General features: G+C 44.8%; 1 protein-coding gene across 2 annotated transcripts; it reads right to left on the bottom strand.

Moving 5' to 3' along the window:
* Positions 1 to 13,380: 13,380 nt before the first annotated feature.
* tmcc3 (transmembrane and coiled-coil domain family 3) lies at positions 13,381 to 157,199 on the bottom strand. Of its 2 annotated transcripts, none has more exons than XM_078235236.1 (4): positions 157,109 to 157,199; positions 30,255 to 31,153; positions 24,932 to 25,067; positions 13,381 to 16,287 (listed from the first exon to the last, which is right to left on the bottom strand). In XM_078235236.1, exons 1-4 carry the CDS (start codon positions 157,178 to 157,180, stop codon positions 15,994 to 15,996), a joined length of 1,401 nt encoding a protein of 466 aa, XP_078091362.1. In that variant the 5' UTR covers positions 157,181 to 157,199; the 3' UTR covers positions 13,381 to 15,993. The 2 variants fall into 2 exon arrangements, with proteins under 2 accessions (XP_078091362.1, XP_078091363.1); XM_078235237.1 differs by lacking the exon at positions 157,109 to 157,199 and adding an exon at positions 41,502 to 41,545.
* Positions 157,200 to 208,006: the final 50,807 nt, after the last annotated feature.

Genomic DNA, 208,006 nt, shown 5'->3' with positions numbered 1-208,006 from the left:
ATTACAGGGCACAGAACACAGCTGACCACCTCCACCTCTGATGTACATCCTGGGGTACAACCAGACATAGCGGTAGGCCTCATAAGATTAAGAAGTTGTAGGGTAACTAAGAGGGGGCAGGTGAAGGACTGCATTAGTTAGGTTTAGGCAAATAGGCACTGTTCAGAATTGCGCACAGCTGTTTTATTGTACTGTTGAATATCACCACGTAATATTGCGCTGTTAGTTTCACCAATACATGTTATTACACCCCACAGCTGTGACTAATCTGTATGTGATTGAGTCGCAGAGCGTCATGCTGTTCGATAGAGGCCCTTTGGCCCATCGAGCATGCGCTCTCCAGTTCCCAGCAACTGTGCCAGACCCCTGCCTGCCTAGGAACTCCAAGCACACATCCCAAGCAGTCCCAGTAGTTAGGCCTCTGTTGGACCACAATGACAGGTGGCTTGCTCTGGCATCCGTGGCATCCACCCGAACCTGGGATGACTCTCTCCCCCCCCCCCCCCTCCACCAAACCCCCAGATCCTCCTTCATCGCTATGCCCCCAAGGCATTGCACTGTACAGTGGTGTCCTCAACCCTCACTCAGAGGTGGTCCCCAGTGCCAGTGTGCAGTCAGAGAATAGGTAGGAGTTAGACTTGTGTTGCACCAAGGCTGCATCACAGTGTGCTGCACAACAAGTCCCCATCAACCTCCTGCCTGGACCAGTAACTTGTTAACACGGCCAACCTAGGCCCATCACCCTGGTGTGATGTCAATTGGACTCATGGAGTGGTGGTGTGGACAAAGGAGTTGGGGGAAGAGGAGAGAGAATAGGGGGTTTGCGTGGGGGGGTTACAACTCCCAGGGAGTGGTGGGCAGGTGAGGGGGGGAAATCATAGTTGCCGGACCGGATGCCAGCTGTTGAATAAACCTTGCTGCAATGAGAGCCTCCCTCGCTGCCCTGCCCTGCCAGACCCTTGCCAGCGCTGCCGGTCCTCCATCCTCCGCTCCTCCTTGATGTCTCCCTCCATATCCTCTTGGACCCACTTCTCCCTCTCCATTTTATGCTGGGAAGATGCCAAATCACTTGGCGCCGGGCGCGAATATGATTTTTTGGCTCTCACCCTATTTTCTGCCTTGCCATGCTAATTGACCAGCACAGAGTTCATGCCCAATTTGTGTATAACAAAGTTTGATGCCTGGTGTAATTTTGTAACTTGGTAAAGTGCAATAAAAGAGATTTGTTGCATAATAATTCAAGAATTTGAGTGTCTTTGTCCACGGCATCAGTTGACACAAGTTCAAGGGCAATATAAGAATCTACTATATTGCTAACACTTGTGAGTAATGTTTCATAGAATCTCTACAGTGCAGAAGGAGGCCCATCAAGTCTGCATTGACTCTCTGAAAGAGCACTCTAGTTCAGCCTACTCCCCCACCCTATCCCCTCACACATTGATCATGGCCAATTCACCTAAACTGCACATCTTTTGAACTATGGGAGGAAACCGGAGCATCCAAAGGAAACCCACACAAACGCGAGGAGAACTTGCAACTCATGTTTTTAAAAAAACTCAATTTATTGATTTAATTGATCCCTTGTAATAAACACTCTTTGTATAGATCAGAGAATCAATCTATAGTTACAGCACAGAAAGAGGTCATTTGGCTAGCTGTGTTCGTGCCAACTCTCTAAAAGAGCAATTAGCTAGTCACATTCCCCTAACTTTTCCCCATAGCTGTGCAAGTCTTTTCTGTTCCGTTTATCCAATTCTCTTTGAAAGCCACAATTGAATCTGCCTAAACCACACTCCCAGGTAGTTCCTTCCAGATCCATACCACTTGTACGTGAAAAATGTTTTCCTCATGTTGCTGTTGGTTCTTTTGCTAATCATCTCAAATCAGTGTCTTCTGGTTCTGGACGCTCCCACCAATGCAAACATTCTCTTTCTATCAACTCTGTTTAATAACTTCATGAATTTGCATCTTCTATTAAATCTCCTCTCAAGCTTTTCCAAGGAGAACAACAGCTTCTTCCAACACCAGCTTCTCCATAACTATTAATGTGACAAAGTCCCTCATCTCCGATACTATATTTCTGCACCTTCACACCTTCACGTTCTTGCAAAGGTGCAGTGCCCAGAATTGTACATAATACTCCAGTTGATGTCGAACTGGAGTTTAATAAAGATACATCATAACTTCCTTGTTTTTGTTGTCACGAACCATGCTGATGTTATCTGTGAGGGTGTTCCAACTTGAAACACCAGTTTGTGGTGGTGTATAGTTTTATTTTTAAAATGGTGTGAAGAGTCACGTGAACCCCAGTGAGAAGAACCAGTCAAGCCATCATCGTATAACTATTATTAAAGACTATGTATTAAATTAAACAAAAGACAAATATACACATGAACAAGACAACAATATTCTTAAGACAAATAAGTGTATGAATCAGTAAACACATGCAGTTTACGTAGAAATTGTCCCATTGTTCCAAATTATATCTACAATTCCTGAATTTAAGACTTCCCCCTTCCCAAACAACATCCAAATTAAATCAATCTATAAGTCAAATCCATCTTATTGTTATCACACAATACAAGGCTTAGAATCAAGCCTGGGAAATGTCTCTTCCTGGTCTAGCGAACTGCCTTTACGAAGGTTTCTGCACTGTGCTTCCTGGTTATGAGTTGTGGACTGGCCTTTCAATTGTTAGAAGTAAACTGCTCTGCCTGCTTCTGGCAATCATATAATTTCTCCTCTTTGATACTTCATTATGTGTATTTCGCTGTGTGCATCTTTCAAATTCTGTGACTCTAGAAATTAGCATGTGTATACTTCTACTGACCTCCGTCATCCAGATAAACTGTTTCCTACAAATGGAGCAATTTGCACTTGGGTCAGTCTAGATGCCTGCAAATCTTGTTACTGGGAATACCACATCTTTTGAATTCTGGCCACTGCTATTGCTAGGCAGATTTCTATCTGTTGCTGTGCAGATCGCATGCTATCACATCTTGTTAAATTGTTGTTACTGCAGTTACTAAGCAGATCCATGACATTGTATTCTCTAACTCTATTATAAAGCCCAGGATTCCAGCTATCTGTTTAACCACTTCCTCGACCTGCACTACAACCTTCAACAATTTGTTCAGGTATACCTCCAGACTTGAGTTCCTGTGACCCCTTTAGAATTGTGTCATTTATACTGCCTCTCCTCCTTCCTCCTACCAAAATGTTTATTTTGCACTTCTCTGCATTACAATTCATCTGACATACATGACTGCTCTTTCTGTCAGTCTTAAAGTCTATTACTACCCATTTCACGGTTCACAGTAATTCCAAGTTTTGTGTCATCTGCAAGTTTTGAAATTGTGCTTGCTATACCCAAGTCTAGGTCATTAATATATATCAAGAAAACAATGGTCCTAGGACTGACCCCTGGAGAACCCGACTGCAAAACTTCCTCCAGTCTAAAAAAACCATTCACCATTACTTTCTCTTTCCTGTCACTCAACCAACTTCATAACAATGCTGCTACTATCCCTTTTATTCTATGGGCTTCAGCTTTGCTGGCAAGTCTATTATATGACTTTTGTCTCGGATTATCATTTCTAAAATTTCCCCACTACTGAGGTTAAGCTGACTAGCCTGTCGTTGTTGGGTTTATTGTTACACTCATTTTGAAAAAGGGTACAACATTTGCAATTCTCCAATCCTCTGGCAACACCCCTCTATGTAAGGAGGATTGAAAGTTGATAGTAATAGTCTAAAATAGTAATATTATTACAGTACCTCTCCAATTTCCACCCTAACTTTCTTCAGCATTCTTGGATGTACCCATATGATCTTGATTACTTTGCAATTTAAGGATAGCTAGCCTTCCTAATATTTCTGTTTCATCAGCTTTTAGCTCACCCAGTCTTTCAACTACCTCATCTTTCACTGCCTCTTTCACTATGATTTTGGCAGCATCTTCTTCCTTGGTAAAGACAGATGCAATGTTTCCATTTTAGTAACTTAATTCTGTCTGTCTCCATGCGTAGATCCCTTTTCTCATTTTTAATTGGCCCCACGCCTCTTACTATCATTTTACTATTCATATAGTTAAAGCAGACATTTGGATTCCCTTCTTTGCTAGTTATCAGTCTCTTCTCATACTCTCTTTTTCTCTCCATTTCATTTTTCATTCCTTTCTGTGCTTTCTATATTCAGCCTTGTATTACATGTCTGTCACGAACCCACTTTTTCTACTTCATCTCTTTCTCTATTTCTTTTGTTATCCAGCCTTTGGTTCCTGAAGGAGGGAATGAACGAACTGAGTCTTCCAAGATTGTGTAGAACTTCAACAAAAATGGCTTTATTCAACATGCGTGAGGGAGAGCAGAACTCGTGGCTGTAACTACAGCTTTCTTCCGAGTTACTCTGATGGCTCTTGGTCACACCCAAGGAAGCCAGTAAAAGGTACCAGTTTGTGTCTGTGTAATCATTTATAATTAGGACTCTTCCTTGTGGATATCCAGTCCCTCCAGATGCTCTCCTTCCTTCTGGTTATTCTTGAGGACATGGTACCAAATCTTCCAGATGGCCAGCCCTTGAGATCAAGGAATGTGTCCTAAACCACCCTACTATCAGCCGCTACCTTCTCCCTCTCGTGTGCGTTGAGGGATGCCGTTGGGATATCCCAAGGGGCGGTCAAAGTCTTTCTCACTTTTTGTTGCTGACAACACATAACCGTCACCCATACCAGCATTATACCCATGCCAATGGTCATCCCTATTCTAATAACCTCCCACCTGTCTGTTAATAGGTTGCCTGCTGATCCTGGAATGAATATATCCCACCAAGGTGTGTCCTGGAGAGTCCCACCCGTGTGGCGGTCTGGATTGCTAGGTTCACCTGGATCCTCCCCTTGCTTGTCTGTACCTTGGGAAGAGGAATAACTCCTGAGTGAGTTCCATTGCTCTCTTCATGGCCTGTCAGATTATTTTGCCTGGTGTTTCATCAATGTACAGGGAATCATCCCACCAGGCTCCAGATAGGTAACCTGACATTCTACCTGGGAAGTGGAACTCTCCCACTGTTAATGAGTCTGTCACCTGCAGGTGAGTCCATCATATTCTCGCACAACTCTATGCCCCAGCGCGTGGTACTCCCCCTGTGATTTTATTCAAGCCCATCCGGTCAAACGCTTCCTCCATATAGTTCTTTGGTACCGCAACTTACAGCCAGCCAACAACTAGTGTGGAATTGCTCCCCAAACTATGGGGGGATAAATTAAATGCACCCAACCAAATTGGAGCCACATAGTCACTGGTCATCCGGTACGGTACCCTGCTCCACAGTGCCAATTGTAGGAGGGAATGAATGAACTGAGTCTTCCGAGACCGTATGGAACTTCAACAAAAACTGCTTTATTCAACATGCATGAGGGAGAGCAGAACTCTTGGCTGTAACTACAGCTTGCTTCTGAGTTACTCTACTGATCGTTGGGTCTTACACATTCTTATACCCCTTTATTTACATTACAACATGTTACATTTTGATTAGGTCATCCGATTGTTACTTTGAATTGGTTACAATTCTGTTCTTGATTACATTATATGGTTCCATTGTCTTGGGTGCTTCAGCTTTAATCACTTTGTGGACATCTGCCAACCTGTTTACAATATCAAAGTGTCATGTTTGTCAAACTGATTTCGATGGGGTGTTAATTGTCCCATCTCCTGGATATTTGATTAAGTTTTCAGAGGCACAATGGTTCCTCTAGACCTTTTGGAGCCTAGGTAATTGATATAAATTCTCTTATGGTTGTTGTAACCCTGGAGCAATACCACCTGGGTCGTGACTGTTTTAGTGCCGTTTGAGATATAGTTACTTGTATTTTGTCCTGTCTGCCTGCAGTGAGTGTGAATGCAACAGTGCTGTCTGTTTAACCCTTTCCAAACATTCCTCTCCTGCTGCAGCCTGCAGTCCTTGGGTTTTGCCCTTTAACAGTTCCCCCGCCTTTCCCCTTTGTGGGATGTACCTTAACTACCCAAACTGCCTCCTGTTAAAGGCTGCCCATTGTTCCGTTACAGTTTTGCCAGCCAATCTTTGACTCTAATTTGCCTGGGACGGATCTGTTCTCATAATGCTGAAATGGAACCTCCTCAAATAAGGTACTTTTACTCTAGATTGCTCCTTGCCCTACTTGATGGCTAGCCTAAACTTTATGATGCCATGATCACGGTTCCCTTAATGTTCCCAGACTAACATTTGATCCACCTCATTCCCCAAATCTAGCAATATTTCCTTCCTCATTGGGCTGGGATCATATTGATCAAGAAACTTCTCCTGAACATATTTCAGAAATTATTTTCCATCTCTTTACACTATTATTATCCAATTTGATATTAGGATGGTTGAACTCCACCATTATCACTACTCCATAGTTTTTGAATCGCTCTGTTATTTCCTTGCAAATTTGAACCAAATATATTTCCAACTATTTGCTAGCTTATAACATACACCAAACAGTGTAATGGTTCCTCTATTGCTTCTTAACTCTAACTAAATAGGTTTTGTCCTTGATCCCTCCAGGATATCCTCTCCCGCATTGTAATATTCTCCGTAATCATTATAGCTAGCCTTCCTCATTTTAAAGAAAATGAATGAGGACACCAAATATGATCTGGTTTCAATGAAAGATTGATACCTTGCATGTCAATGATTATCAGTTTTGAGAGTGGTAAAAGAAAAGAGCTTTATGAGCTATGTTAGTTTATAGAACCATAGAATCCTTACAGTGCCATCAAGTCTGCACCAACAGCAATCCCACCCAGGCCCTATCCCCGCAACCCTATATATTTACCCTGTTAATGCCCCTGACGTTAAGGTGCAATTTAGCATAGCCAATCAACCTAACCTACACATCTTTAGGCTGTGGGAGGAAACCAGAACAAGGAGCCAGAGAAGAAAAAAGTCTGAACATTTCAATGTACTTAATTTAGTTGTGTCTCTTTTTTAATGAAGAAATTGCCACTTCAGTTTTTCATTTCCTTTCCTGAATAACCTATTTCTCTTGGGAGTTGGTCCTGTCAGCGTCCAGTGCCTCACCCTTAAGGTTGGATTTTCTAAGGGCCCTGGAACTGAGACACAGCGCAGGCAGGATTTAAAAATCACAGTCCTAGAGGTCATCTCTGCATCCCAATGCTCCCAGGCCAGATTTGAATTTTTAAAGGACCGGGCACCTACCTTGCATTAAGTTCATCTTTCTCTACACCCTAGCTACGACTGTAATACTACATTCTGCACTCTCTCATTTCCTTCTCTATGAATGGTATGCTTTGTATAGCACGCAAGAAACAATAATTTTCACTGTATGCTAATACATGTGAGAATAATAAATCAAATCAATCAAAGAAATCTGCTCATTGCCAGTTAGTGACTCATTAAGCTCCTTAATGAACTTCTTCGGGGGCCTGTACATTCTTTAATTTGGTGAGCCCAAACTGTCTGGTGCAAGTTAATTTACAGCTGTAGGGTCATCCAAAACTTTCTGTTCATTTAAGGCTGACCTTTTCTGATGGCTTCACACCAGTTCTAGCACTATTATAATCTACCCCTTCACTATGGACATTTCTGGCCCTGGAAGAAACTGTCTGCTCTCTTTGGCAAGGCAGCAGCAGCCCCAACGTGGCTCCCATCTTCCAACCAGAGTGATCAACTGTATTGTATTTTGAGGGACTGTCTCTTATTTTGACTGTTTATCTTGTGTCCCTTAAGGAGTGCCTTTTGTCCTATATTTCTAGGACAGCCTGTGGAAGACTGACCACGGGAGTCTCAGTTGAGTGATTTTAGTGAGACTGAAGGTTCCTGGAGTTGGCCAGCAGAAGCATGATAATATTCTGACTCCATAAGTTCTGACGTTTGGTTGTTTTAAACCTCTGCTGCCCCTCAATGGTCACCAACAAACTTTCTACCCTATCCTCCACCCCCTCCTCCTCCCACACTCAAAATCTCTCTTACTTTTGTGCATAATGAGTTGATCCCCCGCTTCTCTTTCCTACAGGTGCTCGGTAGCACTAATTGTGCACTGAGCTCACCTGCTGCCCAATTGGAGCATTTACATTTGAAAATAGCATCGCGAGAGCCGCAAGGTGTTTGCACCCAGAATTCATCTGGGTGTTGGATTCCGGGCCCTGCATTGAAAATCAGGACTTTCTGTCTGAACCTACACTGTATGTGTGGTCAGCATGAGGAACCCAATTCTGTCTTTATCCCACATCAATTTCTTCCAGAAGTTGTCAGGAACAGGATTTTTCTGTTCCTACTGCAAGATTCTGGAAGCCAACCGCAATGTACTTACTGAAACTCCAGCTGATGTCTGTCAACTAAACACAGATCAAGGATTAAATTTTATTTATTAGTGTCACAAATAGGCTTGCATTAACACTGCAATGAATTTACCATGAAAATCCCCTAGTCACCACACACAGGTTGTCCGTTTGGGTACACTGAGGGAGAATTTAGCGTGGCCAATGCACCTACTCAGCACGTCTTTCGGAGTGTGTTGGTTAGGCTGCACTTGGAATATAGTGTTCAATTCTGGTCGCCACACTACCAGAAAGATGTGGAGGCTTTGGAGAGGGTACAGAAAAAATTTACCAGGATGTTGCCTGGTATGGAGGGCATTAGCTATGAGGAGAGGTTGGAGAAACTTGGTTTGTTCTCACTGGAACGATGGAGGTTGACGGGCGACCTGAAAGAAGTCTACAAGATTATGAGGGGCATGGACAGAGTGGATAGTCAGAAGCTTTTTCCCAGGGTGGAAGAGTCTCCACACAAGGGGGCATAGGTTTAAGGTGCGAGGGACAAGGTTTAAAGGAGATGTACGAGGCAAGTTTTTTACACAGAGGGTGGTGCCTGGAACTCGCTGCTGAGGGAGATAGTGGAAGCAGATATGATAGTGAGTTTTAAGGACGTCTGGAATGAATAGGATGGGAATAGAGGGATATGATCCCCGGAAGGGTAGGGGGTTTTAGTTCAGTTGGGCAGCATGGTTGGTGCAGGGCCTGTTCCTGTGCTGTAATTTTCTTTGTTTTTTGTTCTTTGAACCCAGAGCACCCGGAGAAACCCAGGCGGACACGGGGAGAGCATGCAAACTCCAAAAAGACAGTGACCCAAGCCGGAAATCGAACCTGGGTCCCTGGCGCTGTGAGGCAGCAGTGCTAACCACTGTGCTACCGTGCCGCCCTGAATGGGAGGTCTTGTTAAGCTAAAGGCTGTGTTTACTAACCAAGACATTTGGAGAACTGCATCTGTATTTACTGGCTATGTTTGCTGTTAGTGTTGGGTGACATTGTAGTATGTGTATTTTTCACATCCCACTGTAGCTCTGAATTGTTGAAGGTTCAATCTTTCAGATAAAGACATTTAACCGATGTCCACCACCTTAAACAAATGTTGTTTGTTGGAGCTAATTTGTGTAAATTGGCTGCTGTGTTCCCCACATTAATTACACTTAGAAGTGCTTCATTGGCTGTAAAACACTTTGGGAAGTCCTGAGGTTATAAAAGGTGCTATATAAATGCAAGTATTTCTTTCTTCTTTCTGTACTCTTCAAGTTCTCTCCACACATTGGCAGTATTTAATGGAGCCAAACCCTGCATCAGGAAGGCCCACAACTTAAGTGCCAATTGGGCAGTTGCAGCCTTCCTCAGGATCAAGAACTCCAGGAGCAGAAATCCTGCTTGCCTAGAGCTGCTAGCCAATCGGAGGTCAGTATCTCTTCAATACTCAGCAGCACCACAAGGAAGGTGGTTGTTGTCGCCACCTGAGGCCTAGGACCCAGAGCATATTGAGTGATGGGGGGAGGGGGGTTAGTGTGAACAGCAAGGATAGGGAGTTGGCTCTCTGCAGCACCCCTACTTCACCCCACACCATCCTGATGTGGGGTCCCTTGATCAGGCACTGAGTGCCTTTGAATGAGGCCCTCCAATCAGGGAGCCTGCGAACAATGGTGCCAGGGTTTGCTGTTCAGGCTGTCCACATAGCAAGTCCCCTGCCCACTGCTGGGTAAATATGGAATGAGATATCTTATTGGGCATTAATTGCACCCTTAGGATCCAAGTTGGTAGTGGGGTAGGAAGGCCATTTACGGACCCTGTTATTCTTCAGGCAATTGTGATCCATTTAAAGGTGAAGTAATCAGTGATCTGTTCAGTAAGCAGTTTGTATGTATAGGCAAAAACAAGCAAAATTCTATGGAAAGGTAAGTTAGGCAGAAATAATGGAACAGAAAGATTATACTTCATGGAATGTACTTTATATATATTCATAAGTTAAAAATCATACACTGTACAATGAGTTTTAAAATTGGTTTGTCAGAGTTGTGCCTTACAAATAATCTAAAACACAATTTCACCAAATCCATTTGTGTGATGATTCTGCTTTACAACATCCAGTCAAATCAAAAAAAGTTTCATTTCTGAATCCCTGACATTGCTAGAAAGGGAACCTGTTACTTTCCTTATTAGACATATTTGAGTGTGTCACAGTTAACTAACCATCCAACACTTAAAGCAGTCTCTTAGCACCATGGTATTCCAAAACAGTCAATATAAACGTTTTACATGGACTTCACCAGGACCCATAGAAAAATAGCAAATCAATACAGGTCAAAGTAACAAACAAGAAAAATTTGTGAAATCAAATTAGCATAAACTCAATAGACAAACTGCAAACTTTCTATGATTTTTTTTTCTCTCTGTAGTCAGTCTTTTTGGTATTCATAAAATTATTTTTGCTAGCGATGTTTACATTTGAACAAAATACCTACCCTGGTCCCACAGATGGATAGTTACAGATGGATTTCGTTGGTGAATACGGAAAAGGAAAAAGATTGTGTAACATTGTTTTATAGGAAAACAAGCCACTTTGCAGGCATACATGGTGGTTACAGTGTGTTACAGTTCACTCAGGAAGTCTGAGTTACTGTGGCAATGTGCACTTTTACATACATGTTGTAGTCTAGAGCTATGGATTGTGATGGTAGAGACTCCAACTTCCTTTCCCATCACATGGCTGATCAAGGATCTATCCCACTCTTAACATCTGCCATTGGCATGCATTGGAAAGATTTGCAGGATTATAATCAACCTGTTTGACTGCATTTATGAACACATCTTCCTTGGACATCAAGTCCTATGGTAGGACTTAAACCTGGAGTTTCTGATCAGGATGTGGAGATGCCGGCGTTGGACTGGGGTAAGCACAGTAAGAAGTCTCACAACACCAGGTTAAAGTCCAACAGGTTTATTTGGTAGCAAATACCATAAGCTTTCGGAGCGCTGCCCCTTCGTCAGATGGAGGGAAAATCTGTTCTCCAACAGTGCACAGAGACACAACATCAAGTTACAGAATACTAATTAGAATGCAAATCTCTACAGCCAGCCAGGTCTTAAAGATAAAGTGGGTGGAGGGAACATTAAACACAGGTTAAAGAGATGTGTATTGTCTCCAGACAGAACGGCTAGTAAGATTCTGCAAGATCAGGAGGCAAGCTGTGGGGGTTACTCATAATGTGACATAATGTGACACATTATGACACAATATGTGACACATTATGTCACATTATCAGTAACCCCCACAGCTTGCCTCCTGATCTTGCAGAATCTTACTAGCCGTTCTGTCTGGAGACAATACACATCTCTTTAACCTGTGTTTAATGTTCCCTCCACCCACTTTATCTTTAAGACCTGGCTGGCTGTAGAGATTTGCATTCTAATTAGTATTCCGTAACTTGATGTTGTGTCTCTGCGCACTGTTGGAGAACAGATTTTCACTCCATCTGATGAAGGGGCAGCGCTCCGAAAGCTTATGGTATTTGCTACCAAATAAACCTGTTGGACTTTAACCTGGTGTTGTGAGACTTCTTACTGTTTCTGATCAGAGGCAGGAATGCTATCCATTGTACCACAAGAGGTGGCATAGTGGACAGTGAAGAAGGTTATCTATAATTGCAACAGGATCTTGATCAGTTGGGCCAATGGGCTGATGAATGGCAGATGGAGTTTAATTTAGATAAGTGCGAGGTGATGCATTTTGGTAGATCAAACTAGGCAGGAGTTACTCAGTTAATGGTAGGGCGTTGGAGAGAGTTATAGAACAAAGAGATCTAAGGGTACAGGTTCATAATTCCTTGAAAGTGAAGTCACAGGTGGACAGGGTGGTGAAGAAGGTATTTGACATGCTTGGTTTCATTGGTCAGAACATTGAATACAGGAGTTGGAACATATTGTTGAAGTTGGACAAGACATTGGTAAGGCCACATTTGGAATATTGTGTACAGTTCTGGTCACCCTATTATAGAAAGGACATTATTAAACTGGAAAGTGTGCAGAAAAGATTTACTAGAAGGCTACCAGGACTTGATGGTTTGAATTATAAGGAGAGGCTGGATAGATTGGGACTTTTTTCCCTGGATCGTAGGAGGCTGAGGGGTGATCCTATAGAGGTCTATAAAATAATGAGGAGCATAGATAAGGTAGATAGTCAACATCTTTTCTCAAAGGTAGGGGAGTCTAAAACTAGAGGGCATAGGTTTAAGGTGAGAGAGGAGAGATACAAAAGGATCCAGTGACAATTCTTTCACACACAGGGTGGTGAGTGTCTGGAATGAGCTGCCAGAGATAGTAGTAGAGACGGGTACAATTTTGTCTTTTAAAAAGCATTTAGACAGTTTCATGGGTAAGATTGGTATAGAGGAATATGGGCCATATGCAGGCAATTGGGATTAGCTTAATGGTAAAAACTGGGCAGCGTGGACAAGTTGAGCCAAAGGCCCTGTTTCAATACTGTAAACCTCTGACTCTAAGATTTCTTAACAGGTGTACATTGTCAATGGCAAACTATAATGCAAGTTCCTCGATCACATACCCACTGGCATTCACAGAGAGCATGGATTAGAGAATTGCATTACAAGTGCTCAATCAATAAACTTACATTTCCATTGAGCCCCTACATTTCCTATCTTATTCATACGTACACATCTCACAACGCTACCCAAGTTTGAGGTTGAAACATCAAACCAAACTACCAGAAGATAGCATCTGATAAACAGTCCCATAATAAAATGACAGATTTTTGCTTCCAGTTGTTCCATGAGGCTGAAGGTATTGCTAATGATTAACTAGAGGCAGGCTCATTAACAGATGTGGATGGGTGTACATGTCACTGGGATTTGGTATGCTCCTCCAAGTAACTCTTCAAGCCAAGCCAATGCCTTAACGGATAGGTTGTCATTGGCTGGACAAGCAGCAGAAAACTTACCAGTGATTAGTTCTGGTAGCTGCACAAGTTTTAGCCAGTTAAACAAATGGAATATAGCTGTCCACACTGTCTTTACATCTTGGCTCTTACCTACTGTCAGTGCGTTGTCCCAACAGGAAATGTTGGTGCACACCATATCAGACAAACAGAAACTCAATTTGTGGGAAATTCAGAATCACTTGGTTTGGTGATTCTTAAACATTCCCACACTTATTGGACACCCAGCTAAGTAAAACAAAACTTAAAGCCCTAAAAACGCTTCAATAAACTAAATTTAGTTCTGAGTTAATCATCTAATTCGGCATCTAATTAATAAATGATTAACATCTGCATTTTAAAAGCAAATTCCGGAAAAAAACATAAAGCCCCTTCAAATGCAATTTTCAGAAAATTATCTTTTAATTTTGAGTCTTTCACCTGTAAGTCATCAATAGATTTTACTTATGCAGCACAGAGGCACTACTTTATGAATGTAATCCAGATCACATTACAATCATAAATTAAAAGGGCGGCATGGTGGCACAGTGGTTAGCACTGCTGCCTCACAGTGCCAGGGACCCGGGTTCAATTCCAGCTTTGGGTCACTGTCTGTGTGGAGATTGTATTCTCCCCGTGTCTGCGTGGGTTTCCTCCCACAGTCCAAAGATGTGTGGGTTAGGTTGATTGGCCATGATAAATTGACCCTAGTGTCAGGCAATTAGCAGGGTAAATATGTGGGGTTACGGGAATAGGGCCAGGGTGGGATTGTGGTCGGTGCAGACTCGATGGGCCAAATGGCCTCCTTCTGTACTGTAGGAATTCTATGATTTAATGATTAATGGGATTATTTTGTGTGGTCTAGCTCTTAGTGTGAATTTCACAAGGTGGGTCACAAAATCAGTGCTTTGTTCAACCCTGCTTCTTGCTGCATTGTGATAGGTATGTACCTTTATGGAAGCATTTCATAAACTGCTGTCCATCACAGCGCACCATGAGACAGGAAATGACGTATAATCCAATTACTGTAGACAGAATACACAGCAGTCATGCAGGTCAAACATGTCTACATAACTTCACTTGTTACTATTATTTGTATATAGTACTACCTTCAAATAACGAATCCACATTATTGTTTTACCAATCCTTGTTATGTGATTGATATGTTTGTGATTAACAGAAGAATGTAACACTTCTGTTTAGCCAGGCCCTGCGCTGAGAGCAAAGCCTTGCAAGATTGCCCCTTAAAGGTATAAAGGAGGACTCTTCATTAACAGTTCTACCTGGGCAATGTCAAAGCCTTCTGTGTTTAAATGTGATCTAATTTTACTTCCATTGGAGATGCTTACAGTTGAACAAATAACCAGCCCTGGTTCTATGGGGTTCTAGTTAGATGGAGTGTACTGGATCATTTACAACTGTGAAAAATACAATACACGTGCCTTATTGTAAGGTATAGTAAATGACTATACTACAGTGTATCTAGAATAGATCTCTTCAAAACATTTTTTTGTTCGCACGTGGGATGTGGGCATTGCTGACAGGCCAGTATTTATTGCCCATCCCTAATTGCCCTTGAACTGAGTGGCTTGTTAAGTTGTTTCAGAAGGTATTTTTGAGAGTCAGCTACATTGCTGGAGTCACCTGTAGGCCAGACCAGGTAAGGACAGCAGATTACCTGCCCCATAGGACATTAATGAACCAGATGGTGTTTTTACAACAGATTTCCTTCCCTACAGGATATAGTAAAACAGATGGATAGTAAAACAGATGGATTTTACAACAATTGGCAATGAGTTCATGGTCATCATAAGACCTTTAATTCCAGATTTTGATTTAATTCAAATTTCAAGATCTGCAGTGGTGGGATTCAAACCTGGACATTACCCTGGGTCTCTGGATTACTAGTCCAGTGATAATATCATTATGCTATTGCCTGCCCATAAACAAGTGTAATTAGATCTGACAACCCTCCACCTGCCCCAAAGAAATTGCTTGCACCCAGATGTATTTTCATTTACTTTCTCCTGTTGAGGCAGGTGTGCAGTTCAAAGTTGGAATACAAATACTGATTCAACACAATTAACTCTGTTCTGGTACCAAATGTCCATTTTTCACAATAGGCTTGACAAATAGTTTATAATGCCCCAATTGACAGAAACCTCCATGACCTGATAGGTTGAATGAAATAATCAGTTACACTTGTTGCTGGGCACAAGTCAGTCTTTGCCTGATCTTCCTGTAGTTCACAAATTCAGCTTCGCCCATTCATTCAACAGTGAAACTCAGAAAAACATAATCCTAGTATTGGAAACTACAACAACCTCTCTGCCCCATCCTGCTCTCCTTTCACCAGTTGATCCATAAAGTAGCAAGTGGTCAGAAACCACTGATCCCTCCATATTTATATTGATCACTGTTTTGACCTAAAGATCAGTTCAGATCTAAGAAGTTGCACACAAGGTCAAAGGGTAGCACAGAAGACGATGATCGGGGGATGGTAAGAGATGTTGGAGCTGATCTCACCACAAAATAACTTATTGGACACGTTAAATAAAGTGCTTTGCAAAAGCCTTTCAGTGTTGGTAGTACTCTAATGTCGAGGTAATTGTACAAATGTTTCCTGTCCTTAATTGTATATATTTTCCTTTGTTCAAATGTTTTATTACAGAATAGTATAATTCGTCACAACCTCAAGAAGCATTCCAAATCACAGTGAATTCATAAAATATGGTCCACGAGACACTGAATCTGATCCCATTTTCTCCAAAAGATGAAAACGAGGAAGATTGCGGAAATCGTACATACGACGTGTAAACGGCTCTTCATGAGAGGGATACTGAACTTGGCAATGGTAGAGACACAAACGAGGATGACAGTCATGATAGCCAGAAGGATGTTGATACATTTTCCGAGCAGCACCTTGGCATTGGCATTTTCAATCTGTACCACTTGCTGTTGCTGTTGATGTAACTCCAAGGTGGCGAGTCGTGTCTGGCATGATCCCAAGGCTTCCTATACAAGGACACGGAAACAGAGGACACTTCAGTGGCTAAAATAGGTCACACAAGGTACGATTTGGGATGAATATTAGAACTAAAAATAGCTCTATTAAACAAAATGAACAAATGTGGGATAAGAACAGAAAATGCTGGAAAACACTCATTAAGTCCAGGATCAATGGAGAGTGGAACAGAGTAATGGGCCTGATTTTAACTTTGGGTAAGTAGGTGGTGTAATAGCATGGCACACTTCTGCCGTCGTCAAAACACTTCAGGCTTAATTTGCAGCAAAGGTATTTATTGATAAACAGAAACTATGTACAGGGGTTTGCAGCTCTAGGCTGCCCTGGAGCAGCTTCCCTGGCTGCTCTAGTCCTGCTCTAGTCCAACGCCGGCATCTCCACATCATGCTCTAGTCCTTACATGCTTACTACATGACTTCACCCTTTGGGGTAATCACTCACTCTTGGTTCCCATTGTTCTCACAAACCAGGTAACCCTCTTCTGCTGTGCATTCTTAAAGAGACAGACCCCACAATCACTACAATGGGTTAAACTCGGGCCTCTTATAATGTTTCAGGTCAACACCCTTTGCATAGGAACCTTCACAGGTGTGGGAAAATAAGCGAAAGATATGGGTTGGCTTTGACCAATATTGTAAAACCTACTTAACTTTAAGATCCTGGTCTACAGGTGAATAATCGAATCAAAGAATCCCTACAGTGCAGAAGGAGGCCATTTGGCCCATGAATGCATGACTTTGCTTCCCCTGAGCTCAGCAATTGTCTCGTGATCCTTTACTTTCCTGTTCCATCCACACTGTGTGTCTCCCTCTCACTACACCCCAGCTTCAGCAGCAAGCATATCGGCTGACCCTGTGCTATGAAATGCCCAAGCAAACCACCCCCCTCTGCCTTTCTCCGCACCTCACCCAAAATATAAATTACTGTTGGTAACTTGAGTTGAAGTTTCCTTTCAGTCGAAGGTGCATTTTCCACAGACTGCGTTTGTTGTTCGGAATCAATGAGGTTCAGCCAGGCCAGTGCAATGTTCCAGTGAAGCTCAACGCAAACTGGAGGAACTGCATCTCATCTTCTGGCTAGGCACTTTACAGCCTTCTGGTCGCAACATAGAATTCAACAACTTCAGATAATTAGCTCTACTCCCACCTCGACCCCTTTGTTTTCATTTCATTTTATTTTTAACTGTTCCCTACCTTTTACTTCTTTATTATCTTTCTCTATTTTTCTTCCTCCCCACTCTTTCCCCCTATTTTGTCCCCCCTTTCCTTATCTTATCTCCCCTTTCCTTCCCCTTTCCCCCTTTTTCTCAATTTTACTTCTCTCCCACCTATTCCTCCCACCCCCCGCCCCCAACATCTTCATCTGTCACAGCTTCTCCTCTGATTTCAGCTTCTCTGCCATTTGGCCATTCCGCCTTTTATTCTCTCTATGGACTGCCATTAGCAGCCTTTCCCCTTGTTTTTGTGGCTATGATTCATCTTTCATTCCCTCACCCTGCAGTATAAATATCTCCCACTTTCTATGCCTTTTAGCTTTGACAGAGGGTCATCTGGACTCGAAATGTCAGCTCTTTTCTCTCCTTACAGATGCTGCCAGACCTGTTGAGATTTTCCAGCATTTTCTCTTTTGGTTTCAGATTCCAACATCTGCAGTAATTTGCTTTTTTCTAGGGCTGGGAATTTCCTGTTCTGCTATTGTAATTTGACCAGCGTTGTGGCAGAAACCCAACTGCTGCATAAGAGTGCTTGTTACCATCGAACCAGAAGTTGTTACAGCAACAGAGTGGAATTCACAGACAATGAGAGTTGATCCAGAGTTTGTCATGCTGTATAAAACAGGTGACAGTGAGTTGACATCCATAGAAATAAAAATTCAGGGCAGATATAAAACATGCTACCAACATGCCACTGACATGCTATCACTCATTTTAATGTATTATACAAAGTCAAGATCCAGTCCCATGTCACCTAAGATCAATGTCGAGATTGGAAGATTAATTGGTGAATTTCATGGACTCCTAATAACGGATCCATCCCATGGCATCAAAAAACTCTAAAAATAAAGTGTGTACAATGTCCACTCATTTTGTAAAATAAGGGTTTGCATTTATGCAGTCCCAAAGCACTTCACACTAAATGACTGACTTTCACTTTTCTGCAAGTACGGTCAAATTTTGCTACGCAGCCAAAAATGTGGCAGCCAGTTCATGCACAGCAAGATCCCACATGAAATGAAGGAGGCGGATGAGCACCTTTGAAGAAGCCACGCAGGCGATATTAGGCGGGAATCCCAGAGCTTAGTGCCAAGCAACTGAAGGCATGGACGGCAATTGTTCCACAGGAGCAGGCTGAGGGTAAGGGAGCTTGTGTGTGCACTAATTTATTTAATTATTTTTCAGTTAAATTAGTGAAAAAAATCAGAGGTTTTTTTTCTAAACAGGAAATAGGCCCAGCAGCATCCTGGGAAGGTTTTGGAGGGTTTAAAAGTAGGCCGCACCTTTGAGCGGGCAGCGTCGTTAGCGGGCAGCGGAGTGAGCAGGGGACAGAGTGAGAGCTAAAAGGGCTTTGGCTCACAGGGCTTCGGCAAAGGCGAGGAAGGTTGTTTGTTTGTTTCTCTTCGGTTACACCCCCTTTTTGTTTTATCCCAAAAACTAAAAAGGACATGGCTGGTATGAGTGGGAGGCCAGTATACTGCATTCGGTGTGGGATGTGGGAGTTCCTGGAGACAACTTGCCTCCCGGAAGTCCATATCTGTGCCAGATGTGTGGAACTGCATCTCCTGAAGGATCGTGTAAGGGAGCTGGAGCTGAGGCTCGATGAACTCAGTTTAGTTAGGGAAAATGAGAGAGTAATAGATAAAAGTTATAGTCAGGTAGTGACTCCAGGGTCTCGGAAGGAAAACACGTGGGTCACGGTTAGGAGGGGTAATAGTCAGAAGGGTGATGTGCCAGAAAGTACCCCAGTGGCAGTCTCCCATAAAAGAAAGGAATGGGCAACAGATGGGAGAAGGGAAGGGAGTGAGCAGTCTGTGGAGGGATCCCCTGTGGTTGTCCCCCTCCAAAATAGGTATCTTGTTTTGGATTCTGTGGAGGGGGATGACCCTCCAGGGGTAAGCCACGAGGACCAGATCGCCTCCACGGAGACAGGCTCAGGGGTCCGGAAGGGAAAGAAGGGGTTTAGGAGAGCGATAGTTGTGGGGGACACAATGGTTAGAGGCACGGACAGGCGCTTCTGTGGGACTGAACGAGAATCCAGGATGGTAGTCTGCCTCCCTGGTGCCGGGGTACTGGATGTCTCCGAGAGGGTAGGAAGCATATTTAAAAAGGAAGGTAGTCAAACGGATGTGATTGTACACATTGGTGGAAATGATGTAGGTAGGAAGAGCAGGGGGGTCATACGAGAGAAATTCAGGGAGTTGGGTGCTAGGCTAAAAAGTAAGACCTCCAGGGTAGCAATATCTGGACTGCTCCCAGTGCCTAGTGCAAGTGAGGCTCGGAACAGGGAGATTCTACAGTTGAACGCGTGGCTAAAGGACTGGTGCAAGAGGGAGGGTTTTAAATTCATAGATAACTGGGAAATCTTCAAGTCAGGATGGCAACTGTACAGAAAGGATGGGTTACACCTTAACTGGAAGGGAGCAAATATCCTGGCTGGGAGTTTTGCAAGAGTGTTTCGGCAGGATTTAAACTAGTGTGGCAGGGGGGTGGGGAACAAAACAGGAGGTCAGTAAATACTGAGGCTGGGGTCGAGCTGGGGGCCAGGGCAAGGCTAGCTAAGAAGAGGAACACTCTGGAAGAGGAGGACCTGACTGGGCCTAGAGGTCTGGAGTGCATCTGCTTCAATGCGAAGAGTGTAACGGGTAAAACAGACGAACTTAGGGCCTTAATGCTTGTGCGGAATTTGGATGTGGTTGCGGTGACGGAAACGTGGTTAAAAGAAGGACAGGACTGGCAGCTGAATATTCCGGGGTATAAGTGTTTTAGGCGAGACAGAGGAGGGGCTAAAAAAGGTGGGGGAGTAGCGATATTAGTTAAGGAGCATATTACCGCGGTGCAGAGGGTAGACAACTTAGAGGGGTCATGTACTGAGTCGCTGTGGGTGGAACTCAGAAACAGGAAGGGTGCAGTCACTATGCTGGGGGTGTACTACAGACCACCCAACAGCCCACGGGAAGTGGAGGAAAGGATATGTCAGGAGATTCTGGATAGGTGCAGAAAAAATAGGGTTGTTGTAGTGGGGGACTTTAATTTCCCTGGCACAGACTGGAAAGTGCTTAGAGCTGGGGGACCAGACGGGGAGGAATTTGTAAAATGCGTACTGGAAGGTTCTTTGGAACAGTATGTCGATAGCCCGACTAGAGAGGGGGCTATACTGGACCTAGTTCTGGGAAATGAGCCTGGTCAGGTCGTCAAAGTTTCGGTAGGGGAACATGTGGCAAATAGTGACCACAACTCTGTTAACTTTAGGATAGTAATGGACAAGGATGAGTGCTGTCCTACGGGCAGGGTGCTAAATTGGGGGAAGGCTGACTATAGCCGGATTAGGCAGGAATTGGTGGATGTTGATTGGGAGAGGATGTTCGAGGGTAAGTCCGCGTCTGGCATGTGGGACTCTTTTAAGGAACTATTGATAAGGCTGCAGGATAGGCATGTGCCTGTAAAAAGGAAAGGTAGGATTCGAGAGCCGTGGATAACCAGGGAAATTGAGGATCTGATTAAAACGAAAAGGGAGGCGTACGTTAAGTCCAGGCAACTGAAAACAGATGGAGCTCTGGAGGAATACAGAGAGAGTAGGAAAGATCTCAAACGGGGATTTAGAAGGGCAAAAAGAGGTCACGAGATGTTCTTGGCAGGCAGGATTAAGGAGAATCCTAAGGCATTCTATTCATACGTTAGGAACAAAAGAGTTGTCAGGGAGAAAATCGGACCTCTCAGGGACAAAGGAGGGGAATTATGCTTAGAACCCAAGGGAATAGGGGAGATCCTAAATGAATACTTTGCATCAGTATTCACGAAGGAGAGGGGCGTGTTAACCGGGAGTGTCTCGGAGGGAGGTGTTGACCCGTTAGAGAAAATCTCCATTACAAGAGAGGAAGTGTTAGGTTTTTTAGGGAACATTAAAACTGACAAAGCCCCAGGGCCTAATGGCATCTATCCTCGACTGCTCAGGGAGACGAGAGGTGAAATTGCTGGGCCTCTGACGGAAATCTTTGTCGCGTCTTTGGACACGGGTGAGGTCCCTGAGGATTGGAGGATAGCGAATGTGGTCCCGTTGTTTAAGAAGGGTAGCAGGGATAACCCAGGAAATTATAGGTTGGTGAGCTTGACGTCCGTGGTAGGGAAGTTGGTGGAGAGGATTCTTAGAGACAGGATGTATGTGCATTTAGAACGGAACAATCTCATTAGTGACAGACAGCATGGTTTTGTAAGAGGGAGGTCGTGCCTTACAAATTTGGTGGAGTTTTTTGAGGAAGTGACAAAAACGGTTGATGAAGGAAGGGCCGTGGATGTCGTCTATATGGATTTCAGTAAGGCATTTGACAAAGTCCCACATGGCAGGTTGGTTAAGAAGGTTAAGGCTCATGGGATACAAGGAGAAGTGGCTAGATGGGTGGAGAACTGGCTTGGCCATAGGAGACAGAGGGTAGTGGTCGAAGGGTCTTTTTCCGGCTGGAGGTCTGTGACCAGTGGTGTTCCGCAGGGCTCTGTACTGGGACCTCTGCTATTTGTGATATATATAAATGATTTGGAAGAAGGTGTAACTGGTGTAATCAGCAAGTTTGCGGATGACACGAAGATGGCTGGAATTGCGGATAGCGAAGAGCATTGTCGGGCAATACAGCAGGATATAGATAGGCTGGAAAATTGGGTGGAGAGGTGGCAGATGGAGTTTAATCCGGATAAATGCGAAGTGATGCATTTTGGAAGGAATAATGTAGGGAGGAGTTATACAATAAATGGCAGAGTCATCAGGAGTATAGAAACACAGAGGGACCTAGGTGTGCAAGTCCACAAATCCTTGAAGGTGGCAACACAGGTGGAGAAGGTGGTGAAGAAGGCATATGGTATGCTTGCCTTTATAGGACGGGGTATAGAGTATAAAAGCTGGAGTCTGATGATGCAGCTGTATAGAACGCTGGTTAGGCCACATTTGGAGTACTGCGTCCAGTTCTGGTCGCCGCACTACCAGAAGGACTTGGAGGCATTGGAGAGAGTGCAGAGAAGGTTTACCAGGATGTTGCCTGGTATGGAGGGTCTTAGCTATGAGGAGAGATTGGGTAGACTGGGGTTGTTCTCCTTGGAAAGACGGAGAATGAGGGGAGATCTAATAGAGGTATACAAGATTATGAAGGGTATAGATAGGGTAAACAGTGGGAAGCTTTTTCCCAGGTCGGAGGTGACGATCACGAGGGGTCACGGGCTCAAGCTGAGAGGGGCGAAGTATAACTCAGACATCAGAGGGACGTTTTTTACACAGAGGGTGGTGGGGGCCTGGAATGCGCTGCCAAGTAGGGTGGTGGAGGCAGGCACGCTGACATCGTTTAAGACTTACCTGGATAGTCACATGAGCAGCCTGGGAATGGAGGGATACAAACGATTGGTCTAGTTGGACCAAGGAGCGGCACAGGCTTGGAGGGCCGAAGGGCCTGTTTCCTGTGCTGTACTGTTCTTTGTTCTTTGTTCAATGGAACAAAGGAAGTGGGGAATGGGCAGGAGGCCAGTATTGGATGTCCAGCGTGAGCTCAGTGCGTTGTGGGACTAGAGGAGGTTACAGAGATATGGAGGAATGAGGCTCTGGAGGGATTTGAAAACAAGGACAATAATTTTAAAACTGAGACATTGCCGAACTAGGAACTAGGCCAGTGAGTGCAGGGGTGATGAATGAACAGGTGTTGATATCAATTAAGATACAGGCACATTCCACAGCACAGCTCCGAAGCATCAGACTAGAATCATGACTCAAAAGTGAGAGAGCAAGCAATACAGCCAAACTGAGAGTCTACATTTTTTAAAAAGTCTGTCATTTCTTTGATCCCTTCTTGGTTGATAAGAAGTTCTATTTATAATCAATCATATGGCCTAATGACCTTTACTCCTCAGTTCATTTGAAATTGAGTTTTTGTTTCTGTTTCAAATTTGCTTATTTCTTCCTTTCAAATCCTCTTTCTTTTGGTATCTCGCAGCGCTCCTGTAGTGAGAGCATGGAGCGCCAACAGGAAAACAGCAGAGGTCAGCTCGAGAGGGAAGTGAAACAGAAAGCAGCTTCACAGACATAACTCCATTTTAATCTGTCCCTTTGCTGTCTTTGCTATATCATGCCTGTAAGCATGATATTGGGCGCGACTAACTGCACTGAGAGAATGTTTTAAGATAATCATCAAGCTTTAAGAGAGTAGGAAATGCTTCATAGAATTTAACTAGTTCAACAATCTTCGATTTTTTTTAAAACAGGAAGATAGGCCCAACACTCTGATAAGATGTCATAGCATCTGAAATTCTGAAAATCATTATCAAGAACAGTAAATGACAGATACAGTGTGTCGGTCAGCATCTGTGAGGAGCACAAGGAAGATTAGATTCTGGATATGAAAACCCTCTTCATAACCAAGAAATGAGAGACTGAACGGCACAGTAGCCCTATCGGAAAACAAACCAGGGGAATCTTATCTGTTTCGGAGATCCAACATCTGCAGAATGTTGCTTTTTCCTATGATAACTGATAGTATGTTAGGAATGAACTGTGCACGTCACATCTAACTGAAATTATAGGTCAGTGATAAACTATTTTCTGTTCCAGATAGGAGCTTTTCATTAAAACAATCACATTTAATGCTGAGCGGAGATCTTGTGGCGCAGTCAATAGCGTCCTTCCTCTGAGCCAAAAGCTCTGGGTTCAAATCCCACCCCAGGACCTGATGGCCTAATTGGTTGAGTATCGACCTGCCAATCCTTCCAAACACAGAGTGGGAGAGACTCCTGGTCAGTCACGCTTGATGTGGAGTTATAACAGACTAGCTAGTTCTGGGAATTACTAGCTACAAAAACAGATGAAAGTCTGCCTTAGTGCACCACTAGATGCAGGAAGAGAATTGGAATCTAATGTTGAAGATAGTTGCAAATCATCAGATAGAAGTAGTCTAAACAACAACAACTTACGTTTATATACCGCTTTTAATGGAGTAAAATGTTCCAAGGCCCTTCACAGCACCATCATTGAACAAAACTTGACAACAGGTCACACAGAAGATATTAGGACAGGTAACCAAAAGCTTTGTCATAGGGGTAGGATTTAAAGAGCATCTTAGCAGAGAGAAGTGGAGAGTGTTGGGGAGAGAATTCCAGAGCTTAGGACCCAGATAGCTGAAAGCATGGCCACCAAGGAATTAGTGAATGCTCAAGAGGCCAGAATCGGAGGAGAGCAGAGACCTATGAGGGTTGTCAGACCGGAGAAGGTTACAGAGATGAGTTGGGCTGGATTGAGACAATGGAGGGATTTGAACAGGAGGATCAGAATTTTTAAATTGAGGCTCTGCTTAACCTGACCAGTGTAGGCTGGCAAGCCCAGGGTGATGCAGTTACATTGAGAATATATAGCATCACAGCACTCTTACAGTTCATTACAGAAAGCTGCATACCTGCATGTCACGAGCTCGCTCATAGGACTGATAGGCAACCTTTTCCTCAATGCTCGCCAGCTCTTGTTTAAGATCAATCGTCTCATGCTGATGGAGTTCAGTGAGATCATTCAGCTGATCTTCCAGACGCGCTGACCTAAAAACAAAACCAATCAGAACCAATCTTCTGGTTTGCATTTGAAGTGACCATCTTATTATAAAAGAAAGACTTGCATTTTTATAGTATTGTGATCAGGTAACCTTTTTGACTGATATTGGTTAAAAGATAAAAATAGCTTCTCCCCTGTTGCCAACAGACATTTGAATGGACCTACCTCGCACTAAGTTGATGTTTCTCTATACCTTAACTATGACTGTATCACTACATTCAGCACCTACACCCGTAATACTACATCTCTCCTTTCCTTCTCTATGAACGCTATGCTTTGTCTATATAGCGTGCAAGAAACAATACTTTTCACTGTATACTAAAGACACGTGACAATAATAAATCAAATCAAATCAAGATAAATATTGGCCAGGACACCAAGGAAAACTCCCATTGCTGTGAAATATTTTATGTTTCTGAAAGGACAGATGTTTTAAGTGTCATAGGAAAGATAGCTGCTAATTTAGCATGATTGATGCCCAGGACTTAAGAGCTGGGCTTGAACCCATTCAGAAGTAATGCTAACATCTCAGTATGTTCACTTCACTGTGCACAGTGCAATTTGAAATCACTCAATTATTCTCTGAGAAAATGTATGTTCCAGAACCCCTGAAGAATCTGAACACTTTTAATCACATCAGCAGAGTGCCCTGTGTTTCACACTATGATACAGCTCCATCGGGATTACATGCTCAGAAATAGCCCGACAAAAGAGAGAGCCACCTTAATTAGAGAGGAACTCTCCTCACAACAGACAAAAGGTTAGGGTTAGACAGAGAGAGAGGACATGTCCCCTTTTCCTCTTGCTCTGCAACTTTTTGTTCAGCTCACATTCAACCCTTGTTGCCCCTTGTGATGCCTTGCCCTTACATTGTGGCTTGTTGTATTCTTGTCCCCTGGAGCTTTTCCATTTTTATTCATGTTAGTCTTTTTTTGTCTGGAGTGGTAGATGAGGGTGTATTTGTGTACTTGTGTGGGGGAAAAAGAAGAAAAGGAGGGGAGTCTTTTATTTGTGGGTACATGGGGGAAGGAGAAACTTGAGGTAAAGAGGGGGGCCTAAGGGAGGGAGGCTTGTGTGGACAAAAGGTTAGGGTTAGGGTGAAATGACTTAGAAACATTGAAACAGGAGGGGGCTGCCTGACATTACCACTGTGCCCCTTTGTTCTGGGTGCCTCCACCAGAATTTCTTTTCTCTCTATCTACCCTATTAAATCCTTCAATCATCTTAAAATCCATGAATAGAGCTTCCCTTAATCTCCGAAACATGGTGAACGTGCCATGTTTATGTGACCTGTATTCCATATACCAAGCTTCCAAAATTCCATTGCCCTGTTCCAGGTCGTGAGGGTGCTGATGAGTTGAAAGTAAACAAGATTCAGAGTCATTGCAGCACATAAGGTGGCTATTTGGCCCATTGGATCCATGTTGGTCAATGTAGGGAGTACTTCATAAAATATTCACCCACCTAAGCCATTTTAAAAAAAAACATGTTTGTTGAGACACTGGGAAAGATTTCCTTCCAACCTTTTGCAATGGTAATATTTTCTGAAAGGACAGATGTTTTAAGAATGTCATTGGAAAGATAGCTGCTAATTCAGTGATGCATTGATGCTCAGGACTTGGGAGCTGGTCTTGAACCCATTCAGAAGTAATGCTAACATCTCAGTATGTTCACTTCATTGTGCACAGTGCAATTTGAAATCACTCAATTATTCTCTGATGATGTTCTAGAACACTAGTGCATCTCCTATATTTAAACCTTCAGTGAGGCTGAGCAGCCTATCCATCAAACTAAATATATGTGCACATGGCAGGATTTAAATTTGTTAGGCCTTTGGAGACCAGGAGCCAGTGTAGGTCAGCAAGAACAGCGGTGAAGTGGACTTTGTGCAAGTTAAGATATGACATGATAGTTTTGGGCATGGTTTATTGAGGTTCAGTAGGAGTGTGCAGTGGGATACGGTGTTCTAGTGCACGAGTCACAAAAGGTTAGTATACAGGTGAAACAAGTTATTAATGGAATGCTATCCTTTATTACGAGAGAAATTGAACATAAAAGTAAGGATATTATGCTTCAGTTATACAAGGCATTTGGAGATCTTGAATATTATGTGCAGTATTGTTCTCCTTATTTAAGGAAGGATGTAAATACATTTGAGACGGTTCAAAGGAGATTTAGAAGAATAAAGAAAAGAGCAAAGAAAATTACAGCACAGGAATGGACCCTTCGGCCCTCCAAGCCTGCCCGACTGAACTAAAACCCCCTACTTTTCCGGGGACCATATCCCTCTATTCCCATCCTCTTCATGTATTTGTCCAGACACCCCTTAAAACTCACTATCGCATCTGCTTCCACTACCTCCACCGGCAGCGAGTTCCAGGCACCCACCACCCTCTGTGTAAAAAAACTTGTCTCGCACACTCCTTTAAACTTTGCCCCTCGCGCCTCAAACCTATGCCCCTAGTAATTGACTCTTCCACCCTGGGAAAAAGCTTCTGACTATCCATTCTGTCCATACCCCTCATAATCTTGTAGACTTCTATCAGGTCGCCCCTCAACCTCCGTTGTCCCAGTGAGAACAAACCAAGTTTCTCCAACCTCTCCTCATAGCTAATGCCCTCCACACCAGGCAACATCCTAGTAAATCTTTTCTGTACCCTCTCCAAAGTCTCCACATCCTTCTGGTAGTGTGGCAACTAGAATTGAACACGATATTCCAAGTGCGGCCTAACTAAGATTCTATAAAGCTGCAACATGACTTGCCAATTTTTAAACTCAATGCCCTGGTCGATGAAGGCAAGTGTGCCGTATGCCTTCTTGACTACCTTCTCCACCTGCATTGCCACTTTCAGTGACCTGTGTACCTGTACACTCAGATCCCTCTGCCTATCAATACTCTTAAGGGTTCTGCCATTTAGTGTATATTTCCGATCTTTATTAGACCTTCCAAATTGCATTACCTCACATTTGTCCAGATTAAACTCCATCTGCCATCTCTCCGCCCAAGCCTCCAACCTATCTATATCTGCTGTATCCTCTGATGGTCCTCATCGCTATCCGCAAATCCACCAACCTTTGTGTCATCCGCAAACTTACTAATCAAACCAGTTACATTTTCCTCCAAATCATTTATATGTATTATGAACAGCAAAGGTCCCAGCACTGATCCCTGAGGAACGCTACTTGTCACAGCCCTCCATTCAGAAACACATCCTTCCACTGCTACCCTCTGTTTCTATGACTGAGCCAGTTCTGTATCCACCATGCCAGCTCACCTCTGATCCCATGCGACTTCACTTTCTGCACCAGTCTGCCATGAGAGTCCTTGTCAAAAGCCTTACTGAAGTCCATGTAGACAACGTCCACTGCCCTACCCTCATCAATCATCTTCGCCACTTCCTTTATTAGATTGATACTTGAAATGAGTGGGCTGTCTTATGAGGAAATGTTAGATAGACTGGATTTGTTTCCACTGGAGTTTAGAAGATTGAGGAGTGACTTGATGAAGTATATAAGATCCTGAATGGTCTTGATAGGTGGACATTGAACTGATGTTTCCGCTTGTGGGTGAATCCAAAACTAGGGGACACTGTTTTAAAATTGGGGATCACCCTTTTAGAACAGAGAAGAGGAGATTTTTTTTCTCTCAGGATTATATGACTTTGGAACTCTGTCTCAGAAGGTGGTGGAAGTGGGGTCATTGAATATTTTTAAGGTGGAGGTAGATAGATTCTTGTTAGGCACGGGAATCAAAAGTTATTGGGGGTAGGTAGGAATGTAGAACTTGAGACACAAACAGATCAGCCATAATCTTGTGGAGCAGGCTCAGGGGGCCAAATGGCCTACGTCTGCTCCTATCTTATATGTTCATATGTGAGCAGACCCATATAACAACAACTTCTGGGTATTTACCTGTCTGATTCAGTTCTCCTGGGCATATCATGGGCACATGTAATCTGAGCAACAGACATTGCCTTGGTGCATCTCCTATATTTAAACCTTCAGTGATGCAGAGCAGCACAGGCTGAGCAGCCTATCCACCAAACTAAACATACGGTGGGGTGTGGGCACGGAGGGATTCAAATTTGTTAGGCCTTTGGAGATCAGGAGCCAGTATAGGTCAGCAAGAACAGAGGTGAACTGGACTTCGCGCAAGTTAGGACATGACGTGATAGTTTTGGGCAAGATCAAGTTTATGGAGGGTGGAAGATTGGAGGTCGACCAGCAGAGTGTTGGAATTGTCAAGTCTAAAGGTGATAAAAGCACGGATGAGGGTTCCAGCAGTAGATGATCTGAGGTTGGGGCAGAGCCTGCCAACATTAGGGTGTTGTAAATCGTTATACTTGGTGATGGAACAGATGGGAAATGGAAAGCTCTTCTCTCAGTCATATAGTACATCGTGGTTGTGAACAGTCTAGTTTACCTTAGAGCAGTGGTAGGAAAACTGCAACCCCAAGGCCAAATGTGGCCCATCAGGGTTTTGAGCGTAGCCCACAAGGCATTTTATTGATGGTTGCCCATGCGCAGGGTTGCCACATTCCGCTGATATCCATCTGCACAGTTTTTTTCCTACTGGTATGACTGAAGTGATAAGCAAGGGCAAGTGTGCTGATTGCTTACAATATTGGCTGTGGGAGCTGTGTGCTCCCTCTGCATCCAACATTTATCCAAATATTTATTTTGTTTTTATCATTTGAAGTTGATGACAGTTCTATTAATATATAAATTATTAAGCATTTACTATAACTTGTTATGAAATATTCAGTATGTATTAGATAAATTTAATCTTATTCAAGGGTCATGGTTAGTGAACAAGCCTAATTTCAATCTGGTGGCCCACTGAGATGAAGGAGGGCCATTCATGCAGCTCACTCACTAGCCTAAGTTGCCCATCACACTGCCTTAGAGGGTCAGCAAGGGTCAGGGAGGGGAAAGGAGTTTGTGATGGGGACTGAAGGTGAATCCTTTGGTCAGGAGGAAATTGGGGCAGAACCTATACTGGATATTGACCAAGCAGTCAAACAACACAGCTCACTTTAGCATCACAATGGTGCCCTAGACAAAAGGAATGCAGAAATAGTAATATTGCAGGCAAAGGATACCGTGTGAATCACTCAGATCCTATCGCACAATCCTAGAATGTAGCAAAATAAAACTCTTCAAAAAATGATTACCTGTAGTGCTCCTCTTGTAACGTTTGAGTGATGATGCGAAAGTCATTCTTAAATTGAGCTTTAAAATTTTCAATTTCATCTGACAGCTGTGATTGCGTTTCCTTCATTTCTCGGAGCTCATCCAAGATGGCAGTCAGTTTGTTCTGCTCTCTTTCCAGTGAGTTGGACTTTGGGCTTGCTGCAAAATCAGAGATACCATTGCTATCTCCAGAGACACTCCCACTGGAGCACTCATCATCACTCATGTACTTTATCTTAGACACCAGTGTGGCACTCCCACTGAAGGCCCTGGGCCCACCTTCCCGCCGGAAATCTTCCATCGAGTTCTTCAGGTGTGCAATATTGTCAGCGCTGCCAAACTTGTTGCGGATCAGGTTGGCGATTTCCCGCGGTTTGTTGAAGACGAAGGACGGGGGCGTCAGGGTCACCCCTGGGAGGCCCTTTCCACCTTCCAGGCTTGAGCCTCCCACAGTCTCATTTGCAGGCCTCGCATTGATGCCACTCCCCTCTCGCAACCTCTCCTTGGAATTCCGCGACCCGTTTTGCTCCACATCCTTCAACTTCCGGTGGTAGTGGTCAAATTTCTTCTGCAGCCCCGCAATGTTCTGGGCAGATTTCTGGTTCTTCTTCTCAAAGACCTGCTTGATGCGCCGTGACTGCTGCTTGTCTGCGTTGTTTACCAGCTTGAGGTACTCGGCCACGTTCTCGTCCCGGAGCTCTTGCTCAATGCGCAACTGCTCAGTGATCTTTAGAATCTTCTGTTTCAGCTGATCCACTGTCAGTCGGTCGCGTTGAAAATCCAGCAGCCCATCTGTCACGCTAAGATTCAGGTTGGTGTCCGAACCCCCTCGACGCATGTTTCCTGGCAAACTGAGCCTGCTCATCTCTGTCTGATCAGCCTGAAAGATCAATGACCAGATGGGTAATTATCAGAACTGCTATTCATCCTCAAAGCCATTAAACCTTATGATTCCACAGTCAGCGCTCCCTCAGATCTGGATTCAAGTTCCACTCCTGACACTTGAGCTTATAATCCAAGTGGACACTCCAGTGCAGTGATGAGGGAGTGCTGCACTGTCAGATGTGTCATCATTTGGATGAGATATTAAATCAAGGCCGCATCTGCCTTCTAAGGTGGATGTAATTGATCTGTGAGAGACCAAGACCTCACCCTGTATATTTTTTGAATAGAATATATGGAGATATGCTCATTGCTAGCTCAAAAAAACTCAAACTGAGCGAAGACCTAAAGTGGCTGAATCTATGTCTGTCTGTGACCCCGAATAAAAGGAAATCCTGGCCGTATCAAAGAAATGCGAACCTTATTATCTCTGTAGAGTCACTAACGGCCTCCATGGACCAAATTCAAAGAGAACTTACAAAGGCCATCTGCATTTCATAACCCAGGCTGGTCAACAGGAATCTGCTTGTCTGCTAAGACAAAGGACCTCTTTGTTTCAATTCTTAATGGTTGAGACATTTAACAATCTCTGGCACCCAGTTGAGGCATACCCATTCCATATCAAAGACAGTGTGGAAAGGTAGGAGTCATGTAGCATGGATCTCTGGCTGGAAAAACAAGTAATACTGCCTTGCTAAACTGCAAAGTCTCGGTCTGCCACTTTGCCATCGAAGTAGCAGCCTCCCGGACAAGGAGCTCTGGCCTAGGTTGGATAGCTGACTTGGTCTACACTGCTTCGACTGAAAATTCTGTACCATCACCTACAAGACCTTCCCTCCCACCCTACTCTCCCCTCATCTTCCTGTCTTCGTGCCCCTCAAACTGCTCTCTCCCATTACTCAACAAATAGATTATTTGGTCATCATCACATTCCTGTTTGTGTGAGTTTGCTGTGTGCAGATTAGCTGTTGTGTTTCCTGCATTACCTGAATTTAAATCCCTCTAGTTTGAGAACTCAAATTCAATTTGGAAATGTCTCGTAATGAAATGCTAATTTCAACAAAAGGTAACAATCAAGCTGTCAAGTTCTGATTAAAAACCCAACTGATTCACTAATAAATCCAAGAAAGAATTCAGGAGGAATGACTTTACTCCAGGGAATGGTGAGACTGCGGAACTCATTGCCAAAAGAAGTGGTTGGGCTGAATTGCATTGATGGATTGGAAAGGAAAGAGATAAACACAGAAAGGTGGCAGATATTGAAGGATATGCTGGCTGGGGCACGGTGAGGTAGAGTTGGAGGAGGTTGGTGTCAACACTAGTATGGTTCTGAATGGCCTATTTCTGTGGTGTATATACTTTCCCCTTTAGGGGAGAAAATTTGCCATCTTACCCAGTCTGGCCTATATGTGACCCTTAACTCACACCAACATGGTTCACTCTGACCTCCACTCTGGTGGTCTAGCTCAGTTGCTGGGAGTGTGCAATAAATGCAAGTGCCGATGGCAACCACCTGCCAAGAATGGATTAAACTCCCTACCATATACAGTTTTCTGTTTCTCAGTGTTCTCCATCTCTCTCCTGATGGGGAAACACTATGTGAATACCAGCTCCTCTCTAAACACTCACTCACAAGGCTAATGTTCATCTGTGCATCTGGACATGAGAGCTGTCAGTAGCAACTCTCCCAAGGGGAGGGGAGGGATCATAACTTTTCATCTGCTGACCTTCTCTTCTCCCAACATGCCCCAACACCCACTTTCCAGCTGGGACCTAGGGGTGGGGTGACCTGGCTGATTTCTCTCTCATCTCCGACTCAGGGGTGTGAGAGCTGCCCATTTGCAGCGATCTCTTTGCTGCTGAGAATTCAGTCTACATCCTGGACTTCCACACATGTGGAGATGCCGGCGTTGGACTGGGGTAAGCGCAGTAAGAAGTCTCACAACATCTGTGGAGATGCCGGCGTTGTGAGACTTCTTACTGTGCTTCCACATTGAGACAGCAGAGGGAGTGTGTGTGTGTAGCATTTACAATGAAACACTCCTCCCACAACGCAGAGTCATCGAGATTATACAGCACGCAAACAGGCCCATTGACCCAATTCGTCCATGCCGATCAGGGGAGTTTCACAGTAACTTCATTGCAGTATTAATGTAAGCCTTACTTGTGACTAACAAATAAACTTTAACTTTAACTTTTTCCTAAACTGAATTAGACTCATTTGTCTGTGTTTGGCCCTTACCCCTCTAAACCATTCCCACCCATGTACCTGTCCAAATGTCTTTTACATATTGTAATTGTAGCCGCCTCTACCACCTCCTCTGGTGCTCTTACTATATATATGCACCACCCTCCGTGTGGAAAAAGTTGCCCCTCAGGTCCCTTTTAAATTTTTCTATTTTCACCTTAAACCTATGTCCTCTAGTTTTGGACTCTGCTACCCTGGGGAAAAGATCTTGGCTATTCACCTTATCTCTGCACATCATGATGGGCGGTAAGGTGGCACATTGGTTAGCACTTTTGTCTCACAGTGCCAGTGACCCGGGTTTGATTCCTGGCTTGGGTTAATGTCTGTGTGGAGTTTGCATGTTTTCCCCGTGTCTGCGTAGGTTTTCTCCGGGTGCTTCGGTTTCCTCCCATAGTCCAAAGATATGCGGGTTAGGTGGATTAGTCGTGCTAAATTGTCCATTAGTGTCAGGGGATTAGCAGGGTAAATATGTGGAGTAACGGGAATAGGGCCTGGGTGGGATCGTTGTCGGTGCAGGCACAATGGGCCAAATGGCCTCCTTCTGTACTGTAGGGATTCTATGATTTTATAAACCTCTATAAGGTCACCCCTCATCCTCCTATGCTCCAGGGAAAAAAGTCTCAGCCTATCCAGCCTCTCCTCATAATTCAAATCTTCCAGTCCCAGAAACATTCTTCTAAATCTTTTTTGCGCCCTTTCTAGTTTAGTAACTCCTTCCTATAGCAGGGTGAACAGAATTGTACACAGTACTCCAAATGTGACCTTACTAATGTCTTGTACAGTTGTGACATAACATCTCAACTCCTATACTCAATGCTCTGATCGATGATGGCAAGTGTGCCAAATGCTGCCTTCACCACCCTGTCTACCTGTGACGCCACTTTCAAATATCTATGTACCTACTCTCTCTGTTCAGCAACACTCCCCAGGGCCCTACCATTAACTATGTAACTCGTGCCCTGATTCGTCTTAATAAAATGCAACACCTCGCATTTATCTGAATTAAACTCCACCTGCCATTCCTCAACCCACTGGCCCGGTTGATCAAGATCCCGTTGTAGTCTTAGATAACCTTCTTCACTGTCCACTACACCACAAATTTGGTGTCATCTGCAAACTTACTAATCATGGCTCCTATATTCTCATCCAATTTTTTAATATAAATGACAAGCAACGGTGGACCCAGCACCGATCCCTGTGGCACACCGCTGGTCACAGGCCTCCAGTCTGAAAAACAAACCTCTACCACACCACCTTCTGTCTTCCACCGGCAATCCAATTGGCTAGTTCTTCCTGGATCCCATGTGATCTGACCTTACTGACCAATCTACCATGCAGTATCTTGTCAAAGGCCTTGCTAAAGTCCATGCCAACAACGTCTGCCACATTGCCCTCATCTATTTTATTTTTTACCCCTTCAAAAAACTCTTATCAAATTTGTAAGACACGATTTCCCAAGCACAAATCCACGCTGACTATCCCTAATCAGTCCTTGCCTTTCCAAATGCATGTAGATCCTGTCTCTCAGAATCCACTCCAATAACTTACTCACCACTGATGTTAGGCTCACCAGTCTGCAGTTCCCTGGCTGTTCCCTGCCACCTTTCTTAAATAACGCCACAACATTTGCTTCCTTCCAGTCTTCTGGCACCTCACCTGTGGCTGTCGACGATACAAATATATCCGCTATGGGCCCCGCAATTTCTTCCCTAGCTTCCCACAATGTCCTAGAATAGACTTGATCAGGTCCCAGGGATTTATCTACCTTTATGTGTTTTAAGACCTCCAGCACCTCCTCTTCTGTAATGTGGACTCTTTTCAAGATCACTATTTACTTCCCTGAGTTCCCTAGCTTCCATGTCTATCTCCACGGTAAATACTGACGAGACATATTCAATTAGGATCTCACCCAGTGGACCATGGAGAGTAATTGAGAATCATCAAATCATAAATTGGTACAATACAGAGGATACAATTCAGTTCATCATATCTGCTGGTTCTCTGAAAGAATAATTCACCTGGTGTCATTCCATTTCCACGAAACCCTGCAATTTTTTAGCCTCTTTGGATAATAATCCAACACACTCTCAGACAGTACATTCCAGATCTTAACCACTCACTGTGTGAATCTGTCTCCACCACACTTTCAGACAGTAAGTACATTCCAGATCCTAACCACTTGCTGTGTAAAGAATACTCTCTACTTACGTGGATGAGTGCAGGTCCAACAACATTCAAGAAGCTCAACACCATCCAGGACAAAGCAGCCCACTTGATTGCTACTCATTTCACAAACATCCACTCCCTCCACTACTGACGCACAGTGACAGCCATGTGCACCATCTACATGATGCACTGCTGGAACTCCCCAAGGCTCCTTCAACAGTACTTTCCAAACACACGACCACTACTATCAGAAGGACAAGAGCAGCAATACATGGGAACTCCACCACCTGGAGATTCCCTTCCAAATCACACACCATCCTGACTTGGAAATATATCATGTTCACTGTTGCTAAGTGAAAATCCTCCCTCCCTAACAGCACTGTGCGTGTATCTAGACCTCAGGAACTGCAGTGTTTCATGAAGGCAACTCACCACCTTCTTGAGGGCAACTAAGGATGGACAATAAATGGTGAACTAGTCAATTACACCCACATCCCGTAAAATAAATGTTTTTAAAAATCTGTTCTTACATCTGGCAGTTTCCAGCCCCCTGATTACCATTTGTGATCAGAATTGGAAGATTTCAAATATTACAGCCCCATTCAAAAATTAGGAGGAATAAACTCAATAGCTGCAGGGCAGTCAGCGTAAAATCAATGGTGGGATTTGATTTGATTTGATTTATTGTCACATGTATTAACATACAGTAAAAAGTATTGTTTCTTGCGTGCTATACGGACAAAGCATACCGTTCATAGAAAAGGAAATGCGAGAGTGCAGAATGTAGTATTACAGTCATAGCTAGGGTGTAGAGAAAGATCAACTTAATGCAAGGTAGGTCCATTCAAAAGTCTGACAGCAGCAGGGAAGAAGCTGTTCTTGAGTCGGTTGGTACGTGACCTCAGACTTTTGTATCTTTTTCCCGATGGAAGAAGGTGGAAGAGAGAATGTCTGGGGGTGCGTGAGGTCCTTAATTATGCTGGCTGCTCTGCCGAGGCAGCAGGAAGTGTAGACAGAGTCAATGGATAGGAGGCTGGTTTGCGTGATGGACTGGGCTACATTCACGACCTTTTGTAGTTTCTTGCGGTCTTGGGCAGAGCAGGAACCATACCAAGCTGTGATACAACCAGAAAGACTGCTTTCTATGGTGCATCTGTAAAAGTTGGAGAGAGTCGTAGCTGACATGCCAAATTTCCTCAGTCTTCTGAGAAAATAGAGGCATTGGTGGGCTTTTTTAACTATAGTGTCAGCATGGGGAGACCAGGACAGGTTGTTGGAAAACATTTAGCGACAATACTCTGGGGGAAAAAATCATTTCCACTTGGAAAAGCATGGGTTAATAAATGAAAGTCAGATTGGATTTGTTAAAGGAAAAGTGTGTTTGTCTAACTTGATACAGAAATGGATAGGCTTGAAGAGAGGAGTGTAGTTGAGGCTGTGCATGTTGACATTCAAAATGTCGATAAAATACCACGTAATTAACGTGTCAGCAAAATTAAAGCCAAAAGGATTAAAGGGACAGTAACAGCATGCACACAACATTGGCCAAGTGACAGGAAGCAGAGGGTAGTGGTGAATGGTTGCTTTTCAGACTGGAGGGAGATGTACAATGGAGTTTGCCAGGATCACTGCGTCTTTTGATTCATATTAATGACCCGCACTTGGGCTTAATGGGTATAATTACCGACCGTTGAGTCTAACCTCAGTGGTTGGTAAGTTGATGGAGAGGATCCTGAGAGACAGGATTTATGATCATCTAGAGAAGTTTAGTATGATCAAAAGTAGTCAGCACGGCTTTGTCAAGGGCAGGTCGTGCCTTACGAGCCTGGTTGAGTTCTTTGAAAATGTGACCAAACACATTGACGAAGGAAGAGCGGTGGATGTGGTCTATATGGACTTCAGCAAGGCGTTCGATAAGGTCCCCCATGCAAGACTTCTTGAGAAAGTGAGAGGGCATGGGATCCAAGGGGCTGTTGCCTTGTGGATCCAGAACTGGCTTGCCTGCAGAAGGCAGAGAGTGGCTGTGGAGGGGTCTTTCTCTGCATGGAGGTCAGTGACCAGTGGAGTGCCCCAGGGATCTGTTCTGGGACCCTTGCTGTTTGTCATTTTCATAAATGACCTGGATGAGGAAGTGGAGGGATGGGTTGGTAAGTTTGCTGACGACACCAAGGTAGGTGGTGTTGTGGATAGTTTGGAGGGATGTCAGAAGTTGCAGCGAGACATAGATAGAATGCAAGACTGGGCGGAGAAGTGGCAGATGGAATTCAACCCGGATAAGTGTGTGGTGATCCATTTTGGCAGATCCAATGGGATGAAGCAGCAGTATAATATGAAGGGTACCATTCTTAGCAGTGTAGAGGATCAGAAGGACCTTGGGGTCCGGGTCCATAGGACTCTTAAATCGGCCTCGCAGGTGGAGGATGCAGTCAAGAAGGCGTACTGGCCTTCATTAATCGAGGGATTGAGTTTAGGAGTCGGGAGATAATGCTGCAGCTTTATAGGACCCTGGTTAGACCCCACTTGGAGTACTGCGCGCAGTTCTGGTCATCTCATTACAGGAAAGATGTTGAAGCCATTGAAAGGGTGCAGAGGAGATTTACAAGGATGTTGCCTGGATTGGGGGGCATGCCTTATGAGGATAGGTTGAGGGAGCTTGGTCTCTTCTCCCTGGAGAGACGAAGGATGAGAGGTGACCTGATAGAGGTTTACAAGATGTTGAGAGGCCTGGATAGGGTAGACTCTCAGAGGCTATTTCCAAGGGCTGAAATGGTTGCTACGAGAGGACACAGGTTTAAGGTGCTGGGGGGTAGGTACAGAGGAGATGTCAGGGGTAAGTTTTTCACTCAGAGGGTGGTGGGTGAGTGGAATCGGCTGGCGTCGGTGGTGGTGGAGGCAAACTCGTTGGGGTCTTTTAAGAGACTTCTGGATGAGTACATGGGATTTAATGGGATTGAGGGCTATAGATAGGCCTAGAGGTGGGGATGTGATCGGCGCAACTTGTGGGCCGAAGGGCCTGTTTGTGCTGTGGCTTTCTATGTTCTATAATCTCATAGTTTGACACTGCCACAGAACTCAGAAATGTAGCAAACGATATGGAAGCAAGTAAAAGACTTCAGGAGGACATAGATAGAGAGGGGAAATGGGCAGATACATGGCAGATGAGATTTAATGCCGAGAAATAGGAAGAACAGGAGAGACAATATAAAATAAATGATGCAATTTTAAAAGGGACAGAGGGACATGTTCACAAATTATTGAAGGTAGAAGGAAATGTTGAGAAGACTGTTAAAAATGTTTACAGTCTCTTTGCTTTAATAGTAGAGGCATGAGTGCAGAGGTAAGAAAGCCACACTAAACCCATATAAAGCACTGGTTAGGCTCAGTTGGTGTATGGTGTTCAATTCTGGACATAAGGCTTCAGAAAAGATGTCGACTATGGGGAAGGCTCAGAGGGGATTTATTTGATTTGATTTATTATTGTCACATGTATTAGTATACAGTGAAAAGTATTGTTTCTTGCACGCTATATAGACATACAGAAGGAGAGAGTGCAAATGTAGTGTTGCAGTCATAGCTAGGGTGCAGAGAAAGATCAACTTAGTGTGAGATAGATCCATTCAAATGATTGATGGCAGCAGTAAAGAAGCTGGTCTTGAGTCGATTGGTACATGACCTTAGACTTTTGTATCTTTTTTCCAACAGAAGAACGTGGAAGAGAGTGGGCGGGATTTTATGACCTCGCTTGGGCGAGGCTCGTAAAATCCCGCCCGAGGCCAATGGAGAATTCTGTTCTGCGAGTCTCGCCTGCCCCGGGATTGGGGTGGACGAGGTGATAAAATTTTGGCCAGTATGTCTGGGGTGCGTGAGGTCCTTAGTTCTGCTGGCTGCTTTTCCAAGGCAGCGGGAAGTTTTGGACAGAGTCACTGGGTGGGAGGCTGGTTTGTGTGATGATTGGGTTACATTCACAACCTTTTGTAGTTTCTTGCGGTCTTGGGCAGAGCAGGAGCCATACCAAGCTGTGATACAACCAGAAAGAATGCTTTCTACGTGCATCTGTGCAAGTTGGTGAGAGTTATGGCTGACATGCCAAATTTCCTTAGTCTCCTGAGAAAGTAGAGGCTTTGGGGGGCTTATTTAATAGGATGGAACAAGCGATGAGGGACTTTGGGTATGTGGAAAGACTAGAGATCATTCTTGCAGCAAGGAAGGTTAAGAGGAGATTTAAAAGAGGTGGTAACAATTACAAAGGGTTTGATAGAGTAAATAAGGAGAATTTGTTTTCATAGACAGACATGGGTGGCACAGTGGTTAGCACTGCTGCCTCATAGCACCAGGGACCCGGGTTCAATTCCTGGCTTGGGTCACTGTCTGTGTAGAGTCTGCATGTTCCCCCTGGTTCTGCATGGTGCACCGTTCGTCTGGGTGCTCCGGTTTCCTCCCACTGTCTGAAAGACATGCTGGTTCGGTGCATTCTATTAGGTGCCATGCTAAATTCTCCCTCAGTGTACCCGAACAGGCGCCGCGACTAGGGGATTTTCAGAGTTAACTTCATTGCAGTGTTAATGTAAGCCTACTTGTGGCACTAATAAATAAACTTTAAAAGGATCAATAAGCAGAGATTTAAGGTGATTGACAACAGAAGCAGAGGTAGTATTACGAAATAGTTTTTGAACATAGTGAGTTGTTAGGCACTGCCTAAAAGGAAGAAGATTCAGCAATAACTTTTGAGAGAGAATTAAGCAATTACTTGAAGTGAAAATTTTCTGGGATATGGGGACAGAGCAGAGGAGGTTTACCAAGGAGCAAACTGACCGAAAGGCTCCGTCTGCGCTTTATCAATCTTGGAGACTGAAAAATGGCAGGAAGGTGTACAGTCTCTCCCTGAAAACCCTCTTGAGAACAGAAGTGGATGACAGGGTTTCTGACACAATTTAAACTTTTAAAAACATATTAACTCTTACTTCTAAATATTCAGCTGACCAAGGTATCAGTTGTGACCTGTTCCCACCCTGAGTCAGAAGGATGTGGATTCAAATCCCATGCAGGAACAAGGGCACATAATCCAGTTTGACAGTCCAGCGCCGTTCTGAGGGTGTGCTGCACTGTCAGGCCCTGTCAGCCCAGACATAAAAAGAACCCGGGGCACTATGAGCAAGCGGGATCGCCCCAGTGCCCTGGTCAATATTTATCCCCCAACCAACATGATTAAAGACAGATGATCTGGCCATTATCCCTATGTTGTTTGTGGGATCCTGCTGTGTGGAAATTGACTTGTGTGCTTCCCGTGTTGAAACAATGACTACAGACAGTTCAAGGGGACTGTGAAACGCTTTGGGATGTTCTCAGATGGTGGAAGGAGCTACACGAATCCAAATGTTGTATTCTTTAAAAAGTCAATCTCAAGAATCAGTCTAGGGAATTACACGGTCAGTTACACTCTGCGATCGACACTCAGTTCCGATGCTTAAACCACACAAGTGAAGAAATATTTAGACGCACTCAATCACATTCAGTCTCACACATTTAGCGTTGTCCCGAGAGACTCATTATTTTATACTTTGCTGGATTAAACTGACAACACCTTGCTGACTGCTTCTGCACAGACTTTGCTCCTGTATCTTAGTGCTGGAAACCCTAACGCCCTGATGTTCAATAGCACAATAAAACAAAATAGCACCACTCCAACACAAATATGCAATCAAAAAGTAACTTCTGAATCAAAAAGTCCTTTGCTGTTGATGTTCAGCAGAGAACTCTGCTGCGGGCTGTCACTGAGGGTCTATTTTTCAATTCCTATCTGCGGTTTGAAACTATGAAGGGACAATCACTGTCAAGTTAAACCATTCGAGTTAAGCTAGATAGTAAATTGTTTCAAAGACCAATAACTCCTTATCGCTTAAAAAAAAGTACTCCAGCCTGAGCCAAATCTTACCTTTCTTCCAAACAGACGGCTCTGCACATTTCTCTCCTCATTCTCAGTGAATAGGCTCTCTGCCCTTGGCTCCGGGTATTACAAGAAAACTTGTCCAACCGGTACCTGTTCCACAATAACATGTATGAAGTACCTAGGGCTGCCAAGTAGTTCCAGAGTAAAGTGGAGCAGGTTCCAGTGGCCCTGGATTCTGCCTGGCAGAAAAACTCAACCCGACTCCTGAGCCACTGGTTCCTGCTCCGCATCTCCAGGTTTTCATGCTGCCCCTTTCCTGTTTCGTTTACATAAATTAGATGGGACAGACGGCACAGAAGCGGGCCATTCGGCCCAGCTAGCCCATTCCAGCTTCTTCCCACCTTGTGTTGTCGAAACCTTTCACTGTAACCCTCTTATTCCCTTCCCACTTACATATTTGTCTGACTTCCCCCTAAATGTATCTATGCGATTCACTAAAATCCCTGTGGTAACCAGTTCCACATTCTCACCACTCTTTGGGTAAATACGTTTCTCCAGAATTCCCTATTGAATTGGTTGGTGATTATTTTATATTGATGGTCTCTAGTTTGTTTTAAATTCATTCATGAGATGTAGGTGTCACTGGCTAGGCCAGCATTTACACCTATCCCTAATTGCCCCTGCACTGAATGTTAGGCCATTTCAGTGGGCATTTAAGAGTCAACCACATTGCGGTGGGTCTGGAGTTACATGTAGGCTAAACCAGGTCAGGACGGCAGATTAGAGATGCATTTGATAAGGGATTATCAGTGATCATGGGTGATTTTAATCTGGTAAGAGTTTTAACAACACCAGGTTAGAGTCCAACAGGTTTATTTGGTAGCAAATACCATTTGGTTTATTTGCTATTATTTGCTCTGGTATTTGCTACCAAATAAACCTGTTGGACTTTAACCTGGTGTTGTTAAAACTCTTACTGTGTTTACCCCAGTCCAACGCCGGCATCTCCACATTATGATTTTAATCTGACAAGTTTATTTGGTAGCACAAGCCACAAGCTTTCAGAGCGCTGCTCCTTCATCAGGTCAGTGGGAGTTCTGTTCATAAACAGGGCATATAAAGACACAAACTCAATTTACAAAATAATGGTTGGCATGCGAGTCTTTACAGGTAATCTTTACCTATAAAGACTCACTTTCCAACCATTATTTTGTAAATTGAGTTTGTGTCTTTATATGCCCTGTTTGTGAACAGAACTTCCACTCACCTGATGAAGGAGCAGCGCTCCGAAAGCTTGTGGCTTGTGCTACCAAATAAACCTGTTGGACTTTGACCTGGTGTTGTGAGACTTCTTACTGTGCTTACCCCAGTCCAACGCCGGCATCTCCACATCACGATCTTAATCTGCACATAGATTGGGCAAATCAAATTAGCCATAATGCCGTAGAGGAGGAATTCCTGGAGTGTATACAGGATGGTTTTCTTGACCAATATGTGGAGGAATCAACTGGAGAGCAGGCCATATTAGACTGGATACTGTGCAATGAGAAGGGAATCATTGCCAATCTAGCTGTAGGAGACACCTTGGGGATGATAAAAGTTTTTATCAAAATGGAGAGCGAAGTTGTTGATCTGGAGGCAAGGGTGCTGAATCTTAATGAAGGAAACTATGAGGATATGAGGCGTGAGTTGGCCTTGATAGATTGGGGAGAGTTACTTAAAGGGATGACAGTGGATAGACAATGGCAAACATTCAAGGAATGCATGGGGGAACTGCAGCAACTGTTTATTCCTGTCTGGCACAAAAGCAAGATGGGTAAGAGGGCCAATCCATGGTTTACAAAGGAAATTAGAGACAGTATCCTATCCAAGGAAGAAGCATACAGATTGGCCAAGAAAAATAATAGGTCTGAGGATTGGGAGCAGTTTAAAATTCAGCAAAGAAAGACCAAGGCATTGATTAAGAAGGGGAAAATACAGTACGAAAGTAAGTTTGCAGGGAACATAAAGACTGACACTATAGATATGTGAAGAGAAAGAGGTGGGTGAAAACAAATGTAGGTCCCCTACGGACAAATGGGGGAATGTATAATAGGGGACAAAGGAATGGCTGAGCAACTGAATACATACTTTGGTTCTGTCTTCACAAAAGAGGACACAAATCAGATGCCAGAAATGTTGGAGAATGCAAGATTTAGTGACAGGGAAGAACTGAGGGAGATCAATATTAGTAGAGAAATGGTGCTGGGAAAATTGATGGGATTGAAGGCAGATAAATCCCCAGGGCCTGATAATCTACATCCCAGAGTACTTAAGGAAATGGCTCTAGAAATACTAGATGTATATGTGGTCATCTTCCAGGATTCTATGGACTCTAGAACAGTCCCTGCAGATTGGAGGGTAGCTAATGTCACTCCGATATTCAAAAAGGGAGATATAGAGAAAGGATGGAATTATAGACCAGTAAGCTTAACATCAGTAGTGGGGAAAATTCTGGAATCCATTATCAAGGACTTTATAGCGGAGCATTTAGAAAGCAGTGGCAGGATCAGACAGAGTCAGCATTTATGAAGGGGAAATCATGCTCGACAAATCTGTTGGAATTATTTGAAGATGTAACTAGTCGAGTTGACAAGGGGAAGCCAGTCATGTAGTATTTTTGGACTTTCAGAAAGCGTTTGACGAAGTCCCGCATAAGAGATTATTGTACAAGATTAAAGTGCATGGGATTGGGGGAAGTGTATTGAGATGGATAGAAAACTGGTTGGCAGAGAGGAAACGAAGAGTGGGAATTAATGGGTGCTTTTCAAATTGGCAGGCAGTACTTAGTGGGGTGCCCAAGGGTTCGGTGCTGGGACCCCAGCTATTCACAATATATATTAATGATTTGGATGAGGGAACAAAATGTAACATCTCAAAGTTTGCAGATGATACCAAGTTGGGCGGGAGGGTGAACTATGACAAGGATGCAGAGATCCTTCAGAATGATCTGGACAGGTTGGGTGAGTGGGCAAATCAATGGCAGATACAATATAATTTGGATAAATGTGAGGTTATTCACGTTGGAAGCAAAAACAAGAAGGCAGATTACTACTGAATGGCTGTAAATTGGGAGAGGGGAGTGTGCAGCGGGACCTAGGTGTCCTTGTGCACCAGTCACTGAAGATGAGCATGCAGGTGCAGGAAGCGGTAAAGAAGGCAAATGGTATGTTGGCCTTCATTGCAAGAGATTTCGAGAACAGGAGCAGGGATGTGTTGTTGCAATTACACCGGGCCTGGGTGGCACCTCACCGAGAGTATTGTGTCCAATTTTGGTCTCCTTTTCTGAGGAAGGATGTCCTTGCACTCGAGGGAGTGCAGTGAAGGTTTATCAGAATGATTCCAGGGATGACAGGACTAATGTATGAGGAGAAATTGACTAGGTTAGGATTGTTTTCACTGGAGTTCAGATGAATGAGGGGGGAATCTCATACGGACTTATAAAATTCTAAAAGGGCTAGACAAGGTAGATGCAGGGAGGATGTTCCTGATGGTGGTGGAGTCCAGAACCAGGGGTCATAGTCTGAGGATTCAGGGTAGACCGTTTAGGACGGAGGTGAGGAGACATTTCTTCACCCAAAGAGTGGTGAGCCTGTGGAATTCATTACCACAGGAAGTAGTTGATGCCAAAATATTGAATGTATTTAAGAAGCAGCTAGATATAGCACTTTGGGGCAAATGGGATCAAAGGTTATGGGGAGAAAGCAGGATTAGGCTATTGAGTTGGACGATCAGCCATGATCGTGATGAATGGCGGAGCAGGCTCAAAGGACCAAATGGCCTCCTCCTGCTCCTATCTTCTACGTTTCTATTTCCTTTTCTAAAGGATCATTAGTGAACCAGATGAGTTTTTCGACAATCGACAATGGTTTCATGGTGATCATTAGACTTTTAAATCCAGATTTTTACTGAATTCAAATTTCACCATCTTCTGTGGTGGGATTCAAACCCGGGTCTCCAGAGCATCACCCTTGGTCTTTGGGTCACTAGACCAGTGGCAACACCAAGAGGAAACATTCTTTCTGTATCCACTCCATCAAAAGCTGTCTGCATTTGCATACCGTCCCTGTAAATAATCTTTGCACCCCTTCTGGTACCTCATTATCCGTTTTACAATGTGGCAGCCGTAACCACACTTATCCTGTTTTAACCATTCACATTTGCTTGGATCTCGAAGCTGTCATTTATTTCTCTCATTTTCTCTTTTTATCTGCCTGAAACGTCAGCTCTGTCTCAGTGGGGATTCTCTTTCATCTCTCAATCAAAAGTTTTTCGGGTTCATGTCCCACCCAGAGACTTGTATGTATAATCTAATTATTCCAATGCAGCAGTGAGAGAAGTGCTGTCCTTCGGGTCAGAGGCTAAATCCAGCCCCCCTCCCCTCCCCCGCCCTCTCAGATTAACATAAAAGATCCTTCAGAACTATTTTGAAAAAGAATAAGGGGGTTTCCCCCAGGATATTCTGGTCAAAATGTATCCCTCGTCAAAATCAATAAAACAGATTCTCTGGTTATTTCATTAAGAGTTCAAAAGTTTATTTATTAGTGTCATCAGTAGGCTTACACTAACACTGCAATGAAGTTACTGTGAAAGTCCCCTAGTCGCTACAGGGGTACACTGAGGGAGAATTTAGCATGCACCTAACCAGCACATCGTTCAGACTGTGGAAGAAAACCGGAGCACCCGGGGGAAACCCACACAGACATGGGGAGAATGTGCAAACTCCACACAGACAACGACGCAAGCCGGGAATCGAACCCAGGTCCCTGGCGCTGTGAGGTAGCACTGTGCCACCATTCGGCCCATCTAGCTGTGTGCAAATTCACTGACACATTTCCAACACTGGCCACACTTTAAAAAGTACCTGATTGGCTGTAAAACACTTTGAGATATCCTGAGATTGGCCAGCAATTATTGCCCTTGAACTGAGTGGCTTGCTAGGCCATTTCAGAGGGCAATGGCATGGGTCTGGAGTAATATGTAGGCCAGACCAGGTAAGGACAGCAGATTACCCTCCCTAAAGGGTATTAGCGAAGCAGATTGGTTTTGACGACAATGGTTTTATGGTCATCACTAGACTCATTGAATTCGAATTCCATCACCTCAAACCTGGATCCCCAGGGCATACAATCCAGACAGTGCAGAAGGAGGCCTTTCAGCTCATCGAGTCTGCAGCAAGTCTCCAACAGAGTATCTTACCCAGATCCATTCCCTAGACCCTATCCCTGTAACCCTATGCATTTATTCTGCTAATCCCCCTAATTTACACATTTTGGGACACTAGGGGTCAATTTAGCATGGTCAATCCACCTGCACATCTTTGGAGTGGGAGGAAACTGGAGCACCTGGAGGAAACATGCAGACATGGGGAAAATGTGCAAACTCCACACAGGCAGTCACCCAAGACTGAGACAGCAGTGCTAACCACTGTGCTACCATGCAGCCTATTATCTTGGGTCACTAGTCCAGCGTAGACAGGAACTGCTAATTGAGTAAAGACCAAGTCTATCTGATTAACTATCTACAACCCTGGTTGCCACATGGTAATGGAGTACTTGCTAGATTATCGTTATTTCTATGGTGAACCATTTCCTGGTCCCTAACCACAGTCACTTTCAAAATCATTCTGTTTCTTTTAATATATAGGATGGATTTTTTTCTGCCTCACTCTGTTTTCTCTTATCAGTTCTGCAGCAGGACCACGCTTGAAATATTACAATCTTTCCTGTCTTAGGTTTGCTCCATAGGGTTTCTAACCCCTTCTGGAGGGGGAGACATTCACACACAGAATAGTAGGCATTACACAGACATATTTCGAATCCAGGATGGGGGAGGAAGTGCTCCTTCTAGCTCCCTATGTGACCCAGGGATCTTCAGCATAGTGGGACTGGAAGCAGATAAATTTCTCACCCTCTACCTTTGTTTCAGATTTCCCACATCCCCAGCATTTCCAAACAGAAGCAAAATACTGCAGATGCTGGAAATTTGAAATAAAATCCAACAGGTCAAGTAACATTTACGGAGGGAAAAACAGAGTTAACGTTTCGGGTTGTGCAATAACTCAAGGCAACTCGGTATGGCAGGTATAAAATAAGATTCATTTGACAAGAGAAAACTCTTTACAAGTAAAGGATTTGTTTTACAGTTATTTATTAGTGTCAGAAGTAGGCTTACATTTACGCTGCAATGACGTTACTGTGAAAATCCCCAAGTCGCCACACTCCAGCGCCTGTTCGGGTACACTGAGGGAGAATTTAGCATTATCAATGCACCCTACCCAGCACATCTTTCGGACTGTGGGAGGAAACTGGAGCACCCGGAGGAAACCCATGCAGACACAGGGAGAACGTGCAAACTCCACACAGACAGTGACCCAAGCCGGGAATCGAACTCTGGTCTCTGGTGCTGTGAGGCAGCAGCGCTAACCACTGAGCCGCCGTGCCGCCACAGCACGGTGATTTGTGATTTGCAACACAACATCACAAGTCTGCAACCAACTACTCCCCAATCTGCCCTGCTGACTTCCAGTCTTGGGGATGCATGCCCTCGCTCTCAATTGACTGAGGTTCACATGTTCACTCTCTATTGGTTCTGCCCAATGGACCCGTGAAGGACCGCCTCTTAAAGGGGCCATGCTACGACAAAGAACCAAGAAAAGTACAGCACAGGAACAGGCCCTTTGGCTCACCAAGCCTGCACCAATCATGATGCCTGCCTAAACTAAAATCGTATGCACTTACGGTTTATCCCTCCATTCCCATCCTATTCATGTATTCATCTAGTTGCCCCTTAAATTTCGCTGTCGTACCTGCTCCCACCACCTCCCCAGGCAGCAAGTTCCAGATATTCACCACCCTCTGTAAAATACTTGCCTCGCACATCTCCTCTAAACTTTTCCCCACGCACATTAAACCTATGTCCCCTAGTACTTGACCTTTCTACCCTAGGAAAGAGCATCTGACTGTCCACTCTGTCCATGACACTCATAATCTTTTAAACCTCTATCAGGTCATCCCTCAACATCCGTCGTTCCATTTAGAAAACCGAGTTTATCCAACCTCTCCGCATAGCTAATACTCTCCAGACCAAGCAACATCCTGGTAAATCTCTTCTGTACCCTCTCCAAAGCATCCACATCCTTCTGGTAGTGTGGTGACCAGAATTGTACACAATATTCTAAATGAGGCCTAACTAAGGTTCTGTACATCTGCAGCATGACCTGCCATTTTTTATACTCAATGTCCCAACCAATGAAGGAAAGCATGCCATATGCTTTCTTGACTACCTTATCCACCTGCGTTGCCACTTTCTCTCTGCCTGTCAATACTCCTAAGGGTTCTACCATTTACTGTATAACTCCTACATGCAGTGGACCTTCCAAAATGCATTATCTCACACTTGTCCGGATTAAACTCCATCTGCCATTTCTCCGCCCAAGTCTCCAACTGGTCTATATCTTGCTGTATCCTCTGACAATCCTCTTCACTATCCGCAACTCCACCAATTTTGTGTCATCTGCGAAGTTACTAATCAGACCAGCCACATTTTCCTCCAAATCATTTATATAAACTGCAAACAACAAAGGTCCCAGAACTGATCCCTGTGGAACACTGCCAGTCACAGCCTTCCATTCATAAAAGCACCCCTCTACTGCTACCCTCTGACTTCTATGCCCAAGCCAGTTCTGTATCCATCTTGCCAGCTCTCCTCTGATCCCGTGTGACTTCACCTTTCGTACCAGGTCTATCATGAGGTACCTTGTCAAAGGCTTTACTGAAGTCTATGTACACAACATCCACTACCTTTCCCTCATTTATCATCTTTGTCACTTCCTCGAAAAACCCGATCAAGTTAGTGAGGCATGACTTCCCCTTCACAAAATCATGCTGTCAATCACTAATAAGGCCATTTGTTTCCAAATGTGAGTAAATCCTGTCCCTAAGACTCTTTTCCAATAATTTCCCTACCACTGACGTAAGGCTTGCCAGCCTGTAATTTCCTGGATTATCCCTGCTGCCCTTCTTAAACAATGGAACAACATTAGCTATTCTCCAGTCCTCTGGAACTTCATCTGTAACCAGTGAGGATACAAAGATTTTTGTCAAGGCCCCAGATTGATGACATTTCATCACGAATGTTGAAAGTTAAAATCGGAGCTTGTCAAACAGTCTGTACTCACTGTGTAACAGACTCATAGTCTGTACTCACTGTGTAACAGACTCTCACAGTTTGTACTCACTGTGTAACAGACTCTCACAGTCTGTACTCACTGTGTAACAGACTCTCAGTCTGTACTCACTGTGTAACAGACTCACAGTCTGTACTTACTGTGTAACAGACTCTCACAGTCTGTACTCACTGTGTAACAGACTCTCACAGTCTGTATTCATTGTGTAACAGACTCTCACAGTCTGTACTTACTGTGTAACAGACTCTCACAGTGTGTATTCACTGTGTAACAGACTCTCACAGTCTGTACTCACTGTGTAACAGACTCTCACAGTCTGTACTCACTGTGTAACAGACTCTCACAGTCTGTACTTACTGTGTAACAGACTCTCACAGTCTGTACTCACTGTGTAACAGACTCTCACATTCTGTACTCACTGTGTAGCAGACTCTCACAGTCTGTACTTACTGTGTAACAGACTCTCACAGTCTGTACTTACTGTATAACAGACTCTCACAGTCTGTATTCACTGTGTAACAGACTCTCACAGTTTGTATTCACTGTGTAACAGACTCTCACAGTCTGTACTTACTGTATAACAGACTCTCACAGTCTGTACTCACTGTGTAACAGACTCTCACAGTTTGTATTCACTGTGTAACAGACTCACAGTCTGTATTCACTGTGTAACAGACTCTCACAGTCTGTACTCACTGTGTAACAGACTCTCAGTCTGTACTCACTGTGTAACAGACTCACAGTCTGTACTTACTGTGTAACTGACTCTCACAGTCTGTACTCACTGTGTAACAGACTCTCACAGTCTGTATTCATTGTGTAACAGACTCTCACAGTCTGTACTTACTGTGTAACAGACTCTCACAGTGTGTATTCACTGTGTAACAGACTCTCACAGTCTGTACTCACTGTGTAACAGACTCTCACAGTCTGTACTCACTGTGTAACAGACTCTCACAGTCTGTACTTACTGTGTAACAGACTCTCACAGTCTGTACTCACTGTGTAACAGACTCTCACATTCTGTACTCACTGTGTAGCAGACTCTCACAGTCTGTACTTACTGTGTAACAGACTCTCACAGTCTGTACTTACTGTATAACAGACTCTCACAGTCTGTATTCACTGTGTAACAGACTCTCACAGTTTGTATTCACTGTGTAACAGACTCTCACAGTCTGTACTTACTGTATAACAGACTCTCACAGTCTGTACTCACTGTGTAACAGACTCTCACAGTCTGTACTCACTGTGTAACAGACTCACAGTCTGTACTCACTGTGTAACAGACTCACAGTCTGTACTTACTGTGTAACAGACTCTCACAGTCTGTACTCACTGTGTAACAGACTCTCACAGTCTGTATTCATTGTGTAACAGACTCTCACAGTCTGTACTTACTGTGTAACAGACTCTCACAGTGTGTATTCACTGTGTAACAGACTCTCACAGTCTGTACTCACTGTGTAACAGACTCTCACAGTCTGTACTCACTGTGTAACAGACTCTCACAGTCTGTACTTACTGTGTAACAGACTCTCACAGTCTGTACTCACTGTGTAACAGACTCTCACATTCTGTACTCACTGTGTAGCAGACTCTCACAGTCTGTACTTACTGTGTAACAGACTCTCACAGTCTGTACTTACTGTATAACAGACTCTCACAGTCTGTATTCACTGTGTAACAGACTCTCACAGTTTGTATTCACTGTGTAACAGACTCTCACAGTCTGTACTTACTGTATAACAGACTCTCACAGTCTGTACTCACTGTGTAACAGACTCTCACAGTTTGTATTCACTGTGTAACAGACTCACAGTCTGTATTCACTGTGTAACAGACTCTCACAGTCTGTACTCACTGTGTAACAGACTCTCAGTCTGTACTCACTGTGTAACAGACTCACAGTCTGTACTTACTGTGTAACAGACTCTCACAGTCTGTACTCACTGTGTAACAGACTCTCACAGTCTGTATTCATTGTGTAACAGACTCTCACAGTCTGTACTTACTGTGTAACAGACTCTCACAGTGTGTATTCACTGTGTAACAGACTCTCACAGTCTGTACTCACTGTGTAACAGACTCTCACAGTCTGTACTCACTGTGTAACAGACTCTCACAGTCTGTACTTACTGTGTAACAGACTCTCACAGTCTGTACTCACTGTGTAACAGACTCTCACATTCTGTACTCACTGTGTAGCAGACTCTCACAGTCTGTACTTACTGTGTAACAGACTCTCACAGTCTGTACTTACTGTATAACAGACTCTCACAGTCTGTATTCACTGTGTAACAGACTCTCACAGTTTGTATTCACTGTGTAACAGACTCTCACAGTCTGTACTTACTGTATAACAGACTCTCACAGTCTGTACTCACTGTGTAACAGACTCTCACAGTCTGTACTCACTGTGTAACAGACTCACAGTCTGTACTCACTGTGTAAAATGCAAACCAACCAATATCCTACATTTCTCCTCCCTGCTACACTTAAAATACCAAACATCAGCATAAAGCCTTCAGCAATACAAAAAACACAAGTCAGTTGAGATTCAAATTTTACTGTCTGTAATCACTTTAAAAAAAACAAAAATCACAAAATACGAAATTGTTCCAGAAGAATGTTCCACGAGTAGCTAAACCAATATCGAAATAGTAACATCTGTATAACAGACTCTCACAATCTGTATTCACTGTGTAATAGACTCACAGTCTGTACTCACTGCGTAACAGACTCTCACAGTCTGTACTCACTGTGTAACAGACTCTCACAGTCTGTATTTACTGTGTAACAGACTCTCACTGTGTATTCACTGCGTAACAGACTCTCACAGTGTGTACTCACTGTGTAACAGACTCTCACAGTCTGTACTCACTGTGTAACAGACTCTCACATTCTGTACTCACTGTGTAGCAGACTCACAGTCTGTACTTACTGTGTAACAGACTCTCACAGTCTGTAATTACTGTGTAACAGACTCTCACAGTCTGTATTCACTGTGTAACAGACTCACAGTCTACTCACGGTGTAACAGACTCTCACAGTCTGTATTCACTGTGTAGCAGACTCACAGTCTGTACTTACTGTGTAACAGACTCTCACAGTCTGTAATTACTGTGTAACAGACTCTCACAGTCTGTATTCACTGTGTAACAGACTCACAGTCTACTCACGGTGTAACAGACTCTCACAGTCTGTATTCACTGTGTAACAGACTCACAGTCCACTCACGGTGTAACAGACTCTCACAGTCTGTAATTACTGTGTAACAGACTCTCACAGTCTGTATTCACTGTGCAACAGACTCTCACAGTCTGTATTCACTGTGTAACAGACACATAGTCTGTATTCACTGTGTAACAGACTCACAGTTTGTATTCACTGTGTAACAGACTCTCACAGTTTGTATTCACTGTGTAACAGACTCTCACAGTCTGTACTCACTGTGTAACAGACTCTCACAGTCTGTACTCACTGTGTAACAGACTCTCACAGTCTGAACTCACTGTGTAACAGACTCTCACAGTCTGCATTCACCGTGTAACAGACTCACAGTCTGTATTCACTGTGTAACAGACTCACAGTCTGTATTCACTGTGTAACAGACTCACACAGTCTGTACTCACTGTGTAACAGACTCTCACAGTCTGTACTTACTGTGTAACAGACTCTCACAGTGTGTATTCACTGCGTAACACTCTCACAGTGTGTACTCACTGTGTAACAGACTCTCACAGTCTGAACTTACTGTGTAACAGACTCTCACAGTCTGTAATTACTGTGTAACAGACTCTCACAGTCTGTATTCACTGTGTAACAGACTCACAGTCTACTCACGGTGTAACAGACTCTCACAGTCTGTATTCACTGTGTAACAGACTCACAGTCTACTCACGGTGTAACAGACTCTCACAGTCTGTAATTACTGTGTAACAGACTCTCACAGTCTGTATTCACTGTGCAACAGACTCTCACAGTCTGTATTCACTGTGTAACAGACACATAGTCTGTATTCACTGTGTAACAGACTCACAGTTTGTATTCACTGTGTAACAGACTCTCACAGTCTGAACTCACTGTGTAACAGACTCTCACAGTCTGTATTCACCGTGTAACAGACTCACAGTCTGTATTCACTGTGTAACAGACTCACAGTCTGTATTCACGGTGTAACAGACTCACAGTCTGTATTCACTGTGTAACAGACTCACAGTCTGTATTCACTGTGTAACAGACTCACAGTCTGTACTCACTGTGTAACAGACTCTCACAGTCTGTATTCATTGCGTAACAGACTCTCACAGTCTGTACTCACGGTGTAACAGACTCTCACAGTCTGTACTCACTGTGTAACAGACTCTCACAGTCTGTACTTACTGTGTAACAGACTCTCACATTGTGTATTCACTGCGTAACAGACTCTCACAGTCTGTACTCACTGTGTAACAGACTCTCACAGTCTGTACTCACAGTGTAACAGACTCTCACATTCTGTACTCACTGTGTAGCAGACTCACACTCTGTACTTACTGTGTAACAGACTCTCACAGTCTGTACTTACTGTATAACAGACTCTCACAGTCTGTATTCACTGTGTAACAGACTCACAGTCTGTATTCACTGTGTAACAGACTCTCACAGTCTGTATTCACTGTGTAACAGACTCTCACAGTCTGTACTCACTGTGTAACAGACACTCACAGTCTGTATTCACTGTTTAACAGACTCACAGTTTGTATTCACTGTGTAACAGACTCACAGTCTGCATTCACTGTGTAACAGACTCTCGCAGACTGTACACACTGTGTAACAGACTCTCACAGTCTGTATTCATTGTGTAACAGACTCACAGTCTGTACTTACTGTGTAACAGACTCTCACAGTTTGTATTCACTGTGTAACTGACTCTCACAGTCTGTACTCACTGTGTAACAGACTGTCACAGTTTGTATTCACTGTGTAACAGACTCTCACAGTTTGCATTCACTGTGTAACAGACTCACAGTCTGTATTCACTGTGTAACAGACTCATAGTCTGTACTCACTGTGTAACAGACTCACACAGTCTGTATTCACTGAGTAACAGACTCTCACAGTCTGTACTCACTGTGTAACAGACTCTCACAGTCTGTACTCACTGTGTAACAGACTCTCACAGTCTGTATTCACTGTGTAACAGACTCTCACAGTCTGTATTCACTGTGTAACAGACTCACAGTCTGTACTCACTGTGTAACAGACTCTCACAGTCTGTATTCATTGTGCAACAGACTCTCACAGTCTGTACTTACTGTGTAACAGACTCTCACAGTCTGTATTCACTGTGTAACAGACACATAGTCTGTATTCACTGTGTAACAGACTCACAGTCTGTATTCACTGTGTAACAGACTCACAGTCTGTATTCACTGTGTAACAGACTCTCACAGTCTGTACTCACTGTGTAACAGACTCTCACAGTCTGTATTCACTGTTTAACAGACTCACAGTTTGTATTCACTGTGTAACAGACTCACAGTCTGTATTCACTGTGTAACAGACTCTCACAGTCTGTATTCACTGTGTAACAGACTCACAGTCTGTACTCACGATGTAACAGACTCTCACAGTCTCTATTCACTGTGCAACAGACTCTCACAGTCTGTAATTACTGTGTAACAGACTCTCACAGTCTGTATTCACTGTGTAACAGACTCACAGTCTACTCACGGTGTAACAGACTCTCACAGTCTGTAATTACTGTGTTACAGACTCTCACAGTGTGTATTCACTGTGTAACAGACTCTCACAGTCTGTACTCACCGTGTAACAGACTCCCACAGTCTGTACTTACTGTGTAACAGACTCTCACAGTCTGTATTCACTGTGTAACGGACTCACAGCCTGTACTTACTGTGTAACAGAGTCACAGTCCATACTCACTGTGTAACAGACTCACAGTCTGTACTCACGGTGTAACAGAATCTCACAGTCTGTAAATACTGTGTAACAGACTCTCACAGTGTGTATTCACTGTGTAACGGACTCTCACAGTCTGTACTCACTGTGTAACAGACTCACAGTCTGTACTCATGGTGTAACAGATTCTCACAGTCTGTAATTAGTGTGTAACAGACTCTCACAGTGTGTATTCACTGTGTAACAGACTCTCACAGTCTGTACTCACTGTGTAATAGACTCTCACAGTCTGTACTTACTGTGTAACAGACTCTCACAGTCTGTACTCACTGTGTAACAGACTCTCACAATCTGTACTCATTGTGTAACAGACTCTCAGTCTGTACTCACTGTGAAACAGACTCTCACAGTCTATATTTACTGTGTAACGGACTCTGACAGGCTGTACTCACTGTGTAACGGACTCTCACTATCTGTACTCATTGTGTACAGACTCACAGTCTGTACTCACTGTGTAACATAAGAACATAAGAACTCGGAGCAGGAGTAGGCCATCTGGCCCCTTGAGCCTGCTCCGCCATTCAATAAGATCATGTCTGATCTTTTTGTGGTCTCAGCTCCACTTGCCTGCCCGCTCACCATAGCCCTTAATTCCTTTACTGTTCAAAAATTTATCTATCCTTGCCTTAAAAACATTCAATGAGGTAGCCTCAACTGCTTCACTGGGCAGGGAATTCCACAGATTCACAACCCTTTCGGTGAAGAAGTTCCTCCTCAACTCAGTCCTAAATCTGCTTCCTCTTATTTTGAGGCTATGCCCCCTAGTTCTAGTTTCACCCGCCAGTGGAAACAACTTCCCTGCTTCTATCTTGTCTATTCCCTTCATAATCTTATACGTTTCTATAGGATCTCCCCTCATTCTTCTGAATTCCACTGAGCATAGCCTCAGTCTACTCAGTCTCTCCTCAAAGCCAACCCTCTCAACTCCGAAATCAACTTAGTGAATCTCTTCTGCACCCCCTCCAGTGCCAGCATATCCTTTCTCAAGTAAGGAGACCAAAACTGTACACAGTACTCCAGGTGTGGCCTCACCAGCACCTTATTCAGCTGCAACATAATCTCGCTGTTTTTAAACTTCATCCCTCTAGCAATGAAGGACAAAATTCCATTTGCCTTCTTAATTACCTGCTGCACCTGCAAACCAACTCCTTGAGATTCCTGCACAAGGACACCCAGGTCCCTCTGCACAGCAGCATGCTGCAATTTTTTACCATTTAAATAATAGTCCACTTTGCTGTTATTCCTACCAAAATGGATGACCTCACATTCACCAGCATTGTACTCCATCTGCCAGACCCTTGCCCACTCACTTATCTATATCCCTTTGCAGACTTTCAGCGTCCTCTGCACACTTTGCTCTTCCACCCATCTTAGTGTCATCTGCAAATTTTGACACACTTGGTCCCCAACTCCAAATCATCTATGTAAATCGTAAACAATTGTGGTCCCAACACTGATCCCTGAGGCACACCACTAGTCACTGATCACCAACCAGAAAAACTCCCATTTACCCCCAGTCTTTACTTTCTGTTAGTTAACCAACCCTCTATCCATGCTAATACATTACCCGTAATACCGTGCACCTTTATCTCTCTCAGTCTGTATTCACTGTATAACAGACTCTCTCAGTCTGTACTCACTGTGTAACAGACTCACACAGACTGTATTCACTGTGTAACAGACTCTCAGTCTGTATTCACTGCGTAACGGACTCCGACAGGCTGTACTCACCATGTAACGGACTTTGACAGGCTGGACATGGACAGACTCTCTCAGTCTGTATTCACTGTGTAACGGACTCTGACAGGCTGTACTCACTGTGTAACAGACTCTCACAGTCTATATTCACTGTGAAACAGACTCTCACAGTCTGTATTCACTGTGTAACAGACTCTCACAGTCTGTATTCACTGTGTAACAGACTCACAGTCTGTACTCACGATGTAACAGACTCTCACAGTCTGTATTCATTGTGCAACAGACTCTCACAGTCTGTAATTACTGTGTAACAGACTCTCACAGTTTGTATTCACTGTGTAACAGACTCTCACAGTCTGTACTCACGGTGTAACAGACTCTCATAGTCTGTACTTACTGTGTAACAGACTCTCACAGTCTGTATTCACTGTGTAACAGACACATAGTCTGTATTCACTGTGTAACAGACTCACAGTCTGTATTCACTGTGTAACAGACTCACAGTCTGTATTCACTGTGTAACAGACTCTCACAGTCTGTACTCACTGTGTAACAGACTCTCACAGTCTATATTCACTGTTTAACAGACTCACAGTTTGTATTCACTGTGTAACAGACTCACAGTCTGTATTCACTGTGTAACAGACTCTCACAGTCTGTATTCACTGTGTAACAGACTCACAGTCTGTACTCACGATGTAACAGACTCTCACAGTCTCTATTCACTGTGCAACAGACTCTCACAGTCTGTAATTACTGTGTAACAGACTCTCACAGTCTGTATTCACTGTGTAACAGACTCACAGTCTACTCACGGTGTAACAGACTCTCACAGTCTGTAATTACTGTGTTACAGACTCTCACAGTGTGTATTCACTGTGTAACAGACTCTCACAGTCTGTACTCACCGTGTAACAGACTCCCACAGTCTGTACTCACTGTGTAACAGACTCTCACAGTCTGTACTCATTGTGTAACAGACTCTCAGTCTGTACTCACTGTGAAACAGACTCTCACAGTCTATATTTACTGTGTAACGGACTCTGACAGGCTGTACTCACTGTGTAACGGACTCTCACTATCTGTACTCACTGTGTACAGACTCACAGTCTGTACTCACTGTGTAACATAAGAACATAAGAACTCGGAGCAGGAGTAGGCCATCTGGCCCCTTGAGCCTGCTCCGCCATTCAATAAGATCATGTCTGATCTTTTTGTGGACTCAGCTCCACTTGCCTGCCCGCTCACCATAGCCCTTAATTCCTTTACTGTTCAAAAATTTATCTATCCTTGCCTTAAAAACATTCAATGAGGTAGCCTCAACTGCTTCACTGGGCAGGGAATTCCACAGATTCACAACCCTTTCGGTGAAGAAGTTCCTCCTCAACTCAGTCCTAAATCTGCTTCCTCTTATTTTGAGGCTATGCCCCCTAGTTCTAGTTTCACCCGCCAGTGGAAACAACTTCCCTGCTTCTATCTTGTCTATTCCCTTCATAATCTTATACGTTTCTATAGGATCTCCCCTCATTCTTCTGAATTCCACTGAGCATAGCCTCAGTCTACTCAGTCTCTCCTTAAAGCCAACCCTCTCAACTCCGAAATCAACTTAGTGAATCTCTTCTGCACCCCCTCCAGTGCCAGCATATCCTTTCTCAAGTAAGGAGACCAAAACTGTACACAGTACTCCAGGTGTGGCCTCACCAGCACCTTATTCAGCTGCAACATAATCTCGCTGTTTTTAAACTTCATCCCTCTAGCAATGAAGGACAAAATTCCATTTGCCTTCTTAATTACCTGCTGCACCTGCAAACCAACTCCTTGAGATTCCTGCACAAGGACACCCAGGTCCCTCTGCACAGCAGCATGCTGCAATTTTTTACCATTTAAATAATAGTCCATTTTGCTGTTATTCCTACCAAAATGGATGACCTCACATTCACCAGCATTGTACTCCATCTGCCAGACCCTTGCCCACTCACTTAGATTATCTATATCCCTTTGCAGACTTTCAGCGTCCTCTGCACACTTTGCTCTTCCACCCATCTTAGTGTCATCTGCAAATTTTGACACACTTGGTCCCCAACTCCAAATCATCTATGTAAATCGTAAACAATTGTGGTCCCAACACTGATCCCTGAGGCACACCACTAGTCACTGATCACCAACCAGAAAAACTCCCATTTACCCCCAGTCTTTACTTTCTGTTAGTTAACCAACCCTCTATCCATGCTAATACATTACCCGTAATACCGTGCACCTTTATCTCTCTCAGTCTGTATTCACTGTATAACAGACTCTCTCAGTCTGTACTCACTGTGTAACAGACTCACACAGACTGTATTCACTGTGTAACAGACTCTCAGTCTGTATTCACTGCGTAACGGACTCCGACAGGCTGTACTCACCATGTAACGGACTTTGACAGGCTGGACATGGACAGACTCTCTCAGTCTGTATTCACTGTGTAACGGACTCTGACAGGCTGTACTCACTGTGTAACAGACTCTCACAGTCTATATTCACTGTGAAACAGACTCTCACAATCTGTACTTTAGTCAAAGGACTCTGTTGATGTTTGGATGCCAACTTCAGCAAGCAAAACTAATAATCTTCCAAATCATATGACAACTGTTCACTGCTGCCACCTCTGTTGTGTGCTTTAAATCCTTAATGTGTAACCAAATATTAGCATGAATATCCATCCCTACAATATTGAAAGACCTGATTTGTTACTGAAGGTGCATAAATGTGTTAACGATATCAATGTTCTCTACCTTTGGAAATAAAGATGAAAGAACTTGCATTTATATAGCATCTCTCTTAATCTGAGAGCATTCAAAGTTCATTACAGTTCATCAGTCGCTTTGAATGTAGTCACTGCTATAGTGTAGAAAATATAGCAGCCAATATGGGTACAAGATCTCACACACAGAAATACCATCACCTGTTATAGTGACTTTGGTCAAGCGATAAATGGCAGGGAGAATTAACCCCCTGCACTTGGAATAGTGGGATCTTTTACTCCCACTTTAGACGACCGGCAGGGACTCTGGTTATCATCCCATCTGGAATGCATCACCTCTGGCAAAGTAGAACTCCTTCAACACTGCATTGTGTTGTCAGTCTTGGCTCCAGTTTCTAGAGTGGGTCCTGAATCTACCGTGTGACTCAGAGGCTGCCACTCTGCCACACCTAACACCTTCATTTGATCTGTGTCACTGAAATGTGTTGCTGCAAAACGGTTTTTGAAAACTGTGCTTCAAAAAAAACAAAAGTGCTGGGTTTCTACGTAACGTGATCAAGCTCACTTATAGAAAGAAAAGTTCTTTGGTTATTTTCCAGAAGAAATGTGCAAAGTGACTCTGCTGGAGACAGGACATCACGATAGTACTTACTGCTGTTAGTACAGCCCAAAAGATATTTGTTTACTGTAAAGCAGAACTTGCCATAACTTAGATCCGTCAGTCTGGTTCACGTGTGGTGTCTTAATCAGAAGAGAAGTTGTGTTAGTTACTCATTGTTTCCCTTGTAACCAATCTTTGAAGGAAAAATGATCAACAAATATGTTTTCTGTTTGAAATTGGGTTGGGCTTTTAAAAGCCCGCTACTGCCTGCCCTTCTTTCGTTTGACTCATTGCCAAGTCAGTCCTCAAGTGTTGCAACTCGCCCCCAGGCCCCAGACTGATGTCGTCACAGTTACCTGTGTGGAATGTTGTGGAGTTAGCAAACTGAAGTTATACTGAAGGCTGCGCATCACACTCCTGCCAAGCACATAGAGCTCTGTGATTGTGAGCAGTCGGGTTTGTCAACCTTTCAGGATTGTCCTGGAACCTCCAAGAATTAAAGATCCATGTCCAAGGCATTTTTATTTTTCCAGGACAGTTTTATTTATTATTAAAATATTGGAAAGAGGGAAAAAAGTATGTAACAGTCAAGGATCACCGAACTAGAAAATGAAGAGTCGATTCCCCTTCTGATTGGTGTGAGAAAAGTCAGATGACGAATGGCAGGTGGGTGGGGCCAGGCCAATTGATGGTGAGAGACAATTTGATGAAACCCTCAGGAAGATGTCCAACCGGATTGGCACCGCGAGGTGTCAGGCAAGTCATTAAATGTTTAGGACACTGAGCTAACATCACATAAGTTACTTTACAAGTTTAACAGTAGCTGGTGTAAAGACAAAGAGTTATACATTGATGCTGGATGACAGCAAGTTGAAACCTGACTTTCACACACCTCAGTGAAGCAAATGGAAAATTACTGAGGGTGGTGAGCTGCACGGGTGCCAGTCAAGCAGGAGTGAATCGAGTATGTATAAAACAGGTGGAGGAAATCGGGCAAAGTGGAAATCAGGCAGAGTGTAAATCAGACTGGTGTAACTCAGACAGGATGTAAATTGGACGGGTGTAAATCGGACTTACTCCCTGTCCGATTTACACCCTGTCCGAGTTACACCCTGCCTGACTTACACACTGTCTGATTTACACACTGTCGTATTTACACCCAGTCTGATTTACACCCTGTCTGATTCACACCCTGTCCGAGTTACACCCTGCCTGACTTACACACTGTCTGATTTACACCCTGTCTGATTTACACTCTGTCTGATTTACATCCTGTCTGATTTACATCCTGTCTGATTTACATCCTGTCTGATTTACACCCTGTCTGATTTACACTCTGTCTGATTTACACCCAGTCTGATTTACACCCTGTCGTATTTACACCCAGTCTGATTTACACCCTGTCTGATTTGCACCCTGTCTGATTTACACCCTGTCCGAGTTACACCCTGCCTGACTTACACCCTGCCTGACTTGCACACTGTCTGATTTACACCCTGTCTGATTTACATCCTGTCTGATTTACACCCCGTCTGATTTACATCCTGTCTGATTTACACCCTGTCTGATTTACACCCTGTCTGATTTACATCCTGTCTGATTTACACCCCGTCTGATTTACATCCTGTCTGATTTACACCCTGTCTGATTTACATCCTGTCTGATTGACACCCTGTCTGATTTACACCCCGTCTGATTTACACACTGTCTGATTTACACCCTGTCCGATTTACACCCAGTCTGATTTACAGGGTGTAAATCGGACGGGTCTAAATCAGACGGGTGTCAATCAGATGAATGAAACAGGATGCAATCAGCCTGTCAATTTGCGATTTACTATTTTATGCTGCAACCAAGATTAATTAACACCCCAAGGAGCTTCGTATATTCATCTCAAGGAGATTTCACTTACAGGCAGCTAAATAAAATAAGGAGCTGAATCAATTTATTGCACCCAATTTATGATATTAATTATCATCCAACCTGACGCCACCTTGTCGTGTTTCAAATGGTCTGGTATCAACCATATTTTCTATTTATTTTTTTCCATGCACCAATGGCATAGCCGGCATTTGTTGCCCCATCCCTAATTGCCCTCGAAAAGCTGATGGTAAGCTCCCTTCTTGAACTGCTGCGTTCCTATTGGTTTTTCCTTCGTGGCTTGCCCCAGGAAGATGAGATTGGAGGAGGACATGTACTAGACAGGTCACTGTATAGTCAGGATCTATAGTAACTGTAATACAGACAGAAGTCTCACAACACCAGGTTAAAGTCCAACAGGTTTATTTGGAATCACAAGCTTTCCAAGGACTGCTCCTTCATCAGGTTTAATACAGACAACCACAGGCACTGAAATGGCCCTTATCAAAGCCACAAATTATACTCTTTGTAACTGTAACCAAGGTAACCCATCCCTCCTCATCTTCTTGACCTCTCTATAGTCTTTAATACTTTTAACAGCATGATCCTTTTCCACATGATAACTTTCAGTTACGTCTCGACACCATCTCTCTGGACGCCTCACTGATTTGTCAAACTGCTTGTCTAACATTCAATATTGGATGAGCAGGAATTTCCTCCAATCAAATATATTGTGAAGACTGAAGCTCCATTACCTAGAAGTTATTACCCTCCCTGGCAGCCTGCTGATGTTGAGCCAAACCGTTTACAACTTGGTGTTGTGCTTGACCCTGAGGATGAGCTCTGACCACATACCTGCTCCACCACCAAGACTGCTACTCCCGCCATCCTAACATTGCCTTTTTTTACCTCCAAACTTGACTATTCTAACGCTCTCTTGGACAGCTTCTATCTTCCACCCTACATAAATTATTACCAATTCAAAATTTTGCTGTCTGATGCGCGATATAACTCACGAGGCTAGAGATGCTCGAGGAAATGAAGGCTTTTATTGACTATTACAATAGAGCTACCATATATAATACACGATCGCAGACTAAAGGGTCCCAGACAGAGCAGTGACCTTTATACCTATCCCAGGAGGCGGAGCCCAACTGGGATGTACCATAAGAACTATATTACAGGTAGAACAGCCCAAGCCTAACCCCAACAGTCACATGTAGAACAGCCCAATCCTAACCCCAACAGTAACATATATACAGACTCATAGTACTGGCTAGACCCTGGCTCAGCACTACCTGGTGGGAACCAACGATGGTTCACCACATTCACCCCTCCTTTGAAAACAAAGGCCGGCGGGGTACAAAAACACAGAACAATTGGTCATCAGTCTATAAGTTCAGACAGTCTGGGGGACCGCACCGTCGTTGTGACCTCCTCAACACCGGCGATGACACCGGTGTAGGCACTCGCGGTGGCGTTCTCCCCAAGGCGGTGTCCAACGGCTCCTCCAATGTCTCACGGGCCGGTAGACCCCGAGGTGGTGACAATCCGCTGAGCTCGGACACGCCTTGAAGTGGCGACCATCTCCTGGACTCAGGCAAGCTGTACACGGGAGTAAAAGGGTTAAGTGATGGTCCCGATGCTGCCCGCGCCGTGTCAGGAGGGGAAACAATAGTTGGGGGGTCTCTAACAGGAGGTATGGGAGCGACAGGGGTTTCCAAGCCCCCTGCTGGCGCCAGGTCTCGAATCGAGTCCGTGTCCTCTCGCCCGTCAGGGTATGCCACATAAGCATACTGAGGGTTGGCATGGAGGAGATGGACCTGTTCAACCAAAGGGTCGGACTTGCGGGTCCTAACATGTCGCCGCAGGAGGACAGGTCCTGAGTACGTCAACCAAGACGGTAATGAGGTCCCCGAGGAAGACTTCCGAGGGAATGAAAACAGTCTCTCATGGGGAGTAGCGTTGGTTGCCGTACACAGGAGTGAGCGTATGGAGTGGAGCGCATCAGGGAGCACCTCTTGCCAACGGGAGACTGGAAGGCCTTTTGACTTCAACGCCAGTAAGACAGCCTTCCAGACTGTAGCATTCTCACGTTCAACCTGTCCGTTACCCCTAGGGTTGTAGCTCGTGGTTCTACTAGAGGCAATCCCGTATGAGAGCAGGTATTGCCTCAAGTCATCGCTCATGAACGACGAGCCCCTATCGCTGTGGATGTAACAGGGGTAACCGAACAGGGTGAAAAGATCATGAAATGCCTTGATAACCGTGGCAGCGGTCATATCAGAACAGGGAATGACAAAAGGGAATCGTGAGTACTCATCAACCACACTGAGGAAGTACACATTCCAATCTGTCGAGGGAAGGGGGCCCTTAAAATCCACACTCAGTCTTTCGAAGGGACGAGTGGCCTTAACGAGTTGTGCCCTGTCAGGTCGGTAAAAGTGCGGATTGCATTCCGCGCATACCCGGCAGCTTCTGGTTATGGACCTGACATCCTCCACCGAGTAGGGTAGATTCCGGGCTTTTATGAAGTGGTAGAGCCGAGTGACCCCTGGATGGCAGAGGTCATTGTGGAGAGCCTGCAATCGATTCTCCTGCATACTGGCGCATGTTCCACGCGACAGGGCATCCGAGGGCTCGTTGAGTTTCCCTGGACGATACATGATGTCGTAATTATAGGTGGAGAGTTCAATTCTCCACCTCAAGATCTTATCGTTCTTGATCTTGCCCCGTAACGTGTTATTGAACATGAACGCCATGGACTGCTGGTCCGTGAGCAGGGAGAACCGTTTTCCTGCCAAGTAATGGCACCAATGCCAGACGGCCTCCACAATGGCCTGGGCCTCCTTTTCCACCGCCGAATGTCGAATTTCGGGGCCTTGGAGGGTGCGAGAGAAAAAGGCGACGGGCCTGCCCGCCTGGTTAAGTGTGGCGGCCAGGGCGAAATCAGATGCATTGCTCTCCACCTGGAAGGGGATGGACTCACCGATAGCGTGCATCGTGGCTTTCGCAATGTCGGCTTTTAGTTTTTCAAAGGCCAAACGAGCCTCTGGTGCTAGGGGAAAAGAGGTAGACTTGATGAGCGGACGGGCTTTGTCCGCGTAATTGGGAACCCACTGTGCGTAGTAAGAGAAGAAGCCTAAGCATCTTCTCAGTGCTTTTACGCTAGTGGGCAGGGGAAGTTCGAGGAGGGGACGCATACGGTCTGGATCAGGGCCAATGACCCCGTTTTCCACCACGTATCCGAGGATGGCTAGGCGGCGCGTGCGAAATACACACTTCTCCCTGTTGTAGGTCAGATTCAGGCGAGATGCAGTGCGTAGGAATCTAAGAAGGTTAGTATCGTGGTCCTGCTGGTCATGGCCACAGATGGTGACGTTATCCAGGTACGGGAAGGTAGCCCGCAGTCCGTTATGGTCCACCATTCGCTCCATAACACGCTGGAAGACCAAGACCCCATTCGTGACACCAAAAGGAACCCTTAGAAAATGGTACAAGCGACCATCCGCCTCAAAAGCCGTGTATTGTCGGCCCTCTGGGCGAATGGGGAGCTGGTGGTAGGCAGACTTTAGGTCGATGGTGGAGAACACCCGGTACTGCGCAATCTGGTTGACCATGTCAGATATGCGCGGGAGGGGATACGCATCCAGCTGCGTGTATCTGTTAATGGTCTGACTATAGTCTATGACCATCCGGGGTTTGTTCCCACTCTTGACCACCACGACCTGCGCTCTCCAAGGACTAGCGCTAGGTTGTATGATCCCTTCCTTGAGGAACCGCTGAACCTCAGATCGAATGAAGATCCGATCCTCAGCGCTGTAACGCCTACTCTTAGTCGCGATGGGCTTGCAGCCTGGCACGAGATTCTGGAATAAGGAGGGTGTGGTAATCTTAAGCGTCGAGAGGCTACAGGTGGAGCGCGTTGGGCAATTTAGAGGCTGCGAGTCTCCCACTGAAAGCGGAGGGAGTGGTCCACCGTACTGTAGGGTTACACTCTTCAAGTGGACCATGAAATTTAGTCCGAGGAGTATTGGCGCGCAAAGGTGCGGTAACACCAGGAGCTTGAAGCTCTCGTAAACCGTGCCCTGCACCGTTAGATTTACCACGCAACTCCCTAGCACGGTGATAGACCGGGACCTTGACGCCCTCGAAATTGTCTGCTTGACAGGCTGGATCTGGAGGCCACACCGCTTCACGGCGTCTGGGTGAATAAAGCTCTCCGTGCTCCCACTGTCAAACAGACAATAAATCGTGCGTTTGTTTACCTGTATGTCCATCATGGACTTGTCGAGTCTGTGAGGCTTTGCCTGGTCCAGGATGATCGACGCCACCGTTGGTTCGTGGGCGCCACTGCAGGCAGCTGAGATGGATGATGACGACCCCTGCTGGTCATTCGCGGTCAGTGCCGACCAAAATGGCTGCTCCCATAGGTCGCACGTGGGCGATGGCGCCAAAATCAGCGACCCCTGGTGGTCGCGCATCTCTTGCAACTCCGTCGTCTGGAATGGCAACGTCCTGGCCTCGCGCGTGGAAGAAGCCCTTGACGATGCCGATGACGAAGAAACCGGCTCCGGGGAGTCACACGCCACACTGCTGTTCCTGGATGGAAGTTGGGATCGACATACCTTCGCATAATGCCCCTTCTTGCCGCAGGCGGAGCACAACACCACTTTATCAGGACATCGCTACCGAGTGTGCTTCACTCCCCCACAGAAGTAACACCGCGGGCCGCCTGGAGCTGCTGCCGTCGTCAGGCCCGAGGGTAGGGACGCAATCACGCAGCTTTTCGGTCCCGCTGGATGAAGTGGGGTCTGTGACTGCCCCTGCCACGCTGTCTCCACGTGGTCATCGGGATACATCGCCAGGCTTTTGGAGGCCGTTTCTAGCGCATCCGCTAGCTCTATAGACTTAGTGAGATCGAGATTACCTTGCTCCAACAGCCGAAGTCGGATATAAGACAATCCGATTCCCGCCACAAACGCATCTCGAGCGAGGTCGTTCATGTTCTGGTCTGCCGACACTGCTTTGCAGTTACAGCCCCTGGCTAGCTGTAGGAGCTCGCACGCGTACTGTTCCGTCGTTTCGCCGGGCTGCCGTCGTCAAGTGGCTAAGAGATATCGAGCATGCATCTCGTTTGGCAGTTTAATGTAGCACTTCTTAAGAAGCTCGAGGGCCCCTTTGTAGTCGGTGGCCCCACGGATCGCTAAATATACAGCGTCGCTTACCCTCGCGTGGAGGACCCGAAGTCTGTCGTCGTCGGTGGTGACCGCTGCAGAGGCTTCAAGGTAATCCTGAAAACATTTCAACCAGTGGTCGAAGGTGTTCGAGGCACCCGCCGCACGTGGGTCCAGCGTAAGCCGTTTGGGTTTAAGCATTTGCTCCATGCTCTCTGTGTCGTTTTCTTTTTTTTTCAACGACGAGAGTTCAATTAATAGTCAATAAAATTGATGCGCGATATAACTCACGAGGCTAGAGATGCTCGAGGAAATAAAGGCTTTTATTGACTATTACAATAGAGCTACCATGTATAATACACGATCCCAGACTAAAGGGTCCCAGACAGAGCAGTGACCTTTATACCTCTCCCAGGAGGCGGAGCCCGACTGGGATGTACCATAAGAACTATATTACAGGTAGAACAGCCCAACCCTAACCCCAACAGTAACATGTAGAACAGCCCAACCCTAACCCCAACAGTAACATATATACAGACTCATAGTACTGGCCTGACCCCGGCTCAGCACTACCTGGTGGGAACCAACGATAGTTCACCACACTGTCCACAACTTAACTCACTCTACGTTTTGTTCCTCATCACCCCTGTGCTCGCTGACCTACATGGCTCTCTCTCCATGGCCTGTCTCCTCCCTGTCCCTGTAACCTCCTCTAGCCCTACAAGCCTTTGAAGTCTATGCACTTCTCTAATTCTGGCTTCTTGAACAATCCTAATTTTGATCACTCCACTATGCATTCTGCTACCTGGGCTGCTCTCTCCTCCTTTAAGACGCTTCTTTGAACCTTCCTTATTTACTGGGCTTTTAGTTACCTGTCCTGATATCTCCTGTGGCTGCATGTGAAAAGTACTTTTATCGATATCCTTCTTGTTAAGTACATAGGGATACATTACTAAAGCTGCCAAATAAATGTAAGTTGTTATTGTTGCACTAAAGTTGAAGTATAATTGCATAATAAAGCTCTGTTAAATTTGCATTGAAATCAAACACAAGTGATACAGTGCTTGTCCGAACTGGTTCTGAAATTTTTCAGTCTTTCAGTCACTGGCAGGGACTGGAACAGGATGTGCTTTTAGTTTCAATGCAAACTCTGTTCCAACAGTGAAAATAAATCATCTATCCTGTTGGTTATTGACAATATGAGTCAAACTATTCTCACAGCTCAGGTCAAAACAATCAGGCCCCTATTTGCAGGGAACATCAAATGAAAGGTAAACTTCTTTCTTTGCCAAGACTGTCACACACAGAATGTTATAGCCTAGACGGAGGCTATTTGGCCCAGTGTGTGTGTGTTGGCTCTACGAAAGAGTTATCCAATTAATTCTACTCCCTCACTCCTGCCCCATAATCCTGCAAACACTCTCCTTTTCAAGTTTGCAGAGCAGACTCAAAGGGCCGAATGGCCTATTTCTGCACTGATGCCTTATGGTCTGTGTCCTATATCTGACGCCCAGTTTCCTTTTGGAAGTTATGATTTGAATTTAAAGTTTAAAGTTTATTTAAAGTTTAAAGTTTATTTATTAATGCCACAAGTAGGCTTACATTAACACTGCAATGAAGTTACTGTGAAAATCCCCTAGTCGCCACACTCCAGTGCCTGTTTGGATGCACAGAGGGAGAATTTAGCATGGCTAATGCACCTGACCAGCACGTCTTTTAGACTGCGGGAGGAAACCGGAGCACCTGGAGGGGGCCCATGCAGACACGAGGAGAACGTACAGACTCCGCTCAGACAGTAACCCAAACCAGGAATCGAACCTAGGTCCCTGGCGCTGTGAGGCAGCAGTGCTAACCACTGTGCCACCGTGCCACCCCTAATTTTATCCACAGGCTCCAGTGAGAACTTCCACTGCCCTTTCTGACAACATGTTGTCCATCAGAGGAATGATTCCATAAGAGTCTCCTAACAGATAATTTAAAGGTTTTTTTCATCAAAGTCAATGTGGCACTGCCACTTCAATGTTACCTGCAATGAAACTCTGCCATATATCGAGTGAACGCACAGCTTTATAAAGCTGTGCAAAATAATTCTCATCTCCCTGCTGTCTGAATAGCCAATTATTGTAAATGTGTGTCTTCTGGTTACCAACACTTCCACCAGTAGAAACAGTTTTATAGAGTCATAGAGGTTTACAGCATGGAAACAGGTCCTTCAGCCCAACTTGTCCATGCCGCCCTTTTTTTTTAAACCTCTAAGTGTGGTGAACCATTGTTGGTTACCACCAGGAGTGCTGAGCCATGGTTGGCCAGCACTATAGGTTTGTAGATATGTTACTGTTGGGGTTAGGGTTGGGCTGTTCTACCTGTTACTATTGTCCTATGGTACACTCCAGTTGGCTCCGCCTTCCTGGAGATGTATAAAGGCCACTGCTCTGTCTGGTGACCCTTTAGTCTGGGATTGTATATTGTATATAGTGGCTCCGTTATTGTTGGTAATAAAAGCCTTTATTTCCCGGGTACAATCTAGCCTCCCGTGTGATTTATCGCACATCACTAAGCTAATCCCAATTGACCGCATTTGGCCCTTATCCCTCTATACCCATCTTATCCATGTAACTATCTAAATGCTTTTTAAAAGACAAAATTGTACCCGTCTCTACTACTACTTCTGGCAGCTTGTTCTAGACACTCACCACCCTCTGTGTGAAGAAATTGTCCCTCTGGACACTTTTGTATCTCTCCCCTCTCACCTTAAACCTATGCCCTCTAGATTTTGACTCCCCTACCTTTGGGAAAAGATATTGATTATCTAGCTGATCTGTGCCCCTCATTATTTTATAGTTTTGTGTTATTTGCTCAATCAAATCCCCTCATGGTTGTGAACACCAGCATGAATGTAAAACTTTTCTAAATTTATCACTGAGTCATGGTTCACAGATAGTACCTCAAAATGTTCAATTCTCATTTGTCATTATTTATTATTAAGAAGGGCAAGGATTCGCTCAGAAAAATATAAAGATGTGTCTAACTTGGAACACTAGGAGAGAGTGGAGTTACAACTGACTACCTACCTCATTACACAACTTTATAAAAGCTGTTTTCATTCGATATAAGAATCATAGAAATCCTACAGTACAGAAAGAGGCCATTCGGCCCATCGAGTCTGCACCGACCACAATCCCACCCAGGCCCTACCCCCATATCCCTACATATTTACCCACTAATCCCTCTAACCTACGCATCTCAGGACACTAAGGGGCAATTTTTTAGCATGGCCAATCAACCTAACCCGCACATTTTTGGACTGTGGGAGGAAACCGGAGCACCCGGAGGAAACACGCGCAGACACGAGGAGAATGTGCAAACTCCACACAGACAGTGACCCAAGCCAGGAATTGAACCCAGGTCCCTGGAGCTGTGAAGCAGCAGTGCTAACCACTGTGCTACCGTACTGTCAGAATGACAGAATTTCATTGCAGGCAACATTGAAGTGGCAGTGCAACACTATCTTTGATGAAAAAAAAGACCTTTAAATTAGTTTTTGAGAGACACTTATAGAATTGCTCCTCTGATGGCCTCGTACATTCAATGCAAAGAACTTCCCTCTTCTCCATCTCAGCCTTTATATGGTTAGGAAAAGCTCCCTGTGCTCCATAGATGCACCATGTCAAGTTAGGAGGAGACCCCCATTCATATCAGACAAATGCAGTAGTGGTGGAAGGGGGAGTGTTTGTTCTGTGATTCACAACTATCATCCCGTGACTCATCTCTTTCTTTTCCTTTGCCCAGGCTTGCTGAGGTCAATTGTCGTCTTCAGTGACTGTTCTAGATGGTGCTGACTAATGCAATATTCACTCAGTGTTAACATTGGCTCCTTCTGAACAAAATGTTCTTATGCTATTACACGGTGGGGCACACAATCAGCCTGAGACTAGCAGAATCCTGTTTAAAGAATTACACAAAGATCGCAACACAGAAACAACTTTGTGATGTTTATCCCAATACCACATAATCTCCCTGCTCCCCTTTTCTTCAACCATCAATCTAGCCTACTGTTAAATGTTGACCTGGTCTCTGCTTTGCAATCGACACAGCAGTGCAGTACTGAGGGAGTGCTGCACTATCGGTGGTGCCATCTTTCGGGTGATATGTTGAACTGAGATGTTTAACCCCATGGCACTGTTTTGAGAAGAACAGGGGAGTTATTCCCCAAAATCCTGCATTCCTCAGTCAAAATCACTAAAACAGATTAACTAGTAAATTTATCCCTTTGCTGTTTGTGGGACTTTGTTAGGTGCACTTTTGGCCAATGCATTTGCTACATCGCAGCAGAGACTGCATTTCTAAAGTACTGATTTTCTGTGAAAGTACTTTCGGATAGTTTGAGGTTGTGAAAGGCACTCTCTAAATGCAAGTTTTCTTTCCATTTCAGCCACTTGATTTATCAGCGAGAGTTTCTTTGTAGTGAATGGATAAGTCCTTTCGGTATATATGAATTTGCAGAAGATATCCAAAATTCTGCATCCTATTTTTTCATCCTGACATCAAAATTGAAAGCATTTTTATTTAGACTTTGAAATGAAATAAAATGCAGGTGTGTATAATTTGATTCAGCTATCAGCTGTGGAATCCGATGCTGCATTGTATGGTAAACATGAAGCTATCCCTTAGTCATCTTGAGCTTTCGCACCTTGTGAATTCATAGTAAGAAAGACTTGCATTTAGATCGCACTTTCACAATCTCAAGACAACCTACTTTATAGTCAATGAAGTATTTTCAAGTATGGTCACTGTTCTAATGCAGAAAACTCAAGAGCCAAATTACGCACAGCAAACTCCCACAAACAGCAGTGAAGATTATTGACCAAATAATCAGTTTCGGCAGTGATGGTGGAGGGCTCAAAGTCCTCTGCTCTCCTTTGGAATAATGCCATGGGATCTTTTGCATCTACTGGAGAGGGCATATATGCTTTGGTTTAGTTTCACATGCAAGAGACTGCACCTTTGGCAGTGCAGCACCCCCACATTTTCAAGTTGCTGGAGTCGAATCGCCAACTTTCTGACTCAAATAGAACAGTGGTACCACCAAGCATGAAGATATACGCAACAAATAGTGGAGTGCCAAAACACAGAAAAGGTTTGGCTTTCGTGTTTGGGAAGCCAGGGCTTGAAACAGAATAGATAGTGCGTGTTACACATTTATGACAACTGAATTTTCAACATTTCCTCTCCCACATTGACACAATGGAAATTATAATACAACCTCCTTATCACTAAGCAATGCCTATTGACAGTCTTAGTTACCAGTTGGAAACAGTCCCCAAGGTTTTCCTTGACTCTGCTATGTCAATAAAAGAATGAAACTAAAAGCAAGCTACACAGATTACAGTTAGCCTTCAAGGTCATGAACTGAATTCCTTCTTATACAGCATGTATACACAATGATTATAAGTTGTTGAAACTATTTATGTCACTGAAACGAACAGGAATGGTTAAAGTACAGCATGAGCAGCAGATAAGATCCAAGAAAATACAAACCGAAACCTTGGGCCATAGGTTGCTGGGCAGTCATGCCATTAGAATGACGCACTAGCGTTGCACGTCATTATTAAACCATTAAAAAAACACAGTAATTTACAGAGAAACACCATGAGTTCTAATCCTTTGCAAATTACTGGATCATTAGCCTCATCAAAGCTGACAAATGTTTGTTCTCGCTGTTTGAATTTCTATTCAGAGATAGAATACATAAGCAAGGATTTACGTAAGTTCCACATGAAATTTTAGGTTTCACTGTGTACAATTTTGAACATCCCATTATAGGAGGAATACCTTTCTCGGTACTGAGAAAGACGGGTGTTATCAGAGATGAGGCTGTTCTAGAGAGACTTAGGGCAGAATTTTCCCAAATATTGGCTTAGGTCGGTAGCAGGTGGGAAAAGTGGCATTGAAGTCATCGCCACCAACAGTGCACTATATCATCCCAGACCTTAAGGTTAAAGTTTATTTTATTGGTCACAAGTAAGGCTTACCTTACCAGTGCAATTAAATTACTGTGAAATTCCCCTAGTCGCCACACTCCGGCGCCTGTTCGGGTCAATGCACCTAACCAGCGCATCTTTGGACTGTGGGAGGAATGCACCCGGAGGAAACCCACGCAGACACAGGGAGAATGAGCAAACTCCACTCAGACAGTGACCCAAGCCGGGAATCGAACCCAGGTCCCTGGCACTGTGAGGCAGCAATGCTAACCACTGTGCCACCGTGCTGCCCTGCAGACCTCGTAAAAAAAGATGGCAAGGGACAGGTTACGCAATGTTACATAGGCAGGAGCCCGCCCCACCAGTAACTTCATTTTTTGAAGATTGGGGCACCAATTTTAAAGGCCGCCGCAGTGCACAAAAGTTGACAAGGAACCCCCACCCACCACACAATCTCCCCACTGCCCAGGTACTGCCCCCTCTCCCCCCCTAAGTGATGCACTCACCTGAGCTCCTCAGGGAAGTCTGCTCACCAGGTGCACACTGTGGGAGACCAGTGGTCAATGTGAATGGATTCTCTTAGAGGAGGGGGGCGTTGGTGGTGGAATGATTCAGGCATATAAACCTGATAATGAAATATTAAAGTATGGAAATGATATACGCCAGGAATCCCATTGTGTCACTGGTGGGGAGCGAGAATAATTGTGTCCCACTTTTACGTCAGATGTCATTTGGGCTGATCATGAGATTTTCTGCTCCCATCACAAAACCCACCTGAAAAACGGTAGCGGAAAATCCCAGCCTTAGAAAATGAAAGGCTTTTTAAAGTTTAAAGTGTATTTATTAGTGTCACAAGTAGGCTTACATTAACACTGCAGTGAAGTTACAGTGAAAATCCCCTAGTCGCCACACTCCAGTGCCTGTTTGGGTACACTGAGGGAGAATTTAGCAAGGCGCTGTGTGAGGCAGCAGTCCTAACCACTGGAACCGGGCAAATTAAAGGGGAGACCAGATTAAAAATCTTCAATGTTATGTCGGGTAATGATCAAGTAAAAAGTAGGACTATTTTCATAAGAACATAAGAACATAAGAAATAGGAGCAGGAGTAGGCCATCTAGCCCCTCGAGCCTGCCCCGCCATTCAATAAGATCATGGCTGATCTGACGTGGATCAGTACCACTTACCCGCCTGATCCCCATAACCCTTAATTCCCTTACCGATCAGGAATCCATCCATCCGCGCTTTAAACATATTCAGCGAGGTAGCCTCCACCACCTCAGTGGGCAGAGAATTCCAGAGATTCACCACCCTCTGGGAGAAGAAGTTCCTCCTCAACTCTGTCTTAAACCGACCCCCCTTTATTTTGAGGCTGTGTCCTCTAGTTTTAACTTCCTTACTAAGTGGAAAGAATCTCTCCGCCTCCACCCTATCCAGCCCCCGCATTATCTTATAAGTCTCCATAAGATCCCCCCTCATCCTTCTAAACTCCAACGAGTACAAACCCAATCTCCTCAGCCTCTCCTCATAATCCAAACCCCTCATCTCCGGTATCAACCTGGTGAACCTTCTCTGCACTCCCTCCAATGCCAATATATCCTTCCTCATATAAGGGGACCAATACTGCACACAGTATTCCAGCTGCGGCCTCACCAATGCCCTGTACAGGTGCATCAAGACATCCCTGCTTTTATATTCTATCCCCCTCGCAATATAGGCCAACATCCCATTTGCCTTCTTGATCACCTGTTGTACCTGCAGACTGGGCTTTTGCGTCTCATGCACAAGGACCCCCAGGTCCCTTTGCACGGTAGCATGTTTTAATTTGTTTCCATTGAGATAGTAATCCCATTTGTTATTATTTCTTCCAAAGTGTATAACCTCGCATTTCTCAACGTTATACTCCATTTGCCATATCCTCGCCCACTCACTCAGCCTGTCCAAATCTCTCTGCAGATCTTCTCCGTCCTCCACACGATTCACTTTTCCACTTATCTTTGTGTCGTCTGCAAACTTCGTTACCCTACACTCCGTCCCCTCCTCCAGATCATCTATATAAATGGTAAACAGTTGCGGCCCGAGTACCGATCCCTGCGGCACGCCACTAGTTACCTTCCTCCAACCAGAAAAACACCCATTTATTCCGACTCTTTGCTTCCTGTCGGATAGCCAGTCCCCAATCCACTTTAACACACTACCCCCAACTCCGTGTGCCCTAATCTTCTTCAGCAGCCTTTTATGGGGCACCTTATCAAACGCCTTTTGGAAATCCAAAAACACCGCATCCACCGGTTCTCCTCCATCAACCGCCCTCGTCACATCTTCATAAAAATCCAACATGTTCGTCAAGCACGACTTTCCCCTCATGAATCCATGCTGCGTCTGATTGATCGAACCATTTCTATCCAGATGCCCTGCTATCTCCTCTTTAATAATGGATTCCAGCATTTTCCCTACTACAGACGTTAAGCTGACCGGCCTATAGTTACCCGCCTTTTGTCTCCTTCCTTTTTTAAACAGCGGCGTAACATTAGCCGTTTTCCAATCAACCGGCACTACCCCAGAATGCAACGAGTTTTGATAAATAATCACTAACGCATCCACTATTACCTCTGACATTTCTTTCAATACCCTGGGATGCATTCCATCCGGACCCGGGGACTTGTCCACCTTCAGTCCCATTAGTCTACCAAGCACTGCCTCTCTGGTAACATTAATTGTATTAAGTATTTCTCCTGCTGCCAACCCTCTATCGTTAATATTTGGCAAACTATTTGTGTCCTCCACCGTGAAGACCGACACAAAAAACTTATTTAAAGACTCAGCCATATCCTCATTTCCCACTATTATCTCCCCCCTCTCGTCCTCCAAGGGTCCAACATTCACTCTAGCCACTCTATTCCTTTTTATATATTTATAAAAACTTTTACTATCATTTTTTATATTAATTGCTAGCCTAGCTTCATAGTCTATCCTTCCTTTCTTTATCGCTTTCTTAGTCTCTCTTTTCATTGGTCAATGAGACAGTAACAAGAGGCAACAGATGCAAGATTATCATGAAAAGAATTAAAGGAGGGAAATAGAAATGTTTCTTCAAACAGAAGACAATTAAGATTCCAAAAGCTTTGTGATAAATTATCAACACTGTTAAAAGAAAATTAACAGTTTTGAAAAGAAGAATATTTGGTGGCATAGTAATCGGGAACTGATATTAGAGTAGGTGGAATATTAAAATAAATAGGGAATGAAATGGTAGGTTTATACCAGGAGAGAGTATTATAAAGTATTCGGAAGTCAGTACAAGAGTGGGAATTAGACTGGGTGGGGGTATTGTAGAGTATTGGGAGTGAATAGGTGAGTGGGATTAGACTGGATGGGGGATTATAGAGTATTAGGGAATGAGTAGGTGAATGGGAATTAGATTGGGTGGGGATATTATAGAGTAATAGGAGTGAGTAGGAGAGTGGATTAGACCGGGTGGGGGATATCTAGAGTAATAGGAGTGAGTGTGATTAGTTTGGGTGGGGTTATTATAGAGTATTGGGAGTGGTTAGGTGTGTGGGACTAGATTGGGTGGCACATTATGAGGTATGGAAATGCAGGAAATAAAATATAGGCATAGTAGAAGCTATGAGGAAAAAAGAGAGTAAGACTTATCTACATGAGCAGTAAAACATTGTTTTGACAGGCCAGATGGCTCGTATTTGTGCTGGCACATTCTATGGTTCTGTAATGAGCCAAATCTTCAATTTGAAAGCAGTGCTATTTTCTTTCGGTTTCCAAAACGTGACAGAAGATAAAAGATGAACAGTCAGGAGGATGGCCTGGTGCCACTTCAATCTGGCATTCCCTGATATACTATCCCAAACCACTCTGCAAGTTCCCTATCTTTGTCCTGCCTTCAATCTCGTTGCTTCACCACTGGACAGTAAGATGTGAGGTAAAATATATCAGCCGGGCTATATTTGCACATTTTGTCGGAGTTGATTCCAGAGAAACACTAGGGTGTAGACCATATGGCGGCTGCTTATTTGAACAATCTTGTATAAATTATGGGGACCTTAAAGAGGGGGAGAAAATGTTTTTACATGAGAGGATAGTGTACAAGTGTGAGATGCTCAGTGTGTACCAGGCACAAGATGTGTGCATTGCTTTATGGAAACTTCCTCCGCTGAGACAACAGCATGGCTAGTTCCTGCATCTTATTAGCCTTCTGAATCTGAAGATTGCAAGTTCAAGTTCCACCCCACAACCATGCCACATATTCTCAGCTGATACTCAGCTGATAGCGCAGTACTTCATTTGCAGTCCCTCAGAGGAGCTGTGAACTATAGTCAGTCAGCATGAGGGGATCTTTCAAAAGGTTCATTCAAAAAGTCCTCCACATACCCCCAATACCAAAAAGTCCTCCACATACCCCCAATTCCACCCACGCTGAGCACTCGTCATGCCCCCATGCCAATCTATGCACTCCACGCACCCCGTAGGGCGCCTCATGCCTCCTTTGCAAAGCAATGTCACTCCACCCACCCCTTCCATGGCAAGTTATGGTGCTCCGCCCAAACGTCATGCCCCCTGTGCCAAGCTGAGGCACAGTTTAGGCTGAGAGCCCAGAAACATATTACTCTTGAAACACCACAGCCCCAGAGAAAATGTTGCTTGATTGATAGCTCAGGATCTCTGATCTCTGCTGTCAATTTCACAATGTTTTCAATTGCTTGTAGTTTCTGTTATTGATACTTTAAATGGTCTGGATGATTAACACGATTATTGTCATGTGAGAAATTACTTTTTATTGACATATTGGAAAATAATGAACAAACCTTTTTGTCACTCTGGGGTTGGTTGGTTCTATACAGTGTATAGTGGGTCGATGTGCATGGAAGTGCCATAGCTTGGCCTGGGGGCATGAGAGAGCATTGGGTGGAAAGCGAAAACTTGGCATTGGAGGCATGATGGGCCATGTGGTTTGGGTGGAGTGCGGTAGCTTGGCATGAGGTGACATGGGGACTGTGTGGAGGGTGAGGGAGTGTGAGGGTGAGGGCTAAAGGATTTTACTGTTTTTATTATAACTAGGACAAAACAGTCCCCCTTCAAACCAACCATCCTGACCTGTAACTATATCAGTCGTTCCTTCACTTTCACTGGGTCAAAATCCTGGGACTCCCTCACTAACAACACAGTGGGTCTACCTACGCCACATGGACTGCAGCGGTTCAAGAAAGCAACTCACCACCACCTTCTCAAGGGCAATTAGGGATGGACAATAATCATGGCCCAGCCAGCAATGCCCACATCACATGAATGAATAAAAACAAACACCTGCGTTTGCCTCTGACCCCCTTTCCCGGGTTGGTGGCCTGAAACCAGCCTGCCCTTACCCCGCCCCTCCACTCCACTTCCCAGCAATAGGACCCTGCCTTTGCGGGAACTTCCTCCTGAGGCAGCCGGCCCAAGTTGGGAATTTTCCCATCTCCCATCTGGAGGATGGGAATCCAGGCCAATGTCTTTAGTACATGGTGATCAGAGGTAATCTTTCCCTGGATAAATACTGCACTTTTTTTTTGTACTTTGAAAGGTCCAGTGAATTCAATTGCATTGTATTGTAGGGTTGGTTAACTTGTGTTAAATTTTAATAGGATACAAAAGCAAATCTGGTTTATGTAAGGCACCTGACACAGATTTAAAGCTTAGGTCTCCTGATGTGAAGTTCAGGTCTTTTAATGACTACAGCTTCTGTTCCAAACTGTGGCATTTTAAGAGGATATTTGACAGGATAATTTTAACTTCATTCTTTGTTAATTCTGGTGGTGGTTCATTGCTACTAATTCCTGGTTTCCTTTAGATAATTTATTAGGTTCAGGGACATCTATCGCTCCTTTAAGTTGTGGAGTTGACCCACACTGCTGAATATCTACTTATGATCAAAAGTGCATCCCCACTTTTAAATGTGACTGGGAATTATGGGCTGCAATTCTTCCATCCCACTGCGCTAATTTTTTAGTGTAAAAAAAAGACGGAAAATCCCACAGCGGCTGATTCACAGGGTTTGCGTGAGCGTTCGTGCCCTGCTAGCAGCTCCCAATGTCAGATTTCCAACTGCAACTGCTCTGGCAGGGAAACATGAAAATACTTTAAATAATAATTTCTCTACCATTTAAATGAGATTTGCGGGCCCAGGACTGAAGATTTTGGGGCTAGCATGCCTGGAGACTTCAGTCCTGGGCCTGCTAGCCTCTGCCACCCCGCCAGAATGTTTCACAATGTTACAGTAGCTCCCCACTTTCGGGGAACTCGTGGCCTGACATCGCTGGAGTGAAGGGGGGGGGGCAATTGGGGCCCCCGAGGGAGTCATGCAGTGGGGGGGGTGCTCCCTGGGCATGGGCACCCTGGCAGTACCAGCCTGTTCCCCCCGGCACTGCCCAAGGGGCAAAGTGCCAATGCCCAGGGGGCACCTTGCAGAGGGGCATGGGGCAGTGCCAAGGGGGCAGGGCCTATTGGGGTGGGGCAGTCCCGCTGCCACTCTGCCTAGGGATCGGTCGGGGCAGGAGGGAGGTCAGCGATCGGGGTGGTCTGGGGGTGGTGGGGGGTTAGCCTGCTGGGGGGATTAGAAATGCTGGGAGGGGGGGGGTAACTGTTGGAGGTGAAATCGGGGGGAGAGCTGGAGAGATCGGGGCGAGCTGTGAGGAGATAATCGGGGCTGGGCCCAGGCACGGTCGGGGGGCCAGCGATCAGGTTGTGGGAGGGCAGAGGTCAACTTTGTGGGGGTCACGGGGCTGGCCAGCAATTGAGCTGGCCAGCAAAGAGACGGAGGCTGTCAGTGCGGGGCCACTGCGCATGCGCTGACCTCGGCACTGACCGATCGGTGCATGTGTAGTGGCCCGCTCAGTGTGTTGATTTCAGCCTCTCCAGCAGGGATAGGCCCCACCCCCTGAAATTTAATGATAGTCACGCTGGTGGCCTCTGCAGAGCACAGAATGTGGGAGATTCTTGTCTGAACTGCCACTGAAAAAAACAGCGTGAATTACTCCAGTTTTCACACAAATTCGACACTGAATATTTTGGGAGAATTCTGCCCATTGTTTTAAAACATGTCCTCAAAACAGAATCCATCAATCATTCTAAAGGATGCAAATAGTTGGTGAGAAAGATCAGGCACAAATTGTGAAGCTATTTCATTACACAGCCAGCAAACATTCAGAGCAGCAGAGAGGTTAGAACTTTTTTTTACATAATGTTACAAAAATAATGAATACACCTCATTTTCCCACTGCAGTGAGTCATTTTGTTTGAGATGAGGGAAACAATCCCTTCTGAATCCTAATTTCATGATGAAACCACTCATAATGTTCTCTTTAAAAGTCTAATTCCCAGTGTCTGTTGCTATCTGTAGTTTTAGCTCCCTCTGTTCACAGCCAGAGGGGAATCTTGTTGACAATCTCTGCCACTTTCCAAAGCAGTATGTGCATGGTGCTTAAGGATTGCCAAAATAAACTAACAAATTGCTTATTATTGACTCTTTGGGGAACCAACTTCAATGTCTAGCTCATTAGTATGTTGATATGTTTCTTTCTGCTTTCACCATTCAATGATTCTATTTTTTCATGGGCTGTAGATGTTCATATGAGAGTTAGAACATAGAATATTACAGCGCAGTACAGGCCCTTCAGCCCTCAATGTTGCGCCGACCAGTGAAACCAATCTAAAGCCCATCTGACCTACACTATTCCAATATCATCCTTATGTTTATCCAATGACCATTTAAATGCCCTTAATGTTGGCGAGTCCACTACTGCTGCAGGCAGGGCATTCCACGCCCTTACTACTCTCTGAGTGAAGAACCTACCTCTGACATCTGACCTATATCTATCACCCCTCAATTTAAAGCTATGTCCCCTCATGCTAGCTATCACCATCCGAGGAAAAAGGCTCTCACTATCCACCCTATCTAATCCTCTGATCATCTTGTATGCCTCTATTAAGTCACCTCTTAAACTTCTCTCTAACGAAAACAACCTCAAGTCCCTCAGCCTTTCCTCATAAGACCTTCTCACCATACCAGGCAACATCCTGGTAAATCTCCTCTGCACCCTTTCCAATGCTTCCACATCCTTCCTATAATGCGGCGACCAGAACTGTACGCAATACTCCAAGTGCGGCCGCACCAGAGTTTTGTACAGCTGCACATGACCTCCTGGCTCTGAAACTCAATCCCTCTGCCAATAAAAGCTAACACTCCGTACACCTTCTTAACAACCCTATCAACCTGGGTGCCAACTTTCAGGGATCTATGCACATGGACACCGAGATCTCTCTGCTCATCCACACTACCAAGTATCTTACCATTAGCCCAGTACTCTGTAATCCTGTTACTCCTTCCAAAGTGAATCACCTCACACTTTACCGCATTAAACTCCATTTGCCACCTCTCAGCCCAGCTCTGCAGCTTATCTATGTCCCTCTGTAACCTGCAACAACCTATGGCACTGTCCACAACTCCACTGACTTTAGTGTCATCCGCAAATTTACTAACCCATCCTTCTACGCCCTCATTCAGGTCATTTATAAAAATGACAAACAGCAGTGGCACCAAAACAGATCCTTGTGGTACACCACTAGTAACTGAACTCCAGGATGAACATTTCCCATCAACCACCACCCTCTGTCTTCTTACAGCGAGCCAATTCCTGATCCAGACTGCTAAATCACCCTCAATCCCATGCGTCCGTATTTTCTGCAATAGCTTACCGTGGGGAACCTTATCAAACGCTTTGCTGAAATCCATATACACCACATCAACTGCTTTACCCTCATCCACCTCTTTGGTCACCTTCTCAAAGAACTCAATAAGGTTTGTGAGGCACGACCTACCCTTCACAAAACCGTGCTGACTATCCCTAATCAAATTATTCCTTTCTAGATGATTATAAATCCTATCTCTTATAATCCTTTCCAAAAACTTTGCCCACAACAGAAGTAAGGCTCACTGGTCTATAATTACCAGGGTTGTCTCTACTCCCCTTCTTGAACAATTTGCTATCTTCCAGTCTTCTGGCACTATTCCTGTAGACAATGACGACATAAAGATCAAAGCCAAAGGCTCTGCAATCTCCTCCCTAGCCTCCCAGAGAATCCTAGGATAAATCCCATCCGGTCCAGGGGATTTATCTATTTTCACACTTTCCAGAATTGCTAACACCTCCTCCTTATTAACCTCAATCCCGTCTAGTCCAATTGCCTGTATCTCAGTATTCTCCTCGACAACATTGTCTTTTTCCTGCGTGAATACTGACAAAAACTTTTCATTTAGCGCCTCTCCTATCTCTTCAGACTCCACGCACAACTTCCTACTACTGTCCTTGACTGGCCCTAATCTTACTCTAGTCATTCTTTTATTCCTGACATACCTATAGAAAGCTTTAGAGTTTTCCTTGATCCTACCTGCCAAAGACTTCTCCTGGCTCTTCTTAACTCTCTCTTTAGGTCCTGCCTGGCTAACTTGTAACTCTCAAGCGTCCTAACTGAGCCTTCACGTCTCATCTTTACATAAGTCTCCTTCTTCCTCTTCACAAGAGATTCGACTTCTTTAGTAAACACGGTTCCCTCGCTCGACCACTTCCTGCCTGCCTGACAGGTACATACTTATCAAGGACACGCAGTAGCTGTTCCTTGAACAAGCTCCACATTTCAATTGTGCCCATCCCCTGCAGTTTCCTTCCCCAACCTGGCAACCTGGCAAGGCCAGCATTTGTTGCCCATCCCTAATTGCCCTTGAACTGAGTGATTTGATACGTCATTTTAGAGGACTGTTTAGAGTCGACCACATTGCTGTAGGTTTTTTAGCTGATTTATTATTATCATAAGTAGGCTTACATTAACATAGCAATGAAGTTACTGTGAAAATCCCCTCGTCGCCACACTTCAGCACCTGTTCGGGTACACTTAGGGAGACTTTAGCATGGCCAATGCACCTTACCAGCATGTCTTCCGGATTCTGGGAGGAAACTGGAGCACCTGGAGAAAACCCACGCAGACACGGGGAGAACGTGCAAACTCTGCACAGACAGTAATCCAAGCTGGTAATCGAACCTGGGTCTCTGGAGCTGTAAGGCAGCCGTGCCATGTCACCGTGTCACCAGGTCTGGAGTCATTTGTAGGCCAGACCAGATAAGGACGGCAGATTTCCTTCTCTAAAGGACATTAGTGAACCAGATGGGTTTTTCTACTCCGGTACAATAAGGAGTTGACCAACACTGACCAGTATATGATAACAAGATGACCAAAGGTGCAACAGTGCATCCTTCCCTTTTAAACATAAGCTGGGAATTCATGCTTTGAATAAACATCATTCATTGATGATAGCTGAGACGAATTTTATATTCCATATGTATTAATTGCATTTCAATAACGCCATATTGTAATTTGAACCCATATTTCCAGAGCATTAGGCTGCCTCTCTGGATTACTAGTCTAGTGACATTGCCATTACATTACTATCTCCCCCTAATATTATTGTGCTTCTTAAAGAAAGCCTCGTATGAAACACTTTACTTTTAGCCACCAACACTTAAGTTCCAAATTCGTTCATTGGAAATGGGTCAAAGAGAATTCTAAAACACCAGGTGCTGTAGACAAGGGTGCAGCTAACCACGAATCTTAGACTTGATTTACAGTGCACAAAATTTCAAAGCAGGTTTTCATCTTATTGTTGCTGTTATCTCAGCATGAGGACAACACCAGCGAACCTGCTGGTAAAGGCCCACTGGCTCCTTCCCTGAACTTTGTGTACTTTGCTTTGTCATTACTTTGCTTTTGGCACCACAATTATTTAATATGGAAAGAAAAAGGAGTTTGCACTAACGTAGCAAATGACTGATTGCAACAACAGCTTGCATGAATATATTACAATGGTAGCACATGAGTGGATTCAGACAAAATTTGACACTGGACAATATTAGGAGATAATAGATGTCCACAGGAGGTATAAAAGTCGAGAGGTCGAGGAAATTCCAGAGCTTAGATTCAAGAAGTTGAAGACAGGGTCACTGTGCAATGCTGTGGTGAAGGAAGTCAAGGAAAGGAAAGAGGCCCAAGTTGAAGAACACAGAGATCCCTGAGTTCTCAGTTTTCGGGTTGAAGGAGGTTCCAGAGATAGAGAGAGGTAAGGCCAGGAAACAACTTAAACGTAGGGAACAGAATTTTAAGTTCAACTCACAATTAGAGTGGATGCCAATATACAGCAGCTAGCATAGGGTGATGGGAGATTAGTACACATGCAGTTAATGTTGGCTGGGAGATGGGGGATCAGCGAGGGAAGCTTTGGAATAGTTAGTCTGTTTTTGGTGGCACTAGTTGGAGGAAGAATGTTAATCAGGACACCTAGAAAATGCAATATTTTTCTTTTACTAGTACGATGGTTTTACAGCCATTTGAACAGGTGATATACAAGATTGCCTGGAACGCCCAACAATGCAGAACTCCCTCAGTACTACGCTGTAGTGTCAACTTTGATTATGTGTGAAAATCCTATAAGGGGGAAGATTTTTAACAACAAATTAAATTCAATCTGATTGCAATGAGAGTAAAATCAGGCAACCTGAACAACCTGAACGTGGAAAGGATGCTAGTTTTTCATGGATGTGCGTGTTGATGTGAATGTCACTGGCCAGATCAGTGTTGTTGCCTGTCTCCAAACTGGGTGGTTTTTTAAAATTTAATTTACAAGTGTCGCTGATTGGGCCAGCATTTATTGCCTATCCCTAACTTCCTTCCACTGCAGAGGGCATTTGAGAGTCAACTGCATTTGCTGTATGTAGGTCAGACCAGCTAAGGACGGCAGATTTCCTTCCCTAAAGGAAGTTAATGAACCAGATGGGTTTTTACCATAGTCGTAATTAGACTTTTAATTCCAGATTTCTATTGAATTCGGACTTCACCATCTTCCATGGTGGGATTCAAATCCGGGTCCCCAGATGTTATCCTGGCTCTCTGGATTACTAGTTATAGCTTCTCTGGATTACTAAACCATAACCTCCCCATGGCTTGCTAGCCATTTCAGAGGACAGTTCAGAGTTAACCACATTGCTTTGGCCCTGGAGTCACATGTAGGTCAGACCAGGTAAGGATGGCAGATTTCCTTCCCTAAAGGACATTAGTGAGCCAGATGGGTTTTTACAATAATCAATAAAAGTTTTATATTCAAGGTTAGTTTTATATTCCATATTTATTCATCAAATTGAAATTTCACCAGCTGCTATCATGGATTTGAACCCCATGTCCCCACAGCAACAACCTGGGCCTCTGGATTACCAGGTCAGCGATGTTTCCACACTGTTAACATCGTCCCCTAATAATCTTTTGCCTCAGTTTTTCGTTTTAAAAAATTTGTTTGAAACACGTTGGCCAGGACTCCCCCCCCCCCCCCCCCCCCCGGCCCCCCTCCCCGGAAAATCCTGCCTGTATTTGAGCCACCCAACATCCAAATACCAGATTCATTCATTGAAATTGGATGGAAACCTGGAGGGAAACGTGAACCCACAACTCTTATGCACTGAGATACTGCAGACTCACTCAAGCGACCATCTACATGACAGAATTAAAAATAGGAAGTCACGTTTGTTCATCTGACTTTCATAAATCCAAAATCCAGATCACATGACATGACAACACTGATATTGACATGTGCCGAGTTCGTCAGGGTTGGTATGACTGTGGTTTGCGGCTTTCTGGTTCTGCTTTCCAAATATTTAATTTTTGACACAATTTTTTCCAAGGAATTTTTCACTATTAGAATCTAACCAACCAAAATTCACACTTTCATTCTCAATGAAGAATCTATCAAGTGAAAAAAGGAATACATGTCTAAGGATCTGTAATCTTCTGCAAGTTTAATTCATCTTCATCACTTCTATAAGCCCATTGTCCCATTTATACACATTTGCGTTTCAATGTTACTACAAGTTCACAAAAGATTTTGGAGCGTAATGGAAATAACTTGCATTTAAATAGCATCATTCGTGACTCCAGGGTTTCCCAAAGTGTTTTATAGTCAATGAAGAACTTTTTGAATTGTAGCCAGTGTTTGGGGCGGCACGGTGGCACAGTGGTTAGCACTGCTGCCTCACAGCTCCAGGGTCCCGGGTTCGATTCCCGGCTCGGGTCACTGTCTGTGTGGAGTTTGCACATTCTCCTTGTGTCTGCGTGGGTTTCCTCCGGGTGCTCCGGTTTCCTCCCACAGTCCAAAGATGTGCGGGTTAGGTTGATTGGCCAGGTTAAAAAAAATTGCCCCTTAGAGTCCTGGGATGCGTAGGTTAGAGGGATTAGTGGGTAAAATATGTGGGGGTAGGGCCTGGATGGGATTGTGGTCGGTGCAGACTCGATGGGCCGAATGGCCTCCTTCTGCACTGTAGGGTTTCTATGATTTCTATGAGTGTTGTGACTATTTTTACACAGTAAGAAGTCTCACAACACCAGGTTAAAGTCCAACAAGTTTATTTGGTATCACAACATCATGACTATTTTGTAAAATAGGAAACTTCGTATTCAACTTGCACACAGCAAGGTCCCACAAACAGTAATGAAAAAATGACTAGAAAGCTGTTTTATGGGTTGATTAAGCGATAAAACATCAGCCTGGAGACTGGGGAGAGCTCCCCTGCTCTTTCCTCAATAGTGTCATGGGATTGGGAATTTTTATATCCACCTTAGTTTAGCATCTCATCTAAAAGACAGCACCTTTGATCGTGCAACACTCCCTCAGTAACATCAGCCTGGACTTTCTGCTCCAGTCTCTGATGCAGAAGCGAGGAAGTTATCAAGACGAATCACGTGCTTGCCCCAAAATAGAGTTGAGACGACAATCAGATCAGCCATCATCTTATTGAATGGTGGAGCAGGCTTGAGGGGCTGAATGGCCTACTCGTGCTCCTAATTTGAACATTCGTAAGTACTTTACAAACAGATTAATAAAGATTGGTATTTTTTCTAAACTGTGACTGGGCAATAGGGAATCTCCAAAACTGACTGTAGATTCCAATAATCCGTGATAGCACCTTATAGAGTGTTCACTGCCAACATCACTCAAAACTCACAGCATAGACTGTGTGAAGCAATTCTCCCCTCCCCATGCCCCACTGCCTAATCACTGAGCTACCGCCAGGGATTTAATTTGTTCCAATTAGAAGGATATTATTAACTGGGTTTATCGCTGACTTCAATGCCAGCTGATTATGGAAGCTGAAAAGATTTTATTAAAGCAGTAATGTCTGTCTGATGTTACATCATATTTAGTGGCCACTTATTATAGTTACTTCCTGATTAAATGAGTTGTGGAACATGGATTTAAAAATAATCTAGGGAAAAGATAGCTAAGACAATATTACACATATTTAATCATTCATAAAGATCTAGTGCCAGAAGACTGGTGGATAGCTTTTGTTAAATATAGACATAAACGCAACCTAGAACATAATACCAAATAGCAATGTAGATTTCAAAAGGGAAAGTCTTGCTTCACTGACTTTGTTGAATCTTTGAAAATGTAAAAAGGGTAATTCTGTAGAGGTAATTCAACTAAATTTCTAAAAACCTTTGATAACGAATAATGGCTAGGTAGAGGTGAAGAAACCATAGAATTATAGAATCCTTGTAGTACAGAAGGAGGCCATCAAGTCTTCTCTGACACTCCAAAAGAGCATCCTATCCAGTTCTATCCCCATAACCCCATGCATTTACCCCACTAATTCCCCTAACCTATTCATCTTGGGTTACTAAGGGGCAATTTAGTACATGGCCAGTTCGCCTAATTTGCACATCTTCGGACTGTGGGAGGAAACTGGAGCACCCAGAGGGAACCCGTGCAGACACGGGGAGAACATGCAAACTCCACACAGACTCCACCTAAGGCTGGAATCAAACCCAGGTCCCTGGTGCTGTGAGGCAGCAGTGCTAACCACTGTGCCACCCAGGGAATGGATTGCTGGCTGACTGTAAGACAAAACGTCAAGGGTAGGGATAAAGGGTATTTATTCAAAGCGGCAGCAGGTGGGAAGTGGGACCCAACACGGATCAGTGCTGGGACCACTGCTGTTTACAATTTACATGAATGTTTTAGAATTTGTAATCAAAAGCACAATTTCGAAGTTTGCGGTTAACAACTTTGGTGGGCGGGCGATAGTCAATGCTGAAGAGGGCTGTAACGAATAACAAGGGAGTAACAAACTTGCAGAATATCATTGGCAAATTGAGTGGAGGTATTGATATTTTGGTAAGAAAAAACAAGGAGGTCACATATTACTTGGAAATAGGAATCTAAATGGGGTAGAGGAGCAAAGGAATCTCAAAGTACAAATACACAAAGCACCAAAAAGTATCAATGCAGGTTAGTAAGGCCATAAAAACCAAGCACTATGGGCTTATTTCTAGAGGAATTGAATTGAAAGGTAGATAAGTTATGCTAAATTTGTACTGTACCTTGGTTACCCTCTGAGTACTGTATGCAGTTCCAGTCTACATATGGAGAAGGTGCAACAAAGATTTATATGGATATGAGGTTATACATATCATGAAAGGATGAACATGTTGGGTTTCTTTTCTCCTGAAAAAAAGCCCGAGAGGTGATCTAATAGCCACCTTTTGATTATGAAAGGTTTTGCTACAGTAAGCAGAAAGAGAGTGGTTCCTAACAGCAAAGTGGGTGTACCTACACCATAAAGACAGCAGTGATTTAGTAACAAATGAAACAAAGCTTGTGGGGACATGCAGAACTTGAGACCATCAATATAAAATAGTTCCCAAGAAATCAAGTCAGGAATTCAGAAGAAACTTCTTTACCCAGAAAGCAGCAAGAATGTGAAACTCGTGACCATAGGGACTGATGGAGGCCGTTTCAGAGGAAGCTAGTGAAGCAGATGAGGGAAAAGATTTGCTTTGATTTATTATTGTCACATGTATTAGCATACAGTGAAAAGTATTGTTTCTTGTGCGCTATACAGACAAAGCATACCGTTCATAGAGAAGGAAACGAGAGACTGCAGAATGTAGTGTTACAGTCATAGCCAGAGTGTAGAGAAAGATCAACTTAATGCAAGGTAAGTCCATTCAAAAGTCTGACAGCAGCCGGGAAGAAGCTGTTCTTGAGTCGGTTGGTACGTGACCTCAGACTTTTGTATCTTTTTCCCGATGGAAGAGAGAATGTCTGGGGTACGTGGAGTCCTTAATTATGCTGGCTGTTTTGCCGAGGCAGCGGGAAATGTAGACAGAGTCAATGGATGGGAGGCTGGTTTGCATGATGGATTGGGCTACATTCATGACCTTTTGTAGTTTCTTGCAGGCTTGGGCAGAGCAGGAGCTAGACCAACCTGTGATACAACCAGAAAGAATGCTTTCTATGGTGCACCTATAAAAGTTGGTGAGAGTCGTAGCTGACATGCCAAATTTCCTTAGTCTTCTGAGAAAGTAGAGGCGTTGGTGGATTTTCTTAACTATAGTGTCGGCATGGGGGGACCAGGACAGGTTGTTGGTGATCTGGACACTTAAAAACTTGAAGCTCTCGACCCTTTCTACCTTGCCCCATTGATGTAGACAGGGGCATGTTCTTCTTTACGCTTCCTGAAGTCGATGACAATCTCCTTCATTTTGTTAAAATTAAGGGAGAGATTATTGTTGCCGCACCAGTTCACCAGATTCTCTATCTCATTCCTGTACTCTGTCGCGTCATTGTTTGAGATCCGACCCACTACGGTGGTGTTGTCAGCTAACTTGAAAATCGAATTGGAGGGGAATTTGGCCACACAGAGATTTGGCCCCACAAAGAGAACCGAGGATTATGCTGACAAGAGTTAGATAAGGAAAGATTGAAAGAGGAACCAGCATATATACTGGTGGGGCTGAATGATCCATTTCTGTGTTGTTTGTTCAATGTATTTCTGGGGAAACTATTCATAGAATCACAGAGTCATCACAGCACGGAGCTAAGTCTCTCTAGTGAACAATCCAGTCAGTCCCATTTCTGCCCCCAACCTTTTGCTACGTCTCTGTAGTGAACATAAGAAAATAAGAACATAAGAACATAAGAAATAGGAGCAGGAGTAGGCCATCTAGCCCCTCGAGCCTGCCCCGCCATTCAATAAGATCATGGCTGATCTGACGTGGATCAGTACCACTTACCCGCCTGATCCCCATAACCCTTAATTCCCTTACCGATCAGGAATCCATCCATCCGCGCTTTAAACATATTCAGCGAGGTAGCCTCCACCACCTCAGTGGGCAGAGAATTCCAGAGATTCACCACCCTCTAGGAGAAGAAGTTCCTCCTCAACTCTGTCTTAAACCGACCCCCCTTTATTTTGAGGCTGTGTCCTCTAGTTTTAACTTCCTTACTAAGTGGAAAGAATCTCTCCGCCTCCACCCTATCCAGCCCCCGCATTATCTTATAAGTCTCCATAAGATCCCCCCTCATCCTTCTAAACTCCAACGAGTACAAACCCAATCTCCTCAGCCTCTCCTCATAATCCAAACCCCTCATCTCCGGTATCAACCTGGTGAACCTTCTCTGCACTCCCTCCAATGCCAGACTGAACAATTCAGTCAGTCCTATTTCTGTCCCCTCTCCTGTCGCTTTAGCCCTGCAAGTTTATCTCCACCACGTCTTTCCATTTACCTTATGAAATCACTGATTATTTCCTATTCCAGTCAGTCCGGGTCATTCCCACTCGCTGCATAAAAACGTTCTCACCTCCTTCATAACTCTTGCTGAAATCCTTAAATCTGTTTCCCCAAAATCCTTGTACTATCAGCCAATGGATATAGTATGTCCTTGTCCACCTAGTCAGAATCTTGTACACCTCTATCAAACTTCAATCTCCTTTGCTCCAAGGAGAACAATCCCAGTTCCATCAGTCCAACCTTCTTGTTGAAATCACCCCCAACCCCAGAACCTTTCTGATAAATACCCTCCACACCCTCTCAGGGACCCTCGCATCCTTCCTAAATTATGGTGACCATAACAGGACACAATTGTGGCCTAACCAGAGCTTTATAAAAGTTCAGCCTAGTGTCCTTACTTTTGAACTCATTGGTCAGTATTTAATGGAGGTGATGGGAGTCTCTCCCACCAGTTATGAAGCAGGCAGGAACCTTGTGTCGACGCTTTTTGGGGAGGCTTGTGGAATTAAGTGCTACTCAGGCTGGACAGTGGCGGGTCATTCCTGAGATTGAGGACCCAGGGTGGAAATCCCACCCCCACAACAACTACTAATCAGAGGCAAGCAGTTCTATTGAACAACAATACCATTGGAGAGGCAGGGAGCTGATGCCAGTATGAGATCCACCCAAGGTTTATTATCATTGCTGTCTCCCAGGCTCCAAGTGACTGATGGTGGGAGGAGGTTGCAGGAGGGGGGTGGGGGGATGTTGCGCAGGGGAGAGCGAGGTCAACAGCAAAGGCAAAGGGATAGCTCTTAGCAGAATCCCTCATTCCTGCTGCCACGTCCCTTGACCAGGCACTGAGTGCCTTTGAACGAGGGACCCTCCCCTCCCCCGGAGTCCACAAGCACACAAGCAAACTTCTTTCAATTTATAAAACAATAAGACAAGAAACAAAAGTCACTTAGCGCTTGTTGCAGAGAGCGATGGAGGTCTCGTGCCAGTACAGCTTGGGGAGCAGAAGATTCAATGGGATCTAGGCAACCCTCTTCACTTGGTCCTGAGGCACACTGAGCACCAAGCATTGTCCCAGGCTTTAACGCACCAGCATCCGCGCTGGCAGCAGCCATGAGTCCCTGAAGTCTCTGAGGAGTTTTCAGTCAAATATCCTGCAACAAAGGGTTAAGGTGCCAGTGCTTCTCCTCTTCCTGCTCAGATCTGGGACGGCACGGTAGCACAGTGGTTAGCACTGCTGCTTCACAGCGCCAGGAACCTGGGTTCGATTCCCGGCTTGGGTCACTGTCTGTGTGGAGTTTGCACATTCTCCTCGTGTCTGCGTGGGTTTCCACCGGGTGCTCCGGTTTCCTCCCACGGTCCAAAGATATGCGGGTTAGGTTGATTGGCCATGCTAAAATAGTGTCCTGAGATGCGTAGGTTAGAGGGATTAGTGGGTAAAATATGTAGGGATATGGGGGTAGGGCCTGGGTGGGATTGTGGTCGGTGCAGACTCGATGGGCCGAATGGCCTCTTTCTGTACTGTAGGGTTTCTATGATCTGCTCTGCTATGATTTCTGTACCTGATATCTGTGTTTCCAAACCGCCTCTCATTCTTTGAACTATTCAGCAACTCTACCCCAAAATGCAATGTTCAGGACGATTCTGGTGCACACTCAGCAAGTACATTAGCACACTCTGGAATCTCTGTGCCTCGAGGTTAAAGAAACAAATAAAACTCTGCAGGATATCTCCTGCCTAGGTTTGTAGTTCTGTTATCTTTCTGGTGGGGTGATTATCAAAAACCAATAAATAAAGAACACAGTCACATATTTGGCTACATTGTAATTTAGTTCTCCTGATCTGCTTCACTGGAACTTCAGAGCTTAATGTCAGCGATTGAAACTGTTCTGAGGACTGACACAAGCTGGGATTCAGATGCAGAAACTCGCTTCTCAGCCTTTTGGTTATGGTCAAGCATATGATCAAGAGTAACCTTTTGTCTGGCTGGATCTCGCACACCTCTTGTGGGACCATGAATTGGATTCATTTGAATTTGAATTGGTTTTTGGAGAAAGCAAGGAGATGGATTTGGGGTTTGCCCTGTCTACTCTGTGCCTTGGCTTTGCAACTCTGAGAAAGGAGTAAAGTTTTTTTTAAAAGATTCAGATAGAGAGCAACTTGGTCCCTCGATCACTTCTCTAGCCTTTGCTCCCATGTCCAGACCATCTTTAACCTTTGTTCAATCCACTTACCAACATCTCTAGGCACTGCACTACAATCGGCTTCTTCTCGTCAGTCCAGCAGCAGTTTAGTGAATGAAGGGACGAGAACTTTAAACAGGGCTCTCAGATCGCAAACAGGATTGCATTGCTTGTATTTGTGGGAGGTGCACTTATTTAATCATTTATAAGTTCCCAATGGCTGAGACTGTCTCAGTGCCAGCTTATGGAGAGGTTCAATTCCTTTAAATCCTATTGCCGAGACTTACACTGGGTACCAGAACATTCACCATTATAATACAGATCATCTGATTGCAAAGCATTGCCAAAGTAAGAATGACATGGATAGAAAGAGTAGCGAGGTCCTGCAACAACAATTTAGGGAGTTAGGTAGAAGATTGAAAAGCAGGATCTCTAGGGTCACAGACTCAGAGAGTAATCTCAGGATTACTCCCCGCGCCACGTGCTAGTGAGGCTCGGAACAGGGAGATAGTGCAGCTGACCACGTGGCTAAAGAATTGGTGTAGGAGGGAGGGTTCAGTTTTTTGGATCATTGGTTATGTCCTCCAGGGAAGGTGGGGCCTGTACAAGAAGGACAGGTTACACTGAACTGGAGGGGCACCAATATCCTGCCTGGGAGGTTTGTTAGTATGATTCGGGTGGGTTTAAACTAATGTGGCGGGGAGTGGGAATCAGAACAGTAGGTCAGTAAGTGTAGAGACTGGACTTGAGCATGGGACCAAGTCCAGGCTAGCTAAGAGGAAGAGCAGACTGGGGGAGATCGAACTCAGTGGCCCCAGAGGTCTGGAGTGCATCTGCTTCAATGCAAGCAGTATAACAGGTAAGAGAGATGAACTCGGAGACTTGATTCTTGCGTGGAACTTGGATGTGGTTGCGATAACGGAGACTTGGTTAAAAGAGGGACAGGATTGGCAGCTAAATATTCTGGGATATAATTGTTATGGATGAGACAGAGGGGAAGGTAAAAGACCTTTGTAGGTCAAATAGTTCGGATGGGGCAATTTTTGTGCAGTGTGTGCAGGAGGGTTTCCTGACACAATATGTGGATAGGCCGACAAGAGGTGAGGCCACATTGGATTTGGTACTGGGAAATGAACCAGGCCAAGTGTTAGGTTTGGTTGTGGGAGAGCACTTTGGAGATAGTGACCACAATTCGGTGTCTTTTGTTATTGCAATGGAGAGGGATAGGGCCGTACGGCAGGGCAAGGTTTACAATTGGGGGAGAGGTAATTATGATGCGATTAGGCAAGAATTAGGGGGCATAAGTTGGGAACAGAAACTGTCAGGGAAAGGAACTAATGAAAAGTGGAACTTTTTCAAGGAACAAATACTGGGTGTCCTTGATAGGTATGTCCCTGTCAGGCAGGGAGGAAATGGCCGAGTGAGGGAACCATGGTTCACGAAAGAGGTGGAATGTCTTGTGAAAAGGAAGAGGGAAGCTTATGTAGGGATGAGGAAACAAGGTTCAGATGGCTCGATTGAGGGTTACAAGTTAGCAAGGAATGAGCTGAAAAAGGGGCTTAGGAGAGCTAGGAGGGGACACGAGAAGTCCTTGGCGGGTCGGATCAAGGAAAACCCCAAGGCTTTTTACTCTTATGTGAGGAATAAAAGAATGACCAGGGTGAGGTTAGGGCCGGTCAAGGACAGTAGTGGGAACTTGTGTATGGAGTCAGTAGAGATAGGCGAGGTGATGAATGAATACTTTTCTTCAGTGTTCACCAAGGAGAGGGGCCATGTTTTTGAGGAAGAGAAGGTGTTACAGGCTAATAGGCTGGAGGAAATAGATGTTCGGAGGGAGGATGTCCTGGCAGTTTTGAATAAACTGAAGGTCGATAAGTCCCCTGGGCCTGATGAAATGTATCCTAGGATTCTTTGGGAGGCAAGGGATGAGATTGCAGAGCCTTTGGCTTTGATCTTTGGGTCCTCACTGTCCACGGGGATGGTGCCAGAGGACTGGAGAATGGCGAATGTTGTTCCTCTGTTTAAGAAAGGGAATAGAAATGACCCTGGTAATTATAGACCGGTTAGTCTTACTTCGGTGGTTGGTAAATTGATGGAAATGGTCCTTAGGGATGGGATTTACGACCATTTAGAAAGATGCGGATTAATCCGGGATAGTCAGCACGGATTCGTGAAGGGCAAGTCGTGCCTCACAAATTTGATAGAATTTTTTGAGGAGGTAACTAAGTGTGTTGATGAAGGTAGGGCAGTTGATGTCATATACATGGATTTTAGTAAGGCGTTTGATAAGGTCCCCCATGGTCGGCTTATGATGAAAGTGAGGAGGTGTGGGATAGAGGGAAAGTTGGCCGATTGGATAGGTAACTGGCTGTCTGATCGAAGACAGAGGGTGGTGGTGGATGGAAAATTTTCGGATTGGAGGCAGGTTGCTAGCGGAGTGCCACAGGGATCAGTGCTTGGTCTTCTGCTCTTTGTGATTTTTATTAATGACTTAGAGGAGGGGGCTGAAGGGTGGATCAGTAAATTTGCTGATGACACCAAGATTGGTGGAGTAGTGAATGAGGTGGAGGGCTGTTGTAGGCTGCAAAGAGACATAGATAGGATGCAAAGCTGGGCTGAAAAATGGCAAATAGAGTTTAACCCTGATAAATGTGAGGTGATTCATTTTGGTAGGACTAATTTAAATGTGGATTACAGGGTCAAAGGTAGGGTTCCGAAGACTGTGGAGGAACAGAGAGATCTTGGGGTCCATATCCACAGATCTCTAAAGGTTGCCACTCAAGTGGATAGAGCTGTGAAGAAGGCCTATAGTGTGTTAGCTTTTATTAACAGGGGGTTGGAGTTTAAGAGCCGCGGGGTTATGCTGCAACTGTACAGGACCTTGGTGAGACCACATTTGGAATATTGTGTGCAGTTCTGGTCACCTCACTGTAAGAAGGATGTGGAAGCGCTGGAAAGAGTGCAGAGGAGATTTACCAGGATGCTGCCTGGTTTGGAGGGTAGGTCTTATGAGGAAAGGTTGAGGGAGCTAGGGCTGTTCTCTCTGGAGTGGAGGAGGCTGAGGGGAGACTTAATAGAGGTTTATAAAATGATGAAGGGGATAGATAGAGTGAACGTTCAAAGACTATTTCCTCGGGTGGATGGAGCTATTACAAGGGGGCATAACTATAGGGTTCATGGTGGGAGATATAGGAAGGATATCAGAGGTAGGTTCTTTACGCAGAGAGTGGTTGGGGTGTGGAATGGACTGCCTGCAGTGATAGTGGAGTCAGACACTTTAGGAACATTTAAGCAGTTATTGGATAGGCACATGGAGCACACCAGGATGATAGGGAGTGGGATAGCTTGATCTTGCTTTCAGATAATGCTCGGCACAACACCGTGGGCCGAAGGGCCTGTTCTGTGCTGTACTGTTCTATGTTCTATGTTCTATGTTAGGTGGGGGAGTTGAAATACTGGTTCGGGAACATATTACAGCTGTACAGAGGGAGGACATCTTGGAAGAATCATGTAATGAGACACTGTGAGTAGAACTCAGAAACAGGAAGGGGGCAGTCACTATGATGGGAGTGTACTACAGGCCTCCCATCAGCCCATGAAAGTTGAGGAACAGGTATGTAAGCAGATTCTGGACAGAAATAATAGGGTTGTTGTAGTGGGAGACTTTAATTTTCTTCATATTGACTGGAAATCCCTTAGGTCTAAGGGTTCAGATGGTGAGGAATCTGTTAAGTGTGTCCAGGAAAGCTTTTTGGAACAATATGTGGATAGTCAGACTAGAGAGGGAGCTATCCTGGACCTAGTAATAGGGAATGAACCCGGCCAGTTGCAGTGGGGGAACATGTGGCGAACAGTGACCACAATTCCCTAAGCTTTTGGATACTAATGGAAAACGACAAGTGTTGTCCTAGGGTTAAGGTGCTAAATTGGGGGAAGGCTAACTACAACCAGATTAGGCAGGATTTGGAGGCTGTTGTTTGGGAGAGGCTGTTTCAGGATAAATCTACATTTGGCATGTGGGAGTCTTTTAAGGAGCAGTTGATCAGAGTGCATGACAGGCATGTGCCTATGAAAAGGAAGGACAGGAAAGGCAGGATTCAGGAACCATGGATGACCAGGGAAATTGTTAGTCTAGTCCAAAAGAAAAAGGATGCACACATGAGATCTAGGCAATTAAAAACAGATGAAGCATTTGAAGAATACAGGGAAAATAGAAAAGAGCTCAAGCATGGAGTTACGAGGGCAAGAAGGGGGTCACGAAATGTCCTTGGCAGACAGGATTAAGGAGAACCCCAAGACATTTTATATATATATTAGGAACAAGAGGGTGGCTAGAGAAAGAGTCGATCCACTTAAGGACAAAGGAGGGAAATTATGTGTACATAGAACATAGAAAAAATACAGCACAAACAGGCCCTTCGGCCCACAAGTTGCGCCGGTCATGTCCCTACCTACCTAGGCTTATATATATAGGCTTACCTATAACCCTCAATCCTATTCAGTTCCATGTACTCATCCAGAAGTCTCTTAAAAGACCCATCGAGTTTGCCTCCACCACCACTGACGGCAGCCGATTCCACTCACCCACCACCCTCTGAGTGAAAAACTTACCCCTGACATCTCCTCTGTACCTACTCCCCAGCACCTTAAACCTGTGTCCTCTCGTAGCAGCCATTTCAGCCCTGAGAAAAAGCCTCCGAGAATCCACCCGATCTATACCTCTCAACATCTTGTACACCTCCATCAGGTCAGCTCTCATCCTTCGTCTCTCCAAGGAGAAAAGACCGAGCTCCCTCAGCCTATCCTCATAAGGCATGCCAACCAATCCAGGCAACATCCTTGTAAATCTTCTCTTCACCCTTTCAAACATTTCCACATCCCTCCTGTAATGAGGCGACCAGAACTGAGCACAGTACTTCAAGTGGGGTCTGACGAGGGTCTTATAAAGCTGCATCATTATCTCCCAACTCCTAAACTCAATCCCTCGATTGATGAAGGCCAGCACACCATATGCCTTCTTAACCACCTCCTCTACCGGCGAGGCCGATTTAAGAGTCCTATGGACCCAGACCCCAAGGTCCTTCTGATCCTCTACACTAAGAGTCTTACCCTTGATATTATACTCCTTCATCCCATTTGACCTGCCAAAATGGACCACTACACATTTATCCGGGTTGAAGTCCATCTGCCACTTCTCCGCCCAGTCTTGCATCCTATCTATGTCACGCTGCAGCTTCTGACATCTCTCCAACCTATCCACAACACCACCAACCTTCGTGTCGTCGGCAAACGTACCACCCCATCCCTCCACTTCCTCATCCAGGTCATTTATGAAAATGACAAACAGCAAGGGTCCCAGAACAGATCCCGGGGCACTCCACTGGTGACCGACCTCCATTCAGAAAAAGACCCATCTACAACCACTCTCTGCCTTCTGCAGGCAAGCCAGTTCTGAATCCACAAGGCAACAGCCCCTTGGATCCCATGCCCTCTCACTTTCTCGAGAAGTCTTGCATGGGGGAACCTTATCGAACGCCTTGCTGAAGTCCATGTAAACCACATCTACCGCTTTTCCTTCGTCAATGTGTTTAGTCACATTTTCAAATAACTCCACCAGGCTCATAAGGCACGAGTTGCCTTTGACAAAGCCATGCTGACTACTTTTGAGCATACTAAACCTCTCTAAATGTTCATAAATCCTGTCCCTCAGGATCTTCTCCATCAACTTACCAACCACTGATGTTAGACTCACCGGTCAGTAATTTTCTGGGCTATCCCCATTCCCTTTCTTGAATATAGGAACCACATCCACAATCCTCCAATCCTCCAGAACCTCTCCCGTCTCCATCGACGACGCAAAGATCATCGCCAGAGGCTCTGCAATCTCTTCCCTTGCTTCTGACAGTAACCTGGGGTACATCCCATCCGGTCCCGGCAACTTATCTATCTTGATGCTATTCAAAGTTTCCAACACATCCTCTTTCTTAATGTCCACATACTCAATCTTTTCAGTCCACCTCAATCCTGCAGTACAACCACCCAGGTCTTTTCCACCGTGAATACCGAGGTAAAATATTCATTAAGCACCTCTGTTATTTCTTCCGGTTCTGTACAGACTTCCTCACTTTCACCTTTTATAGGTCCTATTCCTTCACATCTCATCCTTTTACTCTTCACATATTTATAGAATGCCTTAGGGTTCTCCTTAATCTTACCTGCCAAGGCCTTCTCGTGACCCCTTCTGGCTCTCCTAATTTCTTTCTTAAATCCCTTCCTACAAGCCGCATACTCACCTAGATCCCCATCATCGCCTAGCTCTCTGAACCTTTTGTATGCTTTCCTTTTCTTTCTCACTAGGTTCAGCGCAGCTTTCGTGCACCACTGTTCCCGTAACCTACCAACACCTCCCCGTCTCATCGGAACGTTGTCATGCAGAACTCCAGACAAACATTCCTTGAAAATCTGCCACCTTACTTGAGTACTTTTCCTCGAGAATGCCTCCTTCCAATTTACGCCTCTAATCCCCTGCCTGATGGCTTCATATTTCCCCTTACTCCAGATAAACACTTTCCTAGCTTGCCTGATCCTATCTCTTTCCAATGCTAGCGTAAAGGAGATAGAGTTATGATCACTATCCCCAAGATGCTCCCCCACTGAGAGATCCGACACCTGTCCAGGCTCATTAGCCAGTACCAGATCGAGTACAGCCTCTCCTCTTGTAGGCTTATCCACATGCTGTGTCAGGAAACCCTCCTGAACACACCTAACAAACTCCTCCCCATCCAAACCCCTTACCCTAGGGATATTCCAATTGATGTTTGGGAAATTAAAGTCTCCCATCACGACAACCCTGTTATTACTACATCTCTCCAGGATCTGTTTCCCTATCTGCTCCTCAACATCCCTGTTACTATTGGGCGGCCTGTAGAAAACACCCAGCAAAGTTATCGACCCCTTCCCGCTCCGAACTTCCACCCACAGAGACTCCGTAGACAATCCCTCCACGGCTTCCACCTTCTCTACAGCTGTGACACTATCCATCCTCCCCCGCCCCCCCCCCCCCCCCCCCCCCCCCCCCCAATGCACTCCTGGCATTAAAATAGACACATCTCAAACCTTTGGTCTGAGCTCTCCCCTTCTCCATCACCCGTCTATTCTCCCACTTACACTGTCTACAATCCTTCTCCATTTGCGGGCTAACCTCCTCGCTCTCAGTCACCTCATCACGATTCCCTCCCCCCAACCTTTCTAGTTTACAGTGTCCCCAGTAGCCTTAGCCAACCTTCCTGCCAGGATATTGGTCCCTCTGGGATTCAAGTGCCACCCGTCGTTTTTGTACGGGTCACACCTTCCCCTAAAGAGGTCCCAATGATCCAGGAACTTGAATCCCTGCCCCCCGCTCCAGTCCCTCAGCCACGCATTCATCCTCCACCTCATTCCATTCCTGCTCTCACTTTCCCGTGGCACAGGCAGCAATCCTGAGATTACTACCTTTGCGTTCCTCCTTCCCAACTGTCTACCTAACTCCCTATATTCTCTTTTCATGACCCCTTCTGTCTTCCTACCTATGTCAGCGGTACCAATATGTACCACGACCTCTGGCTCCTCTCCCTCCCATCTCAGGATATCTGGGATGCGATCAGAGACATCCCGGATCCCGGCACCAGGGAGGCAGACCACCATCCGAGACTCCCGTCTGCCTCCGCAAAAACGCCTGTCCGACCCCCTTACTGTCGAGTCCCCGATTAATACTGCCTTCCTCCTCCTTTCCTGTAGAACCAAAGGAAGTGGGTGAGATCTTTAATGAATACTTTGTATCAGTATTCACAAAGGAGAGGGACACGTCGATTGATGGTGTCTTGGAGGGGTGTGTAAACCCTTTAGAACAAGTCATCATTACGAGGTAGGAAGTGTTAGGTGAATTAAAAAGCATTAAGGTAGACAAAGCCCCAGGGTCAGATGGCATCTATCCCAAATTACTAAGGGAGGCAAGAGATGAAATTGCTGGGCCTCTAACAGAAATCTTTGTTTCTTCGTTGGCCACTGGTGAGGTACCAGAGGATTGGAGGATAGCTAATGTTGTCCTGTTATTTAAAAAGGGTAGCAAGGATAACCCAGGTAATTATAGGCCAGTGGGCTTGACATCAGTATAGTGAAACTGTTGGAGAAGATTCTTAGGAATAGAATCTATACACATTTGAAACTGAATGGTCTTGTTAGCGACAGACAGCATGGTTTTGTACATGGGAGGTCATGTCTTACTAATTTAATTGAGTTTTTTGAGGAAGTGACAAAAATGACAAGGGAAGGGCTGTGGATGTTGTCTACATGGATTTCAGTAAAGCATTTGACAAGGTCCCTCGTGGTAGGCTGGTGCAAAAGATTAAATCTCACGGGATCAGCGGTGAACGAGCTCGATGAATTCAGAACTGGCTTGGCCATAGAAGACAGAGGGTATGGTGGAAGGGTGTTTTTCTGAATGGAGGTCTGTAACTGTTCCACAGGGATCAGTGCTGGGACCTCTGCTGTTTGTAATATATATAAATGACTTGGAAGAAAACATTGCTGGTTTGATTAGCAAGTTTACGGATGATACTAAGATTGGCAGAGTGGTGATGAAGATTGTCAGAGAATACAGCAGAATATAGATAGACTGGAAAATTGGGCGGAGAAATGGCAGATGGAATTTAATCCGGACAAGTGCGTGGTAATGCATTTTGGTAGATCCAATTCAGGTGGGAGCTATAAAATAAATGGCAGAAAAATCAGGAGCATAGACACACAGAGATCTGGGAGTACAAGTCCACAGATCCTTAAAAGTGGCAGCAGATGGAAAAGGTGGTGAAGAAAGCATATGGCACGCTTGTCTTCATCGGTAGGGGCATTGAGTCTAAAAGTTGGCAAATTATGTTACAGTTGTATAAGACGTTGGTTCGGCCACATTTGGAATACTGTGTCCAATTCTGGTCGTTTATCAGAAGGATGTGGAGGCTTTGGAGAGAATGCAGAAAAGGTTTACCAGGATGTTGCCTGGTATGGTGGGTATGAGCTATGAGGAGAGATTGAATAAACTGGGATTGTTCTCCCTGGAAAGACGGCGGCTGAGGGGCGACTGGATAGAAGTTTATAAAATGATGAGAGGTATAGATAGGGTGAACAATTGGAAGATTTTTCCCAGGGTTGAAATGACAATTGCAAGGGGGCACAAGTTCAAGATAAGGGGGGAAAGGTGCAGTAGAGATGTGCGAGGGAAGTTTTTTTTACACAGAGGGTGGTGGGGGCCTGGAATGCACTGCCAAGTGAGGTGGTTGAGTCAGTTACGTTAGCCACATTTAAGATTTATCTTGATAGGCAGATGAACAAATGGGGAATAGAGAGATATAAGCAGTTGGTTTAGATATGACAACATGATCGGCGCAGGCTTGGAGGGCCGAAGGGCCTGTTCCTGTGCTGTACTGTTCTTTGTTTCTTGTTCTAAGGAATACACACAAATAACTTCAACACAGGATCCAGAGTGTCAGCGCAACATTGCCACACTGAAAGTTACAAATGTAAAACGATTGTTCATTCACCGGGAGTTCCAAAGTTCAGAATGAAATACTTTTCCAGTCCCCAACTTTGACCCTGGAGTTTGCAATAAAATGTAATCTCTAACAGAGATAAGCTGTCTGCTAGTGACTTTCTGCATGTGTTGGAACAGCCCTGTGTCAACGACAAAGGCCGGGATTTTCTGGTCGTTCGTGTCCCACTGATGCTGCAATCAAGGAAGGAGAACTTGGCACTCGGGGAATAGAGGGATAGAAGCGGTTGGTTTAGATAGGACAACGTGGAGGACCGAAGGGCCTGTTCCTGTGCTGTACTGTTAGAGGTACAGTCCTATAGGTGAGATAGTAAACTGAGGCCCTGCCCCTCAAGATGGATGTAAAAGAGGAGCCCTGGTTAATATTTATCCCTCAACTAACACCAGGATATCTGGTCATTTATATCATTGCTATTTGTGGGATCTGGCTGTTCATGGTACACTTCAAATATACTTCAGTAGCTGCAAAATGACTGGGGCTGTCCCAAAGCTGGGAAATGCATTTATAAATATTCCTTCTTACTTTCATTGCAGAGCACAGCATGATGCTGTTCCAGTGCATTGTTCCTCTGAGCTGTTCTTTAAGTATTTTTTTTTGCACGTCTAGTTCTTACTTGCTCATGCCTTCAGACCTTTTGTTAACCCGAAGCAGCAAGTTTCCATGGTGACACGTTAGCATCAGACACACCTCCATCCCACTCTCTAAACTTGTTTTCTGTTGCACTGCAGCATTTAAGGACACACAAATCTCCAGGCATGGGCTCATTAAGGCCTGGCCTGATTGTACCTCAGACTCTAATTCTCTGAGTTAAAGGCTAATGTAACATTAGCTGAACCAATCTGAGTGCCTGCCTGGGCAGCAACAGCAGCAATGCTCCCCCCACCCCTGCTTAACCCTAACCCATGATGTGGAGATGCCGGCGTTGGACTGGGGTAAGCACAGTAAGAAGTCTCACAACACCAGGTTAAAGTCCAACAGGTTTATTTGGTAGCAAATACCATAAGCATTCGGAGCACAGCTCCTTCGTCAGACGGAGTGGATATCTGTTCTCCAGCAGTGCACAGACACAGAAATCAAGTTACAGAATACTAATTAGAATGCAAATCTCTACAGCCAGCCAGGTCTTAAAGGTACAGATAATGTGGGTGGAGGCAGCATTCAACACAGGTTAAAGAGATGTGTATTGTCTCCAGACAGAACAGCTAGTGAGATTCTGCAAGATCAGGGGGAAAGCTGTGGGGGTTACTGATAATGTGACATGAATCCAACATCCCGGTTTAGGCCGTCCTCATGTGTGCGGAACTTGGCTATCAGTTTCTGCTCAGCGACTCTGCGCTGTCGTGTGTCGTGAAGGCCGCCTTGGAGAACGCTTACCTGAAGATCCAAGGCTGAATGCCCGTGACTGCTGAAGTGCTCCCCCACAGGAAGAGAACAGTCTTGCCTGGTGATTGTCGAGCGGTGTTCATTCATCCGTTGTCGTAGCGTCTGCATGGTTTCCCCAATGTACCATGCCTCGGGACATCCTTTCCTGCAGCGTATCAGGTAGACAACGTTGGCCGAGTTGCAAGAGTAGGTACCGTGTACCTGGTAGATGGTGTTCTCACGTGAGATGATGGCATCCGTGTCGATGATCCGGCACGTCTTGCAGAGGTTGCTGTGGCAGGGTTGTGTGGTGTCGTGGTCACTGTTCTCCTGAAGGCTGGGTAGTTTGCTGCGGACAATTGTCTGTTTGAGGTTGCGTGGTTGTTTGAAGGCAAGAAGTGGGGGTGTGGGGATGGCCTTGGCGAGATGTTCGTCTTCATCAATGACATGTTGAAGGCTCCGGAGGAGATGCCGAAGCTTCTCCGCTCCGGGGAAGTACTGGACGACGAAGGGTACTCTGTCCACCGTGTCCCGTGTTTGTCTTCTGAGGAGGTCGGTGCGGTTTTTCGCTGTGGCGCGTCGGAACTGTTGATCGATGAGTCGAGCGCCATATCCTGTTCTTATGAGGGCGTCTTTCAGCATCTGGAGGTGTCTGTTGCGATCCTCCTCATCCGAGCAGATCCTGTGTATTCGGAGAGCTTGTCCGTCGGGGATGGCTTCTTTTACGTGTTTAGGGTGGAAGCTGGAGAAGTGGAGCATCATGAGGTTAAGTCTGCTGGAGGGGACAGCGGGAGAGGGGAATGGGGCGATTGAAGCCCTGGGGTAAGTTTGGGAGGGGGGAGTGTGAGAGGGGGTGACCGAGGCCCTGGGGAGGACAGCATTAATGTGGAAGAAGGAGCAGCACAGGTTGCCCCACAGTGGTTAGACTGCTGCCTCACAGCACCAGGTACTGGGTTCGATTCCCAACTTGGGTCACTGCATGTGTGAAGTCTGCACGTCCTCTTCGTGTCGACGTCGGTTTCCTTCGGGTGCTCCAGTTTCCTCCCACAGTCTGAAAGACGTGCTGGTTAAGTGCATGGGCCATGTTAAGTTCTCCCTCAGTGCACCTGAACAGGCGCTGAAGTGTGGGGACTAGATAGTGTGACATAAACCCAAGATCCTGGTTTAGGCCGTCCTCATGTGTGCGGAACATGGCTATCAGTTTCTGCTTAGCGACTCTGCGCTGTCGTGTGTCGTGAAGGCCGCCTTGGAGAACGCTTACCCGAAGATCAGAGCCTGAATGCCCATGACCGCTGAAGTGCTCCCCCACAGGAAGAGAACAGTCTTGCCTGGTGATCTTGTGTTTATGTCACACTATCAGTAACCCCCACAGCTTGCCTCCTGGACTTGCAGAATCTCACTGGCTGTCCTGTCTGGAGACAATACACATCTCTTTAACCTGTGCCTAATGCTCCCTCCACTCACATTGTCTGTATCTTTAAGATCTGGTTGGCTGTAAAGATTCGCATTCTAATCAGTATTCTGTAACTTGATTTTGTGTCTCTGTGCCTTGCTTGTGAGCAGATTTCCACTCCATCTGACGAAGGAGCAGCGCTCTGAAAGCTAATGGTATTTGCTACCAAATAAACCTGTTGGACTTTAACCTGGTGTTGTTAAAACTCTCACTGTGTTTACCCCAGTCCAATGCCGGCATCTCCACATCACCACCATGTTGGTGTCAGCCCGCTGCAAAAGCAATTGACCTTGTCCGATTCCATCTCTGTTTCCTATCGCTCTTCAATTATTTCCCCTTCAGGAAATTATCAAACTCCCTCTCGGAAACCACGATTGAAGGGCTCCTAGCTGTAACCGGTTTACTTTTTTGTTAATATTTACACAGGCATAGTGACGACTTCAAACTTAGATTTATTTCTCAACCAACATAACTAAAACAGGCAATCTGGTCATGAAGCCTATGCTGTTGTGGGAGCTTGCTGTGCATATCCAAAGGTTGCCACCAACCCTCCATGACCACAGTGACATTACTCCACTGGCTCTGAAGTGCTTTGGGACATCCTGAAATTTTGAAAGTCACAATGGAAATGTAAAACAAAATACTCTGAATGCTGGAAATCTGAAATGAAAACAATAAGTGCTGGGAAAACTCAGCAGATCAAGCAGCAGCGGTGGAGAGAGAAACAAAGTTTACGTTTCGGGTCAGAAGAGTTCCTCCAAGTGGACCCCAGAAGCTGGCGTGTGGTGGGTAGATGGAGAGTGGGTCGAGATCCTCACTCAAAGGCCCCAGCTTGGCCTCAATATGAAGCTCGCTCCAGCAGTTTGAGCATATGCGGAATGCACAGTTGCCTAGGTTGCATCAATAGCTAGCCAAGTGATAATCAGTCTGGCTGGTAGAGGAGTGGGCAGGGAAGGAGTGGGCAGGTATGGTCACCCTGGGAGGCAGGGAGGAGAGGAAGCATGATGAAAGTGGGGCAGTGAGGCCCATCTATCCTGCACCATTTGTAGTGACCATTTTGAAGTGTCTGTAACAGAGAAAAGTAAGCAATATTAAGCTTGGTAAGACTGGGAGTTTTCTCTGGGGCTGTTGATTAAAAGTTTTAATTCATCCAATTTAATCAATGATAAAAATGAGAGAGAGATTGTTATGATCACAGCAGTACAATTAACCCATCCTTTTTCTTTCAAACACTGATGGAGCTGCGGCACAGTTCCAGAATGTTCTCTCTCCATTTCAATTTTGTCCATATATTAATATGAATGTCTTAAGTGGATTTCAGCCTCAAACGCTCCGTCTTAAATTAATGAAGGCTGCAAAAATGTACTCCTGACCATACAAGAATTCATGAATTATGGATGGTATGGAATCGAGAATGATACAAATAATTAGCAAAGGTTTCCTTCCCCAAAATCATTCATAATTGATCTTATTTTGTGGATTAATTATCTTGTGCATAATTAATGTACAGGATAAACCACACAGTAAATTGCTTTGCTGGTTGAAGGTTGAGAATGTACAGTGGGCTCCTGGGTTACCTTTGAACACTTAAGGTAGTCAGAGAAATTTTCCTTTTTCTCCCCTCTATTTGGGGGATCTTTTCATAGAATCCCTACAGTGCAGAAGGAGGCCATTCGGCCCATCGAGTCTGCACCGACCACAATCCCACCCAGGCCCTACCCCCACATATTTTACCTGCTAATCCCTCTAACCTACACATCTCAGGACTCTAAGGGGCAATTTTTAACCTGGCCAATCAACCTAACCTGCACATCTTTGGACTGTGGGAGGAAACCGGAGCACCCGGAGGAAACCCACGCAGCTCACATGGTTTCGGATGGAGTGGGATGTGGGTTTACATATTGTTTTGCATCGCGGTTGTGCAGGACAGGCTGACGGGATCATGGAGGAGCTTTTCCTGTTCAGCATTGTTTGGTTGTTAACAATATTCCCAGTACTGTGTTTGCCTTACATCCAATGTTGGTGTGAAGACATTTGAACCTAGAGCAGTGATGGGGAACCTAGCTCGTGAGTCATCTTAGAGAGCTACAAGATTGAAATCAGGCTTGTTCACTAACCATGATTCCATAAATAAAACTAAATCTATTTAACACGTGCCAAATATTTCATAACAAGTTATAGAAAATGCTTAATAATTTATATATTCATAGAACTGTCATCAACTTCAAATGGTAAAAACAAAATAAATATTTACACTTTGGACACAGAGGGAGCACACAGCTCTAGCAGTCAATGTTGTGAGCAATCAGCACACACCTCACTTCACTTGTCCTTGCTTTATGGGTATATCACTTCAGTCATCAATAGGAAAAAACTTTGCAGTTGAAGGCCAGCAGAATGTGGGAACTCTGCACATGGGCAATGGTCAACACAATGTCTTGTGGGCCGCACTCAGAACGCAGATGGACTGCATGTGGCCCCCGGGCTGCAGGTTTCCCATCACTGACCTAGAGGAACTCCTGGGAGAGGACAGTGGAAGTTCTCTGTTGATATCAACGTGCAATTAGTTTGAACCTTGGTACCTGAAATGCTTGGACTTTGCATCAACATGAAACTTGTGAAATACAAACACTATTGACTATTCGAGCCTGTTCCATCATTCGCTAAAGTCATGGCTGATCTTTACCACAACTCCAAGAGGTGGCAAGGTGGCACAGTGGTTAGCACTGCTGCCTCACAGAACCAGGAATCTGGGTTTGATTCTGGCCTTGGGTGACTGTGCGGAGTTTGCACATTCTCCCCATTTCTGTGTGTGTTTCCTCCAGGTGCTCCGGTTTCCTCCCACTGTCCGAAAGATGCGCAGGTTAGTTGGATTGGCCATGCTAATTGCCTCTTAATGTCCACAGATGCGTAGGTTAGGGGGATTAGCCTTGGCAAATGCAGGAGTTAAAGGAATAAGGCTGAGGAGAGAACCTGGGTGGAATGCTCTTTTGGAGAATCGGTGCAGACTTGATGGGTCAAATGGCCTCTTTCTGCACTGTAGGATTCTATAGTTCCACCTTCCTGCACTATCCCCATGACCCTTATTCCCTAAGAATCCACAAATTCCCATCTTAAATACATTCAGTGACTGAACAACTACAACCCTCTGTGAAAGAAAATCACGATGTGGAGATGCCGGCGTTGGACTGGGGTGAACACAGTAAGAGTTTTAACAATGCCAGGTTAAAGTCCTGATGTGAAGATGCCGGCGTTGGACTGGGGTAAACACAGTAAGAAGTCTCACAACACCAGGTTAAAGTCCAACAGGTTTATTTGGTAGCAAACTTTAACCTGGTGTTGTGAGACTTCGTACGAGGCTAAAGTCCAACAGGTTTATTTGGTAGCAAACACCATTAGCTTTCGGAGCGCTGCTCCTTCGTCAGATGGAGTGGAAATGTGCTCTCAAACAGGGCACAGAGACACAAAAATCAAGTTACAGAATACTGATTAGAATGCGAATCCCTACAACCAGCCAGATCTTAAAGATACAGACAATGTGGGTGGAGGGAGCATTAAGGACAGGTTAAAGAGATGTGTATTGTCTCCTGACAGGAAAAATCACAACCATTGATTCACAACCATTTGAGTGAATTAATATTACTTCACTTCATCTCAGTCCTAAATGGCTGACCCCTTATTCCAAGACTATGTTTTCGATTACCCAGTAAGGGGAAAACAATTGCATCTACCTAGATTACCCTGCAACATTGCTATTTCAGTATTTTAAAGAACACCTGTGAAACAAAGGTTTTAGTCTTCAATTATAAAACAAAGGATTGGCTGCTCTGATTGTTCATCTGTGTAGCTCTATAGAACTATAGCTCTATAGTGTGGCTTTTGCTACCAAATAAACCTGTTGGACTTTAACCTGGTGTTGTTAAACTTCTTAGGTGTGGCTTTTGCTACCAAATAAACCTGTTGGACTTTAACCTGGTGTTGTTAAACTTCTTACTAGCTCTATAGAAAACAGTGTGGTGATATCCTGGCTGAAACTGAAATATTTACAGGTGATTGGAATGTAAATATTCATTTAAAAAAACCTCTTTCAACCTCTTATCTAGCATGCTAATCTTCATCACACCCACTTGACAAACTCAGCAGGAAAAACAGTTTAAAGGAATTGGAATTGGGAATATTCTGCCTTGCAGCTGACAACTGATAGAAGTTAAGAAATTTGCTGTAAATATAGAGGTGGTTTAATTAACCCTCTTGGTGCCATGCTATACTCCTCTCTCTCTCCGTCTGCCTCCTGAGGGCTGTTCTCAGTTACCTCCCCACCCCTCCCTCCTGCCTGTTTCTCCTCCTTTGGATGTTTTCTGTGCTGAAGATGCTGCAGGAAGGTTGGTTCTACTGTCGTTACACCAGTGCCTGATATGTTACACAATGATGTGGAGATGCCGGTATTGGACTGGGGTAAGCACAGTAAGAAGTCTCACCACCCAGGTTAAAGTCCAACAGGTTTACCAAATGTTGTGCTACCAAATAAACGTGTTGGACTTTAACCTGGTGTTATGTTACACAATGCCATTCACAACCCATTTACAAGTGACTATTGCCCAGAGGCCATTTCATACAAAAGGTGTTGTCTTATGTGCCAGAGTTAGAGTTTAGAATTTGTGCTGAAATGATTCAGTGATATCGCAATTTGTTGGTCCCTGTCTATGTTGACATTTTTATATTTTCACACACACATTTCCCCTTTCCCAATATTGCCTGACAGTGGATGGATTCATAGCCTGATTAAAAGTCTGACAGGCTGACATCATCTTTGCGCCGACAGAGTAGCTGGTCCAATATGATGGAGGGTTTGATAGGGTCCCAGAGCCCACTCGAGTGAACCCCATCATGACAGCCTCTTGGAAGAAATTTCCAGCATTAGACACTCAACAACCTGTTGGTGCAGGATGCAACCAAAGCCAATCTTTAAGCATGTGCACAGAATGAAATATTATAAGTATATATCTAACTCAACCCTCATTTCAGTGTCCGCAAGTGTCTCTTAATATGTGCTCTAATTGCAACCCAAGCAATGCCCTCCCCCTGCATATAGTTAACTACAATTGATATACAATTAATTATTGCCTTTTTGTGTGGAAGAAATACTTGTATCAAACTGCTCCATTGTGGGAGCACCTTCACCACACAGAGTTCAAGAAGGCGGCTCACCACCTCCTCAAGGGTAATGGGCACAGTAAGAAGTCTCACAACACCAGGTTGAAGTTTAACAGGTTTATTTGGAATCACGAGCTTTCGGAGCGCTGCTCTTTCATCAGGTGAGAAGGTCAAGGGTTTTGGGGATGGGCAATAAATACCGACCTAGCCAGTAATGTTCACACCTGAGATTGAAGGAGAACTGCAGGGGCTGCTCCACAGAACCATAGAATCCCCACAGTGCAGAAGGCGGCCATTTGGCCCATCGAGTCCGCACCGACTTGCTGAAAGAACATCTTACCCAGGCTCACCTCACCACCCTATTCCCAAGCATTTACCATGGCCAATCCACCTAACCCACACATATTTTGGACAGAGGGAAAATCAGAGCACACGGAGGAAACACACACCTGTTCTTGCAAATTGTGAGTGCTACAATAAATCTGAAATCATTTTTGAAATGAATACCATGGGCGGAGATTTTACGGCCTCGCTCATCCCAAAACTATAAAATCCTGCCCGAGATCAATGGACCTTCCCGTTGTCCGCCACTCACCCACTCCGATTCCCATTGTGGACAAGGCAGTAAAATCACGGCCCATGTTACTGAACTGATTAATCTTCTGTCCTGAGAGGGGGTAAGTGTCCGCTTCTTCCTGCACTTTATCACACTGCAAAATGATGCCTGAGCACATCCGAGTCCAACCATCTAAATTTTAAAGTTTATTTATTAAAGACACAAGTAGGCTTACATTAACACTGCAATGAAGTTACTGTGAAAATCCCATAGTAGAGATGCACATTTCTATTTCAGTTAAATAGAAGGGCCTCAAGGAAGCAACACACTTTTCAGGAAATCAGGAGGTGACTGAATCATCCTGACGAGTGTCTTTGGAATATTTTTCTTAAATTATAACAGAGCAAAGCTGGTCTTCACTTTTTGTCTCTTATCCCAGAAGGGGAGTCTCATAAATATGATTTTGTGAAAACCTTTCCTGCAATATTACTGGTCATATCACAAAACCCTTTCCAACCACTTCCCCATACCATTCCTGTTAGACGTTCAGTTTTGTTACAGTATATACCTAAAGCATTACTTGATGTTGAATATACAACAAAGACAGACACAGGCCACTCAGCCAAACTACTTATAATCTACTCAACCAGAGAGAACAAAAATCTGGTCATTATCCCATGTCTGTTTGTGGGATCATGCTGTGCACAAATTAGCAGCTGTGTTTCTCTTGGTTACAGCAGTGACTGCACTTCAACAACTTCACTGATTGTGAAGTGTTTTGGGATGTTCTGACGTCATGAAAAGTGCTTTACACGTGCAAGTTTTTCATTTATCATCCTCTTTATAAAGTGAGCTGTATCACATTCTCATACAGTATAACTACAATCCTATTCTCCCCTGTGTGCATTAACTACCCTTCCGTTCATACAGGACTGCCTGCTGGGGCCCTGCAAGGAGCAAACCTCAACCATGGCGACACCGAATGATCAATCTTTTCCCTGTGATGAAAGATGTGAGATATTCTACCACATCTAACAAATGTTGCAGCTTTCCCGCGAGGATGTGACCTTGCCACAAAACAACGGATAAAATATTTACCAGAAATAAAGTTATTGACCTTAACAACAAACCCGAGCTAAAACACAATCTAAAGGTTGTTAGTATAAATTCAATGAGACCTCATTTTCTAAGGGTCAGTGGGTGAGACACAGTTCATGTTGCAATGACTATAGAAATCAAAGTCCCAAAGACACCAAATCCCCAGCGAATACTTCAAATTATCATCTCTCTTTGTTTCTCATTTAACACATTAAGAAGTATAAAATTATAACACATAACTATTTTCAGAAAGCAGGGTGACTCTTGTAAAACGGGTGATAATGAACCAGCTGTTCCTTCTACAACTTTCGCACTTTTATTTCCATTGACTCCACTGGGGAGTATCTCAGATATTCCCCCTTGCACCTCACCCTCCCCCCTCCAACAAAAGCAATAATACCTATAATCCATGAAATCTTACAATAATATCAATTAATTCAATGCATCAAAGACCATGGAAAGTAACATTGAGAGCAGAAGGATGGAGGGGGAGCACAAAGGAATCTGAGGCGAAAGTTGCTAATTGATGTTAATTCTTTGAAATGCTGAAGTGATCATAGAAAACAGAGACTTGTGATTATTTAATGCTTCTCAAAGCGTTTTGTAACCAACAAAGTATTTTTTGAGGCGTAGTCATTGTTGTAATGTAGGAAACGTAGTAGCCAACTTGTGTGTAGCAAGATCCCACAAACAGCACTATGATAATGAGCAGACAATCCCTTTTAAAGTTTTAAAGCTTATTTATATTGTCATAAGTAGGCTTACATTAACACTGTAATGAAATTACTGTGAAAATTCCATAGTCGCCACACTCCGGTGTCTGTTCAGGTACACTGAGGGAGGATTTAGCATGGCCAATGCACCTAACCAGCACGTCTTTCAGAGTGTGGGAGGAAACCAGAGCAAATGGAGGAAACCCACACAGACACGGGGAGAATGTGCAGATTTCACAGAGACAGTGACCCAAGCCAGAAATCGAACCCAGGTCCCTGACGCTGTGAGGCAGCAAGATTAACCACTGTGCCACCGTGCTACCTTTCAGTGATGTTAATTGAGGGTGTCCAGGACACAGGGGAAATCTCCACAGTTCATTAAATTGTGAAGGAATTATTTACAGACACTCAAGAAGGCAGACATGGCCTCAGCTTAAACTTTCAGCTGAAATACGGCAGCATAACGCATAGAAAATTGTCCCAGTGTGCTTCAGGAGAGGTGTAAATAGAAGAAAATCAAAACCCAAGAGGAGATATTAGGCAGGGTGACCAAAAGCTTGGTCAAAAAATGCATTTGAATCACAGAATTGTAACAGCATTGATTGAACCTGTCGCCATCACACTCAGACAGTGCATTCCGGATCCTAACAACTCGCTATGTGAATCTATCTCAACAACATTCCCAGACAGTGCATTCTAGATCCTAACCACTCGCTGTGTGAATCTGTCTCCACCACACTCAGACAGTACATTCCAGGTCCTAATCACTCGCTGTGTGAATCTTTCTCCACCACACTCTCAGAGAATGCATTCTAGATCCTAACCACTCACTGTGAATCTGCCTCCACTACACTCACAGACAGTGAATTCCAGACACTAACCCCTTGTAGTGTGACATTGCAGTTGCTTCTTTTGCAAATCACTTTAAATCCCTGTCCTATCAATCCTTTCACAAGTAAGAAAGTTTCTCTTATCTATCTTGAGCAGGCCCCACAGGATTTTGAAGGTTGATACATCAACTCCATTTCCTACCCAAACCCCATATCCCTCGACTTTCTTAATAGTCCAAAAATATAATAACCTCTCTTGAATGCACTCATGGACTGATTCTCTTCCACTGCTCTCTAGGGTAGGGATTTCCAAAGATTCATAACCCTACAAGTTTCTCCTCATCTCCGTGCTAAATGGCCCACTCCTTACTCTGAGTTAGGACCATAGTCTAGACTTTTCAGCAAAATGATCCCTCTAATAATTTGTATATGTTGTAATGAGTTAGAACCTCCACCCCTGCCCTTCCTTCAGCCATTCCCCTTTTACTCCTCAATCCAATAAGTTCTAAACATCAAGATAGTTGGGTAGTTATTAGTGAAGATCAGGTCTCAGAGTCACTATCCATTTCTGACCTGAGTAGGTATTTTTCATGCATTTACTCATGATATTTAAATCAGCAGCATCAGTTCAGCTTTTGCCCAATCACAGAACATAAAAACAGCAATAAAAACTCGAATAGACTACGTAGTTCCTTGAGCCTGTTCTGCTATACAATATGATCATGGCTGATCTTTGACTTCAACCCACTTTCCCGCCAGTTACCCACATCTTTTGATTCACTTGAAATCCAAATATCTATCAATCTTGGTCTTCAGTTTCTCAATGGTTGGGTATTTTTAACCCTCTGGAGTGCAGAATTTCGAAGATCGACAACCCTTTGAGCGAAAACATTTCTTCTCCTCTCAGTCCCAAATGCTGGCCCTTATCCTGACATTATGAATAGGATTTTCTATTCCTGGACTAAATCCTGTGGCAGGGCCATGTTTAGGGAGTGTTTCCTGCCGTGGAGGCTGCTGGGAATTAGCGCCATATTGCATAATTGTGGTTTCATTCAGGATGCATTAGGGAGTTTTGCAATGTTTCGCGTGGCAGAATGAGCTGGATGGGTCAGGTTTCACTATCCTATCTGGGCACCATTTTTAAAAAGTGTTGAGACTTAATTGACCCAATGTTGAAGAAAGAAGATGGACTACTAAGAACACTCTGAATCTGGAAGATGGACTTCATCGATGACACTGAAGCTGGAAGACCCACCTGATAGATGTTCTCCTCACCCATTGCTGCGTGTTCCAGGGGCCACGGTCACTGGAGAACTCCATCTGGAAATCCGAATGCAGGCCCAAGGCCTTCCTCAGGTAAATGCCAGTACGTACCCGCCGTGTTGATCCAGATGTGTTCCGGACTGGTGTCATTTCCCGCTGGTGACGGGACGCTTGGACTGGGGTGAGGGGGTATGATTCTGATTGGACAGTTACCTGCATTCAATTAATGGAATACTAATCAGTTTTCCTCTGCCCTCCAGTGGGAATTGGGACCTGGCTTAGCGAGCGGCGATACAAAATCCCACTGTCATTTTACAGGAAACAGGCTTTTCAGCTCTGCCTGCATCGCCCCAAGTCACACAGTTATAAAAGTTATATCCTTCTTTGTGTAAAGAGACAAAAACTGTACACAGTCACCCAGCTGTGCGCTCACTCACTTGCAGCAAGACCCGGGAGCTGAGAGTGGGCTGAATGTCAGGTGGAATGGGACATGCCCTCTAGCTATAGAGTCATGATTCCTGGATAAGGGAAAACTCAACATTTGACCCTTGTGTTGAATGCAGTGACAGAAAGTAATTGAAAGTTGAAAGTTTATTTATTAGTCACAAGTAAGGCTTACATTAACACTGCAATGAAGTTAGTGTGAAATTTCCTTAGTCGCCCCACCTGGTCAATGCACCTAGCCAGCATGTCTTTTAGACTGTGGGAGGAAACAAAAGTATGGAATGTTCTAGCAAAGAGCACGCAGTGAATGGCTGACTGCATTGAAAGATTGGAAATCTTTATTCTCAGGATGTCAGCAATTATTTTTTTCTGCTCTATCTTTAGTCATCCTGAGAAGGTGAGTGTAGGCGTCTTAGAATCATAGAATCCTGCAGCGCAGAAAGAGGCCATTCGGCCCATTGAGTCTGCACCAACTACAATCCCACTCAGGCCTTATCCTCACAACCCCATGTAGTTACCCAAGCTAGTCCCACTGACACTAGGGGGCAATTTAGCATGGCCAATCCACCTAACCTGCACATCTTTGGAGTGTGGGAGGAAACCGGAGCACCCGGAGGAAACCCACGCAGACACGGGGAGAACATGCAAACTCCACACAGAGAGTGGCCCAAGCCAGGAATTGAACCCCGGTCTCTCGTGCTGTGAGGCAGCAGTGGTAACCACTGTACCACCGCACAGTCTTCTTGGAACTATTGTGAGACAAGTATAATGTAACACCTCTGACCCCCTCTGTCCTCACTTTCATACTCTCTTCCAAATAAACCCAAAATAAGCTTGAGGAACAGTATTACATCTTTCCATTTGGCACTTTACAACTTACCAGACTCAATATAAGTTACATCCTAACTATTGTCAGATTGCTGGTAATTATTTTGCTGTAACCATTTACATCTCCTCTAGGCACATCTTTCCTTTGTCCCATTACCATCCACGTTTGCCTTGCACCGTCGCCCCTTTCACCATTGAATCATTCCCACCTTTTACCCTATCCCAGCCTCTCTCCTGTGATCTTTCCCCCTTTCCCTTTTTCCTGTACTTGTTTTAAACCTGTTACATCGATGCTGTTTTCCCAGTTCTGATGACAGGTCACTGATCGAAAACGTTAACTCTATTTCTGTCTCCACAGACCTGCTGAACATTTTCAGCATTTTCTGTTTTTATGATGTGGAATCTGACGATATTGATCTGACAACATTACAGCCCTTGTTTTTCTCAGTGACAGAGATTGCAAGGGGGGGTGGGGGTGGGCTGTAATTGGTGAATTGCTACAGTTCATCCCAGTGGTTCCCAAACTTTTTTCACTGGGCCGCACTTTCGGAATAAAAATTTGCTCGCGCCACACCGAATTCTTTATTGATAAGAAATACATTCAAAAACAAAACAAAACAAAACAACTCCTAGCAGTGCTTGATTCATAACATAGAACACAACTACTTTATAATATGATCATGGGACATCCAGAAAGTATAAAACAATGCTTGTTTAAACATGTTTAAATGTTTCTTTGATTGTCCTTGAATCTTCTCGCCACACTTGCCGTCCTCTCTCGCCGCACCAGTGTGGCGCGCCGCACCCTTTGGGAACCACTGGTTCATCCTGTAGGTTTTACACATGTGCTGTCACAGTGCGCTGGAAGAGAGGGGGAGGTGAATATTGAGTCGAATATAGTGCTGGCCCATCAATAGGGTGAACTGCTCCCTCATGGATGGTGTCAAGCTTCTGAACTGTTTTATAACTGCAATCATCCAGGATGTGCTGGGTTTCCACCAGAATACTAGCTTGCACCTGAAAGGGAGTGTTGTGTTTTCAGTCGTGGTCCAACATAACAGGTCTGCACAGGGTGTCTCAATCCCTTTTCAAACCTTTCTTTAGCTTTGGAGGAACTTGCTAAAATGCTGGCCCTAAAGAAGGCAGAAACTCAACACATCATCCCTCGAGTACCAAGTAACTCTTCAAGTCACATAATATATGCACACTCTACGGTTATTTGATATACTTTCCTCCCAAATCCCATTCAGAAGAGGAACGTTGAAAAGCTTGAGTAAATTATTCTGTTAAGTGCTTCTAGAAGCATCTTGGCTGTGTGCCCACATGATTCCCACCTGCTATTATCATAAATAAATGTAAATATTTATCCTGCAGTTTGTGGAGATTTCAGCTTCATATAAATAATATCAATGCTGTCAAAATACCCTGCATCATCCTAACTGGATTACCCAGTTTCCATGACTAACATTAAATGATTTCATAAAGAATCTAAACAATGAGTTGCACCGTAGAATGTCACCCGGGACTATTCTGCATTCAGAACTTCGAATAATAGCCTTCCAACAAAGGATTATTTCAAGGTCCCAGCTCTTTCAGCGGTTAGAGTAGGCATTGTGGGGGACATCAAAACTAAGGGCTTTAAATATAAGGTAGTCACTACTATATAAAAATTGGCAATTCAACAACAATTTACATTTTTACAGCACCATTAACATCGTAAAATGGTACTTAAGGAGTAACCAGAGAGTGTTGGGAATGTGTAACTTGCTACCACAGCAAGATAGAATCACAGGATCATAAGATCCCTACATTCGGCCCATCGAGTCTGCACCGACTCTCTGACATATCATTTTACCCTGACTCCATCCCCGTAATCCCATGTATTTACCCTGCTAATCCCCCCAACCTACACATCTTGGAACATTAAGGGGCAATTTAGCATAGCCAATCCACCTAACATGCACATCTTTGGATTGTGAATGTTAAGATGAATCATACAAAATTATAAAATTTCCCACTTGCTGATGGTACAAGGACCAGCAGACACAGATTTAAGATTTTGGGCAAGAGACACATGGGGGATATCATAGAAATCATAGAAACCCTACAGTGCAGAAGGAGGCCATTTGGCCCATCGAGTCTGCACCGACCACAATCCCACCCAGGCCCTACCCCCACATATTTACCCGCTAATCCACGCATCTCAGAACTCTAAGGGGCAATTTTTAACCTGGCCAATCAACCTAACCCGCACATCTTTGGACTGTGGGAGGAAACCGGAGCACCCGGAGGAAACCCACGCAGACACGAGGAGAATGTGCAAACTCCACACAGACAGTGACCCGAGCCGGGAATCGAACCCAGGACCCTGGAGCTGTGAAGCAGCAGTGCTAACCACTGTGCTACCGTGCCGCCCCTGAGGATCTTGGAGGAGGATCTTTCTACGCAGTGAATGCTAATGTCCTGAAACTCACTGATGATGAGGATGTTGGAAGCTGTGGTGATCAAAAGGAAATCAGATGGACAATTGAGGGAATTAACTTACAGAATAGAGCGGAAGAATGGGAATGATTAAATTGCTCTATAAAGAGCTAGCATGGACTCATTGGGCTGAATTGCCTTTTTCTGTGCCTTAATGACTCTAAGGGTGGGATTTTGTAGCCCCATTCGCTGCCAGGAATGTACGCTGAAAGTCAATGGAATTTTAGGTTGCCAAATCTCCCGTGAAGGGTCACATCATGACGAGGCAGGAAAATTCCTGCCGAGGTCTCCATGAATAGATCATGGAATTCTAGAATAGATCATGGAATTTTAATTATCCAACTGGTCTCACTCCCCTGCCCTTTACAATGTTTCTTTTACTAAACATTATCCAGTTCCCTCTTATATTATTGAATCTATTTCTGCCATTCTTTCAGACAGCAAGTTTAAAGTTTTAAGTTAAAGGGCGGCACGGTAGCACAGTGGTTAGCACTGCTGCTTCACAGCTCCAGGGTCCCGGGTTCGATTCCCGGCTCGGGTCACTGTCTGTGTGGAGTTTGCACATTCTCCTCGTGTCTGCGTGGGTTTCCTCCGGGTGCTCCGGTTTCCTCCCACAGTCCAAAGATGTGCGGGTTAGGTTGATTGGCCAGGTTAAAATTGCCCCAGACATGCGTAGGTTAGAGGGATTAGCGGGTAAATATGTGGGGGTAGGGCCTGGGTGGGATTGTGGTTGGTGCAGACTCGATGGGCCGAATGGCCTCCTTCTGCACTGTAGGGTTTCTATGTTTCTATGTTTAAAGGGAAGCTAAATAAACTTGTAAAGGGAGAAAGGAATTGAAGGTTATATTATTAGGGTGAGATGAAGAGGAATAAGGGAAGCTCATGCGGAGCATTATGGCTGAATGGCCTCTTTCTGTGCTGTACTTTCTATTTATATTAAGACCGCGTGCCTCAATTCATAGGAACAGGCAGGTGCCATTGAACTCCTGGAGGCTGTACAGCCAAGGATTCAGATTGTAGCTGATCTGTACCTCAAGGAAGGATCAGGACCTTCTCACCATGTTCTGAGCATTAGTCCTTCCTCAACAACCACCCTGTGGCACGGTGGCACACTGCTGCCTCACAGCGCCAGGGACCTGGGTTCGATTCCCGGCTTGGGTCATGTGCGGAGTCTGCATGTTCATATCATGTCTCTGTGTGTTTACTCCGGGTGCTCCGGTTTCCTCGCACAGTCCAAAAGATGTGCTGGTTAGGTGCGTTGGCCATTCTAAATTCTCCCTCAGTGTACCCAAATAGGTGCTGGAGTGTGGCAGCTAGCGGATTTTCACAGTAACTTCATTGCAGTGTTAATGTAAGCCTATTTGTGACCCTAATAAATAAACTTTAAACACCAAAAACAGACATACTTATAAACAAGAATTCACTGTCACTTGTGGGATATTCCTGTGCGTAAAATGACTTTGGTATTTGCCTAATGGTCACCAACTTCAAATGTAACTCTTTATAAAGAGAACCTTGTGATAAACCACTAGGAAAAGTGATACGGTTATAAAAATGAAGAGCTTTATTTTTTGACAATCATTACTTGTGAAATTTTCAAATTGGCCTGACTATGAAAACTATTTTGTCGGGTAAGTATCTCAAACTTGCATTAATACCTGTAATTTGGTACCTCGGGCAGATAACTCTTCCCTTTAAGGTCAGGAAATTTCCAAAACACACTAAGCAATGGGGTATTTTAGACTGGAATTCTCCGACTTCACCGCAGTTGGGAATCTCCGGTGCTGCTGCTGTGAATGGAGTTTCGGTTGAGTGCCAAATTCTCTGTCCTCACTGGCAGTGATGGCGGGGTGAATGAGATCGGAGAATCCCAGCATTGGAGTCTAGTCAACTCTTTGTGGTAGAGTTGACTAGCCTGATGCTTGAGTCAGGTAGATTTTCAGTGTTGCTGACTGGCCAGCCAGCCTTCACCTCGAGGTGGGAGTCTGTCATTGAGAACTGACATTCTTGCCAATTGGTTCAGGTGGACCAGCAATGTGAGGTTTATCAGTCCTGATGGTCTTTCAACTGGGTAAATGACAATGGCGTCTCTTCAGACACTTTGGCTGTTACAAACCTATATCAAAGTTCTCTGGATTTTGGTAAGACGGAGGGTCACTGCAGTGAAAGACTCCAAGTTGACCAAACCTGGAATCCCTACCCATGACAGTCCTTGTTAGTTGAGCTTGGACATAGATACAGAAGTGGGTGAGACACTTGGTTGACCAATAGAAACTTTGATTTGGAGATGTTACTCAATTGTGCTCAGTTTATCAGTACAATTGTCCTCATAACCAGCACAAAAATATCACAGAATTTTAAACACAAATTGCATTTGTCACAACTTGAGTTCCTGTGATCTCTTCCACTAGTTTAAGTGGTCATACCCCCAGAGGGATTAATCATCGCTGTGAGTTTCTCTTTATTAAATTTCTTTGCAAGTTTTCAAGGAGGTTTCCAGTAAACAGGAAAAGGCACGAATGCGCAAATGGGCACATCTTGAAAGGTTTTGAATGATTTCTTCATAAATTTACTCAGGAACTGATTACTGCGATGATACTGTGCTATTTTGATATATTTTATGTTTAAGGTGGGGTTGCTTTAGGAGACAGTGTTTTGTTACAAAAATCAATTTTCCCAGTAAAAAAGCGGCAAATGTGTTACTTTGTAGAGTTACTGGACCTTTTGTTTATATAGGGTCTCCTGGGATTATAGACTAGGTATGCAGAGTCATGTGAGTTTTTGATTAACAAGAACAGAATCATATGATTAATGGGAGGAACTAAGCTTTCAGGAAAGCCAATTTCAATTTCATTTAAAAATACAAGGAGTTGTTGCCTGGGCTGCCAGAAGAAAGCAGTGTCTCTGTCTCTCTCTTTCTCCAAAGGCTTTCTGAAATCTCCAGGACTGTTAACCTAAGTCAAAGCAAGTATGTCTGTGTTTTGTTAACTAATTTTAAAGACAGGTTTGAGTTGAAAAGAGAAATATTCCTTGATTGGAACTAATAGTGATAGGTAGCAGTTAATAATTGTATCTTGTCATGTTTAAGTATTGTTCAATTGTTAAATGTTAAGCTAGTTCATTTGTTATAATTAAACTGTGTTGTTAAATAGTTTGTTTTGATTAAAGCTTGTTAGTTTGTCAGTAGAATTGCAATTGGAATGAAACATCATGTCCTTACAATGCCAACATAGAAAATTGTTGGAGTCTAGTATGGCTTCGTAATGCGCCTTGGGGTTTCTGATCCTAACCATCGAACTAGAAAACATTTTGTATATTTTTTTCAAAATAATTTTGAAGTTTATTGATAATAACTGGAAATGCCCAGTTTTTGAGATAAGCCCATTTTCAGCGGTGTTCATCAAACTTCACCATGTTATCACAGCTAAATACATCAATAAAGCAAAATTGAAACAATGAATTCTATTTTGAAATGCTTCCTGATTCTGTTGATTCCTGGGGCATTTTGCATTCAACAATTTGTAAATGAGTTTGAGTGTAAACTTGTAGAAAAGTGTTTTTCAAAATGCTGCTATGTTGGGCACAATGTGCCCCAATATCACGGATTAGTTATTGTAACTATTTAATCTTATTATACGGAGTGTATCATCCATCAAAAAGCAGTTATCTGGAAAACACTGTGCTCCGAATAAGATTGTCTTGGAACAAAAACATTGGAAAGGAGGGTGGTTCATGTTGGAAGTTGCTATCATTTATCTGGTACTCCTGGATCTTCTGAACTCATACATTAAGTTGCAATAATAAACCCGACAGCCTTGAAATAAATAGTCTGATCCAGCTGGGATGTAATCCTGTAGGGTGGGTCACCCATCATTTTAGAACCCGCCCAATGATCAGTCCACAATGGTTTGGAAATCAGGCAGGTTCTGCAATGAGTGCTGTAAACAAGAAAGTTGTCTCACTGTGATTCCAATATTATTTCCATTTCACTGAGCAAAATACATGTTGCTTCAGCAGGATTGTTGGATGAGCTCTCGCAGATTACCTCCGTGTTCTGTTTGTAGTCAAATCATAAACCAGTCTTTAGAAGCCAGTTTACAATTCACTCTATATAGCGTGTGTGGAAAATCCTCCCCTCTGATCAATCGCACATGTTTGCTGTCCGCAGCGCTGGGCAACTTAAAGAGACATCACCCTCTCAAAAAAGGGCGACGCAAATGATCTTTTTCCTTAAGTGGATGTAGAATGGGGGAAGAATTAGTTTGCGTAGCATCGCGTTGGATGGGTGCACAGACTTATGCTGATTCCCCAGGGACAGGCAGAGTGTTACCTGCAGAGTGTTTCTCTCTGATGTTATTGAAGAAACCCACACAGACTGCACAGTCGGTACTGGCCCAGGGCACTGCATGCCCCCAGGGAATCGACATAAACGGGGTAATGCCACTTCAAACAGTGCTATACCCATGAACAATTTCCCAATATAGGAGCTCATAGAACTGCACAGTGCAGAAGGAGGCCATTTGGCCCATCAGGTCTGCACCGACCACAATCCCATCCAGGCCCTATCCCCTTAATCCCATCTATTTGCCCTGCTAATCTCCCTAACACTCAGGGGCAATTTAGCATGACCAATCAACCTAACATCTTTGGACTGTGGGAGGAAACCGGAGCACCCGGAGGAAACCCACGCAGACACGGGGAGAATGTGCAAACTCCACACAGACAGTGACCCAAGCCGGGAATCCAACCCAGGTCCCTGGTGCTGTGAGGCAGCAGTGCTAACCACTGTGCTACCATGGCGTATAGTAAAATACCATATAGTAAAATATCTTTTAGTACAATAATGATCATGTTATGTGACAAAGGGATTCAATAGAGAGATACACAAAGGTTGTTTCCTCTGGTGGGAATCCAGAATGAGAGAGCACAATCTGAAAATTAGAGCCAGGATGGAAATCAGGTTTTTCTGAGACATAGGGCAGTGGAAATCTGTAACTCTGTGTGGGATTTTCCAGCCCTTCCCGCCAGAAAGATCTTACGGTCTCACCAAAGTTGATCGTTGCCAGGGATTTACCGGCAGTGGGACAAGTGAGCCATGTAAAATGTGGGACTGGATGAGCACACCAATGGCCAATGGTGAGTCACCCGGGTTTGATTCCAGCCTTGGGTGACCGTGTGGAATTTGCAAGTTTTCGCCGTGTCTGTGTGGGTTTCTTCTGGCTGCTCCGGTTTCCTCCTACACTCCAAAGATGTGCAGATTATGTAGATTGGCCATGATAAGTTGCCCCTTAGTGTTCCAAAATGTGTAGGTTAGGGGAATTAGCGAGGTAAATGCGTGGAGTTACAGGGATAAGGCAGGAAGTAAGCCTGAGTAAGATGCACTATCGGAGACTCAGTGCAGACTCTGTGGGCCGAATGGCCTCCCTCTACACCGTAGGGATTCTATGTGTACATTAGGTGAATTGGCCATGCTAGTGTGCCCCTTAGTGTCCCAAGATGTGTAGGTTAGCGGGATTAGCAAGGTAAATGTTTGAACTTGTGGGAATAGAGTGAGGGTAGGCCTGGGTAAGATGCTCTGTCAGAGAGTCAGTGCTGACTTGATGGGCTAAATGGCCTCCTTCTGCATTATACGGATTCTAAGATTAGTGAACCAGATAAGTTTTTAGAACAACTAATTATAGTTTCATGGTCACCGTTACTAAGACTAGCTATCAATTCTAGATTTATTAATTGAACTTAAATTCTACCTGCTGCTGTGGTGGGATTTTGAACCTGTGTCCCAAGAACCTGGACCTCGGGATTGATAGACCAGTGACATTACCAGTACACTGTCTCCTCATATTGAGGGATATGGAGCAATGGTGGGTAAATGAGGCTGAGTTACAGATTTGATTTGATTTATTATTGTCACATGTATTAGCATGCAGTGAAAAGTATTGTTACTTGTGCGCTGTACAGACAAAGCATACTGTTCATAGAGAAGTAAATGAGAGTGCAGAATGTAATGTTACAGTCATAGCTAAGGTGTAGAGAAAGATCAACTTAATGCAAGGTAGGTCCATTCAAAAGTCTGACAGCAGCAAGGAAGAAGCTGTTCTTGAGTCGGTTGGTACGTGACCTCAGACTTTTGTACCTTTTTCCCGATGGAAGAAGGTGGAAGAGAGAATATCCGGGAGTGCGTGGTATCCTTAATTATGCTGGCTGCTTTGCCGAGGCAGCAGGAAGTGTAGACAGAATCAATGGATGGGAGGCTGGTTTGTGTGATGGATTGGGCTACACTCACGACCTTTCGTAGTTTCTTGCGTTATTGGGCAGAGCAGGAGCCATACAAAGCTGTGATACAACCAGAAAGAATGCATTCTATGGTGCATCTGTAAATGTTGGTGAAAGTCATAGCTGGCATGCCAAATTTCCTTAGTCTTCTGAGAAAGTAGAGGCGTTGGTGGGCTTTCTTAACTATAGTGTCAGCATGGGCAACAACCAGGACAGGTTGTTGGTGATCTGGACACCTAAAAACTCGAAGCTCTCGACCCTTTCTACTTCGTCCCCTTTGATGAAGACAGGAGCATGTTCTCCTCTGCGCTTCCTGAAGCCGATGACAATCTCCTTTGTTTTGTTGACATTGAGGGAGAGATTATTTTTGCCCACCAATATCAGATTAGCCAATAGAATAATGGAACATAGCTGAGGAGTTGAATGCCCTTATTTTGTTTGGATGTTCCTACCCATTTGCCAAACATGTCTGGACAAACATTTCGTCAGATGGATGGCGTGCCTTGTAATTGTGAAAATACAGTAAAGTTACTGATTCTCAGGCTATTGAGAAGTGAGACTCCAAATAAAGTTCCAGCCATGTCTTTCTTATAAATTCTCTTTTATTATCTGCAGCGTTTGTAGTTTGCAGATCACATGTCGGAAGAAATGGGAATGCAAGTAATGGGCTGGTAATGGGTAGGTATTTTATCACTGAGTAGCAGCAGATACACTGCAGCAACTCACCAAAGCTCCTAACAAATCCATGAACCCTATCATCTAAAAGGGCAAGGGCAGGAAATTCCCCTCCAAGCTACTCACCATCCTAACTTGGAAATATCATAGGGTCCTGACAGTGCAGAATGAGGCCATTCGGCCCATCGAGTCTGTACCAACCCTGTGACAGAGCATCTTACCCAGGCCCTATCCCCAAAACCCAACATATTTACCCTGCTAATGCCCCTAACTTATACATCTTGAGGCACTAAGGGGCAATTTAGCATGGCTAATCCACTAACCTGCACATCTTTGTACTGTGGGAGGAAATCAGAACACCCGAAGGAAGCCCGCGCAGCTATGGAGAGAACATGCAAACTCCACGTAGACAGCCACCCAAGGCTTGAATTGTATCTGGGTCCCTGGCACTGTGAAGCAAGTGTTAACCACTGTGCCACGCAATATATGGCTGTTCCTTCACTGTCAAAATCCTGGAACTCCCTCCCGAACAGCACTGTGGGTGTAACTACACCACATGGACTGCAGCGGTTCAAGACGGCTGCTCAACACCACCTTCTCAAGGGCAATTAGGGATGGGCAATAAATGCTGGGCTGACCAGTGGCACCCACATCCCATGAAAGAATAAAGAAAAAGCAGCATTGAACACATCAAAGAGTGAAGTACACAATTCAACAAAACCAAGGACTCTGGAACTGTGATTGAATGAAAGAACTCTCTGAGTATACCAGAATAAAACATACCATGTCCTTCAAACTTGAAAGGGAAATTCAGTACTGAGGCATTAAATGTGTCTCATTTCCATTTAATAAATGTTAAAATTCTTGAAACCTTGGATGAGATGCTTATAGGAACAGCCTTTCCAGAACGCAACCGTAAACTAATTAAATACTACATTTGTCATGAGAATTTGCATATTGGAGGTTATGGGGCATTAACTCCTGGCTTAAGTTACTGAACATTACAGTATAAACGAGTACCTGATCTGAGCTACTGAATATTAAAAGATTAATTGGTACAAGGTTGGAATCACTGAACATTCGAGTAAAACGCAGCTAATGGTCTGGATTATTGAACATTGTAGACAGAGAGTCAAAGGACAGGATATTCTGCCCCACTCACCCACGCTCCCACTGCCGGGATCATCTAGTCACACTGAAAGTCAATGAACTCTTGGTTGGGCCACGATGGGAGCCAGAGAAACCCGACTATAGAATCATTTACGGCACAGAAGGAGGCCAGTCAACCAAACCCATGCTGGCTCTCTGTGGAGCTATCCAATGAGTCCCATTCCCCTGCTCTATCCCTGTAGCCCCACAAGTTTATTTCCTTCAAGTATCCATCAAATTTAATTTTAAATTATTGATTATTTCCTCACTCACCCACACGGTGATGCAGGAAGGCACATGGCCCAGAGCCACTGGGTCATGTTAAAACCTAGGATGGATATCACTCCTTGCCTGCACGCAGTATATTTGTACATACTTACAAATAGTTAATAAAGTAGTTAACATACAGAAGACTACAAAGACTTTTAACAGACACCTTCTGTAAACAACACAAACTCAACACTTCCAAAACTGTGGTGACTAGAATGGAACAGAATAACCTAATTGTGACTTAACCAGAACTTTGTAATGGTTTAGGGTAACTTCTCTACTTTTGAATGCAATGTCTATTTAATGAAGCCAAAGCTCCCACATGCTTTGTTAACCACTCTCTCAATATCTCCTGCTCTCAGAAAACATCACACAAATGATGTGTTTTTCATGTATTTATATGGCATGTCCACAAGAAAAGTCCACTGCCCAGTGAGTTAGGGCAGATTATCTTATAGGTGGAGTAAAGTTATTATCATTTTAAGATGAGCCATTGTAGCCACAGATATCACCAGAGGGTGTGAGTGGGAGGCACATCTTTCGACATTGGTTTATGCCCATCATCAGTTGACAAGTGTGGTTGCTGTAGTCCATAGTACAACTAAAGATCGATGTACATTCACCCCCAGCTCCCTCTGTCTCTGCGCACCCTTTAGAACTGGCCACTAACTCTGCATCGCCTCTCCCTATCCCTTCTACCAAAATGTATCACCTCACATTTCTCTCTATATCACATTCCTTCTGCCACTAGCCTATTTTTCTAGCCTATCTATGCCCTGTTCCAGGTAATTTGTATCATCCTCACTGCTTACCACTCCTCCTAGTTTGGTATCATCAGCAGATTTGATCCATATAACTTATACATACCAAAATGAGCAAGGATCTGAGCACTGACCCCTGAGCACTGTCTACCATCCTCCAGTCTGGAAACCATTTACCACAACTTGCTGCTTTAAAACCTTAAGCCAAGTTTTTTATCCCATTGGACACGAACTTTCTTATCCTAATAGGCTCAATTTTGTTAGCCAGCCTTTTATGTGATACTTCTTCGAACATATTCTTAAAATCCAGATGCCAAGATCCACCGTAATCCCTTCATTAACCTTCTCTGTTACTTCACCAAAGAATTCAGTTGGATTAGTCAAGTACAATCTGTTTCTTACAAATCTGTGCCGGGTCTCTTTAATTAATTTAAACCTCTCTTAGTGCCTGTTGTTTCTTTCCTGATTATTGTTTCTAAAACCTCACCCACCACTGCTGTTAAGTGGCCAATAGTTGCTTAGGCTGTCTTTTCAGGGTGTCATATTTGTCATGCTCCAAATCCTCTGCCACTTCTCCCATTTTAGGGAAGATTAGAAGATTATGGTGCATCCGTCCACTATCTCCATTTTCTAATTCCTTCAGCAACCTGGGATGCAAGCCAACCAGGCCACATGACTTATCTACTCTAAGCATAGCTAGCCATTCCCAGTACCTCCTCCTTTTCAACTTTCACACTATCCATTGCCTCCAGTATTTCTGTTTCTACTGATATTTTATCAGATTTCTCTTTCTTGGTAAACACCAGTACAAAGAACGCATTGACTATTTCTAGCCTAGTCATGGACCCTTAATAGAACCCACTCCACCTCTTATGATCTTACTATTTACATTCTGGTGGAAGATTTTAGGATTTTTCTTTCCCTTAACTGCCATTCTAATCTCCTTTTTCTCTTAGTTTCCTCTCTCAAACTATTGCATTCAGTTTAAATCTTACTTGAAGAATCCAGCTGACATGCATCATACACCCTCTATTTTTGCTCATCATATTCCCTACCTCCATCATCCAAGGAATCCTGTTTTTGGTTCCCTTTATTTTTCATCCCAGTTCAAATGTATCTAGCCTGTGCCTGAAACATTAACTAGTACCTGGCTTGAGTTACTGACATCAAACCATAATGATTCTAATGGATGGGATTTAATGATGATGGGTTTGAAAGTGGGGGGGTGTCATGTTAAATCCAATGGGTGGTTGGGTATCTATGGGGCTGCCATGTTTTGTCAGGGTAGTCTGACCCCTGACCTTTTAGTTGGGGTGGGGGGAGATGGGAGATGGAAATGCAGGTGGGGACCATGGCACACTATATAATTCAGCTACGGGTGGCACGTTGGCACAGTGGTTACTGGGACACTGGTTCGATTCCCGACTTTGGTCACTGTCTGTGCGGAGTCTGCAAGTTCTCCCCGTGTCTGTGTGGGTTTCCTCCGGGTGCTCCGGTTTCCTCCCACAATCCAAAAGACGTGCTGGTTAGGTGCATTGGCCATGCTAAATTGTACCCGAACAGGTGCTGGAGTGTGGCGACGAGGGGATTTTCACAGTAACTTCATTATGATATTAATGTAAGCCTACTTGTGACATTAATGATAAACTTTTAAAGCAATGACTATAATTAGTACCAGGACTCAGTTACTGAACATTAGCGTATTAACTAATAACCTGATCTGTGCTTCTGAACACTAGACTATTAACTAGCAACCAATCTCAATTACTGAATATTGAAACGAGTGAGGTTTTTTTAAACAGGATTTAACAGTTAGTTTTTGCAATGTGGTTTAAAATGTGATTGCTCTGTCTGAACACACACTGCTCACTCTTATCGACACTGTGTCACATTGCTGTGCTCGAGCAGGTCTTGACTGTGGTAAATAAACCACAGACTGTTACACAATCCCAGACACAGCAGATGCTCAACATGACAGGATTACACATATCATGTGTTGAAATCTTGTTCAGAAGGGGGATTTCTCTACTGCCGACAACCTTTCACCAAATGAGCCCTGACATCCTTTTCATGAGAAGTTCAGCATTTCACCATGTAATCATAGAATCCCTACAGTGCAGAAAGAGACCGTTCGGTCCATCAAGTCTACACCGACTTTACAAAAAAGCATCCCATCCAGGCCCTATCCCCATAACTCTGCATATTTACCATGGCTAATCCCCTTAACCTATACATCTTTGGACACTAGAGGCAATTTAGTATGGCCAATCCACCTAACCCACACATCTTTCGGACTGTGGAAAGAAAGCGAAGCACCCAGAGGAAACCTACACAGACATGGGAGAACGTGCTGACTCCACACAGTGAGTCACCCAAGGCCAGAATTGAACCCGGGTCCCTGGCAGCTATGCTAACCACTGTTCCACCCTGCCATATTTATCAATGACGGAGGCGAAGCAATGGAGAGTTATTTATGATATCTATTTAGGAAAGACAGTAATGGAGGAGCAAGTTACAAAGGGACAGACAAATTCTAAGTGAGTGGGCAAAATGACAGCTAATGGAATTTAGCACAGGCAGGTGTACGGTCACCCACTTTGGACCTAGGGAAAACAAACTGAACTATTTTCTAGATGGTGAGAGACAGGGAAGTGTGATGGAGCAGAGATTTGGGTTCAAAGGAAAGTGAATTGTCATTGCAGGCTGTGTCCAGTTCCCTATGCTCTAAGGGAGAAAATACAGCAAGAGCTGAAAAGACTTGAAACTGAGAACATCATCTCTAAGGTGGAGCAGAGTAATTGGGATACTCACATAATGACAGTACCTTGGTCTGATGGTAGTGTAAGAATATATGGGGATTATAAGGGAATTTTAACTCAGACACGGGAATATAACCTACCTGATACTTTGCCAAATTTTGGAATGTTGTCAGGGGGCCAGATCTTTTCAAACTTAAAGCCAACTTTCTGCAGCTTGAATTAGGGACGGCATGGTGGCACAGTGGTTAACATTGCTGCCTCACAGCGCCAGGAACCCAGGTTCAATTCCAGCCTTGGGTCACTGTCTGTGCAGAGTTTGCACGTTCTCCCCGTGTCTGCATGGATTTCCTCTGGGTGCTCCAGTTTCCTCCCACAGTCTGAAAGACGTGCTGGTTAGGTGGATTGGCCATGTTAAATGCTCCCAAACAAGCGCTGAAGTGTGGCGACTGGGGGATTTTCACAGTAACTTCACTGCATTGTTAATGTAAGCCTACTTGTGACACTAATAAATAAACTTTAACTTTTAGACAATAGAAGAATTAGAATTAGAATCCCTACAGTACAGAAAGAGGCCATTCGGCCCACCGCGTCTGCACCAACCACAATCCCACCCAGGCCCTACCCCCATATCCCTACATATTTACCCACTAATCCCTCTAACCTACGCATCTCAGGACACTATCCCCATAACTCTGCATATTTACCATGGCTAATCTCCTTAACCTATACATCTTTGGACACTAGAGGCAATTTAGCATGGCCAATCAGCCTAACCCGCACATCTTTGGACTGTGGGAGGAAACCGGAGCACCCGGAGGAAACCCACGCAGACACAAGGAGACTGTGCAAACTCCACACAGACAGTGACCCAAGCTGGGAATCGAACCCAGGTCCCTGGAGCTGTGAAGCAGCAGTGCTAACCACTGTGCTACCGTGCCGTCCAAGTCATATTTGACTATTAATATACATATTGATCTAATTCAGTTCCATAGACCATCATTTGGTGTTTCTTGAGCCCTCAGAATTTTCCAAGAGGTTAAGACCCGAAGGATATTTGCAAGGAATTCAGGGAGCAGTGTGCTATTTGGGCATCATACTTATTTCAGCTCCAAACAGGCAGACCCACAGTGACAGGCTGAATAAGGTGCTCCCATGTTGGGAAATGCTTGGAGTTCCGGCAAAGGCACACAAATCTGAAATATTCCAAAACACTGGGCCATAAGAAGTTTTGCATCTGACCAAGAGTGAGGTTTGAGCAATATGAAATGTGCCACACATTTCATAGTATTTCAGAGCTCAGATTGTTTGTGGGTCTCATCAATTATTACAATAAATTCATACCAAATTTAACAAATTTACTATATCCATTGAATGAACTTTTAAGGAAGGATGTTCCGTGGAATTGGATGAAGGAGTGTGACAGAGAATTCCGGTTGTGTAAAAGTCAATTGGTAGATGGTACAATGTTTGTACGTTATAGTGTACCCAAAGAGATTAGTCTAGCATGTGATGCCTCTCTGTACGGACAGGTGCTGTGATCTCACCTGATGAGGAGAGACAGATTGCATTTGCTCCTCAGTGCCAGTTTGTGAAATTCTGCCCAGACAGAACAAGAACAATTTGATTTTTGAAGTAAGGTGATATTTAATAAGCACCTGTATGGTTGTATATTTCAGAGTCATTACTGACCATAAACCATTGTAGTCTATTCTGAATCCAATGTCTCCATTACCAACTTTAGCTGCAAGATGATTTTTTGATTTTGCCTGCTATAAATATTACATTAAATACAAATGTTTGGAAGATTATTGTCATGTTGATGTGATGTCTAGATTACCATCCTCTCAGAGGTACAGGCAACAAGGAAGGTGTATTTTCTCGTAGACGAGTTGGTCACAGCCGACAAAGTTGGTAGAAGGAATAATAGGGTACTTATTGTTAAGGGTTTACAACTATATCACAAATGGGTGGCTAGATATTGGATTTAGAAATAAGGCCAATGTTTTGGTGCATCAGAATGAGATGTCACTTTGTAAAGGTTGTGTTATGTGGGGAACCAGATTTGCAAATGCTGAAAGGTGCAGATCGCAGACGCTATGTGATCTTCATGATCAACACTTAGGGTTGAGCTTGACAAATAGTCTAGCGAGAAACTACCTTTGCTGGCCAGGATTAGATAAGGACAGTGAAATAGTGTAGAGTATGTCAGGCAGTAGAAAAAAAGGTGCCATCAGTACCTTTGCAACCATGGGAATGACATACTAGGGTGTAGCAGAAATTACACATTTATTTAACAGAATTAGGATACCAGCTATTCATTGTGACAGATGCATTCAAAGTGGGTTAAAGAGATTCCGATGAATGGAACAGCATCTAGCAAAGCTCTCGATATCTTTCATGGTTTGCTGCTTATGTGTTTCCTGAGGCAATTAGGTCTGACAATAGACCTTGGCTGGAATTCTCCCCAAAAAATTCTAAGTGTTGATTTTGCGTGGAAACTGGAGTAATTCATGCTGTTTTTTTCAGTGGGAGTTGAGACTAGAATCTCCCACACTCTGTGCACTGCAGAGGCCACCAGCGTGAATATCACTATGAATCAGTGGACGGGGCCTAGACCCATCCAGGAACCTGGAACCAGCGAGCCTCTGCGCATAAGCAGTGGCCCCGAACTTTCAGCCTCCTGATTTGTCGGCCAGTCCAGGACCCCTGCAATGCTGCCCCTCCAACCCCCTCATGGCCCGATCGCAGGCCAGCCTCGACGCCCCCCCCATCCCCGTTCCGGACCGCCCTGATCTCCAGCCCCCCCCTAACAGTTAGCCCCTCCCCAGCAGTGTCGATTTATCTGCTCCCACCCCCCACTCCCGCCAAGCAGGCAGACTCTCACCTGGCTGCCTCCCTCCTTAAATGACCGATCCTAATGGCAGAGTGGCAGCAGGATCCCCCACCCCCACTGATTGCACCCTAGGCCCCGCCCCCATATGCCCCAGCCCCTTTGCATTGCCAAATGTCTGTGGGCAGCACCAAGGTGCCCTCTGGGCATGGGCATTTTGCCCCTTGGGCAGTGCCAGGGCACAGGCTGGCACTGCCGCGGTCCCAATGCCCCAGGGGCACCACCCCCTGCCACCCGACTCCCCAGTTGCCCTCCTTCACTCCAGTGAAGTCAGGCCGCTAGCTCTCCGAAAGTGGGGAACTAGTGTAATCTCTGCTGGAAAGAAACATTCTGATGGGTTAGGAGAGGCTAGTGGGCCCAGAGACTTCAGTCCCGGGTCCACTAATAGTATTTAAATGATATTTAAAATATCATTTCAATGCTACCCCCACCTCCCCGTGGGGAGCAGATTGCGGCAGAAATCCGGAGCTGGGAGGCGCTAGCGGGACACTAAAAAATTAGTGCAGCCGGATGGGAGCATCACAGCCCTTAGTTTTGTTCAGAACAATTTGCAGAATTCATGAGAATGAACAGTGTAAAGCATACCCGAGTTCTGGTGCCTCATCCTGCTTTCAATGGAGCCATGCAGTGCAAATTGTTAAGCATGTTCTTGCAAAGCAAATGCTCGATACAAATTTGAATAAATATCAGTTGTCATTGCAGCACAGACCAACAATGTTTTTGCTTATTTCTCATAACACACCCACACTACTACCAACAGCGTGCCAGTTGAATTGTTTCTCAGAAGGCAGCCCAGGTTTTCATTGCTGAAGACACATTTAGCACAGTGTGTAGAAGAGAAACAATCCAGCTGGAAAGAGATTCCTGCTAGGGGTAGACTGAGAGAAAGAAATCTGAAGTCAGACCAGTAGGTTAAGATGAGAAATCATCATCATTAGTGGTTGAAGGGAAGGGTTGTGAAAATACGTGGTTCTGGCACACATTTGGACGAGACAGTGCTGCTTCCACCATCTCCCTGGACAGCCTGTTCAGGCCACTTTCATGATGTGGCCACTCTGCTCATGTACATCTTGTGCCCCAGTAGAGAATCTCTGGGTCCTCTAAGAGGCCTGAGGAAGATCGAGAGGGCTGACTGTTTCACAGTGTGGTCACTGCCGGGATAGGGAGTGGTCACCAAGATAAACTCCGGGCTGTGGAGGGCGATGTTTGCACGTATCGGTCATGTTTTTCCTTCAGAGGATCCCATAAAAGAAGGGAAGTTGGAAAGGATCAAATGAGTGTGATGAATGTGACAGGTCACATACGAGTCAAGTATCGATAGTCACTCCGGTGCAATCTGTGCCTGGTATTAGTGCGAGGGAGTCAGACTTCAGATCCAAGTCAGAGTCAGACAGACATATCTGATGAAGTGGACTGTAGGTGAAAATTAGTCTTTGTTGGGGAAACCTTCCCAGACTCAGGTCAAGGTGGGACAAGGATTTTCCACAAGTTCTGAAAGTATGGACCAAAAAAGGAGATATCCTCTTAGAATTGGGAAACCAGCAGTTAAGTTGATTTGTAAACAAAGGAAAACATAGAAATGCATTGTTCGTTATGGAAAATGCATTCAGAAATGAAGAAACGGATGATAAAGTTATGACACATATTGAAAATATTGTATTGTAAGGAGGGAGGAGTGAAATAGCGCCACCTCCTGACCATTTGTGCAATCGTGTAGAGAAAAACCGGATTAAACCAGACTCTTTTACCCCTCCCTCAATGTTGTCCACATGAGTGGTTTTGTCAATAAAGTCTCCTCCACAAAGGGTTTGAACATCTGGATCTCTCTGCCTAGAAAGGCTGTAAATGCTGGAGGTTTATTGGAGCTTTCCAGACTGACCACAATAGGTTTTTGTTGGGCAAGGATATTAAGAGGCATGTTTGGGTAATTGGGGATGTGGTACAGATCGGCCATGATCTAACTGAATGGCAATAACGGCTTGGGGGAAGTATATCCTCATCTTTTTCTTACATTTGAGCTGGTTTCCCAACAGCTTGACTATCAGAACTAACACCAATGAGGTTTGCTAGATGTTTCTGACTAGTAGCGGCGCTTTTCAAGATGATCTCTGCATTGCTGGATCAAACACTGTTCCGCTTGGTGCATATAAGGCGCCATTTTCCTACTCTGCAATCCTAGCAGGAAGGCTGAGGGGCTAAGGACACGAGCTGCTCCAAATCCCTGCTGAGAGCAATGGATTGGAATATCAGAATTCCGAAGTCAGTGAAATGTGGTGAGGTGTAGCAGTCGCGGTTTAGCTCCCTCTAACGTGTCCTGAAACCCTGGGGATGACCCTTCTGTTGAACATCTTCACCAGCACCTTCCTCAAGCTTCTCCCAAACAGTGTTGTAACATCACTCATGAGGATCCACCCACTTCACCGCTGCCACAAGGAAAATTTTATGGAGTCACTTTCTGTCTACTTTTACCCCTAATACATTCCTGGGTCCACCTTTGTAAAGTGTCACACCCTAATTACACACTCTGTTAGGGTACCAGAGCAGAAACCCCAAAGCATTTTATGAATCCTGACTAGACCCCAACAGTTTTTCTATTTTAGCATTAGTGTGAGGATAAGGTGTTTCATTCCAAATGTGATTCTATTGACACACTAGGAAGCTTTTATCAAAACAAACTTCATTTAACATTAGTTTAACTATAACAAATGAATTAGCGTAACTTCTACCAATTGAAATACTTAAACATGACAAGATATAATTCTTAACTGCTAATCTCTATTAGTTCCAATTTAAGAAATATTCCTCTTATAGAATTAAACTCCTCTTCAAAACAGTTAGCAAACAACACATGCTTACATGTTTTGTCTTATTAACAGTACTAAAGCCTTTGAACACCACTGGAAAGACACTTGTCTTCTGACAACCCCAAATAGCAGCCTCCAGAGAGCAAGAGACAGAGACACCTTTTGCTTCTTTCAAAACCAGGCACAAACTGACTGTTTTAAAATAAAAGTGAGCTGTGTGTTTTTTACTAAAAGCTTAGCTTCTCCCATCAAGCAAATGACTGTTTCTATTACACCACTTAATCAAAATCCTACTCTGAAACCTCAGGGGAAAAGTCAAATAAACAAAAATGCATTAACATAGATTAACACAATCACATCCCCAACTAAAATCAATCATTAGTCTGCATTCTCAGCACGTGAGCTGCCTGTTTTGCGGACAAATCAGCACCGTGTAAAACAGCTGAATTTTAAACATATCCCTCACAAGAAATATGATATAAATACATTTCTTACATCATACATCATACATCACACCTCCCTATGGAGAAAGTGCAGGAGTGTGACACCGGGGCAAATTTACAGAGGCCCTGTTGATGTCGGGGTTTGGAGAGGCAATGACCTTGTGGTATTATTGCTAGACTATTATCCAGAAACTCAGTTAATATTCTTGGAAGCCTGGTTCAAATCCCACCATGGCAGGTGGTGGAATTTGAATTCAATAAAAAATATCTGGAATTAAGAGTCTACTGATGACCATGAAATCATTGTCAATTGTTGGAAAAACCTAGTCTGGCCTATATGTGACTCCAGAGCCACGGCAATATGGCTAACTCTCAACTGCCCTCAAAATGGCCTAGCAAGTCACTCAGTTCAAGGGCAATCAGGAATAGGTACAAATGTTGGCCAGCCAGCAAAGCCCAAGTCACCTGAATGAATTTTTTTTAAAATTAGCACAGGAAGTCAGTGCATCACAAGGGGGGATGTTTCGGCTAATGGCCGTAGCATTTTAAAAATTCATTTATGGGTGTGAGTGTTTCTGGCTAGACCAGCATTTATATTCCATCCCTGGTTGCTCTTCAGAAGGTGGTGGTGAACTGCCTTCTTGAACCGCTGCAGTCCACATGGTGTAGGTAGATCCACAGTGCTGTTAGGGAGGGAGTTCCAGCGGTGAAGTAGAGCTGCGAGGTACAGGCCTCCTCCTCCCACTTCCACATCCAGGGATGTATTTTGATGAAAGCTTTTCCACTTAGCTGTTGGTTGGGTCACATGTGAACCACATCTTCATGAACTGGCTGTGATTGGGACAGCCCAATGTTACAAATGGGACTTCAATCAATATGTAAAAGGTCTAACACCTGTTTCGGGCACAGGCTCTGGACACCATTTCTGCATTTGCCAATATGGCGGGTGGCGGCATCTCTGGTGTGCAATGACCCCGTGTGCAGTACACCCTCCTTGTTGGATGCTTAGGTGCCCATTTTGTGCCTGAAAAATAGACACAGCATCATTCAATTTCTGAACCCTGTTAGGTGTAATCTCGCGCATTAAATGCTGATGAAGCAAAGTGACGGCTGAATGGTTAATCTTATGTTTTAAAAACTGCTGCTCCTCTTTGGCAATCAATTCAATTACTCAATTCAGTCCTACAGTTATGGACCTGGGCTGTCCTCTCAAGTTGTTAAGTATTTCAGTTGCCATGGTGCTCAAATTAATGGAGCATTTTCAGCAGATATCGAGAGAAAAAGTCCATCTAGTCATCCGCTGATAGCTGAGGTTTGAGAAAAAGTTAATTACATCCTAAAATTTGAACAAAGAACAAAGAACAGTACAGCACAGGAAACAGGCCCTTCGGCCCTCCAAGCCTGTGCCGCTCCTTGGTCCAACTTAAACTTTTCAGATCCCTCCATTCCCAGGCTGCTCATGTGACTATCCAGGTAAGTCTTAAACGATGTCAGCGTGCCTGCCTCCACCACCCTACTTGGCAGCGCATTCCAGGCCCCCACCACCCTCTGTGTAAAAAACGAACCTCTGATGTCTGAGTTGTCTGAGTTCATAGGAGAACATAGGAGAAAATGTGATGAGATTAAATGCAGAGAAGTTCAGAAACAAATAGCACAGTGGTTAGCACTGCTGCTTCACAGCTCCAGGGTCCCGGGTTCGATTCCCGGCTGGGGTCACTGTCTGTGTGGAGTTTGCACATTCTCCTCGTGTCTGCGTGGGTTTACTCCGGGTGCTCTGGTTTCCTCCCACAGTCCAAAGATGTGCGGGTTAGGTTGATTGGCCAGGTTAAAAATTGCCCCTTAGAGTCCTGGGATGCGTAGGTTAGAGGGATTAGTGGGTAAATATGTGGGGGTAGGGCCTGGGTGGGATTGTGGTCGGTGCAGACTCGATGGGCCGAATGGCCTCCTTCTGCACTGTAGGGTTTCTATGATTCTATGAAATGGATCTCAATAGTGGAGAATCAATAGGAAAGAATCCTACGTAACCAGAACAGCTTGCTTCAATCCACCTCCTGCTGAAAGCCTTATACATACTCAGATTCCTTCCTGATTAATTCAAAGTTCTCTGTACTGTCCCCTCCTTACCCATCTTCCATTCTCTGCTCATATCTGAACTTGCACCAAGCCCCCTTCACCCGCCACCTTGTGATTGTGGGCCTACTTCAACTTTTCAGATCCACCTCAACTTTTCAGATCCTCGTTCTCACTTTCAAATCCCTCCATGGCCTCATTCATCCCCATCTCCATAAACTCCACCAACCCCACAACCTTCTGACGTCTCTGCACTCCATTTCCAACCTCTTTGCATCTCCCACTTACTTAGCCCCACCCATGGCAGCCATGCCTTCAGCTGCCAAGAGCCTAAGCTCTGGGAATACTCTGTGAACCTTTCCAACTCTCCATCTTCCCTCAAGCTGCTGCTTAAAAACTCTGACCTAGTGTTTAAACACTTGTCATAATGTCTCTTTCTTTGACTCTGTGTCAGTCTTAGTCTGACTGCATTCTCTGGGATTAGAATGACTTGCTATGTTAAAGGCACTATACTAATACTGTTTGGGGTCATTGTTGTACACGACTGGACATAGAATCATAGAATCCCTTTGGTGCAGAAGGAGGCCATTCGGACCATTGAGCCTGCACCGACAACAATTCCACCTAGGCCCTATTAATGAGAAAAAACTGGAAAAGATTAGCTGGTGCCAAGCTAATCTTATTCAATAATGAATAAATCAGTCACAATTGGAAAAAATTATACTTGCTGGGAGCGGGCAAAGTAAGCAATGGGGGTGGGGAGAATCAAGCATTGTATGGTTGAAATAACTTCAAGTCTGGTGGCCCTTCAACAAATTTAGATTTATTTGCAATAGTACAGAGTACAATCCTGAGTGTCAGTAACCCGGACACTCCACATTATATATCTCTGCAGGGTTCCCGGATTGGACAGCATTAACTGCCTCATTCAGGGAGCTCATATTCCAACAAGTCCACCTCGTGGACCTCGTCAAATTCATTACTTCCCTCCCCCTCTAGGTCCGAGGAACCGTAAAGTTAAAGTTTATTTATTGGTCACAAGTAAGGCTTACATTAACACTGCAATGAAGTTTCTGTGAAATTCCCGTAGTCGCCACAGTTTGGCACTTGTTCGGGTCAATTCACCTAACCAACGCATCTTTCAGGCTGTGGGAGGAAACCGGAGCACCCGGAGGAAACCCATGCAAACACGGGGAGAACGTGCAAACTCCGCACAGATAGTGACCCAAGCCGGGAATCGAACCCGGGTCCCTGTCACTGTGAGGCAGCAGTGCTAACCACTGTGCTACCATGCTGCCCTCGCGGTTCATTCAACTTGCCAGCCTCTTGCAGAGTTTCAACACTGGGTCCAGGTCCTCCAGCTCTGCGTGGGGTGTAGCGGAGCTTCTTTCATCTCAAGCATTGAGGAACGGGTTCACTCTCTTCACGGGCGGCAAGGGAGGCAACGCAGCTAATTCCGCCTTGCCCATTTCGGATGCCAAGATTCCATTGACCCGAGACGCACAGCGGGAGCCGTTGGGTCCCAGAATTTCTTCCGATGTGCCGGGTATAGATTATTCCAGCACGGCCTGGGGCTTAACAGCTTTTAAATGGCCTGGGTGCTTTTATAATATGGTATCTCCCACGTAGACTTTGTAGGAAACCGGTCCTGTCCTTGAATCAACCATGCCTTGTAACCACATAGGGCCTTCCCCATTATTCTTTAAGAGCACCCTAGGTGTCTCTTCCAGTTGGTGTTGTTGTGGGCTCAGCTTTGTGCTTCTTGATGCCTTCACACCCTCTTCCCCAAGGTTCGGGAAGATTAGGCTCAATCTGGTGCAAAGTCGTCTTCCCATGGGTAACTCAGCTGGGGCTATTCCAGTAGTTAAATAGAAGGGGGGTTGTCATGTTGTAATCAAAGAGGAATCTGGACAGTTTGGTGTCCAAGGAGGCTGCGGGCTGTTTCTTTAAACCTACTTTTAACATTTGGACCATTCGCTGATGAGTGATAAGTCCTAATGTGTCAAATTCCATTCAACTTCATAAAATAAGTGAATTCCTGGCTGGTAAAGGATGCTCCACTGTTGGAAACCAGCACCTCTGGGATCCCGTGAGACGTGAAGTTTCTCCACTGTGTTTGATGAATTCACTCTGTGTGCGTCCATCCATTTTGTATGGGCATCTGTCATTACCAGGAACATTGAACCCATGAACAGATCGGAATATTGGCTATGTAATCAAGTCCATGGCCTTCCTGGCCATTCCCATGGGTGCTGGTGATAGTTTCTGCCCCTATTGGCATTGCCAACACTGACCCACGAGTGCAGCTATATCCTTATCCATCCCTGGCCACCAGACATAGTTCCTTATGAGCATTTTCCTTTTTGTCACTTCTGGGTGGCCATGGTGAAATTTGGCCAGTATGGGACAGTGGCCCTGGCTCGGGATGACAATTCTGGATCCCCATAGCAGAATGCTACCTTCCACGATCAGCTGCTCTTGCTGGCTCCAGTATTGGTGGTATGTGTGCTGTAAATGGTCTTTTTGTTTTTTGTCGATACTAGCTGTTTCAATTTCACGAGGACTGGGTCTTTTTATGTCCACAGTTGAATATTATTTGTTGCCGCTGGGAGAGTTTCCAAGAAGTTCATTGTCAGCACCATCGGGGTACTCATTGGGGGTACCACCAGTGCAGTGTCTGCTAACAGTAGCTGACTTCAGGGCATCTGCATTGGCTACTCAGCCTCCTGGCCGCCTACAATTGATAATTGTAAGCGGCCAGTAATAAAGCCCACCGCTGGATTCGGGCCAATGTTATGGGCGGCACCAAATTGTCCTCCTTTAGCAGTCCTTGAGGTCCGTGACAATGACAAATTTTCGCTCATACCGATACTGGTGGAATTTCTTAACCTCGAAAATCACCCTTCCTTTTCAACGAGACCGTATTTTCGTTCCGCGATAGCCAAGATCCTGGGAGCATATGCGATTGGGCATTCATCTCTGTTTGGCCACCTATTTGCCAATACTGCCCCGATTCCATACAGGGACGCATCATAGGTCAGTAGTAGTTCTTTTCGGGGATTGTAATATTCTTGTACGTTCAACGAGGAAAGCTGTTGCTTTACTGTACTGAAAGTCAAGGATTGGCTAGAAGCCCACTCCCAAGGCTGACCCTTGTCTACTCTGTAGCCCAGATAGGTTACTTGGGGGACCTGGAATACACATTTTTCCCTTCTTAGGCGTTTGCCTGCCTTGGAAAATTGACTTAGAATTTCCTCATGGTTCTGTAGATCTTCCTTATTCATCTTTCTTGTTATGAGGATGTCATCCAGGTAAATAGCCACCTGAGGTAGGCCTTGTAAGCTGATCTCCATCGTTTACTGGAAGATTGAGCAGGGTAACGATACCCCAGATGGCAGGCTGACGATACCCCAGATGGCAGTCTCGTGTATTGGTAAAGGCCTTTATGAATATGAATTGTTGAATATCCTGGGAATTCTCATCTAGCTCTAATTATAAGTAATTACAGATGGTTTAGTGCATACGTGACTCGTATCAAGTGTCGAAAACGAGAGTCCTTCTGCCAACATCGCATATTTATCCAGCTGTGGGAAATGGTTTACCATTTGTTTAAATCCCTGAAAAGGCAAATTGATCCATCTGGCTTCAAAATTAGTATGACTGGTGCTGCCCATTCTGCAAATTGGGCTGGTTTGATGGTCCTTTCACACTCCAGTCTCAACTTTTTGCCATAGGGCAAATAATACTGAGCGGGCCTTGCAAAATCGTGGAATCTCTTCCTGGTCAACATGCAAGGTCGCGTTGACTCCTGTGATAGTCCCTAGGCCTTCCTGGAAAACATCAGGGTATTTAAGCAGGCCTTCACCAAGGTCACCAATTTCTAGCTGAAAGACATTAAGCCAATCTAGGTGGATCTTACACAACCAATTTCAGCCCATAAGGCTTGGGCCTGAGCCCTCCACTACAATCATAGTCTTTCATAGAAGACGGGGACAGAGATGGTCCCCACAATTTGCAAAGGTTCCCCTGTATAGGGTCTTAGTCATGCTGAGGTCTTGATTAAAGTTAAGGGTTGGAGTCCAGAGTGAATTTAATGGAACATTGATTCTCCGACCACCGATATGGCCACACCCATATCAACCTCAATTATTACAGGATGTCTAATTAACCATGTTTATCTTGATTGTGTCTGATTTGGACATTGCTATGTAATTTAATTGTTTAAAATCGGATGTAGGTGATCCTTCCAGGGTGTGAACTCTCCTGCATACCAGCCTAAATCTAGGTCTTGTCAGGCTCCTTTGCTGTTTTCACTCTGCATACCGGCAACAATTGCATTGCACTCTCGGGCGGGATTCTGAAGGGACTTGTAACTGTTTGGTCGAAGTTTGGCTTTACTTTGGGGCCATGCTGTGGGCAGACCTACAGTTACATGTATCTGGATACTTCCTCACTGAGACTATGTAATTGCCTGCACTCAAGTGGTGGAATTAGAGGTGGCTTGGGGTCATAATATTCTCTAACTAGTTTAGTCAATTCTTGAAAGGCTTTAGTTTGCGATGCCTCAGAGAAAGTTAAACTCCAAATGACAGCAAATCCTGAAGCCCCACAGGCAGTCAGGAAAATTACCCATTGATTTTTGTTTGCCATAATGTCGTTTTCCAGGATAAAGTAACGCAAGTGTTCCCCATATTGGGCCCAGTCCTTAATGGCAGGCTCAAATGAGTCGAGTCTTTCAAATAAAGGCATGGCACTTAAGAATGGCTTACCCCAACTGAGGCCAACTGCTGCAAGCAAGTTCGTTCACAATCGTGCTTTACCTAATTGCCACTGAAATAATTCCACCGAGGCAGCTGTCCCTTCACCAAATTTACATTTATTTACAATAGTTAGTAATACTCAGACGAGTACTGCCCAGGATGGAGTATCCCTCTGAGGGCTGGTAATCCGGACACTCCACATTATATACCTCTGCAGGGCTCCCGGATTGGACAGCATTAACTGCTTCATTCAGAGAACTCATATTCCAACAGGTCCACCTCGTGGACCTTGTTAAAGTCACTGCAATGGGAAGCTCAGAGATTTAACTCCACAGTATCTGACTTTTGATCTAAACAGCTTCCCTGCCCAGAAGTCAGTCTGATTGGTGGGGAAGCTCAGGCCAGCAGGACTCCAAAGGAGACCACTGGAAAAATCAGTCGGCGGGAGGAGGGGGGGGTGGGGGGGTTGATCCTGGGGACAACTGTCTAATCCCCAATCCAGAGGGATTTGTATGGGGTGGAGGGGGAGAATCTGATGATGCGGGAGCTGAGGGGGGGGGGGGGGGGGGAGGTTACCATGAGGAGGCACTCAAGATCTCCCTGGCCCACAAGCAGTGCTGTGAAATCAACTGGCCCCTCCCTAGGTCTTGGAAACTCAGCCAGTCACAGTTAAACCTGCAATGCAGATTAAATTAAAAGCTTCCAGCCTCATTGAGATATTTCAAATACCAACACCGCCTCCTCCTGGGACCACTCCTTATCTGACCTCAGTGAAAGCAGGAAGACACTGGGTTAACTCCAGCTTTCTGACGTGCTCAGAATTTCTGCCTTTTTAACTCCCCCACCCATCCGCTGATAATCCCACCCATCCATAGTGAAATTGCCACGGTGTCAGAGATGAGGAACCAACATTGACGTTTCTGATGCACTAAACCATCTGTTCCTTTCGATAAAACATTTCAAATTTGTTTTCCAACAACAAACAATATCACTCGGTGACATCTCACTCAGATCAGACAGAGAGTAAAAATAATTGTTTGTTTTGTGTGCGATTATTTTTGTCCCTTAGATACATATCACCATTTTAAAAATAAATATTACAATTATTACATTCTTGGCAGGCATTGACTGGAGCTTTGGAACATCCTGTTATTTTTTCAGGTTTTACTAAAAGAATTTTGCATATATTTGAAATGACTGGATAATCTGGCGACAGAATTTGCCCTTGTTAATGAAGTAGATCAGTAAAATATCACTCATTTCATGTTCTAAAGATGGCTTGACAGTTAAGCGGCCATTCAGATTATTAAAAATGACCTCATTTCAGATAATGGCTGACAACAATTTGTGCAATTATGAAGAAGTCACTATTTACTGGCTTTGGAGAGAAGGACGCCGGAACAGGAGGAGGCTTTTTAGCCCTTCGAACCACCTAGCCCCCTTTACCCTTATTCCTTAATACCTTTGCTAAACAAAAATCTATCAATCTCAGGTTAAAAATGAATAACCACCTCACATCGACTGGCTCTGACCTTTAAGCTAGTCCAAGACGCCACAACTAGCAGGAAGAGTTTCTTCCTGTCTGCCCTAGCCTCTCCCCTTGACATCTTTAAATCTTCAATCAAATCACAGTTCCAAAGAACGCAGCCTTACTTTTGTGCAATCTCACCTTATAATTTTACACTTGGGGCCCAAGTATAATTCTGGTAAATCTACACAGCTCTCCTTCCAAAGCCATTATATCAGATCTGTTGCTCAGAACACTTTTATTATTCATTCATGGAATGTGGACATCGCTGGCTAGGTTAGCATTTATTGCCCAGCCCCAATTGCCCCTTGAGAAGGTGGTGGTGGGCCATCTTCTGGAACCACTGCAGTCCCTGTGGTGCAGGTACACCCAGATGGCTTGTTGTTGCGGGGGGGGGGGGGGGGGGGAGCATAATTTTGACCCAGAGACAGTGAAGGAAAGTTGATAAATTTCCAAGTCAGGATGGTGTGTGGCTTGGAGGAGAACCTCCAGATAGTGATGTTCCCATGAATCTGCTGCCCTTGACTTTCTAGTTGGTATTGGCCATGCGTTTGGGAGGTGCTGTAGAAGGAACCTTGGTAAGTTGCTGCAGACGGCAACAATTTACAGACAGCAAGTCCCACAAATCCCAGCAAAGAGAAGACCAGATTTCTATTTTTTGTGGGATTGGTTAGGAAGTTTCACAATGTATGATTCTGACTTTTAATCGATGATAAATAAGACTGCAGGATGATAAGGCTGAGAATCTGACTTTTCTCTACTTCACTCATTGATACTCAGACCAGTCTCTCCTGAGGCATAGACACTATAAAAAATATAGAATCATAGAATGGCTACAGCACAGAAGGAGGTTATTCCACCCATCATGTCTGTACTAGCGCTCTTCAAGAACAGCTCTCCCAATTCCTCTCCCCGCTTTCTCCCCATAGTCCTGCAAATTGTTCCTCTCCAGATAATCATTCAATTCCCTTCTGAATGCCTCAATTGAATCTGCCTCCACCACACTCTCAGACAGTACATTCCAGATCCCAACCACTCGCTGTGTGAATCTGCTTCCACCACACTCACAGACAGTACATTCCAGATCCTAACCACTCGCTGTGTGAATCTGTCTCCACCACACTCTCAGACAGTGCATTCCAGATCCTAACCACTCGCTGTGTGAATCTGTCTCCACCACACTCTCAGACAGTGCATTCCAGATCCTAACCACTCACTGTGTGAATCTGCTTCCACCACACTCACAGACAGTACATTCCAGATCCCAACCACTCGTGTGTGAATCTGTCTCCACTCCACTCTCAGACAGTACATTCCAGATCCTAACCACTCACTGTGTGAATCTGTCTCCACCACACTCTCAGACAGTACATTCCAGATCCTAACCACTCACTGTGTGAATCTGTCTCCACCACACTCTCAGACAGTGCATTCCAGATCCTAACCACTCACTGTGTGAATCTGCTTCCACCACACTCACAGACAGTACATTCCAGATCCTAACCACTCGTGTGTGAATCTGTCTCCACCACACTCTCAGACAGTACATTCCAGATCCTAACCACTCGCTGTGTGAATCTGTCTCCACCACACTCACAGACAGTACATTCCAGCTCCTAACCACTCACTGTGTGAATCTGCTTCCACCACACTCACAGACAGTGCATTTAAAATCCTAACCAGTCACTGTGAATCTGTCTCCATCACACTCTCAGACATTGTGTTCCAGATCCTAACCACTCGCTGTGTGAATCTGTCTCCACCACACTCTCAGACAGTACATTCCAGCTCCTAACCACACACTGTGTGAATCTGTCTCCACCACACTCTCAGACAGTGCATTCCAGATCCTAACCACTCGCTGTGTGAATCTGTCTCCACCACACTCTCAGACAGTGCATTCCAGATCCTAACCACTCGCTGTGTGAATCTGTCTCCACCACATTCTCAGACAGTACATTCCAGATCCTAGCCACTTACTATGTGAAGAAGTTTCGCCCCTTGTCGCCATTGTTTCTTTTGCCAATGACTTTTAATCTCTGCCCTCTTATTCTCAACATTTCCACCAATGGGAACGGTTTCTCCCTATCTACTCTGTCCAGACCCTTCACGATTTTGAATATCGCTATCAAATCTCCTCTCAAATTTCCCTTGGCCAAGAAAAACAGTACCAACCCCTCCAATCTATCCACAGAACTGAAGTTCCTCACCCCTGGAACCTTTCTTGTGAATCTTTTCTGCACTCTCTCTAACACCTTCACATCCTTCCTGAAGTGCGGTACCCAGAACTGGACACAATACTCCAGCTGAGACTGAGCCAGTTTTATTACAGGTTGATCATAACTTCCATTGCAACTACTGTGTGAGAAAAAGCCCAGCGTCCATCTAATTCACCTTCGATAATACTGATGGTCACTTGATACAATTAATAATCAAGCTGTTGACTAATCCTCACAATCAATCTTATTGATAACAGGCAGGAGGTGAAGAAGATCCCAGTGGTGATGAACTTTGGAAACCAGGGGTGCAAGGTCACCTGTCCTCCCAAACAAGTTACAGTTCCCACATGTCAAGATACTCATGCATTCTGTCCAACATTGCTTCTTTCTGAAAGAAATCTATCTAACTTGCTTTTGGATGAATCAACATAAACTGCTTCTGCAATCCCTAAGATCGAGGTGCCCAAAATGTCGATTGTGGTCGATCAGAAACTTGTTTCCAGTTGACTGATCACTTTCTGCGCACCGTGCACTCGGTGCATGCGGAATGTGCCTTTCCTGCGTGTTGTACAGCTGTGAAGTTGATGCATGCATGATGTGGGTGGCACGGTGGCACTGTGGTTAGCACTGCTGCTTCACACCCAGGTGCAATTCGAGCCTTGGGTCATTGTCTGTGTGGAATCTGCACATTCTCCCCATGTCTGTGTGGGTTTCCTCCAGGTGCTCCGGTTTCCTCCCACAGTCCAAGATGTGCTGGTTAGGTGCATTGGCCATGCTAAATTCTCCCTCAGTGCACCCAAACAGGCGCCTGAGTGTGGCAACGAGGGGATTTTCACAGTAACTTCATTGCAGTGTTAATGTAAGCCTTACTTCATTGCAGTGTTAATGTAAGCCTTTATAAACTTGCGTGATGTGCACTTTGTGCGTTGCACATATGTGATGTGTGATGTGTGCTTTCTGCATATTGCACATGTCGGGTATCTATGAATATTACACATTAAACCTTTGCTACTTAGGTACAGAAGCACATGTTATGTCCCAAGATTTCACTGAGTTGAGGAGGTGGCATAGCTCTGTGACCACCTCCTTGTTAAATCTGAACCACTTCAGGCACAGCTGCTGTCTCTTTGAATGTAAAAGTATTATTGCCTTTGGAATATTTGAAGAGAGAGAGAGCCCTCATTCTCCCTCCTCACAGATTTTCCATTTTCTAACTCTTCCATCTGCTACAGACTAAAAGTCTTGAAAAATTGCCTCATGGGCCCAGGCCTTCTCTAACTGCAGGCATCACAGCCACAAAACATCTGCAACAACACTCCACACTCTTCTACCAACTCCACCTGAGTAAAAGGGAGAAAGATATGACCTGCAGCTTGTTAAGTTTTCCTTTAAATAGTCTTAGTTCAGGGCCCCATCTTGCCTTTCTGCACTTGTTTTTTCTTGCGTGATCGATGTAGACGTTGTAATATGCCTTCAAGGGATATCAGCATGACTTCATTCGAAGGGAAATGTGTCATGTGATCCAGTCTTAGTCTCACTTTTGCTTTGAGCAGAACATACACACACAGCTCTGATGCCTTCTAGTTTTATCCCTGTGTATAACTATTCTCATGTGCCTAGTCTTAATAAATGAGCCCACAATGTGTTTATCAAATCCCTTATGAGTGATTAGTACCTAGTGTCCTGTGAAGTAAAGAGGCCCAAGGTATTACAACACATAATGGTGTTCAGCAGTGATCAGACAGGTGGCAGCAAGATTAACGATAGGTACACAACATGGTGAAGAGCTGTAGACCATGCCTGATGGAATGAGAAGATCCTTGGCATTGTGGTCAGACCACAACAATGTCGCAGTGTTGGAGAGGGTTGAAAGTGCAGAGTGCCTGTAAGCGGACACAAATTTCTGTGATTCCTTAGATTAAATATTTCTTAGAATAAAATCAAATAAATGAAACAGGACAAAGCAACACCCAGGCACAAAGTGTGAACAGACAAGCAGGTCTTTTAAAATGCAGAAACAAGGCTGACAAAAGGACTCAGGAACTCACATTAGCATACCCTTCCATTTAATTAAATTGGCACCAAGGATATCAGGAAGCCCTTATCAAACACTTCAGAAGGTCTCCGAGACTTGGAAGACTTCCTGATATCCAATTAAACATCTATTGTATAAGAAACCCCGGGGAGATTCTAGTCCATTGATAAACCCATCGGACAGAAATGATTACCATGCCTAAACATTGATACTGTACTTAAAACATCAAACAGAATGGTCAGAGTCAAATACTGTAAACAAAACATTAACATTTGAATCATACAAAGTGTCAAAGTTCGAGTATAACTGTAGCCCATTGCGGCGGGCCTTCAGAGTGCTTTCGGGACAGTGCTGTTTGTATGTCCTGATTGCACCTCCGTCGACGTTAATAAAGCTGGACCGCTGTTGAACCTGACTCTGAGTCCGAAGTGGTCGTGTTCGCCCACTCGCGCTAACATGCCCTTCAGGACCCAATCAGCAAGTTCTGCAATGGTATCACCCAACCACTCGATGATTAATTTCAAATTCCCCCCTCCCAGACTGGGGTCTGGAAATTTTGCAAATTAACAGAAGACAGAGAATGCCCTGGGAGAAATTGTAGCTAACGAACTGAAATGAGTAAATAAATCAAACTAGGTCACAGTACGTGAGGCTTCTAGCACCATTAATCATATGGAATTTCAAACGGTGAACTTGTAATTTGGCATCGCATGAAAAGACTGATGTGGATCAGCAGAAATATGAAATGCACTTTCGACTTGTTTACAAACTGTGGTTCAAACCATTGAGATTGTGAGCGTGAAGACATGCGCTGCATCAGGAATTCGCAAAACTTTCACTAATCACGAGTCTGGGGAATAATTAATGGAGCGAGCTTGATGCACGAGTGACGATAGTTTGTTAGAGACAAGATGATGAATCCAGGGTGACCTGTAGTTGAAGGAATTGTCCTTTATTGTGACTGTTTGTCCTAAGTCCCTTTAGCCTCTGCCATTCATCTTGTCTTTTTAGGACACCTTGTTGGAGACTGAGTCTCTGTGTGGTGAGCCATGCACACTGGGAGGCGTTACTGTGTGGATCTAGCAGGACTCGTCAGCTGTCCAGCCCATAAAGGAAGGGGGGAATGAGTGGCTGAGTGTTCAGGCACTGGGAGAATTCTCAGAATCAAAGAGATTATCTGATTATCTCATTGCCTTCAAGAGTATGCAGCGTAGTCGAGGTTTTGTGTGATTGGTCTGCTGAAGTTGACTGGTGGAACTAGTGAAGACAATGAGGGTCTTGGACTAGTGGTTAGAGAGCTGGTGAGAGCCCCACGCTGCCTGTTTCTGGGAAGGCCCACACAGCATGGTATTGTTCCCAGTGGTGGAGAAAAGAAGCTGGGGTTGGGGGGGCTGAAGTCCCACCCATAGAGAGCTGTCAGCCAATCACAAGCTGGCAGCTCTATTGAACAGCAGTGCCAATGGGAAGATGGTGGCTACTGCTGGTACAACATCCAGCCGAGTATCTTGCTGCATCCCAGACTATCAGCAAGTGATTGTAGAAGGGGAAAGGGGGTTCAGCAGCAAGGACAGGGGGTGGCTTTCAGTGGCTCCCTTCCAGATCCTGGTATTCCTTGATCAAGCACTGAGTGTCTTTGACTGTGGGATGGTCCGCTGCACATCTGCCCCTGGCCAGCAACCCTGCACGGGTGTGGCAAACCTGCCCACCCTGCTCACCCGAAACAACGATAAGAGGCACTGAAGGGAACAGTAATCACCCAAGGGCGCAATTGGCAGCAGCTGAAGCTTCCCAGAATGGACATAATTGGGAAATTGGTGAGGTCCCCACCCTCCTGCCTGATTGCCAGATTAACTGTCACCCCCTCCCCGCCACAAGGGAGGATACTAGATTCTGGCACCTCTATTGTAATATTACACTGACCAGTGCAATAAGATTTCCACGACTTAAATTATAAAGTAGAGAATGCAGTGAGAATGATTGAATTTTTTGAGAGTCATTGCTCCACTCAGTATGTAAAGATGGAGAAGTGAAAACAAGTTCACAATCCCTGAATCAAACCTCAGCATGAATGATATCTCCAGTCACCAAGTCAAGCAATATCATCTATTTCACACACCAATCCTTCAGTAGTTTCCACTTATCAAGTCAATGCTTTCAGCATAGTGGGTTATAAATTATCTTCAGTGGCATGGCAGAATGGGCAACAGTGCAACAGTCACATATCATTATGGAGAAGGAAATCAGAGTGTACGAGGGATGCCCGTTCTCAGTCAGCCAACTACCATTCAGGATAGATTGATAGCCTGGCCTGTTTCATTCTGAATCCTCCGTCTCTTGTACAACATTAAGTCTATTCCTTCAAAAACAATGATGTTGGCTGGTTGTGGATTCAATTTCCGAGGGATCGGAGGATCTGTGCTCCAATCAGCACAAACCTATTACACCTTTTCAATTACTGCATCTGCTTAATATTTATTTGAGGCTCTATATTAATATACAAAATTGAAATAGATGCCCATACTAATAGTTGGAACATCAATGCAAAACACTGAGTGTTCACAGATGCCTAATGCTGCAGCACCCATTAACCTCTTAGCATCCTCTGATGCAAAAGCCAGTTTTAATCCTCAGTTTGATTGGCACACCAAATGCCTCTCCCAGCATCTTTACATTTCAATAATATAGCGCATTACACTTATGGCTGTGCTAGTGAGGACTTCTTTTTCTTTAATTTGTAGGATGTGAGTATCACTGGCTAGGCCAACATTTATTGCCCATTCCTAATTGCTGTTGAGAAGGTGATGATGAGCTGCCTTCCTGAACTGTTACAGTCCCTGTGGTGTAGGTAGCCTGCAGAATAGGAAGATCCCAGATTGACATTCTGGTCAGGGAGGGTTGGCCAAAGGGAAGAAAAGGACAGGTGGTCACTCATCCCTGAAATCCAGTGATTCTTCCTGAAAAGTCAGATTGTGCAGACATCGAGAGTGAGCTTCGATCAGGATGGGTTGTATTGCCACCCTTATGACACAATTGTCCATGAGGTTCCTCAGGATTCCCTGTGCCTGTGGTCATCAGCAAATCAGCAACTTCAAAGGGAAAAGGGGAGTCACGATCATTTGAATAAATGGCGAATTTCTATCAGAGTGGATTTCTTATGGTGCAATGGATAGCATTCCTACTTCTGAGCTGGAAGCTGTAGATTCGAGTCCTGCTCTGGGACTTGATGGCCAAGGAAGATGTGTTCTAAAAGGAGAATTTTTTATCTCAGGAGAGTCTTTGGTGTGCAGAATTCTCGTCCCCAGAAAGTAGTGGAGGTTTGTTCTTCAAATTTATTCAAGGCTGAGTTAGACAGACATTTGAGAGTCAAGGGAGTCAAGGGTTATCGGGGCAGACAGGAAAGTGGAGTTGAGGTTACAATCAAACCAGCCATGATCGTATTGAATGGCAGAGCAGGTTCAGAGGGCTGAACGGCCTACTCCTGCTCCTGTTCCTATAACCTGGCCAAGAAGGTGGATTATCAACCTGCAAATCCTTCCAATATGTCTAAAGCAGGCAGTAAGAATGGGAGAGCCTCCTGATCCCAGCTATGTTTGGTGCTGAGTGGTGCCCCTCAAACTGTAGCCTCTGGCAATAGGGTAGCGACCTGTTCCAGGAAAGAAACTAGCCATGGAAACAGACATAATCACGTACTTTGTCTGTTTCTTCTGCCGCTCAGCACGGGGAAGGAGTAATTCAAAGGTGAAATGTCGCAGAGCAGCCATCTGAACGGATTGTGGCTTAGTGGTAGCACTCTGTGAGACTGTGGGGCTGGATCCTCCGACCTCGCCCACAGCAGGGATTCTTCGGTCCCACTGCAGTGAATGGAGATTTGGCCGAGCACCAAATTCTCGCAAGCAGCAACAGCGGGGCATGAACAGCCAGATAATTCTGGCCTTTGTGTTTCAGTGTCACTCCAAAGAAGTAAGCACAAAATCTAGACCAATACTTCAGAGCAGGACTGAGGGAGTGCTGCACTCGCACATTTACCATCTTTCAGATGAGACGTTAACGTGAGGATTAATTTGCCCTCTCGTGTATGTGTAAAAGATCGCACTATTTTGAAAAACAGCCGGGGAATGCACCCCCAACCCCAGCAAATATGTGACCCACAACTAAAATCCCTAAAAATACATTTACCACATTGCTCTTTGTGGGATCTTGCTGTGCACACATTAGCAGATGAATTTGCAACAGCAGCTACATTTAAAGTTTATCTGGAAAGTACTTTGGGACATCCTGAGGTTTTGAAAGGCACTATATAAATCCACACACTTTAACAAAGCCATGTTTTATTAATAACTAACAGCAGTGACACTGTGAGACATTAATAGTTCCACCTCCATAATATCACCCGTCTCCACTCATCTGCTGCTGAAACCCTCATCCATGTCTTTACTAGAAATTGAAAAACAGAAATAGGAGGCTATTCAGACCCTTGAGTCTGTTCCGCCCATTTACTGAGATCTTGACTGACCTTGACCTAGATCAACATCTACAACTTTGCCCCATATTCCTTAACACCTTTAATGAACAAAAACCTATCAAGCACAGAATTAAACTTTACGATTTGACCCAGCAACAATTGCTCTTTATGGAAGAAAGTTCCAAACTTCCACCAACTCTTTTTGTGTGGATGATTTTTTTAATAATGTCACTCCTGGAAACCTGGCTCTAAATTTTTAATTTTGCCCCTTAGACTGCAAATATCTGCTCTCCCTCTTCCCTCTGTTATCTCGAAAACCGATCAAAATACTGGCTAACCTTTGAATTTTCAGAGAATACAATCCTCACGTGTGTAACCTCACCTCAGAATTGAGATGTTGGAGTCCAGTTAATCTCTGAAGTTCCTTCCCTGTATCTCTCCATCTCTCTTAAAACATTTCGATAACCCACCCTAATCTCTGTTTCTGTCTGGGTGTCAAATTCTGTTTGATAACAGACCTGTGAAAAGCCTTTGGACGCTTTGCTATAAAAATGCCCGGTGTTTTTTTAAAATACTTCAATAAATACCACTCCGCCTGCCACGGAATCCAAGTGGGTGAGGGGCGAACAACCTTGGGTGGAAATTTCTTGTCTCGCTCGAGCAAGTTTGTAAAATCCCGTCCATTAATTCAACTGGTTTTAAATGTCTCCATAGAATCCTGACAGTGCAGAAGAAGGCCATTTGGTCCATTAAGTCTGCACCAAGTCTCCAAAATAGCGGGCAGAATTCTCCTAAAAACATTCTAAGTTTCGAATTTGTGTGAAAACTATCGTAATTCACCCTGGCTTTTTTCAGTGGAATCCCCCACACTCTGTGCATTGCAGAGGCCACCAGTGTGAATATTATTAAATTTCAGGGGGCGGGGCATATTCCCACTGAAGAGGCTGAAATCAGCGTGCTGAGTGGGCTACTATGCATGTGCCGATCTGTCAGTGCCGACATTGACACATGCGCAGTGGCCCCGCACTGACAGCCTCCTGCTTTGTTGGCCAGCTCAATTGCTGGCCAGCCCCAGGACCCCCACAACACGGACCCTCTGCCCCTCCCTCCCCTCCCCCCCACAACCTGATCGCTGACCTCCCTGACCATTCCCAGACCTAGCCCTGATCCCCCTCTCCCGGCTCGCCTCCATCTCTCCATCCCTCCCCCGCCAACAGTTAAACCCCACCCTGCCCCCCCTGCAGTTCCAACCCCCCCAGCAGGCTAACCCACCCGCCTGGCTGACATCATGGCCCTCGTCCCTAGCCCACCCTGATCGCGGGCCTCCCTCCTTCTCCAACTGATCCCTAGGCAGAGTGGCAGCAGGACCCCCACCCCCCTATCAGGCCCCACCCCCTGGGCCCTGCCCCATGCCCGATGGGCAAGCCAGGGTCCCCATGCCTACACCCCGCTACCTGATCCCCTGGAGGGCCCTGATTGCCCTCGTTCACTGCAGTGGGGTCGGGCTGCTAGTTCTCCGAAAGTAGAGAGCTACTGTAAACCCTGCTGGAGTGAAATACTCTGGCCAGGGACTTCAGTCCCGGGCCTGCTAATCTCATTTAAATTGTAGGGAAATTATTATTTCAATCATTTCCACGTCTCCCCACTGATTTCTGGTGTGGAGCACATGCCGCCAGAAATGCGGCGCTGGGGGATGCAACCGGGGCGCGAGTGCTCACGCAAACCCCGCGAACTGGCTGCCACAGGATTCTCCCGGCCCGCTGTGTCAAAACGCTAGCAGAGCAGGATGAGAGAATCACAGCCAGTATCTCACCCATTCCCTCTCCCCCACCCTATCCATATAACTGTACATTTTTACCATGGCTAATCTACCTAACCTACACATCTTTGGACACTAAGGGGCAATTTGGCATGGCCAATTCACCGAACCAGCACATCCTTCGGACTGTGGGAGGAAACCAGAGCACTTGGAGGAAACCCACCCAGACACAGGGAGAATGTGCGCAAACTCCTCACAGACGCCCATGTTGGAATCAAACCCAGTTCCCTGGTGCTGAGGCAGCAGTGCTAACCACTGTGCCACCCTGCTGCTCTCATCCCGAGTGTGGCTGATACTATAAAAAAAGGGGAGCTGGTGGAATGGCCATTGCTTCCAACAGTAGCCAGTGTCAGGTGAGGATTAGCCCAGAGACATTGGGCAGTATTGTTAATAACATCAGCCTTCTCTCGCTGTGGTTTGAGGAGTGTCTGATTATTAGAATAAAATGCAATGGGACGAGAGCCAGCTGAGTCCAGAGGAAAAGTCTATCTGACAATATCTCACATTGAAGGCAAACAGGTTTGCTTTCTGTCATTTCTCTGCTAGAAGCCAGCTCGTTGTGGATACTGACTGGAACATCAAATCGAAAGCCCCATGGGCATTATTGCAGCAGGATTTTCTGTCTCACTCCTGTTGCTGCCTTGTTCAAAACACCTAGCATTAGAATTCAAGTCACCAATTGATTGATCAGCTCTTTGAGAGCTTCGATTGTATGAACCCGACTGCATTAACGGAAGGATTTTCATGCTTACAGCTGTACTGAGCTCTCAAGTCTAATAAACTTCTCCAGCTGGTGAATGAGTGCAGCAGGCTGCTCATGCACAGAGCTTCCTCAACGCGTACCATTTAAATAATATTAAATACAGAAGGTTATAATTACCATAATCTCCTTGCGATAGCAATGCTTGTCAGGAACAGGAGGAGCTGTGTCTGCACAGACACTGTCAGGCATTATTCTCCACGCTGGACTCTTGCTGGTAAACTAAACGCTGTGTGGAACAGGGTTTGCAGTGCTAACTACTGAGGCTAGAACTGCAGCTCAAACATTCAGGCATCTGCCGTGTGTTTAACAAACCCCTCCTCTCGCATAGTATTGCTTGTCACTCATTCTCTAAGCCTGGGAAAGCTTCTGGGTTTGGAACTGCTTTGAGCTTATAATAATACAACAGACCAGGTCTTATCTCGTTATCAGCTCAGTGTTTTCTGTGCTTTAAAATCACACAAATAACAGCCTTTGCCATCAAACCAATGTTTAATGCGACAGGTCAAAGATCAACTCCCTGTCGGGCCAGTGGCTTCCAGCACCCCGTCAGAGTGAGTTTCCCCATTTCACCGAGAGGTCATCAGGTGAATTTGAGTGTCGGATTTTGGACGGTTCAGTGTGATTGGCCTACACCTTTCCCACACCACTCTGCTTCCAAGATATTCAACCAATATTTGAATTTATCTAGTGCCTGTCACAAACTCAGGATGAGCTAAAGCGCCAATTCTGTGCAATGACCTTCTGGAAGGTTTGTCCTGTGATGACTGCATCTCCATTGAATGCAGTCAGTCACAGAGAACAGAAAGGCTAGTGTTTATATAACGCCTCTCAAAACACATTGTGTGTAATGGCATAGTGGTATTGTCACTGGACTAATAATCCAGAGACTCAGGGTAATGCTCCAACGACCCGGGCTCGAATATAAAATCTGGAACTGAAAGCCTAATGATGACCATGAAACCAAGTCACTCAGTTCAAAGACAGTTAGGAATGGACAACAAATACAGGCCCAGCCAACAACAGCCACCTCCCATGAATGTTTTTTAAATTTGGAGAGAGAAACAGAGTTAACCTTTCAGATTAACATTCTTTCAGCAGAACTGGAAATAAAATAGAGACATGGAGGTGAAGAAAGGAGGGAATAAAAAGGAGGGCAAATTACAAGAGGGACGGTGGCACAGTGGTTAGTACCGCTGCCTCACAGCGCCAGGGACCCAGTTTAGGTGACTGACTGTGTGGAGTTTGCACTTCCTCCCTGTGTCTGCGTGGGTTTCCTTCGGGTGCTCCAGTTTCCTCCCACATCCAAAGATGTGCAGGTTATGAGGATTAGGCATGCTAAATGTGCAGGGTACAGGGATGGGGCAGGGGGGGGTGAGCCTCGGTAAGATGCTCCTTCGGAGAGTCAGTGCAGACTTGATGAGCCAAGTGGCCTCCTTCTGCACTGTAGGGATTCTATGGATGATTATTTTTGGAAGGTCTGTGTTATCACATAGATGCAAAAGATCCCGCAAGCTGCTTGTATTTGAAATGAATTGAGTTTCATGTATTTCGCTGTCAGTGACCTAGCCAGACTAAATCTGCCTGGATTCATCTGGAAGGGTGGTGGGGGTGAGGTGGGGAATCTCCAGTCTGCCCCAAACCCCTAGAGAAACACATAGATGGGATTTCTGCTGGAATTATAGTGGCAGATTGTGAGAACTTCCAATGAAATTCTTATTTAGCAGCAAACCTTTACATTGTATCGCCAGGTTGTCCTGCAACTCTCCCTGGAGCTTCAGAAATATTTGCTTTAAAATAGAGACTTGTCAAACAGGCAAGTTTGAACTCCCTCATCCAAATCCTTTCTGTAGAAGAATTTCCGAAAAGGTCAAAAAACATGTCATAGATGTTATCCCAACTTGCACCAAGCAACCTTTTTCTGTCTAAAAAAGCTACTGTAAATATTTTAACTGGTGTTTAGAATTAGGGATTTTTTTTAAGACTATTTAATCTGCACTTTTGAACTTGAGGTCAAATCACTGACTAATAACAGCAGCCAACAATTACTGTAATGGTGCTTTAGATAATTTGCAGCATCAGGGAATTAATAATTAACACCAACTGCATTCCAATAGAGCACACAATTAAATCACAGGATATTTACAGATAAGGAAATAATTTTGACTCAACTCATTTTATTGATTTTGAGTCGGCAATAACCCGGAGGGCAGCACACTCACCTTTGAAGAAGCAGCTTGTGAGTGCAAAGTCCTGTCAAGACTTAAGCCCATAACCTATGCTGACACTCCAGGGCAGTGTAGAGGGAGTGCTGCAGTGTTGGAGGTACAGACTTTTGGATGAGGTGTTAAACTAAAGCTTTGTCTGCTCTCTCAGGTGGATGTAAAAGATCCCTGGCTCTATTCAAAGTACAGCAGGAGGTATATCCCTGGTGTCCTGACTGATATCACTGAAACAGATCATCTGCTCATTATCACGTTGATTTTTATGTCAGAGCTTGTGTATAAATTGGTGGTTGTGTTTCTTTTTTACTTTTAAATGGAATGTGGGTGGTGCTGGCCAGGCTAACATTGTCCATCCCTTGAGAAGGTGATGGTGAGCCACCTCCTTGAACCACAATAGTCTATACGGTGTAGGTACAACCACAGTGCTGGTAAGGAGGGAATTCCAGGATTTTGACGACAGTGAAGGACAGCGATATATTTCCAAGTCAGGATGGTGTGTGACTTGGAGGGCAACTTGCAGGAGGTGGTGTTCCCAGGTATCTGCTGCCCATGGTATTGGCCATGGGTTTGGAAGGTGCTGTTGAAAGAGCCTTGGTGAGTTGCTGCAGTGCATATTGTAGATGGTATACACTGCATTGGTGGTAGAGGGAGCGAATACATTTCAAAAAGCAATTAATTGGCTGTAAAGTGCTTTGGGACATCCTGTGGTTGTAAAAAGTGCTATATAAATGCAAGACTCTCTTTCATTTAGCAATTTCCTTTCCCAATGCTACACCAAACCTGTTCTTAAATGAAACTGTGGTCTATTAATCATTCGTGTGTGAAAACATTTAATTCCTTCTGGCATAAAAATAACAGAACTCATTGATGAAGAGAAAGATGAAGGAACTGGGAGAGATAGTGTGCTGCAGCTCAGATTGAAATCTATCATCTTTAAATATTTATTTTTGGACAGGAAACTGCTGTTTGGTAGCAAACTAAGATAACTCTCAGAAAAAGGTCTTTTATCTAAATATTTCAGAAGATGACTTTAAAATAAGTGCACGTTGGTAATATTAGACAGGCATATTCATCAGCTCCCCTACCAGTTATTTTAATATCTGCAATCAGACAAAGTTAGGAATCTTCACTTAAAGACGAGATCCCTGCCTTTAACTCATTCCCAGAACTGAGAGGTGACAGGGCCAAAGCAAGTTTTCCTCCTGTGCCTCATTCCTGTTTCCCGAGCTTGCTGTACACAAGTTGACTGGTGCGTTACTGCTGTGATGACACTCCCATGTTACCCCCATTGTCCTAAGTGGGAGTGAGACTTTCCACAGCTCCTAGCTCCCATACGGAGGTGGGGCAGGGGGGGGCAGTTAGGCTGATGATAGCCATTGTAGCCAGAGGAAGGATGGGGGTGGAACGTTTTCAGGGCTGAAGACACCCTAAGGCTCTCTCGCTGAAGAGCAACACTTAATGGGGCCTTGTCTGACCCAAAGCTGCATGCTGACAGTTCCTGCTGCGCAATCGTACACCCCACAGTTGAAATTACCCCAGGAACTGTGTCATGTCAAGGGGCTCCTCGCTGTTCAATATCGATGAGGGGGAAGCCCCCACACTCCTGAAAACCTGGAACACAGCAGGTTTCACTCTCACCCGAATAGTTCCCACTGAGCAGGCAGGGCTAGAATCCCAGTTTAACAGAGAAAATCATGAAACTGTCAACATTTCAGAAAAGACAATTTTGCTTGACAAATGTGGTTGAAATTTTGAAGTGACAGACACACACATGAAGGATGGGAAACTGGGTGGGGTGTGATGTAGGTGGATTTTCAGGAAGATTTTGAGCAGGTACCTTAAAACTCGCCTCGGTGTCCAAGATTTTGGTGAACTGCCTATTTGTTTAATAATCACTTCTGTGAAGCACCTTGGCACAATTTAATACATTAAAGATGCTTTATAAAAACAAGTTGTTATTGTTGGTGACGTGTCAGAGGGAGCAGTGTCCTTTGACATTCGCCAGTCATTATAGTTAGATTTATTTTGTTTGATGAAGTCAGATTGTTTCAGTTCAATCTCAGCTGCTACACTTTTACCCCAGCTCTCTCTTTACCCAGTCTAAACGGTCTTTTAAATTATTCTGTCTGAATGAATATCAATGGCATGAAAAATAAAGCAGGGTAAAGCATGGCTGTAAAGAAAAGGTTCCCTAACTCACAGAATCCCTGGCAGTTTGCAGTCAGTGTTGTTTACAGGGAGCTAGTAGTCCAGAACCCCCGGCCTTGTCTAGACTATAGAACGATATCTTCCGCCTTGAATCATTGCCGGGTCGCTGCTCTGCTTAAACCTTTCCATGCCTGACACTGCTCCACAACCCAGCTTCTCTAGAAAAGCAGAGTGCACTTCCCTCAGAGAATTCCATCTTAGCACCCTAGCATTGGGGGTAAGCAGGACACAACTCCTGTTTAACAGCACCATGGTTAGCTTATATATTCATGTGAATGTTAGTGAGTGGGTAAGGTGACAGAGCTGGGTGGGTGAAGCTGTAGGTAGTTGAGATGGGTGAGGGGTGGTGGGTGAGGGGCGGTGCGTGAGGGGAGGTGCATGAGGTGGTAGGTGGGTCAGGGGGTTAGTTGAGTGGTCGGGTAAGTAGTCAGGTTGGATAGGGGAGTAATTTAGGAGATTGAGGGGCAGTAGTCAAGGGTTCGGGAGGTGGTTGTGAGGGGGTGGGGGGGCGGTTGGTGGGAGGGGGGGGGGTCAATGTTGCAGTTACTCAGGATTTAGCCTAGAAGTTTTGTGTTTTTTTATTTCCTGGGTAACTATTCAGGTAAGTAAGTTGGAATTGTCTGGACTCTGAAGCCTCCGACTCAAATTCAGATTCAGAGACTTTTGTGGAGGATCCCGGGAGCAGGGGAATTTCCCATTTGAAGTTTAAACTTCCCAAGGAGGTCAGCACATTGGGATTTATAAAGGGTTTGTCTCTGGGCTTTACATCATCAGAGGCAATCAGCAATTGGAAAACAAGCCCCCTGCACAGGAGAGAAGGTGAGTCAATGTCAATCTTCACTTCATCACATAATCCAGGCTGAGCCACCGGTGCAGTACTGAGGGAGTGCTGCACTGATTTTGGATGAGACGTTAAACTGAGACCACATCTGCTGCTAGAATCCGTGGCACTATTTGAAGAAGAACAGGGCTATTCTCCCTGGTATGATGAAGGGTCATCCAGACTCAAAACGTTGTCTCTGTTCTCTCTCCACAGATGCTGTCAGACCTACTAAGAATTTCCAGCATTTTCTGTTTTGTCTTCTCCCTGATGTTGTGGCTAGGGGCAGTTTATTCCCTCTGGTGTTGTGGCCTGAGATATTTCCCCGGTGTTGTGGTCAGAGATATTCCCCCGGTGTTGTGGCCAATTCTGCAGCCAACATCACTAAAATCCATCAGCTGATGATTATCTCATTGCTGTTTATGGAGCTTGCTGTGTTTGCATTATTACAAACAGTGCCTGAAAAGTTTTTCATTGGTTGTAAGGCACTTTGGGACATCCTGAAGGATCTATATCAATGGAAATCCTTTCTTCCTGGCAGCCACAGGTAATTCATCATAGTGCATGAGAGACCAAAAGCATTTCTGTCTGTTAAAGAGTAACAAGTGGTTAGATAATTTGAGTGGCACCACACTGCACCAGGGCAAGAAGGCCGGGGCCCCATGAACTATCACAGCCAGTACACGGATTAAACCCACGCTGTTGGCATCATTCTGCACCACACTCGAGCCATCTAGCCAATTGAGCTAAAATCAAAACAGATAAGCAGGTCTGGCAGCATCTGTGGAGAGAGAAACAGAGTTAATGTTTCGAGTCTGTAGAAGGGTCATTGTAGACTTGTAATGTTTACTGTTGAGTTGATCCAGCGTTTTCTGTCTTCGTTTCAGATCTCCAGTATTTGCAGTATTTTGCTTTTATATGATGAGCAATTGAGTTAGCTGAATTAGCAAGCCCCACAGTTGTGGGATTGCTACAAGGAATACAGACAGACTGTACTCAAGCAGAGAGTTCACCTTCACAGGGCCCTCGGGAAGACCTGGGCCTTGCTACAACAGCTAGAATGCAGTCATAAGTAATGGCAAAACAGAACATACCTGGTATAACCAAATACAGTAAGTGGTATTCCAGCCTTATTGTAGTTAAATAAAGTTATAAATTAACATTAAACAAGCCATTTGATTCATCAAGATCCCTGCTATCTTAGACCTTAGTCAACCTCCTAAAGGAAAGTTCAGCATCAATAATCACTAACCCTCAAAACATGGAACACAGCAACACTCCAGAATGATTATCAAACCCAAACCTTCACCATTAAATTGCCTTTGAAAAATAGTTCCGGTCCTACTAACAGATAATTCTGTTCCTGCTCAAGGTACAATTGCCATCCTGATTTAGGACACCGAGAGGAATATTCTCTGCAGAGAGATAATTCTTTATTCATTTGCTTTCTGATTTTCTGAGAAGTTTCAAGATTTGACCATTGAGATTGAACCAATCAGCATTGCTCTGTTTACCATTCTGTCAGGTGAGCTGTCGATTGGATTTGGGGCAAATCAAAACAGAACAAAACCTATTCAGAGAGCGGCTTTACCACCTTAAAGTGTATTTATTTCAAAGTTTATTTATTAGTCACAAGTAAGGCTTACTGCAATGAAGTTACTGTGAAATTCCCTAGTCGCCACACTTCGACACCTGTTCGGGTCATCTTGTTATTCATATGGCACAATTAATGGTTGAATCTATTAATATCTGTCAATGATTGCACAGAACTTTAGGGAATTCTTCCATTTTCACCACCATCTCCCAAATAGGGGGCTTGAAAACACATCGCACCACACAAGTGCCAGGCAATGACCATCTCCAACAAGAGAGGATCTAACCATTGCCCCTTGACATTCAATGGTGACATTCATACCATTGCTGAATCCCCGCTATCAACAAACTGGGAGTTACCATTGACCAGAAACTGAACTGGACGAGCCATATAAATACCGTGGTTACAAGAACAGGTCAGAGGTAGGAATACCGTGGTGAGTAACTCAGCTCCTGACTCCCCAAAGCCTGTCCATTATCTACAAGGCACAAGTCAGGAGTGTGATGGAATACTCCTCACTTGTCTGGATGACTGAAGCTGCAGCAACAACACAAGAAAGTTGACATCATCCAAAACTAAGCAGCCCACTTGTTTGCTTTCGCTTTCACAAACATTCACTCCCTCCACCATTGACGACAGTGGCAACAATGTGTACCATCTACAAGATGCACTGCAGGAACTCACCAAGGTTCCTTAGACAGCACCTTCCAAACCCATGACCTCTACCATCTAGAAGGACAAGAGCAGCAGATACCAGAGAACACCACCACCTGGAGGTTCCTCTCAAGTCATTCACCACCCTGACTTGGAAATATATTGCCGTTCCTTCACTGTCACTGGGTCAAAATCCTGGAATTCCCTTCCTAACAGCGTGGGTGTACCTACATCACAGGGACTGCAGCGATTCAAGAAGGCAGCTCACCACCACCTTCTCAACAGCAATTAGGGGTGGGTAATAAATGCTGGCTGAGCCAGCGACGCCCATTTCTTGTAAAATTAATTTTAAAAAACCCCAATGTGGGTGTGATCTTGGAGCAGCAGCCCCAACCCAAACAGGACACCAACAGGATCACTGTGAGATTGGTCCACCAGCCCCATTTGTGCATTGGCATCTGTCGAAGCTCCAGAGGTGGCTCCCAAGAGGTGAGTATAAAATGTTTGACTTGTCTCAGTGTGGAGGCAGGAAGAGCAAGCGTTTTCCTCCTGGCTCCACATTAAAAAAGCTGGCCACAGTTTCCCCGCTCTGCGTATCCCCCCAACCCTGTGTTTGTTACGACCCTCAATCCTGGTCTCGGCCTAATGGGTATTTCTCCCCTCAGCACCAGTCAGATACAAGCAATACTGGTGTTCAGCCCCAGGAAATGCTGCAATGTCAAGTCAGGCTTTTGAAACACGTTAGTGCAAGGTCACAGCTAGCATAAGATAGGAAAACAAGTGGAAGTTTCAAACAGTCAGGAGACTCTCTGATGTGGGGAGGTGTAGCACTGCTCAGTATGTTGTCTTATTTTGCAAATATAATTTGTACTGATTGAATTAACGGCCTATGTACTGCGCTGTAATGTTCTATGTTCTATATTCTATGTTAACTGAATTTTCACATCGTTGTTCTGCATATTCACTCACTGTGAAATAAAGTAGCTTAATGAGCTGTAGAATGTAGATACACGGCAACGTGAGTTAACATATTCCATTGGTGTGATCCCCTTAGAGCACAGAAGTTATGGGGAAATTTCATAAAGTTGTTCAGAATTATAAGGGGTTTTGATAATTTAAATAAAGGGAAGCTTTTGTCACTGCAGTAGAAAGGCAAGTAACCAGAGAACACAATTGATTTAAAATAATTAGGAAATTAAGCAAAGGGGAGACGAGGAGAATTTTTTTTACACTCAGCATCTCTTCCATTTCTTCCTGACCTATCCAGGCTACCACTCTTAAAGCAACACTTCCACAAATAACCCTTCAAACACACATCACCCACGTTAAAGGGGGTTTGTAACCAGGTGTCCTGCACCATACAGCTTCCCAAATATCAGGAAGTGGCACAACCTGAAAACCCCTTCATGTTGTCAACCTTTTGGCTAAGATCAAGCATCAGATCAAACCCAAGATGGGGTGCTTGGATTTTGTCTATCTCTCTTGTGGGGACCATGAATTGGATTCAATTGAAATTTGGTTTTTGGAGCAGGCAAGGAGATGGATTAGGGTCTGCCCGATCCACTCTGTGCATTGGTTTTGTAACTTTAAGAATGGAGTAAAAAATTTTTTTTTATATCAGCCTCACTCTCGGAAGTCTTTCACTCTACCTGCCCCACACCACTAGGTGATACTTCTCAACCATCAGTCTTGCCCTCAGTCACTCTACCTTCTGCAGGATAGATTGCTACCCAGTGGCCAACACCAGCAGGGCACCAGATGGGCATTTCCTTTAAACCCCTTACCCAGGTAACTGGTAACAACCTGACCCCTCCTCCAAACCCCTCACCTGAGGTTATTGATGAAGTAGCTACACTAATGTTCTGATATCTCTGTGCAAATCCACACAGACAGAATGACCCTGCTCCTTTCTGCATTCTTCAACCCAAGGATGGGGACGGGGGGAATGCTAACCCATTTTGATCTTTGACCCTTCTTTGCTGTGGTGTGTCTGCAGGAAGGAGATGGAAGATAGAATCGTAAAATCCCTACAATATAAAAGGAGGCCAATCGGCCCATCATGCATGCATCAACAGCAATCCCACCCAGGCCCTATCCCCGTAACCCCATGTATTTATCCTGCCAATCCCCTGACATCAAGGGTCAATTTAGAATGGCCAATCCACCTAACTACACATCTTTGGAGTGGGGGAGGAAACTGGAGCACCCGGAGAATGTGCAGACTTCACACAGATAGTGACCCGGGGCTAGCTGAACCCCTGGTCCTGTGAGACAGCAGTGCTAACCACTGTGCCACCATGATGAAGATGAACTTGATGGAGAGGATGATGAAGACTAATCTACCTATGAGTTATTGCTGCAATCTCTCTGGTGGCACTAAGCAGCAGGAGGTGCATTACTCGCCGCAGGATTCCTAGCCTCTAACCTGCTCTGGTCGCCACAATATTTATATGGCTAAACCAGTTGAGTTTCTTGTCAATGGTAACCCCAAAGATGTTGATAAACTAAACCCTTAAATGAATTAAACTCTCAAACTGTTTCAGTGTATGTGATAACGGATATTCAGTTTATAAATATGTGACACCAAAATATTGTAAATATATTGGAAATTGAGATGTGATGCTATTTTGCTATATCTTGTGTTTAAGGTGGTGTTGCTTTAAGAGGCAAGAGTCGATTTATCTGGTAAACAAGCAGCAAATGCTAAGAATACAGGCTAATAATTTTAGCTCTGAATGTGTTACTTTGTAGAGTAAATGGACCTTTTGTTTATTTAAGTTCTCCTGGGATTTTACACAAGGTGTGGAGGGTCATGCATTATTGACCCCGTTAATCACATTTTGATTTGATGTTTTAAGTTTTCTTTCCACTTTGTCTTTTGTTTCGGGCGGTTCCCTTCATTTTGGGATTGCCCATTTTACTTTGTCGCCTTGTTAATTTGACTTAGTTTATTTGATTGGCCCAAAAAGATTGGTATGGAGAGTCATGTGAGTTTTGATTAGGTTGATTAATGGGCAGAGTCATGTGATTAATGAGCAGGGCTAAGCTTGCAGGGAAGCCTGTTTCATTTTCACTTTTAAAAACCAAGAGCAGTTGCTGCTGGAGTTGGAAGAAGAAAGAAGTGTCCCCCTCTTCCCCAGAGACTTTCTGAGAGCTCCAAGACTGTTAACCTAAGCCACAAGCAAATATGCCTATGTTTCACTTACTAATTTTAAGGAGTGGTTTAAATCTATATGAGAAATATTGTTTGAATTGGAGCTCATAGTGATAGGTTAGCGGTTCAGAATAGTATCTTGTCATGTTTAAGTATTGTTCAATTGTTAAAAGTTAAGCTAATTCATTTGCTATAGTTAAACTGTGTTGTTAAATAGAACTTGTTTTGATAAAAGTTCCATAGTTTGTCAGCAGAATTGGACCTGGAGTGAAATATCCTATCCTCATACTAATGCCAAAATAGAAAAATAGTTGGGGTCTAATCTGGCTTCCTAACATACCTTGGGGTTTCTGATCTGGTATCCTAACAGAGAGAATATTAACCTTCAACCCCCTTGAAAGATCTTTCTATCCCACTGCAACATCCCCTTCTTCCAGCGAGCATTGCCGATGTTTATTTTACATTGTACATCGTGTTTTATCCATGCCCAGCTGAAACAGTAGAAATCGATGTCATTTGGGTCCTTTACTGAATAACGTTTATAAATGTGAGAGGTTAAATGAGCTTGATCCCTCCAGCTCCCTTGTTGCATTACTAATGCACTGTTAGGATTAAATGGATCTAAATTAAATCAAACCGCTCTGATTTAGCCTGCCTTTCCCCACATAGCAGCTCAACAAAATATAACCTTAACTATCAATAGAAAATTTCACATTGCCAATGTGCGGAATAATGATTTGATGGAGGAAGCAGCGTTTGTTTGATGAAATTAATCACTTCAGAATTCTTTTTTAGATGCAAATGGAGTTGAATGAATGTGTTTTTGCTTGATGTTGCTGGAGGTCTGACTTGATGTGTATCATGAACTAGCAGCATCACAGGCCATGGCTGTACTTTCCCACCCGTCTTAATGCATTCTCCCTTCAAACTTGCTCACATCTAATGCTTCTTATGGTGTCAGGATTGTCTCAGTTGCGAACACTCTCACCTCTCAGCCTCTTGTGGGATCCAGTCCCACTCCAGAGGGAGTGCCACAATGTCAAAGGTGCCATTTTTCAATGAAACGTTAGCCCTCTCAGCTAAAAGAAAAAGACCCTGGGCACTGCTTCAAAGAAGAGCCGGGGGTCTTCCCAGCATTCTGGCCAATATTTATTCCTTATTCAACATATGTTAATAAAATGATCTGATCACAATCACATTGCTGCCTGTGGGATCTTGCTGTGCAAAAAAAAAGGCCACTGTTTCCGACATTACAACAGTAACTCTGCTTTAAAAAAGTATTTCATTGGCTACAAAATGAGCACGTTTTGAGATCATAAAGGACTGGTTTTTCATTCTTTCTCTTAGTTGCCGTGGGGAATACAGCACCAGACGTTAGAACAACAGGGCTGAATTTCCTGAGATTTTGCTACAATTTGATACAACTTCAACAGAGGTTCGTTGCAAACCCTTGATTTTAAATATTTAAACAGGGTTTCCACTAAAATTAGGCAGAGCAGCTGGAGAGGCTTTGAGGGATTTCACCCTAATGACTTCTTTCTTTGAAAAGTGAAACCGGAAATATTTAAATAGATCTGCTGCATTTAAATTAGCCTGTGACTATCTTCAACACTCATGAGGCAAGCAACTTGGAATTGGCCAGGAAACCAGAATCTCTAAAAAAAACACCGACTTGCATTTATATAGCACTTTTAATATGATAAAACATCCCAGGGTGCTTCACGGGAGCATTATCAAACTCTAATTGACCCAAGCCAAAGGAGGAGATATCAGGAAGGGTGAGCTCAGTATTAGTTGGGTCTTAAAGGGGGCGAGATGGGGGAGATGCATTGCCATAGTGAGTAAATTCCAGTGTTCAACCTGGGGTTTAAATAAACCACACCTTACCTTGGCCACCCAAGGTTTGTTATGCACCTTAAATTAAAATCACCGTTTTGAATTTACTACTCTGAAAAGGTCATGGAAGTGGACCAATCTATCTTATTTCTTCCGCAGCCCATTTACACCCTTGATGCGCGTTATCACACACGAGGCTTGAGATGCTCAGGAAATAAAGGCTTTTATTTGCTGTTACAACGAAGCTACTAATTATATACACGATCCCAGACTGAGGGGTCCCAGACAGAGCAGTGACCTTTATACCTCTCCCAGGAGGCGGAGCCCGACTGGGATGTACCACAATAACTATAATACAAGGTGTAACAGCCCAACCCTAACCCCAACAGCAACAAGTAGAACAACCCATCCCTAACCCCAACAGCAACATATATACATACTTGTCGTACTGGCCAGACCCTGGCTCAGTACTATCTAGTGGGAACCAACGATGGTTCACCACATTCACCCCTCCTTGGAAGACAAAGGCCGGCGGGGTACAAAAAAAACAGAATAATTTGTCATTAGTCTATAAGTTCAGACGGTCAGGGGGACCGCACCGTCGTTGTGACCTCCTCAACACCGGCGATGACACCGGAGTAGGCACTCGCGGTGGCGTTCTCCCCAAGGCGATGTCCAACGGTTCCTCCACAGTCTCACGGGCCGGTTGACCCCGAGGTGATGATAATCCGTTGAGTTCCGACACGCCCTGAAGTGGCGACCATCCTCTGGACTCAGGCAAGCTGTACACGGGAGTAAAAGGATTAAGTAATGGTCCCGATGCTGCCCGCGCCGTGTCCGGAGGGGAAACAATAGTTGGGGTGTTTCTAACAGGGGGTATGGGAGCGACAGGGGTTTCTACGTCCCCTGCTGGCACCAGGTCTCGGATCGAGACCGTGTCCTCTCGCCCGTCAGGGTATGCCACATAGGCATACTGAGGGTTGGCGTGGAGGAGATGGACCTGTTCGACCAACGGGTCGGACTTGCGGGCCCTTACATGTCGCCGCAGGAGGTCCTGAGTACGTCAACCAAGATGGTAATGAGGTCCCAGAGGAAGACTTCCGAGTGAATGAAAACAGCCTCTCATGGGGAGTAGCGTTGGTTGCCGTACACAGGAGTGAGCGTATGGAATGGAGCGCATCAGGGAGCACCTCTTGCCAACGGGAGACTGGAAGGCTTTTTGACTTCAACGCCAGTAAGACAGCCTTCCAGACTGTAGCATTCTCACGTTCCACCTGTCTGTTACCCCTAGGGTTGTAGCTCGTGGTTCTACTAGAGGCAATCCCGTATGAGAGCAGGTATTGCCTCAAGTCATTGCTCATGAACGACGAGCCCCTGTCGCTGTGAATGTAGCTGGGGTACCCGAACAGGGTGAAAAGATCACGGAATGCCTTGATAACTGTGGCAGCGGATGTATCAGAGCAGGGAATAACAAAAGGGAATCTCGAGTACTCATCAATGATGTTGAGGAAGTACACATTCCGATCTGTTGAGGGAAGGGGGCCCTTAAAGTCGACACTCAGTCTTTCGAAGGGACGAGTGGCCTTGACTAATTGTGCCCGGTCAGGTCGGTAAAAGTGCGGTTTGCATTCCGCGCATACCCGACAGCTTCTTGTTATGGACCTGACATCCTCCACCGAGTAGGGTAGATTCCGGGCTTTTACAAAGTGGTAGAGCCGAGTGACCCCAGGATGGCATAGGTCATTATGGAGAGCCTGCAAACGGTCCTCCTGTATACTGGCGCATGTTCCACGCGACAGGGCATCCGAGGGCTCATTGAGTTTCCCTGGACGATACATAATGTCATAATTATAGGTGGAGAGTTCAATTCTCCACCGCAAGATCTTGTCGTTCTTGATCTTGCCCCTCAGCGTGTTATTGAACATGAACGCCACGGACCGCTGGTCCGTGATCAGGGTGAACCGTTTTCCCGCCAAGTAATGGCGCCAGTGCCTGACGGCCTCCACAATGGCCTGGGCCTCCTTTTCCACCGCTGAATGCCGAATTTCGGGGCCTTGGAGGGTGCGGGACAAAAAGGCGACGGGCCTGCCCGCCTGGTTAAGTGTGGCGGCCAGGGCAAAATCAGATGCATCGCTCTCCACCTTAAAGGGGATGGACTCATCAACAGCGTGCATCATGGCTTTCGCGATGTCGGCTTTTAGTTTATCAAAGGCCAATCGAGCCTCTGGTGTTAGGGGAAAAGAAGTGGACTTGATGAGCGGACGGGCTTTGTCCGCGTAATTGGGAACCCACTGTGCATAATAAGAGAAGAAGCCTAAGCATCTTCTCAGTGCTTTTGCACTAGTGGGCAGGGGAAGTTCAAAGAGGGGACGCATACGGTCTGGATCAGGGCCAATGACCCCGTTTTCCACCACGTATCCGAGGATGGCTAAATGGCGCGTACGAAATACACACTTCTCCCTGTTGTAGGTCAGATTCAGGCGAGATGCAGTGCGTAGGAAATTCAGGAGATTTGTGTCATGGTCCTGCTGGTCATGGCCGCAGATGGTGACGTTATCCAGGTACGGCAAGGTAGCCCGCAGCCCGTTCTGGTCCACCATTCGGTCCATAGCACACTGGAAGACCGAGACCCCATTGGTGACACCAAAGGGAACCCTGAGAAAGTAATACAAGCGACCATCCGCCTCAAAAGCTGTGTATTGTCGGTTCTCTGGGCGAATGGGGAGTTGGTAGTAGGCAGACTTGAGGTCTATGGTGGAGAACACCCGGTACTGCGCAATCTGATTGACCATGTCAGATATGCGCGGGAGGGGATACGCATCCAGCTGCGTGTATCTATTAATGGTCTGACTATAGTCAATGACCATCCGGGGTTTGTTCCCACTCTTGACCACCACGACCTGCGCTCTCCACGGACTAGCGCTAGGTTGTATGATCCTTTCCTTGAGGAGCCGCTGAACTTCAGATCGAATGAAGATTCGATCCTCAGTGCTGTAACGCCTACTCTTAGTCGCAATGGGCTTGCAGCCTGGCACAAGATTCTGGAACAGGGAGGGTGTGGTAATCTTCAGCGTCGAGAGGCTACAGGCGGGGCGTGTTGGGCAATTTGGAGGCTGCTGTTCTCCCACTGAAAGCGGAGGGAGTGGCCCACCGTACTGTAGGGTTACACTCAAGTGGACCATGAAGTTTAGTCCGAGAAGTATTGGCGCGCAAAGGTGCGGCAACACCAGGAGCTTGAAGCGCTCGTAAACCGTGCCTTGCACCGTTAAAGTTACCACGCAACTCCCTAGCACGGTGACAGACCAGGACCTTGATGCCATAGAAATTGTCTGTTTGACAGGTTGAATCTGGAGTCCACACCGCTTCACAGCGTCTGGGTGGATAAAACTCTCAGTGCTCCCGCTGTCAAACAGACAATAAATCAAGTGGTTGTTTACCTGAATGTCCATCATAGACTTGTCGAGTCTATGAGGCTTGGCCTGGTCCAGGATGATCGACGCCACCGTTGGTTCATGAGCGCCACTGCAGGCAGCTGAGATTGACGAGGATGACCCCTGCTGGTCGTTCGCGGTCGGTGCCGACCAACATGGCCGCTCCCATAGGTCGCACGTGGGTGATGGCGCCAAACTCAGCGACCCCTGGTGGTCACGCATCTCCAACTCCGTCGACTGTAATGGCGTCGTGCTGGCCTCGCACGTGGACGAAACCCTCGACGATTTCGACGACGATGAACCGGGCTCCGAGGAATCGCAGGCCGCACTGCTGTTCCTAGAAGCAGGTTTAGATCGGCATACTTTCGAATAGTGCCCCTTCTTACCGCAGGCGGAGCACAACACAGCTTTAGCGGGACACCGTTGCCGAGTATGCTTCGCTCCCCCACAGAAGTAACACCGCGGGCCGCCCGGAGCTGCTGCCGTCGTCAGGCCCGAGTGTGGGCACGCCATCACGCAGCTTTTCGAACCCGAGGGACGAGGAGGGATCAGGGACTGCTCCTGCCACGTTGTCTCCACGTGGTCTTCAGGATACAATACTAAGCTTTTGGAGGCCGTCTCCAACATATCCGCTAGTTCTATCGACTTAGTGAGGTCAAGATTACCTTGCTCCAGTAGTCAGAGTCGGATGTAAGATGATCCGATTTCCGCCACAAACGCATCTCGAGCGAGGTCATTCATATTCTGATCTGCCGACACTGCTTTGCAGTTACAGCCCCTGGCTAGCTGTAGGAGCTCGTTCGCGTATTCTTCCGTCGTTTTGCCGGGCTGCCGTCGCCGAGTGGCTAAGAGGTATCGAGCATGCATCTCGTTTGGCGGTTTAATGTAACGCTTCTTAAGAAGCTCGAGGGCCTTTGTGTAGTCGGTGGCCGCACAGATCGCGAGGTATACGGTGTCGCTTACCCTCGCATGGAGGACCCAGAGTCTGTCATCGTCTGTGGTGACCGCTGCGGAGGCTGCCAGGTAGTCCTCAAAACATTTCAACCAGTGGTCGAAGGTGTTAGAGGCGCCCGCCGCACGTGGATCCAGTGTAAGACGTTCAGGTTTCAATATCTGCTCCATACTCCCTGTATCGTTTTTTTTTTCTTTCGACGAGAGTTTACTTAACAGCAAATAAAATTGATGCGCGTTATCACACACGAGGCTTGAGATGCTCAGGAAATAAAGGCTTTTATTTGCTGTTACAACGAAGCTACTAATTATATACACGATCCCAGACTGAGGGGTCCCAGACAGAGCAGTGACCTTTATACCTCTCCCAGGAGGCGGAGATGTACCACAATAACTATAATACAAGGTGTAACAGCCCAACCCTAACCCCAACAGTAACAAGTAGAACAACCCATCCCTAACCCCAACAGCAACATATATACATACTTGTAGTACTGGCCAGACCCTGGCTCAGTACTATCTAGTGGGAACCAACGATGGTTCACCACAACCCTACCCCATCAGGGTCTCTACCCCATACAGTTAATCCCCTGGTTCTAGTGTGCACCACAGTATTTACTGGTTCTAGTGTGCACCAATGTTTACTGGCTCACCATAGTGTTTTTGTAACTTGTTTTTGGTTTGAGTTTTGTTGGCTAATCCAACATTTATTGCCCATCCCTAATCGCCTTGTGAAGGTGGTGGTGAGCTCCCTTCTTGAAACGCTGCAGTCCATGTGGTGTAAGTGCACCCACAGTGCTGTTGGGAGGGAGTTCCAGGATTGTAACCCAGTGACAATGAGGGAATGGCGATATATTTCCAAGTCAAGATGGTGACTTGATTGTAAACTCTGACAGGAGATTTGCAAGTGGTGGTGTTCCAATACATCTACTGCCCTTGCCCTTCTCGATGGCAGAGGTTGCAAGTTTGGAATGTGCTGTCAGAGGAATCTTGGTGAATTGCTGCAGTGCATTTTGCAGATGGTACACACGGCTGTCGCTGTGCATCGGTGTTGAAGGGAGTGAATGTTTAAGGTGGGAATCTAATCAAGCAATACTGCTTTGTCCTGGATGGTGTCGAACTTCAGGAGTGTTGCTGAAATTGCACTCATCCCCTCATTTGTATCTATAATATTGGCTGTAAGTACTGCATACCTCAGTAAGTGCCATGTTCTCATCAGCCTCTGGGTACAACTCAGGAAATACTGCATTGTTGGAGAAGCGGTTATCTCAGATTGTAATGTCAAACATTGCATGGTATTATTCGAAGAACAGTTTTCTCCCATTGATGCTTCGCACATTCCAGCATTTGTAAGACATTGAAAGTGCTGCATTGACTGGGAAATTATTTGGGGCCTCCAGGGGATGTGCAAGGCACTATATAAATGCAGTCCTTTCCTAACCTTTCCAGGAAGAGATTGAGCTGTCAGAATCTACAGTTAGTCAGTCAGCAAGAATATGTGAACAATTTCACTCATTGCCTCAGCATCTTCAACAGTCCCTTTCTAACCATCCAGTCAGCAGGTCCTTTGCACACTCGTCACAGCCAGTAACAAATGCTTCAAGTTTCATTTTTACATCTGCAAATTAAATATCAGCTAAATTTCAGGCGGGGGATGTAAATTTTCACACAAGCAACACAACTGAAAGTTTGAAAAAAGGAAGTCAATTCGAAGAAATGAGCATGGCTTTTTAAACTTCCACCAGTTGAAAATGAGATCTGTTACACTTCCCTTTTCAAAGAAAATAAAAATTTAAGTACAAAGTCAAACCATAGCTACAAATATCGCACAAATGTGAAATAAAATTTGAAAATTTGCTTCTGTTTCTTACCTGCTGTATTGTGATACTCGGCAGTAAATGTCTCTTCATTTCTCTTCAATGCTGACCCAGATGGTCCTTTGTGCAGTAGAGTCTGTGCCGACCAGGTTTAACTTGTGACTGTCAGAGCCAACCTCTTCCTCTATTGCTGTGTCAGCCCTAATGCAGACCAATCACAGGTGGGTCTCCAACCATTTAAGCCACCTTTTGATGCAAGTATTTCCAGCCAGGCTTACCCTAGTCGGTCAGCTTATTCAATAGTGTTTTGCTAATAGCAGAAATATAATCAAACCACCTAAACACAGTCAAAATCCCTCTTTCTGACTGCATTCATTCAGCAGGTGAGTCACAGCTGGCTGTCAGTGGGACTGCAATCCTTGTCAATTTCAGAGTAAAGAGGCCTCAGAATGTTTCCATAATGCATCCACCAGCAGTCTGAAGTACTTCCAGGTTAGTGGCTATGTTCCTACACTAGTAATCCAGGGATGTGTTGGAGAATGTGAATTCAGAGCTGGTTTCAGTGAAAATGACCACAGATTGTTTTAAGAACCCAACTGCTCAACAAATGTGCTCCCAAAAAGGTAACCTGCTGACCTTATCCAGTTTGCTCTACATGTGACTCCAGACCCACACCAGTTACCCTGAACCCACTCTCTGAGGTTACATTAAACAAAATGCTCGCAAACAGCTAGGGATGAACAACAAATCTGCATTTGCCATTCCCAGAAATGGATATTTAAACACTGGTCATGTATTTATTAATAGTGTCACAAGTAGGCTTGCATTAACACTGCAATGAGGTTACTGTGAAAATCCCCCAGTCGCCACACTCCGGCGCCTGTTCGGATACACTGAGAAACCCACGCAGACACGGGAACATGCAAACTCCACACAGACAATGACCCAAACCAGGAATTGAACCCTGGTCCTTGGCACTGAGGCAGCAGTGCTAACCACTGTGCCACCGTGCCGCCCTGTGCATAAGGAAGACTAAATACAGAATTAAGAACATAAAGAGGAGGCCATTCTGCTGCTCAAACCTGTTCTGTCACTTAAGATCACGGCTGGCCATTCTACCTCAGTTGCACCTTTTCCTTCCCCCATCTCCTTAATTCTCTTATTAGCCAAGATTTCAGTTTTGAATCTATTGACAGTCCTCCAGTCTGGGGAATTCCAAGAATCATAGAATCCTACAGTGTAGAAAGAGGCCATTCAGCCCATCGAATCTGCACCAACCGCAATTCCACCCAGGCCCTATTTTTGTGACCCCACACACTTACCCTGCTAATCTCCCTGACACTAGGGTCAATTTAGCATAGCCAATCAACCTAACCCCCGCATCTTTGGACTGTGGGAGGAAACCGGAGCACCCGGAGGAAATTGACACAGACACAGGGAGAATGTGCAAACTCCAATGACCTGAGGCCGGAATTGAACCCAGATCCCTGGCGCTGTGAGGCAGCAATGCTAACCACTGTGCCACCCACAAGGATTCACAATCCTGTGAATGAAGAAATTTCTACCTATCTCAGGGGAAGGTAGTGACATAATGGTAATATCATAGAAACATAGAACATAGAAACCCTACAATGCAGAAGGATGTGCAAACTCCACACAGACAGTGACCCGAGCCGGGAATCGAACCCGGGACCCTGGAGCTGTGAAGCAACAGTGCTAACCACTGTGCTACCGTGCCGCCCCTGGACTCGTAATCCAGAAGCCCAGGATAATGCTCTCGGACCTGGGTTCAAATCCCACCACAGCAGCCTAAAATGAACATCGCATTTCTCTGCACCCAGACTGTAGTGTAACAAGGTAAAGCTGGTTAGTGAAATAACAAAGGTTTATTAACAGAATAACCATACACATTACAGAGCAAGAAAAAGGTTTGAACTCCACAGGCCCAAACATCTGACTATTGGGACAAGCCCAGGCAAGTTTGAGTGAATCCACAGCTCAGCACCCGATTGGACCAGTGGAAAAGGGCTATGACATCCCACAGACGCCATGCCTCTTCACCTCCAAATGGTTTGTTTTATTATCCATTTCTGGGAATGGCAGATGCAGATTTGTTGCCCATCCCTAGTTATTTGCAAACATTTTTTCAAACTTATTTTCGTTGATATGACCTTCTTCGTTGATTGATGTTGTTAAACTCTCCGGGTGTGAAATTGGGCTGGTGATGCGCGTTATCAAACACGAGGCTAGATGCTCGGGAAATAAAGGCTTTTATTTACTGTAATGAAGCAGCCAATAATTATATACACGATCCCAGACTGAGGGGTCCCAGCCAGAGCAGGGACCTTTGTACCTCTCCCAGGAGGCGGAGCCCGACTGGGATGTACCACAACACTACAGTACAAAGGTGTAACAACCCCACCCTAACCCCAACAGCAACAAGCAGCACAACCCAACAGTAACATATGTACATCCTTGTAGTACTGGCCAGACCCTGGCTCAGTACTATCCAGTGGGAACCAACGATGGTTCACCACATTCACCCCTCCTTTGAGAACAAAGGCAGGCGGGGCACAAAAAAAAACAGAATAAAGTGTCATCAGTCTATAAGTTCAGACGGTCAGGGGGACCCCACCGTCGTTGTGACCTCCTCAATACCGGCGGTGACACCGGAGAAGGCACTTGCGGTGGCGTTCTCCCCAAGGCAGCGTCCAGCTGTTCTTCCATGGACTCACAGGCCGGTTGACCCTGAGGTGACGGTAGTCCATGGGGTCCTGACACGCCCTGCAGTGGCGACCATCCTCTGGACTCAGGCAAGCTGTACACGGGAGTAAAAGGGTTAAGCAATGGTCCCGATGCTGCCCGCGCTGTGTCCGGGGGAGAAACAAGAGTTAAGGGGTTTGTAACAGGGGGTATGGGAGCGACAGGGATTGCTACGTCCCCTGCTGGCGCCAGGTCTCGGATTGAGACCGTGTCCTCTCGCCCGTCAGGGTATGCCACATAGGCATACTGAGGGTTGGCGTGGAGGAGATGGACCTGTTCGACCAACGGGTCGGACTTGCGGGCCCTTACATGTCGCCGCAGGAGGACGGGTCCTGAGTACGTCAACCAAGACGGTAATGAGGCCCCCGAGGAAGACTTCCGAGGGAATGAAAACATCCTCTCATGGGGAGTAGCATTGGTTGCCGTACACAGGAGGGAGCGGATAGAATGGAGTGCATCAGGGAGCACCTCTTGCCAACGGGAGACTGGAAGACTTTTTGACTTCAACGCCAGTAAGACAGCCTTCCAGACTGTAGCATTCCCACGTTCCACCTGTCCGTTACCCCTAGGGTTGTAGCTCGTGGTCCTACTAGAGGCAATCCCGTATGAGAGCAGGAATTGCCTCAAGTCATCGCTCATGAACGACGAGCCCCTGTCGCTGTGAATGTAGCCGGGGTACCCGAACAGGGTAAAGAGATCACGGAATGCCTTGATAACCGTGGCAGCGGATGTATCAGAGCAGGGAACAACAAAAGGGAACCTCGAGTACTCGTCAATGATATTGAGGAAGTACACATTCCGATCTGTTGAGGGAAGGGGGCCCTTGAAATCGACACTCAGTCTCTCGAAGGGACGAGTGGCCTTGACTAAATGTGCCCGGTCAGGTCGGTAAAAGTGCGGTTTGCATTCCGCGCAAACTCGACAGCTTCTTGTTACGGACCTGACGTCCACCACCGAGTAGGGCAGGTTGCGGGCTTTTATAAAGTGGTAGAGCCGAGTGACCCCAGGATGGCATAGGTCATTATGGAGAGCCTGCAAACGGTCCTCCTGTATATTGGCGCATGTTCCACGCGAGAGGGCATCCGAGGGTTCATTGAGTTTCCCTGGACGGTACATGATGTCGTAGTTATAGGTGGAGAGTTCAATTCTCCACCGCAAGATCTTGTCGTTCTTGATCTTGCCCCTCTGCGTGTTATTAAACATGAACGCCACGGACCGCTGGTCCGTGATCAGGGTGAACCGTTTTCCCGCCAAGTAATGGCGCCAGTGCCTGACGGCCTCCACAATGGCCTGGGCCTCCTTATCCACCGCTGAATGCCGGATTTCGGGGCCTTGGAGGGTGCGGGAAAAAAATGCGACGGGCCTGCCCGCCTGGTTAAGTGTGGCGGCCAGGGCGAAATCAGATGCATCGCTCTCCACCTGAAAGGGGATGGACTCGTCAACAGCGTGCATCGTAGCTTTCGCGATGTCGGCTTTTAATTTATCGAAGGCCAATCGGGCCTCTGGCGTTAGGGGAAAAGTCGTGGACTTAATGAGCGGACGGGCTTTGTCCGCGTAATTGGGAACCCACTGCGCATAATAAGAGAAGAAGCCTAAGCATCTTCTCAGTGCTTTTGCACTAGCAGGCAAGGGAAGTTCAGAAAGGAGGCGCATACGGTGTGGAACAGGGCCAATGACCCCGTTTTCCACCACGTATCCTAGGATGGCTAAACGGCACGTACGCAACACACACTTCTCCCTGTTGTAGGTCAAGTTCAGGCGAGATGCAGTACGTAGGAAATTCAGGAGATTCGTGTCATGGTCCTGCTGGTCATGGCCGCAGATGGTGACATTATCCAGGTATGGGAAGGTAGCCCGCAGCCCGTTCTGGTACACCATTCGTTCCATAGCACGCTGGAAGACCGAGACCCCATTGGTGACACCAAAGGGAACCCTGAGAAAGTGATACAAGCAACCATCCGCCTCAAAAGCCGTGTATTGTCGGTCCTCTGGGCGAATGGGGAGTTGGTGGTAGGCAGACTTGAGGTCTCTGGTGGAGAACACCCGGTACTGCGCAATCTGATTGACCATATCAGATATGCGGGGGAGAGGATACGCATCCAGCTGCGTATATCGATTAATGGTCTGGCTATAGTCAATGACCATCCGGGGTTTGTTCCTGCTCTTGACCACCACGACCTGCGCCCTCCACGGACTAGCGCTGGGTTGTATGATCCTTTCTTTGAGGAGCCGCTGAACCTCAGATCTAATGAAGATCCGATCCTCAGCGCTGTAGCGCCTACTTTTAGTCGCGATGGGCTTGCAGCCTGGCACAAGATTCTGGAACAGGGAGGGTGTGGTGATCTTCAGCGTCGAGAGGCTACAGGCGTTGGGCAATTTGGAGGCTGCTGCTGTTCTCCCACTGCCAGTGAAGGGAGTGGCCCACCGTACTGTAGGGTTACACTCCTCAAGTGGACCATGAAGTTTAGTCCGAGAAGTATTGGCGTGCAAAGGTGCGGCAACACCAGGAGCTTGAAACGCTCGTAAACTGTGCCTTGCACCGTTAAAGTTACCACGCAACTCCCTAGCACGGTGACAGACCGGGACCTTGATGCCATAGAAATTGTCTGTTTGACAGGTTGAATCTGGAGTCCACACCGCTTCACAGCGTCTGGGTGGATAAAGCTCTCAGTGCTCCCACTGTCAAACAGACAATAAATCCAAGTGGTCGTTTACCTGAATGTCCATGATAGACTTGTCAAGTCTATGAGGCTTAGCCTGGTCCAGGATGATCGACGCCACCGTTGGTTCATGAGCGCCACTGCAGGCAGCTGAGATTGACGAGGATGACCCCTGCTGGTCGTTCGCGGTCGGTGCCGACCAACATGGCCGCTCCCATAGGTCGCAAGTGGGTGATGGCGCCAAACTCAGCGACCCCTGGTGGTCACGCATCTCCAACTCCGTCGACTGTAATGGCGTCGTGCTGGCCTCGCACGTGGACGAAACCCTTGACGATTTCGACGACGATGAACCGGGCTCCGAGGAATCGCAGGCCGCACTGCTGTTCCTAGAAGCAGGTTTAGATCGGCATACTTTCGAATAGTGCCCCTTCTTACCGCAGGCGGAGCACAACACAGCTTTAGCGGGACACCGTTGCCGAGTATGCTTCGCTCCCCCACAGAAGTAACACCGCGGGCCGCCCGGAGCTGCTGCCGTCGTCAGGCCCGAGTGTGGGCACGCCATCACGCAGCTTTTCGAACCCGAGGGACGAGGAGGGATCAGCGACTGCTCCTGCCATGTTGTCTCCACGTGGTCTTCAGGATACAATACTAGGCTTTTGGAGGCCGTCTCCAACATATCCGCTAGTTCTATCGACTTAGTGAGGTCAAGATTACCTTGCTCCAGTAGTCAGAGTCGGATGTAAGATGATCCGATTTCCGCCACAAACGCATCTCGAGCGAGGTCATTCATATTCTGATCTGCCGACACTGCTTTGCAGTTACAGCCCCTGGCTAGCTGTAGGAGCTCGTTCGCATATTCCTCCATCGTTTCGCCAGACTGCCGTCGTCGAGTGGCTAAGAGGTAACGAGCGTGTATTTCATTGGGCGGTTTGATATAACGCTTCTTCAGAAGCTCGAGGGCCTTTGTGTAATCGGTGGCCGCACGGATCACGAGGTAGACAGTGTCGCTTACCCTTGCATGGAGGACCCGGAGTCTGTCATCATCTGTGGTGACCGCTGCGGAGGCTGCCAGGTAGTCTTCGAAGCACTTCATCCAGTGGTCGAAGGTGTTAGAGGCGCCCACCGCACGTGGATCTAGTGTAAGGCGTTCTGGCTTCAGGATCTGCTCCATACTCTCTTTTTTTTTCTTCGACGAGAGTTTAACAACAGTAAATAAAATTGATGCGCGTTATCAAACACGAGGCTAGATGCTCGGGAAATAAAGGCTTTTATTTACTGTAATGAAGCAGCCAATAATTATATACACGATCCCAGGCTGAGGGGTCCCAGCCAAAGCAGGGACCTTTATACCTCTCCCAGGAGGCGGAGCCCGACTGGGATGTACCACAACACTACAGTACAAAGGTGTAACAACCCCACCCTAACCCCAACAGCAACAAGTAGCACAACCCAACAGTAACATATGTACATCCTTGTAGTACTGGCCAGACCCTGGCTCAGTACTATCCAGTGGGAACCAACGATGGTTCACCACAGCTGGTTAAAGATTATTTTAGGTGGAATGAGGACCTTGGAACACAGATTGTCTCCACAGCACTCGCATACAGTTTTGAGGTGAACTACACTAGTGAGGGTGTTAGTACAGTGACTGGTTGCTGGAAGTATGCAGAGTGTTATACATCTTTAATTTAAACACCTTCCAAGCATTCCAGTTTACTGAGACAAACAAGGACAGTAATTTAACAATTTCTTTATTTAGCACTTCTTGTACTAACTCAAATATAAAAGTTGCAACTCATTAACTCTTTACTGAAATTTAACTCTAACTGAACTTCAACTCTTAAACTGCATATTAACTTTCACTGAACATCAGCTTTAACTATTTAACTGAAAGTAGATACTACTGAGTTCAGGAAAACCTTGGCCAAGAAATATTTTCAATGTAGAATCTACCTTCTTCTTCTTCTCTGAAGCATCCTTCAGGGTACAGGTCTTCTTGTGATGTTATTACTGGCAAACAAAGGCTCACATGTCTATTTATTCACATGCTTCCAGAAGATTCTCTGTCATCCAGCCAATGGATTGACCATAAAGGCCAATTGCATCATTCGATTAGGCCAATCAAATACAGCCAGAGTAGTGATATTGGTCACTCCAGACCTCATCATCTCTAGATCCCTTAAGTGCACATTGTTTACATTCCAATGCCCAGCTAAGGAACATCTGGTTCAAAGTCTGTAAAGAACTTCTTTCCTGCCAAGGAAAATCTGACATCTTGTGTCCTTTGACAAATTCCAGGCCACTGGCCACAAGAAATCTCAGCATAGTGAAAAAACAACTTTAACTAAAAATCAAGTTTGCTTGATTGAAGATCTTTCAGAATATTAAAAGTTAAATCTTTGCAGAAGCTCATCTCCCAACTCTGTGGCCTGGGCCTCGGCACCTCCCTCTGCGACTGGATCCTGAACTTCCTAACTCACCGACCACAATCAGTAAGGATAGGCAACAATACCTCCTCCATGATCATCCTCAACACCAGTGCCCCACAAGGCTGGCTCTCAGCCCCCTACTATACTTATACACCTATGACTGTGTGGCCAAATTCTCCTCCAATTCGATTTTCAAGTTTGCTGACGACACCAACGCAGTGGGTCAGATCTCAAACAATGATGAGACAGAGTACAGGCATGAGAGAATCTGGTGAACTGGTGCGACAACAATAATCTCTCCCTCAATGTCAACAAAACGAAGGAGATTGTCATCGACTTCAGGAAGCATAAAGGAGGACATGCCCCTGTCTACATCAATGGGGATGAAGTAGAAAGGGTCGAGAGCTTCAGGTTTTTAGGTGTCCAGATCACCAACAACCTGTCCTGGTCCTCCCACCCCCATGTCGACACTATAGTTAAGAAAGCCCACCAATGCCTCTACTTTCTCAGAAGACTAAGGAAATTTGACATGTCAGCTACGACTCTCACCAACTTTTACAGATGCACTATAGAAAGCATTCTTTCCGGTTGTATCACAGCTTGGTATGGCTCCTGCTCTGCCCAAGACCGCAAGAAACTACAAAAGGTTGTGAATGTAGCCAGTCCACCACGCAAACCAGCCTCCCATCCATTAACTCTGTCTACACTTCCTGCTGCCTCGGTAAAGCAGCCAGCATAATTAAGGACCCTACGGACCCCGGACATTCTCTCTTTCACCTTCTTCCATCGGGTAAAAGATACAAAAGTCTGAGGTCACGTACCAACAGACTCAAGAACAGCTTCTTCCCTGCTGCTGTCAGACTTTTGAATGGACTTACCTTGAATTATGTTGATCTTTCTCTGCACCCTAGCTATGACTGTACCATTACATTCTACACTCTCTCGTTTCCTTCTCTATGAACGGTATGCTTTGTCTGTATAGCGCGCAAGAAACAATACTTTTCATTGTATGTTAATACATCTGACAATAATAAATCAAATCAAATCAAGACCATTCAGCCACAAGAGTAAGCAGATCGCTAAATTCCATGGCTTAGAACCACAGAATTCGTACTATGTAAGAGCCAATAAAGCAAACATTAAATACTATTTAGCCTTTCTTCTAACATCCAGAATTAACATATGTTAATTAACAGGCACAGATTGGTTGATTATAAACTTTAAATTGCACATTAAATGGCAGATACACTAAGACATTTCTATGAATTAGTCCACTCAGATTTCAGTGATCACACTTAATAACAAAGTCCTCAAACTCTGTCTTCCTCACAAAGACTTTGAGCTTCTCAGCTTCTAGGAGATAATCTGATTCCCCACTGACAGCAGTGCAGAACTAACCTGAGTTCCATGGGTATGGTCTTCACCACCAGTGACAAACATCTGCAGAACCACCTCATCTTGGTGTAGATACACAAATGTTTTCTCCCAGAAACAGAAACAGCTGCAGCAACTTATTCTCAGCTCCTGGATTTGGACACTGCCTCCTTCAGCCTTCCTGTAATGCACTCATCAACTTGGACTGATCTATGTCCTTTTATATCTTTCAACCAAGGTCAGTTTGCTCAGTCTTGGTTTCTGAATCCCAGCTTGTTTTGTTTCCTTAGAAACAGGAAGGGTCAGTTCAATTTCTATGTTTATCTTCATTATTTCCCTTTTGCTTTTTCCTTTTTCTGTTCAGTTTCTATTCTACCTAAACAATAAACTTTAAAAAGACAGATTTCCTCACACAGCATTTTACACTAATCTGACGCCATTGTCGAGCTCAACACTCCAGCTGTCTCTGCCTCAGACTATCAACCAACCAGTTAGCAGCAGGAAGGAAGCTCTATTTAAAGGAATCACTAACTATTTACAGATTAGTTACTTCTTGATTTCTTCTAGCCATTATTTTGATTTTTTAAGTGTTTGATACTTTCTATAATTGCTTGAAGTTGCAAAGGTCTAGAGGGAGTGTGGCAGGTACAGAAGGACATTTTGTTGACTTAGGTGGGTAGGAACAAGAGGAGACTATTTAACCCCTTGAGTCTATTTCACCTTTCAATGAAATCATGGCTGATCTGTGGGTATTAGCTCTTAACAACATTGGTTACCCCAAATCTATCAATCTCAGATTGTAAAGGAATAACTGGCCCAGCATCAATTGCTGTTTGTGAAGAGAGTTCCAAACTTCTACCACCCTCTCCGTGTGGGTTTACTTCCTAATTTTGCTCCTGAAATGTCTGGTTCTAATTCTTAGACTTTCCCCTGTGGTACTAGGCACGGCAAACAGTGAAATAATTTCTCCCAATCCATCCACCCCATCTGTTCCCCTTAACATTTTGAAAATGTTTGTTCCCTTTAAGGGTGTAAATTCAACCCTAGTTTATGTAATCTGTCCTTGTGGCTTAATCTTTGGAGTCCAGCTATCAGTTTGGTAAATCCAGGCCTCACTCCCCCCAAGGCCAATATATCCTTCTGAAGGTTGTGTTTCCCAGAACTGCTCACTCTACTCCAGATGTGGTTTAACCAAGGTATTGCATAGCTGAAGTATGACTTCTAACCTCTTCTAGTCCTCTAGATATAAAGGCCAGCATTCCATTAACCTTTTTGATTATTTTCTGTACCTGTTCTTGATATTTTAATAATCGTTGTACCCCCCAAAGTCTCTTTAGACCTCCACTATTTCTAGCTCTTCACCATTGAGTGGACTGTTCTTTTTTGAACAAAGTGGATGATCTCACATTTGCCTGCACTGAAATCCATTTGCTACAGTTTTGCCCATTCATTTAACTGATCAATGTTGTTTTGTAATTTTACACTCCCATCTACACATCTGCTTACAATTTTGCCTATCTTTGTGTCATCAGCTCATTTGGATATGTGGCTTTCTACCTCATCGTCTAAGTTAGTACTAAATACTGAATAGCTAAGGCCCAACATAGATCTTTGTGGGACACCACTAGTTATCTTCTGTTCATTATTCCCACACTCTGCCTCCTGCTGCTCAGCCAGTTTTCGAACCAGATCAATCATTTCCCCTCAATTTCACTTGCTTCAACTTTAGCTAACAGTCTGTTATGTTGAATTTCATCAGTTGCCTTCTGCAAATCCACACAAGTATCATCCAAGAACATTCCTGTCGACTATAGTCATCTCTTCAAAAAAATTCAATTAGGTTCATCAGCCATGACGTGGCTATCATTTTTTAATTCTTTGTACAGGATATGGGTGTCACTGGCTAGTCCTGCATTTTTTGCCCTTGAGAAGGTGATGGTGAGTTGCTTTCTTGAACCGCTGTAGTCTATATGATTATAGATACACTCACAGCACTGTTAGGGAGGAGGTTCCAGGATTTTGACACAGCAATATTGAAGAAACAGAGATATATTTCCATTATAAATCCAACCTGACTTCCTCTGATCAACCAAAAATGTTCAAAAGTATTCAGACACTATGGCCGGAATTCTGTGTTGCCAGCAAGAACGGAGAATTTGGTGCTCATCCAAATCTCTATTCGCTACAGCGGGACTGGAGCACTGCAGCTACAGACGAGGCCAGAGAATTCTAGCAAATAGCCTTAGTTATAGACTGTAGTAGTTTCCTTGTAACAGATGTTAGGCTAAGTGCTGCATAATTCGCCTCACAGCGCCAGGGACCCGGGTTCGATTCCTCGCTTGGGTCACTGTCTGTGTGGAGTTTGCATGTTCTCCCCGTGTCTGCGTGGGTTTCCTCCGGGTGCTCCGAAGAGGCGACGGAATGTGACGACCAGGGGAATTTCACAGTAACTTCATTGCAGTGTTAACGTAAGCCTTACTTGTGACTAATAAGTAAACTTTACTAATTCCGTGGTTAACTTCTCTCCCCTTTCTTAAGTAAGATGGCGCATTTCCAATCTGAATAACTTAAGGAGTTCCGCACTAGCCAGTCGCTCCTAGATATCAGTGCACTGGTAGAAATTCCCCTTGGGGAATGAAGAGGGATCGCTCAAAGGAGGACAAACTTCCAGGAGAAGGAGAAAGAGGAAGAGGAAAGGCTCTGGAGGTGAATGAACAATCTGTAGGCAGCTCATTCTGTCATAGATTCAAAGGTTCTGATGACTGGCTTAACTGTTCAGTAAAAACTAGTGGGCAATCACAATGAAAATGCAATACTGATTGGGTGCTGCCAATCAGCTGTCAAATATGTCTCATCCATTCAGCTTCTGGAGGATTAAAGCCCAGACCTGAAAATGGCTCAACTCCAGCAGAACACATCTTGGGGTTAATTTGAACCCCAAATGGATAGGTGGACAGTTCAAAACAGATGGGTTACTCAGACCCTGAGATTCCTTCTTCCAGTATATTGTTCAATGTCAGCCATCGCTCAGTGTCATCTCTGTCTTGGAAAGTCATTGGTTCAAGTCCATTCCAGACACTCAATTTGATAAGCTAGGCTCAGCCAGAGGCGCTATCTTTCAAATCACAGAATTGTTACGGTGCAGAAGGAGGCCATTCAGCCCATCCCAATGGTAGTGCCATTCCCCTGCCTTTTTCCCGTACCCCTGCAAATTGATTCTATGAGATGTGACTTTAAACCAAGGCTCCACCATAAAATATCTCACATCATTACTGGAAAGAAGAGTTTAACTTAAGGGGCAGGAGGTTTATAGGAGATGTTGAGGAAAAGCTTTTTCACCCATAGGATGGTGGGAATCAGGAACACTGCCTGAAAGGGTGCTAGAGGTGAGAATCCTCGCGAAATTTAAGAAGCATTAAGATGGGCACTGGAGACACCATTGCATACACGGCTTTGGACCAAGTGCTGGAAAATGTGGATTAGAACAGATAGTTACTTGGTGGCCGGTGCAGACACAATGGTCCAAGGGGTTGTAAAACTCTGAATCTAAGAGCAGGGATATTTTCGCAGGGTTCCTGCCTCAACAAACAGCAAGCTGTTTTGTTTTCACATTGCTTTATGTGGGAACTTGCTGTGTACAATTGAGAGTCACATTTCCTAACATTACAACAGTGATTATGCTTCAAAAGTACTTGCTTGGCTATAAGGTGCTTGGTGACATCCTGAGGTTGTAAATAACACAAAATAGGGTTTAATCAAGTACCTGTATAAAGTACAAGAGGCTGCAGAAACATACGGTTTAAAATGAAATGAACAAATTAATTGCTCTTCCCCCTGTCAAGCATGTTTACAATCAATTGTGACCTTATGACTAATTTCTTCTGTTTTAACAGCTTTTTAATTCCTAAGGATGACAATAAAGGTTTGCTGAAAGGTTTTTGATGCCGCGTCTCGTGTCTGGAATGAAGAAGCTGAAATGAATTTTCCAGAATTTAATCGTATTGGGAGCTAATTGAAACCGGACAATGTTATTTCAGCTTATGTAAGTCTGACACTGTCTGGGCCATCCTCATCTTAATGCAGAGAGGTTAACCAGACAGCACTCTCTTTAACTTCCTTTCATATATGATTAACTCTGCTTTCATCAACAACATTTGCATTGGTGCATGTAAACACATTATTAAATTTTAAGTTTCTTATTTACTTCCCAATGATGACTGAGGAATTTTTAAAAAACTTATCCATTAATAGGATGTGGGTGTCACTTGCCCTGCCAGCATTTATTGTCCATCCCTAATTACCCTCTCGAAGATGGTGCTGCATGCTTGAACCGCTGCAGTCCATATGGTGTAGGTACAGCCACAATGCTGTTAGAATGGGAGGATTTTGACCCAGTGACAATGAAGGAACAGCAGTATATTTCCAAGTCAGGATGGTGAGTGGCTTGAAGAGGAACTTGCAAGTACTAGTAGTAGTTCTCAATGATTGAGGTTGTGTGATTGGAAGGTGCTGTCAAAGGAACCTTGGTGAGTTGCTACAGTGCATTGTAAATGGTGCTCACTGCTGCCACTGTGTGGCGGTAATGAAGAGGCTGAACATTTAAGGCGGTGGATGGGTGCTGGTTATGTGGACTGCTTTTTGAGTGTTGTTGGAGCTGCACTCATCCAAGCAAGTGGAGTGTATTTCATCACACTCCTGACTTGTGCCTTGTAGATGGTGGACAGGATTTGGGGAGTCAGGAGGTGAGTCACTCTCCATTGAATTTCTAGTTTCTGACCTGCTCTCGTAGTATTTATATATGGCTAGCCCAGTTCAATTTCTGGTCAATGGTAACCCCAGGATGTTGATAGTGGGGACTTAGCAGTGGTAATGCCATTGAATGTCAAGGGGCGATGGTTAGATCCTCTCTTATTGGTGGCACAATGGTTAGCACTGCTACCTCACAGCACCAGGGACCCGGGTTTGATTCCCAGCTTGGGTCACTGTCTGTGCAGAGTTTGCATGTCTGCGTGGGTTTTCTCCCAGACGTGCTGGTTAGGTGCATTGCCATGCTAAATTCTCCCTCAGTGTACCCAAACAGGCACCAGAGTGTGGCAACTAGAGGGTTTTCACAGTGACTTCACTGCAGTGTTAATGTAAGCCTACTTGTGACTAATTAATAAACTTGTGCTCTTGTTGGAGATAGTCATTGCCTGGCACTTCTGTGGTGTGAATGTTATCTGCCACTTGTCAACCCAAGCCTCGATAAGCTTTACTGCATTTGGACATGGACTGCTTCACCTCACCTCTGGAATTCAGCTCTTTTGTCCATGTTGGAACCAAGGCTGCAATGAGCTCAGGAACTGAGTGACCCTGGAAAAGCCCAAACTGAATGTCTGTGAGTAGGTTATTGCTGAGTAAGTGCTGTTTGATGGCACAGTTGATAACTCCTTCCATCACTTTACTAAGGATTGAGAGTGGACTGATGGGGCAGTAATTGGCCGGATCAGATTAGTCCTGTGTTTTGTGTACAGGACATACCTGGATAATTTTCCACATTGCTGGACAGATACTAGTCTTGTAGCTGTACTGGAACAGCTTGGCTAGGGTGTGGCAAGTTCTGGAGCACAAGTCTTTATTATTGTTGCTGGAATATTGTCAAGGCCCATAGCTTTTCAGTATCCAGTGCCTTCAACCCTTTCTTGATTTCACAAGGAGCGAATCATGTTGCTGAAGACTGATGATGCTGGGGACCTCTGAAGGAGGCCGAGGTGGATCATCCACTTGGTGCTTCTGGCTGAAGATTGTTGCAAATGCTTCAGCCTTATCTTTTATCAGCACTGATGTGCTGGGCTCCACTGAGGATGGGAATATTTGTGGAGCCTCCTCCTCCAATGAATTGTTTAATTGTCATCATTCACAGCTGGATGTGGCAGGACGGCAGAGCTTACATCTGACCCGTTGGTTGTGGAATTGCTTAGCTCTATCATTTGCTGCTTATACTGTTTGTAGTCCTACGTTGTAGCTTTACTAGGCTGAGACTTAATGCCCCCCTGCACTCTTCAATGAACACCATCTACAAGGTGCACTGCAGCATTTCACAAATGTCCCTTCAGTAATACCTTCCAAACCCATGACTTGTACCACCTCAAAGGACAAGGGTAGCAGATGCATGAGATCACCATCAATGGCAGCAGATTCCCCCCTAAGTCATTCACCATCCTGATTTGGAAATATATCGCCGTTCCTTCACTGTCGCTGGGTCAAAATCCTGGAATTCCCTTTCTAACAGCACTAAGGGTTTATCTACACCATAGGGGCTGCAGTGAATTAAGAAGGCAGCTTACCTCCACCTTCTCAAGGGCAATTAGGGATGGGCAACAAATATTGACCTGGCCAGTGACATCTACATGCTGTTGAAAGAATGAAAAAAAGAGACCAGAGTCCATCTTTTACTGTCCTGGTATTCCCATGGTAGCAAATTAGAGTTGTTGTTTATTTATAGCTCTCTCTCTCTCCGCGAGTCTACAATAGACCCAGACAGAGAAAGAGGTAAAATCCCTCTGGCCTGGAACTTTAGATCCTAAGTCATCACTCTAACTTGCTACACTTACTATATGACATGTCTCAAATTACTCACAACATCACAAAATATATCCTGAAATGAAGCTACCTTATTTGCAATTGAATGAATCAATTTCAATATTCATCACCTTCAGGGGAGGCCTGTTGATTATACACTCACTGAAATAATAGCCCAGATTTCCACCCAGTTGTGGAGTTTCAATGTGTACGATGGGTTTCACTCAGTGCTATATAACATCTGCTCCATGCTTCAGCTCTGGCGAGCAGCCTCTTGCTCTGTATGTTTACTTCTTTGAGTCCACAGCCAGGTTGAATCAATCAAGCACAGTGAGCATCAGTAGTAAGCAGACTCACATAATCAAACACAGAGCAATTGAACACTATAAGGCCTGGTTTCAGTTATACACATCAATAACGTTGATAGATTTTGATGGATAATGGTATCAAGGAATATGGAGTAAAGGTAGATAAATGGAATTAAAGTATAGATTAGCCATGATCTATTTGAAAGGTCGAACAGCTTTGAGAGGCTGAATGGCCTCCTCCTGTTTCTACGAAGCAATCTGATGAATCCATTATTAACATTGAACATTTCCAGTAGAATCCCAGACTCATCCACTTACATAGATTAGATAACAGTTGGAGAGACGGCAATTCTTCCATCACTGTGTTGCAGGCAGCACTCCCACTGCTGAATCTAAAGGTTTTGGGTTTAACTTCTGTATCTTGAGCATATACCAGTGTGGTACTGAAGGAGGTGCACTCTTTCAGGTGAGCTGTTAAGCCAATGCCCCATCTACTCTCTCAGATTGACATAAAAGATCCCATTGCAAAGAACAGCAGGAAATTCTCTCCAATGTCCTTTCATCCCTTAATCAAAATCAATCATTTAAAATTGGTCACCATCATATTGTTGTAGGTGGAATCTTGCTACCTTTCCCACGGAGTTCAGACTTCAAAAGTACTCACTGGCTGGGAAGTGTTTTGAGCTGCGCTGAGGTCGGGAAGGGCTCTATATAAATGCAATTCTTCCTTTCATCGGGTTTGTGACAGTGACAGACTGCACTCAATGGAGATAAAGACAGGCGCGGTCACCACAGTATAAATCTTCCACAATGTCAACCCATGGGCCATCACCCCTGGTCCATCACATGATATTCTGTGAACAGAAGAAGTTATTCATTAAGATAAGATCGAGGAAAACCCAAGTGATAATTTGTCAATCTACTTCAAATATATGGTAAGAATATTCATCCCCATGACTCCGTGTGTTGAACCCAGCACCCCAGGGTGGGGCTGTTAGCGCAGTGTCCATTCAGGCTGGTATCACAGTGATGCTGCAGGGGTAACTATTCTGACAGAATGCAGGGTGACATGCTCTGCATGCTATGTTTGTACAGTATCCATCCAGGCTACGTGATGTTGTTACCTGGTAAAGTGTGTCTGAAAATTGTGCCAACCAACATGGATTTTCCTCAAGTCAGTGAGTGTGAGATGAGTCAAAGCAAAAGAATGAAAAATGATGAAAGTAGAGAAGCAATTAATAATTCCTTCAGTGCGAGAGCACTTTGTGTTAAAAGAAATAAATTGGAATTACATGTTCATGTCATCAAAGAAATGAGTATTCAGTCATGCTTGACAGAATTTAATCAGACTAATAAACTCGCTATGTTGTTACCCCCCACATGGCCTCCTTTCTAAAAACCGACATCTCAATAGTCATTGGCTGATGGGAGTGTTGGCAATCTTTTCACAGGTGCATGCTGGGAGAGTCACTAACTGGAGGAACCGCTTTGGGATTGTGCTTTGTGACGCTGCTTCCAGTAGTTTGAGGATAGGGGCCAGATGGAGGGATGTTGAAATAGGAGCGACGTTCATCAGAATACCTGTGGCTGCAGACCATGATCCCTCATACTGGTCTCCATCAAAGAGCTGGACTGGCAGTCCCATTGTAAGGTCACTTCATGGGCAAATGCAACCAAGCTGGTGGTAGTTAGTGGGGTGGAGGAGGATAGATGTTTTCTATAGGAACAGGATTTACACCTGTGTTAATCTGTTACTGTAATGTCCTAACTATGTTAGGGCTGGGGGGTTTTAATAGGATCCCAACAGTATAGAAGGAGGCCATTTGGCCCATAGAGCCTGCACGGCAAGAATCCCACCCAGGCCCTATCCCCGTAATCCCACCTATTTATTTACCCTGCTAATCCCCCTGATACAATTTAGTATGGCCAATCCACCTAACCTGCACATTTTTGGACTGTGGGCGGAAACTGGAACATCCGGAGGAAACCCCGTAGACACGGGGAGAATGTGCAAACTCCACACTGACAGTGACCCAAAACTGGAATTGAACCCAGGTACCTGCCGCTGTGAGGCAGCAGTGCTAACCACTGTGTCACCGTGCTGCCCATATTTGCACAAAAAGAAGAGATGTAGTTTGCACATGTGGATTCAAAATAACAACAGATTTGCTGAAGAGCTGCTCTTTGCTCTGCACAGATTACAAACTGCAAGTAAAACAGAAGCCTTTGCAAGACCCTAATAACGTCACCATCAAATCATGTGATCAGCTCTTAAAGCAACCTGCAACCCTTTTAAATATGTAACAATTACTCAGGACAGCACCCTGGTGACGGCCTGTCATTCTGGTCAAACTCAATATCTCTAGTTGAGGTTTTTTTCCCGTGTCTGAGTGTACTCCTGGTCCAAGGTCAAACCTTCGCATTCCTTAAGCATGACCCACTGCACAAGATGACCTGGGATAATGTGCCCTGGGCAAACAACAGATCCATTTATATCAAGGATTCCAAATGAACCCACTTTGTTTCTGAGGACAATTACTATCAGTGCAACTTTCACTCTAAAAATAGTGCAAGGCCCACAATTATATCAACAAAATTCAACTAAGTGGTTGGGTTGAGGAGGAATTTCTTCGTTCAGAGGGCTGTGGAGGCTCAGTCACTGTTCAAGACAGAATGGATAGATTCCTAGTTTATAAAGATATCAAACGGGATAATGGTGTTGAGGTAGAAGATCGACGTGTTGAATAGCAGAGCATGTTTGAGGGGCTGAATGGCCTACTCCTGTTCCTATTTCCTGTGTTCCTGAGCTGCGTAAGGAACCTTTAGGGCAGGTGACCAAAAGCTTGGTGAAAGAGATGGTTCTGAAGGAGTAATTTAAGGGAGCAGAGACAATTTGAGAGGTTGAAGGGAATGTGAGTTTAGGGCCTAACGTACTGAAGACAAGATGGTAAGGGTTGCACCAAGAGGACAGAATTGGAGAAGTACAAGGATCTAGGAGGATTACAGGGCTAGAGGCAGTTACAGCGATAGGGAGGGAAGAGGTCTTAGAAAATAAGGATGTGCATTTAACAATTGTCAGTCAGGGAGCCGGTGTATTGGTGAGCACCGGGGTGAAAGGTGAACAAGGCTTGCTGGGAGTTTGAATGCAGGCAGCAGGGCTTTGCATGAGGTCAAGTTATTCACCAGCACCTGATCGAATGCCAGTCAGAGTTAGGGGACGATGTCTATACGCCGGCCTTCAATTCATGCTCCTCTCAACCAGATACAATATAACGGGCTAGTCATGCACCTTGTATTAGATGGTGAACAGCATGCTGGTGCCAGTGATGTCCAAAGAAGGAAAAGGTGACTGGCCAGCAGATTACCCACCTACCTTAGCTAGGTCATTGGGTTGTTTGTGACGTTGGTCTCAGTCCTGGAGCTCACCACATGGCCTCCCATCCGAGAGACATTTTACTGAAGCTTCTTCTCATGGACAACCAATAATCATTCTTTCCTCAGAGATTTGACATAGAAACATAGAAACAAAGAAAAACCACAGCACAAAACAGGCCCTTCAGCCGGACATATCCCTACCTTTTAGGCCTATCTATAACACTCCATCCTATTAAGTCCCATGTACTCATCCAGGAGTCTCTTAAAAGACCCTATTGAGTTTGCCTCCGCCACCACTGACGGCAGCCGATTCCATTCGCTCACCACCCTCTGTGTGAAAAACTTCCCCCTAACATTTCCCCTGTACCTACCCCCCAGCACCCTAAACCTGTGTCCTCTCGTAGCAGCCATTTCCACCCTGGGAAAAAGCCTCTGAGAGTCCACCCGATCTATGCCTCTCAACATCTTATATACCTCTATTAGGTCTCCTCTCATCCCATGTCTCTCCAAGGAGAAAAGACCGAGCTCCCTCAGCCTATCCTCATAAGGCATGCCACTCAAAGAACAAAGAACAAAGAACAGTACAGCACAGGAAACAGGCCCTTCGGCCCTCCAAGCCTGTGCCGCTCCTTGGTCCAACTAGACCAATCGTTTGTATCCCTCCATTCCCAGGCTTCTCATGTGACCATCCAGGTAAGTCTTAAACGATGTCAGCGTGTCTGCCTCCACCACCCTACTTGGCAGCGCATTCCAGGACCCCACCACCCTCTGTGTAAAAAACATCCCTCTAATATCTGAGTTATACTTCGCCCCTCTCACCTTGAGCCCATAACCCCGCGTGATCGTCACTTCTGATCTGGGAAAAAGCTTCCCATCGTTCACCCTATCTATCCCCTTCATAATCTTGTACACCTCTATTAGATCTCCCCTCATTCTCCGTCTTTCCAGGGAGAACAAGCCCAGTTTACCCAATCTCTGCTCATAGCTAAGACCCTCCAAACCAGGCAACATCCTGGTAAACCTTCTCTGCACTCTCTCTAACGCCTCCACGTCCTTCTGGTAGTGCGGCAACCAGAACTGGACGCAGTACTCCAAATGTGGCCTAACCAGCGTTCTATATAGCTGCATTATCAGACTCCAGCTTTTATACTCTATACCCCGTCCTATAAAGGCAAGCATACCATATGCCTTCTTCACCACCTTCTCCACCTGTGTTGCCATCTTCAAGGATTTGTGGACTTGCACACCTAGGTCCCTCTGTGTTTCTATACTCTTGATGGCTCTGCCATTTATTGTATAACTCCTCCCTACATTATTTCTTCCAAAATGCATCACTTCGCATTTATCTGGATTAAATTCCATCTGCCACCTCTCCGCCCAATTTTCCAGCCTATCTATATCCTGCTGTATTGCCCGACAATGCTCATCGCTATCCGCAAGTCCAGCCATCTTTGTGTCATCCGCAAACTTGCTGATAACACCAGTTACACCTTCTTCCAAATCATTTATATATATCACAAATAGCAGAGGTCCCAGTACAGAGCCCTGCGGAACACCACTGGTCACAGACCTCCAGCCGGAAAAAGACCCTTCGACCGCTACCCTCTGTCTCCTATGGCCAAGATGTGGAGATGCCAGCATTGGACTGGGGTAAACACAGTAACAGTTTTAACAACGCCAGGTTAAAGTCCAACAGGTTTATTTGGTAGCAAATACCATTAGCTTTCGGAGCGCTGCTCCTTCGTCAGATGGAGTGGAAACCTGCTCTCAAACAGGGCACAGAGACACAAAATCAAGTTACAGAATACTGATTAGAATGCAAATCTCTACAGCCAACCAGTTCTTAAAGATACAGACAATGTGAGTGGAGGAGGGAGCATTAAGCACAGGTTAAAGAGATGTGTATTGTCTCCAGACAGGACAGGAGGCAAGCTGTGGGGGTTACTGATAGTGTGACATAAAGCCAACATCTCGGTTTAGGCCGTCCTCATGTGTGCGGAACTTGGCTATCAGTTTCTGCTCAGCGACTTTGCGTTGTCGTGTGTCGTGAAGGCCGCCTTGGAGAACGCTTACCCGAAGATCAAAAGCCGAATGCCCATGACCGCTGAAGTGCTCCCATAGTTGTCCTTGTTTAAGTTTAAAATATCAATCTCAGACCCACTCTTCTCCCTTTCAAACTGAATGTAAAATTCAATCATAATGTTGTCACTGCTAGGGGTACCTTTAACATTAATTAATCCTGTCACATTGCACAATACCAAGTTTAATATACCCTGCTCTCGGATTGTTTTTTGTGCATATAGGCAGTCCAAGATTGCAGCCCTTGTTTCAGTTTTTCCTTTTGAAGGAAGGTGGTACACAATAAAACAGGAGCCATTTTATATGTTGGTACAGTGGTTAGCACTGCTGCCTCACAGCACCAGGGACCCGGGTTCAATTCTGACCTTGGGTGACTGTCTGTGTGTACTGTCTCCCCGTGTCGGCATGAGTTTCAGCCGGGTGCTCCAGTTTCATCCCACAGTCCAAAGATGTGCAGGTTAGGTGGATTGTCCATGCTAAATTGTCCCTTCGTGTCCAAAGATGTATAGGTTAGGGGAATTAGTAAGGTAAATATGTGGGGTTATGGGAATAGGGCCTGGGTAAGATGCTCTGTCAGAGAGTCTGTGCAGGCTGAATGGGCTGAATGGCCTCCTTCTGCACTTCTCTGATCTTGTGCTACACAAAAGCAAATAAAATAAAAAGACAATGAAAATAATGAGAGGGGTAGGGGATCTGATATTAGATGGACTCAGCCCAACACTCATCTTGTAATCTAATTCCTCAGTGTGTCAAGGATTTCCCCATTACTCGGCTGCTCAGCCAACCAGTTTCCTGCTGCAATCTCCCGTCATGCCGAAACTTTCAAAAAGTCATTTCTGAGCTCCATCCATCTGATTACATCAAATTTGTACGGGGGCGGGGGTGGGGGAGGAGAGGAGGAAAGGAACATAACCTTCCTCCCATATCACATAGCTAGTGAGTATTACTCTAGGATTGTTGGTACAGACCCTGTGAAGACTTGTACTCTTTACGACAGATAGTTAGACTGGCCAGGGACCAGCCAAGTAAACACCTGCTTGTTAGTTCCTGTCTCACGGTGTTGAGTGCTGAGTCAAATTGTGTTTAACTCATGTTTAACGTCTATCATTTCCATCTTTCTATCAAATGAACTCAGGCTCATTCTTCCAAAATAATAAGTTTCTCGTTAAAAAGATATGGCAGCTGTTTTGGGGTTGCCGTGGGTGATGGGAGAGGGGGTTGGATCACCCTGACCAGCCACACTGCCCACACCACTGTCATGACATGGTTAACATGAGCCTTTGACCTCCTCATTGTTAAACCTGGAGCAGCGAGCAACTGACAGCAGCTGTCACTAAATCACTTTGCGAAGCTTTATCGCTGTTTCCAGTTGCTCACACACATCAAAACACTAGACTGAAATAAATGTAATCTGAAACAGCTCAATTCTAATGTACCATGAATAATCAGACTAAATACCAATTTATTCAGCCTCTTAGACAAGTGCAACCCAGCAGATTGCATTTCCATAATCTATGAAATTGGGAAAAACATTTGAAACTTTTACAAAAGACTGTGCTCAGAGGGATAGGAAGCTCACTGGAGAATCAGGAGTGAAAACCAGGGACTCCTCAATGAGCGTAATGGGGTTGCAGAGTGAGGGGTTCAAGGAAATCTTTGACGCAAATCTTTGTCTCGTCACTGGACGCAGGTGAGGTCCCAGAGGATTGGAGGATAGCTAATGTGGTCCCATTATTTAAGAAGGGTAGGAAGGATAACCCGGGTAATTATAGGCCGGTGAGCTTGACGTCCGTGGTGGGGAAGTTGTTGGAGAAGATTCTTAGAGATAGGATGTATGCGCATTTAGAAAGGAATAAACTCATTAACGATAGTCAGCATGGTTTTGTGAGAGGGAGGTCATGCCTCACTAACCTGGTGGTGTTTTTTGAAGAAGTGACCAGAATGGTTGACGAAGGAAGGGCCGTGGATGTTGTCTATATGGACTTTAGTAAAGCGTTTGACAAAGTCCCTCATGGTAGGCTAGTGAAAAAGGTTGGATCTCATGGGATAAAGGGGGAGGTGGCTAGATGGGTGGAGAACTGGCTTGGTCATAGAAGACAGAGGGTGGTAGTGGAAGGGTCTTTTTCCGGCTGGAGGCCTGTGACTAGTGGTGTTCCGCAGGGCTCTGTATTGGGACCTCTGCTGTTTGTGATTTATATAAATGATCTGGAAGAAGGAGTAACTGGGGTGATCAGTAAGTTTGCGGACGACACAAAACTGGCAGGACTTGCAGATAGTGAGGAACATTGTCAGAGGCTACAGAAGGATATAGATAGGCTGGAAATTTGGGCAAAGAAATGGCAGATGGAGTTCAATCCTGATAAATGCGAAGTGATGCATTTTGGTGGGAATAATGTAGGGAGGAGCTACACGATAAATGGAAGAACCATAAAGGGTGTAGAGACGCAGAGGGACCTGGGTGTGCAAGTCCACAGATCTTTGAAGGTGACGTCACAGGTGGAGAAGGTGGTGAAGAAGGCATATGGCATGCTTGCCTTTATAGGACGGGGCATAGAGTATAAAAGTTGGGGTCTGATGTTGCAGATGTATAGAACGTTGGTTCGGCCGCATTTGGAATACTGCGTCCAGTTCTGGTCGCCACACTACCAGAAGGACGTGGAGGCTTTGGAGAGAGTACAGAGGAGGTTTACCAGGATGTTGCCTGGTATGGAGGGGCTTGGTTATGAGGAGAGATTGGGGAAACTGGGGTTGTTCTCCTTGGAAAGACGGAGGATGAGGGGAGACTTAATAGAGGTGTATAAAATTATGAAAGGCATAGATAGGGTGAACGGTGGGAAGCTTTTCTCCGGGTCGGTGGTGACGTTCACGAGGGGTCATAGGTTCAAGGTGAAGGGGGGGAGGTTTAACACAGATATCAGAAGGACATATTTTACACAGAGGGTCGTGGGGGCCTGGAATGTGTTGCCGGGCAAGGTGGTGGAGGCGGACACACTGGGAACGTTTAAGACTTATCTAGACAGCTATATGAATGGAGTGGGAATGGAGGGATACAAAAGAGTGGTCTAGTTTGGACCAGGGAGCGGCGTGGGCTAATTGTTCTTTGTTTCTCGTTTCAAGGCTTCATTCTATGATCATCTTGCTGGTGCCAGTACAGAGCGAGACTGCGGATAGTTGGGAACCTGTCTCGGGGGCAGGGAATTCAGATGGTGTTCGTAAAGCAGAAGTGGAAATGAATAGGGTTGGGAAGCATTTTCTGATCAGGGCCAGTGTGATCTCCTGGACTCGTTTCGATCGCCACAGGGGGTCGGAGAGGAATTTCCCAGATTGTTTTTTCCCCATATTGGCCCTGGGGTTTTCACTCTGGGTTTTCGCCTCTCCCTGGAGATCACATGGTCTGGAATGGGGGGGTGGGGGTGAGTTAATAGGTTGTGATGAACAAAGCATCGTAGCTGTGAGGGACAGCTCGGTGGATAGGATATTAGGATGTAGATAGGCTGGAAAATTGGGCGGGGATCCTGGATTCAGGATTCAATCCTGGACCGGGGAGCGGCGCGGGCTTGGAGGGCCAAAGGGCCTGTTCCTGTGCTGTATTGTTCTTTGTTCTTTGTTCAATTGATTCTTTGTTGAATCAGCCAGAAACAGTCAGCACTTTCTGAGCCATGGAGCTTGGGTATGACTGATTTCACATGGGATCTACATGTCAATTCTAACCTTGGTTACAAATGTCATGACATGGCCAGCGTTTATTATTGCCCTTGAGAAGGTGATGGTGAGCTGCCTACTTGCACTGTTGCCGTCACTGTGGTGTAGCTACACCCACAATGCTGTTAGGGAGAGTGCAATAGAGTCATTTGCGGCACAGAAGGAGGCCATTCAGATCATTGAATCCATGCTGGTTCTCCGTGGAGCAATCCAGTCATTCCCACTCCGTTGCTTGATCCCAGTAGTCTGCCAATTTCCTTTCGAAATTATTGTTTCTGCTTCCATCACCTTCACAGGCAGCGAATTCCAGGTCATTACCACTCAGTGTAAACAGTCCTTCCTCAGATTGCCTCCTAATCTCTGGTTCAAGACATTAAATCTGTGTCTCCTTGTGCCATCAGTCAATAGGAACAGTATTTCTTCAGCTACCTTATCAAATTATCTTAAACCTCCCCTCAATGTGCTTGGCTCCAAGGAGAACAACCCCAGCTTCACTCATCTAACCTCGTATCTAAAATCTCCCGTCCCTGGACACATTCTGGTAAATCTCCTCTGCAACCTCTCAAGGACCCTCACCTCCTTCCTAAGACCATAAGACATTGGAACAGAAATAGGCCATTCGGCCCATTGAGCCTGCTCCACCACTCATTGAGATCGTGACTGATGTGATTTGATCCTCAATTCCACTTTCCCGCCTTATCCCCATAACTCGAATCCTTCACTGATTAAAATCTGTCTATCTCAGCCTTGAACATACTTAATGACCCAGCCTTTACAGCCCTCTGCGGCAAAGAATTCCACAGACTGCAGAAAACTGCAGCACAGAGGGATTTCTCCATTTAAATAATATTCAACTCCTTCCCCCCCCCCCCCCGCCGACCAAAGTGCATAACTTCACATTTTCCTACATTATATTCCGCCTACCAAGTTTTTGCCCACTCACTTCACTTGTCTCATACCCACCTGTAGACTCTTTGGGTTGGTTCTTCCGGCCACACTCATCCCAAGACCAGAAAATCCCACCAGAGGTTAACGGATCTTTGCAGGTCCGTGTCCCGCTCACTATGATTCCTGTAGCAGCAGTCAGGATGGGAAAATTCTGCCCTTTGTGTCATCCTCGCCACTCTCCTTCCAACCTATTTTTGTGTTATCTGTAAACTTGGCATTAGTACATTCACTTCCCGCGTCATAGAATCATAGAATCATAGAACCCGACAGTGCAGAAAGAGGCCCTTTGGCCCATCGAGTCTGCACCGACCACAATCCCACCCAGGCCCTACCCCCATATCCCTACATATTTTACCCGCTAATCCCCCTAACCTACGGACACTAAGGGGCAATTTTAGCATGGCCAATCAACCTAACCCGCACATCTTTGGACTGTGGGAGGAAACCGGAGCACCCGGAGGAAACCCACGCAGACACAAGGAGAATGAGCAAACTCGTCAAGTCATTAATATATATTGTAAATAATTGTGGCCCCACTACTGATTCCTGTGGCACTCCACTAGTTACAGGTTGCTATCCTGAAAATGCCCCGCTTATCCCAACTTTGTCTTCTATTGGTTAGTCAATCCTCTATCCATGCTAATGTTCTGCCCCAAAACCATGGGCTCCATTAAGTAGCCTTTTGTGTAGCACCTCATTGAACACTTTTTGCATATCCAAGTATATTACATCTGCTGGTTCCTCTTTATCTATCCTACACATTGCCACCTCAAAGAATTCTAATAAATTTGTCAGAAATAATTCCTCTTCATGAAGCTGTGTTGACTCTACTTGATTATTTTCTGCTATTACATTCTTTATAATGGACTCTAATGTTTCCCAATGACAGATGTTAAGCTAACTGGCCTATACCTGCTTTTTGTCTCCCTCCCTTTTTGAATAAAAGTTTGAATAAATTTTGGCAGTTTTCTAATCCTCTATGAGTTTTCCAGAACTTAATGATTTTTGGAAGGCTAGTAGCAGTACATTCACTATCTCCTACTTCCTTTAATATCCTGGGATGCAACCCAGGGGAATTATTTGCTTTTAGCTCCATTAGTTTTCCCTATTACTTTTTCTCTAGTGATAGTTATTGTATTGTATCATGTGAACCTGCCTCCCATCAATTGGCTCCACCTACACTTCTCACTGCCTCAGAAAAGCAGCAAGTATAATCAAGGACCCCATGAATCTCAGACATACTTTCTTCCACCTTCTTCCGTCTGGAAAAAGGTACAAAACTCTGAGATCACATACCAACCAACTCAAGAACAGCTTCTTCCCTCTGCCATCAGACTTTTGAATGGACCTACCTTAAATTAAGTTGATCTTTCTCTTCACACTAGCTATGACTGTAATACTAAATTCTGCACCCTCTCCTTTCCTTCTTCCCTTTTTGATTTGATTTATTATTGTCACATGTATTAACATACAGTGAAAAGTATTGTTTCTTGCGCACTATACAGACAAAACATACCGTTCATAGAGAAGGAAACGAGAGAGTGCAGAATATAGTATTACAATCATAGCTAGGGTGTAGAGAAAGATCAATTTAATGCGAGGTAGGTCCATTCAAAAGTCTGACAGCAGCAGGGAAGAAGCTGTTCTTGAGTCGGTTGGTTCGTGACCTCAGACTTTTGTATCTTTTTCCCAACGGAAGAAAGTGGAAGAGAGAATGTTCGGGGTGCTTGGGCTCCGTAATTATGCCGGCTGCTTTGCCAAGGCAGCGGGAAGTGTAGACAGAGTCAATGGATGGGGGGCTGGTTTTACTCTATGAATGGTATGTTTTTCTGTATAGCGCTAGAAACAATACTTTTCACTGTATACGAATACAGGTGACAATAAATAAATCAAATTTCCTCTCCCACTTTTGCACCTTGATTATTTAATATGTTTGGAATCTTACTAGTGTCTTCCACAGTAAAGACTGACGCAAAAGTATTTATTTAATGCCTCTGACATTTCTTGGTTCCCCATTATTATTTCCCCAGTCTCATTCTCTAAGGGGCCTATGTTCGCTTTGACCTCCCTCTTTTATATATGTTTAAAGAAGTTCTTACTGTCCATTTTACTCTCAGAGTTTATCTCTTTCCTCTTTATTATTTTTGGTCATCTTTTGTTGGTTTTTAAACTTTTCCAAACCTCCAGTCTGCCACTAATTTTGCTGAATTGTATGTTTTTCCTTTCAGTTTAATTCTATCCTTAACTTTCTTGGTTTGATTTATCATCTTACTAGAATCTTTGTTCCTCAGTGTGGTCACCCTGTTTTTTATGGGGCACTTATCGTTTCACCTGACTTCAGAATCTGAACAAAAACTCCAATTTCTTTTGCCAATTACACAATCTCCACATCTTTCAAAGAGCTTTAAAGGCAAGAAAGTACTTTTCAGTTGTGTAACACAGGAGATGTTGTAGAGATTGTGGAGCATGAGGAGGAACATTCTTCAAATTCGAAGCAGTCGTTTCAGGGGGGATGTCAGGAAGAACAGCTTCACACAAAGGGGAGTGGAAATTTCAAACACGGTAATTGGTGAGGGGCAATTATAACTTTAATGACTGAAAACAATAGATGTTTGTTAGGATATAAAGAGACATGAAACATGCCCAGCTATATGCTACCCACATGTGTACAGCTCCTGTTACAGTATACTCCACATGTGTACAGCCTCTGTTAGAGTACTACAGATGCATGCAGCACCTAATACAGAGTGCTCCACATGTGTACAGCTCCTGTTACAGAATGTTCCACATATGTACAGCTCCTAAAAAATAGTACTCCACGTGTGCAGCCCATAGAGTACTACACGTGTACAGTTCCCAATACAGAGCAGTCCACATGTGTACAGCTCCTGTTAGTATATTCCACATGTGTATAGTTCCTGTTAGAGTATTCCATGTGTCTAGCTCCTAAAAAAATAATACTCCACATGTGTACTGCCTATGTTAGAGTGCTACAAATGTGCACAGTTCCCAATACAGAGTACTCCACATGTACAGCTCCTGTTAGAGAGTACTCATATATGTACAGCTCTTAATAGTACACTCCACATGTACAGTTCCTAATAGAGTACTTTACGTGTGTACAGCTCCTAATAAGTACTCCATATGTGTACGGCTCCCGTTACAGTGTATTACCTGAGTCATACTGGCAGTATGTGGATGTCCCTTCTGAAAACCGTAGCTGCTTTTCCTAAGCTGTTTGAACAATTAACTTCACCCTGCAGTTAACACGAGACTAAGTTCAGGGTTCTTAGATAGGAAAAGGAAATCTTTGAAGGTGGCAGGGCAAATTATAAATTGGCGAAAAAAGTGTCCAGGACTCTTGACTTTATGAGTAGAGGTGTAGTATAGAAAAATAAGGACAAGGCTGTTATGCTAATCCCTTATAAACTTGGTTTGGCTCCAACTGGAGTATTGTGTTCCATTCTCTTTAGAATTTATGTCAGAGCCTTGGTGAGGAGGCAGTGATTTACTGTAATTATACCAGGAATGAGGGTCTTTAGGTATGTGGATAGACTGGAGAAGCTGCGATTGTTCTCTCTAAAGAAGAGAAGGTCAAAGGAGACCAAACAGAGGTATTGAAAATTATGAGGGACTTCGATAAAGGAGAGAGAGTTTTCCTCTGGTAAAGTGGAACAATAACAGGATTTTAAAAATAATTCTCAAAGAACTTAGCGGGTAAATGTGGAGAAATTCCTTCAGGCAGAGGACCTGTCAGATTGAACTGGAGCTTTCCAAAGCCAGTAGGACATATACTTTTAAGTTTAAATCATTGGGTGGAAGGGTGAGCTATGAGGAGAATGCAGGGATGCTTCAATGTGATTTGGTCCGGCTGTGTGTGTGTGGGCATCTGCATGGAAGATGCAGTAATGTGAATAAATGTGAGGCCATCCACTTTGTAGCAATAATAGGAAGACAGATTATTACTTGAATGGGTGTAAATTGAGAGAGGTGGATACTCAAAGAAACCTGGGAGTCCTTATGCTTCAATTGCTGAAAGTAAGCGTGCAGACACAGCAGGCAGTAAAGGCCAGAAGGTGGTGAATGTGTGGAATTCACCACCACTGAACATATTTGAGGCCAAAACATTGTCCGATTTCAAGACAAAATTAGATATAGCTCTTGGGGCTAAAGGGATCAAGGGATATGGGGGGGGGGAAATCAGGATATTGAATTCGATGATCAGCCATGATCAAGATGAATGGCGGAGCAGGCTTGAAGGGCCAAATGGCCTACTCCTGCTTTTAGTTTCTATGTTTCTATATCTACTACAAATAACAAGAGATCCAGGACTGAGCCCTGTGGAACCCTACTGGTATCACCTTCCAGTCACAAAAACACCCATTGATTATACCCTTCACTTCCTGCTTGAGTCAATTGGATTATTTTTTTCATAGAGCTGCCATAGGCACAACGGGCCGAATGACCTTCTGCACGCTATGATTCTAAGAGGTGTAGCCGTTTTTCTGCAACTTTTGTTCTCCCAAAAGCAATTGAGAAATGGAAAACTCATGCCCCACCAACAATGACTCACTGCACCTAGAACACACTGTTCCTTCACTTCTTCAATTCCCTTCTAATTACAGTTCATATGACACACCAGTGTCCATTTCAATTGATCTGTAGTGATTTGAGAGCCACTGAGAGGAAGGACACTGAGGTTCTCGATCTTCCTGAACTTGGAAACCAAAGGGAGCACAGATGTACATCACTTACACCCCCTGCTGTTTATAATCTGCATCTGCAAAAGCAACTTTTAATTCCAACTGCAAGTAGTTTAAAAAATGTAGAGCTTGTCATGGTCCCTCAATAACTACAGTTACTCTCTACCACTCACTGCTGCAGTAATGGACCTTTGATCACTTACTATCCATTGAGTGTCACAGTCACAGCCTGTGGAATGTGTCACTGTGACATGTAGACGAGTTGCAGCCTGTTATACAATGTTCTGTTCTAGTGTGTACGATTATCCTCCAGCCTTAAGGCTCCCACTAACTTTGCATCAGGCCCGGATCTGGACCCTTTAGCTCTGCAAAAGGAAAGTTGCTAAAAGCCACTCCCTCTAGGATAGCAGCTGCCATCATGAGGGTCCATTCCAGCACCCATCACTCCACACCATTCTGTTCAACAAGCACCCCATTGTGAGGTAGGGTGCTTGCGTATATTCAGAGGTTGGTAGAGGATGGTATAGTTATTGTAGAATTATGTAAAATATACACAAAAACAGGCCATTTGGTCCATGCCACCATTTATGTTCCACTGGCATCTCCTCCCATCTAACTTCTATCAATGCAACTCTAACCCATTCACCCTTATGCTTATTGAGCTTTCTCTTAATTGCACCAATACAATTTGCCACAGTGATTCCCTGTGGTAATGAGTTCCACAATCTCACCACTCTCTGAGTAAAGAACTTTCTTTCCAATGTCTAGTTGATTTCTTGGTGACTATAATGATGGTCTTTAATTTTGCTACTCCCCACAGGTGGAAACAACACCCTGTCAAAATTATCTCCACCCTTCAATCTTCAAGAGAAAACAGACCCAGCAATTTCAACCTTTCCTGTTGATATAACCTCAGTTCTGTTATCCACAGGAAGTTTTTTTTCACCTTCTGCAGCGCTTCTACATCCTTGTTATAGTGATCAGAGCTGTCCGTACCAGTGGTATTCAATGCTTTGTCTCATCTAGGCTTGATACAAAGTTTTGCATAACTTCTCTATTTCTCAAATTTATTAGCCTAGAAATAATATTTGATTTGTAGATAGGATGGTTTGGTACCTTTTGAAAAAAGTTAAAAGCAGTTGTATTTGTGTAGCACTATTCGTGACCACCAGACACCTCAAAGCGCTTTGCAGCCAATTAAGTACTTTTTCGTAGTCACTGTTGTAAGAGGGTTGCCAAATTGATCTCAGCAAACTCTCACAATCTGATAGTGATCAGATAATCTGTTTCAGTGATGTTGATTGAGGAGTAAATATTGGCCAGGATACCAGGAAGAACTCCCTGCTGTCCTGCTCAATACTTATTCCTCAAGCACTGAAGTACATTATCTGGTTGTGGGAGTTTGCTGTGCACAAAGTAGCTGCCT

Source organism: Mustelus asterias, chromosome 19 (assembly GCF_964213995.1).
Source record: "Mustelus asterias chromosome 19, sMusAst1.hap1.1, whole genome shotgun sequence".
Classification (NCBI taxonomy): domain Eukaryota; kingdom Metazoa; phylum Chordata; class Chondrichthyes; order Carcharhiniformes; family Triakidae; genus Mustelus; species Mustelus asterias.
This window is presented reverse-complemented; position numbering and strand designations above follow the sequence as displayed.

What these genes read in the sequence shown, in the direction of transcription:
- tmcc3 (XM_078235236.1), bottom strand. Translation starts at nt 157,180, where the DNA reads ATGCCTGACAGTGTCTGTGCAGACACAGCTCCTCCTGTTCCTGACAAG. An exon ending in GCTATCGCAAGGAGATTATG is followed by an intron (nt 31,154 to 157,108) that starts GTAATTATAACC and finishes TTGATCTTTCAG; the next exon opens with GCTGATCAGACAGAGATGAG. An exon ending in AGCGAGCTCGTGACATGCAG is followed by an intron (nt 16,288 to 24,931) that starts GTATGCAGCTTT and finishes GTCCTTGTATAG; the next exon opens with GAAGCCTTGGGATCATGCCA.